At 42.8% G+C, this 288,358-nt stretch overlaps 1 protein-coding gene across 1 annotated transcript; it reads right to left on the bottom strand.

Moving 5' to 3' along the window:
* Nucleotides 1-72,221: 72,221 nt before the first annotated feature.
* Nucleotides 72,222-200,717, bottom strand: LOC124803456. Its single transcript, XM_047264645.1, has 7 exons — nt 200,707-200,717; nt 200,112-200,319; nt 199,964-200,068; nt 141,820-141,897; nt 140,585-140,792; nt 73,720-73,927; nt 72,222-72,231 (listed from the first exon to the last, which is right to left on the bottom strand). Exons 1-7 carry the CDS (start codon nt 200,715-200,717, stop codon nt 72,222-72,224), a joined length of 828 nt encoding a protein of 275 aa, XP_047120601.1.
* Between the last annotated feature and the right edge of the window lie 87,641 nt (nt 200,718-288,358).

Genomic DNA, 288,358 nt, shown 5'->3' with positions numbered 1-288,358 from the left:
TTCAGTTTTCGTTCCATAGACCCAAAAACGAGATGATTGTCTTGGGTGTAGAACAAGTCAGAAAGCACAACGTAAAACACTTGAATGTAATACTCGCTTTCTTGACCATTTGTCAGAAGATAATCAAAATATGTGAATATGTAACAGTAAACTGGAACCGTTAATATTTACAGAATTAGTACACTGTCAGAATGGAACATAGTTATGCAGTTGTAATAAATATACAAGGTACCTAATCTTGACTGTTGTGACCAAGTGCTGTGGAAAGTGAAATGTAATAGACATTTTTACTTGAGCTGGTCTAACATCCCTGTTAAGAAATTTACCTCTAGAGGAGGAGGAGTTGCCTATGTAAAAGTCTTTCAGACTATGTTTAAACTGTGCTTTATCTGAAACCAGGTTTTTAATGGTTGCTGGCAATTTGTTGAAAATGTGTTCCTGAATATTGGACTCCATTTACGACCAAGGTAGGTAATTTTAAGTCTTTATGTAGATTTATATTCCTGATATTGACACTACGTGTTGTGCTGTTGAGTGCTAATAGACATGAGAACGTATGTGAGTTTGACAAATTACGTAACATGAAAGGTAGATTGGTAAACAGCCTTGCATTTTTACTGAGATGCCGCGACAAGTAAACCATCCTTACGTTTGATAAATTTGAACAGTGTATAAATTGTGCGGCTGCTATTAGAATTAAATTAAACGACGGGAGAGTGCGGCAGTGGTGAGAGAAAGGATGGGCTATACGCGTCAGCAATAGTGCTTAGTGACCAGACGATTGCTATCGCTCCATCTGAAGATTTCAGCGAACTTTTCAGCGGTATCTTGGAACTGGGTAGACAGCGGCACTTGGGCACTGGCTGACTGGACTTAATGACAAGCTAAGATTTGTCAGATGACAAAATACGATCGACTCGTAGCCCGAATGCAAGAAGACATGCCAAGAAGACGTACACTGTTTTATCTCACGGAGAAGACTTTTGACGACGCTGCGGTTTCGGCGCTAGAGAAGAGTCTGAATTTGGCACCTACACCAGGGACCATTCCGATCGGAGATGTGATTAGTGCAATAGAGCAGGCTGTTTCGAAACTTCCTAACGATGCTGCCGAAGAGATTAGGCGTGACAGATGCCGCATCTTGACTCAACTTCACCTAAGAAGTCCAACTTCAACATCACCTCAGCTGAAAGGAATGCTCTACAAGAATTGCACAGAATATAACAGCAAGATATACAAACTGCTCCACGATTCTGCATATAGTAAATTACAAAGTGAACCGACGGGTAGGATCCAGAGAACGACCTTGTAACTCATCATGAAGAGCTCAATTCCAGCGCAAGTCGCTAAGGGCTTGCATCTTCTCTGCTTCCTCTTGGAGTTCATTTTCAGCTATTGCTCTGGCAGCTTAACTTCATGCTACATGACACTTTCCCCATGGCTGTGAACCCTTCACCTTCTTGCCTTCGTGTGGCAGCCCCTGTTCACCTTGAACTTCATTCATTTCCTAAGAATGCTTCTCGAGCTTCGATCTATCGGTGTAAGTTTCTCGACCTTCGCACAGATCTTAGTGGTAACACCTTCGGATACACTGATGGCTCTTGTACTGACTGTGGTGTTGGGTGTGCCTTCATCAGTGTCACCGACGTTTTTCGGTACTGGCTTCTGCAACATTGCTCAATATTTACAGCTGAGCTCTTCGCCTGTATAGGCCATGCATTACATCCGGCGACACAGCCGTTTCAATTGTGTCATCTGCCTTGACTCTCTGTGCCCTTCAAGTTCTCTTTGTGCTGTACAGCATCCATCCCTTAGTTCAACGGATCCAGGAAAGCTGTAACTTGCTCTCTCTTGATGGAGCCACTTTGATGTTTATGTGGGTTCCTGGTCACATTGGTCTGACAGGAAACGAGGACACTGACGCTCCTGCCAAGGCTGCAGTCCTCGTAGCTCGGTCCACTAGTTCTTCCATTCCATCTGATGGTATTTGTGTTGCCATCTATTATCAGCTATTGGTGTCACTTTGTCATAACCGCTGTTCTTCCCTTCATGGGAACAAGCTCTGGGGAGTAAAACTCTCCCTGCAGTTTGGCTGACCTGTCTTGGTTCTCCTCACATGAGGAGATCATATTAGCTAGGTTGCATTTTGGGCACTGTCTTTTTAGTCATCACCATTTGTTAAGCAGTAATCACTCACAACTTAATGCTCACTATTATCAACCTTGACAGTTCACCATTTCCTGACCGAATGCCCCATTTTAACTGATTATGTTCTAATGTATGTTTGCCATTTGAGTTACTGGTCTTTTTAGTCAACAATGAACAGGCTATTGACAGCATTTTATTTTTTATCTGACGAAGCAATGCGGTGAAGGACATTTAATCTTTAGTTCGAGACCACTGTTGTCCCTACAGTGTATTTTGTGGAACTATCTGCAAGACGTAGTCCTTGTTTGTAGCTCTCTTTCCTTGCATCAATTGTGCTTAACATGTAGTCACTTTTAACTCCTTTTTTGTGTTCGTGTTCTATGGTTCCCACTTGGGTGGTTATGACCTTATTTGTTTTTTGCACCACAAAAGAAAACAAAATCAAATCAAATCAGATCAGATCAGAGCAGTTGTCCATGAATGGCAAGGGTCCCAATTTATCTTGGTCTGTCACACATTTTTCATCTGGCAGGAAGCTTCAACATGCCTGTAGTTTGGCAACTCTACGGGATGTAATCATCGATGAATGACTTCAGTTCAATTTGGCGTTATCAATGCTAGAGGCAGTGTTATATAGTATTAGTGCAATGTTTTGGGAGGAGGGGGATAATGGGGGGAGGTAAGCGAGAAACTGCTTAACTGATGTGTTCACTATAATATCCATTTCGTATCTGTCTCTAACTATTCTTTCTATGTATTCTTACTCTCAACTCTGACTTCCTTTTGGCTCCTGTCTCAGGCTTATTCACACCTATTAGGATGAGGTATGCTCTTCATGATCCTCAGAAGTGTGTCCCTCACATTCTGCGGTCTGAGTTACATGCCCTTCCTTAATAATCTTTCCAACCAATTCTTCTTTCTACTTCAGGGGAAAAACTAATAGTTCCCAAAAATAGGATATTTTTGTACCTTTATTTGCAGAAAATATCAAGATATTCTGCATAATTGCCCTGCACATTTGAACACTGTATTTATTTATAAATGAAAATTATGTTGTTACAGTTTTTTATTGTTACCATTTAAGTTCTCCCAGCTTACCAAATAACAATTACTGCAAAAACTAATTTTATTTTTGTGGTAACAGTGCATAGATTTAACTAATTAACTGCTCCAGGTCATCAAACTGAGTCACTGAAGAATCTAGAAATGTATTATTCTGGGCAAATATGTCACACTATTCAACATACACAAACATCATCTGCATAAAAGATTAATTTTTTCAGCCCACAGACTCTGAAAGAAAGGAAGAGAGAGGGAGAGGAATCGTTTTTAATGGAATGAAACTCACTTTCGTCTTCATGTAATAAAAATAGGAAATATTTGCACTTACCAGCTTGTCACAGATCTGAATGTGAAGACTGTACAAATTTTAAGTTATAGGGCCAGAGATTCTTTAATCAGAAAGAGGGAGGAAAAAGTTGGGGGAAATGCTATTGTGCTTGTGATAGACAAAAATTAGTGCCAGTCTGGGACTTTATTTAAAAACCTGGATCCCCTGCTTGTTGTAATCAGTCAGTGTTAAACTACATTTTGGTTTATCTGATCACACCTCCAGCCTGTCTCAAACATTCACTGCTACTAATGTTCCTTCATACTTCCTACAAACCATGCTACCAGTGATTCCCCCACTGTATGTGTGGGAATACTCATGGGGGACCATGATCTACCCAGCAATACAGATTTATAACAACCTACCAAATTCAATAAAATGAAATCTACTCATGTAGTGTCAGCAGGGATAAAATCAGAGTATGCAATTACTTGAAATAAGATCATAACACTCGTTCTGAAATGGTGAACCTACTGTGGAATTAATATCTTGTGAGAAATGGAAAGTTGAACCAAAACAATTCTCTAACCCAGAATGTCTGTTTCTTTTGAGCAATTACCTAAAACATTAGGCTGTGTGAGCATGCCTCCGTGCCTAATTCAGACTATCATTGACAGTAGTGTTTCCATCTATTAGTTCTGGGCACTATAACCAGAGGTCCTTCCAGACAGTATGTAGGAGGAACACCACTGGAGTGACTGGGTTAGGTGGGTAATCATTTTTGCAACCACAGGGATATATATAGACTGCATTAATTTTATAGAAGTGAAAGAAATGGTGTCAGTGGTAATGAAGATAGAATGATATGAAATTAGATACCTGAAAACTATGCAGAAAGATGAACCTGCAATGTAGTGAATGTCATAACGAATGATCTTGTGCCAGACTGCAACTTAAAGGTGCACATCATGCTTATGACCAGACTCTCTAACTTATAGTTTGTATGAACATATGTCTTGTCACACCTTAAATTTTCATTGTCAGGGGTACTCCTACAGCATGTACAACAACAGCATCACTAGGAGAAAGAATTTCTTTGCATTCCCTTCATTTCAATGAATTTGATCAAATGATATAGTCCCGTACATGTGTCTAATACATAGTTCCTCACCAAATCTATTCCATCTGTATGCGATCTGAAGTTTTCCTGGCGTATTTCCAATTTGAACGGTTCTCGGGTATCCGATCGGGTAGCGTCGTAATTTCTCCACAATATTTCGGCAGACGTGCACGCTGCCATCTTCAGGTGGTTCCTGACGAATGCTGTGCTGTTCCTCTCGGCGCCCTATATATACTAGTCGTTACCCCCTCACCCGTTTCTCTCCCGGTGCCTTCGGTGCGGCCGGCGCGGCGGCTGCTGGAGGTGGTGGGGGAAGCGGCGCCTGGGTCTGAACTGGGGTCTGCAGTCTCCCTGCTGCCGCCGTTGGGGGTGGTGTTCGATCTCTGGGACCGCATCTTTCTCTCCAGGCTGAGTGCAGGGTTCCAAGCCTGACTAAGTTGAAGGTCGCTGTCTTTATTAATTATATCGTCCTGTAGTTGGATTTCGATGGCCTCTTTAGTAACGCAGTCCCAGAAGTAGGATTGATAGAGTATTTTTGTTTTTTCATAGTCCATAGTATGGCCAGTCTTTATACAATGGTCAGCCGTGGCTGATTTAGTGGCCTGGCGTAATTCGGTATGGCGCTTGTTTTCGTGGCACCTCTCTTCTACAGTGCGGACTGTCTCCCCAATGTATGATTTTCTGCACTGACAGGGAATTTGATAAACGCCTTGTTTTCGAAGACCTAGGTCATCTTTCATTGAACCTAGTAGAGTCTAGGATTTTGCAGGGGGTCGGAATACACATTTCACATTGTGTTTTCCCCAGGATTCTACCGGTTTTTCTTGAGGTGGTTCCGGCAAAGGGGTTCACGCCAATGACTTGTGTTCTGTTTCTTCTTCTTGTTCTCTTGGCGCAGTCTGTCGGAGTGCAAGTCTTATTTGCTTTTGGTTTTACCCATTTTTCCGAAACGTTGTCTCGAGGTGCTGCATTTCTGCTGGAAGGCTCTTCTGATCGCAGATCGATCGTGCCCTGTGAACAAGTGTGCGTAAAACGCCTTCACGCTGGGAGTTGTCGTGGCAACTGAAGGCATTTAGGTGTACGTAGGTTTTCTGTATACACTGTGTCCCAGCTTGCCGTCAGGTTTCCGTTTCACCAGGGCGTCAATAAACGGTAGGGCACCATCCTGCTCCACCTCCATCGTGAACTGTATGTTGGGGTGCAGCGAGTTGAGGTGTCCCAGAAATTCATTTAAGCTGTCCCATCCATGTGGCCAAACAAAGAACGTGTCATGCACGTAGCGGAAGAAACAAGTTGGCTTTTGTTTTCCTTGTTCTACTGCCTCTCCTCGAAATTCTCCATAAAAAATTTGGCTACAACCGGTGAAAGCGGGCATCCCATGGCGACGCCATCTGTCTGTTCATAATAATTTCCGTCGAACAGGAAGTATGTTGAGGTGAGCACGAACTCGGAGAGCCTTGTTAGGTTGTTGTCGAATTTCTTGCGTATCAGATCGATGGAGTCTTTCAGTGGTACCCTAGTGAAGAGGGACACTACGTCGAAGCTCACTAACAAGCCGCTATCCTGGAGCCGAAGTTCTTGTGTACGTTGCACAAAGTGGATGGAACTGTGGATGTGGTTTTCGCATTTTCCCACAAATGGACTAAGGAGACCCATCAGGTGTTAGGCTAGTTCATAGGTTGCTGCTCTTATGTTGCTGTCTATTGGACGCACAGGTGTCCCCTCCTTGTGGACCTTTGGTAGCCGCTCGTGGTCGAAGTTTCTTGGCAGTTTTTCCATCAAAGGTACTGTGAAGAAGTTCAACGGCTCTTCTTTGAAGGCGACTTGTCGGTTATCCTTCTATCCTTCTGTACATTGCGTCATCGAAAAGGCCGCAAATTTTTCCCTCTCAAAGAAAAAAAGATTGTTCATAGGCACTAAAAATGGAAAGGCATGCATCCAACAAAGAGTCCTTATGTTTGAGATGGTCTTGGCAGAGAGCCTCATTGGGCGAATGCACCACCACCATGTTCCTTACCAGATAGAAGGCATACTGCTAATGACACTAACTACTGGAACAAGAAAAGCTACTCTCCATGGAGAGGCCTTGAAATCGATTCACAGTAGGTCTCTCAGGATAGCTTCTGGTAACTAAAGAACTTGTGATGGGCTGCAGTGATGTGGATTATGGGATTCAAAATATTTGTCGAGGTTACCCTCAGTGGTGGTGTATGGAGGGCCTGTGGCTCAGCATTGGGATGAAGCTGCTTGAAGAGTTGAAACACCGATGGGCCAGCATTAGCTAACAGAAAGGCATGGGGCTGCATATCATCTGTGATCTTACAGATGCAGAAATGTTATTCAAGCTGGATGTAGTAACTACTTGCTTTATTCAATTGTATTGCAGAGGCTACATGTGCTTATGAGCATGACTTGGGACAGGGTGAGATTGATAGAAGAGATGAATATAGCGAGGGGGAAGAGGAAATGGACACTGGGGAAGAATGGAATTAGTAGGAGGCAGGTGGAAGTCGTATGTAGAGGGCTAGTGGACAAGTGGAAAAGGGAGAGGGGTAGGTGGAGATGGAAGAGGTATAGATAGATGTGGTAGAGGAAGGAGTAGGAAGATGTGGTCAGAGGGAGGGGATAGGAAGATTTTGTGAGAGAGAGGGGATGGAGGATATGGTCAGAGAGAGTGAGTGGAGAAAGATGACATGGTCAGAGAGAGTGAGTGGAGGAAATAGACAAAAGGGGGGGGATGAGGAGTTATATAGGAAATGTTGGGAGGAGGAGATAGAGAGAGAGGGGGGAGGAGCCATCTTATGCATGTAGCATTGGCAATTCCAGCATGAGATACATCGATGGGAGAGGGGGTGAGGAACTGGGAGAAGGGGTGGAGAAGATGGACAGACAGCTGAGAGAGCTGGGGGTAGACAAAGAGAGGGGGAGGGAGATATACTTTGAGAGGTGGAAATGCAGGTAGCAGGTGGAACTGGGAAGAAGGGTTGTGGATAGGCTGAAAAGGGGCAGGAGGATATGGACAGAGTGAGGAGAGGAGAATGTGGAAAAAGAGAGGGGGAAGAAAATGTGCTCGGAGAGAGGGACTGAAAGGAGATGAATGAAGTGTAGTGAAGGATGTGGAGAAACAGCTTGGGAAGGATGGAATGGAAATACAGAGCTGGAACGATGAGGTGAGGAGAGAGATAGGAGAGAGGAAGAAGAGGAGATGTCTGCAATACACAGAAGGATCCAGAAAAACTTAGACACTCTTTCATAGTTAATATCTTTGGAACAAAATGACTCATCATAGCAATTTTGCATGGTAGTGTAGTCCATTGCGAGCGTTTTCCAGCAGATGACAGTGCAGCAATGAATGATGAAGATTGTCATTTGAGCAATGCAAGGCCATACTGAATTAGTACTGGAAGTACAGAAACATGATGGAGGTACAGAACTGTCACCAACACGTACAACAGTTCATCGTATTTAGGATGAATATGAAGCCAACGGTAATGTCCAGGATATGCATTAGGAAAGGTGTGGCCGATTGAAAGCATCAAGGTGTGGTCGATTGAAAGCATCAACAAAATCCAGCTTTCAGCAATGCTGTGTCACATCATTTTACTAGGTGTATTCAAAAATCTATGAAGCAGGGTGCATGCAAAAGTGAGGTAAGCTAATCAAGCGTACAACGATTTCTGAAAGCTGTAAAGTGGAAAGTGTAGACTCCAAGATCGCTGCACATTGTGAACGAAGGTGACCTGTATCAAAGGACGGGGTACTGAGAGTGATTTGAAGGCATACTTCGTGAGCATGCATAGTTTGCAGGGATGGTTTTCTGGTCTGACGAGGCGCAATTCAAACTGAATGGTACTGTAAACCTCCACAGCTGTGTGCACTGGGATCCTGAAAATCCTCAACTTCAAGTGGACGAACATGTTAGTCTACTGGGTGTTAATGTGTGGTATGGTCTTCCATCATGTGTTTTGTTTGGCCCAGTTCTTCTTTGAAGATATCATAACTGGTGGGGTGTATCTTCATATGCTGGAAACACATGTTTTATCCGCCATCTGAGAGGTGTTTGGAATGATAGATTTTTACTACAACAAGATGGCGCTCCACCTCACTACAACAGAGATGTCAAAGCCTACCTGGATGAAAATCTTCCTGTATAATGGACAGGTTGAAGAGGAGCTGTTGAGTAGCCACAGAAGTCTCCAAATCCTACTCCTCTTGACTTATACCTATTGGGGATACTGAAAAACGAAGTTTATCCACAGAAGCCATGTGCACTGAATGAGCTACGAGAAATGATCGAGACGTCCTGTGTGGCTATCACATCAGCAAAACTGATAGCTGTAGTTCGGTCAACAGTTCGGCGCCAGTGACGTTCTTTGGCTGCTAATAGGGAATCACTTTGAACACATAAAATAACCTTTCCCCCCAAGGTATTATTGTAACGGTATGTCATTTTGTTCCATTGATATCAGCTATCAAAGAGTGTCACATTTTTCTTGGTCTTACTGTGTATGTCAAATGCATGTACAAGCAAAGTTGCATAAAAAGTCTAGTATTATTAATAAATTATTGTTGGGTGTTTCTTACTCTGGTTGCCTTAAATTTCTGATGATAACTAATTTGCATTGAGACAAATGTTGTGTGCATAGTAAGAAAGATCAATCAGAGCGACTACCTTCTGTGATGATGGATTCTCTTCCTGTTACCTTTACATTTAATGTCAAGTGTACTTCGGTGAACACAACAGAAGTAAACCTTTTTGGTACCCTTCTCTTTATAAACTGCTCAAAAATGGTGTAACTTGCGTGTCCATGAGCACATGTGTGCTTAAATACAAGTGGAGAAGGAATGAAAGACTAAGTTTTCTGAATAACCAAAGTAAATGCACTCTGCCTTCCTCGTTGTACAAGAAGGGTTTCTATGTTTACACAGTGAAAGCTACAGCTTGTTATTAGCATACTGAGAAGGATTCTTGTGAGGAGATACTGCAATTCATTCCATTCACTGAATTCCCACCATCTGGAAGAAGATGTTAACGAGGAGGGTGCGGTGTGCTCGTGCATTATTGCCTTGGAAGATCTGGACAATAGGCTGGAAGGTACTATCGCAGTAGTGCACAGCCCTCCAATTGGTGACGAGCAGCATCCAACCTATGTAGACTGTAGACAGTTCTGCCACAAAACATGACTGATGCACGCCCCCCTCCCCCCACCCTGCCCGATCATCTTATGGGACTGCATGCATCAGATGTGTGCCGGAACCTGGCCACGTCCACTCCCAACTACCATGGCCATCATGGCTAGAGAACATACACTGGCCCAGTTTCCGTTCTTGGTGTTCCTTCACCCACATTCTTCACTCACAATACAGTCCAGGGGAGGGTGAGCATGGTTCATGATCTGGTTCTTAATGGATCGCCTGGAGACGACTGCATACTGTCTTGTGTTGAGACAGCCTTCACAGATGCCTCCAGAAACCCAGCGCAAAGCACTTCTACATTCTCCTCGGTGTAGCTAGGAGCCACAGTTTATAGCTAGGAGGCAGCAGATAGGTCCGTTATGAGCGCAGGGACCATGATGAGGCAGATGTTCAGTGTTTTGCATCTCATGTTAGTTGTCTAATGTTCGAAAAATGTCGCTATGTGTATGCCAGTTCGACGATCAGCTTGCCATACTCATAACTCATCTTGACTGTAGAGAGACATTTCACGGACTCAGCTTCTTGATTTGACACACAGTGCACTAACGTCAACTGCACCGAGAATAAGTATTAACTTTGTCCTACAGAACATTGGTGGCTCTACATAGCATTTTTCTGTGGGCAAAAGAGTATCAAGAAACAGGCTGGTGATCAGCAAAACTCAAACTATACAAACAATGAGAGTAGGATAAAAGTTTTTCTTTTAGGATCTCTTATCATTGGTTGCTTTTCATCACGTTTACTTGAACTTGCCCATAAAGAAGCAGCTGCTTCCTTTATAAGTGATCTGCTCTAAAGTGGGCTTTGTGACATAAATATGGACCTCATACAAGTGTTCCCAATTTGCAACAATACTATCTGTTTCACCTCCTATTTGAAGTGGTGTCGACTCAGGACAAAATGATCAGCGCGAATTTCTTCACTGATTTGGTGTATTGGTGCAGTCCAGTTGATTCAGGCACATGGGACATGTCCTTGTTAACAGATCTCGAGTGGGGCCAGTGCTGCGGATTGAGAGCGTCTTATTTGAATACAAACAGTGAACTCGTTTTGCAGACTGTTCTGCTCAGAAAGTCGAGCGTCCAGTCTCGAGACCCAGTGAGTTGGTGTCTGGTTCTCATGATGTCATATACACAATCATATTGTTCACGCCCTAAGCGGTAAGATACAGTCCAGCGATGTCCCACAGTATGTAGTGGATACACTGCCTGGGTTGCCAGTTAACTCTCAACAGGATTTGTGAAGAAGGGTCTTAAGTCACAAGTGTCACATTTGCTGCATTCGTTGCGGCTCTGCCATGTAACGCACGAGATGAAGGTGATGTGTCCAGACACTTGGAGAAAATCCTGTGTCTCCACCGAACAGGACTTGATGTTACAACCATACCATGTACAGCATTACTTTATAGTCGGGAGAGCCAACATGAGGTATCATAGCCATAATTTTGTTTGTTCTTGGGGTAACAGACTTACTGTGTGCGAAAAATGTCTTCTTTCTTGGAGTGTGATCGCTCATCTCTGGATAAAACCGCTCTATGTATGCTACACTGAGAAGACAGCAGTCATGGGACACCTGCCTACATCACATCGGATCTCCTTTTGTCCAGCATAAGGCAGTTAGTGAAAGTCTCCAGCAGAAATACTGAACCATTCTACCTCTACAGCCGTCCGTAATTGTGAAAGTGTTGTTGATGCAGAATTTTGTGCACCAACTGATCTCTTGATTATGTCTTATAAATGTTCTATGGCATTCATGTCGGGTGATCTGGGTGGCCAAATCTTTATCTTGAATTATCCAGAATATTGTTCGAACCAATTGTGAACAACTGTGGCCATTGATTGACATGGTGCAATGTTATCGATAAAAATACCATCGTTGAAAGACTGCAAGTGGTCTCCAAGTACCACAACATACCATTCAATTATCGGTTCACTTGGACCAGTGGAACGAGTCCATTCCGTGTAAACACAGCCCACATGGTTATGGCGCCACCACCAGTTTGCACAGCGCCTTGTTGACAACGAGGGTCCATGGCTTCGTGGAATCTCCACCACACTCGAATGCTGTCATCAGCTCTTACCAACTGCAATCGGAGCTCACATGGTCAGACCCCGGTTTTCCAGTCGTTTAGGGTGCAACCAAAATGGCCACGACCCTTGGAAAGGTGCGACAGGGGACGTGATGCTGTTAGCAAAGGCGCTCGTGTCGGCTGTCTGCTGCCGTAGCCCATCAGTGCGAAATTTCGCTGCCCTATCCTAACGGATATGTCCCACATTGATTTCGGCAGTTATTTCAAACAGTGTTGCTTGTCTGTCAGCACCGACAGCTATGAAAACGCCGCTGCTCTCGGTCATTAAGTGCAGGTCGTCGGCAACTGCGTTGTCCGTGGTGGGGGTAAATGCCTGAATCTTGGTATCCTCGGCATGCTCTTGACACTGTCGATCTCGCAGTACTGAATTCTTTAACGATTTCCGAAATAGCATGGCCAATGCGTCCAGCTCCAACTACGAGTCCCTGTTCAGACACCGTTAATTCACGTCGTACCTCCTAAATCACACAGGAAACGTTTTGACATGAATCACTTGAGTACAAATGACTACGTCGCCAGTGCACTGCCCATTTATACCTTGTGTACGCCGTACTACCGCCATCTGTGTACGTGCATATCACAGTCCCTTGAGTTTTGTCACCTCAGTGCTCGACTGTTTAAAGGCAGTAAAGATTTTTCGATGCCGCTTCTACTTATCCTTGTTCAGCTGTAGCGTGAAATTTTAGTTGAAAGCTGCCAGAATTGCTTAATTCTTCTGCACTCTTCAGTGTTTCATTATCAGTTAGCTGCTACGATTCAGGCTTCTACCTTTAATTTAATCTTAAGCCCTATCAATAGATCTTTGTCGATCTTTGCAAAACTTAACCCTAGAATTTTTCTTCTTCAGTTTCGTTCAACACTGCAACATAAAAGTTAAACAAATCTGCTGACATAAAAAAACCATGTAGCCATTCGCATGCCGATCACAGGCCGAACTGATTTGATGTAACACTATTTTTAGTTATTATCGGTGTTGGGGATGTAGGTTAATCTTAAGCACACTCGATATTTTACTGAATGAGAAACGAATCTAAAGTTAAAATGAGAACGTCAAAGCTAATTACTATAGCAGCTTTGGCCATACACCACGACTAATAAGTTAGTGGGAACAGTCATCTTGTGTTCTGTATGTTTCCAGGGCTTTTGTAATTTGAAGATGTGGACAGGGAATTTTACCTGACAGTTTGCATCATGGGATGATAGCACGTTGGATGTATCATCTTTTAGTAAAAGAAACTGAAGTGTTGTATCAGACGCCTGCCTATGAAGACCGTTTCAATAACGATGCTAGAAAATTAATTTGGAATCCGATGTCGTTACACGCACCTGTAAAGCATTAAAAGGTTGTAAGTAAAGAAAAGGCCTTGATGCAAACTGAAAGGGTCACAAGGTGTAGTTAGGGATTACATCTTGTGACATAACACATAACAGGTTTTGATTAGAGCTCAGTAGCCCACACAGGTTGTAGTAAATATAAACTTGTGTTCTGTCACTGTATGCTTCTTTGGCAAGATATTAACTGCAGTTCCAAAAAAGTATATGGTTGTGTCGAAAAAACTGCAGTTGCTTCCATACCTCGATAGATAAAAAAGTTTATGGTATTAATTGCATGACACAGTGTGTGTCTGGTCCACATCAGCATTTGCAAGAAAATGCCATTTTCGTATCTAGTAAAGGTCATGAAATACGACGTATGTTATGACTATAGGTCATCCAAGTCGCATGTAGAATTGAATGTACCATGTTATCCTCCCATATATATACAAACCAATATGTCGAGAATGGAAATATCTTTTTGTCTTCAACATAACACTATTTCAATATGTTATCTAAATTTGATATTGAGCAATGTATGGCCTGAAATGGAACAAAGTCTACACAATGCATGTATACCATTGTAAACTCTTAAGATTTCGTGTATTGTGTATTGACTTTGATGCATAACAATAACTATGATGAACAGCGAAAAGAAGTCCAATTTACTATCGCTCCAAGGTGTCAGCTTGGGATGTGAAAAATTCTATATGTTTACGAAATAGTTTCCTCAAAATCAGATGAAATATTTGAGAGTGTCTAGCACGTCCGTTCTAGCGCTTTACAGACAATTCGTATGTATATGTATATGTGCTGGTGGAGGTCATCTCGTGTCACACTCTGTGCTTGTGACTGGTTGCTCGAATATTCAGAGAAGCAGGCAGCAGCGGAAAAGTTTGACGCCGCCAGACAGCGACGCGACGCCTGATGCAAACTGCCACTGGGGTGTCTCCACGGCAACCTTGCTGCTCCCATTAAGTTTTCTGAACAGAATTCTCCTTTGGGAAATGGTCATAAATCATGGCGTGGAACTGTTTGACGACCACGAAATACACTAAAAAAACGCGAGGCGCCCTGCTGCAGAGGGAGACTCTGTGAAGCACCTGTTGCTTGCTTCTGCTAACATTTCCGCGCACAATAATCTAGCGGGATCTGACGCTAACGCAGCGGATCCCAGAAACGATTCGATTAACAATTTCGTAATGTCGGTCACTGCTGTGAGGTCTGTCACTGATTGAAACTACAAGAACAACAACAGAGTGCCAAGACGGACCCGAGGGATCCATTTATTTACTGTTGTGCACGCGAACACAGTCTGTAGTCGTCGCGCAGAATCTGCCTGTTGACTCACGGCCTCCGCGCGCCCACGCTGGCGCGGACGCAGGTGCGACAACGGCGGCTGGGCCTCCGCCTCTAGCGCCGCAGCTCCCAACTGCTGCCGGAGGCGGACGAGGAGCTGCTGGGGGCAGCGGCGGCGGCGGTGCGGGCGGCGAACCGGCCTCGAAGACCCGCACGTAGCTTCCGCCTGCGGTAGCGCCGCCGCGGCCTCCACCTGGTGCGTGGAGCCTCGCCGCTGCTGGAGGATGAACTACGGGTGGCGGTGGTGGGCCGGCCACGACGACGCTGACGTCGCTTCCCCTTCCGGTGCGGCACCTCTGAAGCGCTGTGGGCTGCGGGTGCGGGGGCGAGCGGAGGGGCCGCCGTCTCCTGCGAGACGAGGACAACGTTTTGTGACGTCACTACAGCTGATGAGGCATTGAGGCAAATGGAAATGTGTGGTAAATTTCTCATCTAGGTGGGCAAAGCTGTTGTTAAACTGCTTCACTGATGGTGAAGTGGTATTCGTGCAGGTTTTTTCAAATTTGGTGACTGTTTTAATACACAATTATTAGGCTCTTTAAGAGGTCAGTGACGCTAACTTCTTAATTCTGGACGTAGACTACCAACATGACGAAACCATTCAAAAAGAAAAAGAAAACCGAGTATGTCTTATTCTCATTATCACTGACGGGATTTCGTGGCAGATTTCACACAACGCTTCAGTATCAATAACTCTGAATAAATCCGTTTAAATATGAGGAAAATGTAGCCTACCTTTTTGACATGTTTCAAATAACAGGGAAATGTTGTTAAACATTGTGGTATCAGACAGTCTCGGTGGCATAGTGATCTTCAGTGGGCAGCAGAAGTGTTAAACTCAGAAGAGCGTTCCTGGTGCCACTCAAGTGCAATTATGATCGTGTGGGGTGACGCATTGTCCTGCTGGAGTGCACAATAGACATGAATAGATGCAGAGAAATGTAGTTAGTGGATGTACGTAATGTTTTTGGTTACGTGGGGGGTTGGGGCGACTGAAGAAATGAATGCCTTCACCACTGTAATCTGCTGTCGGCAAAAGCTACCTAGAATATATGGCTAACAGTTAAGACTGAAGTATACAGAGTTAGTAACACTCACCCCTATCGACTGCATTAGCTCCTCTTCCATCATCCTGCAGTACATTTCGAAACACTCCTGCAGAAACAGCTCACGTTCCTGTAGACGAAGGACTGTATCAGCTACAGATTAACCAACATCTAACTCCACTTCTAGATTTAATGTTAATAGGTTTTATGCCATCATTATGTGCTCTGTACGAATTGCAACTAGCACATGCGCCGTAAGAATCTGCGACTATCAGTTACAACACAAGTCCAGAGAGGTAGTGATACTCACGTCTTGTGACTGTATAGACAGCTCATCCGCCAGTCCGCTGTAGACTGCGTAGAACTCCTGCAGAAACGTCTGCCACTCCTGTAAAGAAAAGGGTTTATTAGCTACATCGTAGCCGGTACCTGACTCTGAATGTAGATTTAACACAGGAAAATTTTCTTAAAACTGGACTATGTCGATATTAAGAACGCGTGTTTGTATCTTAATCTCAATTTTCCTTGAGACTTTTCAAATCGATACCATGTCAATGGTTCGTGATGCTTGCCAATAGCACAAAGCAGCAATGTTCCGTTTCACTTGTGCCCACTGCCGATCGACGTGTAATAATTTTCTTAGGTGCTTATGTATTGAAGAGTACAGTTCACATATTTTTGGATTGCTTACTGGGACACAAGAATTGGCTTCAACCTCAAAATGAATAATATATATATCACAGGCAAGTTTCTGAGATGACGCCTACCACTGTCTCTGCGGTGGAGGGCCGTGGGAAGAATGGTAGCAGGACAGTCGCAGACTGATGTGACCCGATGGCTTAATATGAATTAGATGGGCGAAAGTTTATACAGATCGAAACTGTGTCCCGAAGACCAGGGCAGGGCCGACCACATGTAACATGAGCAACAGAGAACTGTTGTTTGGCTGCACGGCAACTGGCATCTGACCTCGCAGCATCCACTGCACGTGTTGCATGGAGGCAAACGGTGTACAGAATGCTTCGGAAGAGTGGCCTTTACTGTCGGAGACCTGTTGTATGTGTACCTCTGACGCATCTTCACAGAAGGGAACGTCTAGAGTAGAGCAGTGAAGACGCCACCTGGACGGTCGAATTGTGGTCCAATGTTATTTTCGCTGATGAGTCACAATTTGGTGTGAACAGTGATTCTCGACCAATTGGGATCTGGAGGGAATGCGGAACTCGATTTCGTGACCCAACCATTGTGGAAGAGACTGATAACGAGGATGATCCCTAATGGTGTGGGCGGGGGTTACGTTGACCACTCGAACACCTCTTCATGAAATTGTACAGTTACATCGGCATGGCTTAACTGCTGTCAGGTACCGTGAGGTTTCCTTGGGACCTACTGTGCAGTTGTTGCAAGGTGCTGTGGGCCCAGACGTCGTATTGCTGGCCGATAACGATCGATTTCATAGAGCACGGGTGGTTGATGTTTCCCTGGGAACGGAAGATATTTGCACTCATGACGTGGCCTGCTAGTTCTGCCGATTTGAATCCAGTATAACACGTCTGTGATGCACTGTGGATACAGGTTGCATCACCTCAGCATCCGCCAACCACTCACCAAGACTTGACAGCAGCTGCAATATGAATGGGCGTTCTTGCCTCAACATGAGACTGAAAACAACATTAACAGCATGCCCCGTCGTTTGTATGGTCTGTGTTGGCACCAGAGGTGGTCACACCTCACATTCAGCACTTTAACCAGTTGTCAGAATGTGTGTGCAAATCCTTTAAGTTGGAAAACACGAAGACATTTTTGTCTACCATTATGCATGTTGCAGTCGTTTACGTTCTGTATTCTTTGTGTTGTTTCTACTGTACTATGAGATGATTATACTGTTTTGTGGCACAATAAACGCAACCTTGCAAAATTTTGTTTTGTGGCTTTAATTTTGCACACCAGTCTGTTCGGGTTATCCGTCTATCCGCATGTAATAAGGAACTGGCCAGTAGAGGCCACGAGAAGCGGAATCAGCAGTACAGGAGGAGGTGGGGAGTGTCAAGTAGTGAGTAGAGAAGAGGTAAGAGCAGAATGGGTCTGTCAGGAGAGCTCAGTCTCCTTGAACCTTGATTAGCTGTGTATATGTCACTAGGGAAGCTTGTCCAGGTGCAGAAGCAGGAACAGCTAATTGCGGTATGATGAAATGCCTGTCTTCTTCTGTATAAAGCCGTTGGACGGGACTATGGAAACATTGAGAGAAGTTTGTGCTATTCTGGACAAGCCTGCAGGTTGCTCTGTTGTCTCTGACCACGAACGGCACCTGTGCTATATCCTCAATACGTTGCAGATGTCAGTCGTCGTAACAACAATGTTATACCGTAGTTAAGTGAATTCGAACGTGGGAAAACTGTTGGTGTTCGAATGGCGAGTGCTTCCGTAACCAAGGTAGCCAAAGTGTTCGGTGTTTCAAGAGGCACCATGCCGAAGATCTGTAGCGTGTACAGGGAAACGAAAAAAACCGTCATCCGCTAAGTGAGAACAGAGACGAAAGCGTGTGTTGAGTGATCTTGACATACGCTCGTGGAGAGGATTGCGACGAACAGTAGGAAGAGTCTGCAGTAAAAGTCACTGCAGAACCGAACGTGGCACTCGCGAACGCCATGTTCACCACAACAACACTAAGGAAGCTCCATTAGCAGAGAATTTCAGGGCTAACTGGAATTCCAAAACCAATCAACAAGGACAAAAATGCCCGTAAGAGGAAAACGTGGTGCGAAAGACAAAAGACCTTGACTGTGGAACAATAGAAGAAGGTCACCTGGTCGAATCAGTGATGTTGTACAATGTTTCCAACTTATGGCCGAGTTTACATCCCAAGAGCGAAAAACGACGGGGGTTTGGAGATGATGGGGGCAGCAGTATCGTGGTATTTCATGGGCCCCTGCGATCACTATACAAGGTTGCATTAATGTCCATGGCTATATGAGCATTTTGGCTGATCCCCTGGTACAACGTCTATTCCCCAATGGCGATGCTGTGCTCGAAGACAACAGGGCCCCTGTTCAAACTGTTCCCATCGACCAGGACTGGTTTTCTTTTCCACGGGGATGAACTGTCACTTCCCCCCTGGTTATCACGGTCACCAGGCCTCAATATTATCGAGCCTTTGTGATCTACTGTGGAGAGACAGGTGCGAGAATGCTATCCACCTGCATCGTTGTTACCTGAAATTGCCACTATTTTGCAGAAAGAATGGTATAAGACCCCTTGAGAACGATACAGAATGCATAGTCATCCATTCCCATTCGACTGGAGGCTATTATTTAATTACCATGGGTTTTCTTGTTAGGTGTGGCAATGCTTTCCCATATTTTTGTGCATCCCCTGAACAGTGGGTCTGCCCCAAAACACTGCTAGCGTTCTGGAGTGACGTACAGCGACGAGCCTCACCTGCTGCATGACCGCCACTGGGTCTGGAGGGGCGCCCTCCGCCTCCAGCTGGACTTTCTTCTCCTCTTCCTCCAACTGAACGTTGTTCTCTTCCTCCTCCTCAGTGCTGCCGCAGCAGCACAACCACCGGAGGACTCTCCGCCACATCTGTGCATACGATAAGTATATTAGGTACTATCGTTACCCTCACCTTGGATACAGCAGTGTCTCTCACTCCCAGAACAAACTGATGCTGTCCGAAGAGCGTCCTACGGAAAGATCATCCTCCCTGTGGACTGAACCTAGAGACACCCTGACAGAAACACTAAGGTTCACGTTATATAGCTATCAATATCAGAAACTGAATATTAGACAGATAGGCGAATGTTACAACATTTTTCACTACAAAGTGTATTTTTTGTAAACATATTACACAGTTAAATTTGCTTTTTATATGTAGAAACTCTTATCTGTCTGAAGAGCACTCTTCAGTGGACTAGTGACACGTATTGCTTTCAGCCTGCTCAGTGGACTAACAGATATGTGTTGAATTGGTCAGTCCAAGTTTTTGTCTAACGTAGGATTTCTGGCTGTGGAAGCCATAGCCCTCCATCCAGTATCACATTTCATGTGAACAAGAAGAAGTAGCTGAATGATGACTTCATGAAGTAGTGTTCGGTAGAAACGACAGATGATACCTCGCAGTTCCGACGAACGTGTGATTTTTGCCGCCTACTGAACTGACTTGTGTTCTCAGCGTCTGTTTTAACAGGAGATGGAAGGATTACCCTCTGGTCTGTGCGCCAGAACTCTCACTTTCGTTCAATCATTGTGCTAAATTAACATTCATGCCCCGTTTAAAATAAAATTTATGTCACTTCTTTATGCTGAGCTATCATTACATAGTCTAAACGCCGTTTTGCTATTAACTTGCCAGAAACATTTGAATAACAAGAAAGAGACCAATCACTTTGTCTGTCATACAGGCAGCACTGTAAGGATATGAGAATTAAGCTGGAAGCCAGAAATAGTATCCTTTCGAGGATCACTGGTAGTAGGGAGGACTCCAAACGACAAACCCTCCGAACGACGACATTAGCAACATTTCAAAGTGCTGCAGAGTATGCATGTCCAGTCTGGTATAAGTCTTTCCACGCAAAGTTCACAAGGCACTAAACGATATGGGTAGTGGTATTCCAGGATATTTGGAACCTACGCCACTTGTAAAACTCTACAGCTCTCAGCTGTAGCGAACCAGATATTCGTTGTGACGTAGCTGACAATGCAGAGAGAACTAAGCAGGTTTGTCAGGAAAAAATAATGTGGGCAGAATAATAAAAAAATTGATCATAAATTTCAGTTAAACTAAAAATTCTAAATCATGAAATATATTAGAATTAGCTTTCATTTCCTTTAATCAATTGTATCTCAATTTAACATGTCCCTCTTCAAACAATTAGAAACCTAAATTGCTATTGATTTCAAATATCCATTCAGTAAAGGAATCTTAAACCCATTATTAAGCACAGTCTAATTTTATCCGCACATCTGGTATTGAAATATTTGTATCCAGTAGTGTTATTCAACGCATTACATTAATATCTCTATTTTTTAAACAAATTAGAATTGCTTGCATTATTGAGCTTCTTCAGGAGGGGCTCCATTTAAATGGACAAAATTTTTATTGCAATAAAATGTTACATGTTATAAGTAAACAACATTGATTGCAAAAACAGTATTATTCCAGTGGTGGCGTTGTTAAAGATAGATATGTATTTGACAAAAGGAACAAAATTATTTAAATGAAGAAGACAAAATATTGGGAACCATCAAAAGTTAAAAAAAAGAATTATGCTCCAAAACTCTGGTGACAAAAATAGAAATAAAATATTTATTCTCATGAAGAACAAAAAAAGCTTAACAGAATTTTAAAAAACGAAAGTCTACATACAAAATATGAATATTAAAATAATAATTATAATTTTTTACAAAAAATATTAGCTACAGAAGAAAGGAAGCTTTACTTATATTTAATGAAAGCTGGTGTATTAAAGATAGTTTTCAAATTTCTGACTTTCTAATTCAGATTCATGCTTCTCAAAAGTATGAATTAAAAAAGAGAAATCGAAAGGAAGTAGTTTTAGAAAATGGAGAATACAAGAAAAAAGTTACTTTATTTATATAAATGTTTAAAAAAATTCCCAATACAAATTTTATTTTTATGTTAGAAAATGTAGAAATCTTATTTTAATTGTAATATACTTATGGCACTGGATCATAATTATCTTGAACTATTCTTTTACTATACTATACTAAAATGAGAATTGTTTCTTAACTTACTTGTTGATTAAGTTTTTGGCTTAAAATCGCTCATTATCAGCTTGTACTCTAATTGTATCTTTTCTTTCACTTCATTCTCAAGTACTTTAATCATATATTTGCCATTCAACCTTTGAATATCCTTATATTTTGAAGTAAACCCTTTCATCTTCATCACAGTATTTCTATCATTTTTCTTAAAACAGTAACTTTTAGATCCAGTTGATGCTAAGATTTGAATCCACTTGTCTCCTAACTTGTCATTCCATTCACATGGCGTACAACCTGTTTCCACAGTATCTTTGCCATCATCTATATACTCTATATTACCCCACCTGTATCAAAATACATAACTGATTCTCCAAGTTTATTTAACATATCAAATAACCTAAGCCTTATATGAGAATGCAGGCTTTCTCGGCAAATCTCGATGATAAAATCTTCTTGGGTTGACAGCTGAGTCAATGCATTGTTCTCCAGCAATGTTTCAGCAAGTTCCTTACTTTCCATTGTCACCTGAAGATGGAAAGTAAGAAACTTGGTGAAATGTTGCTGGAGAACAACGCATTGACTCAGCTGTCAAACTGAGAAAATTTTATCAACCTGAGCCATCTATTTGATATGGTGAGTGCTGTCATAAAAATATTTACATCAGTGTTATTTTCTATATAATAACCTTTGAAATTGCTTTTCATCTGCGCCATATTATCATTAATAAAATTTATGTCAATATTGTCTAATCAATCGTCCGATTATATCTCATAAAACTGGTGATAATCTGTAATATACTCAGTTTTACTCATATTTTGCCATTGTCTAAACTTTCCCCACAATGAATTTAGACATATCATAGCAACAGTATTTTATTCTGGGTTTTCTTTTATCTTATCAGGATCTAATGCAATATCCAACTGTCTTTCTCTGTTTTGAGGTATAAGTCATTAGGTTCAAACTCATGGGGAGTGGTTGCTAATTATATTTTCATAAAGTGTTTTACATAATTTTTAAACAACATGTTGCTTTTATCTCTAAAATCACACGCTTTATTGATACTTAACATTTTATATCATTCTTTCCACGACTTTCTTTACTTCATCAGATGGCGAGGTTCCAATAAAACGTCTTACATCATCATTGTGATTACATTCATTTATTTTTTCTTCTGCACATTTGACACATAAGTAAAAGAGCAGTTTTCCATTTTTATTGATCTTTATCTCTTTTGGCAAAGGTTGATTCTACACTCCTATAGGTGCCAACACTTTCCATTTTATAAATCTCTACCTATTTAGTATAATGTCTCGGTCTACAAATTTTTGTTGGATGGCTCTTAGGATAATATTCATGATATTTTGCAGTTGATAAAAGACTACAGACATCAATATGCAAGGGTCGCTCAATAAGTAATTCCCCATGTTTATTTTTTCTCAGAACATATTTATTGTTAAGAGTTAGAATTTGGTGAAAATATACAACAAAATGTGTTGTTCATGTCCTAATTGTCTACATTGTCTCCATCATCTTCTATGGCCATATGCCAACGTTATTGTAGAACATATATTCGCTGCTGGTAAAAGCTCTTGTCCTGTAGCCTCAGTCATGTTTTCACTGCGTGACTGACACTCTCGTCATCTTTGAAGTGTGTTCCCTGTAGAGAATCTTTGAGTGGCCCAAGGGCTATGGAAGTCCGACGATGGCAGGTCGGGATTGTGGGGTGGATGAGGCAAAGATGTCCAACCCAATTTGGCGATTTGTTTCTGGATTCTCAGACTTGTGTGTGGGAGTGCTTTATCTTGTTGGAGTAAGATTGCTACTGGATTCGTGTCGATTGAACACGTTAGAAACGCTTCTTGAGTTTATTCAGAGTCTTCATGCTTCTGAATTGATGATTGACACTCTTGGCATCAAATCCAGGAGACTGATGCCATCAGAATTCCTGGAGACAGTCACCATGACTTTTCTGGCGGATGGGGTTGTCTTGAATTTCTTCTTTTTTGGTGATTGAGGTTGATACCACTCCATGGACTGCCTTTTTGTTTTGGGCTCAAAGTAGTGCACCCACTTTTCGCCCCCCTTAACGATCTGTGACATAAAGGCCTCCCTGTTGGTCTCAAAATGCTCCAACAATTCAGATGAAATGGCCTTTCTTTGAATCCTGTGGTCCGCTGCGAGCATTCATTGAACCTATGATGAGCACCTCTTTCAACATCCGAGAGTCTTGATCATTGCAGATGCACTTTCAATGCTGACCAACAAATTTAGAGGCAACTGTCGAGTTGTGAATCGCCGGTCGATACGAATAATGGCATCTGCAGAATTCAGCATGTTGTAATGTGAGTTGTATGAAGACACCATTTTGACTCTGTACTACAGCTCTGCCAACCTGGCAGAACATTTCGAAACTTCACTGGTGCACAGAACCAACATGAAGTGTGAAGCACCAACAAGGACGATTGTCTAGGTATATTAACTGCTTTTTAAAAAATGTGGGGCATTACTTATTGAATGGCTCTGATATTTTATTGTCATGATAATGCCATTTGCTTTATCTCTTAATTTTATGGTATTAGTTTGACAACCATGAAATGCACCTTTTGGATTCAAAGGTTCAATAGATTTAGGCAACTTTTTTAATTTATTAATATTTTAAAAATCTACTGTGTTAATACACTCACATTTCCAAATCTCCACTAAATTCTTCTGCGTTTTGCATATTTGTGCTTCTTATTAACGTCTTTTGATACAGGTCATTCATCGATTCTTTATTTATATTGTTAACCATTTCAGTTTGAAAACATTTTTACAACCATGCCGGAAACAGCTATGATATTGATGAAAACTACTGTTTTCTTTATCAAAGACATCTACTTTTGCTCCAGATATACTTACTTCACTACCATTAAGAGCATGTAGAATACTATTATTGTTTAAACAGTTTAGCCAAGCAATAGACTCTTTGCTATAGTTTTGCTTCTGCTCTTTATTCAATACAACAATTTTTCTATTAGGGAAATATTTGCATCAGTATACAGCCCTGAAAACTCTAGCAATTGTTAAATAACATAATGGATCTATTTTAGCTAATTCAATGAATTGTTTTTCTATTTCTAAACAATCTCTTCTCAATATATCTACATCAGAATTGCAGTATTCATTCATTCATTTCCTCTATTGCATACATAATTTCCTTTAACTTTTTGCTTATCCGATTTGAGACATATTTCTCTTTCTCTGGTTTCATAGATTCAACACAATAATATTTGACATCTCCCAAAAAATCCTATTTAATTTTCATTTTCTTGGGTATTGAATAAATGTGGGAAGTAACATTTCTTCGACTCTTTTAAACCAATTATTTTTGGAAAGCTACTAAATGGCTCTTGTACAAAATTGGTTCTACTTGTAATTCTCATTTCTAAATGCTTTATCTCCAATAACAGCAGTTTAGTTCCTGTGTAGACTCTATTGTTTTCATTGTATTTTCAACACAATACTTCAGAATTCATTCCAAATTATAATCTTTAGGACCTGTGGAAATGTTGAAAATTTGTCGGGTTTTCAACCAGGTAGCGTCTTCCAAAAAGCGCGATATTTCGGCAAGCCAACTTCTTGCCATCTTCAGGCGTTCCGAGCGGTCCGCGGCCGGTGGTGGGGGAAGTGCGGCGCCCCGCGACAGCTCATGGGCCGCAGTCCTTCCGCGGCCACGACCGCTTACGGAACTCTGCCGTCGTGGTGATAATGCTTCTTCTTCTACAGGTGTCCTGACAGGAGCGGATTTCCGTGTAGACTGTCGTTGTGTTTTAATCGTGCTTAAAGCGGGATCCCAGGCTTTGCTTAGCTGGAAAACGCTATCTTTATTTATTAATTCGTCATGCAGCCGGATCTCCACTGCCTCCTTGACGATACAATCCCAGAAAGTGTTCGATTGCTGAAACACCTTTGTGCCATCGTAGTTCATGTCATGTCCATGTGAGGTACAGTGCTCTGCCACGGAGGACTTGGTCGGCTGTGCGTTGTCTGCGTGACGTTTCTGTTGACTACATCTCTCCTGTACCGTCCGGATGGTCTGGCATATATACATATCCCCGCTCCAGCAAGGGATGCTGTAAACTCCCGGTTTCCGGAGTCCTGAGTCGTCCTTGACTGATCCTAATAATGTTTTCATTTTGGATGGAGGGCGAAACACGCACTTGACATTATATTTTCTGAGTATTCTGCCGATCTTTGCCGATGCGTTCCCGACATATGGTATGATCGCTGTCGCAACCTGTTTGTCTTCGTCCTCGGAAGGCTGCGGTCTCGGCTTCTTCGGCCTTAAGGCCCGTTTTATCTGCCGGTTGTTGTAACCGTTCGTGCGGCACACGGCCTGCAAGAGCTGCAATTCAGCCGCTAGACTGTCACAATCCGAGATATCGCGTGCGCTGTGCACCAGTGTGCTCAGAACACCCTCTCGCTGTGTAGGAGCATGATAGCTGAGGCATGCAAGTACAAATCTGTATGTGTCGGGTTACGGTTAGACGTTGTGACCTAGTGTGCCTAAAAATTGTTATGAGACTATTTTTTTAGTCCTCACCCACTTTCACCAACATCCAAACCCATTCCCAATTTTCTCTTCCCGTACATTATGCCTCTCTCTAACTGTTGTTGCTAATAATTTTTCTCCAAGTGATGCATCTTTAGCAAACATTCTCTTTTCTGTAGCTAGCTAAAGTTATTTATCAGCTTGACATTTAGTTTCTAAACCTTTATTATCTCTGTAAGCAATGTCATGTTTGTTGCATGCTTCTTCTAAGAAATTTATGACCATATCACCACGTTCTAGTCATCCATCTAGTTTAGTGAACAGTTTGCAGTACACAAAATCCTGGGAGATGCATCTCTGTCATTGGAAATTATTTAAAATCCAATTTACTCAATCTTCTCCCTGTTTTTCAGGTTTCCAAAAAGTGTGTGACAAGCTATTAACACTCTAGTCATATATGATTTTCATTTCTGATTATTGGTAATGAAGTCACAAAATTATTTTGTTAACATTTGCATTATTCCTACGTTTTTGTTATGATGATTTTTATTTCCAGCTAATTCATCTTCATGATTTACTGCTTATCTGTCGATCAATTCACACATCAGATATATTTAAGTGGTTTAGTTATAATGTGTTTTTTTAGTTAAAAGATTCGCCAGTACATCTGTAGCATTGCATATATTTTCACCAATAGTTAATTTATGTACCAACATATTTAAGATAACCAATAGGTCTGAGTAAAAAAATTTTATTTTCAATGTGACTGATACATTTGAATAATCTTCCACTTAGATTTATTTCCTTAAAGTTTTGTTGTTTTTCTTTTTTGTTCTTTTTCTCTTCTTCAGTATTTATTCAATGCATCTTTTATTTCAGATTCTCTTAATTTATAAGCATATTTTTATTGTTGGTATGTCATTAAATTCTTCTACATAATGGTCATAAAGAAACATTTCTTTTTCAACTTCCAAATTTTCTTGAATAGCTTTCAGAACGACTCTCATCTAATCCTTCTTCACTTCCTTGTGTTGCAATGCTGATATTCTTTTTTTATAGTTTTCGTATTCTCTTCTTGGTTGTCTTTTCCATTTTGCAAAATCTTCTTTTAATTCCTTCTTTTCCTTTTTGTTTCATCTAGCTTTTTTACTAACATATGGGTCATATTTTGCAAACATTTACTGTAAATAAAGAACATTAGTAAATCATCTCTTATGTATGATGGGTGATGTAAAAATATCGTCAATTTGATATCTGCAGTTTCCTTTGTTAAGTTTTCTAGTCATTTCTATCATAAAAATTCGAACTAACCATTATTCCAGCATTTACTACAATATTCTTTAAGATCGTCAAACTTAAAATCACCAGCATCAAACTCGTGGTACATATGATTTAAATTTGTATCATCTCTACGAAATATATTTAACAAATTTAGGTTATCTCTCACTAATTGTTCTGGTATTTTTGAGTTTATCTGAGCTAAATAAAAACAATTTATTCCTAAATGTCAGGCAGTACTAAAATATTCTCTAAAAACATCCTGATTTTTTAGAATGAAATCATCAAATACTATGAGCATATTACCTTGTCATTCATCTAATAGTATAATTTCTTCATTATTCTCAATAGAAGTAGTAATGTTGTCACTATTTCTATCTTCCATTTTTACACATTTTTATAAATTCTTGATATTTTGGCTCATCTAAACATTTGATTGGAGTAAACCTAAAAATGACTGATTTTATTCTATTTCAGCCACCACAAAGCGAGAATATCATTAATCATTAATGCTGCTTCTTCACATCACCTTGAAATTATTAAAGCACATTGAACAGAATTAGGTAAGAGGTTGCCATGAATATTTTTCTGTTTCTTATTTGGTATTTCATTTTTGATTACCAATCGGTTTTCATTTCCTTAATAATATTTTTATGGGTAGTAAATGAGTTACCCGTCTCAGTTTAGTTGTAAGTCATTCATTCTCAGAAAAAGACTGTCTGTATCTGTATGATCTAGCTGTGGTAATGTTGCACTATGTGCTTTTTATACAATAAAAATGTATTGTGATAGAGAGACAGTAGTAATTCATATTGGTCAATATAATTTGAAAAACTGAGAAAAATTTATTCATCCAGAAATAATAAATTTTCACATTGAGGCCGATGAAATTTTAAATAAATTAATTAGTGAAAGCAACATTACATTTACATGGATATAAATGATAGTATCGGATGTGTGCTTGGACATAGTTGCAAACTATTCTTGCAAATGAAAAGACTGTTGCTAATGATGTTCCTAATATAACTCAATTTGAATTACTCAATGTGAATGAGGTTCTGTTGACTGAGGTCCAAGCCAACTGCCTGATATCTGCGATCTGTTTCTTTCGACCGCTTCATACTGTTCTCGCCACCTATCGTAAAACAGCAGAAGCAAAGTTGTACACCTTGTAACTGAAACTTGACTCAGAATTTTGTGACATGTTAGTTAATTTACTTCCATCAAAAATGCATTTGAAATTATTCAACTTTTTAGAAAGAAAATATTGAAGAGTATAATTCACATTTTAAATACCTGTGCTAGCCATTTTATAAACAAAATTAAATTATTTACAATTTAATTGATAATATTCATGTTATTTACTTTATTTAACAATTTTTATAATTTTTAAAAGAATCCTACCTACCCACCGGTAAATAAGATCGAACCTAGATCAGCCGCATGAGTGCCTACTACACTACTGATCGAACTACTTCATTTTTGTGCTGCTTTGCTGCTTATGATCCATATATGAGATGTGAATGAGCTACGTTTAAAACTTTAGAGCCTTTTCTTTCGGAATTTTCTGCGTTGTGCGCTGTAACACTTTTATGAGTGGACATCCTTGAGGTAGACTAGTAACCACAAAGTCTCATCCCGAACTGAATCTCAGATCTTGGAAGGTGCCTTTGTCAGTAGCCAAATTGAAATTTTACACATAATTGTTTTTTGAGACAATACTAGTGATTTCCGAACGTTTGTCTTGCTATCTGTGCAATAACGCTTTAACAGCATCATTTCCTTAGTCATCAGTATGTGATGCCCTTAATTCATGTCAGATACATGTGAATTACAGTGTGGCGCCTATACAGTCAAATAATTAATACTCAGAATCTTTTATAACAGGGGAAACAGGACTGCAACGAACTTACCACTTTACTCACTGTAACATATAAAACAAGTGTAATGACTGTCATTTCAGTTGCATAGCAGATGGTAATACGAGGATTGGAACTTTAATAGTGGCAACTATTTATTTATAGCTTGTACAAATAGATACGTGTTTCAAAGTTTTACTGACCTTCAGAGTAGTCACCAGCATTACGTATAAACCGTTGCCAGCAGTGTGGAAGCCGTAGTATACTCTTAGCAGTGCCAGTTGTGTTCACAGTTCGGGAGGCTTGGTCTATCGCCTGACGAATTTCTAGCAGTTCTGAAGCGAATGCCGTGAAGCGTTTCCTTCAGTTTAGAAATCAAGTTGAACTAACGAGGGCTTAAGTCAGGGGAGCGCAGTAGGTGGTATACCAATTAGCAGCACCATCAGTCAAACAAATCAGTAACAGCTTGCACTGTCCGTGCTTAAGCATTGTCCTGCAGGTCCTGCAGAAAGTGTCATCACGAGCTGTATATAAATAGTTGCCACTATTAAAGTTCCAACCCTCGTATTTGATAAGTAACTGTCAGCAGACTTATTGTAATTACCACAAGAATGAACGCTGTGTCTGCTTGGTGCTACTGAGACAGGTGCTTCGTGTATTACTAAAAAAGTATGTGTCTGTGCCGAAAGTCGCAAATTATTTAAATTCCGATTGTAGATTTTTTTTCAGTACTGCATAGTCACTGTTCCACCACCGATATGCTGCGAACATGCTTTGTGTATTAGAATGAGCAGAGTGGCGGAGGTTTTCTTTAAAAAGTTAGCAATTTTTTGTCCCATACTCTGCTTGTGCTTGAGGGAAAGGTGAGGCGGTGAAGCAGGGCAGTAGTTTCTAATTGCAAGACAATGTATAATGTAGGCTTGCTCACAGAGCAGGATGATATATGGAGAGCTTAATCAGACTCGTTGCCCACAAGAGGCTCAGTCGCCCCCACCTTATCATTACTAAGGTAATTAGCGATAGAGTTAATGCGTCATCACTGACATCATTCAGACCACGTGGACAGCCTAATACCACCACATTCACTGAGCAACCATACCATTCTGAACATACACTTGTTTCTATCATCTGCTCACAACGAGTACAATTTAATTGGTACTGAAGCTTTGACAAGTAGGTGAAAAGTGCCGTATGAATGAGGATATCTACTTGGAATATTCCTAACACCGAGGTCCAAAATAACAACAAGATGTTAAGAAAACGGAGCGAAGGCCAAGGCCTCTAGTTATTTTCTCAAACTCTTACAATTAAATCTTAATTAATTCTTAATAGATGCATAGTAATGGGGCCTTTCTTCTGTCAAAATATTCGTATTGGTATTATTGAAGTTTAATTTCTTCGACACTCGCTTACCAAAAGTAATACTCAATTTTGGGTTGAATGTGATTCTGAACGCGTTGTTAATTTGACTTTCAGTCCATCTGGTGACGACTTACGGAATGATGTCTGAACACAAAATGCACAAAACTATTTTAATATTACTATGTGTACTGGCCATGGGGAGAGAGCTTCAGTCCAAAGTATCTTGTGGAATGGGAGAGAAGCGGATACTTTTCTGTTGGCATTTGGGTTTACATCTCGGCTTGGTGAATAGGGCACCTGTGGAAAACTGATGCCATCGTCAACAGTTAGGCCTATGTTAGTATTCGAGAATACGTAGTGAAGATAAGCGTCGAGCTGCTGTAACTTCAATGAGACCTCTATTTCCAGCAGATTTGAACAGGAAATAACATAACGGTTTTCGATAGTTTTCATATATTCACCTTTTCATTTCCTACAGACTACAATTTGTCATAACAACAGTGCTTCTCTGTCATTTATTATTCTGCTGTTGTCCCCAGTATAGTTATTGCATTTTGTTCTAGTCCCGATGTCATGAAATTAGTTTCCTCTGTCACCCTCATAGCTTCTAGTCTCATAATTAGAAGGGGGATACATTCATTAGAAGGGGGATGTGTCATAAATGTAACGAATGAGTTTCCATCTTCTTTTATTGTATTCATTTGCCTTCTTTGTTCTTTGTCGCGTATTCAGATATTTTACAGTTTTCACCTACATTTTTCTGTCCTCTGTCCTCTGCAAATAAATTACTGTTGCTTCAAGCCGAACCTCAGCTTGAATCCTCAGGGTTCATAGAGATGTAAATCGCGTACAGTAGATTTTGCCTTGGAGCTGCGTATTTTCTCTGATACGTTGAATTGTTGGAATGTCTCAACCATAAATGCTTGTTTTGTTATTACTACTTTTCTATTCACCTGTGTTAGGCATCTGATATAACTTCTGGACTACTTGCGCGATGGTTGAACATTTCGGTTTGATTAACTTTAGTACCCAGTGTTCACATCTATGTTGACCTCTTCAGTCTTCTTTCTGAATTCGCAACAACTATTACGTCATATTCCTCAAATTTTCCTGTACAGCCCGCCTGCTTAACTGAGTGGTAACGTGTTTTCTCCCATGCAGCGGGTGCGAGTTCTATTCCCGGCCGTATTTGCGATTTTCTCCGCTCGTGGCCTCGGTGTTGAGTTTTCTTTATCACCACCAACACCCAGGCTGCCCAATGTGGCGTCACCTGAAATGAAACTTGCCACCCGCCGACCGAATTTCGCCGGTTGGGTCCTCTGGCCTTTTCATTTCATATTTCTTGTACAGCTGGTGCTTGTTACTCCACCGAGGGAGTGTTATTGCAATACTCTGTCGCAACGCAGAAGTTAAAATTGTAGGATTTTTTATATATCTCATTTCGATACCACATCATTCGTATCTGATTCAACCGATTGGTCTGAAGGTGCCTCTCAGCAGGCTACGACTCTCATCATATGTTGGGACTCGGTAAACCGCGTCCCTCATCGGCTATTTAGCCTAGATCTCTCAGCTACGGCAGGAGTTGAATTATTAAATGCTGTAGAAAATACCAACACACCATGACAGTCATAAATACATTTTTTTAAATGATACACTTCGATGAAATAACTAGGTAACACTTTATTTACAGGAGCAAAGATCCATCCATCAAAGCAGAGCTCTTGATAACTGGTTTCAGGGACAAGACAGGACAAAGTTAATGGCGTTCGTCCCACGATCGCCGGATGCCAACCCTATAGACAGTATGTGAGTGGAGCTTATCGACGTCATTGCCATGTGTACCTAGAAACGAAGGAAACCACTGCCGCCAACATTTGGCGAACTAGCGTGTGCATGACCGGAAGAGTCTGTGATGCTATGTAGGTGATGGCATAGCGTGTACAATGCAGAAGGTAAAGGGAGTATAGGTGATGTTTAACAAGTCAAAACCCGACCTGCTGCAGCAGCCATCTCCAGTTGATGGCCACAGAGCGCCGCAGGTCAATCATAAAATCGGTGTGAAGGCAGATTAAGGCATCGCTCACAGTGAGCAAGTCAACACTCCACTGAGGCGGGCCTATACCAATACACATTGCTCGCAATTTACGTACATTAAGAGATCCGCTTTTCCATTGATCGCCATCTAAGCAAATCCCACCCAGTTATTATCAGCACTTTCAAGGCAGAGGACCAAATTGTCTGGAAAGGCGGCGCAGGAATATCGATTTCCACCTTGGGACATCCCTTTCAGTCGTTGTAGTAGTCCACATAACAATCGTTCTATAGCGAAAGCGTACAGCACTGCACAACACGTGTGAGCCTGCTATTATACAGGACATAGGATGTTGCGCTGTGCAGGAAACGTATGACCACCTCAACAATGGTTTCTGTGTATCCCATATGACGGATATGTGTCTGAGGAGGCCTACGCTGCAGGAAAATGTTGAGCTCAAATGAGAGCAATCATACCCCTATAGCGGCAGAGCGCTGTCCAAATGTTGCATGCTCCACCTAGTGACACCTGACCGTAGGACATCACATAACGAGCCGTTCTCTTAAGTTACACCGCTAAAGAACTTCATTTCGCTATTCAGCACGGTCAAGAGGAGACAGTCTCTGATAGTATGGACACTCTGGTGGTTCGTGAATGGGACAACGGGGCCCTCTACAACGGCAACGGGGACCCTCACCATGGTGGACATCAGTTCAGTCCATTTGGGTGCTAAGAGATGTCGGAGAGCTTGATAAAATTCGGGGAGAAGCCGTCAGATGACATGTTAGCAGCTCTCACTAGGATAGGATCAAGGACTTCGTCTTCCCTTACTCATGCCTCTATATGAACACGCGCCAAGAGACTTCGTCAATGACAGCTCGTAAATGGGGAGCACAATGCTCGTGAAGGGCGAGTCCAAAGCCACATTATGTGTCATATTAGCTGTCTTCGTCATTAGTGAAGCGTCGAATCAGAGGATGGCGCCGTTGCCGCCTGTTGCTAGAAGATGATACATCAATGGAGCTTCCAAACGCATATTGTCACAAGAGTGTCTCACACTAGCATCCCTTCAAGGTGGCGGCGAGTGAGGCTACAGCCTGTGTTTTGATACAGTTCACTATTGTACATCGTTCAGGTGAAAAAGCATCATGGAGCAGTCCCTCGTAGGTCATCAAGGACAAATAGAGTGCAGCTTTTGTGCATAACAGCCACCATTACATCGTAGACATCATGAATGCCAAGTCACATCGATAAGTTGCAAATAGTCAGGAGACGCCAATAGAGCCACATTCAGCTTCCAAACACCCCTCCATTTGAAACCATCTGTTGGTCGAGTGCGACAGTGCAGGCAAATGGCGCATGATCGGAAAAACCGACAAACTGCTGTGGGCCGGCCGTGGGGATCCAACGGACGTCCAGCACGTCCGAGCCCTCCGATCGGTCCTCACCAGTGGCCAACCCAGTTACTGCTGGCACTGATGCTGACCCTTCACCTGTGGTCGAGTGGGAGGTCGCCCCAGGGCGAAGCAGGTGGTGCAAGACTTCCCAGGTGGCCTCTTGTAAGGCCTTCCCGGTTTGTCTGACAAACAGGTTCCAGGTGCTGTCTGTGGCTGACACTGTCGCTGAGCCAGATGCTGTCACCTGTCCTGTTTCAGAGGAAATCACTCAGCCTGCAATATCCGGGCAATCGAAGAGGGTGGGATTATTGGTATTTGGGAGCTCCAACGTTAGGCGCGTTATGGGTCCCCTTAGGGCCTTGGCCGACAAGGAGGGTAAGAAATCCAAGGTGCACCCGTGCGCATACTGGGTGGAGTCATTCCAGATGTGGGAAGGGTCCTGGCTGCCATGAAAAGCACAGAGTGCAGCCAACTGCAGGTGGTAGCTCCCGTCAGTACCAATGATGTGTGTTACTTTGGATCAGAAGAGATTCTCTCTGGTTTCGGGCGGCTAACAGAAGTGGTAAAGGCTGCCAGTCTTGCTCGCAAGATGAAAGCAGAGTTGACCATTTGCAGCATAGTCGACAGGACCGATTGCGGACTTCTGGTACAGAGCCGGTTGGAGGGTCTGAATCAGAGACTCAGACGGTTCTGCGACTGTGTAGGCTGCAGATTCCTCGACTTGCGCCAAAGGGTGGTTAGGTTTGGGGTTCCGCTGAATAGGTCAGCTGTCCACTACACGCAGGATTTTGCTACACAAGAAGGGCTTGAGTCACAAAGGGAGCAGGCTAAACGCAGGAAGAACGTAGATAAAGGAACAATTGGCATAACAGTTGTAAATTGTCGTAGCTGTGTTGGGAAAATACCATAGCTCCAAGCGCTAATAGAAAGCAGTGAAGCTCAAATCGTTATAGGCACTGAAAGCTGGCTAGAGCCGGACATAAGCTCAGCCGAAATTTTTGCGAAGAACCTAACGGTGTTCCGAAAGGACAGGCTAAACACGGTTGGCGGTGGCGTGGTTGTTGCTGTCAGAAGTAGTTTAACTTGTCGCGAAATTGAAGTAGATACTTCCTGTGAGTTAGTATGGGCAGATGTCATTGTTGGCAACCGGAATAAAATAATAATTGGATCTTTTTACAAACCTCCCAGTTCAGATGATACAGTTGCTGAAAGGTTCAAAGAAAACTTGAGTTTGATTTCACACACGTATCCGACTCATACGGAAATAGTTGGTGGTGACCTTAATTTACCCTCGATATGTTGGCGGAAATACATGTTTAATTCCGGAGGTACGCATAAAATATCATCCGAAATTGTGCTAAACGCATACTCCGAAAATTATTTCGAGCAGTTAGTTCATGAGCTCACGCGAATAGTAAACGGTTGTGAAAACACACTTGACCTCTTAGCAACAAGTAATCCTGGGATTAGTGAACACAGGGTTGTCGTAGCGAGATTGAATATTGTAATCCCAAACCCCCGAAAAATAGGCGAAAAAAATACCTATTCAGAAAAGCCGATAAAAATTCACTTGACGCCTTCCTGAGGGACAATCTCCACTCATTCCAAATTAATAATATAAGTGTAGACCAGATGTGGCTTAAATTCAAAGAAATAGTTTCGGCAGCAATTGAGAGTTTGATACCAAATAAAATTAACAAACGACGGAGCTGATCATCCTTGGTACACCAAACGTGTTAGAACACTGTTGCAGAAACAACGAAATAAACTTGCCAAATTTAAACAGACGCAAAATCCCCAAGATTGGCGATCTATTACAGAAGCTCGAAATTTAGGGCGGACTTCAATGCGAGATGCCTATAACAGTTTCCACAATGAAGCGTTGTCTCGGAACCTGGCAGAAAATCCCAAGACATTTTGGTCGTATGTGAAGAATGTTAGCGGCAAGAAACAATCAATGCCTTCTCTGTGGGATAGCAGTGGAGATATTATCGAAGACAGTGCTGCCAAAGCAGAGTTACTAAACACGGTCTTCCGAAATGCCTTCACAAAAAAAGACGAAGTAAATAGTCCAGAATTCGAATCAAGAACAGCTGCCAACATGAGTAAGGTAGAAGTAAATATCCTCGGAGTAGTGAAGCAACTTAAATCACTTAATAAAAGCAAGTCTTCTGGTCCAGACTGTATACCAATTAGGTTCCTTTCGGAGTATGCTGATGCATTAGCTCCATACTGAACAATCATATACAACCGACGAAAGATCCATACCCAAAGACTGGAAAGTTGCACAGGTCACACCAATATTCTAGAAAGTGTAGTAAATTACAGGCCCATATCGTTAACGTCGATATGTAGCAGGATTTTGGAACATATATAGTGTTCGAACATTATGAATTACCCAGAAGAAAACTGTCTATTGACACACAGTCAACATAAGTTTAGAAAACATCGTTCCTGTGAAACACAACTAGCTATTTATTCACGTGAAGTGTTGAGTGCTATTGACAAGGTATTTCAGAACGATTCCGAATTTCCGGATTTCCGGAAGGCTTTTGTCATTGTACCACACAAGCGGCTCGTATTGAAATTGCGTGCTTATGGAATATCGTTTCAGTTATGTGACTGGATTTGTGATTTCCTGTCAGAGAGGTCACAGTTCATAGTAATTGACGGAAAGTCACCGTGTAAAACAGAAGTGATTTCTGGCGTTCCCCAAGGTAGTGTTATAGGCCCTTTGCTGTTCCTTATCTGTATAAACGATTTGGGAGACAATCTGAGCAACCGTCTTCGGTTGTTTGCAGATGACGCTGTCGTTTATCGAGTAATAAAGTCATCATAAGATCAAAACAAACTGCAAAACGGTTTAGAAAAAATATCTGAATGGTGCGAAAAGTGGCAGTTGACCCTGAATAACGGAAAGTGTGAGGTCATCCACATGAGTGCTAAAAGGAACTCATTAAACTTCGGTTACATGATAAATCAGTCTAATCTAAAAGCCGTAAATTCATCTAAATACCTAGGTATTACAATTACGAACAACTTAAATTGGAAGGAACACATAGAAAATGTTGTGGGGAAGGCTAACGAAAGACTGCTTTGTATTGGCAGGACACTTAGAAAATGTAATAGACCTACTAAGGAGACTGCCTACACTACGCTTGTCCGTCCTCTTTTAGAATACTGCTGGGCGGTGTGGGATCCTTACCAGATGGGACTAACGGAGTATATCGAAAAAGTTCAAAGAAAGGCAGCACGTTTTGTATTATCGCGAAATAAGGGAGAGAAATTCCAATCACCAACTTTATCCTCCGAATGCGAAAATATTTTGTTGACACCGACCTACATAGGGAGGAACAATCACCACGAAAAAATAAGGGAAATAAGAGCTCGTACGGAAAGATATAGGTGTTCATTTTTTCCGCGCGCTTTACGAGTTTGGAATAATAGAGAATTGTTGAGGTGGTTCGATGAACCCTCTGACAGGCACTTAAATGTAATTTGCAGAGTATCCATGTACATGTAGATGTAGATGTGGAAACTTACTTTCAGCCAGTCAGTTACCTCCCGCTAGTGAGCGTGAGATATAATTGCGATCAAGGCGAGTTGAAGTATGTGTGCTGTAGTGAACGAAATTAGGACAGTCGCCATGAACATGTTCCCACATATCCACAAATTGAAGATGGTCAATGATTGTGACAAGCTCTGTGAAAGGTGAATGTCACAGCAAATAATCTTTGGGGTGGAGGATGGAATTAAAGCCACCACCTTGCACCATTGTATCATGATGTCTCATGAAAAGAGGTAAGACCATAAGACCACCTCTGTAAAGAGGTAGGGCGTCCCCTTAGCCTTCCGAGATTGATGCGCTTTCCGACGTCGGTTTACCGTCCCATGCGGCCATCCTGAGGAGACAGTCGTCAGGTGGCATACGAATACATTTCTTGCGCTCCCTCGGTGCCTTCTGCTTCTGAACGTTTTGTTCTGTATTGGAATTAGATTAGCCATCAATCGACACCGTCCCACCTGCGCGGAAAGCAGAGGTTGGTACGACACTAAAGTCGACGGGCATCGCAACTGTAAGATCGTTTCTCGGGTTTTGACGGGCGTGCAAGGGCGTCATTTCCTCCAGAAGTGATGGAGAGGGAATCTGAAGACTCGCTTCCCCGTCAGTGGCTGTCAACTATGGCTAAACGGGAGGTATCTACGCAGGTGCATCCAACACTTTCGCTACAGTGGCTAGGTGACAAGAAGCACTAAATATGTTACGGATGGTGCGCCATCTCCTACTAGCGTCTGAATCAGTCGTCTGCAGAGGAAAGTCGACCAGATGTGGCCCTCGTGGCCGCAGCCTGCACAAGTTCGTTCAGACTGTCGTAAATTATGATCACCCACACGCCTCAATCGTCAAATAAGAAGGTACATGCTTAGTCAGTTCAAGTTTGATCTGATGCACGCTACTTAAGACCTGACAGGTCAGCCGTTTTTCTGCGACGTGACTGATGCCATTTCCGTACGGTCAGAAGGTAGAAATGAACACGTCTTCCAGTAACCCAGAGGGAAGTTCAAAAACATGCAGGGTGTGGAGGCCGAAATCTGAGTCATCAACTGAAATGGCTCCAACGTGCCCATCAATTTGCTGAACTTCAGTTCTTGGGAGAAACGCCACACAACATCAGCCCAAAGTTCTTCAGTCTGCAGTTTGAAATACATGATGCTGCTTTTGATGGTCAAGTGAATTCCTACAACACCTTCAGGCACGAGATGAAGTTTGTCACATTCGAACTGTTCCACTTCACACGCTCGAGATCATGCATGTTCCGTATGAAAGGTGACCTTTATAGTCGAATGGTGGTAAGAAACGCCATTGTAGGTCAGAACACGAAGACGTGCACCGCTCGCTAATGTCTTGACAAAGGTATGCCTGCAGAGTGCTCCTCATAGTGCCTCGTAGGTCCGCTTCGTGTCACGGCTATGAACCGACTTCCACTGGGCCACGAGTATATACAGCTCTGTAGTGTCTAGCGAAGAATGGCAGCACGTCCTCCATATGCTTCAGCATCCTGCAGCGTTGTCAGGTCGTGTATATGGCCAGACAGAATTGTGTAGGGCAGCCAGTTACATTGGCAAGCTTAAGAGACTGACGCCGATTTAGTCTCTGCTGCGAACAGTCGGCGGCCGTGTTTTATTTCTAAGGCTGTACATCGTCACCCACTTAGTGCGCTAACCAATAATTGCAAATTCATCAGATTCTGAAACTACTGGCCAGGGTGGAACGTTCGCTCTACCGGGACACTTAAAACAGGTCTCAATATATCACAGGCTGGCCTCTTGCAAAGTAAGTGTTTGAACGAGCATCATGGGCTGACCCAAGACTTCAGTCTGTCGGTGCCTCTAACTGTCTTTTCCAAGCTCCAAGGAGACCTCCTTCCGCCAGTCTCATGACTTATATCCCTGGGAAAAAGAGCAACCATGGCCACAGGCTAAGGAAATTTTCAATAGCAAAATTGTCAGTGTGTTGCAGAATGTGAGAAAGACATTCTTCGCGTTGAAGATTTGATTCGTATTTGGTGGGTCCTTTTCGCAAAAAGTGCACCTCTGTATTCAGCTCCCAAATAGGCACTTTTAAATCTTATGACTTTTTATTACAACGAACATGTAACTGTGGAGCGGAAAATTAATTGTCGATAAGAAATAGCAGTTAATTGCAATAAATAGTGGACGATCAAAAGGTTTCCATTCCAAGGGGATTAAGGCCAGAATCAGTATGCCAGTCAGGCAAGATCGTTTTGAGCATTGAGGCAGTCACCCCACCGATGCACCAGGTTGAAGATACCTGTTTGGTCAAAGACTGTGTCCTGTTGCATGAAGAAGTCTGTAACTACCTGCTGCATATATTCGTCCGACAAGAATCGTCGACCCTTCAAAGTATCTTTTAAGGGACTGAAAGTGTACAGGGAGCGATCTGGACTATAGAGCAGGTGCTCCAGTGTCTCCCATTTGAATTGAAGTAGTTTGTGCTGACTTCCTAGATCGACTGGCGTCTTGTGTCGAATGGCGACCAACACAGAACTTGGCTCACCTTTCCACAGATGTGCTGCCCCAAACACATTTTTTTTCCATCTTTTGGGACCATACGCTTTGTTCATTGTTCCCTAAGCTTACACACTACATAATCTAACTTAAACTAACCTACGCCATGGACAACACACACACCCATGCCCGAGGGAGCACTCGAATCTCCTCCACGGGGAGCCGCGTGGACCGTGACAAGACGCCTGAGACCGCGCGGCTAACCCAGGCGGCAAACATTCTTCAGGCTCTGATGGACGTCTACCAGTGTTTGTTATTCCATATACAAGAAAAACTAACAGCACGTTGGTCCTGCTTGGACGCATTTGGTAATAACATCGCCATAGTTCTCGTTTCTGCATTCAGCGCCCCTCCTACTTGTCGGTGCTTATATACCTAAATCGGAGTCGCGCTATGTTGCGTATTCACTGCAGCAAGGTCCTCAAACGGAAACTTTTTGTTCGCCCTTAATAGTTACCGTATCGAGAGACAATACTAATTACACATTGCATTCAATCAAGTCTAGTTTATACCTGTCTGTATGTGAAGGCTAATCTAATGAACAACTGCAGGACTCTCGATACGGTATTCACTAATATACAGACCGATTCGCTAGTAACTTTTGTGTATATAACATAAATATTTCGTTAAAATTGGCTGAACTAAGATGATGTTTGTCGGTAAATCGTGCCTCCGACAAATTTCCTGTCACCTGCTGCTTATGTCGTTTTAAGTTATATTATAATTTGGAGTTAATGTTCAGTTAGCTATCGTTGTTCTCCAAGCTATAATCATAATACTACGCAGTGGCCCGAGCAAAACAAAGTTATCATTACGCCACACAAGTCGTCCTCCTGTAGTTACTAACTTTTAAAAGTCCCAAGCCGGAAGAGAGGGGGGAAATGGGGTTCAGGGTGTGTCGTTAATAACGTAAATAAAAAGGCGACAAAATGTCGCAGAATATATAAAGAAATTAAACAACTATAATTTGACTGCTCTTCTTCGAAACCAGTGTTGATCTACAAATGAGACACACTGGATTGTAACCCTCATGAAAACCGAACAATACATAACTATTTTACCTGCAGCCACACGCAACTCGAAATTAGAGAAAATACGAAAATTAGCGTAGACTAAAAAATTGTAAAATAAACGTGGATGAAGCACAATCAGTACATTCTTAAAAAAATAATAATTACATCCGCTGAATATGTCTACAGGAAACCGAGTTCAGCAACATGGTTGAGCCTGCCTCGTACACACGCTATGTGATCGAAAGTATCCGGACACCTCCAAAAACTTACGTTTTTCATATCAGGTGCATTGTGCTACCACCTACCGCCACGTACTCCATATCAGCGACCTCAGTAGTCATTAGACATCGTGAGAGAGCAGAATGGGTCGCTCTGCGGAACTCACAGACTTAGAACGTGGTCAGGCCATTGGGTGTCACTTGTGGCATATGTCTGTACGTGAGATTTCCACACTCCTAAACATCCCTCGGTCCACTGTTTCAGATGTGATAATGAAGTGGAAACGTGAAGGGACACATACAGCACAAAGGCATACAAGCCGACCTCGTCTGTTGACTGACAGAGACCGGCGACAGTTGAAGAGGGTCGTAGTGTGTAATAAGCAGACATCTATCCGGGCCGTCACACAGGAATTCCAAACTGAATCAGGATGCACTGCCAGTACTATGACAGTTAGGCGGGAGGTGAGAAAACTTGGATGTCATGATAGATCGGCTGCTCATAAGCCACACATCACGGCGGTAAATGCCATCTACGCTTCGCTTGATGTAAGGTGCGTAAACATTGGACGATTGAACAGTGCAAAACGTTGTGTGGAGTAACGAATCACGGTACACAATGTGGCGATCCGATGGCAGGGTGTAGGTATGGCGAATGCCTGGTGAACGTCATTTGCAAGCGAGTGTAGTGCCAACAGTAAAATTCGGAGGTGGTGGTGTTATGGTGTGGTCGTGTTTTTCATGGACGAGGCCTGCACCCCTTGTTGTTTTGCGTGGCACTATCACTGCACAGACCTACACTGATGTTCTAAGCACCTTCTTGTTTCCCACTGTTGTAGAGCAATTTGGGGATGGTGATTGCATCTTTCAACACGATCGAGCTCCTGTTCATAATGCACGGCCTGTGGCGGAGTGGTTACACGACAATAACATCCCTGTAATGGACTGGCCTCCACAGGGTCCTGACCCGATTCCTATAGAACACCTTTGGGATGTTTTGGAACGCCGACTTTTTGCCAGGCCTCACCGACCGATATCGATACCTCTCCTCAGTGCAGCAATCCGCGAAGAATGGGCTGCCATTCCCCAAGCAACATTGAACGTGTGGCTGCGAGTGTGGAAGCTGTAATCAAGGTTAAGGGTGGGCCAGCACCATATTGAATTCCAGCATTACCGATGGAGGGCGCCACGAACTTGTAAGTCAGTTTTAGTTAGGTGTCCGGAAACTTTTGATCACATAGTGTATTATACAAATTTGCGCGTTAGAAGGAACTAAAACACGAAAGGCTCAAACGCAGAGATGGTGCAGATACACGCTGCTGAACCGCAGTTACTGATCTTAGTAATCATCATTCTATTCACTTTAAGTGTCTGGAACTGTCAACTGTCAACGCTCACGCGCAGAGAGGAAGAGTTTCTTTGGCCAGCGTATGTGACAGAGGACGGTGTGTTTGAGCTATGAGCAGGGACGTTGATCACGTACCTTATTCAGCTGACTCACAGCCCCGCCTTGAGAGAGTATGCTCAGCTCCTTCTCAAGGTTCGATACGAAGCCGGTGTTCACTATCGGATGAAACCAAAACACTTCTTCCACAAAACCAAGCGCTCGATTAAAGCAACGAATTCACGAAGAAATCGATACAATATCGAAGTAATGCTAGGCAACAGCACAAGCCGCTTCAGGCGATGTTGTATTGTTGAGGGCCTGCTCCGAGAACGCCCCTGCGGCGGAACTTGAGGACACTCCTCACAGTGTCTTACTGTTTATACAAATTTTATTTCTACATTCAGAATACTGATACAAATGGGGAAAACTATGTTGTTACTACTTGAACCAGTAAAGAAGCATGAGCTAAATTTAAACGTTTATCGGTAAATCTGTAATTTTTCGCTAAGAATTATCTAACCAAACATTTGTTTCTTTACAAGTAGTAACATTTGGGAGCATCAGAAATAGATACGACAATAATTTTACAATAATTATCTGCTGTTAATCAGAAGATCATCAGAAACAGATGGGCCAATAATTTTATAATAATTATTTGCTGTTGTTCAGTGAGTCTTGTATGGAATAAAATATTAGTGGCTACGTACAGATTCAGCTGAAGTACGACGCTGTTTGTATACTTGACTTCGATCACAACGACATATTCTACGAAAAGTTACTCGGAAGTTATTTTCCAAAGACGAAAACCGGGCGCACTGAAAGTGTGGCATTGCGATTCGGATTGTCTCTTACGCAGTTGTAAGAGACTCCTTGCTGCTCTCTGTGTCCACTTGACCTAAAGGACGTTTCCCCCAGAAGTTGCAATCTGTCATCTCTGTATTCGCAGGCATCAGGTCCAGTTGCAAGTTGTACGATGTGCTGGTCGTAAAAATCACGCACCAACCTGTGAATTAATAATGTCAGTCGCCATAAAATTTGACGTAAGCATTCAAAACAACTTCGGTGCCGTCCGAAGAACGAGGTCCACTGGCAAAGAGGGTACCTCGTTGGCGGAGGCAACAGTAAGCAGTAAATAGTGTCTCTGCATCCCGAATGTCCTAAATCTGTCACGCTTTAGTTGTTTCCAGGCTTAGACTGCTAAATCAGATCTGCCTTTGATATTGTGGATAATGTCACCAGTGACATATGACCCTATTCCATTGCCAAACGTCTGTGACAAATCTTTATAAAAGCTGGGACCACGTTCATTTATAAGAGATACCGTAAAAGAAGCCGAGTACACTGTCAAAAATTTTAAGAAACGTCTTGTACAAGATAAGTGACAAATACTGGGACTTAAAAGATAGAAGATGTTGTATTCTCCCACTTGTTCTCCCACTTGCTGATAGCTCCACAAGCCTGTCTGAGTAGCTGTAATTCTGTGTGCTGAGCGTGTGTGTGGGAACATGTTTAGCTTCATGTCAAATTCCCAACACTTTAGCACAACAAAATGTACAAAAAAGGAATTTCGGAATTGACAACGCGGAAAAATTAACCATGCAACAAGAATAATATAGGATGGTAAACGCCTGACAAGTTTGTATAGTGCAGTTTACCTAAAGGCGGTCAACTTTATGAAAAGTTAATGCAGAGATATTCTTGTGAATGTGCTGTAGTACTCGTTTATTGTTCCAAATTATGCTTTTCAGAGGAATAATATTTTTGTTTTCTTTGTCTTTCCGCGAAAGGCAAAGGCCCCGAGATCGAGTGTCGGTCCGGCACACAGTTTTAATCTGCTAGGAAGCTTCAACATTTTTGTTAGTTTTGTTCTTTGGTTTATAATTTCATGAAAGTTTTAGAGTGAGCGTTGCATGTAGCTTTTGAAGTCTGTGTGATAGCATCAGTTAAAATACTTGTTCTATAGGTTTGTTCGACACTGCTAAACAGAACATAATAGAAGATGACTGCGCAGTTTCTGTGTGATTCATTTTACCGAACAAATCTAAACGTCATTGGGCCGTACTGTTCATCATCTCCATCCAGCTCTCAGATCGCGGTGCTGCACATAATGCGTCGAATAAGCAATGTTAGACTAAAGTTGTAGACGTCGTAGCCATCTGCACCGGCAACTGTTAGCAAACTTGCTAATCATCAGCAAACTTCTGTCTAAATCTTACCATATGTTCGACATTCGATACTGATGAACGTACTTTCGTAGATACTGGATGCAGATACGATGCTAGTTACATATATGCCCCATAAAATAATTTCCTTAGGTTTGCCCACTCTTAACAATGTTTTAACTCATTTCATACGCTCATCAGAATGCAATGAATTTCTAAGCGGTTCTTGCACTTATTTTTAAAATCCACAAACAACTATAAAACCTCCATTACTACTAGTTTTGCATCCTTCCACTATCATCACTCCAGTTTGAGCATGTTAAAATTTTAACTACAGCTTCGAGAATGAGAGTAGTAACCACAGGACATTTATATTGGGACAAAGAATAAGAGTGCAACAGCGAATAAATTTGCAAGATCCTCACAAATGCAAGCAAAATTACAGGGCAACCAGTTTCACTACCAGGACGGCCAAACATTTTGTATTGCATCTCCACTTCTTCGTTATAATCTTGGAGAGCTTCTAAACGCGCTGTGTATGTACAACACTACGATTACATCTTTGGAACTATGTATATGTTTAACGCGGGGTTAATTTCCAAAATTCCAAGTGCCGGAACGAATCTCTTCAGCCATTCAATCCCCTTCCCCAGTCCGCAGCAATAAAAATCGTCACACACACACACACACACACACACACACACACACACACGCACACACACAGTACCTCAACCCATGTCCCTTCCCATAGCATCACGTTGGTCGCCCATTGCGACATTCACTGTTGTCGGCGCAGCGGCAAATTACGCCGACTTGTTCCAGTGAGTTCAAAAAAGGTTCCGTGGGAGGTGCTGGATGGCGTTTCGAGCAGAAGCTAGGGCGTGGTTAGATGTCAATAGTTATAAGTGGTCACTGTGGCGAAGTCGTCAACGTTCGCGCTTTGCGAAAGGTCGTGGACGAGGTGACAGTTCTCACTCTGCTATTTTTTTATCAGTGGTCACATTATTTAACTTATGTGATTTGAAATGTAATATAATTAAAAAACGCGCATTTTCATGAAGTCATAGCGAATTTCATATGTTATTTAACTATTTATTATCTTCAATTACATTATTAAGGCCGAGTGACACGCTTGGAAGGCCAAGTCAAACCTAGATAGGTAATGACGCAAATAACACTATTCACTCATGTGGTAAGTCACAGTTAGTCAGACCACGGGAGTAACGTACAATTACTACTCGGATGTGCTCTTGACATCATACGTTGCACGGTGGCGTTTGTCATACAGACATGGAAAACATAAATTGAAACGGCATCTACCACATCGAATGAATGAAGCTTTACCGCCTTTACAGAAAATGTCCAGAGTTTCTAAAGGAAAACACAAGTCGCTGATATTTTGAAAAATTTCTGTTTGTTCCGATAGCATAGATTAAAACTTAAGTCTGAGCGGGAGCCGAACCGTCCGCTCATACACGTTCGCCTTCTGAGGGTCGAACGTGAACCACTTTTTTAAAATCTCATTTTGTCCTTGTTCGTTCCGTTTATTCGGGGCGGACGTTCTATGACATCCGTTAAAGTTCATCGTTATCCATTGACTCAGTTTTTTTAATTATACATAGGGCGACTATCCGTCTGACCGAACACGCTTAGCTACCGGTTCGGCATAACCACTTGATCAGGATGAACTCTAACACGCGGTACCTACTCACAAATACATCAGTTTCGTAATAGTCGCGTAAAACTTCTCTTGCGATTTTCTTGGAATTGCCACGGTAGTGCCCTCACTTCTTGCACATCATGTTGTTTTAATGGCCTTCTAAAAGTGTGCAAAGTTGGAAGTAAATCTGTGATCTAAACGTTGTGGTCTCCCCTTGTGAATGAAAATGCCCCTATTGCAGCACAAAAACGGCGAATTTGCCCTGGGGACAGTTAGGAATGTAAAAGAAGGGAACTAGCTTTTCGACTTATTTGGCAGCTTCAAAGTTGTTATATAAAAATATCTTGACATATTCGCACCATCTCACTTGTTAGCATTAGCACCCATGTTATGTAACATAATGCATCTGACGCGTCTACTCGTGCAAGATTACCAAAATTTTGTTTTAAGTAAAAATTGAAATTAATCACTACAAAAAACAAAACAAAAACTGTTAAAATTAGCTAGAGTAGAAGGCCATTGTTGATTCTGGTTGCATTTTTCTTAGTCGTGAAACTGAATTACAGAGAAACGCCGTAAAATTTGAATATTACATCTTATAATACCACCACCAGATTTGCGGGACCGGTATTTGTTAGCTGCGGGCGAAATGGAATCGTATCTTGGAGACTGTGGCCAGATCATTTAAGATTCCGCACTTGCATTGGAAGTTTACAAAACGCTTCGTGATGATCGGCAGTTAATCTCAGGGACGCTGTAGCAAGTTGCAGATGAATAAATGGCACATCCGTTGGCTGCAAAAATAATACATTTCATGTATCTTACATCTATTAGGAGAACTGTCAAAATGAGAACTCATGAAACTTAACTAATTTACATTAATTTAATTACAAATGATTCTAAAGGTACACTTAAATCAGATTTGTCTATACAAAACAAAGCTTAGTCATTGGGTGTAGTTAGACAGATCAGAGCAGGAACGCTCTTCACTTACTTTCGAAAACAAAAAAGTTTTATAATCGATCGCAATCAGCTACAGGCCGACTGCCGCTATAGCTTTGAAATGTTATTTCTGAAATAATATTTCACAAAATTAATGTGCTTAAGTAATTTATATCTGAAGTTATTTAAAGTAAAAAAATAGATTAGTGCCCATTTTTGCGCTTCCCGTCGTTTTTGCGATGTTACATTTACACAATTGCGTGGGAATGTCCATGTAATGATTGACGTCGTGCCAAATAACATGAGACATGCATGTCGCATAAAATTAGATTAGGTTTGATTCAGTTTTCGTTCCATAGACCCAAAAACGAGATGATTGTCTTGGGTGTAGAACAAGTCAGAAAGCACAACGTAAAACACTTGAATGTAATACTCGCTTTCTTCACCAATTGTCGCAAGATAATCAAAATATGTGAATATGTAACAGTAAAGTGGAACCGTTAATATTTACAGAATTAGTACACTGTCAGAATGGAACATAGTTATGCAGTTGTAATAAATGTACAAGGTACCTAATCTTGACTGTTGTGACCAAGTGCTGTGAAAAGTGAAATCTAATAGACATTTTTACTTGAGCTGGTCTAACATCCCTGTTAAGAAATTTACCTCTAGAGGAGGAGGAGTTGCCTATCTAAAAGTCTTTCAGACTATGTTTAAACTGTGCTTTATCTGAAACCAGGTTTTTAATGGTTGCTGGCAATTTGTTGAAAATGTGTTCCTGAATATTGGACTCCATTTACGACCAAGGTAGGTAATTTTAGGTCTTTATGTCGATTTTTATTCCTGATATTGACACTACGTGTTGTGCTGTTGAGTGCTAATAGACATGAGAACGTATGTGAGTTTGACAAATTACGTAACATGAGAGGTAGATTGGTAAACAGCCTTGCATTTTTACTGAGACGCCGCGACAAGTAAACCATCCCTACGTTTGCTAAATTTGAACAGTGTATAAATTGTGCGGCTGCTATTAGAATTAAATTAAACGACGGAAGAGTGCGGCACTAGTGAGAGAAGGGATGGGCTATACGCGTCAGCAATAGTGCTTAGTGACCAGACGATTGCTATCACTCCATCTGAAGATTTCAGCGAACTTTTCAGCGGTATCTTGGAACTGGGTAGACAGCGGCACTTGGGCACTGGTTGACTGGACTGAACGATAAGCTAAGATTTGTCAGATGACAAAATACGATCGACTCGTAGCCCGAATGCAAGAAGACATGCCAAGAAGACGTACAATGTTTTATCTCACGGAGAAGACTTTTGACGACGCTGCGGTTTCGGCGCTAGAGAAGAGTCTGAATTTGGCACCTACACCAGGGACCATTCCGATCGGAGATGTGATTAGTGCAATAGAGCAGGCTGTTTCGAAACTTCCTAACGATGCTGCCGAAGAGATTAGGCGCGACAGATGCCGCATCTTGACTCAACTTCACCTAAGAAGTCCAACTTCAACATCACTAAGCACTGAAAGAAATGCTCTACAAGAATTGAGAGAAGACCAAGACATCGTCGTTTTACCTGCTGACAAAGGAATTGCTACTGCTCATCTCTCACGCACAGAATAAACATCAAGATATACAAACTGCTCGACGATCCTGCATGCAGTAAACTAAAAAGTGATCCGACGGGTAGGATCCAGAGAAAGACATTGTAACTCATCAGGAAGAGCTCAATTCCAGCGCAAGTCGCTAAGGGTTTCCATCAACAGGCCGCAGTTCCTCCTGGACTCTTCGGCCTACCCAAGATCCATAAGAACGGGGTACCCCTCCGTCCCATTGTAACATAGGGGCACCTACTTATTTTGTTGCCAAATACCTGACATCACTATTGGGACTTCTCGTAGGCAAGTGCGACCATCATATTCGAAACTCTGAAGATTTCATAGGTCGCCTGAAAACTCTTAGATTGCAATCGTCGGATCTCTTAGAAAGTTTAGATGTTGTGTCTATTTACAAAGGTGTTCTTGCAGGACCCTTCGGAGCTCATTAGCAACATGTTTGAGTAAGACATAGTTGCATTATACAAACACGTGCTTACTTCAACGTACTTCTTATTTCATGACCAGTATTTTGACTAAGTGGACGGTGCCGCCATGGGAAGCCCTCTGTCGCCTGTGGTGGCCAATTATTTTATGGAGGACTTTGAAGAAAAAGCACTAAAGTCAGCCACTCTCAAACGGTCTTGTTTTTGCGGTATGTGGATGATACATTTGTGGTGTAGCCACATGGACATGATACTCTACCTACGTTTCTTCAGCATCTGAATTCACTCCATCCGAATATAAACTTCACAACGGAAGTGGAAAAAGATGGTACTTTACCTTATCTTGATGTTTTGGTACGAAGGAAAGCAGATAGAATCTTGGAACACAGCGTATACTGCAAGCCAACGCATACAGGTCTGTATCTGGAGACCACAAGATGCCATCATCCAGCACAGTGCGGTAGTGCATTACGTGCGTTAGTCCACATGTGGTATCTAATACTGAAAGTCTGTCGACTGAAATACAACATTTGAAGACAGTGTTCCGACAAAATGGTTATTCTGAGAGACAGATACGTAATGCATTCAGACCCAGGCGAGTTCAATCTGTGGAGCAGAATGAAGATACGAAGACACCCACCACTTTCGCCTTTTTTCCGTATTTTGGTGCCATGTCGTCAAGAATCGGAAGAGTCCTAGGAAGATATGGAATTAAGTGTGTTTACCGGCCGCGGTGGTCTCGCGGTTCTCGGCGCGCAGTCCGGAACCGTGTGACTGCTACGGTCGCAGGTTCGAATCCTGCCTCGGGCATGGATGTGTGTGATGTCCTTAGGTTAGTTAGGTTTAAGTAGTTCTAAGTTCTAGGGGACTGATGACCACAGCAGTTGAGTCCCATAGTGCTCAGAGCCATTTGAACCAATTAAGTGTGTTTGTCAATCATCTGCAGAATGGGAAAACTAGTTGGGTTCGGTTAAGGATGATCTTGGCCTGAGGAAGTGTGGTGTCTACAAGATTACGGAACACTGTCTGAATACAGGAAATATCATGATTTATGAAAAGACGCAAGTTTTATCCCAGGCATCATCTTTCTGGGATTGCGTCATTACGGAAGCAAGGTTGAACCACCTGAAGATGTCGGTCAGTTGCTCCGAGGAAATACTGTGGAATTTGCACGTGATCCGGCGGCAAACCCGTGAAGACTACTTACAACAGACATATGCTTGCAACAAATTTCATTAAGGAATGAATATACTGAGAAACAGTAGTTAGAATACCCAGTTCCTTCAACAGATTTCTTCAATTTACACCACAAATGAGTCTTACTACACGCTTTTGCATTTTTGCTCGGTTTGTCGAGTTACCCCAGGTTACGATCCCATATGACATAATAGAATGAAAGTAAGCAAAGTATGCAAGTTTTCGTACTTTAAATCTCCTATGTCTGACATTATAAACACTGCAACTACTCATACAGACTTGCTTTGCCGCTTCAGAAATTACGTGGTATGCTCTTAGAAACTCAATATATTATCGAGTTGTAATCCCAGAAATTTAACAGCGTCAACATCTTCGATGTGCATGTCTTCATCTGTTATACACACACTGGAATGAATTCTCTTACACGTGCTGAACTGCATATAGTGTGCCTTTTCACAATTTCAGGATAGTGAATTAGCATTAAACCATTTATTAATGTCAATGGAAATTTTATTAGCAGCCATTTACAAATCTGTACTTCACTTGCTATTTATTGTAATGTTTGTATCATCCGCAAACAAATGAACCTTAGCATCTGGCAATGTAACAGACAAGAGGTCATTAACGTATGCAAGAAAAAGCAAAGGTTCCAAGAACGCCAGGCGGTCGCCGCTCTTTTCCAGTTTCGTACTTCGCTACCACAGGGCCCCAGCCTTTGCAGCATCATTTTCCTTCCGTACTGCATGTCTATCCTCTTGCAATTCTTTTTGCTCTCCGTTGGGAAACATGTCTGGGGTGTTTTTAGGAATGTGTTCTGCATTTTCAGTTGCTGCCGTCACAACAATCTCACCACTGCTTCTCGTTCCTTATTTCACTCTTCGTTCACCTCCTTCTATCCCTCTCCCGCTTCTGCGTTTGAGGTTCCCCTTTTTCTTCTTTCTCCTTCTGCGCTCCTGAAGGGGGGCCCATGCGTCTGAGGAATGGCAGGTAACTAGGTAATGTGTAATTCCCAGTCCTGGGTCACATGTACCCCCTGGTACAGGCCAGGCCCTGGGGAGGGGTGGTCGCCTGAGCTGGTCCCTCACCAAATAGCCGATTGGTCCCCCTGTCAGGTGTCTGGGAGATGTACTCTGAGGTGTGAACAACCACATAAGGTGGGTAAGCCCCCTATGGGGAGGGGGGGGGAGGGAGGGGACGCACTAGTTGGAAGGCGCACTCCATCAGAGCTGCTGGCAGTCATGGGAGATATTCTCACAATGAGCCAATCATCATCTTCGCAGTGCACGTCTACCAAACGTAAACAGAATGAAGCTCCTGAGTTAAAGACTCTCCCAGGTGCGCCGTAGTTCCTCATGCTTTCATGTACTGAAGACGGTCAATCCTTTGCAACGGTAAATCCGTTTCTTATTCAGAAAGGTGCTGATGCAATTTGCTGGCACTGTGATCCAGCTCTCGTTTATGCAATGGCACTTCTGATTCTCAAGCACAACTGCTTGCCACTTCGCATCTCCACAGCTATCCTGTTCGAATCGAAGCCCATAGAACTCTAATTTCCTCACGTGGTGTTATCTACACTAGGCTACCCCGAGGCAGAAATCCAAACGTACCTTCTGATCTGTGTGGAACTGCCGTCCATCAAGTGATGAAAATGGTAGACGCAGCCTTAGTGTCCACATGCACTCTTTTTCTCACTTTTAATAGATTGGTGCTTCTGTCAAAGATCAAAGCAGGTTATGAAGTTACCACAGTCCGACCATACATTCCAAACCCGGGGCACTGCTATCATTTCAACCGCAGTCGAATGTCTTGCCGACACCCAGCCAAATGTGTAACCTGTGGCAGGGGTGTGCACGAGGGTGATTGTCTGCCTCCTTCTCCCAACTGTATCAGCTACAATGGCGACCATGACGCGTCCTCTCTAGACTGTCTCATGTATCTCGATGAGTGGGCTGTCCAGGAGATCTGGGTAAAGGAAAAAGGGCTTTACTATGTCGCTCGCACGTTATTGGCTAGTTGCAAACCCTGCATTCTATCATCTGGCTCTTACAGTACTGTTCTTGCTACGTCTCGCTCCATGAAGAACATGGCCACACAGATATGCGACCTCAAATTCAGCACTGTGGTTCTGAAATCGTCCAGTGTCATGGTAGCATCACTGTCTCCTCATCTAGCTGCGAAACAAGCCACCAGACATTCGCCTCCTGGGGCGCAGTCACCTGCTACACAACTGGGAGGCCAGAAAGGGCCAAGGAATACTCCCACAAAGATGTCCTACGTTCCTCCAGACAATCAACATCTGAGTCTTCCTCTGTCAACCAGAATGGCTTTAAGAAGTCGAACGAAAGCAAAAGATCTTCTCCTTTGCTGATTTGGATATTCCCTTCGACGGTGTCGCTATGAGATACCCTCACCTGGCCGAATTCCGAGTTGCCAGTGCACACAACCAAACGTTTTTCTGCTCTGGACCCCATAGAGCGACAGAGAGAGAATGCCGCCGCCTCTGTAGATGTCATGCAGCAGGATCCTCCAGCCTCTGAGTCCTGTAGCAGTGAGCATTTGGAAGCTGTGACTCGGCAGCCACCGAGGTGACACTACTTCATTTTTTTCCCTCCTCCTCTTTCCACCTTATGACTGTCTAGCAATGGAACATTCATGGCCTTCGATCAAACAAAGATGATTTACAGCTGCTCTTAGAACACATGTTCTCTGCCTCTAGGAAACAAAACTCTCAGCACTCGCATTTCTTCCCTGTCCACTTTGAACTTCCCCCTGAGGATGGCATTCCATCTCTTGCGAAAGTCATACTACTGATATGAGATGACGTTTATAGTAAACCCATCTCCCTGACTACCTGTCTTCAAGCTGTTGGAGATCGCCTTTTCCTTCCTTGCTTGACCTTTTCCTTTTGTACAGTTTACATTCCTCCATCATTCGATGTCATCAGGGCAGTTTTCCTCCATCTTATTGGGTGGTTACGTCACCCCTTTCTGTTGCTTGCTGACTTTAATGTGCAACATCTCTTTGCGGTTCTCCCAGAACCCGTCAGAGAGGTGCCCTCTTCTCAATCAACCTAACGTCCTCTGCCTTAACATAGGAGCACCCACGTTCCTTTCAGACTCCACACCAATCCTTCTGTGCTGCTCAGCTTGCCCATCATCTCGACTGGTCTCTTCTCTCTGACACAAATTCGAGCAGCCATTTCCTGTCTTCTATCCATTTGCTGGGTCCCACCCCACCTACGTGCACACCCACATGGCAGCTTACTAAGGCTGACTGGAGACCTTACTCCTCCCTGGCGACCTTCGACGAACAACATCTCCCCAGTTGTGACGACCAGGTATGTTATCTTACAAACGTTATCCTTACTGCCGCAGAATGTTCCATTCCTCGCACTTCCTCTTTACCACGTGGTGTTCCGGTCCCATGGTGGACTGAGAAGCACCGCGATTTAATTCGCACATGGAAACGTTCTCTCCACGTTTTTAACCGTCATCCTACGATGGCAAACTGCATTCATTATAAATAGTTGCGTGCACAGTGTCGTCCCATTATCCGGGATAGCGAAAAGCTAGTTGGAATCAATTTGCTAGTTCTTTTAACAGTTCCACTCCCTCTTCTGTCGCGTGGGCCAACCTCCAAATGCTTTCTGCCACCAAGATCCACTCCACGATTTCCGGCCTGACAGTAGCAGACGGTGTCATCGTTAAATCTATTGCTATCTCCCACACCTTGGGACGCCATTTTGCCGAGATTTCGAGGCCCTCCCTCTATCACCCAGTCTTTCTGCAACAGAAACGAGTGGAGGAAGCTCGGGAGATATCACTGCCTTCTCAGAATCGTGAGTGCTGCAATGCCTCCTTTGCTATGAGGGAGCTCTCACTTCATCCTGATCCTCTACCCCAGGGCACATTCAGGTGCTGCAGTACCTTTCTCTTGGCACAAGCACTATCTGCTTCATACTTACAACCACACCTGTACAGAGGGCACGCTTCACAGATGTTGACGTAAAGCCCTATCATACTCATACCTAGGCCTGGTAAGGACGAACACCTTCCTTCCTGCTACTACCCCATTTCTCACACTAGCTGTGTTTGCAGGTGGTGAAGTCTCGCAATTTACTAACCACTGCACAGCGTGGATTTCGAGCGCGCCGTCCTGAATTTGATCATCGTGTCACTTCGTCCACCTATGTCATCAACGGTTTTCTGTGGACATCCCATACTATGGCTGTGTTTATCGATTTGCAGAAAGCCTATTACACCCGCTGGAGGACTGGTATCCTCCATACTCTACAAGTGAGGCATCCAGGGCTGCATGTCCCATTTCCTTCAGGAATTTTTAAAAGACTGAGTTTTCAAGATATATGGGTTCTGACTTGTCGGACACCTTTATCCAGCAGAATGCGTTGCCTCAGTGTTCCATCCTGAGCGTGGTCCTCTTTGCTACCGCCATTAACCCTCTATTGGCCTGTATCCCACTGGGCATCTCTGGCTCCCTTCTCGTTGATGATTTTGCTACCTATCACAATACAGCACGGTCCTGCCTCATTGAACGGCGACCTCAGCGAAAACTCGATCGTCTTCATTCGTGGAGTGTCGACAATGGCTTTCATAACCTCCAGTGACAAAACCGCTAGTGTGAATTTCTGACGGCGCAATTGGTTTTTTCCATCGCCTGCTGCTCTTCTGTTCTTTGAAACTACGAAATTCCTGGGGCTCATGTTCGATAGGAAGCTTTCTTGGTCCTCCCACATGTCTCACCTGGCAACCCACTGTATGCGGTCCCTCAATGTCCTACGCGTTCTCAGTGGTACTTCCTGGGGAGCAGATCGAGCCACCCTCCTCCATTTGCACCAGTCCCTTGTCTGTTCGAAACGAGACTATGGGTGTTTCGTTTACGCATCTACACGTCCATCCTTCTTACGCCGTCTCAACACTAATCACCATCGTGGTATCCATTTGGCCAGTGGCCTGATCGAGAGAGAGTCTGTATTCAGAAGTGGCTGAACTACTGCTGTCCCACCACCGCGACTTTTTCCTTAGCAGTTATGCATTCCGTTTGTCTGCTATGTATGGCCGCCCATCCTATGCCTCCTTCAATGACTCTTTTGACCATCAGTATGGGGTACATCTCTCTTTTCTGTTATCTCCTGGAGTTCACTTTTGGCTCTTTCTCTGGCAGCTTAACTTCTCGCTACCTGCAACTTTCCTGGTGGGTATGAATCACCTTGCTTTGTGCGATGACCTGTGTTCACCTTGGCCTTCATTCGCTTCCTAAGGACACTACTCCAGCCTTGGTCTATTGCATTCAGTTTCAAGACCTATGCATGGACCTTCGCAGCAGTAGCTTTGTGTACATTTCGTTATCATGAACAGCAAGATCCTCAATACAGTTTCTTAATGAAAGTTCTGAAGCATTATTTAACCAACAATCTCTTGAATAATAAAAGATCAAATAACAGCTCTCAGGATCAATTTACAACACTTAAAACTCAAAACTCCTTCTTAAAAAACGGAAAAAAATATAAATTACTAAACGCAAGATTAAATAAAAGATTATAACGCCACATGGCAATACAAAAATTTCCTCGCTATCACCTGTGTTCTCTAAAGGCAATAAAATATTGATCACTAAATTTTAATTAAAACAACTTAAATGCAACAAAATCTGATTACTATCTACGTACACCCAAAGCCTGTAGCCTTCACTATGTGCAGTGTATCACAAAATATTTTCCTTCCTTTTAAACACTTTTCACCTCCCTAAATGTGATGCATACTACATCCAACGAATTACGCCAAATAATTAAGCATAGATGTTATAATTAAGCAGGTATGTAAATCTTTTCCTTTCGAAATAAATTAAAAAACACAAATCAACTCTTAAGCTCAGTGGTTACATCCGTTAAACAATAATATACAATACAGATCTTTTGATCTCGTCGTGGTTATGCGCTTTTGTGCGCCATGCTATCATTCAGGATCATATGCGGCATGGGAAATATTTTCCACGATACACAAAACGTTAACAAGGCCAACCAGCTTACACAAATTGCATACTGGGAGTATATGTCATTATGGGTGCGGCTCACAAGTCTTAAAAGGGGCGAGGGAGTTGATGCGGTACTACTGAGGACTTTGACTATACCACAGCTCACCAAACTGTTGCAAGACAACAACTGTTGCAAGGCAACCTCAGCAAGGGCAATTAGAAAATATTTTGAGCTTTAAACTCTTGGGAGGGCCACACCAAACCACAGAATGACGTCCCAAGCTAAATTATGAAAATACTATTGGCGATTTCATCACGACAAGTAGAATTGTAAAATACCATAAGAAGTGAACTGCAGTTAACACGTTTCATAAGTGGATCCGCCTTTGATCCAAAACAGTAATCTACTCTAAAGCAGCTAAATAGATGACAATGCCAATATCAATGCTCTCCTCCCAAGCAGCGCTCTAGCTAGAGACTGCAGTACTGAAGCGAGGCTTACACCACTCACAAGTCTGATATACGCAACAGCAACATGCACCATTTTAGAGTTCTTCTTCGGAATCCAATAGCAGACCCAAGAAATCACTTCTCAGCCTTTGAATGACCACACGATGACAGCCATCGGGACAACACCAGCCCTCCATGCTAGGATCTTCGAGCCCGCGGCGTTCCACCCCCAACTGACTGATTCCGCAGGGCCTGCCAACCAAGCGGCCTTGCCCTACAACACCGACGTCACTCCTCAAACACAGTCTAGAGCTAACTCCCAGAAACCCCCTTCTTCCTCGTTCTTTAGTGTCGCGGCCCGCGGGATGCCAACTCGCCAAAGATACGCGGTGACCAGAGACTCCAATCCGATCGCGATCTTCACATAGCGGCGACTACTGAGAAGCTGAGAAAACTGGTGATTAAAAAAAAAAAAAATTAAATAGCTTTCTGTACTGACTGAGCCCCATCACTCGCATGTTGTTGCCTTGGTCGAAAGCCCTGCATTTTACAATCTGGCACTAAAACTACTGTTCTTGCTACTCCTCACTCCATAAAGGACACAGTCATACAAACTTGCGACCTCAAATTCAGCACTACAGCTGTCAGATTGCCAAGTGTCATGGTAGCATCCTCGTCTGCGTCCCCTCTGGCTGTATAACAAGCGTCTGGTGGCGAAATCACTTGCTACACAACTAGTAGAACAGAAGGAATACTCCTGTGAAGACTTTTTATGTACTTCCAGCCAACAATCATCTGTGTCTTGATCTGCCAACCGCAAAGACTCTAAGAAATCAAAGGCAAACGGTCTTCTCCTCCCTGACTCAGAGAGCCTCTTCAGCAGTGTGATATCCTCACCTGGCCAACCTCCATTTCCCCGTGCACACTGCCAACCGTTTCTCTGCTCTGGAATGCACAGGCCAACAAAGAGAGGCTGCCGACACCTCTTTAGATCCCGTGGAACAGGATCCTCCAGCCTCAGCGCCCTGTAACAGTGAGTCTGAAAGCTGGCACTTGACAGTCATTGAGGTGGCAACCTTTATTTTCATCCCTCCTATCCTTTCCGCATGTAGACTCTCCTCCAGTGGAACGTTTGCAGCACTCTGTCCAACAAGGAGGAATTACAGCTGCTTTCGGAATAGCAGCGTCCTCTTGTTTTCTGCCCCCAGGAAACAAAATTGCGTCCTCATGACCACTTAGACCTTTCGCATTTCTTTGTGGTCTGCTTCGACTTTCCTCCCAAGGACGGCAGTCCATCTTATGGGGGAGTCACATTTCTCATTCTGGATGACTTTCATTGTCAGACCATCTCCCTGAACACCTAGCTGCAGGCTGTTAGTCTTCATTTTCCTTCTACACTTCACCTTTCTCTTTGTAACGTCAACTTACCTCCATCATTCAGTATCACCAGGGCATACTTGTTCAGTTTTTTGGTCAACCCCATCACCCCTTTTTGCTGCTCAGGGTCTTCAATGCACACCATCCCCTTTGTGGCCCTCCCAGAACCTTTCTGAGAGGTATCCTCATGGCTGACCTCCTCAAACAACTCAACCTCACTTAACACTGGAGCACCCTCGTTCCTTTCAGACTCCACAGACTGATTCCCATTTGGGGTCCTCATTCTGCACTGCCTAGCCTGCCCATCGTTTCGAGTGGTCCATTTTCTCTCACACATACTCAAGCGACCATTTCCTGTGTGTTATCCAATTGCTGACTTCTATCCCATCTATGTGTAAACCCAATTGCAAGCTTTCTAAGGCCCACTGGAGGCTGTACTCCACCCTGGCGACATTCGACTAACAACATTTCCCCATTTGTATCGACCAGGTAGAGTACCTTGCAGACCTTATCCTTACTGCTGCAGAGTGGTCCATACTTCGCACTTCATCCTTAATGAGTCGTGTCCCAGTTCATTGGTGAACTGTGGAATGATGTGTCGCAATTTGCTTGTGGAGAAGTGCTCTCCCCATTTTTACCATTATCCTACAATGGCTTACTTTAATCATTGTAAACAATTGTGTGTACATTGTTGTCTCATTCTTTGAGATAGAGTAAAAAAAAGATGGCTTTCTTGATGTAGTGCTTGTAAGAGTTCGACTCTGTTCCGTCATGTGCCCTAACCTCTGACACCTCTCTGGGACCAAGATCCAACGCCCAGTTTCTGGAATGAGCGTAAAAGACTATGTCATAGTGGACCCCATTGCTATCTCCATCATCTTAGGCTAATATTTTACAGAGATTTCGAGCTCCACTCACTGTCACCCTGCCTTCCTCCATAGGAAACGAGCTGAGGAAGCTCAGGTGATACCCATCTCCTTTCAGAGGGAGCTAGGTTATACTCTCAGCTCATCCCGATCTTCCACTCCAGGGCCTGACTGTGGTCACATTCAGATGTTGCCTCACCTTTCTCTTGTGGGCAAGCACTTTATCCTTCATATGTACAACTGCATCTGGGCAGAGGGCACGTTTCCCAGATGATAGAGTGAAGCCACTGTCATACAAATATCTAATCCCGGTAAGCACAAACACCTTCCGTCTAGATACCACCCCATTTCTCTCACCAACTGTGTTTGCAAGGTAGTGGAACATATGATTCATGCCTGGATGCATGGTGACTTGAAACTTGCAGTTTACCAACCACTTCTCAATGAGGTTTTGAGTGCACTGTTCTGCAGTTGACCATCTCGTCACTTTGTCACCTCACATCATGAATGGTTTCCTGTGGTAATACCAGACTGTGGCCGTGTTTTGGACTGGAAGAAAGCCTACAAGATCTGGTGAAGGACTGGTATCCTTTGTACACTCTATACTTTGGGATTCCAGGGCCTCTTGCCCTGTTTCCTTAGGAAATTTTTAAGGGAAAGAGTGTCAAGATACCTGTGATCTCTGCCTTGTCGGTATTTTATCGAGAAAATCAGGGTGCCTCATGGTTCCATTCTGACTGTTGTTCACTTTACCATAGCCATAAACCCTATTATGGACTGTATGCCCTTTTCGTTGACGATTTGGCGGTGTATTGCAGTGCTTCACGAACTTGTCTCCTTGAGTGGCGTTTTCTGTGATGTATCGATCGCCTGTAGTCGTGGAACATCGACAGTGACTTTCGCTTTTCCACTGACAAAGCCTTTTGTATGAAGTTATCACAGTGTAATGGATTTCTTCCGTTGTCTTTGCTTTTTGGTCCTGTAGCTCTTCCGTTTTCTGAAACTACGCAATTTTTGATGGTTCATGCTTCATGGAAAGCTTTCTTGGACGTCCCACATATCTTATTTGGCCACCTGCTGCACCTAGTCCCTCAATGTCGTACGTGATCTGAGTGGTACCTCCTGGAGAACAGATCAGCCACCCTCCTCTGTTTGTACCGATTCCTTGTCTGTTCAAAACTAGACTCTGGCTGTTTCGTTTATCCATCTGCACGTTCATCCATCTTACACTGTCTAAATACAATCCACAACTGTGGAATCCGTTTGGCCACTGGTACCTTTTACACTTGTCCAACTGAGAAACTCTATGCAGAAGGTGCTGAACTACTGCTGTCATACTTGCATGATGTTTTCCTCGGCAGATACATGTGCCATTTGCCTCATTCTTTGATGACTTGACCACTAGTATGGGGTGAGTCCCTCTTCTCTGCTTCCTCTTGGAGTTCATTTTCATCTATTGCTCTGGCAGCTTAACTTCATGCTACATGACACTTTCCCCATGGCTGTGAACCCTTCACCTTCTTGCCTTCGTGTGGCAGCCCCTGTTCACCTTGAACTTCATTCATTTCCTAAGAATGCTTCTCGAGCTTCGATCTATCGGTGTAAGTTTCTCGACCTTCGCACAGATCTTAGTGGTAACACCTTCGGATACACTGATGGCTCTTGTACTGACTGTGGTGTTGGGTGTGCCTTCATCAGTGTCACCGACGTTTTTCGGTACTGGCTTCTGCAACATTGCTCAATATTTACAGCTGAGCTCTTCGCCTGTATAGGCCATGCATTACATCCGGCGACACAGCCGTTTCAATTGTGTCATCTGCCTTGACTCTCTGTGCCCTTCAAGTTCTCTTTGTGCTGTACAGCATCCATCCCTTAGTTCAACGGATCCAGGAAAGCTGTAACTTGCTCTCTCTTGATGGAGCCACTTTGATGTTTATGTGGGTTCCTGGTCACATTGGTCTGACAGGAAACGAGGACACTGACGCTCCTGCCAAGACTGCAGTCCTCGTAGCTCGGTCCACTAGTTCTTCCATTCCATCTGATGGTATTTGTGTTGCCATCTATCAGCTATTGGTGTCACTTTGGCATAACCGCTGTTCTTCCCTTCATGGGAACAAGCTCTGGGGAGTAAAACTCTCCCTGCAGTTTGGCTGACCTGTCTTGGTTCTCCTCACATGAGGAGATCATATTAGCTAGGTTGCATTTTGGGCACTGTCTTTTTAGTCATCACCATTTGTTAAGCAGTAATCACTCACAACTTAATGCTCACTATTATCAACCTTGACAGTTCACCATTTCCTGTCCGAATGCCCCATTTTAACTGATTATGTTCTAATGTATGTTTGCCATTTGAGTTACTGGTCTTTTTAGTCAACAATGAACAGGCTATTGACAGCATTTTAATTTTTATCTGTCGAAGCAATGCGGCGAAGGACATTTAATCTTTAGTTCGAGACCACTGTTGTCCCTACAGTGTATTTTGTGGACCTATCTGCAAGACGTAGTCCTTGTTTGTAGCTCTCTTTCCTTGCATCAATTGTGCTTAACATGTAGTCACTTTTAACTCCTTTTCTGTGTTCGTGTTCTATGGTTCCCACTTGGGTGGTTATGACCTTATTTGTTTTTTGCACCACAAAAGAAAACAAAATCAAATCAAATCAAATCAGATCAGAGCAGTTGTCCATGAAAGGCAAGGGTCCCAATTTATCTTGGTCTGTCACACATTTTTATTCTGGCAGGAAGCTTCAACATGCCTGTAGTTTGGCAACTCTACGGGATGTAATCATCGATGAATGACTTCAGTTCAATTTGGCGTTATCAATGCTAGAGGCAGTGTTATATAGTATTAGTGCAATGTTTTGGGAGGAGGGGGATAATGGGGGGAGGTAAGCGAGAAACTGCTTAACTGATGTGTTCACTATAATATCCATTTCGTATCTGTCTCTAACTATTCTTTCTATGTATTCTTACTCTCAACTCTGACTTCCTTTTGGCTCCTGTCTCAGGCTTATTCACACCTATTAGGATGAGGTTTGCTCTTCATGATCCTCAGAAGTGTGTCCCTCACATTCTGCGGTCTGAGTTACATGCCCTTCCTTAATAATCTTTCCAACCTATTCTTCTTTCTACTTCAGGGGAAAAACTAATAGTTCCCAAAAATAGGATATTTTTGTACTTTTATTTGCAGAAAAAAATCAAGAAATTCTGCATGATTGCCCAGCACATTAGAACACCGTATTTATTCAACATACACAAACATCATCTGCATAAAAGATTAATTTTTACAGCCCACAGACTCTGAAAGAAAGGAAGAGAGAGGGAGAGGAATCGTGTTTAATGGAATGAAACTCACTTTCGTCTTCATGTAATAAAAATAGGAAATATTTGCACTTACCAGCTTGTCACAGATCTGAATGTGAAGACCGTACAAATTTTAAGTTATAGGGCCAGAGATTCTTTAATCAGAAAGAGGGAGGAAAAAGTTCGGGGAAATGCTATTGTGCTTGTGATAGACAAAAATTAGTGCCAGTCTGGGACTTTATTTAAAAACCTGGATCCCCTGCTTGTTGTAATCAGTCAGTGTTAAACTACATTTTGGTTTATCTGATCACACCTCCAGCCTGTCTCAAACATTCACTGCTACTAACGTTCCTTCATACTTCCTACAAACCATGCTACCAGTGATTCCCCCACTGTGTGTGTGGGAATACTCATGGGGGACCATGACCTACCCAGCAATACAGATTTATAACAACCTACCAAATTCAATAAAATGAAATCTACTCATGTAGTGTCAGCAGGGATAAAATCAGAGTATGCAATTACTTGAAATAAGATCATAGCACTCGTTCTGAAATGGGGAACCTACTGTGGAATTAATATCTTGTGAGAAATGGAAAGTTGAACCAAACCAATTCTCTAACCCAGAATGTCTGTTTCTTTTGAGCAATTAGCTAAAATATTAGGCTGTGTGAGCATGCCTCCATGCCTAATTCAGACTATCATTGACAGTAATGTTTCCATCTATTAGTTCTGGGCACTATAACCAGAGGTCCTTCCAGACAGTATGTAGGAGGAACACCACTGGAGTGACTGGGTTAGGTGGGTAATCATTTTTGCAACCACAGGGATATATATAGACTGCATTAATTTTATAGAAGTGAAAGAAATGGTGTCAGTGGTAATGAAGATAGAATGATATGATATTAGATACCTGAAAACTATGCAGAAAGATGAACCTGCAATGTAGTGAATGTCATAACGAATGATCTTGTGCCAGACTGAAACTTAAAGGTACACATCATGCTTATGACCAGACTCTCTAACTTATAGTTTGTATGAACGTATGTCTTGTCACACCTTAAATTTTCATTGTCAGGGGTACTCCTACAGTATGTACAACAACAGCATCACTAGGAGAAAGAATTTCTTTGCATTCCCTTCATTTCAATGAATTTGATCAAATGATATAGTCCCGTACATGTGTCTAATACATAGTTCCTCACCAAATCTATTCCATCTCTACGCGATCTGAAGTTTTCCTGGCGTATTTCCAATTTGAACAGTTCTCGGGTACGACCGGGTAGCGTCGTAATTTCTCCACAATATTTCGGCAGACGTGCACGCAGCCATCTTCAGGTGGTTCCTGACGAATGCTGTGCTGTTCCTCTCGGCGCCCTATAAATACTAGTCGTTACCCCCTCACCCGTTTCTCTCCCGGTGCCTTCGGTGCGGCCGGCGCGGCCCCTGCTGGAGGTGGTGGGGGAAGCGGCGCCTGGGTCTGAACTGGGGTCTGCAGTCTCCCTGCTGCCGCCGTTGGGGGTGGTGTTCGATCTCTGGGACCGCATCTTTCTCTCCAGGCTGAGTGCGGGGTTCCAAGCCTGACTAAGTTGAAGGTCGCTGTCTTTATTAACTATATCGTCCTGTAGTTGCATTTCGATGGCCTCTTTAGTAACACAGTCCCAGAAGTAGGATTGATAGAGTATTTTTGTTTTTTCATAGTCCATAGTATGGCCAGTCTTTATACAATGGTCAGCCGTGGCTGATTTAGTGGCCTGGCGTAATTCGGTACGTCGCTTGTGTTCGTGGCACCTCTCTTCTACAGTGCGGACTGTCTCCCCAATGTATGATTTTCTGCACTGACAGGGAATTTGATAAACGCCTTGTTTTCGAAGGCCTAGGTCATCTTTCATTGAACCTAGTAGAGTCTAGGATTTTGCAGGGGGTCGGAATACACATTTCACACTGTGTTTTCCCCAGGATTCTACCGGTTTTTCTTGAGGTGGTTCCGGCAAAGGGGTTCACGCCAATGACTTGTGTTCTTCTGTTTCTTCTTCTTGTTCTCTTGGCGCAGTCTGTCCGAGTGCAAGTCTTATTTGCTTTTGGTTTTACCCATTTTTCCGAAACGTTGTCTCGAGGTGCTGCATTTCTGCTGGAAGGCTCTCCTGATCGCAGATCGATCGTGCCCTGTGAACAAGTGTGCGTAAAACGCCTTCACGCTGGGAGTTGTCGTGGCAACTGAAGGCATTTAGGTGTATGTAGGTTTTCTGTATACACCGTGTCCCAGCTTGCCGTCAGGTTTCCGTTTCACCAGGACGTCAATAAACGGTAGGGCACCACCCTGCTCCACCTCCATCGTGAACTGTATGTTGGGGTGCAGCGAGTTGAGGTGTCCCAGAAATTCATTTAAGCTGTCCCATCCATGTGGCCAAACAACGAACGTGTCATGCACGTAGCGGAAGAAACAAGTTGGCTTTTGTTTTCCTTGTTCTACTGCCTCTCCTCGAAATTCTCCATAAAAATGTTGGCTACAACCGGTGAAAGCGGGCATCCCATGGCGACGCCATCTGTCTGTTCATAATAATTTCCGTCGAACAGGAAGTATGTTGAGGTGAGCACGAACTCGAAGAGCCTTGTTAGGTTGTTGTCGAATTTCTTGCGTATCAGATCGATGGAGTCTTTCAGTGGTACCCTAGTGAAGTGGGACACTACGTCGAAGCTCACTAACAAGCCGCTATCCTGGTGCCAAAGTTCTTGTGTACGTTGCACAAAGTGGATGGAACTGTGGATGTGGTTTTCGCATTTTCCCACAAATGGACTAAGGAGACCCGTCAGGTGTTAATCTAGTTCATAGGTTGCTGCTCTTATGTTGCTGTCTATTGGACGCACAGGTGTCCCCTCCTTGTGGACCTTTGGTTGCCGCTCGTGGTCGAAGTTTCTTGGCAGTTTTTCCATCAAAGGTACTGTGAAGATGTTCAACGGTTCTTCTTGGAAGGCGACTTGTCGGTTATCCTTCTATCCTTCTGTACGTTGCGTCATCGAGAAGTCCGTAAATTTTTCCCTCTCAAAGAAAGAAAGATTGTTCATAGGCACTAAATATGGAAAGGCATGCATCCAACAAAGAGTCCTTATGTTTGAGATGGTCTTGGCAGAGAGTCTCATTGGGCGAATGCACCACCACAATGTCCGTTACCAGATAGAAGGCATACTGCTAATGACACTAACTACTGGAACAAGAAAAGCTACTCTCCATGGAGAGGCCTTGAAATCCATTCACACAAGATCTCTCAGGATAGCTTCTGGTAACTAAAGAACTTGTGATGGGCTGCAGTGATGTGGATTATGGGATTCAAAATATTTGTCGAGGTTACCCTCAGTGGTGGTGTATGAGAGGGCCTGTGGCTCAGCCTTGGGATGAAGCTCCTTGAAGAGTTGAAACACCGATGGGCCAGCATTAGCTAACAGAAAGGCATGGTGCTGCATATCATCTGCGATCTTACAGATGCAGAAATGTTATTCAAGCTGGATGTAGTAACTGCTTGCTTTATTCAATTGTATTGCAGAGGCTACATGTGCTGATGAGCATGACTTGGGACAGGGTGAGATTGATAGAGGAGATGAATATAGCGAGGGGGAAGAGGAAATGGACACTGGGGAAGAATGGAATTAGTAGGAGGCAGGTGGAAGTCGTATGTAGAGGGCTAGTGGGCAAGTGGAAAAGGGAGAAGGGTAGGTGGAGATGGAAGAGGTGTAGATAGATGTGGGTAGAGGAAGGAGTAGGAAGATGTGGTCAGAGGGAGGGGATAGGAAGATTTTGTGAGAGAGAGGGGATGGAGGATATGGTCAGAGAGAGTGAGTGGAGAAAGATGACATGGTCAGAGAGAGTGAGTGGAGGAAATAGACAAGAGGGGGGGGATGAAGAGTTATATAGAAAATGTTGGGAGGAGGAGATAGAGAGAGAAGGGAGAGGAGCCATCTTATGCATGTAGCATTGGCAATTCCAGCATGAGACACATCGATGGGAGAGGGGGTGATGAACTGGGAGAAGGGGTGGAGAAGATGGACAGACAGCTGAGAGAACTGGGGGTAGACAAAGAGAGGGGGAGGGGAGATATACTTTGAGAGGTGGAAATGCAGGAAGCAGGTGGAGGGGGTAGAAGGGTTGTGGATAGGCTGAAAAGGGGCAGGAGGATATGGACAGAGTGAGGAGAGGAGAATGTGGAAAAAGAGAGGGGGAAGAAAATGTGCTCGGAGAGAGGGACTGAAAGGAGATGAATGAAGTGTAGTGAAGGATGTGGAGAAACAGCTTGGGAAGGATGGGATGGAAATACAGAGCTGGAACGATGAGGTGAGGAGAGAGATAGGAGAGAGGAAGAAGAGGAGATGTCTTCAATACACAGAAGGATCCAGAAAAACTTAGACACTCTTTCATAGTTAATATCTTTGGAACAAAATGACTCATCATAGCAATTTTGCATGGTAGTGTAGTCCATTGCTTTCTCAACAGATTTCGGCGCGCGTTTTCCAGCAGATGACAGTGCAGCAATGAATGATGAAGATTGTCATTTGAGCAATGCAAGGCCATACTGAATTAGTACTGCAAGTACAGAAACATGATGGAGGTACAGAACTGTCACCAACACGTACAACAGTTCATCGTATTTAGGATGAATATGAAGCCAACGGTAATTTCCAGGATATGCCGATTGAAAGCATCAAGGTGTAGCCGATTGAAAGCATCAACAAAATCCAGCTTTCAGCAATGCTGTGTCACATCATTTTACTAGGTGTATTCAAAAATCTATGAAGCAGGGTGCATGTAAAAGTGAGGTAAGCTAATCAAGCGTACAACGATTTCTGAAAGCTGTAAAGTGGAAAGTGTAGACTCCAAGCTCGCTGCACATTGTGAACGAAGATGACCTGTATCAAAGGACGGGGTACTGAGAGTGATTTGAAGGCATACTTCGTGAGGATGAATAGTTTGCAGGGATGGTTTTCTGGTCTGACGAGGCGCAATTCAAACTGAATGGTACTGTAAACCTCCATTGCTGTGTGCACTGGGATCCTGAAAATCCTCAACTTCAAGTGGACGAACATGTTAGTCTACTGGGTGTTAATGTGTGATATGGTCTTCCATCATGTGTTTTGTTTGGCCCAGTTCTTCTTTGAAGATATCGTAACTGGTGGGGTGTATCTTCATATGCTGCACACACATGTTTTATCCGCCATCTGAGAGGTGTTTGGAATGATAGATTTTTACTACAACAAGATGGCGCTCCACCTCACTACAACAGAGATGTCAGAGCCTACCTGGATGAAAATCTTCCTGTATAATGGATAGGTTGAAGAGGAGCAGTTGAGTAGCCACAGAAGTCTCCAAATCCTACTCCTCTTGACTTATACCTATTGGGGATACTGAAAAACGAAGTTTATCCACAGAAGCCATGTGCACTGAATGAGCTACGAGAAATGATCGAGACGTCCTGTGTGGCTATCACATCAGCAAAACTGATAGCTGTAGTTCGGTCAACAGTTAGGCGCCAGTGACGTTCTTTGGCTGCTAATAGGGAATCACTTTGAACACATAAATTAACCTTTCCCCCCAAGGTATTATTGTAACGGTATGTCATTTTGTTCCATTGATATCGGCTATCAAAGAGTGTCACATTTTTCTTGGTCTTACTGTGTATGTCAAATGCATGTACAAGCAAGGTTGCAAAAAAAGTCTAGTATTATTAACAAATTATTGTTGGGTGTTTCTTACTCTGGTTGCCTTAAATTTCTGATGATAACTAATTTGCATTGAGACAAATGTTGTGTGCATAGTAAGAAAGATCAATCAGAGCGACTACCTTCTGTGATGATGGATTCTCTTCCTGTCACCTTTACATTTAATGTCAAGTGTACTTCGGTGAACACAACAGAAGTAAACCTTTTTGGTACCCTTCTCTTTATAAACTGCTCAAAAATGGTGTAACTTGCGTGTCCATGAGCACATGTGTGCTTAAATACAAGTGGAGAAGGAATGAAACACTAAGTTTTCTGAATAACCAAAGTAAATGCACTCTGCCTTCCTCGTTGTACAAGAAGGGTTTCTATGTTTACACAGTGAAAGCTACAGCTTGTTATTAGCATACTGAGAAGGATTCTTGTGAGGAGATACTGCAATTCATTCCATTCACTGAATTCCCACTATCTGGAAGAAGATGTTCACGAGGAGGGTGCGGTGTGCTCGTGCATTATTGCCTTGGAAGATCTGGACAATAGGCTGGAGGGTACTATCGCAGTAGTGCACAGCCCTCCAATTGGTGCCGAGCAGCATCCAACCTATGTAGACTGTAGACAGTTCTGGCACAAAACATGACTGATGCACGCCCCCCTCCCCCCACCCTGCCCGATCATCTTATGGGACTGCATGCGTCAGATGTGTGCTGGAACCTGGCCACGTCCACTCCCAACTACCATGGCCATCAGGGCTACAGAACACACACTGGCCCAGTTTCCGTTCTTGGTGTTCCTTCACCCACATTCTTCACTCACAATACAGTCCAGGGGAGGGTGAGCATGGTTCATGATCTGGTTCTTAATGGATCGCCTGGAGACGACTGCATACTGTCTTGTGTTGACACAGCCTTCACAGATGCCTCCAGAAAGCCAGCGCAAAGCACTTCTGCATTCTCCTCGGTGTAGCTAGGAGCCACAGTTTATAGCTAGGAGGCAGCAGATAGGACCGTTATGAGCGCAGGGACCATGATGAGGCAGATGTTCAGTGTTATGCATCTCATGTTAGTTGTCTAATGTTCGAATAATGTCGCTATGTGTATGCCAGTTCGACGATCAGCTTGCCATACTCATAACCCATCTTGACTGTAGAGAGACATTTCACGGACTCAGCTTCTTGATTTGACACACAGTGCACTAACGTCAACTGCACCGAGAATAAGTATTAACTTTGTCCTACAGAACATTGGTGGCTCTACATACATTTTCTGTGGGCAAAAGAGTATCAAGAAAGAGGCTGGTGATCAGCAAAACTCAAACTATACAAACAATGAGAGTAGGATAAAAGTTTTTCTTTTTGAGCATTTTCTATTAGGATCTCTTATCATTGGTTGCTTTTCATCGCGTTTACTTGAACTTGCCCATAAAGAAGCAGCTGCTTCCTTTATAAGTGATCTGCTCTAAAGTGGGCTTTGTGACATAAATATGGACCTTATACAAGTGTTCCCAATTTGCAACAATACTATCTGTTTCACCTCCTATTTGAAGTGGTGTCGACTCAGGACAAAATGATCAGCGCGAATTTGTTCACTGATTTGGTGTATTGGTGCAGTCCAGTTGATTCAGGCACATGGGACATGTCCTTGTTAACAGATCTCGAGTGGGGCCAGTGCTGCGGATTGAGAGCGTCTTATTTGAATACAAACAGTGAACTCGTTTTGCAGACTGTTCTGCTCAGAAAGTCAAGCGTCCAGTCTCGAGACCCAGTGATTTGGTGTCTGGTTCTCATGATGTCATATACACAATCATATTTTTCACGCTCTAAGCGGTAAGATACAGTCCGGCGATGTCCCACAGTATGTAGTGGATACACTGCCTGGGTTGCCAGTTAGCTCTCAACAGGATTTGTGAAGAAGGGTCTTAAGTCACAAGTGTCACATTTGCTGCATTCGTTGCGGCTCTGTCATGTAACGCATGAGATGAAGGCGATGTGTCCAGACACTTGGAGAAAATCCTGTGTCTCCACTGAACAGGACTTCATGTTACAACCATATCATGTACAGCATTACTTTATAGTCGGTAGAGCCAACATGAGGTATCATAGCCATAAATTTGTTTGTTCTTGGGGTAACAGACTTACTGTGTGCGAAAAATGTCTTTTTTCTTGGAGTGTGATCGCTCATCTCTGGATAAAACCACTCTATGTATGCTACACTGAGAAGACAACAGTCATGGGATACCTGCCTACATCACATCGGATCTCCTTTTCTCCAGCATAAAGCAGTTAGTGAAAGTCTCCAGCAGAAATACTGAGCCATTCTACCTCTACAGCCGTCCGTAATTGTGAAAGAATGTCTTATAAATGTTCTATGGCATTCATGTCGGGTGATCTGGGTGGCCAAATCTTTATCTTGAATTATCCAGAATATTGTTCGAACCAATTGTGAACAACTATGGCCATTGATTGACATGGTGCAATGTTATCGATAAAAATACCATCGTTGAAAGGCTGCAAGTGGTCTCCAAGTACCACAACATACCATTCAATTATCGGTTCACTTGGACCAGTGGAACGAGTCCATTCCGTGTAAACACAGCCCACATGGTTATGGCGCCACCACCAGTTTGCACAGCGCCTTGTTGACAACGAGGGTCCATGGCTTCGTGGAATCTCCACCACACTCGAATGCTGTCATCAGCTCTTACCAACTGCAATCGGAGCTCACATGGTCAGACCCCGGTTTTCCAGTCGTTTAGGGTGCAACCAAAATGGCCACGACCCTTGGAAAGGTGCGACAGGGGAGGTGATGCTGTTAGCAAAGGCGCTCGTGTCGGCTGTCTGCTGCCGTAGCCCATCAGTGCGAAATTTCGCTGCCCTATCCTAACGGATATGTCCCACATTGATTTCGGCAGTTATTTCAAACAGTGTTGCTTGTCTGTTAGCACCGACAGCTATGAAAACGCCGCTGTTCTCGGTCATTAAGTGCAGGTCGTCGGCAACTGCGTTGTCCCTGGTGGGGGTAAATGCCTGAATCTTGGTATCCGCGGCATGCTCTTGACACTGTCGATCTCGCAGTACTGATTTCTTTAACGATTTCCGAAATAGCATGGCCAATGCGTCTAGCTCCAACTACCAGTCCCTGTTCTGACTCTGTTAATTCACGTCGTACCGCCTAAATCACACAGGAAACGTTTTCACATGAATCACTTGAGTACAAATGACTACGTCGCCAGTGCACTGCCCATTTATACCTTGTGTACGCCGTACTACCGCCATCTGTGTACGTGCATATCACAGTCCCTTGAGTTTTGTCACCTCAGTGCTCGACTGTTTAAAGGCAGTGAAGATTTTTCGATGCTGGTTCTACTTATCCTTGTTCAGCTGTAGCGTGAAATTTTGGTTGAAAGCTGCCAGAATTGCTTAATTCTTCTGCACTCTTCAGTGTTTCATAATCAGTTAGCTGCTACGATTCAGGCTTCTACCTTTAATTTAATCTTAAGCCCGATCAATAGATCATTGTCGATCTTTGCAAAACTTAACCCTAGAATTTTTCTTCTTCAGTTTCGTTCAACACTTCAACATAAAAGTTAAACAAATCTGCTGACATAAAAAAACCATGTAGCCATTCGCATGCCGATCACAGGCCGAACTGATTTGATGTAACACTATTTTTAGTTATTATCGGTGTTGGGGATGTAGGTTAATCTTAAGCACACTCGATATTTTACTGAATGAGAAACGAATCTAAAGTTAAAATGAGAACGTCAAAGCTAATTACTATAGCAGCTTTGGCCATACACCACGACTAATAAGTTAGTGGGAACAGTCATCTTGTGTTCTGTATGTTTCCAGGGCTTTTGTAATTTGAAGATGTGGACAGGGAATTTTACCTGACAGTTTGCATCACGGGATGATAGCACGTTGGATGTATCATCTTTTAGTAAAAGAAACTGAAGTGTTGTATCAGACGCCTGCCTATGAAGACCGTTTCAATAACGAAGCTAGAAAATTAATTTGGAAGCCGATGTCGTTACACGCACCTGTAAAGCATTAAAAGGTTGTAAGTAAAGAAAAGGCCATGATGCAAAATGAAAGGGTCACAAGGTGTAGTTAGGGATTACATCTTGTGACATGACACATAACAGGTTTTGATTAGAGCTTAGTAGCTCACACAGGTTGTAGTAAATATAAACTTGTGTTCTGTCACTGTATTCTTCTTTGACAAGATATTAACTGCAGTTCCAAAAAAGTATATGGTTGCGTCGAAAAACCTGCAGTTGCTTCCATACCTCGATAGATAAAAAAGTTTATGGTATTAATTGCATGACACAGTGTGTGTCTGGTCCACATCAGCATTTGTAAGAAAATTCCATTTTCGTATCTAGTAAAGGACATGAAATACGACGTATGTTATGACTATAGGTCATCCAAGTCGCATGTAGAATTGAATGTACCATGTTATCCTCCCATATATATACAAACCAATATGTCGAGAATGGAAATATCTTTTTGTCTTCAACATAACACTATTTCAATATGTTATCTAAATTTGATATTGAGCAATGTATGGCCTGAAATGGAACAAAGTCTACACAATGCATGTTTACCATTGTAAACTCTTAAGATTTCGTGTATTGTGTATTGACTTTGATGCATAACAATAACTATGATGAACAGCGAAAAGAAGTCCAATTTACTATCGCTCCAAGGTGTCAGTTTGGGATGTGAAAGAATCTATATGTTTACGAAATAGTTTCCTCAAAATCAGATGAAATATTTGAGAGTGTCCAGCACGTCCGTTCTAGCGCTTTACAGACAATTCGTATGTATATGTATATGTGCTGGTGGAGGTCATCTCGTGTCACACTCTGTGCTTGTGACTGGTTGCTCGAATATTCAGAGAAGCAGGCAGCAGCGGAAAAGTTTGACGCCGCCAGACAGCGACGCGACGCCTGATGCAAACTGCCACTGGGGTGTCTCCATGGCAACCTTGCTGCTCCCATTACGTTTTCTGAACAGAATTCTCCTTTGGGAAATGGTCGTAAATCATGGCGTCGAACTGTTTGACGACCACGAAATACACTAAAAAAACACAAGGTGCCCTGCTGCAGAGGGAGACTCTGTGAAGCACCTGTTGCTTGCTGCTGCTAACATTTCCGCGCAGAATACTCTAGCGGGATCTGACGCTAACACAGCGGATTCCCAGAAACGATTCGATTAACAATTTCGTAATGTCGGTCACCGCTGTGAGGTCTGTCACTGATTGAAACTACAAGAACAACAACAGAGTGCCAAGACGGAACCGAGGGATCCATTTATTTACTGTTGTGCACGCGAACACAGTCTGTAGTCGTCGCGCAGAATCTGCCTGTTGACTCACGGCCTCCGCGCGCCCACGCTGGTGCGGACGCAGGCGCGACAACGGCGGCTGGGCCTCCGCCTCTAGCGCCGCAGCTCCCAACTGCTACCGGAGGCGGACGAGGAGCTGCTGGGGGCAGCGGCGGCGGCGGTGCGGGCGGCGAACCGGCCTCGAAGACCCGCACGTAGCTTCCGCCTGCGGTAGCGCCGCCGCGGCCTCCACCTGGTGTGCGGAGCCTCGCCACTGCTGGAGGATGAGCTGCGGGGGGCGGTGGTGGGCCTTCCACGACGACGCTGACGTCGCTTCCCCTTCCGGTGCGGCACCTCTGAAGCACTGCGGGCTGCGGGTGCGGGGGCGAGCGGAGGGGCCGCCGTCTCCTGCGAGACGAGGACAACGTTTTGTGACGTCACTACAGCTGATGAGGCATTGAGGCAAATGGAAATGTGTGGTATATTTCTGATCTAGGTGGGCAAAGCTGTTGTTAAACTGCTTCACTGATGGTGAAGTGGTATTCGTGCAGGTTTTTTCAAATTTGCTGACTGCTTTAATACACAATTATTAGGCTCTTTAAGTGGTCAGTGACGCTAGCTTCTTAATTCTGGACGTAGACTACCAACATGACGAAACCATTCAAAAAGAAAAAGAAAACCGAGCATGTCTTATTCTCATTATCACTGACGGGATTTCGTGGCAGATTTCACAGAACGCTTCAGTATCAATAACTCTGAATAAATCCGTTTAAATGTGAGGAAAATGTAGCCTACCTTGTTGACATGTTTCAAATAACAGGGAAATGTTGTTAAACATTGTGGTATCAGACAGTCTCGGTGGCATAGTGATCTTTAGTGGGCAGCAGAAGTGTTAAACTCAGAAGAGCGTTCCTGGAGCCACTCAAGTGCAATTATGATCGTGTGGGGTGACGCATTGTCCTGCTGGATTTGCCCAAGTCCGTCGGAGTGCACAATAGACATGAATAGATGCAGAGAAATGTAGTTAGTGGAGGACTCTCCGCCACATCTGTGCATACGATAAGTATATTAGGTACTATCGTTACCCTCACCTTGGATACAGCAGTGTCTCTCACTCCCAGAACAAACTGATGCTGTCCGAAGAGCGTCCTACGGAAAGATCATCCTCCCTGTGGACTGAACCTAGAGACACCCTGACAGAAACACTAAGGTTCACATTATATAGCTATCAATATCAGAAACTGAATATTAGACAGATAGGCGAATGTTACAACATTTTTCACTACAAAGTGTATTTTTTGTAAACATATTACACATTTAAATTTGCTTTTTATATGTAGAAACTCTTATCTGTCTGAAGAGCACTCTTCAGTGGACTAGTGACACGTATTGCTTTCAGCCTGCTCAGTGGACTAACAGATATGTGTTGAATTGGTCAGTCCAAGTTTTTGTCTAACGTAGGATTTCTGGCTGTGGAAGCCATAGCCCTCCATCCAGTATCACATTTCATGTGAACAAGAAGAAGTAGCTGAATGATGACTTCATGAAGTAGTGTTAGGTAGAAACGACAGATGATACCTCGCAGTTCCGACGAACGTGTGATTTTTGCCGCCTACTGAACTGACTTGTGTTCTCAGCGTCTGTTTTAACAGGAGATGGAAGGATTACCCTCTGGTCTGCGCGCCAGAACTCTCACTTTCGTTCAATCATTGTGCTAAATTAACATTCATGCCCCGTTTAAAATAAAATTTATGTCACTTCTTTATGCTGAGCTATCATTACATAGTCTAAACGCCGTTTTGCTATTAACTTGCCAGAAACATTTGAATAACAAGAAAGAGACCAATCACTTTGTCTGTCATACAGGCAGCACTGTAAGGATATGAGAATTAAGCTGGAAGCCAGAAATAGTATCCTTTCGAGGATCACTGGTAGTAGGGAGGACTCCAAACGACAAACCCTCCAAACGACGACATTAGCAACATTTCAAAGTGCTGCAGAGTATGCATGTCCAGTCTGGTATAAGTCTTTCCACGCAAAGTTCACAAGGCACTAAACGATATGGGTAGTGGTATTCCAGGATATTTGGAACCTACGCCACTTGTAAAACTCTACAGCTCTCAGCTGTAGCGAACCAGATATTCGTTGTGACGTAGCTGACAATGCAGAGAGAACTAAGCAGGTTTGTCAGGAAAAAATAATGTGGGCAGAATAATAAAAAAATTGATCATAAATTTCAGTTAAACTAAAAATTCTAAATCAAGAAATATATTAGAATTAGCTTTCATTTCCTTTAATCAATTGTATCTCAATTTAACATGTCCCTCTTCAAACAATTAGAAACCTAAATTGCTATTGATTTCAAATATCCATTCAGTAAAGGAATCTTAAACCCATTATTAAGCACAGTCTTATTTTATCTGCACATCTGGTACTGAAATATTTGTATCCAGTAGTGTTATTCAACCCATTACATTAATATCTCTATTTTTTAAACAAATTAGAATTGCTTGCATTATTGAGCTTCTTCAGGAGGGGCTCCATTTAAATGGACAAAATTTTTATTGCAATAAAATGTTACATGTTATAAGTAGACAACATTGATTGCAAAAACAGTATTATTCCAGTGGTGGAGTTGTTAAAGATAGATATGTATTTGACAAAAGGAACAAAATTATTTAAATGAAGAAGACAAAATATTGGGAACCATCAAAAGTTAAAAAAATGAATTATGCTCCAAAACTCTGGCGACAAAAATAGAAATAAAATATTTATTCTCATGAAGAACAAGAAAAGCTTAACAGAATTTTAAAAAACGAAAGTCTACATACAAAATACGAATATTAAAATAATATTATATTTTTTTACAAAAAATATTAGCTACAGAAGAAAGGAAGCATTACTTATATTTAATGAAAGCTGGTGTATTAAAGATAGTTTTCAAATTTCTGACTTTCTAATTCAGATTCATGATTCTCAAAGTTATGAATTAAAAAAGAGAAATCGAAAGGAAGTAGTTTTATAAAATGGAGAATACAAGAAAAAAGTTACTTTATTTATATAAATGTTAAAAAAAATTCCCAATACAAATTTTATTTTTATGTTAGAAAATGTAGAAATCTTATTTTAATTGTAATATACTTATGGCACTGGATCATAATTATCTAGAACTGTTCTTTTACTATACTATACTAAAATGAGAATTCTTTCTTAACTTACTTGTTGATTAAGTTTTTGGCTTAAAATCGCTCATTATCAGCTTGTACTCTAATTGTATCTTTTCTTTCACTTCATTCTCAAGTACTTTAATCATATATTTGCCATTCAACCTTTGAATATCCTTATATTTTGAAGTAAACCCTTTCATCTTCATCACAGTATTTCTATCATTTTTCTGAAAATAGTAACTTTTAGATCCAGTTGATGCTAAGATTTGAATCCACTTGTCTCCTAACTTGTCAGTCCATTCACCTGGCATACAACCTGTTTCCAGTATCTTTGCCATCATCTATATACTCTATATTACCCCACTTGTATCAAAATACATAACTGATTCTCCAAGTTTATCTAACATATCAAATAACCTAAGCCGTATATGAGAATGCAGGCTTTCTCGGCAAATCTCGATGATAAAATCTTCTTGGGTTGACAGCTGAGTCAATGCATTGTTCTCCAGCAATGTTTCAGCAAGTTCCTTACTTTCCATTGTCACCTGAAGATGGAAAGCAAGAAACTTGGTGAAATGTTGCTGGAGAACAACGCATTGACTCGGCTGTCAAACTGAGAAAATTTTATCAACCTGAGCCATCCATTTGATATGGTGAATGCTGTCATAAAAATGTTTACATCAGTGTTATCTTCTATATAATACCCTTTGAAATTACTTTTCATCTGAGCCATATTATCATTAATAAAATTTATGTCAATATTGTCTAATCAATCGTCCAATTATATCTCATAAAACTGGTGATAATCTGTAATATACTCAGTTTTACTCATATTTAGCCAATGTCTAAACTTTCCCCACAATGAAGTTAGACATATCATAGCAACAGTATTTTATTCTGGGTTTTCTTTTATCTTATCAGGATCTAATGCAATATCCAACTGTCTTTCTTTGTTTTGAGGTATAAGTCATTAGGTTCAAACTCATGGGGAGTGGTTGCTAATTATATTTTCATAAAGTGTTTTACATAATTTTTAAACAACATGTTGCTTTTATCTCTAAAATCACACGCTTTATTGATACTTAGCATTTTATATCATTCTTTCCACGACTTTCTTTACTTCATCAGATGGCGAAGTTCCAATAAAACGTCTTACATCATCATTGTGATTACATACATTTATTTTTTCTTTTGCACATTTGACACATAAGTAAAAGAGCAGTTTTCCAATTTTATTGATCTTTATCTCTTTTGGCAAAGGTTGATTCTACACTCCTATAGGTGCCAACATTTTCCATTTTATAAATCTCTACCTTTTTAGTATAATGTCTCGGTCTACAAATTTTTGTTGGATGGCTCTTAGGATAATATTCATGATATTTTGCAGTTGATAAAAGACTACAGACATCAATATACAAGGGTCGCTCAATAAGTAATTCCCCACGTTTATTTTTTCTCAGAACATATTTATTGTTAAGAGTCAGAATTTGGTGAAAATATACAACAAAATGTGTTGTTCATGTCCTAATTGTCTACATTGTCTCCATCATCTTCTATGGCCATATGCCAACGTTATTGTAGAACATATATTCGCTGCTGGTAAAAGCTCTTGTCCTGTAGCCTCAGTCATGTTTTCACTGCGTGACTGACACTCTCGTCATCTTTGAAGTGTGTTCCCTGTAGAGAATCTTTGAGTGGCCCAAGGGCTATGGAAGTCCGACGAGGCCAGGTCGGGATTGTGGTGTGGATGAGGCAAAGATGTCCAACCCAATTTGGCGATGTGTTTCTGGATTCTCAGACTTGTGTGTGGGAGTGCATTATCGTGTTGGAGCAAGATTGCTGCTGGATTCGTGTCGATTGAACACGTTAGAAACGCTTCTTGAGTTTATTCAGAGTCTTCATGCTTCTGAATTGATGATTGACACTCTTGGCATCAAATCCAGGAGAATGATGCCATCAGAATTCCTGGAGACAGTCACCATGACTTTTCTGGCGGATGGGGTTGTCTTGAATTTCTTCTTTTTTGGTGATTGAGGTTGATACCACTCCATGGACTGCCTTTTTGTTTTGGGCTCAAAGTAGTGCACCCACTTTTCGCCCCCCTTAACGATCTGTGACATAAAGGCCTCCCTGTTGGTCTCAAAACGCTCCAACAATTCAGATGAAATGGCCTTTCTTTGAATCCTGTGGTCCGCTGCGAGCATTCGTGGAACCTATCATGAGCACCTCTTTCAACATCCGAGAGTCTTGATCATTGCAGATGCACTTTCAATGCTGACCAACAAATTTAGAGGCAACTGTCGAGTTGTGAATCGCCGGTCGATACGAATAATGGCATCTGCAGAATTCAGCATGTTTTGAACAATGACTGTCACAGGACGTCCTGAGTGTGGCTGATCATGGAGCTCTGCTTCTGCATATCCTGAGGCTGTAACTTTCCTTACCCATCGCCCAATTGTACTTCTATCAATGAATGTTCATCATGGTTTCTTTTTCTCCACAGAATAATTCAACAACAGCATGTTGGTTGTAATGTGAGTTGTATGAAGACACCATTTTGACTCTGTACTACAGCTCTGCCAACCTGGCAGAACACTTCGAAACTTCACTGGTGCACAGAACCAACATGAAGCGTGAAGCACCAACAAGGACGATTGTCTAGGTATATTAACTGCTTTTTAAAAAATGTGGGGCATTACTTATTGAATGGCCCTGATATTTTATTGTCATGATAATGCCATTTGCTTTATCTCTTAATTTTATGGTATTAGTTTGACAACCATGAAATGCACCTTTTGGATTCAAAGGTTCAATAGCTTTAGCCAACTTTTTTAATTTATTAATATTTTAAAAATCTACTATGTTAATACACTCACATTTCCAAATCTCCACTAAATTCTTCAGCGTTTTGCATATTTGTGCTTCTTATTAACGTCTTTTGATACAGGTCATTCATCGATTCTTTATTTATATTGTTAACCATTTCAGTTGTAAAACATTTTTACAACCATGCCGGAAACAGCTATGATATTGATGAAAACTACTGTTTTCTTTATCAAAGACATCTACTTTTGCTCCAGATATACTTACTTCACTACCATTAAGAGCATGTAGAATACTACTATTGTTTAAACAGTTTAGCCAAGCAATAGACTCTTCGCTATAGTTTTGCTTCTGCTCTTTATTCAATACAACAATTTTTCTGTTAGGGAAATATTTGCATCAGTATACAGCCACGAAAACTCTAGCAATTGTTAAATAACATAATGGATATATATTAGCTAATTCAATGAATTGTTTTTCTATTTCTAAACAATCTCTTCTCAATATATCTACATCAGAATTGCAGTATTTATTCATTCATTTCCTCTATTTCATACATAATTTCCTTTAACTTTTTGCCTATCTGATTTGAGACATATTTCTCTTTCTCTGGTTTCATAGATTCAACACAATTATATTTGACATCTCCCAAAAAATCCTATTTAATTTTCATTTTCTTGGGTATTGAATAAATGTGGGAAGTAACATTTCTTCAATTCTTTTAAACGAATTATTTTTGGAAAGCTACTAAATGGCTCTTGTACAAAATTGGTTCTACTTATAATTCTCATTTCTAAATGCTTTATCTCCAATAACAGCAGTTTAGTTCCTGTGTAGACTCTATTGTTTTTATTGTATTTTCAACACAATACTTCAGAATACATTCCAAATCATAATCTTTAGGACCTGTGGAAATTTTGAAAATTTGTCGGGTTTTCAACCAGGTAGCGTCTTCCAAAAAGCGCGATATTTCGGCAATCCAACTTCTTGCCATCTTCAGGCGTTCCGAGCGGTCCGCGGCCGGTGGTGGGGGAAGTGCGGCGCCCCGCGACAGCTCATGGGCCGCAGTCCTTCCGCGGCCACGACCGCTTACGGAACTCTGCCGTCGTGGTGACAATGCTTCTTCTTCTACAGGTGTCCTGACAGGAGCGGATTTCCGTGTAGACTGTCGTTGTGTTTTAATCGTGCTTAAAGCGGGATCCCAGGCTTTGCTTAGCTGGAAAACGCTATCTTTATTTATTAATTCGTCATGCAGCCGGATCTCCACTGCCTCTTTGATGATACAATCCCAGAAGGTGTTCGATTGCTGAAACACCTTTGTGCCATCGTAGTTCATGTCATGTCCATGTGAGGTACAGTGCTCTGCCACGGAGGACTTGGTCGGCTGTGCGTTGTCTGCGTGACGTTTCTGTTGACTACATCTCTCCTGTACCGTCCGGATGGTCTGGCATATATACATATCCCCGCTCCAGCAAGGGATGCTGTAAACTCCCGGTTTCCGGAGTCCTGAGTCGTCCTTGACTGATCCTAATAATGTTTTCATTTTGGATGGAGGGCGAAACACGCACTTGACATTATATTTTCTGAGTATTCTGCCGATCTTTGCCGATGCGTTCCCGACATATGGTATGATCGCTGTCGCAACCTGTTTGTCTTCGTCCTCGGAAGGCTGCGGTCTCGGCTTCTTCGGTCTTAAGTCCCGTTTTATCTGCCAGTTGTTGTAACCGTTCGTGCGGCACACGGCCTGCAAGAGCTGCAATTCAGCCGCTAGGCTGTCACAATCCGAGATATCGCGTGCGCTGTGCACAAGTGTGCTCAGAACACCCTCTCGCTGTGTAGGAGCATGATAGCTGAGGCATGCAAGTACAAATCTGTATGTGTCGGGTTACAGTTAGACGTTGTGACCTAGTGTGCCTAAAAATTGTTATGAGACTATTTTTTTAGTCCTCACCCACCTTCACCAACATCCAAACCCATTCCCAATTTTCTCTTCCCGTACATTATGCCTCTAGCTGTTGTTGCTAATAATTTTTCTCCAAGTGATGCATCTTTAGCAAACATTCTCTTTTCTGTAGCTAGCTAAAGTTATTCATCAGCTTGATATTTAGTTTTTAAACCTTTATTATCTCTGTAAGCAATGTCATGTTTGTTGCATGCTTCTTCTAAGAAATTTATGACCATATCACCACGTTCTAGTCATCCATCTAGTTTAGTGAACAGTTTGCAGTACTAAAATCCTGGGAATGCATCTCTGTCATTGGAAATTATTTAAAATCCAATTTACTCAATCTTTTCCCCGTTTTTCAGGTTTCCAAAAAGTGTGTGACAAGCTATTAACACTCTAGTCATATATGATTTTCATTTTTGATTATTGGTAATGAAGTCACAAAATTCTTTTGTTAACATTTGCATTATTCCTACGTTTTTGTTATGATGATTTTATTTTCCAGCTAATTCATCTTCATGATTTACTGCTTATCTGTCGATCAATTCACACATCAGATATATTTAAGTAGTTTAGCTATAATGTGTTTTTTTAGTCAAAAGATTCGAAAGTACATCTGTAGCATTGCATATATTTTCACCAATAGTTAATTTATGTACCAACATATTTAAAATAACCAACTGGTCTCACTCAAAAACTTTTATTTTCAATGTGACTGATACATTTTAATACTCTTCCACTTAGATTTATTTCCTTAAAGTTTTGTTCTTTATCTTTTTTGTTCTTTTTCTCTTCATCTAATCCTTCTTCACTTCCTTGTGTTGCAAGGCTGATATTCTTTTTTATGGTTTTCATATTCTCTTCTTAGTTGTCTTTACCATTTTGTAAATTCTTCTTGTAATTCCTTCTTTTTCTTTTTGTTTCATCTAGCTTTTTTACTAAGATATGAGTCATATTTTGCAAACATTTACTGTAAATAAAGAACATTAATAAATCATCTCTAATGTATGATGGGTGATGTAAAATTATCGTCAATTTGATATCTGCAGTTTCCTTTGTTAAGTTTTCTAGTCATTTCTATCATAAAAATTCGAACTAACCATTATTCCAGCATTTACTACAATATTCTTTAAGATCGTCAAACTTAAAATCACCAGCATCAAACTCGTGGTACATATGATTTAAATTTGTATCATCTCTACGAAATATATTTATCAAATTTAGGTTATCTCTCACTAATTGTTCTGGTATTTTTGAGTTTATCTGAGCTAAATAAAAACAATTTATTCCTAAATGTCAGGCAGTACTAAAATATTCTCTAAACACATCCTGATTTTTTAGAATGAAATCATCAAATACTATGAGCATATTACCTTGTCATTCATCTAATAGTATAATTTCTTCATTATTCTCAATAGAAGTAGTAATGTTGTCACTATTTCTATCTTCCATTTTTACACATTTTTATAAATTCTTGATATTTTGGCTCATCTAAACATTTGATTGGAGTAAACCTAAAAATGACTGATTTTATTCTATTTCAACCACCACAAAGCGAGAATATCATTAATCATTAATGCTGCTTCTTCACATCACCTTGAAATTATTAAAGCACATTGAACAGAATTAGGTAAGAGGTTGCCATGAATATTTTTCTGTTTCTTATTTGGTATTTCATTTTTGATTACCAATCGGTTTTCGTTTCCTTAATAATATTTTTATGGGTAGTAAATGAGTTACCCATCTCAGTTTAGTGGTAAGTCATTCATTCTCAGAAAAAGACTGTCTGTATCTGTATGATCCAGCTGTGGTAATGTTGCACTATGTGGTTTTTATACAATAAAAATGTATTGTGATAGAGAGACAGTAGTAATTCATATTGGTCAATATAATTTGAAAAACTGAGAAAAATTTATTCATCCAGAAATAATAAATTTTCACATTGAGGCCGATGATATTTTAAATAAATTAATTAGTGAAAGCAACATTACATTTACATGGATATAAATGACAGTATCGGATGTGTGCTTGGACATAGTTGCAAACTATTCTTCCTAATGAAAAGACTGTTGCTAATGATGTTCCTTAAATAACTCAATTTGAATTACTCAACATAAACATTTAATGTGAATGAGGTTCTGTTGACTGAGGTCCAAGCCAACTGGCTGATATCTGCGATCTGTTTCTTTCGACCGCTTCATACTGTTCTCGCCACCTATCGTAAAACAGCAGAAGCAAAGTTGTACACCTTGTAACTGAAACTTGACTCAGAATTTTGTGACATGTTAGTTAATTTACTTCCATCAAAAATGCATTTGAAATTATTCAACTTTTTAGAAAGAAAATATTGATGAGTATAATTCACATTTTAAATAGCTGTGCTAGCCATTTTATAAACAAAATAAAATTATTTACAATTTAATTGATAATACTCAGGTTACTTACTTTATTTAACAATTCTTATAATTTTTAAAAGAATCCTACGTACCCACCAGTGAATAAGATCGAACCTAGATCAGCCGCATGAGTGTCTACTACACTACTGATCGAACTACTTCATTTTTGTGCAGCTTTGCAGCTTATGATCCATATATGAGGTGTGAATGAGCTACGTTTAAAACTTTAGAGCCCTTTCTTTCGGAATTTTCTGCGTTGTGCGCTGTAACACTTTTATGAGTGGACATCCTTGAGGTAGACTAGTAACCACAAAGTCTCATCCCGAACTGAATCTCAGATCTTCGAAGGTGCCCTTGTCAGTAGCCAAATTGAAATTTTACACATAATTGTTTTTTGAGACAATACTAGTGATTTCCGAACGTTTGTCTTGCTATCTGTGCAATAACGCTTTAACAGCATCATTTCCTTAGTCATCGGTATGTGATGCCCTTAATTCATGTCAGATACATGTGAATTACATTGTGGCGCCTATACAGTCAAATAATTAATACTCAGAATATTTTATAACAGCGGAAACAGGACTGCAACGAACTTACCACTTTACTTACTGTAACATATAAAACAAGTGTAGTGACTGTTATTTCAGTTGCATAGCAGATGGTAATACAAGGATTAGAACTTTAATAGTGGCAACTATTTATTTATAGCTTGTACAAATAGATACGTGTTTCATAGTTTGCTGACCTTCAGAGTAGTCACCAGCATTATGTATAACCCGTTGCCAGCAATGTGGAAGCCGTAGTATACTCTTAGCAGTGCCAGTTGTGTTCACAGTTCGGGTGTCTCGGTCTATCGCCTGACGAATTTGTAGCAGTTCTGAAGCGAATGCCGTGAAGGATCACTTCATGGTATTCACATCAGACTTGCTACAAATTCGTTGGGCAATAGACCGCGCCACTCGAACTGTCAACACATCTGGCATTGCTAAGCGTATCCTACGACTTCCACATCGCTGGCAAGGGCTATACACAGTGCTGTTCACTTCTTTGAAGGTCAGTAAAACTTGAAATACGTATCTATTTTCTATGAGCTGTATTTAAATAGTTGCCACTATTAAAGTTCCAACCCTCGTATTTGATAAGTAACTGTCATAAGACTTATTGTAATTACCACAAGAATGAACGCTGTGTCTGCTTGGTGCTACTGAGACAGGTGCTTCGTGTATTACTGAAAAAGTATATGTCTGTGCCGAAAGTCGCAAATTATTTAAATTCCGATTGTAGATTTTTTTTCAGTACTGCATAGTCACTATTCCACCACCAATATGCTGCGAACATGCTTTGTGTATTAGAATGAGCAGAGTGGCGGAGGTTTTCTTTAAAAAGTTAGCAATTTTTTGTCCCATACTCTGCTTGTGCTTGAGGGAAAGGTGAGGCGGTGAAGCAGGGCAGTAGTTTCTAATTGCAAGACAATGTATAATGTAGGCTTGCTCGCAGAGCGTGATGATATATGGAGAGCTTAATCAGACTCGTTGCCCACAAGAGGCTCAGTCGCCCACACCTTATCATTACTAAGGTAATTATCGATAGAGTTAATGCGTCATCACTGACGTCATTCAGACCACGTGGACAGCCTAATACCACCACATTCACTGAGCAACCATACCATTCTGAACATACACTTGTTTCTATCATCTGCTCACAACGATTACAATTTAATTGGTACTGATGCTTTGACAAGAAATGTGAAAAGTGCCGTATGAATGAGGATATCTACTTGGAATATTCCTAACACCGAGGTCCAAAATAACAACAAGATGTTAAGAAAACGGAGCGAAGGCCAAGGCCTCTATTTATTTTCTCAAGCTCTTACAATTAAATCTTAATTAATTCTTAATAGATGCGTAGTAATGGGGCCTTTTGGCTATCAAAATGTTCGTATTGGTATTATTGAAGTTTAATTTCTTCGACACTCGATCACCAAAAGTAATACTCAATTTTGGGTTGAATGTGATTCTGAACGCGTTGTTAATTTGACTTTCAGTCCATCTGGTGACGAGTTATGGAATGATGTCTGAACACAAAATGCACAAAACGGTTTTAATATTACTATGTGTACTGGCCATGGCGAGAGTGCTTCAGTTCAAAGTATCTTGTGGAATGGGAGAGAAGCGGATACTTTTCTGTTGGCATTTGGGTTTACATCTCGGCTTGGTGAATAGGGCACCTGTGGAAAACTGATGCCATCGTCAACAGTTAGGCCTATGTTAGTATTCGAGAATACGTAGTGAAGATAAGCGTCGAGCTGCTGTAACTTCAATGAGACCTCTATTTCCAGCAGATTTGAACAGGAAATAACATAACGGTTTTCGATAGTTTTCATATATTCACCTTTTCATTTCCTAAAGACTACAAATTTGTCATAACAACAGTGCTTCTCTGTCATTTAGTATTCTGCTGTTGTCCCCAGTATAGTTGTTGCATTTTGTTCTAGTCCCGATGTCATGAAATTAGTTTCCTCTGTCGCCCTCATAGCTTCTAGTCTCATAATTAGAAGGGGGATACATTCATTAGAAGGGGGATGTGTCATAAATGTAACGAATGAGTTTCCATCTTCTTTTATTTTATTCATTTGCCCTCTTTGTTCTTTGTCGCGTATTAAGATATTTTACAGTTTTCATCTACATTTTTCTGTTCTCTGTCATCTGCAAATAAATTACTGTTGCTTCAAGCCGAACCTCAGCTTGAATCCTCAGGGTTCATAGAGATGTAAATCGCGTACAGTAGATTTTGCCTTGGAGCTGCGTATTTTCTCTGATACTCTGAATTGTTGGAATGTCTCAACCATAAATGTTTCCTTTGTTATTGCTATTTTTCTGTTCACTTGTCTTAAGCATCTGATATGACCACTGCACTAGTTCCGTGATGGTTGAACAGATCGGCTTGATTAACTTTAGTGCTCAATGTTTTCACATCTATGTTGACCTCTTCAGTCTTGTTTCCGAATTCGCAACAACTATTACGTCATATTGCTTAAACTTTCCTGTACAGCCCGCCTGCTTAACTGAGTGGTAACGTGTTTTCTCCCATGCAGCGGGTGCGAGTTCGATTCCCGGCCGCATTTGCGATTTTCTTCGCTCGTGGCCTCGTGTTGAGTTGTCCTTATCACCACCGACACACAGGCTGCCCAATGTGGCGTCACCTGAAATGAAACGTGCTACCTGCCGACCGAATTTCGCCGGTTGGGTCCTCTGGCCATTTCATTTCATGTTTCTTGTACAGCTGGTGCTTGTTACTCCACCGAGGGATGTTATTGCACAGCTCTGTCGCAACGCAGAAGTTAAAATTGTACGATTTTTTATACATCTCATTTCGATACCACGTCATTCGCATCTGATTCAACCGATTGGTCCTAAGGAGCCTCTCAGCAGGCTACGACTCTCATCATATGTTGGGACTCGGTAAACCGCGTCCCTCATCGGCTATTTAGCCTAGATCTCTCAGCTACGGCAGGAGTTGAATTCTTAAATGCTGTAGAAAATACCAACACACCGAGCTAGTTGCTTTGTTTTTTAAAATACACGGGAATAAAATGAACCTTATTTACAGGACCGCAGTTCCATCCATCAAAGTGGTGCTATTCAGGACTGATTTCAGGGCCAAGACAGGACAAAGCTAATCGCGTTCATTCCACGATAGCCGGACGTCAACCCAATAGAGAGTATGTGAGTGAAGCTATCGACGTCATTGGCATGTGGATCTACAAACGAAGGAAACCACTGCCGCTAACATTTGGCCAACTAGCGTGTGCATGACCGGAAGAGTCTGCACCACATGAGGACTCTGTGAGGCTATGTAGGTGTTGACATAGCGTGTACAATACAGAAGGTAAAGGCAGTGGAGGTGATGTTTAATAAGTCAAAACCCGATCTGCTGCAGCAGCCATCTGCAGTTGATGGCCACAGAGCGCCGCAGGTCAATCATAAAATCGGTGTGAAGGCAGATTAAGGCATCGCTCACAGTGAGCAAGTCAACGCTCCACTGAGGCGGGCCTATACCAATACACATTGCTCGCAATTTACGTACATTAAGAGATCCGCTTTTCCATTGATCGTCACCTACGCAAATCCCACCCAGTTATTGTCAGCACTTTCAAGGCAGAGGACCAAATTGTCTGGAAAGGCGGCGCAGGAATATCGATTTCCACCTTGGGACATCCCCTTCAGTTGTTGTAGTAGTCCACATAACAATGGTTCTATAGCGAAAGCGTACAGCACTGCACAACACGTGATAGAATCAGTTGTGTGAGCCCGCTATTATACAGGACCTAGGATGTTGCGCTGTGCAGGAAACGTATGACTACCTCAACAATGGTTTCTGTGTATCCCATATGACGGATATGTGTCTGAGGAGGCCTAAGCTGCAGGAAAATGTTGAGCTCAAATGAGAGCAATCATACCCCTATAGCGGCAGAGCGCTGTCCAAATGTTGCATGCTCCACCTAGTGACACCTGACCGTAGGACATCACATAACGAGCCGTTCTCTTAAGTTACACCGCCAAAGAACTTCATTTCGCTATTTAGCACGGTCAAGAGGAGACAGTCTCTGATAGTATGGACACTCTGGTGGTTCGTGAATGGGACAACGGGGCCCTCTACAAAGGCAACGGGGACCCTCACCATGGTGGACATCAGTTCAGTCCATTGGGGTGCTAAGAGATGTCGGAGAGCTTGATAAAATTCGACGGGATGCCGTCAGATGACATGTTAGCAGCTCTCACTATGATAGGATCAAGGACTTCGTCTTCCCTTACTCATGCCTCTATATGAACATGCGCCAAGAGACTTCGTCAATGACAGCTCGTAAATGGCGAGCACAATGCTCGTGAAGGGCGAGTCCAAAGCCACATTATGTGTCGTATTAGCTGCCTTCGTCATTAGTGAAGCGTCGAATCAGAGGATGGCGCCGTTGCCGCCTGTTGCTAGAAGATGATACATCAATGGAGCTTCCAAACGCATATTGTCACAAGAGTGCCTCACACTAGCATCCCTTCAAGGTGGCGGCGAGTGAGGCTACAGCCTGTGTTTTGGTACAGTTCACTATTGTACATCGTTCAGGTGAAAAGCATCATAGAGCAGTCCCTCATCACTCGATAGAAAAAGTTCAGGGATTGCTTCCTCCAAGCTTTCGTAGGTCATCAAGGACAAATAGAGTGCGGCTTTTGTGCATAACAGCCACCATTACATCGTAGACATCATGAATGCCAAGTCAAATCGATAAGTTGCAGATAGTCAGGAGACGCCAATAGGGCCACATTTAGCTTCCAAACACCCCTCCATCTGTTGGTCGAGTGTGACAGTGCAGGCAAATGGCGCATGATCGGAAAAACCGACAAACTGCTGTGGGCCGGCCGTGGGGATCCAACGGACGTCCAGCACGTCCGAGACCTCCGATCGGTCCTCACCAGTGGCCAACCCAGTTACTGCTGGCACTGAGGCTGACCCTTCACCTGTGGTCGAGTGGGAGGTCGCCCCAGGGCGAAGCAGGTGGTGCAAGGCTTCCCAGGTGGCCTCTTGTAAGGCCTTCCCGGTTTGTCTGACAAACAGGTTCCAGGTGCTGTCTGTGGCTGACACTGTCGCTGAGCCAGATGCTGTCACCTGTCCTGTTTCAGAGGAAACCACTCAGCCTGCAATATCCGGGCAATCGAAGAGGGTGGGATTATTGGTATTTGGGAGCTCCAACGTTAGACGCGTTATGGGTCCCCTTAGGGCCTTGGCCGACAAGGAGGGTAAGAAATCCAAGGTGCACCCGTGCGCATACTGGGTGGAGTCATTCCAGATGTGGGAAGGGTCCCGGCTGCCATGAAAAGCACAGAGTGCAGCCAACTGCAGGTGGTGGCTCCCGTCGGTACCAATGATGTGTGTTACTTTGGATCAGAAGAGATTCTCTCTGGTTTCGGGCGGCTAACAGAAGTGGTAAAGGCTGCCAGTCTTGCTTGCAAGATGAAAGCAGAGTTGACCATTTGCAGCATAGTCGACAGGACCGATTGCGGACCTCTGGACAGAGCCGGTTGGAGGGTCTGAATCAGAGGCTCAGACGGTTCTGTGACTGTGTAGGCTGCAGATTCCTCGACTTGCGCAAAAGGGTGGTTGGGTTTCGGGTTCCGCTGAATAGGTCAGCTGTCCACTGCACGCAGGATGTGGCTACACATGAAGGGGAAAATACCATAGCTCCAAGCACTAATAGAAAGCACTGAAGCTCAAATCATTATAGGCACTGAAAGCTGGCTAGAGCCGGACATAAGCTCAGCCGAAATTTTTGCGAAGAACCTAACGGTGTTCCGAAAGGACAGGCTAAACACGGTTGGCGGTGGCGTGGTTGTTGCTGTCAGAAGTAGTTTAACTTGTCGCAAAATTGAAGTAGATACTTCCTGTGAGTTAGTATGGGCAGATGTCATTGTTGGCAACCGGAATAAAATAATAATGGGATCTTTTTACAAACCTCCCAGTTCAGATGATACAGTTGCTGAAAGGTTCAAAGAAAACTTGAGTTTGATTTCAAACACGTACCCGACTCGTACGAAAATAGTTGGTGGTGACTTTAATTTACCTTCGATATGTTGGCGGAAATACATGTTTAATTCCGGAGGTACGCATAAAATATCATCCGAAATTGTGCTAAACGCATACTCCGAAAATTATTTCGAGCAGTTAGTTCATGAGCTCACGCGAATAGTAAACGGTTGTGAAAACACACTTGACCTCTTAGCAACAAATAATCCTGGGATCAGTGAACACAGGGTTGTCGTAGCGAGATTGAATATTGTAATCCCAAACCCCCGAAAAATAGGCGAAAAAAATACCTATTCAGAAAAGCCGATAAAAATTCACTTGACGCCTTCCTGAGGGACAATCTCCACTCATTCCAAATTAATAATATAAGTGTAGACCAGATGTGGCTTAAATTCAAAAAAATAGTATCGGCAGCAATTGAGAGTTTGATACCAAATAAAATTAACAAACGACGGAGCTGATCATCCTTGGTACACCAAACGTGTTAGAACACTGTTGCAGAAACAACGAAATAAACTTGCCAAATTTAAACAGACGCAAAATCCCCAAGATTGGCGATATATTACAGAAGCTCGAAATTTAGGGCGGACTTCAATGCGAGATGCCTATAACAGTTTCCACAATGAAACGTTGTCTCGAAACCTGGCAGAAAATCCCAAGACATTTTGGTCGTATGTGAAGAATGTTAGCGGCAAGAAACAATCAATGCCTTCTCTGCGCGATAGCAGTGGAGATATTATCGAAGACAGTGCTGCCAAAGCAGAGTTACTAAACACGGTCTTCCGAAATGCCTTCACAAAAAAAGACGAAGTAAATATTCCAGAATTCGAATCAAGAACAGCTGCCAACATGAGTAACGTAGAAGTAAATATCCTCGGAGTAGTGAAGCAACTTCAATCACTTAATAAAAGCAAGTCTTCTGGTCCAGACTGTATACTAATTAGGTTCCTTTCGGAGTATGCTGATGCATTAGCTCCATACTGAACAATCATATACAACCGACGAAAGATCCATACCCAAAGACTGGAAAGTTGCACAGGTCACACCAATATTCAAGAAAGTGTAGTATGAGTAATCCACTAAATTACAGGTCCATATCGTTAACGTCCATATGTAGCAGGATTTTGGAACATATATTGTGTTCGAACATTATGAATTACCCAGAAGAAAACTGTCTATTGACACACAGTCAACATAAGTTTAGAAAACATCGTTCCTGTGAAACACAACTAGCCCTTTATTCACATGAAGTGTTGAGTGCTATTGACAAGGTATTTCAGATCGATTCCGTATTTCTGGATTTCCGGAAGGCTTTTCACACTGTACCACACAAGCGGCTCGTATTGAAATTGCGTGCTTATGGAATATCGTTTCAGTTATGTGACTGGATTTGTGATTTCCTGTCAGAGAGGTCACAGTTCATAGTAATTGACGGAAAGTCATTGTGTAAAACAGAAGTGATTTCTCGCGTTCCCCAAGGTAGTGTTATAGGCCCTTTGCTGTTCCTTATCTGTATAAACGATTTGGGAGACAATCTGAGCAGCCGTCTTCGGTGGTTTGCAGATGTCGCTGTCGTTTATCGAGTAATAAAGTCATCATAAGATCAAAACAAACTGCAAAACGGTTTAGAAAAAATATCTGAATGGTGCGAAAAGTGGCAGTTGACCCAGAATAACGGAAAGTGTGAGGTCATCCACATGAGTGCTAAAAGGAACTCATTAAACTTCGGTTACATGATAAATCAGTCTAATCTAAAAGCCGTAAATTCAACTAAATACCTAGGTATTACAATTACGAACAACTGAAATTGGAAGGAACGCCTAGAAAATGTTGTGGGGAAGGCTAACCAAAGACTGCGTTGTATTGGCAGGACACTTATAAAATGTAACAGACCTACTAAGGAGACTGCCTACACTACAACTGTCCGTCCTCTTTTAGAATACTGCTGGGCGGTGTGGGATCCTTACCAGATGGGACTAACGGAGTATATCGAAAAAGTTCAAAGAAAGGCAGCACGTTTCGTATTATCGCGAAATAAGGGAGAGAGTGTCACAAGAATGATACAGGATTTGGCTAGAAATCGTTAAAAGGAAGGCGTTTTTCGTTGCGACGGAATCTTCTCACGAAATTCCAATCACCAACTTTATCCTCCGAATGCGAAAATATTTTGTTGACACCGACCTACATAGGGAGGAACAATCACCACGAAAAAATAAGGGAAATAAGAGCTCGTACGGGAAGATATGGGTGTTCATTTTTTCCGCGCGCTTTACGAGTTTGGAATAATAGAGAATTGTTGAGGTGGTTCGATGAACCCTCTGCCAGGCACTTAAATGCGATTTGCAGAGTATGCATGTAGATGTAGATGTAGATGTAGATGTGGAAACTCACTTTCAGCCAGTCAGGTACCTCCCGCTAGTGGGCGTGAGATATAAATGCGATCAAGGCGAGTTGAAGAATGTGTGTTGTAGTGAACGAAATTAGGAAAGTCGCCATGAACATGTTCTCACATATCCACAAATTGGAGATGGTCGATGATTGTGACAAGCTCTGTGAAAGGTGAATGTCACAGCAAATAATCTTTGGGGTGGAGGATGGAATTAAAGCCACCACCCTGCACCAATGTATCTTGATGTCTCAAGAAAAGAGGTAAGACCATAAGACCACCTCTGTAAAGAGGTAGGGCGTGCCCTTAGCCTTCCGAGATTGAGGCGTTTTCCGACGTCGGTTTTCCGTCCCATGCGGCTATCCTGCGGAGACAGTCATCAGGTGGCATACGAATACATTTCTTGCGCTCCCTCGGTGCCTTCTGCTTCTGAACGTTTTGTTCTGTATTGGAATGAGATTGGCCATCAATCGACCCCGTCCCACCTGCGAGGAAAGCAGAGGTTGGTACGACACTAAAGTCGACGGGCATCGCAACTGTAAGATCGCTTCTCGGCTTTTGACGGGCGTGCAAGGGCGTCATTTCCTCCAGAAGTGATGGAGAGGGAATCTGAAGACTCGCTTCCCCGTCAGTGGCTGTCAACTATGGCTAAACGGGAGGTATCTAGGCAGGTGCATCCAACACTTTCGCTACAGTGGCTAAGTGGTAAGAAGCACTAAATATGTTACGGATGGTGCGCCATCTCCTACTAGCGTCTGAATCAGTCGTCTGCAGAGGAAAGTCGACCAGATGTGGCCCTCGTGGCCACAGCCTCCACAAGTTCGTTCAGACTGTCGTAAATTATGATCACCCACACGCCTCAATCGTCAAATAAGAAGGTACATGCTTTGTCAGTTCAAGTTTGATCTGATGCACGCTACTTAAGACCTGACAGGTCCGCCGTTTTTCTGCGACGTGACTGATGCCATTTCCGTACGGTCAGAAGGTAGAAATGAACACGTCTTCCAATAACCCAGAGGGAAGCTCAAAATCATGCAGGGTGTGGAGGCCGAAATCTGAGTCATCAACTGAAATGGCTCCAACGTGCCCATCAATTTGCTGAACTTCAGTTCTTGGGAGAAACGCCACACAACATCAGCCCAAAGTTCTTCAGTCTGCAGTTTGAAATACATGATGCTGCTTTTGATGGTCAAGTGAATTCCTACAACGCCTTCAGGCACGAGATGAAGTTTGTCACATTCGAACTGTTCCACTTCACACGCTCGAGATCACGCATGTTCCGTATGAAAGGTGATCTGTATAGTCGCATGGTGGTAAGACAACGCCATTGCAGGTCAGAACATGAAGACAGCGACGTGCACCGCTCGCTAATGTCTTGACAAAGGTATGCCTGCAGAGTGCTCCTCATAGTGCCTCGTAGGTCCGCTTCGTGTCACGGCTATAAACCGACTTCCACTGGGCCACGAGTATATACAGCTCTGTAGTGTCTAGCGAAGAATGGCAGCACGTCCTCCATATGCTGCAGCATCCTGCAGCGTTAAAAGGTCGTGTATATGGCCAGACAGAATTGTGTAGGGCAGCCAGTTACATTGGCAAGCTTAAGAGACTGACGCCGATTTAGTCTCTGCTGCGGACAGTCGGCGGCTGTGTTTTATTTCTAAGACTGAACATCGTCACCCACTTAGTGCGCCAACCAATAATTGCAAATTCATCAGATTCTGAAACTACTGGCCAGGGTGGAACGTTCGCTCTACCGGGACACTTAAAACAGGTCTCAATACATCACAGGCTGGCCTCTTGCAAAGTAAGTGTTTGAACGAGCATCATGGGCTGACCCATGACGTCAGTCTGTCGGTGCCTCTAACTGTCTTTTCCAAGCTCCAAGGACACCTCCTTCCGCCAGTCTCAGGACTTATATCCCTGGGAAAAAGAGCAACCATGGCCACAGGCTAAGGAAATTTTCAATAGCAAAATTATCAGTGTGTTGCAGAATGTGAGAAAGACTTTCTTCGCGTTGAAGATTTGATTCGTATTTGGTGGGTCCTTTTCGCAAAAGGTGCACCTCTGTATTCAGCTCCCAAATAGGCACTTTTAAATCTGATGACTTTTTATTACAACGAACATATAACTGTGGAGCGGAAAATTAATTGTCGATAAGAAATAGCAGTTAATTGCAATAAATAGTGGACGATCAAAAGGTTTCCATTCCAAGGGCATTAAGGCCAGAATCAGTATACCAGTCAGGCAAGATCGTTTTGAGCATTGAGGCAATCATCCCACCGATGCACCAGGTTGAAGATACCTGTTTGGTCAAAGACTGTGTCCTATTGCATGAAGAAGCCTGTAACTAACTGCTGCATATATTCGTCCGACAAGAATCGTCGACCCTTCAAAGTATCTTTTAAGGGACTGAAAGTGTGATAATTGTACAGGGAGAGATCTGGACTATAGAGCAGTTGCTCCAGTGTCTCCCATTTGAATTGAAGTAGTTTGTGCTGACTTCCTAGATCGACTGGCGTCATGTGTCGAATGGCGACCAACACAGAACTTGGCTCACCTTTCCACAGATGTGCTGCCCCAAACACATTTTTTATTCACCTTTTGGGACCATACGCTTTGTTCATTGTTCCCTAAGCTTACACACTACATAATCTAACTTAAACTAACTTACGCCATGGACAACACACACACCCATGCCCGAGGGAGCACTCGAATCTCCTCCGCGGGGAGCCGCGTGGACCGTGACAAGACGCCTGAGACCGCGCGGCTACCCCAGGCGGCAAACATTCTTCAGGCTCTGATGGACGTCTACCAGTGTTTGTTATTCCATATCCAAGAAAAACTAACAGCTCGTTGGTCCTGTTTGGACGCATTTGGTAATAACATCGCCATTGTTCTCGTTTCTGCATTCAGCGCCCTTCCTACATGTCGGTGCTTATATACCTAAATCGGAGTCGCACTATGTTGCGTATTCGCTGCAGCAAGGTCCTCAAACGGAAACTTTTTGTTCGCCCTTAATAGTTACCGTATCGAGAGACAATACTAATTACACATTGCATTCAGTCAAGTCTAGTTTATACCTGTCTGTATGTGAAGGCTAATGTAATGAACAACTGCAGGACTCTCGATACGGTATTCACTAATATACAGACCGATTCGCGAGTAACTTTTGTGTATATAACATAAATATTTCGTTAAAATTGGCTGAACTAAGATGATGATTGTCGGTAAATCGTGCCTCCGACAAATTTCCTGTCACCTGCTGCTTATGTCGTTTTAAGTTATATTATAATTTGGAGTTAATGTTCAGTTAGCTATCGTTGTTCACCAAGCTATAATCATAATTCTACGCAGTGGCCCGAGCAAAACAAAGTTATCATTACGCCACACAAGTCGTCCTCCTGTAGTTATTAACTTTTAAAAGCCCCAAGCCGGAAGAGAGGGGGAAAATGGGGTTCTGGGTGTGTCGTTAATAACGTAAATAAAAAGGCGACAAAATGTCGCAGAATATATAAAGAAATTAAACAACTATAATTTGACTGTTGTTCTTCGAAACCAGTGTTGATCTACAAATGAGACACACTGGATTGTAACCCTCATGAAAACCGAACAATACATAACTACTTTCCCTGCAGCCACACGCAACTCGAAATTAGAGAAAATACGAAAATTAGCGTAGACTAAAAAATTGTAAAATAAACGTGGATGAGGCACAATCAGCACAATCTTAAAAAAATAATAATTACATCCGCTGAATATGTCTACAGGAAACCGAGTTCAGCAACATGGTTGAGCCTGCCTCGTACACACGCTATGTGATCGAAAGTATCCGGACACCTCCAAAAACTTACGTTTTTCATATTAGGTGCATTGTGCTACCACCTACCGCCACGTACTCCATATCAGCGACCTCAGTAGTCATTAGACATCGTGAGAGAGCAGAATGGGGCGTTCTGCGGAACTCACAGACTTAGAACGTGGTCAGGCCATTGGGTGTCACTTGTGGCATATGTCTGTACGTGAGATTTCCACACTCCTAAACATCCCTCGGTCCACTGTTTCAGATGTGATAATGAAGTGGAAACGTGAAGGGACACATACAGCACAAAGGCATACAAGCCGACCTCGTCTGTTGACTGACAGAGACCGGCGACAGTTGAAGAGGGTCGTAGTGTGTAATAAGCAGACATCTATCCGGGCCGTCACACAGGAATTCCAAACTGAATCAGGATGCACTGCCAGTACTATGACAGTTAGGCGGGAGGTGAGAAAACTTGGATGTCATGATAGATCGGCTGCTCATAAGCCACACATCACGGCGGTAAATGCCATCTATGCTTCGCTTGGTGTAAGGTGCGTAAACATTGGACGATTGAACAGTGCAAAACGTTGTGTGGAGTAACGAATCACGGTACACAATGTGGCGATACGATGGCAGGGTGTAGGTATGGCGAATGTCCGGTGAACGCCATTTGGAAGCGAGTGTAGTGCCAACAGTAAAATTCGGAGGTGGTGGTGTTATGGTGTGGTCGTGTTTTTCATGGACGGGGCCTGCACCCCTTGTTGTTTTGCGTGGCACTATCACTGCACAGACCTACACTGATGTTCTAAGCACCTTCTTGTTTCCCACTGTTGTAGAGCAATTTGGGGATGGCGATTGCATCTTTCAACACGATCGAGCTCCTGTTCACAATGCACGGCCTGTGGCGGAGTGGTTACACGACAATAACATCCCTGTAATGGACTGGCCTCCACAGGGTCCTGACCTGTATCCTATAGAACACCTTTGGGATGTTTTGGAACGCCGACTTTTTGCCAGGCCTCACCGACCGATATCGATACCTCTCCTCAGTGCAGCAATCCGCGAAGAATGGGCTGCCATTCCCCAAGCAACATTGAACGTATGGCTGCGAGTGTGGAAGCTGTAATCAAGGTTAAGGGTGGGCCAGCACCATATTGAATTCCAGCATTACCGATGGAGGGCGCCACGAACTTGTAAGTCAATTTTAGTTAGGTGTCCGGAAACTTTTGATCACATAGTGTATTATACAAATTTGCGCGTTAGAAGGAACTAAAACACGAAAGGCTCAAACGCAGAGATGGTGCAGATACACGCTGCTGAACCGCAGTTACTGATCTTAGTAATCGTCATTCTATTCACTTTAAGTGTCTGGAACTGTCAACTGTCAACGCTCACGCGCAGAGAGGAAGAGTTTCTTTGGCCAGCGTATGTGACAGAGGACGGTGTGTTTGAGCTATGAGCAGGGACGTTGATCACGTACCTTATTCAGCTGACTCACAGCCCCGCCTTGAGAGAGCATGTTCAGCTCCTTCTCAAGGTTCGATACGAAGCCGGTGTTCACTATCGGATGAAACCAAAACACTTCTTCCACAAAACCAAGCGCTCGATTAAAGCAACGAATTCACGAAGAAATCGATACAATATCGAAGTAATGCTAGACAACAGCACAAGCCGCTTCAGGCGATGTTGTATTGTTGAGGGCCTGCTCCGAGAACGCCCCTGCGGCTGAACTTGATTACACTCCTCACAGTGTCTTACTGTTTATACAAATTTTATTTCTACATTCAGAATACTGATACAAATGGGGAAAACTATGTTGTTACTACTTGAACCAGTGAAGAAGCATGAGCTAAATTTAAACGTTTATCGGTAAATCTGTATTTTTTCGCTAAGAATTATCTAACCAAACATTTGTTTCTTTACGAGTAGTAACATTTGGGAGTATCAGAAATAGATACGCCAATAATTTTACAATAATTATCTGCTGATAATCAGAAGATCATCAGAAACAGATGGGCCAATAATTTTATAATAATTGTTTGCTGTTGTTCAGTGGGTCTTGTATGGAATAAAATATTAGTGGCTACGTACAGATTCAGCTGAAGTACGACGCTGTTTGTATACTTGTCTACGATCACAACGACATATTCTACGAAAAGTTACTCGGAAGTTATTTTCCAAAGACGAAAACCGGGCGCACTGAAAGTGTGGCATTGCGATTCGCATTGTCTCTTACACAGTTGTAAGATACTCCTTGCTGCTCTCTGTGTCCACTTGACCTAAAGGACGTTTCCCCCAGGAGAAGTTGCCATCTGTCATCTCTGTATTCGCAGGCACCAGGCACAGTCGCAAGTTGTACGATGTGCTGGTCGTAAAAATCTCTCGCCTACCTGTGAATTAATAATATCAGTCGCCATAAAATTTGACGTAATCATTTAAAATAACTTCGGTGCCGTCCGAAGAACGAGGTCCACTGGCAAAGAGGGTACCTCGTTGACGGAGGCAACAGTAAGCAGTAAATAGTGTCTCTGCATCCCGAGTGTCCTAAATCTGTCACGCTTTAGTTGTTTCCAGGCTTAGACTGCTAAATCAGATCTGCCTTTGATATTGTGGATAATGTCACCAGTGACATATGACCGTATTCCATTGCCAAACGTCTGTGACAAATCTTTATAAAAGCTGGGACCACGTTCATTTATAAGAGATACCATAACAGAAGCCGAGTACACTGTCAAAAATTTTAAGAAACGTCTTGTACAAGGTAAGTGACAAATACTGGGACTTAAAAGATAGAAGATGTTGTATTCTCCCACTTGTTCTCCCACTTGCTGATAGCTCCACAAGCCTGTCTGAGTAGCTGTAATTCTGTGTGCTGAGCGTGTGTGTGGGAACATGTTTAGCTTCATGTCAAATTCCCGACACTTTAGCACAAAGAAATGTACAAAAAAGGAATTTCGGAATTGACAACGCGGAAAAATTAACCGTGCAACATGATTAAAATAGGATGGTAAACGCCTGACAAGTTTGTATAGTGCAGTCAACCTAAAGGCGGTCAACTTTATGAAAAGTTAATGCAGAGATATTCTTGCGAATGTGGGTGGGGACTGAAGGTAGGTGCGCTGAGATTTCGCAAGGATCATAAGGTGCTGTAGTACTCGTTTATTGTTCCAAATTATGCTTTTCACATGAATAATATTTTTGTTTTCATTGACTTTCCGCGAAAGGCAAAGGCCCCGAGATCGAGTGTCGGTCCAGCACACAGTTTTGATCTGCTAGAAAGTTTCAACATATTTGTTAGTTTTGTTCTTTGGTTTATAAGTTCATGAAAGTTTTAGAGTGAGCGTTGCACGTAGCTTTTCAAGTGTGGGTGATAGCATCAGTTAAAATACTTGTTATATAGGTTCGTTCGTCACTGCTAAGCAGATGACCGCGCAGTTTCTGTATGATACATTTTACCGAACAAATCTAAACGTCATTGGGCCGTACTGCTCATCATCTCCTCCCAGCTCTCAGATCGCGGTGCTGCACATAATGCGTCGAATAAGCAATGTTAGACTAAAGTTGTAGACGTCGTAGCCATCTGCACCGGCAACTGTTAGCAAACTTGCTAATCATCAGCAAACTTCTGTCTAAATCTTCCCATATGTTTGACATTCGATACTGATGAACGTACTGTCGTAGATACTGGATGCAGATACGATGCAAGTTACATATATGCCCCATCAAATAATTTCCTTAGGTTTGACCACTCTTAACGATGTTTCATCTCATTTCGTAGGCTCAGCGGAATACAATGAATTTCTAAGCGGTCCATGTACTTCTTTTTTAAATCCACAAACAACTTAAAACCTCCATTACTACTAGTTTTGCATCCTTCCACTATCATCACTGCAGCTTGAGCATGTGGAAATTTTAACTACAGCTTCGAGAATGAGAGTAGTAACCGCAGGACATTTATATTGGGACAAAGAATAAGAGTGCAACAGCGAATAAATTTGCAAGATCCTCACAAATGCAAGCAAAATTACAGGGCAACCAGTTTCACTACCAGGAGGGCCAAACATTTTGTATAGCATCTCTACTTCTTCGTAATAATCTTGGAGAGCTTCTAAACGCGCTGTGTATGTACAACAGTACGATTACATCTTTGGAACTATGTATATGTTTAACGCGGGGTTAATTTCTAAAATTCCAAGTGCCTGAACGAATCTCTTCAGCCATTCAATCCGCCTCCCCAGTCCGCAGCAATAAAAATCGTCTCACACACACACACACACACACACACACACACACACACACACACACAGTACCTCAACCCATGTCCCTTCCCATAGCATCACGTTGGTCGCCCATTGCGACATTCACTGTCGTCGGCGCAGCGGCAAATTACGCCGACTTGTTCCAGTGAGTTCAAAAAAGGTTCCGTGGGAGGTGCTGGAAGGCGTTTCGACCAGAAGCTAGGGCGTGGTTAGATGTCAATTGGTACAGATCCGATGTTTGAATAACGTCGTGTGTTAGATGTGATGCACAGTCAACAAGAAGTTAAAGAAAAACATTATTAATGTCCTTCACTTTGTGCTCTCACCACCATTTTTATCAGCATTGTCAGAAAAAAATTCCAGTCACTTTTTTTTAGGTTGTGCTTTTCAAGGATGTCCATTATACATAGTCTAACGAAATAATTTGATGTTAATTCCAGCTATACGATAAATGTACTGCTGTAGTATTGGAAGTATTTTTATGTCTTTCGGATTTGAATCATCTGTAAATGCACAGGTACCTAGGCCATCAATATAATCTTTTTAAAGATTATTTTTATTTATTTACACGTCCTTGGACCGTTCAGTACAACATCGGACATGTCACATTCGATACAGAAATAATTACTTGTATCAAACATAGAGAAGAATGGTATTCAGAGATGAAATCTGAAAAATACAGCGCAGTCTCATGCTTTATGATAGCCTCGCAGTTAGTTTCCCCACCGCAAAACTCCATTTTGGAGAAAAAAAAACCTGGAAAAACGGCCACACGTTTTTTGAACTGATTCGTACTAAAGGAAGAAGTAAAGTAGGTTATAGAAATATTTGACACACGTTTGAATGGTGATATAATCATGTAAGGCAAATGAAGCATGCCTAAAATGTTTCTAATCTATTTCGTATCTTACTTTTGGGAAGATCATTTTCCAAAGTACCTGACCACTTTTCCAAAAACATTAATTTTCAAGTTTTGCTCAGAAGACATGAAATATATTTATAGAGTTGTGCTCTTTAAACAGCATACAGATAAAAGAAAGCAACAAAGTTTCAATTTATACTATAAGTTGATATTTATTTATTCCACACGAAAGAAAGTATTCAGGAATTTCTACATTAGTAACTTTTATATGCAAAATAGATAGGCCCTGAAGTAATGAAAGCCGTCACACTTTTTTCCTATTAAATGATTACTTACAAGCAACTAAACCTTCTTGGTAAAATTAGACACCACGGTGCTTAATTTGATACCACATTTATCTAGTTCCCCGCTATTCATTTCGTTATGAAAATTCGGAGTAAACTCAGTTTGACAAGGGGAGGTCACGACGTTGATATCACGGATTTTCTTCCAAGTTTGTACACCTTTAGTACACCTTTAATACAACATGATGTGCAAGTAGAAAGGTGCGCTACTTTGGCAGCTGCGAGAAAATAGCAAGAGAAGTTTTACGCGTCCGTTATGTAACTGATGTATCATGCGAAAGGGATAGTTATAAGTGGTCACTGTGGCGAAGTCGTCAACGTTCGCGCTTTGCGAAAGGTCGTGGACGAGGTGACAGTTCTCACTCTGCTATTTTTTTATCAGTGGTCACATTATTTAACTTATATGATTTGAAATGTAATATAATTAAAAAAACACGCATTTTCATGAATTTATAGCGAATTTCATATGTTATTTAACTATTTATTATCTTCAATTCCGTTATCAAGGCCGAGTGACAGGCTTGGAAGGCCAAGTCAAACCTAGATAGGTAATGACGCAAATAACACTATTCACTCATATGGTAAGTCACAGTTAGCCAGACCACAGGAGTAACGTACAATTACTCCTCGGATGTGCTCTTGACATCAAACGTTGCACGGTGGCGTTTGTCATACAGACATGGAAAACATAAATTGAAACGGCATCTACCACATCGAATGAATGAAGCTTTACCGCCTTTACAGGAAATGTCCAGAGTTTCTAAAGGAAAACACAAGTCGCTGATATTTTGAAAAATTTCTGTTTGTTCCGAAAGCATAGATTAAAACTTAAGTCTGAGCGGGAGCCGAACCGTCCGCTCATACACGTTCGCCTTCCGAGGGTCGAACGTGAACCACTTTTTTAAAATCTCATGTTGGCCTTGTTCGTTCCGTTTATTCGGGGCGGACGTTCTATGACATCCATTAAAGTTCATCGTTATCCATTGACTCAGTTTTTTTTTTTTTTTAATTATTACATAGGGCGACTATCCGTCTGACCGAACACGCTGAGCTACCGGGTCGGCATAACCACTTGATCAGGATGAACTCTAACACGCGGTATCTACTCACAAATACATCCGTTTCGTAATAGTCGCGTAAAACTTCTCTTGCGATTTTCTTGGAATTGCCACGGTAGTGCCCTCACTTCTTGCACATCATGTTGTTTTAATGGCCTTCTAAAAGTGTGCAAAGTTGGAAGTAAATCTGTGATCTAAACGTTGTGGTCTCCCCTTGTGAATGAAAATGCCTCTATTGCAGCACAAAAACGGCGAATTTGCCCTGGGGAGAGTTAGGAATGTAAAAGAAGGGCACTAGCTTTTCGACTTGTCTGGCAGCTTCAAAGATGGTTAAACAAAAATATCTTGACATATTCGCACCTTCTCACTTGTTAGCATTAGCACCCATGTTATGTAATATAATGTATCTGACGCGTCTAGTCGTGCAAGGTTACTAAAATTTGGTTTTTAGTAAAAACTGAAATTAATCACTGCAGAAAAAATCTGTTAAAATTAACTAGAGTAGACGGCCATTGGTGCTGGTGGAAGCATTTTTCTTAGCGGTGAAACTGAATTACAGAGAAGCGCTGTAAAATTTAGAGAAGATTACATCTTACAATACCACCACCAGTTTTGCGGGGCCGGTATCTGTTATCTGCTGGCGAAATGGAATCATAGCTTGGAGACTGTGGGCAGATCATTTAAGGTTCCGCTCTTGAATTCGAAGTTTCCAAAACGCTTCGTGATGATCGGCAGTTAATCTCAGGGACGCTGTAGCAAGTTGCTAATGAATAAATGGCACATACGTTGGCAGCAAAAATAATACATTTCATGTATCTTACATCGATTAGGAGAACTGTCAAAATGAGAACTCATGAGGCTTAACTAATTTACATTAATTTAATTACAAATGCCTCTAAAGGTACACTTAAATCAGATTTGTCTAAACAAAAAAAAAAACCTTAGTTACTGGGAGTAGTCAGACAGATCAGAGCAGGAACGCTCTTTACTTACTTTCGAAAATAAAAAAGTTTTATAATGATCGCAATCAGCTACAGGCCGACTGCCGCTATAGCTTTGAAATGTTATTGCTAAAATAATATTTCACAAAATTAATGTGCTTAAGATATGAAGTTATTTATATGGTTCATATGGCTGTGAGCACTATGGGACTTAACATTAGTGGTCGTCAGTCCCCTAGAACTTAGAACTACTTAAACCTAACTAACCTAAGGACATCACACACATCCATGCCCGAGGCAGGTTTCGAACCTGCGACCGTAGCAGTCGCGCGGTTCCAGACTGAAGCGCCTAGAAACGCACGGCCACACCGGCCGGCTTGAAGTTATTTACACAAAAAATAGATTAGTGCACATTTTTGCGCTTCCCGTCTTTTTTGCGATGGTACATTTACATAAAATTGCGTGAGTATGCCCATGTAATGCTTCACGTCATGTCAAGTAACATGAGACATGCATGTCGCATAGGATTAGATTAGGTTTGATTCAGTTTTCCTTCCATAGACCCAAAAATGAGATGATTTTCTTGGGTGGAGAACAAGTCAGAAAGTATAACATAAAATACTTGAATGTAATACTCGTTTTCCAGATCATTTATCAGAAGATAATCAAAATATGTGAATACATAGCAGCAAGCCGGAACTGTTAATATTTACAGAATTAGCACACTGTCAGAGTGAAACATAGTTATGCAGTTGTAATAAATTTATCATATACAAGATACCTAATCTTGACTGTTGTGACCAAGTGCTGTCAGAAGCGAAATATAGTAGCTATTTTTACTTGAGCTGGTCTAAGATCGCTGTTATGAAATTTACCTCTAGAGGAGGAGTTGCCTATGATAAAGTCTTTCAGACTTTGTTTAAACTGTGCTTTATCTGAAACCAAGTTTTTAATGGTTGCTGGGAATTTGTTGAAAATGTGTTCCTGAACATTGGACTCCTTTTTCGACCAAGGTAGGTGATTTTATGTCTTTATATAGATTTTTATTCCTAATATTGATACTATGTGTTGTGCTATTGATTGGTAATAGACGTGAGAACGTATGTGAGTTAGACAAGTTACGTAGCAAGAGAGGTAGATTGCTAAGCAGCCTTGCATTTTTACTGAGAACCCCCGACAAGCAAACCATCCCCACGTTTGCTAAATTTAAACATTGAATAAATTGTGTTGCTGCCATTAGAATTAAACTACGGAAGAGTGCGGCAGTGGTGAGGGAACGGGTGCACTATACACGTTAGGAATTGTGCTTAGTGTCCAGACAATTACTATCACTCCATCTGAAGATTTCAGCGAACCTTTCAGCGGTATCTTGGAACTGGGTATACAGCGGCACTTGGGCACTGTCTGACTGGACTGAACGACAAGCTAAGATTTGTCAGATGACAAAATACGATTGACTCGTAGCCCGAATGCAAGAAGACATGCCAAGAAGACGTACAATGTTTTATCTCACGTAGAAGACTTTTGACGACGCTGCGGTTTCGGCGCTAGAGAAGAGTCTGAATTTGGCACCTGCACCAGGGACCATTCCGATCGGAGATGTTATTAGTGCAATAGAGCAGGCTGTTTCGAAACTTCCTAACGATGCTGCCGAAGAGATTAGGCGTGACAGATGCCGCATCTTGACTCAACTTCACCTAAGAAGTCCAACTTCAACATCACCTCAGCTGAAAGGAATGCTCTACAAGAATTGCACAGAATATAACAGCAAGATATACAAACTGCTCCACGATCCTGCATATAGTAAATTACAAAGTGATCCGACGGGTAGGATCCAGAGAACGACCTTGGAACTCATCATGAAGAGCTCAATTCCAGCGCAAGTCGCTAAGGGCTTGCATCAACAGGCTGCAGTTCCTCCTAGACTCTTCGACCCACCCAACATCCACAAGAATGGGGTGCCTCTCCATCCCATTGTACGTAACATGGGAGCACCTACTTATTTTGTTGCCAAATACCTGACATCACTATTGGGACCCCTCGTAGGCAAGTGCGACCATCATTATTCGAAACTCTGAAGATTTCATAGGTCGCCTGAAAACTCTTAGATTTCAATCGTCGGATCTCTTAGTAAGTTCCGATGTTGTGTCTTTATTTACAAAGGTGTCCTTGCAGGACTCTTTGGAGCTCATTAGCAACATGTTTGAGAAGGACATAGTAGCATTATTTAAACACATGCTTACTTCAACATACTTCTTATTTCATGACCAATATTTTGAACAAGTGGACGGTTTCTCCACGGGAAGCCCTCTGTCTCCTGTGGTGCCAATTATTTTATGGTGGACATTGAAGAAAAAGCACTACAGTCAGTCACTCTCAAACCCTCTTGTTTTTGCGGTATGTGGATGATACATTTGTCGTGTAGCCACATGGACTTGATACTCTACCTACGTTTCTTGAACATCTAAATTCACTCCACCCGAATGTAGACTTCACAACGGAAGTGGAAAAGGTGGTACTTTACCTTATCTTGATGTTTTGGTACAAAGGAAAGCCAACGCATACAGACCGCAAGCTGCCATCATCCAGCACAGTGCGGTAGTGCATTACGTACGTTAGTTCACAGAGCGCATGTTGTATCTAATCCTGAAAGACTGTAGAGTGAAATACAACATTTGAAGACAGTGTTCCGACAAAACGGTTATTCTGAGAGACAGATACGTAATGCATTCAGGCCCAGGCGAGTTCAGTCTGTGGAGCAGAATGAAGATACGAAGACACCCGCCACTTTGGCCTTTTTTCCGTATTTTGGTGCCATGTCGTCAAGAATCGGAAGAGTCCTCGGAAGTTATGGAATTAAGTGTGTTTTTCATCCATTTGCGGAATTGGGAAACGTGTTGGGTTCGGTTAAGGATGATCTTGGCCTGAGGAAATGCGGTGTGTACTAGATTCCTTGGCAATGTGTGGCAGCGTATTTAGGCCAGACATGCTGCGCAGTACAAGAACGCTGCGATGAAATCGGCGTCATACACGCCTTCGTCAACCGCAATTGCGGATCACTGTCTGAATACAGGGCATCGCATGATTTACGAAAAGACGCAAGTTTTATCCCCGGCATCATCTTTCTGGGATTGCGTCATTAAGGAAGCATGTTTGAACCACCTGAAGATGTCGGACAGTTGCTCTGAGGAAATACTGTGGAATTTTCACAACGCGATCCGGCGGCAAACCCGTGAAGAATATTTACAATAGACGTACTGCTTGCAAAAAATTTCATGAAGGAATAAATATACTGAGAAACAGCACTTAGAATACCCAGTTCCTTCAACAGTTTTCTTGAATTTACATCACAAATAAGTCTTACTACACGCTTTTGCATTTTTGCTCAGTTTGTCGAGTTACCCAGGTTATGATCACATATGACATAAGATGTATGAAACAGGCGAAATACCCTCAGACTTCAAGAAGAATATAATAATTCCAATCCCAAAGAAAGCAGGTGTTGACAGATGTGAAAATTACCGAACTATCAATTTAATAAGTCACAGCTGCAAAATACTAACACGTATTCTTTACAGACGAATGGAAAAACTAGTAGAAGCCAACCTCGGGGAAGATCAGTTTGGATTCCGTAGAAACACTGGAACACGTGAGGCAATACTGACCTTACGACTTATCTTAGAAGAAAGATTAAGGAAAGGCAAACCTACGTTTCTAGCATTTGTAGACTTAGAGAAAGCTTTTGACAATGTTGACTGGAATACTCTCTTGCAAACTCTAAAGGTGGCAGGAGTAAAATACAGGGAGCGAAAGGCTATTTGCAATTTGTACAGAAACCAGATGGCAGTTACAAGAGTCGAGGGACATGAAAGGGAAGCAGTGGTTGGGAAGGGAGTAACACAGGGTTGTAGCCTCTCCCCGATGTTGTTCAATCTGTATATTGAGCAAGCAGTAAAGGAAACAAAAGAAAAATTCGGAGTAGGTATTAAAATTCATGGAGAAGAAATAAAAACTTTGAGGTTCGTCGATGACATTGTAATTCTGTCAGAGACAGCAAAGGACTTGGAAGAGCAGTTGAATGGAATGGACAGTGTCTTGAAAGGAGGATATAAGATGAACATCAACAAAAGCAAAACAAGGATAATGGAATGTAGTCTAATTAAGTCGGGTGATGCTGAGGGAATTAGATTAGGAAATGAGACACTTAAAGTAGTAAAGGAGTTTTGCTATTTGGGGAGCAAAATAACTGATGATGGTCGAAGTAGAGAGGATATAAAATGTAGACTGGCAATGGCAAGGAAAGCGTTTCTGAAGAAGAGAAATTTGTTAACATCGAGTATAGATTTAAGTGTCAGGAAGTCCTTTCTGAAAGTATTTGTATGGAGTGTAGCCATGTATGGAAGCGAAACATGGACGATAAATAGTTTGGACAAGAAGAGAATAGAAGCTTTCGAAATGTGGTGCTACAGAAGAATGTTGAAGATTAGATGGGTAGATCACATAACTAATGAGGAAGTATTGAACGGAATTGGGGAGAAGAGAAGTTTGTGGCACAACTTGACGAGAAGAAGGGATCGGTTGGTAGGACATGTTCTGAGGCATCAAGGGATCACCAATTTAGTATTGGAGTGCAGCGTGGAGGGTAAAAATCGTAGAGGGAGACCAAGAGATGAATACACTAAGCAGGTTCAGAAGGATGTAGGTTGCAGTAGGTACTGGGAGATGAAGAAAGCTTGCACAGGATAGAGTAGCATGGAGAGCTGCATCAAACCAGTCTCAGGACTGAAGACCACAACAACAACAACAATGACATAATAGAATGAATGTAAGCAAAGTATGAAAGTTTTTTTACTTTATGTCTCCTATGTCTGACATTATTTGCACTGCACCTACTCATACAGACTTGTTTAGGCGCTTCAACAATTATTTGGTATGTTCTTCGAAACTCGATATATAATCGATTTGTAATCACAGAAAATTAAAAACCGTCAACATCTTCGATCTGCATGTCTTCATCTGTTATACACACATTTGAATGAAATCTCTTACACGTTCTGTACTGCATAAAGTGGGTCTTTTCACAGTTTCAGCCCGCCCCGATTGCTGCGTGGTCAGTGTGGCAGCCTGTCACGGCAAGGGGCCCGGGTTCTACTCCCCGCTGTATCGGAGTTTTTCTCTGCTAAGGGGCTGGGTGTTGTGTTGTCCTCATTATCATGTCATCATCATCAGTGGAAGGCAAAGGGAAACCACCACTGGAATCATTTCCCTACACGCTCATGCGGTGGACCTCTCTGACGAGGCTTCCCCCATGACAAGACCTTCCGTAAGGAAGAACACAAAGTTTTCACAGTTTCAAGATAGTGAATTTATTAATGTCGTTAACAATTTCATTAGCAGCCATTCCTAAATCTGTACTTCACTTGCTCTTTATTGTAATGTTTGTATCGTCTGCAAACAAAAAAAATGTGTAATACCCAGTCCTGTGTTGCATGTACCCCCTGGTACAGGCCAGGCCCTGGGAGGGGTGGTAAGCTGCTCCCTCCCCAAATTGCCGATTGGCCCCTCTGTCAGGTGTCTGGGAGATGTACTCTGACGTGTGAACAATCACATAAGGTGGGTAAGCCCCCCCTCTGGGGGGGGGGGGGGTGCGCACTAGTTTGAAGGTGCACTCCACCCCAATGAGCCAATCATCATCTTTGCAGTCCATGTCTACCAAACGTAAAAGGAATGAAGCTCCCGATTTAATTCTCTCCTAGCTGCGTCATGGTTCCTCGTGGTTTCATATACTGAAGACGGTCGGTCCTTTGCAATGGTAAATCCGTTCATTATTCAGAAAGGTGTTGAAGCAATTGCTGGCACTGTGATCCTGCTCTCATTCATGCAATGGCACTTCCGATTCTCAAGCACAACTGTTTGCCACTTCGCTTCTCCACAGCTATCCTGTTCATGTCAAGGACCATAGAACTCTGATTTCTTGACGTGGTGTTATTTACACTAGGCTGCCCGATGGTCTGACCGAAGCAGAAATCCAAACGTACCTTCTCATCTGGGTAAAATTGGCGTGCATCAGGCGATGAAAAAGGTAGATGTAGCCGTAGTGTCCACATGAACTCTTTCTCTCACTTTTAATAGATTGGTGCTTCTGTCAAAGATCAAAGCAGGCTATGAAGTTACCACAGTCCGACCATACATTCCACTGCTATCATCATTTCTACCACACTCGAATGTCTTACCAACACCCAGCCAAATGTGTAACCTGTGGCAGAGATATGCACAAGGGTGATTGTCCGCCTCCTTCTCCCAACTACATCCACTACAATGGCGACCATGCCGCTTCCTCTCTAGATTGTCCCATGTATCTCGATGAGTGGGCTGTCCAGGAGATCTGGGTAAAGGAAAAACGGCCTTACCGTGTCGCTCGCAAGTTATTGACTAGTCGCAAACCCTGCATTCTATCATCTGGCACTTGCAGTACTGTTCTTGCTACATCTCGCTCCATAAAGGACATGGCCACACAGATATGCGACCTCAAATTCAGCACTGTGGTTGTGAAATCTCCCAGTGTCATGGTAGCGTCGCCGTCTCCTCATCCAGTTGTGTAACAAGCCACCAGACGTTCGCCTGTAAGAGAGGTGCCCTCTTGGCTGACCTTCGCAATCAACCTAACCTCCTCTGCCTTAACATATGAGCACCCACGTTCCTTTCAGACTCCACACATACCGATTCCCATTTGGACATATCCTTCTACACTGCTCAGCTTGCCCATCATCTCGACTGGTCTCTTCTCTCTGACACAAATTCGAGCAGCCATTTCCTGTCTTCTGTCCATTTGCTGAGTCCCACCCCACCTACGTTCATGCCCACATGACAGCTTACTAAGGCTGATTGGAGGCTTTACTACTCCCTGGCGACCTTCGACGAATAACATTTCCCCAGTTGTGACGACCAGATAGAATACCTTTTAAACGTTATCCTTACTGCCGCAGAATGTTCCATTCCTCGCACTTCCTCTTTACTACGTCATGCCCCAATCCCTTGGTGGACTGAGGCGCACCGCCACTCAATTCGCGCGTGGTGAATTTCTCTCCACGTTTTTCATCGCAATCCTGCGAGGGCTCACTGCATTCATCATAAATAGTTTCGTGCACAGTGTCGTCGCGTTACATCTACATCCATACTCCTCAAGCCACCTGACGGTGTGTAGCGGAGGGTACCTTGAGTACCTCTATCGGTTCTCCCTTCTATTCCAGTCTCGTATTGTTCTTGGATAGCAAAAAAAAAAAAAAGCTAGTTGGAATCAATTTGCTAATTCTTTTAACAGTTCCATTCCCTTTTCTGTCGTGTGGACTAACCTGCGACGGCTCTCTGGCACCAAGATCCATTCCCCAGTTTCCGGCCTGACAGTAGCAGACAATGTCATCGTTAACTCTATTGCTATCTCCCACACCTTGGACCGTCATTTTGCGGAGATTTCGAGGCCCTCCCACTGTTACCCTGTCTTTCTGCATCGGAAACGAGTGGAGAAAGCTCGGGCGATATACTTGTCTTCTCAGAATCATGAGTGGTACAACGCCTCCTTTACTATGAGGGAGCTACATCATGCTCTCACTTCATCCTGATTCTCTGCCCCAGGGTACATAACAGGTGATGCAGCACCTTTTTCTTGTGCAAAAACACTATCTGCTTCATACGCACAACTGTATCTGGGTAGAGGGCACGCTTCCCAGATGCTGTCATAAAGCCACTATCATAAGGACAAACACCTTCCTTCTAGCTACCACCCTATTTCTCTCACTAGCTGTGTTTGCAAGGTAGTGGAATATATGCTTCATGCCCAAGTTCGAGTCTCGAAATGTACTAACCACTGCACAGTGTGAATTTCGAGCGCGCCATCCTGAAGTTGACCATCTTGTCACTATGTCCACCCATGTCATGAACGGTTTTCTGTGGATATCCCACATTATGGCCGTGTTTATCGATTTGGAGAAAGCCTATGGCACGCACTGGAAGACTGATATCTTCTGTACTTTCTACAAGTGGTGTATCCATGGCTGCATGCCCCATTTCCTTCAGGAATTTTTAAAAGACTGAGTTTTCAAGGTATATGGGTTCTGACTTGTCGGACACCTTTATCCAGCAGAATGCGTTGCCTCAGTGTTCCATCCTGAGCGTGGTCCTCTTTGCCATCGCCATTAACCCTCTATTGGCCTGTATCCCACCAGGCATCACCGGCTCCCTTCTCGTTGACGATTTTGCTACCTATTGCAGTACACCACGGACTTGTCTCATTGAACGGCGACTTCAGCGATGTCTCGATCGTCTTCACTCGTGGAGCGTCGACAATGGCTTTAATATCTCCAACTTGGGCCTGCTGCTCTTCTTTTCGTTGAAACTACGAAATTCCTGGGGCTCATGTTCGGTAGGAACCTTTCTTGGTCCTGCCCCACGTCTTACCTGGCAACCTGCTGTAGGTAGTCCCTCAGTGTTCTACACGTCCTCACTGGTACTTCCTGGGGAGCAGATTGAACCACCCTCCTACATTTGTACCAGTCTCTTCTCTGTTTGAAACGAGACTATGGGTGTTTCGTTTACGCATCTGCACGTCCATCCCCCTTACGCCGTCTCAACACTAACCACCGTCGTGGTATCCATTTGGCCAGTGGCCTGATCGAGAGTCTGTATACAGAAGCGGCTGAACTACTGCTGTCCCACCACGGTGACTTATTCCTTACTAGATACGCATTCCGTTTGTCTGCTACGCGTGGCCACCCATCCTATACCTCCTTCTTCGATGACTCCTTTGACTGTCAGGATGGGGCACGTCCCTCTTCTCTGTTACCTCAAGGAGTTCACTTTTCGCTCTTGCTTCAGCAGCTTAACTTCTCGCTACCTGCAACTTTCCTGGTGGGTGTGAACTACCTTGGCTTTGTGGGATGGCCTGTGTTCACCTTGGCCTTCATTCTCTTCCTAAGGACACTACTCCAGCCTTGGTCTATTGCCTTCAGTTTCATGACCTTTGCATGGAACTTGACAATAGTAGCTTGGTGCACACTGATGGCTGTTGGGCAAACCCGTGAAGACTATTTACAACAGACATATGCTTGCAACAAATTTCATTAAGGAATGAATATACTGAGAAACAGTAGTTAGAATACCCAGTTCCTTCAACAGATTTCTTCAATTTACACCACAAATGAGTCTTACTACACGCTTTTGCATTTTTGCTCGGTTTGTCGAGTTACCCCAGGTTACGATCCCATATGACATAATAGAATGAAAGTAAGCAAAGTATGCAAGTTTTCGTACTTTAAATCTCCTATGTCTGACATTATAAACACTGCAACTACTCATACAGACTTGCTTAGGCGCTTCAGAAATTACGTGGTATGCTCTTTGAAACTCGATATATTATCGAGTTGTAATCCCAGAAATTTAACACCGTCAACATCTTCGATGTGCATGTCTTCATCTGTTATACACACACTGGAATGAAATCTCTTACACGTGCTGAACTGCATATAGTGTGCCTTTTCACAATTTCAGGATAGTGAATTAGCATTAAACCATTTATTAATGTCAATGAAAATTTTATTAGCAGCCATTTACAAATCTGTACTTCACTTGCTATTTATTGTAATGTTTGTATCATCCGCAAACAAATCAACCTTAGCATCTGGCAATGTAACAGACAAGAGGTCATTAACGTATGCAAGAAAAAGCAAAGGTTCCAAGAACGCCAGGCGGTCGCCGCTCTTTTCCAGTTTCGTACTTCGCTACCACAGGGCCCCAGCCTTTGCAGCATCTTTTTGCTTCCGTACTGCATGTCTATCCTCTTGCAATTCTTTTTGCTCTCCGTTGGGGAACATGTCTGGGGTGTTTTTAGGAATGTGTTCTGCATTTTCAGTTGCTGCCGTCACAACAATCTCACCACTGCTTCTCGTTCCTTATTTCACTCTTCGTTCACCTCCTTCTATCCCTCTCCCGCTTCTGCGTTTGAGGTTCCCCTTTTTCTTCTTCCTCCTTCTGCGCTCCTGAAGGGGGGCCCATGCGTCTGAGGAATGGCAGGTAACTAGGTAATGTGTAATTCCCAGTCCTGGGTCACATGTACCCCCTGGTACAGGCCAGGCCCTGGGAAGGGGTGGTCGCCTGAGCTGGTCCCTCACCAAATAGCCGATTGGTCCCCCTGTCAGGTGTCTGGGAGATGTACTCTGAGGTGTGAACAATCACATAAGGTGGGTAAGCCCCCTATGGGGAGGGGGGGAGCGGGCGCACTAGTTGGAAGGCGCACTCCATCAGAGCTGCTGGCAGTCATGGGAGATATTCTCACAATGAGCCAATCATCATCTTCGCAGTCCACGTCTACCAAACGTAAACAGAATGAAGCTCCTGAGTTAAAGACTCTCCCAGGTGCGCCATAGTTCCTCATGGTTTCATGTACTGAAGACGGTCAATCCTTTGCAACGGTAAATCCGTTTCTTATTCAGAAAGGTGCTGATGCAATTTGCTGGCACTGTGATCCTGCTCTCGTTTATGCAATGGCACTTCTGATTCTCAAGCACAACTGCTTGCCACTTCGCATCTCCACAGCTATCCTGTTCGCATTGAAGCCCATAGAACTCTGATTTCCTCACGTGGTGTTATCTACACTATGCTGCCCCGAGGCAGAAATCCAAACGTACCTTCTGATCTGTGTAGAACTGCCGTCCATCAAGTGATGAAAATGGTAGACGCAGCCTTAGTGTCCACATACACTCTTTTTCTCACTTTTAATAGATTGGTGCTTCTGTCAAAGATCAAAGCAGGTTATGAAGTTACCACAGTCCGACCATACATTCCAAACCCGGGGCACTGCTATCATTTCAACCGCAGTCGAATGTCTTGCCGACACCCAGCCAAATGTGTAACCTGTGGCAGGGGTGTGCACGAGGGTGATTGTCTGCCTCCTTCTCCCAACTGTATCAGCTACAATGGCGACCATGACGCGTCCTCTCTAGACTGTCTCATGTATCTCGATGAGTGGGCTGTCCAGGAGATCTGGGTAAAGGAAAAAGGGGTTTACTACGTCGCTCGCACGTTATTGGCTAGTTGCAAACCCTGCATTCTATCATCTGGCTCTTACAGTACTGTTCTTGCTACGTCTCGCTCCATGAAGAACATGGCCACACAGATATACGACCTCAAATTCAGCACTGTGGTTCTGAAATCGTCCAGTGTCATGGTAGCATCACTGTCTCCTCATCTAGCTGCGAAACAAGCCACCAGACATTCGCCTCCTGGGGCGCAGTCACCTGCTACACAACTGGGAGGCCAGAAAGGGCAAAGGAATACTCCCACAAAGATGTCCTACGTTCCTCCAGACAATCAACATCTGAGTCTTCCTCTGTCAACCAGAAGGGCTCTAAGAAGTCGAACGAAAGCAAAAGATCTTCTCCTTTGCTGATTTGGATATCCTCTTCGACGGTGTCGCTATGAGATACCCTCACCTGGCCGAATTCCGAGTTGCCAGTGCACACAACCAAACGTTTTTCTGCTCTGGACCCCACAGAGCGACAGAGAGAGAATGCCGCCGCCTCTGTAGATGTCATGCAGCAGGATCCTCCAGCCTCTGAGTCCTGTAGCAGTGAGCATTTGGAAGCTGGGACTCGGCAGCCACCGAGGTGACACTACTTCATTTTTTTCCCTCCTCCCCTTTCCACCTTATGAGTGTCTTGCAATGGAACATTCATGGCCTTCGATCAAACAAAGATGATTTACAGCTGCTCTTAGAACACATGTTCTCTGCCTCTAGGAAACAAAACTCTCAGCACTCGCATTTCTTCCCTGTCCACTTTGAGCTTCCCCCTGAGGATGGCATTCCATCTCTTGCGAAAGTCATACTACTGATATGAGATGACGTTCATAGGAAACCCATCTCCCTGACTACCTGCCTTCAAGCTTTTGGAGATCGCCTTTTCCTTCCTTGCTTGACCTTTTCCTTTTGTACAGTTTACATTCCTCCATCATTCGATGTCTTCAGGGCAGTTTTCCTCCATCTTATTGGGTGGTTATGTCACCCCTTTCTGTTGCTTGCTGACTTTAATGTGCAACATCTCTTTGCGGTTCTCCCAGAACCCGTCAGAGAGGTGCCCTCTTCTCAATCAACCTAACGTCCTCTGCCTTAACATAGGAGCACCGACGTTCCTTTCAGACTCCACACCAATCCTTCTGTGCTGCTCAGCTTGCCCATCATCTCGACTGGTCTCTTCTCTCTGACACAAATTCGAGCAGCCATTTCCTGTCTTCTATCCATTTGCTGGGTCCCACCCCACCTACGTGCACACCCACATGGCAGCTTACTAAGGCTGACTGGAGACCTTACTCCTCCCTGGCGACCTTCGACGAACAACATCTCCCCAGTTGTGACGACCAGGTATGTTATCTTACAAACGTTATCCTTACTGCCGCAGAATGTTCCATTCCTCGCACTTCCTCTTTACCACGTGGTGTTCCGGTCCCATGGTGGACTGAGAAGCACCGCGATTTAATTCGCACATGGAAACGTTCTCTCCACGTTTTTAACCGTCATCCTACGATGGCAAACTGCATTCATTATAAATAGTTGCGTGCACAGTGTCGTCCCATTATCCGGGATAGCGAAAAGCTAGTTGGAATCAATTTGCTAGTTCTTTTAACAGTTCCACTCCCTCTTCTGTCGCGTGGGCCAACCTCCCAATGCTTTCTGCTACCAAGATCCACTCCACGATTTCCGGCCTGACAGTAGCAGACGGTGTCATCGTTAAACCTATTGCTATCTCCCACACCTTGGGACGCCATTTTGCCGAGATTTCGAGGCCCTCCCTCTATCACCCAGTCTTTCTGCAACGGAAACGAGTGGAGGAAGCTCGGGAGATATCACTGCCTTCTCAGAATCATGAGTGCTCCAATGCCTCCTTTGCTATGAGGGAGCTCTCACTTCATCCTGATCCTCTACCCCAGGGCACATTCAGGTGCTGCAGCACCTTTCTCTTGGCACAAGCACTATCTGCTTCATACTTACAACCACACCTGTACAGAGGGCACGCTTCACAGATGTTGACGTAAAGCCCTATCATACTCATACCTAGGCCTGGTAAGGACGAACACCTTCCTTCCTGCTACTACCCCATTTCTCACACTAGCTGTGTTTGCAGGTGGTGAAGTCTCGCAATTTACTAACCACTGCACAGCGTGGATTTCGAGCGCGCCGTCCTGAATTTGATCATCTTGTCACTTCGTCCACCTATGTCATCAACGGTTTTCTGTGGACATCCCATACTATGGCTGTGTTTATCGATTTGCAGAAAGCCTATTACACCCGCTGGAGGACTGGTATCCTCCATACTCTACAAGTGAGGCATCCAGGGCTGCATGTCCCATTTCCTTCAGGAATTTTTAAAAGACTGAGTTTTCAAGGTATATGGGTTCTTCCTTGTCGGACACCTTTATCCAGCAGAATGCGTTGCCTCAGTGTTCCATCCTGAGCGTGGTCCTCTTTGCTACCGCCATTAACCCTCTATTGGCCTGTATCCCACTGGGCATCTCTGGCTCCCGTCTCGTTGACGATTTTGCTACCTATCACAATACAGCACGGTCCTGCCTCATTGAACGGCGACCTCAGCGAAATCTCGATCGTCTTCATTCGTGGAGTGTCGACAATGGCTTTCATAACCTCCAGTGACAAAACCGCTAGTGTGAATTTCTGACGGCGCAATTGGTTTTTTCCGTCGCCTGCTGCTCTTCTGTTCTTTGAAACTACGAAATTCCTGGGGCTCATGTTCGATAGGAAGCTTTCTTGGTCCTCCCACATGTCTCACCTGGCAACCCACTGTATGCGGTCCCTCAATGTCCTACGCGTTCTCAGTGGTACTTCCTGGGGAGCAGATCGAGCCACCCTCCTCCATTTGTACCAGTCCCTTGTCTGTTCGAAACGAGACTATGGGTGTTTCGTTTACGCATCTACACGTCCATCCTTCTTACGCCGTCTCAACACTAATCACCATCGTGGTATCCATTTGGCCAGTGGCCTGATCGAGAGAGAGTCTGTATGCAGAAGTGGCTGAACTACTGCTGTCCCACCACCGTGACTTTTTCCTTAGCAGTTATGCATTCCGTTTGTCTGCTATGTATGGCCACCCATCCTATGCCTCCTTCAATGACTCTTTTGACCATCAGTATGGGGTACATCTCTCTTTTCTGTTATCTCCTGGAGTTCACTTTTGGCTCTTTCTCTGGCAGCTTAACTTCTCGCTACCTGCAACTTTCCTGGTGGGTATGAATCACCTTGCTTTGTGCGATGACCTGTGTTCACCTTGGCCTTCATTCGCTTCCTAAGGACACTACTCCAGCCTTGGTCTATTGCATTCAGTTTCAAGACCTATGCCTGGACCTTCGCAGCAGTAGCTTTGTGTACGTTGATGGCTGTTGGGCTGCCTTTGGTGTCGGGTGTGCCGTCGTCATTGGCACCAACGGACGACGTGTGGGGTGCTCCCTATTCTTTCTCTGCTTTGGTGTTTGAGGTACCTATGTTTCTTTCTCCTCCCTTTGCACTCCTGAAAGCAGGCCCCTGTGTCTGATGCATAACAGGTGACTGTGTAATGCGTAATTGCGAGCCCTGGGTCGACGGGTAGGATTTGTATGTACCCCCTGGTACAGGCCAAGCCCAGGGAGGGGTGATTGCCCGAAGTGTTATATTCCCAAATTGCCAATTGCTCCCTCTTTCAGGAGTTCGAGAGGTGTGACCTGAGGTGTGAAAAATGACCTAATGCAGCTTATCCACCCTCTGAGGAGGGCGGGGAGGGGGCTCAGTTGGAATTGGCATGCCATCAGAGATGCTGGCAATCATGGGGGATTTTCTTACAATGAACTAATCACCTTCTCAGACTTAGTCTAAATCCTTTCATTCAGAAGGATGCCGAGGTAGTTGTAGTCTCTGTGAATTGCTGCTCTTGTTTACATAATGGCACTCTGCTTTTGAAGACCAATTGCTGTATTAAAGTCCAACAAATGCTTGCATCTTTCTTTCCATGGCTATCCTGTTTTTGTCGAGGCGACTAAATGCTGGTTCCTTCACATATTGTTATTTACACAAGGCTGCTCGATGATCTCACTGAGGGAGATATCCAAATTTATCTCTATGATCAGGGCGTCACTGCAGCCCATCGGGGTAATGAGAAGGGCTGATGCAACTTTAGTGTCTACATGCACTCTTTTCCTCACATTTGATAGAGTAGTACTTCTATCAAAGATCAAAGCCAGTCCAACCGTACATTCCAAATCCTATGAACTGTTAACTGTGTCAACTTTACAACCACATTCCAATGTCATGTCAAAACATGGCCAAATGTGTTGCTTGTGGCAGGGATGCTCATGAGGGCAATTACCTGCCTCCTTCTCCCAGATGTATCGATTGCAGTGGTGACTATGCAGCCTGATCCCACTACTGTTCCATGCATCTCGATGAGCAGGCTGTCCAGGAAATCTGGGTGCAGTGAGAGAAAGTGCCTTACCTTTGACATGGCCCCACAGGCGTTAGCTGGGTAGATACCGGGGAAAACATGAGACGATGCCCAAAGGCCAACACCTTGAGGCCGTGGTAGCTGTGGGGAGTAGAGGCAGGCACCGTTTCTCTAATAAAGGCTTTTTTTACATTTAAAATTTTACAACTTTATTAACTTGAATTTAAAATAGTAAGTGAACATTCGTTATCACGAACAGCAAGATCCTCAATACAGTTTCTTAATGAAAGTTCCTGAAGCATTATTTAACCAACAATCTCTTGAATAATAAAATATCAAATAACAGCTCTCAGGATCAATTTACAACACTTAAAACTCAAAACTCCTTCTTAAAAAAAGGAAAAAAATATAAATTACTAAACACAAGATTGAATAAAAGATTATAACGCCACATGGCAGTACAAAAATTTCCTCGATATCACCTGTGTTCTCTAAAGGCAATAAAATATTGATCACTAAATTTTTATTAAAACAACTTAAATGCAACAAAATCTGATTACTATCTACGTACACCCAAACCCTGTAGCCTTCACTATGTGCAGTGTATCACAAAATATTTTCCTTCCTTTTAAACACTTTTCACCTCCCTAAATGTGATGCATACTACATCCAACGAATTACGCCAAATAATTAAGCATAGATGTTATAATTAAGCAGGTATGTAAATCTTTTCCTTTCGAAATAAATTAAAAAACACAAATCAACTCTTAAGCTCAGTGGTTACATCCGTTAAACAATAATATACAATACAGATCTTTTGATCTCGTCGTGGTTATGCGCTTTTGTGCGCCATGCTATCATTCAGGATCATATGCGGCATGGGAAATATTTTCCACGATACACAAAACGTTAACAAGGCCAACCAGCTTACACAAATTGCATACTGGGAGTATATGTCATTATGGGTGCGGCTCACAAGTCTTAAAAGGGGCGAGGGAGTTGATGCGGTACTACTGAGGACTTTGACTATACCACAGCTCACCAAACTGTTGCAAGACAACAACTGTTGCAAGGCAACCTCAGCAAGGGCAATAAGAAAATATTTTGAGCTTTAAACTCTTGGGAGGGCCACACCAAACCACAGAATGACGTCCCAAGCTAAATTATGAAAATACTATTGGCGATTTCATCACGACAAGTAGAATTGTAAAATACCATAAGAAGTGAACTGCAGTTAACACGTTTCATAAGTTGATCCGCCTTTGATACAAAACAGTAATCTACTCTAAAGCAGCTAAATAGATGACAATGCCAATATCAATGCTCTCCTCCCAAGCAGCGCTCTAGCTAGAGACTGCAGTACTGAAGCGAGGCTTACACCACTCACAAGTCTGATATACGCAACAGCAACATGCACCATTTTAGAGTTCTTCTTCGGAATCCAATAGCAGACCCAAGAAATCACTTCTCAGCCTTTGAATGACCACACGATGACAGCCATCGGGACAACACCAGCCCTCCATGCTAGGATCTTCGAGCCCGCGGCGTTCCACCCCCAACTGACTGATTCTGCAGGGCCCGCCAACCAAGCGGCCTTGCCCTACAACACCGACGTCACTCCTCAAACACAGTCTAGAGCTAACTCCCAGAAACCCCCTTCTTCCTCGTTCTTTCGTGTCGCGGCCCGCGGGTTGCCAACTCCCCAAAGATACGCGGTGACCAGAGACTCCAATCCGATCGCGATCTTCACATAGCGGCGACTACTGAGAAGCTGAGAAAACTGGTGATTAAAAAAAAAAAAAAAATTAAATAGCTTTCTGTACTGACTGAGCCCCATCACTCGCATGTTGTTGGTTGGTCGAAAGCCCTGCGTTTTACAATCTGGCACTAAAACTACTGTTCTTGCTACACCTCACTCCATAAAGGACACAGTCATACAAACTTGCGACCTCAAATTCAGCACTACAGCTGTCAAATTGCCAAGTGTCATGGTAGCATCCTCGTCTGCGTCCCCTCTGGCCGTATAACAAGCCTCTGGTGGCGAAATCACTTGCTACACAACTAGTAGAACAGAAGGAATACTCCTGTAAGGACTTTTTATGTACTTCCAGCCAACAATCATCTGTGTCTTGATCTGCCAACCGCAAAGACTCTAAGAAATCAAAGGCAAACGGTCTTCTCCTTCCCTGACTCAGAGAGCCTCTTCAGCAGTGTGATACCCTCACCTGGTCAACCTCCGTTTCCCCGTGCACACTGCCAACCGTTTCTCTGCTCTGGAATGCACAGGCCAACCAAGAGAGGCTGCCGTCACCTCTGTAGATCCCGTGGAACAGGATCCTCCAGCCTCAGCGCCCTGTAACAGTGAGTCTTTGAAGGCTGGCACTCGACAGTCATTGGGGTGGCAACCCTTTATTTTCATCCCTCCTATCCTTTCCGCATGTAGACTCTCCTCCAGTGGAACGTTTGAAGCACTCTGTCCAACAAGGAGGAATTACAGCTGCTTTCGGAATAGCAGCGTCCTCTTGTTTTCTGCCTCCAGGAAACAAAATTGCGTCCTCATGATCACTTAGACCTTTCGCATTTCTTTGTGGTCTGCTTCGACCTTCCTCCCAAGGACGGCAGTCCATCTTATGGGGGAGTCACATTTCTCATTCTGGATGACTTTCATTGTCAGACCATCTCCCTGAACACCTAGCTGCAGGCTGTTAGTCTTCATTTTCCTTCTACACTTCACCTTTCTCTTTGTAACATCAACTTACCTCCATCATTCGGTATCACCAGGGCATACTTGTTCAGTTTTCTGGTCAACCCCATCACGCCATTTTGCTGCTCAGGGTCTTTAATGCACACCATCCCCTTTGTGGCCCTCCCAGAACCTGTCTGAGAGGTATCCTCATGGCTGACGTCCTCAATCAACTCAACCTCACTTAACGTTGGAGCACCCTCGTTCCTTTCAGTCTCCACAGACTGATTCCCATTTGGGGCCCTCATTCTGCACTGCCTAGCCTGCCTATCGTTTCGAGTGGTCCATTTTCTCTCACATGTACTCGAGCGACCATTTCCCGTATGGTATCCAATTGCTGACTTCTATCTCATCTATGTGTAAACCCAGTTGCAAGCTTTCTAAGACCCACTGGAGGCTGTACTCCACCCTGGCGACATTCGACTAACAACATTTCCCCATCTGTAATGACCAGGTAGAGTACCTTGCAGACCTTATCCTTACTGCCACGGAGTGGTCCATACTTTGCACTTCATCCTTACTGAGTCGTGTCCCAGTCCATTGGTGAACTGAGGAATGCTGCGTCGCAATCTGCTTGTGGAGAAGTGCTCTCCCCATTTTTACCATTATCCTATGATGGCTTACTTTATTCATTGTAAACAGTTGTGTGTGCATTGTTGTCTCAATCTTTGAGATAGCGTAAATATAGCTGGATTTCTTGATGTAGTGCTTGTAAGAGTTCGACTCTGTTCCGTCATGTGGCCTAACCTCCGACACCTCCCTGGGACCAAGATCCAATGCCCAGTTTCTGGGATGAACGTAGTAGACTATGTCATAGTGGACCCCATTGCTATCTCCATCATCTTAGGCTGCTATTTTACAGAGATTTCGAGCTCCACTCACTGTCACCCTGCCTTCCTCCATAGGAAACGAGCCGAGGAAGCTCAGGTGATACCCATCTCCTTTCAGAGGGAGCTAGGTCATACTCTCAGCTCATCCCGATCTTCCACTCCAGGGCGTGACTGTGGTCACATTCAGATGTTGCCTCGCCTTTCTCTTGTGGGCAAGCACTTTATCCTTCATATGTACAACTGCATCTGGGCAGAGGGCACGTTTCCCGGATGATAGAGTGAAGCCACTGTCATACAAATATCTAATCCCGGTAAGCACAAACACCTTCCGTCTAGATACCACCCCATTTCTCTCACCAACTGTGTTTGCAAGGTAGTGGAACATATGATTCATGCCTGGATGAATGGTGACTTGAAACATGCAGTTTACCAACCACTTCTCAGTGAGGTTTTGAGTGCACTGTTCTGCAGTTGACCATCTCGTCACTTTGTCACCTCACGTCATGAATGGTTTCCTGTGGTAATACCAAACTGTGGCCGTGTTTTGGACTGGAAGAAAGCCTACAAGATCTGGTGAAGGACTGGTATCCTTTGTACACTCTATACATTGGGCTCTCAAGGCCTCTTGCCTTGTTTCCTTAAGAAATTTTTAAGGAAAAGAGTGTCAAGATACCTGTGTTCTCTGCCTTTTCGGTATTTTATCGTGAAAAACAGGGTGCATCATGGTTCCATTCTGACTGTTGTTCACTTTACCGTAGCCATAAACCCTATTATGGCCTGTATGCTAGCAGGCATCTCTGGCTCCCTTTTCGTTGACAATTTGGCGGTGTATTGCAGTGCTCCACGAACTTGTCTCCTTGAGTGGCGTTTTCTGTGATGTATCGATCACCTGTAGTCGTGGAACATCGACAGTGACTTTCGCTTTTCCACTGACAAAGCCGTTTGTATGAAGTTCTCACAGCGTAATGGATTTCTTCCGTTGTCTTTGCTTTTTGGTCCTGTAGCTCTTCCGTTTTCTGAAACTACGCAGTTTTTGATGGTTCATGCTTCATGGAAAGGTTTCTTGGACGTCCCACATATCTTATCTGGCCACCTGCTGCACCTAGTCCCTCAATGTCGTCCGTGTTCTGAGTGGTACCTTCTGGAGAACAGATCAGACCACCCGCCTCTGTTTGTACCGATTCCTTGTCTGTTCAAAACTAGACTCTGGGTGTTTCGTTTATCCATCTGCACGTTCATCCATCTTACACTGTCTCAATACAATCCACAACTGTGGAATCCGTTTGGCCACTGGTACCTTTTACACTTGTCCAACTGAGAAACTCTATGCAGAAGGTGCTGAACTACTGCTGTCATACTTGCGTAATGTTTTCCTCAGCAGATACGTGTGCCATTTGTCTGCCATGCCTGGCCACCCACCCTATGCCTCATTCTTTGATGACTTGACCACTAGTATGGGGTGACTCCCTCTTCTCTGCTTCCTCTTGGAGTTCTTTTTCAGCTATTGCTCTGGCAGCTTAACTTCATGCTACATGACACTTGCCCCATGGCTGTGAACCCTTCACCTTCTTGCTTCGTGTGGCAGCCCCTGTTCACCTGGGACTTCATTCACTTCCTAAGAAAACTTCTCCAGCTTCGATCTATCGGTGCAAGTTTCTCGACCTTCGCACAGATCTTAGTGATAACACCTTTGGATACACTGATGGCTCTTGTACTGACTGTGGTGTTGGGTGTGCCTTCATCAGTGTCACCGACGTTTTTCGGTACTGGCTTCTGGAACATGCTCAATATTTACAGCTGAGCTCTTCGCCTGTATAGGCCATGCATTATATCCAGCGACACAGCCGTTTTAATCGTGTCATCTGCCTTGACTCTCTGTGCCCTTCAAGTTCTCTTTGTGCTGTACAGCATCCATCCCTTAGTTCAACGGATCCAGGAAAGCTGTAACTTGCTCACTCTTGATGCAGCCACTTTGATGTTTATGTGGGTTCCTGGTCACATTGGTCTGACAGGAAACGAGGACACTGACGCTCCTGCCACGGCTGCAGTCCTCGTAGCTCGGTCCGCTAGTTCTTCCGTTCCTTCTGATGGTATTTGTGTTGCCATCTATCAGCTATTGGAGTCACTTTGGCATAACCGCTGTTCTTACCTTCATGGGAACAAGCTCTGGGGAGTAAAACTCTCCCAGCAGTTTGGCTGACCTGTCTTGGCTCTCTTCACATGAGGAGATCATATTAGGTAGGTTGCATATTGGGCACTGTCTTTTTAGTCATCACCATTTGTTAGCAGTGATCACTCACAACTTAATGCTCACTATTATCAACCTTGACAGTTCACCATTTCCTGATCGAATGCCCCTTTTTAACTGATTATGTTCTAATGTATGTTTGCCATTTGAGTTATTGACCTTTTTAGTCAACAATGAACAGGCTATTGACAGCATTTTAATTTTTATCTGTCGAAGCAATGCGGTGGAGGACATTTAATCTTTAGTTCGAGACCACTGTTGTCCCTACAGTGTATTTTGTGGACCTATCTGCAAGACGTAGTCCTTGTTTGTAGCTCTATTTCCTTTCATCAATTGTGCTTAACATGTAGTCACTTTTAACTCCCTTCTTGTGTTCGTGTTCTAAGGTTCCCACTTGGGTGGTTATGACCTTATTTGTTTTTGCACCACAAAAGAAAACAAAATCAAATCAAATCAAATCAGATCAGAGCAGTTGTCCATGAAAGGCAAGGGTCTCAATTTATCTTGGTCTGTCACACATTTTTAATCTGGCAGGAAGCTTCAACATGCCTGTAGTTTGGCAACTCTACGGGTTGTAATCATCGATGAGTGACTTCAGATCAATTTGGCGTTATCAATGCTAGAGGCAGAGTTATATAGTATTAGTGCAATGTTTTGGGAGGAGGGGGACGAAGGTGGGAGGTAAGCGAAAAACTGCTTAACTGATGTGTTCACTATAATATCCATTTCGTTTCTGTCTCTAACTATTCTTTCTATGTATTCTTTCTCTCAACTCTGTCTTCCTTTTGGCTCCTGTCTCAGTCTTATTCACACCTATTAGGATGAGGTTTGCTCTTCATGATCCTCAGAAGTGTGTCCCTCACATTCTGCGGTCTGAGTTACATGCCCTTCCTTAATAATCTTTCCAACCTATTCTTCTTTCTGCTTCAGGGGAAAAACTAATAGTTCCCAAAAATAGGATATTTTTGTAATTTTATTTGCATAAAATATCAAGATATTCTGCATGATTGCTCTGCACATTTGAACACCATATTTATTTATAATTGAAAATTATGTTGTTACAGTTTTTTATTGTTACCATTTAAGTTTTCCTAGCTTACCAAACAACAATTACTGCAAAAACTAATTTTATTTTTGTGGTAACAGTGCATACATTTGACTAATTAACTGCTCCAGGTCATCAAACTGAGTCACTGAAGAATCAAGAAATGTATTATTCTGGGCAAATATGTCACACTATTCAACATAAACATCAAAGTGGCTCCATCAAGTGTGAGCAAGTTACAGCTTTCCTGGATCCGTTGAACTAAGGGATGGATGCTGTACAGCACAAACATCATCTGCATTAAAGATTAATTTTTTCAGCCCACAGACTCTGGAAGGAAGGGAAGAGAGAGGGAGAGGAATCGCTTTTACTGGAATGAAACTCACTTTCGTCCTCATGTAATAAAAATAGGAAATATTTGCACTTACCAGCTTGTCACAGATCTGAATGTGAAGACTGTACAAATTTTAAGTTATGGAGCCAGATATTCTTTAATCAGAAAGAGGGAGGGAAAAGTTGGGGGAAATGCTATTGTGTTGTGAATTTGTGCCAGACTAGGACTTTATTTAAAAACCTGGATCCCCTACTTGTTGTAATCAGTCAGTGTTTAATTACGTTTTGGTTTATCTGATCACACCTCCAGCCTGTCTCAAACCTTCACTGCCACTAATGTTCCTTCATACTTCCTACAAACCATGCTACCAGTGATTCCCCCACTGTGTGTGTAAGAATACTCATGGGGGACCATGACCTACCCAGCAATACAGATTTATAACAACCTACCAAATTCAATAAAATGAAATCTACTCATGTAGTGTCAGCAGGGATAAAATCAGAGTATGCAATTACGTGAAATAAGCTCATAACACACGTTCTGAAATGGAGAACCTACTGTGGAATTAATATCTTGTGAGAAATGGAAAGTTGAACCAAACCAATTGACTAACCCAGAATGTCTGTTTCTTTTGAGCAATTACCTAAAATATTAGGCTGTGTGAGCATGCCTCCACGCCTAATTCAGGCTATCATTGACAGTAATGTTTCCATCTATTAGTTCTGGGTACTATAACCAGAGGTCCTTCCAGACAGTATGTAGGAGGAACACCACTGGAGTGACTGGGTTAGGTGGGTAATCATTTTTGCAACCACAGGGATATATATAGACTGCATTAATTTCATAGAAGTGAAAGAAATGGTGTCAGTGGTAATGAAGATAGAATGATATGAAATTAGATACCTGAAAACTATGCAGAAAGATGAACCTGCAATGTAGTGAATGTCATAACGAATGATCTTGTGCCAGACTGCAACTTAAAGGTACACATCATGCTTATGACCAGACTCTCTAACTTATAGTTTGTATGAGTATATGTCTTGTCACACCTTAACTTTTCACTGTCAGGGGTACTCCTACAGCATGTACAACAACAGCATCACTAGGAGAAAGAATTTCTTTGCATTCCCTTCATGTCAATGAATTTGATCAAATGATATGGTCCCATACATCTGTCTAATACATAGTTCCTCACCAAATCTATTCCATCTGTATGCGATCTGAAGCTTTCCAGGCGTATTTCCATTTGAACAGTTCTCGGGTACGACCGGGTAGCGTGGTTCCGGCAAAGGGGTTCACGCCAATGACTTGTGTTCTTCTGTTTCTTCTTCTTGTTCTTTTGGCGCAGTCTGTCGGAGTGCAAGTCTTATTTGCTTTTGGTTTTACCCATTTTTCCGAAACGTTGTCTCGAGGTGCTGCATTTCTGCTGGAAGGCTCTCCTGATCGCAGATCGATCGTGCCCTGTGAACAAGTGTGCGCAAAACGCCTTCACGCTGGGATTTGTCGTGGCAACTGAAGGCATTTAGGTGTATGTAGGTTTTCTGTATACACCGTGTCCCAGCTTGCCGTCAGGTTTCCGTTTCACCAGAACGTCAATAAACGGTAGGGCACCATCCTGCTCCACCTCCATCGTGAACTGTATGTTGGGGTGCAGCGAGTTGAGGTGTCTCAGAAATTCATTTAAGCTGTCCCATCCATGTGGCCAAACAACGAACGTGTCATGCAAGTAGCGGAAGAAACAAGTTGGCTTTTGTTTTCCTTGTTCTACTGCCTTCTCCTCGAAATTCTCCATAAAAATGTTGGCTACAACCGGTGAAAGCGGGCATCCCATGGCGACGTCATCTGTCTGTTCATAATAATTTCCGTCGAACAGGAAGTATGTTGAGGTGAGCACGAACTCGAAGAGCCTTGTTAGGTTGTTGTCGAATTTCTTGCGTATCAGATCGATGGAGTCTTTCAGTGGTACCCTAGTGAAGAGGGACACTACGTCGAAGCTCACTAACAAGCCGCTATCCTGGAGCCGAAGTTCTTGTGTACGTTGCACAAAGTGGATGTAACTGTGGATGTGGTTTTCGCATTTTCCCACGAATGGACTAAGGAGACCCGTCAGGTGTTAATCTAGTTCATAGGTTGCTGCTCTTATGTTGCTGTCTATTGGACGCACAGGTGTCCCCTCCTTGTGGACCTTTGGTAGCCGCTCGTGGTCGAAGTTTCTTGGCAGTTTTTCCATCAAAGGTACTGTGAAGAAGTTCAACGGTTCTTCTTTGAAGGCGACTTGTCGGTTATCCTTCTATCCTTCTGTACGTTGCGTCATCGAGAAGTCCGTAAATTTTTCCCTCTCAAAGAAAGAAAGATTGTTCACAGGCACTAAAAATGGAAATTCATGCATCCAACAAAGAGTCCTTATGTTTGAGATGGTCTTGGCAGAGAGCCTCATTGGGCGAATGCACCACCACCATGTCCATTACCAGATAGAAGGCATACTGCTAATGACACTAACTACTGGAACAAGAAAAGCTACTCTCCATGGAGAGGCCTTGAAATGGGCAATCCATTCACAGTAGGTCTCTCAGGATAGCTTCTGGTAACTAAAGAACTTGTGATGGGCTGCAGTGATGTGGATTATGGGATTCAAAATATTTGTCGAGGTTACCCTCAGTGGTGGTGTATGAGAGGGCCTGTGGCTCAGCATTGGGATGAAGCTGCTTGAAGAGTTGAAACACCGATGGGCCAGCATTAGCTAACAGAAAGGCATGGTGCTGCATATCATCTGTGATCTTACAGATGCAGAAAGGTTATTCTAGCTGGATGTAGTAACTGCTTGCTTTATTAAATTGTGTTGCAGAGGCTACATGTGCTGATGAGCATGACTTGGGACAGGGTGAGATTGATAGAGGAGATGAATATAGCGAGAGGGAAGAGGAAATGGACACTGGGAAAGAATTGAATTAGTATGAGGCAGGTGGAAGTCGTATGTAGAGCACTAGTGGGCAAGTGGAAAAGGAAGAGGGGTAGGTGGAGATGGAAGAGGTGTAGATAGATGTGGTTAGAGGAAGGAGTAGAAAGATGTGGTCAGAGGGAGGGGATAGGAAGATTTTGTCAGAGAGAGGGGATGGAGGATATGATCAGAGAGAGTGAGTGGAGAAAGATGACATGGTCAGAGAGAGTGAGTGGAGGAAGTAAACAAAAGGGGGGGATGAGGAGTTATATAGAAAATGTTGGGAGGAGGAGATAGAGAGAGGGGGGAGGAGCCATCTTATGCATGTAGCATTGGCAATTCCAGCATGAGATACATCGATGGGAGAGGGGGTGATGAACTGAGAGAAGGGGTGGTGAAGATGGACAGACAGCTGAGAGAACTGGGGGTAGACAAGGAGAGGTGGAGGGGAGATATACTTTGAGAGGGGAAAATGCAGGAAGCAGGTGGAGGAGGTAGAAGGGTTGTGGATAGGCTGAAAAGGGGCAGGAGGATATAGACAGAGTGAGGAGAGGAGAATGTGGAAAAAGAGAGGTGGAAGAAAATGTGCTTGAAGAGAGGGACTGAAAGGAGATGAATGAAGTGTAGTGAAGGATGTGGAGAAACAGCTTGGGAAGGATGGGATGGAAATACAGAGCTGGAACGATGAGGTGAGGAGAGAGATAGGAGAGAGGAAGAAGAGGAGATGTCTGCAATACACAGAAGGATCCAGAAAAATTTAGACACTCTTTCATAGTTAATATCTTTGCAACAAAATGACTCATCATAGCAGTTTTGCATGGTAGTGTAGTCCATTGCTTTCTCAACAGATTTCGACGCGCGTTTTCCAGCAGATGACAGTGCAGCAATGAATGATGAAGATTGTCATTTTAGCAATGCAAGGCCATACTGAATTAGTACTGCAAGTACAGAAACATGATGGAGGTACAGAACTGTCACCAACACGTACAACAGTTCATCATATTTAGGATGAATATGAAGCCAACGGTAATGTCCAGGATATGCATTAGGAAAGGTGTGGCCGATTGAAAGCATCAAGGTGTGGCCGATTGAAAGCATCAACAAAATCCAGCTTTCAGCAATGCTGTGTCGCATCATTTCACTAGGTGTATTCAAAAATCTATGAAGCAGGGTGCATGTAAAAGTGAGGTAAGCTAATCAAGCGTACAACGATTTCTGAAAGCTGTAAAGTGGAAAGTGTAGACTCCAAGATCGCTGCACATTGTGAACGAAGATGACCTGTATCGAAGGACGGGGTACTGAGAGTGATTTGAAGGCATACTTCGTGAGGATGAATAGTTTGCAGGGATGGTTTTCTGGTCTGACGAGGCGCAATTCAAACTGAATGGTACTGTAAACTTCCACAGCTGAGCGCACTGGGATCCTGAAAATCTTCAACTTCAAGTGGACGAACATGTTAGTCTACTGGGTGTTAATGTGTGGTATGGTCTTCCATCATGTGTTTTGTTTGGCCCAGTTCTTCTTTGAAGATATCGTAACTGGTGGGGTCTATCTTCATATGCTGCAAACACATGTTTTATCCGCCATCTGAGAGGTGTTTGGAATGAAAGATTTTAACTACAACAAGATGGCGCTCCACCTCACTACAACAGAGATGTCAGAGCCTACCTGGATGAAAATCTTCCTGTATAATGGATAGGTTGAAGAGGAGCTGTTGAGTAGCCACAGAAGTCTCCAAATCCTACTCCTCTTGACTTATACCTATTGGGGATACTGAAAAACGAAGTTTATCCACAGAAGCCATCTGCCCTGAATGAGCTACGAGAAATGATCGAGACGTCCTGTGTGGCTATCACATCAGCAAAACTGATAGCTGTAGTTCGGTCAACAGTTCGGCGCCAGTGACGTTCTTTGGCTGCTAATAGGGAATCACTTTGAACACATAAAATAACCTTTCCCCCCAAGGTATTATTGTAACGGTATGTCATTTTGTCCCATTGATATCGGCTATCAAAGAGTGTCACATTTTTCTTGGTCTTACTGTGTATGTCAAAAGCATGTACAAGCAAAGTTGCAAAAAAAGTCTAGTATTATTAATAAATTATTGTTGGGTGTTTCTTACTCTGGTTGCCTTAAATTTCTGATGATAACTAATTTGCATTGAGACAAATGTTGTGTGCATAGTAAGAAAGATCAATCAGAGCGACTACCTTCTGTGACGATGGATTCTCTTCCTGTCACCTTTACATTTAATGTCAAGTGTACTTTGGTGAACACAACAGAAGTAAAACTACTTGGTACCCTTCTCTTTATAAACTGCTCAAAAATAGTGTAACTTGCGTGTCCATGAGCACATGTGTGCTTAAATACAAGTGGAGAAGGAATGAAAGACTGAGTCTTCTGAATAACCAAAGTAAATGCACTCTGCCTTCCTATGTCATTCGTAGAACGAGAAGGGATTCTATGTTTACACAGTGAAAGCTACAGCTTGTTATTAGCATACTGAGAAGGATTCTTGTGAGGAGATACTGCAATTCATTCCATTCACTGAATTCCCACCATCTGGAAGAAGATGTTCACGAGGAGGGTGCGGTGTGCTCGTGGATTATGCCTTGGAAGATCTGGACAATAGGCTGGAGGGTACTATCGCAGTAGTGCACAGCCCTCCAATTTGTGAGGAGCAGCATCCAACCTATGTAGACTGTAGACAGTTCTGGCACAAAACATGACTGATGCACGCCCCCCCCCCCCCCCACTCTGCCCGATCATCTTATGGGACTGCATGCCTCAGATGTGTGCTGGAACCTGGCCACGTCCACTCCCAACTACCATGGCCATCAGGGCTAGAGAACGCACACTGACCCAGTGTTTCTGTTCTTGGTGTTCCTTTACCCACATTCTTCACTCACAATACAGTCCAGGGGAGGGTGAGCATGGTTCATGATCTGGTTCTTAATGGACAGCTAGAGGCCAAGCCGATCGCCTGGAGACGACTGCATACTGTCTTGTGTTGACACAGCCTTCACAGATGCCTCCAGAAAGTTAGCGCAAAGCACTTCTGCATTCTCCTGCTCGGAGCCACAGTTTATAGCTAGGAGGCAGCAGATAGGACCGTTATGAGTGCAGGGACCATGATGAGGCAGATGTTCAGTGTTTTGCATCTCATGTTAGTTGTCTAATGTTCGAATAATGTCGCTATGTGTATGCCAGTTCGCCAGTTCGACGATCAGCTTGCCATACTCATAACTCATCTTGACTGTAGAGTGACATTTCACGGACTCAGCTTCTTGATTTGACACACAGTGCACTAACGTCAACTGCACCGAGAATAAGTATTAACTTCGTCCTACAGAACATTGGTGGCTCTACATAGCATTTTTCTGTGGGCAAAAGAGCATCAAGAAAGAGGCTGGTGATCAGCAAAACTCAAACTATACAAACAATGAGAGTAGGATAAAAGTTTTTCTTTTTGAGCATTTTATATTAGGATCTCTTATCATTTGTTGCTTTTCATCACGTTTACTTGAACTTGGCCAAAAATAAGCAGCTGCTTCCTTAATAAGTGATCTGCTCTAAAGTTGGCTTTGTGACATAAATATGGACCTTATACAAGTGTTCCCAATTTGCAACAATACTATCTGTTTCACCTCCTATTTGAAGTGGTGTCGACTCAGGACAAAATGATCAGCGCGAATTTCTTCACTGATTTGGTGTATTGGTGCAGTCCAGTTGATTCATGCACATGGGACATGTCCTTGTTAACAGATCTCGAGTGGGGCCAGTGCTGCGGATTGAGAGCGTCTTATTTGAATACAAACAGTGAACTCGTTTTGCAGACTGTTCTGCTCAGAAAGTCAAGCGTCCAGTCTCGAGACCCAGTGAGTTGGTGTCTGGTTCTCATGATGTCATATACACAATCATATTGTTCACGCCCTAAGCGGTAAGAAACAGTCCTGCAATGTCCCACAGTATGTAGTGGATACACTGCCTGGGTTGCCAGTTAGCTCTCAACAGGACTTGTGAAGAAGGGTCTTAAGTCACAAGTGTCACATCTGCTGCATTCGTTGCGGCTCTTGTCATGTAACGCACGAGACGAAGGCGATGTGTCCAGACACATGGAGAAAATCCTGTGTCTCCACCGAACAGGACTTCATGTTACAACCATACCACGTACAGCATTACTTTATAGTCGGTAGAGCCAACATGAGGTTGTTGTTGTTGTGGTCTTCAGTCCTGAGACTGGTTTGATGCTGCTCTCCATGCTACTCTATCCTGTGCAAGCTTTTTCATCTCCCAGTACCTACTGCAACCTACATCCTTCTGAATCTGCTTAGTGCATTCATCTCTTGGTCTCCCTCTACGATTTTTACCCTCCACGCTGCCCTCCAATACTAAATTGGTGGTCCCTTGATGCCTCAGAACATGTCCTACCAACCGATCCCTTCTTCTCGTCAAGTTGTGCCACAAACTTCTCTTCTTCCCAATCCTATTCAATACTTCCTCATTACTTATGTGATCTACCCATCTAATCTTTCTTCTGTAGCACCACATTTCGAAAGCTTCTATTCTCTTCTTGTCCAAACTATTTATCGTCCATGTTTCACTTCCATACATGGCTACACTCCATACAAATACTTTCAGAAACGACTTCCTGACACATAAATCTATACTCGATGTTAACAAATTTCTCTTCTCCAGAAACGCTTTCCTTGCCATTGCCAGTCTACATTTTATATCCTCTCTACTTCGACCATCATCAGTTATTTTGCTCCCCAAATAGCAAAACTCCTTTACTACTTTAAGTGTCTCATTTCCTAATCTAATTCCCTCAGCATCACCAGACTTAATTAGACTACATTCCATTATCTTCGTTTTGCTTTTGTTGATGTTCATCTTATATCCTCCTTTCAAGACACTGTCCATTCCATTCAACTGCTCTTCCAAGTCCTTTGCTGTCTCTGACAGAATTACAATGTCTTTGGCGAACCTCAAAGTTTTTATTCCTTCTCCATGAATTTTAATACCTACTCCGAACTTTTCTTTTGTTTCCTTTACTGCTTGCTCAATATACAGATTGAACAACATCGGGGAGAGGCTACAACACTGTCTTACCCCCTTCCCAACCACTGCTTCCCTTTCATGTCCCTCGACTCTTATAACTGCCATCTGGTTTCTGTACAAATTGTAAATAGCCTTTCGCTCCCTGTATTTTACCCCTGCCACCTTTAGAATTTGAAAGAGAGCTTTCCAGTCAACATTGTCAAAAGCTTTCTCTAAGTCTACAAATGCTAGAAACGTAGGTTAGCCTTTTCTTAATCCTTCTTCAAAGATAAGTCGTAAGGTCAGTTTTGCCTCACGTGTTCCAGTGTTTCTACGGAATCCAAACTGATCTTCCCTGAGGTTGACTTCTACTAGTTTTTCCATTCGTCTGTAAAGAATTCGCTTTAGTATTTTGCAGCTGTGACTTATTTAACTGATAGTTCGGTAATTTTCACATCTGTCAACACCTGCTTTCTTTGGGATTGGAATTATTATATTCTTCTTGAAGTCTGAGGGTATTTCGCCTGTCTCATACATCGTGCTCACCATTTGGCAGAGTTTTGTCAGGACTGGCTCTCCCAAGGCCGTCAGTAGTTCCAATGGAATGTTGTCTACTCCGGGGGCCTTTTTTCGACTGAGGTCTATCAGTGCTCTGTCAAACTCTTCACGCAGTATCATATCTCCCATTTCATCTTCATCTGCATCCTCTTCCGTTTCCATAATATTGTCCTCAAGTACATCGCCCTTGTATAGACCCTCTATATACTCCTTCCACCTTTCTGCTTTCCCTTCTTTGCTTAGAACTGGGTTGCCATCTGAGCTCTTGATATTCATACAAGTCGTTCTCTTATCTCCAAAGGTCTCTTTAATTTTCCTGTAGGCAGTATCTACCTTACCCCTAGTGAGATAGGCCTCTACATCTTTACATTTGTCCTCTAACCATCCCTGCTTAGCCATTTGCACTTCCTGTCGATCTCATTTTTGAGACGTTTGTATTCCTTTTTGCCTGCTTCGTTTACTGCATTTTTATATTTTCTCCTTTCATCAATTAAATTCAATATTTCTTCTGTTACCCAAGGATTTCTACTAGCCCTCGTCTTTTTACCTACTTGATCCTCTGCTGCCTTCGCTACTTCATCTCTCAAAGCTACCCATTCTTCTTCTATTGTATTTCTTTCCCCCATTCCTGTCAATTGTTCCCTTATGCTCTCCCTGAAACTCTGTACAACCTCTGGTTCTTTCAGTTTATCCAGGTCCCATCTCCTTAAATTCCCACCTTTTTGCAGTTTCTTCAGTTTTAATCTACAGGTCATAACCAATAGCTTGTGCTCAGAGTCCACATCTGCCCCTGGAAATGTCTTACAATTTAAAACCTGGTTCCTAAATCTCTGTGTTACCATTATTTAATCTATCTGATACCTTTTAGTATCTCCAGGGTTCTTCCATGTATACAACCTTCTTTCACGATTATTAAACCAAGTGTTAGCTATGATTATGTTGTGCTCTGTGCAAAATTCTACCAGACGGCTTCCTCTTTCATTTCTTTCCCCCAATCCATATTCACCTACTATGTTTCCTTCTCTCCCTTTTCCTACACTCGAATTCCAGTCACCCATGACTATTAAATTTTCGTCTCCCTTCACAATCTGAATAATTTCTTTTATTTCATCATACATTTCTTCAATTTCTTCGTCATCTGCAGAGCTAGTTGGCATATAAACTTGTACTACTGTAGTAGGTGTGGGCTTCGTATCTATCTTGGCCACAATAATGCGTTCACTATGCTGTTTGTAGTAGCTTACCCGCATTCCTATTTTCCTATTCATTATTAAACCTACTCCTGCATTACCCCTATTTGATTTTGTGTTTATAACCCTGTAGTCACCTGACCAGAAGTCTTGTTCCTCCTGCCACCGAACTTCACTAATTCCCACTATATCTAACTTCAACCTATCCATTTCCCTTTTTAAATTTTCTAACCTACCTACCCGATTAAGGGATCTGACATTACACGCTCTGATCCGTAGAACGCCAGTTTTCTTTCTCCTGATAACGACATCCTCTTGAGTAGTCCCCGCCCGGAGATCCGAATGGGGGACTATTCTACCTCCGGAATATTTTACCCAAGAGGACGCCATCATCATTTAATCATACAGTAAAGCTGCATGCCCTCAGGAAAAATTACGGCTGTAGTTTCCCCTTGCTTTCAGCCGTTCGCAGTACCAGCACAGCAAGGCCGTTTTGATTAATGTTAAAAGGCCAGATCAGTCAATCATCCAGACTGTTGCCCTTGCAACTACTGAAAAGGCTGCTGCCCCTCTTCAGGAACTACACGTTTGTCTGGCCTCTCAACAGATACCCCTCTGTTGTGGTTGCAGCTACAGTACGGCTATCTGTATCGCTGAGGCACGCAAGCCTCCCCACCAACGGCAAGGTCCATGGTTCGTGGGGGGGCAACATGAGGTATCATAGCCATAATTTTGTTTGTTCTTGGGGTAACAGATTTACTGTGTGCGAAAAATGTCTTTTATCTTGGAGTTTGATCGCTCATCTCTGGATAAAACCACTCTAGGTATGCTACACTGGGATACCTGCCTACATCACGTCGGATCTCCTTCTGTCCAGCATAAAGCAGTTAGTGAAAGTCTCCAGCAGAAATACTGAGCCATTCTACCTCTACAGCCATCCATAATTGTGAAAGTGTTGTTGATGCAGAAATTTAAGCACCAACTGATCTCTTGATTATGTCTTATAAATGTTCTATGGCATTCATGTCGGGTGATCTGGGTGGCCAAATCTTTATCTTGAATTATCCAGAATATTGTTTGAACCAATTGCGAACAACTGTGGCCATTGATTGACATGGTGCAATGTTATCGATAAAAATACCATCGTTGAAAAGATGCAAGTGGTCTCCAAGTACCACAACACACCAGTCAATTATCGGTTCACTTGGACCAGTGGAACGAGTCCATTCTGTGTAAACACAGCCCACATGGTTATGGCGCCACCACCACTTTGCACAGCGCCTTGTTGACAACGAGGGTCCATGGCTTCATGGAATCTCCACCACACTCGAATGCTGTCATCAGCTCTTACCTACTGCAATCGGAGCTCACATGGTCAGACCCCGGTTTTCCAGTCGTTTAGGGTGCAACCAAAATCTGTCCGCTGCCGTAGCCCATCAGTGCGAAATTTCGCTGCCCTATCCTAACGGATATGTCCCACATTGATTTCGGCAGTTATTTCAAACAGTGTTGCTTGTCTGTTAGCACCGACAGCTATGAAAACGCCGCTGCTCTCGGTCATTAAGTGCAGATCGTCGGCAACTGCGTTGTCCGTGGTGGGGGTAAATGCCTGAATCTTGGTATCCGCGGCATGCTCTTGACACTGTCGATCTCGCAGTACTGATTTCTTTAACGATTTCCGAAATAGCATGGCCAATGCGTCTAGCTCCAACTACCAGTCCCTGTTCTGACTCTGTTAATTCACGTCGTACCGCCTAAATCACACAGGAAACGTTTTCACATGAATCACTTGAGTACAAATGACTACGTCGCCAGTGCACTGCCCATTTATACCTTGTGTACGCCGTACTACCGCCATCTGTGTACGTGCATATCACAGTCCCTTGAGTTTTGTCACCTCAGTGCTCGACTGTTTAAAGGCAGTGAAGATTTTTCGATGCCGCTTCTACTTATCTTTGTTCAGCTGTAGCGTGAAATTTTGGTTCAAAGCTGCCAGAATTGCTTAATTCTTCTGCACTCTTCAGTGTTTCATTATCAGTTAGCTGCTACGATTCAGGCTTCTACCTTTAATTTAATCTTAAGCCCTATCAATAGATCTTTGTCGATCTTTGCAAAACTTAACCCTAGAATTTTTCTTCTTCAGTTTCGTTCAACACTTCAACATAAAAGTTAAACAAATCTCCTGACATAAAAAAACCATGTAGCCATTCGCATGCCGATCACAGGCCGAACTGATTTGATGTAACACTATTTTTAGTTATTATCGGTGTTGGGGATGTAGGTTAATCTTAAGCACACTCGATATTTTACTGAATGAGAAACGAATCTAAAGTTAAAATGAGAACGTCAAAGCTAATTACTATAGCAGCTTTGGCCATACACCACGACTAATAAGTTAGTGGGAACAGTCATCTTGTGTTCTGTATGTTTCCAGGGCTTTTGTAATTTGAAGATGTGGACAGGGAATTTTACCTGACAGTTTGCATTACGGGATGATAGCACGTTGGATGTATCATCTTTTAGTAAAAGAAACTGAAGTGTTGTATCAGACGCCTGCCTATGAAGACCGTTTCAATAACGATGCTAGAAAATTAATTTGGAAGCCGATGTCGTTACACGCACCTGTAAAGCATTAAAAGGTTGTAAGTAAAGAAAAGGCCTTGATGCAAAATGAAAGGGTCACAAGGTGTAGTTAGGGATTACATCTTGTGACATGACACATAACAGGTTTTGATTAGAGCTCAGTAGCTCACACAGGTTGTAGTAAATATAAACTTGCGTTCTGTCACTGTATTCTTCTTTGACAAGATATTAACTGCAGTTCCAAAAAAGTATATGGTTGCGTCGAAAAACCTGCAGTTGCTTCCATACCTCGATAGATAAAAAAGTTTATGGTATTAATTGCATGACACAGTGTGTGTCTGGTCCACATCAGCATTTGTAAGAAAATGCCATTTTCGTATCTAGTAATGGTCATGAAATACGACATATGTTATGACTATAGGTCATCCAAGTCGCACGTAGAATTGAATGTACCATGTTATCCTCCCATATATATACAAACCAATATGTCGAGAATGGAAATATCTTTTTGTCTTCAACATAACACTATTTCAATATGATATCTAAATTTGATATTGAGCAATGTATGGCCTGAAATGGAACAAAGTCTACACAATGCATGTTTACCATTGTAAACTCTTAAGATTTCGTGTATTGTGTATTGACTTTGATACATAACAATAACTATGATGAACAGCGAAAAGAAGTCCAATTTACTATCGCTCCAAGGTGTCAGTTTGGGATGTGAAAAAATCTATATGTTTACGAAATAGTTTCCGCAAAATCAGATGAAATATTTCAGAGTGTCCAGCACGTCCGTTCTAGCGCTTTACAGACAATTCGTATGTATATGTATATGTGCTGGTGGAGGTCATCTCGTGTCACACTCTGTGCTTGTGACTGGTTGCTCGAATATTCAGAGAAGCAGGCAGCAGCGGAAAAGTTTGACGCCGCCAGACAGCGACACGACGTCTGATCCAAACTGCCACTGGGGTGTGTCCATGGCAACCTTGCTGCTCCCATTAAGTTTTCTGAACAGAATTCTCCTTTGGGAAATGGTCGTCAAACAGTTCCACGCCATGTTTGACGACCACGAAATACACTAAAAAAAACGCGAGGCGCCCTGCTGCAGAGGGAGACTCTGTGAAGCACCTGTTGCTTGCTGCTGCTAACATTTCCGCGCACAATAATCTAGCGGGATCTGACGCTAACACAGCGGATCCCAGAAACGATTTGATTAACAATTTCGTAATGTCGGTCACCGCTGTGAGGTCTGTCACTGATTGAAACTACAAGAACAACAACAGAGTGCCAAGACGGACCCGAGGGATCCATTTATTTACTGTTGTGCACGCGAACACAGTCTGTAGTCGTCGCGCAGAATCTGCCTGTTGACTCACGGCCTCCGCGCGCCCACGCTGGTGCGAACGCAGGCGCGACAACGGCGGCTGGGCCTCCGCCTCTAGCGCCGCAGCTCCCAACTGCTGCCGGAGGCGGACGAGGAGCTGCTGGGGGCAGCGGCGGCGGCGGTGCGGGCGGCGAACCGGCCTCGAAGACCCGCACGTAGCTTCCGCCTGCGGTAGCGCCGCCGCGGCCTCCACCTGGTGCGTGGAGCCTCGCCGCTGCTGGAGGATGAACTACGGGGGGCGGCGGCGGGCCGGCCACGACGACGCTGACGTCGCTTCCCCTTCCGGTGCGGCACCTCCGAAGCGCTGCGGGCTGCGGGTGCGGGGGCGAGCGGAGGGGCCGCCGTCTCCTGCGAGACGAGGACAACGTTTTGTGACGTCACTACAGCTGATGAGGCATTGAGGGAAATGGAAATGTGTGGTAAATTTCTGATCTAGGTGGGCAAAGCTGTTGTTAAACTGCTTCACTGATGGTGAAGTGGTATTCGTGCAGGTTTTCTCAAATTTGCTGACTGTTTTAATACACACTTATTAAGCTCTTTAAGAGGTCAGTGACTCTAGCTTCTTTATTCTGGACACAGACTACCAACATGACGAAACCATTCAAAAAGAAAAAGAAAACCGAGTATGTCTTATTCTCATTATCACTGACGGGATTTCGTGGCAGATTTCACACAACGCTTCAGTATCAATAATTCTGAATAAATCCGTTTAAATGTGAGGAAAATGTAGCCTACCTTGTTGACATGTTTCAAATAACAGGGAAATGTTGTTAAACATTGTGGTATCAGACAGTCTCCGTGGCATAGTGATCTTTGATGGGCAGCAGAAGTGTTAAACTCATAAGAGCGTTCCTGGAGCCACTCAAGTGCAATTATGATCGTGTGGGGTGACGCATTGTCCTGCTGGATTTGCCCAAGTCCATCGGAGTGCACAATAGACATGAATAGATGCAGAGATATGTAGTTTGCGGATGTACGTAATGTTTTTGGTTACGTGGGGGGTTGGGGCGACTGAAGAAATGAATGCCTTCGCCACTGTAATCTGCTGTCGACAAAAGCTACCTAGAATATATGGCTAACAGTTAAGACTGAAGTATACAGAGTTAGTAACACTCACCCCTATTGACTGCATTAGCTCCTCTTCCATCATCCTGCAGTACATTTCGAAACACTCCTGCAGAAACAGCTCACGTTCCTGTAGACGAAGGACTGTATCAGCTACAGATTAACCAACATCTAACTCCGCTTCTAGATTTAATGTTAATTGGTTCTATGGCATCATTATGGGCTCTGTACGAATTGCAACTAGCACATGCGCCGTAAGAATCTGCGACTATCAATTACGACACAAGTCCAGAGAGGTAGTGATACTCACGTCTGATGACTCTATAGACAGCTCATCCGCCAGTCCGCTGTAGACTGCGTGGAACTCCTGCAGAAACGTCTGCCACTCCTGTAAAGAAAAGGGTTTATTAGCTACATAGTAGCCGACACCTGACTCTGAATGTAGATTTAACACGGGAAAATTTTCTTAAAACTGGACTATGTCGATATTAAGAACACGTGTTTGCATCTTAATCTCAATTTTCCTTGAGACTTTTCAAATCGATACCATGTCAACGGTTCGTGTTGCTTGCCAATAGCACGAAGCAGGAATGTTCCGTTTCACTTGTGCCCACTGCCGATCAACGTGTAATAATTTTCTTAGGTGCTTATGTATCGAAGAGTACAGTTCACATATTTTTGGATTGCTTACAGAGACACAAGAATTGGCTTCAACCTCAAAATGAATAATATATATATCACAGGCAAGTTTCTGAGATGACGCCTACCACTGTCTCTGCGGTGGAGGGCCGTGGGAAGAATGGTAGCAGGACAGTCGCAAACTGATGTGACCCGATGGCTTAATATGAATTAGATGGGCGACAGTTTATACAGATCGAAACTGTGTCCCGAAGACCGGGACAGGGCCTACCACGTGGAAGATGAGAAAGAGAGAACTGTTGTTTGGCTGCACGGCAACTGGCATCTGACCTCGCAGCATCCACTGCACATGTTGCATGGAGGCAAACAGTGTACAGAAGGCTTTGGAAGAGTGGCCTTTACTGTTGGAGACCTGTTGTATGTGTACCTCTGACACGTCTTCACAGAAGGGAACGTCTAGAGTAGAGCAGTGAAGACGCCACCTGGACGGTCGAATTGTGGTCCAATGTTATTTTCGCTGATGAGTCACAATTTGGTGTGAACAGTGATTCTCGACCAATTTGGATCTGGAGGGAATGCGGAACACGATTTCGTGACCCAACCATTGTGGAAGAGACTGATAACGAGGATGATCCCTAATGGTGTGGGCGGGGGTTACATTGACCACTCGAACACCTCTTCATGAAATTGCACAGTTAAATCGGCATGGCTTAACTGCTGTCAGGTACCGTATGGATTCCTTGGGACCTCCTTTGCAGTTGTTGCAAGGTGCTGTGGGCCCAGACGTCGTACTGCTGGCCGATAACGATCGACTTCATAGAGCACAGGTGGTTGATGTTTCCCTGGGAATGGAAGATATTTGCACTCATGCGTGGCCTGCTTCTTCTACCGATTTGAATCCAGTATAACAAGTCTGTGATGCACTGTGGATACAGGTTGCATCACCTCAGCATCCGCCAACCACTCACCAAGACTTGACAGCAGCTGCAATAAGAATGGGCGTTCTTGCCTCAACATGAGATTGAAAACAACATTAACAGCATGCCCCGTCGTTTGTCTGGTTTGCGTTGGCACCAGAGGTGGTCACACCTCACATTCAGCACTTTAACCAGTTGTCAGAATGTGTGTGCAAATCCTTGAAGTTGGAAAACACGAAGACATTTTTGTCTACCATTATGCATGTTGCAGTTGTTTACGTTCTGTATTCTTTGTGTTGTTTCTACTGTACTATGAGATGATTGTACTGTTTTGAGGCACAATAAACGCAACCTCGCAAAATTTCGGTTTGTGGCTTTAATTTTGCACACCAGTGAACTGTCTGTTCAGGTTACCCTTCTATCCGCGTGTAATAAGGAACTGGCCAGTAGAGAACACGAGAAGCGGACCCAACAGTACAGGAGGAGGTGGAGAATGTCAAGTAGTGAGTAGAGAAGTGGTAAGAGCAGAATGGGTCTGTCAGGAGAGCTCAGTCTCCTTGAACCTTGATTAGCTGTGTATATGTCACTAGGGAAGCTTGTCCAGGTGCAGAAGCAGGAACAGCTAATTGCGGTATGATGTAATGCCTGTCTTCTTCTGTATAAAGCCGTTGGACGGGACTATGGAAACATTGAGAGAAGTTTGTGCTATTCTGGACAAGCCTGCAGGTTGCTCTGTTGTCTCTGACCACGAACGGCACCTGTGCTATATCCTCAATACGTTGCAGATGTCAGTCGTCGTAACAACAATGTTATACTGTAGTTAAGTGAATTCGAACGTGGGAAAACTGTTGGTGTTCGAATGGCAAGTGCTTCCGTAACCAAGGTAGCCGAAGTGTTCGGTGTTCCAAGAGGCACCATGCCAAAGATCTGTAGCGTGTACAGGGAAACGAAAAAAACCGTCATCCGCTAAGTGAGAACAGAGACGAAAGCGTGTGTTGAGTGATCATGGCATACGGTCATGGAGTGGATTGCGACGAACAGTAGGAAGAGTCAGCAGTAAAAGTCACTGCAGAACCGAACGTGGCCCTCGCGAACGCCATGTGCACCACAACAACACTAAGGAAGCTCCATTAGCAGAGAATTTCAGGGCTAACTGGAATTCCAAAACCAATCAACAAGGACAAAAATGCCCGTAAGAGGAAATCGTGGTGTGAAAGACAAATGACCTGGACTGTGGAACAATAGAAGAAGGTCACCTGGTCGACTCAGTGATGATGTACAATGTTTCCAACTTATGGCCGAGTTTACATCCCAAGAGCGATAAACGATGGGGGTTTGGAGATGATTGGGGCAGCAGTATCGTGGTATTTCATGGGCCCCTGCGATCACTATACAAGGTCGCATTAATGCCCATGGCTATATGAGCATTTTGGCTGATCCACTGGTACAACGTCTATTCCCCAATGGCGATGCTGTGCTCGAAGACAACAGGGCCCCTGTTCAAACTGTTCCCATCGTGCAGGACTGGTTTTCTTTTCCACGGGGATGAACTGTCACTTCCCCCCTGGTTATCACGGTCACCAGGCCTCAATGTTATCGAGCCTTTGTGATCTACTTAGGAGAGAAAGGTTCGAGATTGCTATCCACCTGCATCGTTGTTACCTGAAATTGCCACTATTTTGCAGAAAGAATGGTATAAGACCCCTTGAGAACCATACAGAATGCATAGTCATCCATTCCCATTCGACTGGAGGCTATTGTTTAATTACCATGGGTTTTCTTGTTAGGTGTGGCAATGCTTTCCCATATTTTTGTGCATCCCCTGAACAGTGGGTCTGCCCCAAAACACTGCTAGCATTCTGGAGTGACGTACAGCGACGAGCCTCACCTGCTGCATGACCGTCACTGGGCCTGGAGGGGCGCCCTCCGCCTCCAGCTGGACGTTCTTCTCCTCTTCCTCCAACTGAACGTTGTCCTCTTCCTCCTCCTCAGTGCTGCCGCAGCAGCACAACCACCGGAGGACTCTCCGCCACATCTGTGCATACGATAAGTATATCAGGTACTATCGTTACCCTCACCTTGTATACAGCAGTGTCTCTCACTCCCAGAACAAACTGATGCTGTCCGAAGAGCGTCCTACGGAAAGATCATCCTCCCTGTGGACTGAACCTAGAGACACCCTGACAGAAACTCTAAGGTTCACATTATATAGCTATCAATATCAGAAACTGAATATTAGACAGATAGGCGAATGTTACAACATTTTTCACTACAAAGTGTATTTTTCGTAAACATATTACACAGTTAAATTTGCTTTTTATATGTAGAAACTCTTATCTGTCTCTGAAGAGCACTCTTCAGTGGACTAGTGACACGTATTGCTTTCAGCCTGCAGAATGGACTAACATATATGTGTTGAATTGGTCAGTCCAAGTTCTTGTCTAGCGTAGGATTTCTGGCTGTGGAAGCCATAGCCCTCCATCCAGTATCACATTTCATGTGAACAAGAAGAAGTAGCTGAATGATGACTTCATGAAGTAGTGTTAGGTAGAAACGACAGATGATACCTCGCAGTTCCGACGAACGTGTGATTTTTGCCGCCTACTGAACTGACTTGTGTTCTCAGCGTCTGTTTTAACAGGAGATGGAAGGATTACCCTCTGGTCTGCGCGCCAGAACTCTCACTTTCGTTCAATCATTGTGCTAAATTAACATTCATGCCCTGTTTAAAATAAAATTTATGTCACTTTTTTATGCTGAGCTATCATTACATTGTCTAAAACGCCATTTTGCTATTAACTTGTCAGAAACATTTGAATAACAAGAAAGAGACCAATCACTTCGTCTGTCATACAAGCAGCACTGTAAGGATATGAGAATTAAGCTGGAAGCCAGAAATAGTATCCTTTCGAGGATCACTGGTAGTAGGGAGGACTCCAAACGACAAACCCTCCGAACGACGACACTAGCAACATTTCAAAGTGCTGCAGAGTATGCATGTCCAGTCTGGTATAAGTCTTTCCACGCAAAGTTCACAAGGCACTAAACGATATGGGTAGTGGTATTCCAGGATATTTGAAACCTAAGCCACTTGTAAAACTCTACAGCTCTCAGCTGTAGCAAACCAGATATTCGTTGTGACGTAGCTGACAATGCAGAGAGAACTAAGCAGGTTTGTCAGAAAAAAATAATGTGGGCAGAATAATAAAAAAATTGATCATAAATTTCAGTTAAACTAAAAATTCTAAATCATGAAATTTATTAGAATTAGCTTTCATTTCCTTTAATCAATTGTATCTCAATTTAACATGTCCCTCTTCAAACAATTAGAAACCTAAATTGCTATTGATTTCAAATACCCATTCAGTAAAGGAATCTTAAACCCATTATTAAGCACAGTCTTATTTTATCTGCACATCTGGTATTGAAATATTTGTATCCAGTAGTGTTATTCAACCCATTACATTTATATCTCTATTTTTTAAACAAATTAGAATTGCTTGCATTAATGAGCTTCTTCAGGAGGGGCTCCATTTAAATGGACAAAATTTTTATTGCAAAAAATGTTACATGTTATAAGTAGACAACATTGATTGCAAAAACAGTATTATTCCAGTGGTGGCGTTGTTAAAGATAGATATGTATTTGACAAAAGGAACAAAATTATTTAAATGAAGAAGACAAAATATTGGGAACCATCAAACGTTAAAAAAATGAATTATGCTCCAAAACTCTGGTGACAAAAATAGAAATAAAATATTTATTCTCATGAAGAACAAGAAAAGCTTAACAGAATTTTAAAAAACGAAAGTCTACATACAAAATCTGAGTATTAAAATAATAATTATAATTTTTTACAAAAATATTAGCTACAGTAGAAAGGAAGCATTACTTATATTTAATGAAAGCTGGTGTATTAAAGATAGTTTTCAAATTTCTGACTTTCTAATTCAGATTCATGATTCTCAAAAGTATGAATTAAAAAAGAGAAATCGAAAGGAAGTAGTTTTAGAAAATGGAGAATACAAGAAAAAAGTTACTTTATTTATATAAATGTTTAAAAAAATTCCCAATACAAATTTTATTTTTATGTTAGAAAATGTAGAAATCTTATTTTAATTGTAATATACTTATGGCACTGGATCATAATTATCTAGAACTATTCTTTTACTATACTATACTAAAATGAGAATTCTTTCTTAACTTACTTGTTGATTAAGTTTTTGGCTTAAATTCGCTCATTATCAGCTTGTACTCTAATTGTATCTTTTATTTCACTTCATTCTCAAGTACTTTAATCATATATTTTCCATTCAACCTTTGAATATCCTTATATTTTGAAGTAAACCCATTCATCTTCATCACAGTATTTCTATCATTTTTCTTAAAATAGTAGCTTTTAGATCCAGTCGATGCTAAGATTTGAATCCACTTGTCTCCTAACTTGTGAGTCCATTCACCTGGCGTACAACCTGTTTCCACAGTATCTTTGCCATCATCTATATACTCTATATTACCCCACCTGTATCAAAATACGTAACTGATTCTCCAAGTTTATCTAACATATCAAATAACCTAAGCCTTATATGAGAATGCAGGCTTTCTCGGCAAATCTCGATGATAAAATCTTCTTGGGTTGACAGCTGAGTCAATGCATTGTTCTCCAGCAATGTTTCAGCAAGTTCCTTACTTTCCATTGTCCCCTGAAGATGGAAAGTAAGAAACTTGGTGAAATGTTGCTGGAGAACAACGCATTGACTCAGCTGTCAAACTGAGAAAACTTTATCAACCTGAGCCATCTATTTGATATAGTGAATGCTGTCATAAAAACATGTACATCAGTGTTATTTTCTATATAATAACCTTTGAAATTACTTTTCATCTGAGACATATTATCATTAATAAAATTTATGTCAATATTGTCTAATCAATCGTCCAATTATATCTCATAAAACTGGTGATAATCTGTAATATACTCAGTTTTACTCATATTTTGCCATTGTCTAAACTTTCCCCTCAATGAATTTAGACATATCATAGCAACAGTATTTTATTCTGGGTTTTCTTTTATCTTATCAGGATCTAATGCAATATCCAACTGTCTTTCTCTGTTTTGAGGTATAAGTCATTAGATTCAAACTCATGGGGAGTGGTTGCAAATTATATTTTCATAATGTGTTTTACATAATTTTTAAACAACATGTTGCATTTATCTCTAAAATCACACGCTTTATTGATACTTAACATTTTATATCATTCTTTCCACGACTTTCTTTACTTCATCAGATGGCGAAGTTCCAATAAAACGTCTTACATCATCATTGTGATTACATTCATTTATCTTTTTTCTTCTGCACATTTGACACGTAAGTAAAAGAGCAGTTTTCCATTTTTATTTATCTTTATCTCTTTTGGCAAAGGTTGATTCTACACTCCTATAGGTGCCAACACTTTCCATTTTATAAATCTCCACCTTTTTAGTATAATGTCTCGGTCTACAAATTTTTGTTGGATGGCTCTTAGGATAATATTCATGATATTTTGCAGTTGATAAAGGACTACAGACATCAATATACAAGGGTAGCTCAATAAGTAATTCCCCACGTTTATTTTTTCTCAGAACATATTTATTGTTAAGAGTTAGAATTTGGTGAAAATATACAACAAAATGTGTTGTTCATGTCCTAATTGTCTACATTGTCTCCATCATCTTCTATGGCCATATGCCAACGTTATTGTAGAACATATATTCGCTGCTGGTAAAAGCTCTTGTCCTGTAGCCTCAGTCATGTTTTCACTGCGTGACTGACACTCTCGTCATCTTTGAAGTGTGTTCCCTGTAGAGAATCTTTGAGTGGCCCAAGGGCTATGGAAGTCCGACGATGGCAGGTCGGGATTGTGGGGTGGATGAGGCAAAGATGTCCAACCCAATTTGGCGATGTGTTTCTGGATTCTCAGACTTGTGTGTGGGAGTGCATTATCGTGTTGGAGCAAGATTGCTACTGGATTCGTGTCGATTGAACACGTTAGAAACGCTTCTTGAGTTTATTCAGAGTCTTCATGCTTCTGAATTGATGATTGACACTCTTGGCATCAAATCCAGGAGAATGATGCCATCAGAATTCCTGGAGACAGTCACCATGACTTTTCTGGCGGATGGGGTTGTCTTGACTTTCTTCTTTTTTGGTGATTGAGGTTGATACCACTCCATGAACTGCCTTTTTGTTTTGGGCTCAAAGTAGTGCACCCACTTTTCGCCCCCCTTAACGATCTGTGACATAAAGGCCTCCATGTTGGTCTCAAAACGCTCCAACAATTCAGATGAAATGGCCTTTCTTTGAATCCTGTGGTCTGCTGCGAGCATTCATGGAACCTATCATGAGCACCTCTTTCAACATCCGAGAGTCTTGATCATTGCAGATGCACTTGCAATGCTGACCAACAAATTTAGAGGCAACTGTCGAGTTGTGAATCGCCGGTCGATACGAATAATGGCATCTGCAGAATTCAGCATGTCTTGAACAATGACTGTCACAGGACGTCCTGAGTGTGGCTGATCATGGAGCTCTGCTTCTGCATATCCTGAGGCTGTAACTTTCCTTACCCATCGCCCAATTGTACTTCTATCAATGAATGTTCATCATGGTTTCTTTTTCTCCACAGAATAATTCAACAACAGCATGTTGGTTGTAATGTGAGTTGTATGAAGACACCAGACTACCGCTCTGCCAACCTGGCAGAACATTTCGAAACTTCACTGGTGCACAGAACCAACATGAAGTGTGAAGCACCAACAAGGACGATTGTCTAGGTATATCAACTGCTTTTTAAAAAATGTGGGGCATTACTTATTTAATGGCCCTGATATTTTACTGTCATGATAATGCCATTTGCTTTATCTCTTAACTTTAGGGTATTAGTTTGACAACCACGAAATGCACCTTTTGGATTCAAAGGTTCAATATCTTTAGGCAACTTTTTTAATTTATTAATATTTTAAAAATCTACTGTGTTAATACACTCACATTTCCAAATCTCCACTAAATTGTTCTGCGTTTTGCATATTTGTGCTTCTTATTAACGTCTTTTGATACAGGTCATTCATCGATTCTTTATTTATATTGTTAACCATTTCAGTTTTAAAACATTTTTACAACCATGCCAGAAACAGCTATGATATTGATGAAAACTACTGTTTTCTTTATCAAAGACATCTACTTTTGCTCCAGATATACTTACTTCACTACCATTAAGAGCATGTAGAATACTATTATCGTTTAAACAGTTTAGCCAAGCAATAGACTCTTTGCTATAGTTTTGCTTCTGCTCTTTATTCAATACAACAATTTTTCTATTAGGGAAATATTTGCATCAGTATACTGCCACGAAAACTCTAGCAATTGTTAAATAACAATGGATCTATATTAGCTAATTCAATGAATTGTTTTTCTATTTCTAAACAATCTCTTCTCAATATATCTACATCAGAATTGCAGTATTCATTCATTCATTTCCTCTATTGCATACATAATTTCCTTTAACTTTTTGCCTATCCGATTTGAGACATATTTCTCTTTCTCTGGTTTCATAGATTCAACACAATAATATTTGACATCTCCCAAAAAATCCTATTTAATTTTCATTTTCTTGGGTATTGAATAAATGTGGGAAGTAACATTTCTTCGACTCTTTTAAACCAATTATTTTTGGAAAGCTACTAAATGGCTCTTGTACAAAATTGGTTCTACTTATAATTCTCATTTCTAAATGCTTTATCTCCAATAACAGCAGTTTAGTTCCTGTGTAGACTCTATTGTTTTTATTGTATTTTCAACACAATACTTCAGAATACATTCCAAACCATAATCTTTAGGACCTGTGGAAATGTTGAAAATTTGTCGGGTTTTCAACCAGGTAGCGTCTTCCAAAAAGCGCGATATTTCGGCAAGCCAACTTCTTGCCATCTTCAGGCGTTCCGAGCGGTCCGCGGCCGGTGGTGGGGGAAGTGCGGCGCCCCGCGACAGCTCATGGGCCGCAGTCCTTCCGCGGCCACGACCGCTTACGGAACTCTGCCGTCGTGGTGACAATGTTTCTTCTTCTACAGGTGTCCTGACAGGAGCGGATTTCCGTGTAGACTGTCGTTGTGTTTTAATCGTGCTTAAAGCGGGATCCCAGGCTTTGCTTAGCTGGAAAACGCTATCTTTATTTACTAATTCGTCATGCAGCCGGATCTCCACTGCCTCTTTGACGATACAATCCCAGAAGGTGTTCGATTGCTGAAACACCTTTGTGCCATCGTAGTTCATGTCATGTCCATGTGAGGTACAGTGCTCTGCCACGGAGGACTTGGTCGGCTGTGCGTTGTCTGCGTGACGTTTCTGTTGACTACATCTCTCCTGTACCGTCCGGATGGTCTGGCATATACACATATCCGCGCTCCAGCAAGGGATGCTGTAAACTCCCGGTTTCCGGAGTCCTGAGTCGTCCTTGACTGATCCTAATAATGTTTTCATTTTGGATGGAGGGCGAAACACGCACTTGACATTATATTTTCTGAGTATTCTGCCGATCTTTGCCGATGCGTTCCCGACATATGGTATGATCGCTGTCGCAACCTGTTTGTCTTCGTCCTCGGAAGGCTGCGGTCTCGGCTTCTTCGGTCTTAAGGCCCGTTTTATCTGCCGGTTGTTGTAACCGTTCGTGCGGCACACGGCCTGCAAGAGCTGGTTAGACGTTGTGACCTAGTGTGCCTAAAAATTGTTATGAGACTATTTTTTTAGTCCTCACCCACTTTCACCAACATCCAAACCCATTCCCAATTTTCTCTTCCCGTACATTATGCCTCTAACTGTTGTTGCTAGTAATTTTTCTCCAAGTGATGCATCTTTAGCAAACATTCTCATTTCTGTAGCTAGCTAAAGTTATTCATCAGCTTGATATTTAGTTTCTAAACCTTTATTATCTCTGTAAGCAATGTCATGTTTGTTGCATGCTTCTTCTAAGAAATTTATGACCATATCACCACGTTCTAGTCATCCATCTAGTTTAGTGAACAGTTTGCAGTACACAAAATCCTGGGAGATGCATCTCTGTCATTGGAAATTATTTAAAATCCAATTTACTCAATCTTCTCCCTGTTTTTCAGGTTTCCAAAAAGTGTGTGACAAGCTATTAACAGTCTAGTCATATATGATTTTCATTTTTGATTATTGGTAATGAAGTCACAAAATTCTTTTGTTAACATTTGCATTATTCCTACGTTTTTGTTATGATGATTTTTATTTCCAGCTAATTCATCTTCATGATTTACTGCTTATCTGTCGATCAATTCACACATCAGATATATTTAAGTAGTTTAGCTATAATGTGTTTTTTTAGTTAAAAGATTCGCCAGTACATCTGTAGCATTGCATATATTTTCACCAATAGTTAATTTATGTACCAACATATTTAAGATAACCAATAGGTCTCAGTCAAAATATTTTATTTTCAATGTGACTGATACATTTGAATAATCTTCCACTTAGATTTATTTCCTTTTTGTTCTTTTTCTCTTCTTCAGTATTTATTCAATGCATCTTTTATTTCAGATTCTCTTAATTTATAAGCATTTTTTTATTGTTGGTATGTCATTAAATTCTTCTGCATAATGGTCATAAAGAAACATTTCTTTTTCAACTTCCAAATTTTCTTGAATAGCTTTCAGAACGACTGTCATCTAATCCTTCTTCACTTCCTTGCGTTTCAAGGCTGATATTCTTTTTTTATAGTTTTCATATTCTCTTCTTGGTTGTCTTTTCCATTTTGTAAATTCTTCTTTTAATTCCTTCTTTTTCTTTTTATTTCAAATAGCTTTTTTACTAACATATGGGTCATATTTTGCAAACATTTACTGTAAATAAAGAACATTAGTAAATCATCTCTAATGTATGATGGGTGATGTAAAAATATCGTCAATTTGATATCTGCAGTTTCCTTTGTTAAGTTTTCTAGTCATTTCTATCATAAAAATTCGAGCTAACCATTATTCCAGCATTTACTACAATATTCTTTAAGATCGTCAAACTTAAAATCACCAGCATCAAACTCGTGATACATATGATTTAAATTTGTATCATCTCTACGAAATATATTTAACAAATTTAGGTTATCTCTCACTAATTGTTCTGGTATTTTTGAGTTTATCTGAGCTAAATAAAAACAATTTATTCCTAAATGTCAGGCAGTACTAAAATATTCTCTAAAAACATCCTGATTTTTTAGAATGAAATCATCAAATACTATGAGCATATTACCTTGTCATTCATCTAATAGTATAATTTCTTCATTATTCTCAATAGAAGTAGTAATGTTGTCACTATTTCTATCTTCCATTTTTACACATTTTTATAAATTCTTGATATTTTGGCTCATCTAAACATTTGATTGGAGTAAACCTAAAAATGACTGATTTTATTCTATTTCAGCCACCACAAAGCGAGAATATCATTAATCATTAATGCTGCTTCTTCACATCACCTTGAAATTATTAAAGCACATTGAACAGAATTAGGTAAGAGGTTGCCATCAATATTTTTCTGTTTCTTATTTGGTATTTCATTTTTGATTACCAATCGGTTTTCATTTCCTTAATAATATTTTTATGGGTAGTAAATGAGTTACCCGTCTCAGTTTAGTGGTAAGTCATTCGTTCTCAGAAAAAGACTGTCTGTATCTGTATGATCTAGCTGTGGTAATGTTGCACTATGTGGTTTTTATACAATAAAAATGTATTGTGATAGAGAGACAGTAGTAATTCATATTGGTCAATATAATTTGAAAAACTGATAAAAATTTATTCATCTAGAAATAATAAATTTTCACATTGAGGCCGATGAAATTTTAAATAAATTAATTAGTGAAAGCAACATTACATTTACATGGATATAAATGATAGTATCGCATGTGTGCTTGGACATAGTTGCAAACTATTCTTGCAAATGAAAAGACTGTTGCTAATGATGTTCCTAAAATAACTCAATTTGAATTACTCAACATAAACATTTAATGTGAATGAGGTTCTGTTGACTGAGGTCCAAGCCAACTGCCTGATATCTGCGATCTGTTTCTTTCGACCGCTTCTTACTGTTCTTGCCACCTATCGTAAAACAGCAGAAGCAAAGTTGTACACCTTGTAACTGAAACTTGACTCAGAATTTTGTGACATGTTAGTTAATTTACTTCCATCAAAAATGCATTTGATATTATTCAACTTTTTAGAAAGAAAATATTGATGAGTATAATTCACATTTTAAATAGCTGTGCTAGCCATTTTATAAACAAAATTAAATTATTTACAATTTAATTGATAATATTCAGGTTACTTACTTTATTTAACAACTTTTATAATTTTTAAAAGAATCCTACCTACCCACCAGTAAATAAGATCGAACCTAGATCAGCAGCATGAGTGTCTACTACACTACCGATCGAACTACTTCATTTTTGTGCTGCTTTGCTGCTTATGATCCATATATGAGGTGTGAATGAGCTACGTTTAAAACTTTAGAGCCCTTTCTTTCGGAATTTTCTGCGTTGTGCGCTGTAACACTTTTATGAGTGGACATCCTTGAGGTAGACTAGTAACCACAAAGTCTCATCCCGAACTGAATTCAGATCTTGGAAAGTGCCCTTGTCAGTAGACAATACTAGTGATTTCTGAACGTTTGTCTTGCTATCTGTGCAATAACGCTTTAACAGCATCATTTCCTTAGTCATCAGTATGTAATGCCCTTAATTCATGTCAGATACATGTGAATTACAGTGTGGCGCCTATACAGTCAAATAATTAATACTCAGAATCTTTTATAACAGGGGAAACAGGACTGCAACGAACTTACCACTTTACTCACTGTAACATATAAAACAAGTGTAGTGACTGTCATTTCAGTTGCATAGCAGAAGGTAATACAAGGATTGGAACTTGAATAGTGGCAACTATTTATTTATATCTTGTACAAATAGATACGTGTTTCAAAGTTTTACTGACCTTCAGAGTAGTCACCAGCATTACGTATTACCCGTTGCCAGCAATGTGGAAGCCGTAGTATACTCTTAGCAGTGCCAGTTGTGTTCACAGTTCGGGTCGCTCGGTCTATCGCCTGACGAATTTGTAGCAGTTCTGAAGCGAATGCCGTGAAGCGTTTCCTTCAGTTTAGAAATCAAGTTGACCTAACGAGGGCTTAAGTCAGGGGAGAGCAGTAGGTGGTATACCAATTAGCAGCACCATCAGTCAAACAAATCAGTAACAGCTTGCACTGTCCGTGCTTAAGCATTGTCCTGCAGGTCCTGCAAAAAGTGTCATCACTTCTGTCTCTATGCTGTTCATTTTTCGAACACAACCTACGACTTATGCCCTCGTAAATTCAACTCGATTTCTAAACTGAAGGATCACTTCATGGTATTCACATCAGAACTGCTACAAATTCGTTGGGCAATAGACCGCGCCACTCAAACTGTCAACACATCTGGCATTGCTAAGGGTATCCTACGACTTCCACATCGCTGGCAAGGGCTATACACAGTGCTGTTGACTACTTTGAAGGTCAGTAAAACTTGAAACACGTATCTATTTTCTACGAGCTGTATGTAAATAGTTGCCACTATTAAAGTTCCAACCTTCGTATTTGATAAGTAACTGTCAGCAGACTTATTGTAATTACCACAAGAATGAACGCTGTGTCTGCTTGGTGCTACTGAGACAGGTGCTTCGTGTATTACTGAAAAAGTATATGTCTGTGCCGAAAGTCGCAAATTATTTAAATTCCGATTGTAGATTTTTTTTCAGTACTGCATAGTCACTGTTCCACCACCAATATGCTGCGAACATGCTTTGTGTATTAGAATGAGCAGAGTGGCGGAGGTTTTCTTTAAAATGTCAGCAATTTTTTGTCCCATACTCTGCTTGTGCTTGAGGGAAAGGTGAGGCGGTGAAGCAGGGCAGTAGTTTCTAATTGCAAGACAATGTATAATGTAGGCTTGCTCGCAGAGCAGGATGATATATGGAGAGCTTAATCAGACTCGTTGCCCACAAGAGGCTCAGTCGCCCCCACCTTATCATTACTAAGGTAATTAGCAATAGAGTTAATGCGTCATCACTGACGTCATTCAGACCACGTGGACATCCTAACACCACCACATTCACTGAGCAACCATACCATTCTGAACATACACTTGTTACTATCATCTGCTCACAACGATTAGAATTTAATTGGTACTGATGCTTTGACAAGAAAGGTGAAAAGTGCCTTATGAATGAGAATATCTACTTGGAATACTCCTAACACCGAGGTCCAAAATAACAACAACATGTTAAGAAAACGGAGCAAGGCCAAGGCCTCTATTTATTTTCTCAAACACTTACAATTAAATCTTAATTAATTCTTAATAGATGCATAGTAATGGGGCCTTTTGGCTATCAAAATATTCGTATTGGTATTATTGAAGTTTAATTTCTTCGACACTCGATTACCAAAAGTAATACTCAATTTTGGGTTGAATGTGATTCTGAACGCGTTGTTAATTTGACTTTCAGTCCATCTGGTGACAACTTACGGAATGATGTCTGAACACAAAATGCACAAAACAGTTTTAATATTACTATGTGTACTGGCCATGGGGAGAGAGCTTCAGTTCAAAGTATCTTGTGGAATGGGAGAGAAGCGGATACTTTTCTGTTGGCATTTGGGTTTACATCTCGGCTTGGTGAATAGGGTGCCTGTGGAAAACTGATGCCATCGTCAACAGTTAGGCCTATGTTAGTATTCGAGAATACGTAGTGAAGATAAGCGTCGAGCTGCTGTAACTTCAACGAGACCTCTATTTCCAGCAGATTTGAACAGGAAATAACATAACGGTTTTCGATAGTTTTCATATATTCACCTTTTCATTTCCTAAAGACTACAATTTGTCATAACAACAGTGCTTCTCTGTCATTTAGTATTCTGCTGTTGTCCCCAGTATAGTTATTGCATTTTGTTCTAGTCCCGATGTCATGAAATTAGTTTCCTCTGTCGCCCTCATAGCTTCTAGTCTCATAATTAGAAGGGGGATACATTCATTAGAAGGGGGATGTGTCATAAATGTAACGAATGAGTTTCCATCTTCTTTTATTTTATTCATTTGCCTTCTTTGTTCTTTGTCGCCTATTAAGATATTTTACAGTTTTCATCTACATTTTTCTGTTCTCTGTCCTCTGCAAATAAATTACTGTTGCTTCAAGCCGAACCTCAGCTTGAATCCTCAGGGTTCATAGAGATGTAAATCGCGTACAGCAGATTTTGCCTTGGAGCTGCGTATTTTCTCTGATACGTTGAATTGTGGGAATGTCTCAACCATAAATGCTTGTTTTGTTATTACTATTTTTCTATTGACCTGTGTTAGGCATCTGATATAACTTCTGGACTACTTGCGCGATGGTTGAACATTTCGGTTTGATTGACTTTAGTACCCAGTGTTCACATCTATGTTGACCTCTTCAGTCTTCTTTCTGAATTCTCAACAACTATTACGTCATATACCTCAAATTTTCCTGTACAGCCCGCCTGCTTAACTGAGTGGTAACGTGTTTTCTCCCATGCAGCGGGTGCGAGTTCGATTCCCGGCCGTATTTGCGATTTTCTCCGCTCGTGGCCCCGGTGTTGAGTTTTCCTTATCACCACCAACACCCAGGCTGCCCAATGTGGCGTCACCTGAAATGAAACTTGCTACCTGCCGACCGAATTTCGCCGGTTGGGTCCTCTGGCCTTTTCATTTCATATTTCTTGTACAGCTGGTGCTTGTTACTCCACCGAGGGAGTGTTATTGCAATGCTCTGTCGCAACGCAGAAGTTAAAATTGTAGGATTTTTTATACATCTCATTTCGATACCACATCATTCGTATCTGATTCAACCGATTGGTCCGAAGGTGCCTTTCAGCAGGCTACGACTCTCATCATATGTTGGGACTCGGTAAACAGCGCCCCTCATCGGTTATTTAGCCTAGATCTCTCAGCTACGGCAGGAGTTGAATTCTTAAATGCTGTAGAAAATACCAACACACCGTGCCAGTCATAAATACATTTTTTTAAATGATACACTTCGATGAAATAACGAGGTAACACTTTATTTACAGGAGCAAAGATCCAACCATCAAAGCAGAGCTCTTGATAACTGGTTTCAGGGACAAGACAGGACAAAATTAATGGCGTTCGTCCCACGATCGCCGGACGCCAACCCTATAGACAGTATGTGAGTGGAGCTTATCGACGTCATTGCCATGTGGACCTACATACGAAGGAAACCACTGCCGCCAACATTTGGCGAACTAGCGTGTGCATGACCGGAAGAGTCTGTGATGCTATGTAGGTGATGGCATAGCGTGTACAATGCAGAAGGTAAAGGGAGTAGAGGTGATGCTTAACAAGTCAAAACCCGACCTGCTACAGCAGCCATCTCCAGTTGAGCGCCGCAGGTCAATCATAAAATCGGTGTGAAGGCAGATTAAGGCATCGCTCACAGTGAGCAAGTCAACGCTCCACTGAGGCGGGCCTATACCAGTTCAGATGAAACAGTTGCTGAAAGGTTCAAAGAAAACTTGAGTTTGATTTCAAACACGTACCCGACTCGTACGATAATAGTTGGTGGTGACCTTAATTTACCCTCGATATGTTGGCGGAAATACATATTTAATTCCGGAGGTACGCAAAAAATATCATCCGAAATTGTGCTAAACGCATACTCTGAAAATTATTTCGAGCAGTTAGTTATTCCAAATTAATAATATAAGTGTAGACCAGATGTGGCTTAAATTCAAAGGCAGCAATTGAGAGTTTGATACCAAATAAAATTAACAAACGACGGAGCTGATCCTCTTTGGTACACAAAACGTGTTAGAACACTGTTGCAGAAACAACGAAATAAACTTGCCAAATTTAAACAGACGCAAAATCCCCAAGATTGGCGTTCTTTTACAGAAGCTCGAAATTTAGCGCGGACTTCAATGCGAGATGCCTATAACAGTTTCCACAATGAAACGTTGTCTCGAAACCTGGCAGAAAATTCCAAGAGATTCAGGTTGAATGTGAAGTATGTTAGCGGCAAGAAACAATCAATGCCTTCTCTGCGCGATAGCAGTGGAGATATTATGGAAGACAGTGCTGCCAAAGCAGAGTTACTAAACACTGTCTTCCGAAATGCCTTCATAAAAGAAGACGAAGTAAATATTCCAGAATTCGAATCAAGAACAGCTGCCAACATGAGTAATGTAGAAGTAAATATCCTCGGAGTAGTGAAGCAACTTCAATCACTTAATAAAAGCAAGTCTTCTGGTCCAGGCTGTATACCAATTAGGTTCCTTTCGGAGTATGCTGATGCATTAGCTCCATACTTAACAATCATATACAACCGTTCGCTCGACGGAAGATCCGTAGCCAAAGACTGGAAAGTTGCACACGTCCACCAATATTCAAGAGAGGTAGTATGAGTAATCCACTAAATTACAGGTCCATATCGTTAACGTCGATATGTAGCAGGATTTTGGAACATATATTGTGTTCGAACATTATGAATTATCTAGAAGAAAACTGTCTATTGACACACAGTCAACATGCGTTCAGAAAACATCTTTCCTGTGAAACACAACTAGCTCTTTATTCACATGAAGTGTTGAGTGCTATTGACAAGGTATTTCAGATCGATTCCGTATTTCTGGATTTCCGGAAGGCTTTTGACACTGTACCACACAAGCGGCTCGTATTGAAATTGCGTGCTTATAATATCGTCTTAGTTATGTGACTGGATTTGCGATTTCCTGTCAGAGAGGTCACAGTTCGTAGTAGAAAATTCATCGTGTAAAACAGAAGTGATTACTGGTGTTCCCCAAGGTAGTGTTATAGGCCCTTTGCTGTTCCTTATCTATATAAACGATTTGGGAGGTAATCTGTGCAGCCGTTTATGGTTGTTTGCAGATGACGCTGTCGTTTATCGAGTAATAAAGTCATCATAAGATCAAAACAAACTGCAAAACGGTTTAGAAAAAATATCTGAATGGCGCGAAAAGTGGCAGTTGACCCTGAATAACGGTAAGTGTGAGGTCATCCACATGAGTGCTAAAAGGAACTCATTAAACTTCGGTTACATGATAAATCAGTCTAATCTAAAAGCCGCATATTCAACTAAATACCTAGGTATTACAATTACGAACAACTTAAATTGGAAGGAACACATAGAAAATGTTGTGGGGAAGGCTAACCAAAGACTGCTTTGTATTCGCAGAACACATAGAAAATGTAATAGACCTACTAAGGAGACTGCCTACACTACAATTGTCCGTCCTCTTTTAGAATACTGCTGGGCGGTGTGGGATCCTTACCAGATGGGACTAACGGAGTATATCGAAAAAGTTCAAAGAAAGGCAGCACGTTTCGTATGATCGCGAAATAAGGGAGAGAATGTCACAGGAATGATACAGGATTTGGGCTAGAAATCGTTAAAAGAAAGGCGTTTTTCGTTGCGATGGAATCTTCTCACGAAATTCCAATCACCAACTTTATCCTCCGAATGCGAAAATATTTTGTTGACACCGACCTACATAGGGAGGAACAATCACCGCGAAAAAATAAGGGAAATAAGAGCTCGTACGGAAAGATATAGGTGTTCATTTTTTCCGCGCGCTTTACGAGTTTGGAATAATAGAGAATTGTTGAGGTGGTTCGATGAACCCTCTGCCAGGCACTTAAATGTAATTTGCAGAGTATCCATGTACATGTAGATGTAGATGTGGAAACTTACTTTCAGCCAGTCAGGTACCTCCCGCTAGTGAGCGTGAGATATAATTGCGATCAAGGCGAGTTGAAGAATGTGTGCTGTAGTGAACGAAATTAGGACAGTCGCCATGAACATGTTCCCACATATCCACAAATTGAAGATGGTCAATGATTGTGACAAGCTCTGTGAAAGGTGAATGTCACAGCAAATAATCTTTGGGGTGGAGGATGGAATTAAAGCCACCACCCTGCACCAATGTATCTTGATGTCTCATGAAAAGAGGTAAGACCATAAGACCACCTCTGTAAAGAGGTAGGGCGTCCCCTTAGCCTTCCGAGATTGATGCGTTTTCCGACGTCGGTTTACCGTCCCATGCGGCCATCCTGCGGAGACAGTCGTCAGGTGGCATACGAATACATTTCTTGCGCTCCCTCGGTGCCTTCTGCTTCTGAACGGTTTGTTCTGTATTGGAATGAGATTGGCTATCAATCGACCCCGTCCCACCTGCGCGGAAAGCAGAGGTTGGTACGACACTAAAGTCGACGGGCATCGCAACTGTAAGATCACTTCTCGGGTTTTGACGGGCGTGCAAGGGCGTCATTTCCTCCAGAAGTGATGGAGAGAGATTCTGAAGACTCGCTTCCCCGTCAGTGGCTGTCAACTATGGCTAAACGGGAGGTATCTAGGCAGGTGCATCCAACACTTTCGCTACAGTGGCTAGGTGACAAGAAGCACTAAATATGTTACGGATGGTGCGCCATCTCCTACTAGCGTCTGAATCAGTCGTCTGCAGAGGAAAGTCGACCAGATGTGGCCCTCGTGGCCACAGCCTCCACAAGTTCGTTCAGACTGTCGTAAATTATGATCACCCACACGCCTCAATCGTCAAATAAGAAGGTACATGCTTAGTCAGTTCAAGTTTGATCTGATGCACGCTACTTAAGACCTGACAGGTCCGCCGTTTTTCTGCGACGTGACTGAAGCCATTTACGTACGGTCAGAAGGTAGAAATGAACACGTCTTCCAGTAACCCAGAGGGAAGTTCAAAAACATGCAGGGTGTGGAGGCCGAAATCTGACTCATCAACTGAAATGGCTCCAACGTGCCCATCAATTTGCTGAACTTCAGTTCTTGGGAGAAACGCCACACAACATCAGCCCAAAGTTCTTCAGTCTGCAGTTTGAAATACATGATGCTGCTTTTGATGGTCAAGTGAATTCCTACAACACCTTCAGGCACGAGATGAAGTTTGTCACATTCGAACTGTTCCACTTCACACGCTCGAGATCATGCATGTTCCGTATGAATGGTGACCTTTATAGTCGAATGGTGGTAAGAAACGCCATTGTAGGTCAGAACATGAAGACAGCGACGTGCACCGCTCGCTAATGTCTTGACAAAGGTAAGCCTGCAGAGTGCTCCTCATAGTGCCTCGTAGGTCCGCTTCGTGTCACGGCTATGAACCAACTTCCACTGGGCGACGAGTATATACAGCTCTGTAGTGTCTAGCGAAGAATGGCAGCACGTCCTCCATATGCTTCAGCATCCTGCAGCGTTGTCAGGTCGTGTATATGGCCAGACAGAATTGTGTAGGGCAGCCAGTTACATTGGCAAGCTTAAGAGACTGACGCCGATTTAGTCTCTGCTGCGAACAGTCGGCGGCCGTGTTTTATTTCTAAGGCTGTACATCGTCACCCACTTAGTGCGCTAACCAATAATTGCAAATTCATCAGATTCTGAAACTACTGGCCAGGGTGGAACGTTCGCTCTACCGGGACACTTAAAACAGGTCTCAATATATCACAGGCTGGCCTCTTGCAAAGTAAGTGTTTGAACGAGCATCATGGGCTGACCCAAGACTTCAGTCTGTCGGTACCTCTAACTGTCTTTTCCAAGCTCCAAGGAGACCTCCTTCCGCCAGTCTCATGACTTATATCCCTGGGAAAAAGAGCAACCATGGCCACAGGCTAAGGAAATTTTCAATAGCAAAATTGTCAGTGTGTTGCAGAATGTGAGAAAGACATTCTTCGCGTTGAAGATTTGATTCGTATTTGGTGGGTCCTTTTCGCAAAAAGTGCACCTCTGTATTCAGCTCCCAAATAGGCACTTTTAAATCTTATGACTTTTTATTACAACGAACATGTAACTGTGGAGCGGAAAATTAATTGTCGATAAGAAATAGCAGTTAATTGCAATAAATAGTGGACGATCAAAAGGTTTCCATTCCAAGGGCATTAAGGCCAGAATCAGTATGCCAGTCAAGCAAGATCGTTTTGAACATTGAGGCAATCATCCCACCGATGCACCAGGTTGAAGATACCTGTTTGGTCAAAGACTGTGTCCTGTTGCATGAAGAAGTCTGTAACTACCTGCTGCATATATTCGTCCGACAAGAATCGTCGACCCATCAAAGTATCTTTTAAGGGACTGAAAGTGTGATAATTGTACAGGGAGCGATCTGGACTATAGAGCAGGTGCTCCAGGGTCTCCCATTTGAATTGAATTAGTTTGTGCTGACTTCCTAGATCGACTGGCGTCTTGTGTCGAATGGCGACCAACACAGAACTTGGCTCACCTTTCCACAGATGTGCTGCCCCAAACACATTTTTTTTTCAACTTTTGGGACCATACGCTTTGTTCATTGTTCCCTAAGCTTACACACTACATAATCTAACTTAAAATAACTTACGCCATGGACAACACACACACCCATGCCCGAGGGAGCACTCGAATCTCCTCCGCGGGGAGCCGCGTGGACCGTGACAAGACGCCTGAGACCGCGCGGCTACCCCAGGCGGCAAACATTCTTCAGGCTCTGATGGACGTCTACCAGTGTTTGTTATTCCATATCCAAGAAAAACTAACAGCACGTTGGTCCTGTTTGGACGCATTTGGTAATAACATCGCCATAGTTCTCGTTTCTGCATTCAGCGCCCCTCCTACATGTCGGTGCTTATATACCTAAATCGGAGTCGCGCTATGTTGCGTATTCGCTGCAGCAAGGTCCTCAAACGGAAACTTTTTGTTCGCCCTTAATAGTTACCGTATCGAGAGACAATACTAATTACACATTGCATTCAATCAAGTCTAGTTTATACCTGTCTGTATGTGAAGGCTAATCCAATGAACAACTGCAGGACTCTCGATACGGTATTCACTAATATACAGACCGATTCGCGAGTAACTTTTGTGTATATAACATAAATATTTCGTTAAAATTGGCTGAACTAAGATGATGTTTGTCGGTAAATCGTGCCTCCGACAAATTTCCTGTCACCTGCTGCTCATGTCGTTTTAAGTTATATTATAATTTGGAGTTAATGTTCAGTTAGCTATCGTTGTTCTCCAAGCTATAATCATAATTCTACGCAGTGGTCCGAGCAAAACAAAGTTATCATTACGCCACACAAGTCGTCCTCCTGTAGTTATTAACTTTTAAAAGCCCCAAGCCGGAAGAGAGGATGAAAATGGGGTTCAGGGTGTGTCGTTAATAAAGTAAATAAAAAGGCGACAAAATGTCGCAGAATATATAAAGAAATTAAACAACTATAATTTGACTGTTCTTCTTCGAAACCAGTGTTGATCTACAAATGAGACACACTGGATTGTGACCCTCATGAAAACCGCACAATACATAACTATTTTACCTGCAGCCACACGCAACTCGAAATTAGAGAAAATACGAAAATTAGCGTAGACTAAAAAATTGTAAAATAAACGTGGATGAGGCACAATCAGTACATTCTTAAAAAAGTAATAATTACATCCACTGAAAATGTCTACAGGAAACCGAGTTCAGCAACATGGTTGAGCCTGCCTCGTACACACGCTATGTGATCGAAAGTATCCGGACACCTCCAAAAACTTACGTTTTTCATATTAGGTGCATTGTGCTACCACCTACCGCCACGTACTCCATATCAGCGACCTCAGTAGTCATTAGACATCGTGAGAGAGCAGAATGGGGCGCTCTGCGGAACTCACAGACTTAGAACGTGGTCAGGCCATTGGGTGTCACTTGTGGCATATGTCTGTACGTGAGATTTCCACACTCCTAAACATCCCTCGGTCCACTGTTTCAGATGTGATAATGAAGTGGAAACGTGAAGGGACACATACAGCACAAAGGCATACAAGCCGACCTCGTCTGTTGACTGACAGAGACCGGCGACAGTTGAAGAGGGTCGTAGTGTGTAATAAGCAGACATCTATCCGAGCCGTCACACAGGAATTCCAGACTGAATCAGGATGCACTGCCAGTACTATGACAGTTAGGCGGGAGGTGAGAAAACTTGGATGTCACGATAGATCGGCTGCTCATAAGCCACACATCACGGCGGTAAATGCCATCTACGCTTCGCTTGGTGTAAGGTGCGTGAACATTGGACGATTGAACAGTGCAAAACGTTGTGTGGAGTAACGAATCACGGTACACAATGTGGCGATCCGATGGCAGGGTGTAGGTATGGCGAATGCCCGGTGAACGTCATTTGCAAGCGAGTGTAGTGCCAACAGTAAAATTCGGAGGTGGTGGTGCTATGGTGTGGTCGTGTTTTTCATGGACGGGGCCTGCACCCCTTGTTATTTTGCGTGGCACTATCACTGCACAGACCTACACTGATGTTCTAAGCACCTTCTTGTTTCCCACTGTTGTAGAGCAATTTGGGGATGGCGATTGCATCTTTCAACACGATCGAGCTCCTGTTCACAATGCACGGCCTGTGGCGGAGTGGTTACACGACAATAACATCCCTGTAATGGACTGGCCTCCACAGGGTCCTGACCTGAATCCTATAGAACACCTTTGGGATGTTTTGGAACGCCGACTTTTTGCCAGGCCTCACCGACCGATATCGATACCTCTCCTCAGTGCAGCAATCCGTGAAGAATGGGCTGCCATTCCCCAAGCAACATTGAACGTATGGCTGCGAGTGTGGAAGCTGTAATCAAGGTTAAGGGTGGGCCAGCACCATATTGAATTCCAGCATTACCGATGGAGGGCGCCACGAACTTGTAAGTCAGTTTTAGTTAGGTGTCCGGAAACTTTTGATCACATAGTGTATTATACAAATCTGCGCGTTAGAAGGAACTAAAACACGAAATGCTCAAACGCAGAGATGGTGCAGATACACGCTGCTGAACCGCAGTTACTGATCTTAGTAATCATCATTCTATTCACTTTAAGTGTCTGGAACTGTCAACTGTCAACGCTCACGCGCAGAGAGGAAGAGTTTCTTTGGCCAGCCTATGTGACAGAAGACGGTGTGTTTCAGCTATGAGCAGGGACGTTGATCACGTACCTTATTCAGCTGACTCACAGCCCCGCCTTGAGAGAGTATGTTCAGCTCCTTCTCAAGGTTCGATACGAAGCCGGTGTTCACTATCGGATGAAACCAAAACACTTCTTCCACAAAACCAAGCGCTCGATTAAAGCAACGAATTCACGAAGAAATCGATACAATATCGAAGTAATGCTAGGCAACAGCACAAGCCGCTTCAGGCGATGTTGTATTGTTGAGGGCCTGCTCCGAGAACACCCCTGCGGCAGAACTTGAGGACACTCCTCACAGTGTCTTACTGTTTATACAAATTTTATTTCTACATTCAGAATACTGATACAAATGGGGAAAACTATGTTGTTACTACTTGAACCAGTGAAGAAGCATGAGCTAAATTTAAACGTTTATCGGTAAATCTGTATTTTTTCGCTAGGAATTATCTAACCAAACATTTGTTTCTTTACAAGTAGTAACATTTGGGAGCATCAGAAATAGATACGCCAATAATTTTACAATAATTATCTGCTGTTAATCAGAAGATCATCAGAAACAGATGGGCCAATAATTTTATAAGAATTATTTGTTGTTGTTCAGTGAGTCTTGTGTGGAATAAAATATTAATGGCTATGATCAGCTGCAGCTGAAGTACGACGCTGTTTGTATACTTGTCTTCGATCACAACGACATATTCTACGAAAAGTTACTCGGAAGTTATTTTCCAAAGACGAAAACCGGGCGCACTGAAAGTGTGGCATTGCGATTCGGATTGTCTCTTACGCAGTTGTAAGAGACTCCTTGCTGCTCTCTGTGTCCACTTGACCTAAAGGACGTTTCCCCCAGGAGAAGTTGAATCTGTCATCTCCGTATTCGCAGGCATCAGGCCCAGTCGCAAGTTGTACGATGTGCTGGTCGTAAAAATCACGCACCAACCTGTGAATTAATAATGTCAGTCGCCATAAAATTTGACGTAAGCATTCAAAACAACTTCGGTGCCGTCCGAAGAACGAGGTCCACTGGCAAAGAGGGTACCTCGTTGACGGAGGCAACAGTACGCAGTAAATAGTGTCTCTGCATCCCGAGTGTCCTAAATCTGTCACGCTTTAGTTGTTTCCAGGCTTAGACTGCTAAATCAGATCTGCCTTTGATATTGTGGATAACGTCACCAGTGACATATGACCGTATTCCATTGCCAAACGCCTGTGACAAATCTTTATAAAAGTTGGGACCACGTTCATTTATAAGAGATACCGTAAAAGAAGCCGAGTGCACTGTCAAAAATTTTAAGAAACGTCTTGTACAAGATAAGTGACAAATACTGGGACTTAAAAGATAGAAGATGTTGTATTCTCCCACTTGTTCTCCCACTTGCTGATAGCTTCACAAGCCTGTCTGAGTAGCTGTAATTCTGTGTGCTGAGCGTGTGTGTGGGAACATGTTTAGCTTCATGTCAAATTCCCAACACTTTAGCATAACAAAATGTACAAAAAAGGAATTTCGGAATTGACAACGGGGAAAAATTAACCATGCAACATGAATAATATAGGATGGTAAACGCCTGACAAGGTTGTATAGTGCAGTTTACTTAAAGGCGGCCAACTTTATGAAAAGTTAATGCAGAGATAGTCTTGTGAATGTGGGTGGGGACTGAAGGTAGGTGTGCTGAGATTGCCCAAGAATGTAGTACTCGTTTATTGTTCCAAATTATGCTTTTCACATGAATAATATTTTTGTTTTCTTTGTCTTTCCGCGAAAGGCAAAGGCCCCGAGATCGAGTGTCGGTCCGGCACACAGTTTTAATCTGCTAGGAAGCTTCAACATTTTTGTTAGTTTTGTTCTTTGGTTTATAATTTCATGAAAGTTTTAGAGTGAGCGTTGCATGTAGCTTTTGAAGTCTGTGTGATAGCATCAGTTAAAATACTTGTTCTATAGGTTTGTTCGTCACTGCTAAACAGAACATAATAGACGATGACTGCGCAGTTTCTGTATGGTACATTTTACCGAACAAATCTAAACGTCATTGGGCCGTACTGCTCATCATCTCCATCCAGCTCTCAGATCGCGGTGCTGCACATAATGCGTCGAATAAGCAATGTTAGACTAAAGTTGTAGACGTCGTAGCCATCTGCACCGGCAACTGTTAGCAAACTTGCTAATCATCAGCAAACTTCTGTCTAAATCTTACCATATGTTTGACATTCGATACTGATGAACGTACTTTCGTAGATACTGGATGCAGATACGATGCTAGTTACATATATGCCCCATAAAATAATTTCCTTAGGTTTGCCCACTCTTAACAATGTTTTAACTCATTTCATACGCTCATCAGAATACAATGAATTTCTAAGCGGTTCTTGCACTTCTTTTTCAAATCCACAAACAACTATAAAACCTCCACTACTACTAGTTTTGCATCCTTCCACTATCATCTCTGCAGCTTGAGCATGTGGAAATTTTAACTACAGCTTCGAGAATGAGAGTAGTAACCGCAGGACATTTATATTGGGACAAAGAATAAGAGTGCAACAGCGAATAAATTTGCAAGATCCTCACAAATGCAAGCAAAATTACAGGGCAACCAGTTTCACTACGAGGACGGCCAAACATTTTGTATTGCATCTCCACTAATCTTGGAGAGCTTCTAAACGCGCTGTGTATGTACAACACTACGATTACATCTTTGCAACTATGTATATGTTTAACGCGGGGTTAATTTCCAAAATTCCAAGTGCCGGAACGAACCTCTTCAGCCATTCAATCCCCTTCCCCAGTCCGCAGCAATAAAAATCGTCACGCACACACACACACACACACACACACACACACACACACACACACACACAGTACCTCAACCCATGTCCCTTCCCATAGCATCACGTTGGTCGCCCATTGCGACATTCACTGGCGTCGGCGCAGCGGCAAATTACGCCGACTTGTTCCAGTGAGTTCAAAAAAGGTTCCGTGGGAGGTGCTGGAAGGCGTTTCGAGCAGAAGCTAGGGCGTGGTTAGATGTCAATAGTTATAAGTGGTCACTGTGGCGAAGTCGTCAACGTTCGCGCTTTGCGAAAGGTCGTGGACGAGGTGACAGTTCTCACTCTGCTATTTTTTTATCAGTGGTCACATTATTTAACTTATGTGATTTGAAATGTAATATAATCAAAAAAACGGGCATTTTTATGAAGTTATAGCGAATTTCATATGTTATTTAACTATTTATTATCTTCAATTACATTATCAAGGCCGAGTGACAGGCTTGGAAGGCCAAGTCAAACCTAGATAGATAATGACGCAAATAACACTATTCACTCATATGGTAAGTCACAGTTAGCCAGACCACAGGAGTAACGTACAATTACTCCTCGGATGTGCTCTTGACACCATACGTTGCACGGTGGTGTTTGTCATACAGACATGGAAAACATAAATTGAAACGGCATCTACCACATCGAATGAATGAAGCTTTACCGCCTTTACAGGAAATGTCCAGAGTTTCTAAAGGAAAACACAAGTCGCTGATATTTTGAAAAATTTCTGTTTGTTCCGATAGCATAGATTAAAACTTAAGTCTGAGCGGTAGCCGAACCGTCCGCTCATACACGTTCGCCTTCCGAGGGTCGAACGTGAACCACTTTTTTAAAATCTCATTTTGTCCTTATTCGTTCCGTTTATTCGGGGCGGACGTTCTATGACATCCGTTAAATTTCATCGTTATCCATTGACTCAGTTTTTTTTTTTAATTATTACGTAGGCGACTATCCGTCTGACCGAACACGCTGAGCTACCGGTTCGGCATAACCACTTGATCAGGATGAACTCTAACACGCGGTACCTACTCACAAATACATCAGTTTCGTAATAGTCGCGTAAAACTTATCTTGCGATTTTCTTGGAATTGCCACGGTAGTGCCCTCACTTCTTGCACATCATGTTGTTTTAATGGCCTTCTAAAAGTGTGCAAAGTTGGAAGTAAATCTGTGATCTAAACGTTGTGATCTCCCCTTGTGAATGAAAATGCCCCTATTGCAGCACAAAAACGGCGAATTTGCCCTGGGGACAGTTAGGAATGTAAAAGAAGGGAACTAGCTTTTCGACTTATTTGGCAGCTTCAAAGTTGTTATATAAAAATATCTTGACATATTCGCACCATCTCACTTGTTAGCATTAGCATCCATGTTATGTAACATAATGCATCTGACGCGTCTACTCGTGCAAGATTACCAAAATTTTGCTTTAAGTAAAAATTGAAATTAATCACTGCAAAAAACAAAACAAAAACTGTTAAAATTAGCTAGAGTAGACGGCCATTGTTGATTGTGATTGCATTTTTCTTAGTTTTGAAACTGAATTACAGAGAAACGCCGTAAAATTTGGAGAATATTACATCTTATAATACCACCACCAGATTTGCGGGACCGGTATTTGTTAGCTGCGGGCGAAATGGAATCGTAGCTTGGAGACTGTGGCCAGATCATTTAAGATTCCGCACTTGCATTGGAAGTTTACAAAACGCTTCGTGATGATCGGCAGTTAATCTCAGGTACGCTGTAGCAAGTTGCAGATGAATAAATGGCACATCCGTTGGCTGCAAAAATAATACATTTCATGTACCTTACATCTATTAGGAGAACTGTCAAAATGAGAACTCATGAAACTTAACTAATTTACATTAATTTAATTACAAATGCTTCTAAAGGTACACTTAAATCAGATTTGTCTATACAAAAGAAAGCTTAGTCATTGGGTGTAGTTAGACAGATCAGAGCAGGAACGCTCTTCACTTACTTTCGAAAACAAAAAAGTTTTATAATCGATCGCAATCAGCTACAGGCCGACTGCCGCTATGGCTTTGAAATGTTATTTCTGAAATAATATTTCACAAAATTAATGTGCTTAAGTAATTTATATATGAAGTTGTTTAAAGTAAAAAATAGATTAGTGCCCATTTTTGCGCTTCCCGTCGTTTTTGCGATGTTACATTTACATAAAATTGCGTGGGAATGTCCATGTAATGATTGACGTCGTGCCAAATAACATGAGACATGCATGGCGCATAAAATTAGATTAGGTTTGATTCAGTTTTCGTTCCATAGACCCAAGAACGAGATGATTGTGTTGGGTGTAGATCAAGACAGAAAGCACAACGTCAAACACTTGAATGTAATACTCGCTTTCTTGACCATTTGTCGGAAGATAATCAAAATATGTGAATATGTATCAGTAAACTGGAACCGTTAATATTTACAGAATTAGTACACTGTCAGAATGGAACATAGTTATGCAGTTGTAATAAATATACAAGATACCTAATCTTGACTGTTGTGACCAAGTGCTGTGAAAAGTGAAATGTAATAGACATTTTTACTTGAGCTGGTCTAACATCCCTGTTAAGAAATTTACCTCTAGAGGAGGAGGAGTTGCCTATCTAAAAGTCTTTCAGACTATGTTTAAACTGTGCTTTATCTGAAACCAGGTTTTTAATGGTTGCTGGCAATTTGTTGAAAATGTGTTCCTGAATATTGGACTCCATTTACGACCAAGGTAGGTAATTTTAGGTCTTTATGTAGATTTTTATTCCTGATATTGACACTACGTGTTGTGCTGTTGAGTGCTAATAGACATGAGAACGTATGTGAGTTTGACAAATTACGTAACATGAGAGGTAGATTGGTAAACAGCCTTGCATTTTTACTGAGATGCCGCGACAAGTAAACCATCCTTACGTTTGCTAAATTTGAACAGTGTATAAATTGTGCGGCTGCTATTAGAATTAAATTAAACGACGGGAGAGTGCGGCACTAGTGAGAGAAAGGATGGGCTATACGCGTCAGCTATAGTGCTTAGTGACCAGACGATTGCTATCACTCCATCTGAAGATTTCAGCGAACTTTTCAGCGGTATCTTGGAACTGGATAGACAGCGGCACTTGGGCACTGGCTGACTGGACTTAATGACAAGCTAAGATTTGTCAGATGACAAAATACGATCGACTCGTAGCCCGAATGCAAGAAGACATGCCAAGAAGACGTACAATGTGTTATCTCACGGAGAAGACTTTTGACTACGCTGCGGTTTCGGTGCTAGAGAAGAGTCTGAATTTGGCACCTACACCAGGGACCATTCCGATCGGAGATGTGATTAGTGCAATAGAGCAGGCTGTTTCGAAACTTCCTAACGGTGCTGCCGAAGAGATTAGGCGTGACAGATGCCGCATCTTGACTCAACTTCACCTAAGAAGTCCAACTTCAACATCACCTCAGCTGAAAGAAATGCTCTACAAGAATTGAGAGAAGACCAAGACATCGTCGTTTTACCTGCTGACAAAGGAATTGCTACTGCTCTTCTCTCACGCACAGAATAAACATCAAGATATACAAACTGCTCGACGATCCTGCATGTAGTAAATTAAAAAGTGATCCGACGGGTAGGATCCAGAGAAAGACATTGTAACTCATCAGGAAGAGCTCAATTCCAGCGCAAGTCGCTAAGGGTTTCCATCAACAGGCCGCAGTTCCTCCTGGACTCTTCGGCCTACCCAAGATCCATAAGAACGGGGTACCCCTCCGTCCCATTGTACGTAACATGGGAGCACCTACTTATTTTGTTGCCAAATACCTGACATCACTATTGGGACTTCTCGTAGGCAAGTGCGACCATCATATTCGAAACTCTGAAGATTTCATAGGTCGCCTGAAAACTCTTAGATTGCAATCGTCGGATCTCTTAGAAAATTTCGATGTTGTGTCTATTTACAAAGGTGTTCTTGCAGGACCCTTGGGAGCTCATTAGCAACATGTTTGAGTAAGACATAGTTGCATTATACAAACACGTGCTTACTTCAACATACTTCTTATTTCATGACCAGTATTTTGCCTAAGTGGACGGTGCCGCCATGGGAAGCCCTCTGTCGCCTGTGGTGGCCAATTATTTTATGGAGGACTTTGAAGAAAAAGCACTAAAGTCAGCCACTCTCAAACCGTCTTGTTTTTGCGGTATGTGGATGATACATTTGTGGTGTAGCCACATGGACATGATATTCTACCTACGTTTCTTCAGCATCTGAATTCACTCCATCCGAATATAAACTTCACAACGGAAGTGGAAAAAGATGGTACTTTACCTTATCTTGATGTTTTGGTACGAAGGAAAGCAGATAGAATCTTGGAACACAGCGTATACCGCAAGCCAACGCATACAGGTCTGTATCTGGAGACCACAAGATGCCATCATCCAGCACAGTGCGGTAGTGCATTACGTGCGTTAGTCCACATGTGGTATCTAATCCTGAAAGTCTGTCGACTGAAATACAACATTTGAAGACAGTGTTCCGACAAATCGGTTATTCTGAGAGACAGATACGTAATGCATTCAGACCCAGGCGAGTTCACTCTGTGGAGCAGAATGAAGATACGAAGACACCCACCACTTTCGCCTTTTTTCCGTATTTTGGTGCCATGTCGTCAAGAATCGGAAGAGTCCTAGGAAGATATGGAATTAAGTGTATTTACCGGCCGCGGTGGTCTCGCGGTTCTAGGCGCGCAGTCCGGAACCGTGTGACTGCTACGGTCGCAGGTTCGAATCCTGCCTCGGGCGTGGATGTGTGCGATGTCCTTAGGTTAGTTAGGTTTAAGTAGTTCTAAGTTCTAGGGGACTGATGACCACAGCAGTTGAGTCCCATGGTGCTCAGAGCCATTTGAACCAATTAAGTGTGTTTGTCAATCATCTGCAGAATGGGAAAACTTGTTGGGTTCGGTTAAGGATGATCTTGGCCTGAGGAAGTGTGGTGTCTACAAGATTACGGAACACTGTCTGAATACAGGAAATATCATGATTTATGAAAAGACGCAAGTTTTATCCCAGGCATCATCTTTCTGGGATTGCGTCATTACGGAAGCAAGGTTGAACCACCTGAAGATGTCGGTCAGTTGCTCCGAGGAAATACTGTGGAATTTGCACGTGATCCGGCGGCAAACCCGTGAAGACTGTTTACAGCAGACATATGCTTGCAACAAATTTCATTAAGGAATGAATATACTGAGAAACAGTAGTTAGAATACCCAGTTCCTTCAACAGATTTCTTCAATTTACACCACAAATGAGTCTTACTACACGCTTTTGCATTTTTGCTCGGTTTGTCGAGTTACCCCAGGTTACGATCCCATATGACATAATAGAATGAAAGTAAGCAAAGTATGCAAGTTTTCGTACTTTAAATCTCCTATGTCTGACATTATAAACACTGCAACTACTCATACAGACTTGCTTAGGCGCTTCAGAAATTACGTGGTATGCTCTTTGAAACTCGATATATTATCGAGTTGTAATCCCAGAAATTTAACACCGTCAACATCTTCGATGTGCATGTCTTCATCTGTTATACACACACTGGAATGAATTCTCTTACACGTGCTGAACTGCATATAGTGTGCCTTTTCACAATTTCAGGATAGTGAATTAGCATTAAACCAATTATTAATGTCAATGAAAATTTTATTAGCAGTCATTTAAAAATCTGTACTTCACTTGCTATTTATTGTAATGTTTGTATCATCCGCAAACAAATCAAACTTAGCATCTGGCAATCTAACAGACAAGAGGTCATTAACGTATGCAAGAAAAAGCAAAGGTTCCAAGAACGCCAGGCGGTCGCCGCTCTTTTCCAGTTTCGTACTTCGCTACCACAGGGCCCCAGCCTTTGCAGCATCTTTTTCCTTCCGTACTGCATGTCTATCCTCTTGCAATTCTTTTTGCTCTCCGTTGGGGAACATGTCTGGGGTGTTTTTAGGAATGTGTTCTGCATTTTCAGTTGCTGCAGTCACAACAATCTCACCACTGTTTCTCGTTCCTTATTTCACTCTTCGTTCACCTCCTTCTATCCCTCTCCCGCTTCTGCGTTTGAGGTTCCCCTTTTTCTTCTTCCTCCTTCTGCGCTCCTGAAGGGGGGCCCATGCGTCTGAGGAATGGCAGGTAACTAGGTAATGTGTAATTCCCAGTCCTGGGTCACATGTACCCCCTGGTACAGGCCAGGCCCTGGGAAGGGGTGGTCGCCTGAGCTGGTCCCTCACCAAATAGCCGATTGGTCCCCCTGTCAGGTGTCTGGGAGATGTACTCTGAGGTGTGAACAATCACATAAGGTGGGTAAGCCCCCTATGGGGAGGGGGGGGGGGGGGAGGGGGCGCACTAGTTGGAAGGCGAACTCCATCAGAGCTGCTGGCAGTCATGGGAGATATTCTCACAATGAGCCAATCATCATCTTCGCAGTCCACGTCTACCAAACGTAAACAGAATGAAGCTCCTGAGTTAAAGACTCTCCCAGATGCGCCATAGCTCCTCATGGTTTCTTGTACTGAAGACGGTCAATCCTTTGCAACGGTAAATCCGTTTCTTATTCAGAAAGGTGCTGATGCAATTTGCTGGCACTGTGATCCTGCTCTCGTTTATGCAATGGCACTTCTGATTCTCAAGCACAACTGCTTGCCACTTCGCATCTCCACAGCTATCCTGTTCGCATTGAAGCCCATAGAACTCTGATTTCCTCACGTGGTGTTATCTACACTAGGCTGCCCCGAGGCAGAAATCCAAACGTACCTTCTGATCTGTGTAGAACTGCCGTCCATCAAGTGATGAAAATGGTAGACACAGCCTTAATGTCCACATGCACTCTTTTTCTCACTTTTAATAGATTGGTGCTTCTGTCAAAGATCAAAGCAGGTTATGAAGTTACCACAGTCCGACCATACATTCCAAACCCGGGGCACTGCTATCATTTCAACCGCAGTCGAATGTCTTGCCGACACCCAGCCAAATGTGTAACCTGTGGCAGGGGTGTGCACGAGGGTGATTGTCTGCCTCCTTCTCCCAACTGTATCAGCTACAATGGCGACCATGACGCGTCCTCTATAGACTGTCTCATGTATCTCGATGAGTGGGCTGTCCAGGAGATCTGGGTAAAGGAAAAAGGGCTTTACTATGTCGCTCGCACGTTATTGGCTAGTTGCAAACCCTGCATTCTATCATCTGGCTCTTACAGTACTGTTCTTGCTACGTCTCGCTTCATGAAGAACATGGCCACACAGATATGCGACCTCAAATTCAGCACTGTGGTTCTGAAATCGTCCAGTGACATGGTAGCATCACTGTCTCCTCATCTAGCTGCGAAACAAGCCACCAGACATTCGCCTCCTGGGGCGCAGTCACCTGCTACACAACTGGGAGGCCAGAAAGGGCAAAGGAATACTCCCACAAAGATGTCCTACGTTCCTCCAGACAATCAACATCTGAGTCTTCCTCTGTTAACCAGAAGGGCTCTAAGAAGTCGAACGAAAGCAAAAGATCTTCTCCTTTGCAGATTTGGATATCCTCTTCGACGGTGTCGCTATGAGATACCCTCACCTGGCCGAATTCCGAGTTGCCAGTGCACACAACCAAACGTTTTTCTGCTCTGGACCCCACAGAGCGACAGAGAGAGAATGCCGCCGCCTCTGTAGATGTCATGCAGCAGGATCCTCCAGCCTCTGAGTCCTGTAGCAGTGAGCATTTGGAAGCTGGGACTCGGCAGCCACCGAGGTGACACTACTTCATTTTTTTCCCTCCTCCCCTTTCCACCTTATGACTGTCTAGCAATGGAACATTCATGGCCTTCGATCAAACAAAGATGATTTACAGCTGCTCTTAGAACACATGTTCTCTGCCTCTAGGAAACAAAACTCTCAGCACTCGCATTTCTTCCCTGTCCACTTTGAACTTCCCCCTGAGGATGGCATTCCATCTCTTGCGAAAGTCATACTACTGATATGAGATGACGTTTATAGTAAACCCATCTCCCTGACTACCTGCCTTCAAGCTGTTGGAGATCGCCTTTTCCTTCCTTGCTTGACCTTTTCCTTTTGTACAGTTTACATTCCTCCATCATTCGATGTCATCAGGGCAGTTTTCCTCCATCTTATTGGGTGGTTACGTCACCCCTTTCTGTTGCTTGCTGACTTTAATGTGCAACATCTCTTTGCGGTTCTCCCAGAACCCGTCAGAGAGGTGCCCTCTTCTCAGACAACCTAACGTCCTCTGCCTTAACGTAGGAGCACCCACGTTCCTTTCAGACTCCACACCAATCCTTCTGTGCTGCTCAGCTTGCCCATCATCTCGACTGGTCTCTTCTCTCTGACACAAATTCGAGCAGCCATTTCCTGTCTTCTATCCATTTGCTGGGTCCCACCCCACCTACGTGCACACCCACATGGCAGCTTACTAAGGCTGACTGGAGACCTTACTCCTCCCTGGCGACCTTCGACGAACAACATCTCCCCAGTTGTGACGACCAGGTATGTTATCTTACAAACGTTATCCTTATTGCCGCAGAATGTTCCATTCCTCGCACTTCCTCTTTACCACGTGGTGTTCCGGTCCCATGGTGGACTGAGAAGCACCGCGATTTAATTCGCACATGGAAACGTTCTCTCCACGTTTTTAACCGTCATCCTACGATGGCAAACTGCATTAATTATAAATAGTTGCGTGCACAGTGTTGTCCCATTATCCGGGATAGCGAAAAGCTATCACCCAGTCTTTCTGCAACGGAAACGAGTGGAGGAAGCTCGGGACATATCACTGCCTTCTCAGAATCGTGAGTGCTGCAATGCCTCCTTTGCTATGAGGGAGCTCTCACTTCATCCTGATCCTCTACCCCAGGGCACGTTCAGGTGCTGCAGCACCTTTCTCTTGGCACAAGCACTATCTGCTTCATACTTACAACCACACCTGTACAGAGGGCACGCTTCACAGATGTTGACGTAAAGCCCTATCATACTCATACCTAGGCCTGGTAAGGACGAACACCTTCCTTCCTGCTACTACCCCATTTCTCACACTAGCTGTGTTTGCAGGTGGTGAAGTCTCGCAATTTACTAACAACTGCACAGCATGGATTTCGAGCGCGCCGTCCTGAATTTGATCATCTTGTCACTTCGTCCACCTATGTCATCAACGGTTTTCTGTGGACATCCCATACTATGGCTGTGTTTATCGATTTGCGGAAAGCCTATTACACCCGCTGGAGGACTGGTATCCTCCATACTCTACAAGTGAGGCATCCAGGGCTGCATGTCCCATTTCCTTCAGGAATTTTTAAAAGACTGAGTTTTCAAGGTATATGGGTTCTGACTTGTCGGACACCTTTATCCAGCAGAATGCGTTGCCTCAGTGTTCCATCCTGAGCGTGGTCCTCTTTGCTACCGCCATTAACCCTCTATTGGCCTGTATCCCACTGGGCATCTCTGGCTCCCTTCTCGTTGATGATTTTGCTACCTATCACAATACAGCACGGTCCTGCCTCATTGAACGGCGACCTCAGCGAAATCTCGATCGTCTTCATTCGTGGAGTGTCGACAATGGCTTTCATAACCTCCAGTGACAAAACCGCTAGTGTGAATTTCTGACGGCGCAATTGGTTTTTTCCATCGCCTGCTGCTCTTCTGTTCTTTGAAACTACGAAATTCCTGGGGCTCATGTTCGATAGGAAGCTTTCTTGGTCCTCCCACATGTCTCACCTGGCAACCCACTGTATGTGGTCCCTCAGTGTCCTACGCGTTCTCAGTGGTACTTCCTGGGGAGCAGATCGAGCCACCCTCCTCCATTTGTACCAGTCCATTGTCTGTTCGAAACGAGACTATGGGTGTTTCGTTTACGCATCTACACGTCCATCCTTCTTACGCCGTCTCAACACTAATCACCATCGTGGTATCCATTTGGCCAGTGGCCTGATCGAGAGAGAGTCTGTATGCAGAAGTGGCTGAACTACTGCTGTCCCACCACCGTGACTTTTTCCTTAGCAGTTATGCATTCCGTTTGTCTGCTATGTATGGCCACCCATCCTATGCCTCCTTCAATGACTCTTTTGACCATCAGTATGGGGTACATCTCCCTTTTCTGTTATCTCCTGGAGTTCACTTTTGGTTCTTTCTCTGGCAGCTTAACTTCTCGCTACCTGCAACTTTCCTGGTGGGTATGAATCACCTTGCTTTGTGCGATGACCTGTGTTCACCTTGGCCTTCATTCGTTTCCTAAGGACTCTACTCCAGCCTTGGTCTATTGCCTTCAGTTTCAAGACCTATGCATGGACCTTCGCAGCAATAGCTTTGTGTACATTGATGGCTGTTGGGCTGCCTTTGGTGTCGGGTGTGCCGTCGTCATTGGCACCAACAGACGACGTGTGGGGTGTTCCCTATTCTTTCTCTGCTTTGGTGTTTGAGGTACCTATGTTTCTTTCTCCTCCCTTTGCACTCCTGAAAGCAGGCCCCTGTGTCTGATGCATAACAGGTGACTGTGTAATGCGTAATTGCGAGCCCTGGGTTGACGGGTACGATTTGTATGTACCCCCTGGTACAGGCCATACCCAGGGAGGGGTGATTGCCTGAAGTGTTACATTCCCAAATTGCCAATTGCTCACTCTTTCAGGAGTTCGAGAAGTGTGACCTGAGGTGTGAAAAATCATCTAAAGCAGGTGATCCTCCGTTTGTGGGGGATGGGGGCTCATGGCTCAGTTGGAAGGAGCGTGCGATCGGAGATGCTGGCAGTCATGGGGAATTTTCTTACAGTGAGCCAATCACCTTCACAGACTTAGTCTAAATCCTTTGCTAGGTGTTGAGGCAGTTGTAGCCCCTGCGAAATCCTGCTATCGTTTATGTAACGGCACTTTGCTTTTGAAGACCATTGGCTATATTAAAGTCTTGCAGCTTTCCTCCTCCATGGCTATCCTGTTTTTAGTGTAGGTTAATTCTTACAGAGAAGAAAACAGCAGCCAGCCACAATTAATACTGCTATTTATTTAGCGCTATTTACCTACAAAAATAGCAGTATTAATAGTGGCTGGTTGCTGTTTTTTTCTCTGTAAGAATTAACCTACATTAATTGTACACAGCCACGGTCTCACCATGTCAGTTTTAGACAAAACAGCAGTATTCTGTTTTTGCCGAGGCGACTAAATGCAGAATTCTGCGCATATTATTATCTACACCAGGCTGCTCCATGATCTCACTGAGCAAGATATCCAAATTTATCTCTATGATCAGGGCGTCATTGCAGCCCATTGGGTAATGAGAAGGGCTGATGCAACTTTAGTGTCTGCATGCACTCTTTTCCTCACATTTGATAGAGTAGTACTTCTATCAAAGATCAAAGCCAGTCCAACCGTACATTCGAAATCCTATGAACTCTTACCAGTGTCAACGTTACAACCACATTCCAATGTCATGTCAAAACATGGCCAAATGTGTTGCTTGTGGCAGGGATGCTCATGAGGGCAATTACCTGCCTCCTTCTCCCAGATGTATCGATTGCAGTGGTGACTATGCAGCCTGATCCCACTACTATTCCATGCATCTCGATGAGCAGGCTGTCCAGGAAATCTGGGTGCAGTGAGAAAAAGTGCCTTACCTTTGACATGGCCCCACAGGCGTTAGCTGGGTAGATACCGGGGAAAACATGAGACAATGCCCAAAGGCCAACACCTTGAGGCCGTGGCAGCTGTGGGGAGTACAGGCAGGCACTGTTTTTAAAAGCTTTTTTTTACATCTAAAATTTTACAACTTTATTAACTTGAATTTAAAATAGTAAGTGAACATTCGTTATCATGAACAGCAAGATCCTCAATACAGTTTCTTAATGAAAGTTCCTGAAGAATTATTTAACCAACAATCTCTTGAATAATAAAAGATCAAAGAACAGCTCTCAGGATCAATTTACAACACTTAAAACTCAAAACTCCTTCTTAAAAAAAGGAAAAAAATATAAATTACTAAACGCAAGATTAAATAAAAGATTATAACGCCACATGGCAATACCAAAATTTCCTCGATATCACCTGTGTTCTCTAAAGGCAATAAAATATTGATCACTAAATTTTAATTAAAACAACTTAAATGCAACAAAATCTGATTACTATCTACGTACACCCAAACCCTGTAGCCTTCACTATGTGCAGTGTATCACAAAATATTTTCCTTCCTTTTAAACACTTTTCACCTCCCTAAATGTGATGCATACTACATCCAACGAATTACGCCAAATAATTAAGCATAGATGTTATAATTAAGCAGGTATGTAAATCTTTTCCTTTCGAAATAAATTAAAAAACACAAATCAACTCTTAAGCTCAGTGGTTACATCCGTTAAACAATAATATACAATACAGATCTTTTGATCTCGTCGTGGTTATGCGCTTTTGTGCGCCATGCTATCATTCAGGATCATATGCGGCATGGGAAATATTTTCCACGATACACAAAACGTTAACAAGGCCAACCAGCTTACACAAATTGCATACTGGGAGTATATGTCATTATGGGTGCGGCTCACAAGTCTTAAAAGGGGCGAGGGAGTTGATGCGGTACTACTGAGGACTTTGACTATACCACAGCTCACCAAACTGTTGCAAGACAACAACTGTTGCAAGGCAACCTCAGCAAGGGCAATAAGAAAATATTTTGAGCTTTAAACTCTTGGGAGGGCCACACCAAACCACAGAATGACGTCCCAAGCTAAATTATGAAAATACTATTGGCGATTTCATCATGACAAGTAGAATTGTAAAATACCATAAGAAGTGAACTGCAGTTAACACGTTTCATAAGTGGATCCGCCTTTGATCCAAAACAGTAATCTACTCTAAAGCAGCTAAATAGATGACAATGCCAATATCAATGCTCTCCTCCCAAGCAGCGCTCTAGCTGGAGACTGCAGTACTGAAGCGAGGCTTACACCACTCACAAGTCTGATATACGCAACAGCAACATGCACCATTTTAGAGTTCTTCTTCGGAATCCAATAGCAGACCCAAGAAATCACTTCTCAGCCTTTGAATGACCACACGATGACAGCCATCGGGACAACACCAGCCCTCCACGCTAGGATCTTCGAGCCCGCGGCGTTCCACCCCCAACTGACTGATTCTGCAGGGCCCGCCAACCAAGCGGCCTTGCCCTACAACACCGACGTCACTCCTCAAACACAGTCTAGAGCTAACTCCCAGAAACCCCCTTCTTCCTCGTTCTTTCGTGTCACGGCCCGCGGGATGCCAACTCGCCAAAGATACGCGGTGACCAGAGACTACAATCCGATCGCGATCTTCACATAGCGGCGACTACTGAGAAGCTGAGAAGGCTGGTGATTTAAAAAAAAAATAAAATTAAATAGCTATCCCTACTGGCTGAGCCCCGTCACTCGCATGTTGTTGGTTGGTCGAAAGCCCTGCATTTTACAATCTGGCACTAAAACTACTGTTCTTGCTACTCTTCACTCCATAAAGGACACAGTCATACAAACTTGCGACCTCAAATTCAGCACTACAGCTGTCAAATTGCCAAGTGTCATGGTAGCATCCTCGTCTGCGTCCCCTCTGGCCGTATAACAAGCCTCTGGTGGCGAAATCACTTGCTACACAACTAGTAGAACAGAAGGAATACTCCTGTGAAGACTTTTTATGTCCTTCCAGCCAACAATCATCTGTGTCTTGATCTGCCAACCGCAAAGACTCTAAGAAATCAAAGGCAAACGGTCTTCTCCTCCCTGACTCAGAGAGCCTCTTCAGCAGTGTGATATCCTCACCTGGCCAACCTCCATTTCCCCGTGCACACTGCCAACCGTTTCTCTGCTCTGGAATGCACAGGCCAACCAAGAGAGGCTGCCGACACCTCTTTAGATCCCGTGGAACAGGATCCTCCAGCCTCAGCGCCCTGTAACAGTGAGTCTGAAAGCTGGCACTTGACAGTCATTGAGGTGGCAACCTTTATTTTCATCCCTCCTATCCTTTCCGCATGTAGACTCTCCTCCAGTGGAACGTTTGCAGCACTCTGTCCAACAAGGAGGAATTACAGCTGCTTTCGGAATAGCAGCGTCCTCTTGTTTTCTGCCTCCAGGAAACAAAATTGCGTCCTCATGACCACTTAGACCTTTCGCATTTCTTTGTGGTCTGCTTCGACCTTCCCCCCAAGGATGGCAGTCCATCTAATGGGGGAGTCACATTGCTCGTTCTGGATGACTTTCATTGTCAGACCATCTCACTGAACCCCGAGCTGCAGGCTGTTAGTCTTCATTTTCCTTCTACACTTCACCTTTCTCTTTGTAACGTCAACTTACCTCCATCATTCAGTATCACCAGGGCATACTCGTTCAGTTTTTTGGTCAACCCCATCACCCCTTTTTGCTGCTCAGGGTCTTTAATGCACACCATCCCCTTTGTGGCCCTCCCAGAACCTTTCTGAGAGGTATCCTCATGGCTGACCTCCTCAATCAACTCAACCTCACTTAACACTGGAGCACCCTCGTTCCTTTCAGCCTCCACAGACTGATTCCCATTTGGGGTCCTCATTCTGCACTGCCTAGCCTGCCCATCGTTTCGAGTGGTCCATTTTCTCTCACACATACTCGAGCGACCATTTCCTGTGTGTTATCCAATTGCTGACTTCTATCCCATCTATGTGTAAACCCAATTGCAAGCTTTCTAAGGCCCACTGGAGGCTGTACTCCACCCTGGCGACATTCGACTAACAACATTTCCCCATCTGTAATGACCGGGTAGAGTACCTTGCAGACCTTATCCTTACTGCTGCGGAGTGGTCCATACTTCGCACTTCATCCTTAATGAGTCGTGTCCCAGTTCATTGGTGAACTGAGGAATGATGTGTCGCAATCTGCTTGTGGAGACGTGCTCTCCGCGTTTTACCATTATCCTACGATGACTTACTCTATTCATTGTAAACAGCTGTGTGTGCATTGTTGTCTCATTCTTTGAGATAGAGTAAAAAAAAGCTGGATTTCTTGATGTAGTGCTTGTAAGAATTCGACTCTGTTCCGTCATGTCGCCTAACCTCCGACACCTCTCTGGGACCAAGTTCAAATGCCCAGTTTCTGGGATGAGCGTAGAAGACTATGTCATAGTGGACCCCATTGCTATCTCCATCATCTTAGGCTACTATTTTACAGAGATTTCGAGCTCCACTCACTGTCACCCTGCCTTCCTCCATAGGAAACGAGCTGAGGAAGCTCAGGTGATACCCATCTCCTTTCAGCGGGAGCTAGGTCGTACTCTCAGCTCATCCCGATCTTCCACTCCAGGGCCTGACTGTGGTCACATTCAGATGTTGCCTCACCTTTCTCTTGTGGGAAGCACTTTATCCTTCATACGTACAACTGCATCTGGGCAGAGGGCACGTTTCCCAGATGATAGCGTGAAGCCACTGTCATACAAATATCTAATCCCGGTAAGGACAAACACCTTTCGTCTAGATACCACCCCATTTCTCTCACCAACTGTGTTTGCATCATATGATTCATGCCTGGATGCATGGTGACTTGAAACTTGCAGTTTACCAACCACTTTTCAGTGAGGTTTTGAGTGCACTGTTCTGCAGTTGACCATCTCGTCACTTTGTCACCTCACATCATGAATGGTTTCCTGTGGTAATACCAGACTGTGGCCGTGTTTTGGACTGGAAGAAAGCCTACAAGATCTGGTGAAGGACAGGTATCCTTTGTACACTCTATACATTGGGATTCCAAGGCCTCTTGCCCTGTTTCCTTAGGAAATTTTTAAGGGAAAGAGTGTCAAGATACCTGTGTTCTCTGCCATTTCGGTATTTTATCGAGAAAAACAGGGTGCCTCATGGTTCCATTCTGACTGTTGTTCACTTTACCATAGCCATAAACCCTATTATGGCCTGTATGCCCTTTTCGTTGACAATTTGGCGGTGTATTGCAGTGCTTCACGAACTTGTCTCCTTGAGTGGCGTTTTTTGTGATGTATCGATCGCCTGTAGTCGTGGAACATCGACAGTGACTTTCGCTTTTCCACTGACAAAGCCGTTTGTATGAAGTTCTCACAGCGTAATGGATTTCTTCCGTTGTCTTTGCTTTCTGGTCCTGTAGCTCTTCCGTTTTCTGAAACTACGCAATTTTTGATGGTTGATGCTTCATGGAAAGCTTTCTTGGACGTGCCACATATCTTATTTGGCCACCTGCTGCACCTAGTCCCTCAATGTCGTACGTGATCTGAGTTGTACCGCCTGGAGAACAGATCAGACCACCCTCCTCTGTTTGTACCGATTCCTTGTCTGTTCAAAACTAGACTCTGGCTGTTTCGTTTATCCATCTGCACGTTCATCCATCTTACGCTGTCTAAATACAATCCACAACCGTGGAATCCGTTTGGCCACTGGTACCTTTTACACTTGTCCAACTGAGAAACTCTATGCAGAAGGTGCTGAACTACTGCTGTCATACTTGCATGATGTTTTCCTCAGCAGATACATGTGCCATTTGTCTGCCATGCCTGGCCACCCACCCTATGCCTCATTCTTTGATGACTTGACCACTAGTATGGGGTGAGTCCCTCTTCTCTGCTTCCTCTTGGAGTTCATTTTCAGCTATTGCTCTGGCAGCTTAACTTCATGCTCCATGACACTTTCCCCATGGCTGTGAACCCTTCACCTTCTTGCCTTCGTGTGGCAGCCCCTGTTCACCTTGAACTTCATTCACTTCCTAAGAAAGCTTCTCGAGCTTCGATCTATCGGTGTAAGTTTCTCGACCTTCGCACAGATCTTAGTGGTAACACCTTCGGATACACTGATGGCTCTTGTACTGACGGTGGTGTTGGGTGTGCCTTCATCAGTGTCACCGACGTTTTTCGGTACTGGCTTCTGGAACATTGCTCAATATTTACAGCTGAGCTCTTCGCCTGTATAGGCCATGCATTACATCCGGCGACACAGCCGTTTCAATTGTGTCATCTGCCTTGACTCTCTGTGCCCTTCAAGTTCTCTTTGTGCTGTACAGCATCCATCCCTTAGTTCAACGGATCATGGAAAGCTGTAACTTGGTCTCTCTTGATGGAGCCACTTTGATGTTTATGTGGGTTCCTGGCCACATTGGTCTGACAGGAAACGAGGACACTGACGCTACTGCCAAGGCTGCAGTCTTCGTAGCTCGGTCCGCTAGTTCTTCCATTCCATCTGATGGTATTTGTGTTGCCATCTATCAGCTATTGGTGTTACTTTGGCATAACCGCTGTTCTTCCCTTCATGGGAACAAGCTCTGGGGAGTAAAACTCTCCCAGCAGTTTGGCTGACCTGTCTTGGTTCTCTTCACATGAGGAGATCATATTAGCTAGGTTGCATATTGGGCACTGTCTTTTTAGTCATCACCATTTGTTAAGCAGTAATCACTCACAACTTAATGCTCACTATTATCAACCTTGACAGTTCACCATTTCCTGACCGAATGCCCCATTTTAACTGATTATGTTCTAATGTATGTTTGCCATTTGAGTTACTGGTCTTTTTAGTCAACAATGAACAGGCTATTGACAGCATTTTAATTTTTATCTGACGAAGCAATGCGGTGAAGGACATTTAATCTTTAGTTCGAGACCACTGTTGTCCCTACAGTGTATTTTGTGGAACTATCTGCAAGACGTAGTCCTTGTTTGTAGCTCTCTTTCCTTGCATCAATTGTGCTTAACATGTAGTCACTTTTAACTCCTTTTTTGTGTTCGTGTTCTATGGTTCCCACTTGGGTGGTTATGACCTTATTTGTTTTTTGCACCACAAAAGAAAACAAAATCAAATCAAATCAAATCAGATCAGAGCAGTTGTCCATGAATGGCAAGGGTCCCAATTTATCTTGGTCTGTCACACATTTTTAATCTGGCAGGAAGCTTCAACATGCCTGTAGTTTGGCAGCTCTACGGGATGTAATCATCGATGAGTGACTTCAGTTCAATTTGGCGTTATCAATGCTAGGGGCAGTGTTATATAGTATTAGTGCAATGTTTTGGGAGGAGGGGGATAATGGGGGGGGGGGGGTAAGTGAGAAACTGCTTAACTGATGTGTTCACTATAATATCCATTTCGTATCTGTCTCTAACTATTCTTTCTATGTATTCTTACTCTCAACTCTGACTACCTTTTGGCTCCTGTCTCAGGCTTTTTCACACCTATTAGGTTGAGGTATGCTCTTCATGATCCTCAGAAGTGTGTCCCTCACATTCTGCGGTCTGAGTTACATGCCCTTCCTTAATAATCTTTCCAACCTATTCTTCTTTCTACTTCAGGGGAAAAACTAATAGTTCCCAAAAATAGGATATTTTTGTACTTTTATTTGCAGAAAAAAATCAAGAAATTCTGCATGATTGCCCAGCACATTAGAACACCGTATTTATTCAACATACACAAACATCATCTGCATAAAAGATTAATTTTTACAGCCCACAGACTCTGAAAGAAAGGAAGAGAGAGGGAGAGGAATCGTGTTTAATGGAATGAAACTCACTTTCGTCTTCATGTAATAAAAATAGGAAATATTTGCACTTACCAGCTTGTCACAGATCTGAATGTGAAGACCGTACAAATTTTAAGTTATAGGGCCAGAGATTCTTTAATCAGAAAGAGGGAGGAAAAAGTTCGGGGAAATGCTATTGTGCTTGTGATAGACAAAAATTAGTGCCAGTCTGGGACTTTATTTAAAAACCTGGATCCCCTGCTTGTTGTAATCAGTCAGTGTTAAACTACATTTTGGTTTATCTGATCACACCTCCAGCCTGTCTCAAACATTCACTGCTACTAATGTTCCTTCATACCTCCTACAAACCATGCTACCAGTGATTCCCCCACTGTGTGTGTGGGAATACTCATGGGGGACCATGATCTACCCAGCAATACAGATTTATAACAACCTACCAAATTCAATAAAATGAAATCTACTCATGTAGTGTCAGCAGGGATAAAATCAGAGTATGCAATTACTTGAAATAAGATCGTAACACTCGTTCTGAAATGGAGAACCTACTGTGGAATTAATATCTTGTGAGAAATGGAAAGTTGAACCAAAACCATTCTCTAACCCAGAATGTCTGTTTCTTTTGAGCAATTACCTAAAATATTAGGCTGTGTGAGCATGCCTCCGTACCTAATTCAGACTATCATTGACAGTAATGTTTCCATCTATTAGTTCTGGGCACTATAACCAGAGGTCCTTCCAGACAGTATGTAGGAGGAACACCACTGGAGTGACTGGGTTAGGTGGGTAATCATTTTTGCAACCACAGGGATATATATAGACTGCATTAATTTTATAGAAGTGAAAGAAATGGTGTCAGTGGTAATGAAGATAGAATGATATGAAATTAGATACCTGAAAACTATGCAGAAAGATGAACCTGCAATGTAGTGAATGTCTTAACGAATGATCTTGTGCCAGACTGCAACTTAAAGGTACACATCATGCTTATGACCAGACTCTCTAACTTATAGTTTGTATGAACATATGTCTTGTCACACCTTAAATTTTCATTGTCAGGGGTACTCCTATAGCATGTATAACAACAGCATCACTAGGAGAAAGAATTTCTTTGCATTCCCTTCATTTCAATGAATTTGATCAAATGATATAGTCCCGTACATGTGTCTAATACATAGTTCCTCACCAAATCTATTCCATCTCTATGCGATCTGAAGTTTTCCTGGCGTATTTTCAATTTGAACAGTTCTCGGGTATCCGATCGGGTAGCGTCGTAATTTCTCCACAATATTTCGGCAGACGTGCACGCTGCCATCTTCAGGTGGTTCCTGACGAATGCTGTGCTGTTCCTCTCGGCGCCCTATATATACTAGTCGTTACCCCCTCACCCGTTTCTCTCCCGGTGCCTTCGGTGCGGCCGGCGCGGCGGCTGCTGGAGGTGGTGGGGGAAGCGGCGCCTGGGTCTGAACTGGGGTCTGCAGTCTCCCTGCTGCCGCCGTTGGGGGTGGTGTTCGATCTCTGGGACCGCATCTTTCTCTCCAGGCTGAGTGCGGGGTTCCAAGCCTGACCAAGTTGAAGGTCGCTGTCTTTATTAATTATATCGTCCTGTAGTTGCATTTCGATGGCCTCTTTAGTAACGCAGTCCCAGAAGTAGGATTGATAGAGTATTTTTGTTTTTTCATAGTCCATAGTATGGCCAGTCATTATACAATGGCCAGCCGTGGCTGATTTAGTGGCCTGGCGTAATTCGGTATGTCGCCTGTGTTCGTGGCACCTCTCTTCTACAGTGCGGACTGTCTCCCCAATGTATGATTTTCTGCACTGACAGGGAATTTGATAAACGCCTTGTTTCCGAAGGCCTAGGTCATCTTTCATTGAACCTAGTAGAGTCTAGGATTTTGCAGGGGGTCGGAATACACATTTCACACTGTGTTTTCCCCAGGATTCTACCGGTTTTTCTTGAGGTGGTTCCGGCAAAGGGGTTCACGCCAATGACTTGTGTTCTTCTGTTTCTTCTTCTTGTTCTCTTGGCGCAGTCTGTCGGAGTGCAAGTCTTATTTGCTTTTGGTTTTACCCATTTTTCCGAAACGTTGTCTCGAGGTGCTGCATTTCTGCTGGAAGGCTCTCCTGATCGCAGATCGGTCGTGCCCTGTGAACAAGTGTGCGTAAAACGCCTTCACGCTGGGAGTTGTCGTGGCAACTGAAGGCATTTAGGTGTATGTAGGTTTTCTGTATACACCGTGTCCCAGCTTGCCGTCAGGTTTCCGTTTCACCAGGACGTCAATAAACGGTAGGGCACCATCCTGCTCCACCTCCATCGTGAACTGTATGTTGGGGTGCAGCGAGTTGAGGTGTCCCAGAAATTCATTTAAGCTGTCCCATCCATGTGGCCAAACAACGAACGTGTCATGCACGTAGCGGAAGAAACAAGTTGGCTTTTGTTTTCCTTGTTCTACTGCCTTCTCCTCTTAATTCTCCATAAAAAAGTTGGCTACAACCGGTGAAAGCGGGCATCCCATGGCGACGCCATCTGTCTGTTCATAATAATTTCCGTCGAACAGGAAGTATGTTGAGGTGAGCACGAACTCGAAGAGCCTTGTTAGGTTGTTGTCGAATTTCTTGCGTATCAGATCGATGGAGTCTTTCAGTGGTACCCTAGTGAAGAGGGACACTACGTCGAAGCTCACTAACAAGCCTCTATCCTGGAGCCGAAGTTCTTGTGTACGTTGCACAAAGTGGATGGAACTGTGGATGTGGTTTTCGCATTTTCCCACTAATGGACTAAGGAGACCCGTCACGTGTTAGGCTAGTTCATAGGTTGCTGCTCTTATGTTGCTGTCTATTGGACGCAAAGGTGTCCCCTCCTTGTGGACCTTTGGTAGCCGCTCGTGGTCGAAGTTTCTTGGCAGTTTTTCCATCAAAGGTACTGTGAAGAAGTTCAACGGCTCTTCTTTGAAGGCGACTTGTCGGTTATCCTTCTATCCTTCTGCACGTTGCGTCATCGAGAAGTCCGCAAATTTTTCCCTCTCAAAGAAAGAAAGATTGTTCATAGGCACTAAAAATGGAAAGGCATGCATCCACCAAAGATTCCTTATGTTTGAGATGGTCTTGGCAGAGAGCCTCATTGGGCGAATGCACCACCACCATGTCCCTTACCAGATAGAAGGCATACTGCTAATGACACTAACTACTGGAACAAGAAAAGCTACTCTCCATGGAGAGGCCTTGAAATAGGCAATCCATTCACAGTAGGTCTCTCAGGATAGCTTCTGGTAACTAAAGAACTTGTGATGGGCTGCAGTGATGTGGATTATGGGATTCAAAATATTTGTCGAGGTTACCCTCAGTGGTGGTGTATGAGAGGGCCTGTGGCTCAGCATTGGGATGAAGCTCCTTGAAGAGTTGAAACACCGATGGGCCAGCATTAGCTAACAGAAAGGCATGGTGCTGCATATCATCTGTGATCTTACAGATGCAGAAATGTTATTCAAGCTGGATGTAGTAACTGCTTGCTTTATTCAATTGTATTGCAGAGGCTACATGTGCTTATGAGCATGACTTGGGACAGGGTGAGATTGATAGAAGAGATGAATATAGCGAGGGGGAAGAGGAAATGGACACTGGGGAAGAATGGAATTAGTATGAGGCAGGTGGAAGTCGTATGCAGAGGGCTAGTGGGCAAGTGGAAAAGGGAGAGGGGTAGGTGGAGATGGAAGAGGTGTAGATAGATGTGGTTAGAGGAAGGAGTAGGAAGATGTGGTCAGAGGGAGGGGATAGGAAGATTTTGTGAGAGAGAGGGGATGGAGGATATGGTCAGAGAGAGTGAGTGGAGAAAGATGACATGGTCAGAGAGAGTGAGTGGAGGAAATAGACAAAAGGGGGGGATGAGGAGTTATATAGAAAATGTTGGGAGGAGGAGATAGAGAGAGAGGGGGGAGGAGCCATCTTATGCATGTAGCATTGGCAATTCCAGCATGAGATACATCGATGGGAGAGGGGGTGATGAACTGGGAGAAGGGGTGGAGAAGATGGACAGACAGCTGAGAGAGCTGGGGCTAGGGAAAGAGAGGGGGAGGGGAGATATACTTTGAGTGGTGGAAATGCAGGAAGCAGGTGGAGGGGGTAGAAGGGTTGTGGATAGGCTGAAAAGGGGCAGGATGATATGGACAGAGTGAGGAGAGGAGAATGTGGAAAAAGAGAGGGGGAAGAAAATGTGCTCGGAGAGAGAAACTGAAAGGAGATGAATGAAGTGTAGTGAAGGATGTGGAGAAACAGCTTGGGAAGGATGGGATGGAAATACAGAGCTGGAACGATGAGGTGAGGAGAGAGATAGGAGAGAGGAAGAAGAGGAGATGTCTTCAATACACAGAAGGATCCAGAAAAACTTAGACACTCTTTCATAGTTAATATCTTTGGAACAAAATGACTCATCATAGCAATTTTGCATGGTAGTGTAGTCCATTGCTTTCTCAACAGATTTCGGCGCGCGTTTTCCAGCAGATGACAGTGCAGCAATGAATGATGAAGATTGTCATTTGAGCAATGCAAGGCCATACTGAATTAGTACTGCAAGTACAGAAACATGATGGAGGTACAGAACTGTCACCAACACGTACAACAGTTCATCATATTTAGGATGAATATGAAGCCAACGGTAATGTCCAGGATATGCATTAGGAAAGGTGTGGCCGATTGAAAGCATCAAGGTGTGGCCGATTGAAAGCATCAACAAAATCCAGCTTTCAGCAATGCTGTGTCACATCATTTTACTAGGTGTATTCAAAAATCTATGAAGCAGGGTGCATGTAAAAGTGAGGTAAGCTAATCAAGCGTACAACGATTTCTGAAAGCTGTAAAGTGGAAAGTGTAGACTCCAAGATCGCTGCACATTGTGAACGAAGATGACCTGTATCAAAGGACGGGGTACTGAGAGTGATTTGAAGGCATACTTCGTGAGGATGAATACTTTGCAGGGATGGTTTTCTGGTCTGACGAGGCGCAATTCAAACTGAATGGTACTGTAAACCTCCACAGCTGTGTGCACTGGGATCCTGAAAATCCTCAACTTCAAGTGGACGAACATGTTAGTCTACTGGGTGTTAATGTGTGGTATGGTCTTCCATCATTTGTTTTGTTTGGCCCAGTTCTTCTTTGAAGATATCGTAACTGGTGGGGTGTATCTTCATATGCTGCAAACACATGTTTTATCCGCCATCTGAGAGGTGTTTGGAATGATAGATTTTTACTACAACAAGATGGCGCTCCACCTCACTACAACAGAGATGTCAGAGCCTACCTGGATGAAAATCTTCCTGTATAATGGATAGGTTGAAGAGGAGCTGTTGAGTAGCCACAGAAGTCTCCAAATCCTTCTCCTCTTGACTTATACCTATTGGGGATACTGAAAAACGAAGTTTATCCACAGAAGCCATGTGCACTGAATGAGCTACGAGAAATGATCGAGACATCCTGTGTGGCTATCACATCAGCAAAACTGATAGCTGTAGTTCGGTCAACAGTTCGGCGCCAGTGACGTTCTTCGGCTGCTAATAGGGAATCACTTTGAACACATAAAATAACCTTTCCCCCCAAGGTATTATTGTAACGGTATGTCATTTTGTTCCATTGATATCGGCTATCAAAGAGTGTCACATTTTTCTTGGTCTTACTGTGTATGTCAAATGCATGTCCAAGCAAAGTTGCAGAAAAAGTCTAGTATTACACTCCTGGAAATGGAAAAAAGAACACATTGACACCGGTGTGTCAGACCCACCATACTTGCTCCGGACACTGCGAGAGGGCTGTACAAGCAATGATCACACGCACGGCACAGCGGACACACCAGGAACCGCAGTGTTGGCCGTCGAATGGCGCTAGCTGCCAGCATTTGTGCACCGCCGCCGTCAGTGTCAGCCAGTTTGCCGTGGCATACGGAGCTCCATCGCAGTCTTTAACACTGGTAGCATGCCGCGACAGTGTGGACGTGAACCGTATGTGCAGTTGACGGACTTTGAGCGAGGGCGTATAGCGGGCATGTGGGAGGTCGGGTGGACGTACCGCCGAATTGCTCAGCACGTGGGGCGTGAGGTCTCCACAGTACATCGATGTTGTCGCCAGTGGTCGGCGGAAGGTGCACGTGCCCGTCGACCTGGGACCGGACCGCAGCGACGCACGGATGCACGCCAAGACCGTAGGATCCTACGCAGTGCCGTAGGGGACCGCACCGCCACTTCCCAGCAAATTAGGGACACTGTTGCTCCTGGGGTATCGGCGAGGACCATTCGCAACCGTCTCCATGAAGCTGGGATACGGTCCCGCACACCGTTACGCCGTCTTCCGCTCACGCCCCAACATCGTGCAGCCCGCCTCCAGTGGTGTCACGACAGGCGTGAATGGAGGGACGAATGGAGACGTGTCGTCTTCAGCGATGAGAGTCGCTTCTGCCTTGGTGCCAATGATGGTCGTATGCGTGTTTGGCGCCGTGCAGGTGAGCGCCACAATCAGGACTGCATACGACCGAGGCACACAGGGCCAACACCCGGCATCATGGTGTGGGGAGCGATCTCCTACACTGGCCGTACACCACTGGGGATCGTCGAGGGGACACTGAATAGTGCACGGTACATCCAAACCGTCATCGAACCCATCGTTCTACCATTCCTAGACCGGCAAGGGAACTTGCTGTTCCAACAGGACAATGCACGTCCGCATGTATCCCGTGCCACCCAACGTGCTCTAGAAGGTGTAAGTCAACTACCCTGGCCAGCAAGATCTCCGGATCTGTCCCCCATTGAGCATGTTTGGGACTGGATGAAGCGTTGTCTCACGCGGTCTGCACGTCCAGCACGAACGCTGGTCCAACTGAGGCGCCAGGTGGAAATGGCATGGCAAGCCGTTCCACAGGACTACATCCAGCATCTCTACGATCGTCTCCATGGGAGAATAGCAGCCTGCATTGCTGCGAAAGGTGGATATACACTGTACTAGTGCCGACATTGTGCATGCTCTGTTGCCTGTGTCTATGTGCCTGTGGTTCTGTCAGTGTGATCATGTGATGTATCTGACCCCAGGAATGTGTCAATAAAGTTTCCCCTTCCTGGGACAATGAATTCACGGTGTTCTTATTTCAATTTCCAGGAGTGTATTAATAAATTATTGTTGGGTGTTTCTTACTCTGGTTGCCTTAAATTTCTGATGATAACTAATTTGCATTGAGACAAATGTTGTGTGCCTAGTAAGAAAGATCAATCAGAGCGACTACCTTCTGTGATGATGGATTCTCTTCCTGTCACCTTTACATTTAATGTCAAGTGTACTTCGGTGAACACAACAGAAGTAAACCTTTTTGGTACCCTTCTCTTTATAAATTGCTCAAAAATGGTGTAACTTGCGTGTCCATGAGCACATGTGTGCTTAAATACAAGTGGAGAAGGAATGAAAGACTAAGTTTTCTGAATAACCAAAGTAAATGCACTCTGCCTTCCTCGTTGTACAAGAAGGGTTTCTATGTTTACACAGTGAAAGCTACAGCTTGTTATTAGCATACTGAGAAGGATTCTTGTGAGGAGATACTGCAATTCATTCCATTCACTGAATTCCCACCATCTGGAAGAAGATGTTCACGAGGAGGGTGCGGTGTGCTCGTGCATTATTGCCTTGGAAGATCTGGACAATAGGCTGGAGGGTACTATCGCAGTAGTGCACAGCCCTCCAATTGGTGACGAGCAGCATCCAACCTATGTAGACTGTAGACAGTTCTGGCACAAAACATGACTGATGCACGCCCCCCTCCCCCCACCCTGCCCGATCATCTTATGGGACTGCATGCGTCAGATGTGTGCTGGAACCTGGCCACGTCCACTCCCAACTACCATGGCCATCAGGGCTAGAGAACACACACTGGTCCAGTTTCCGTTCTTGGTGTTCCTTCACCCACATCCTTCACTCACAATACAGTCCAGGGGAGGGTGAGCATGGTTCATGATCTGGTTCTTAATGGATCGCCTGGAGACGACTGCATACTGTCTTGTGTTGACACAGCCTTCACAGATGCCTCCAGAAAGCCAGCGCAAAGCAATTCTGCATTCTCCTCGGTGTAGCTAGGAGCCACAATTTATAGCTAGGAGGCAGCAGATAGGACCGTTATGAGCGCAGGGACCATGATGAGGCAGATGTTCAGTGTTTTGCATCTCATGTTAGTTGTCTAATATTCGAATAATGTCGCTATGTGTATGCCAGTTCGACGATCAGCTTGCCATACTCATAACTCATCTTGACTGTAGAGTGACATTTCACGGACTCAGCTTCTTGATTTGACACACAGTGCACTAACGTCAACTGCACCGAGAATAAGTATTAACTTTGTCCTACAGAACATTGGTGGCTCTACATAGCATTTTTCTGTAGGCAAAAGAGTATCAAGAAAGAGGCTGGTGATCAGCAAAACTCAAACTATACAAACAATGAGAGTAGGATAAAAGTTTTTCTTTTTAAGCATTTTCTATTAGGATCTCTTATCATTGGTTGCTTTTCATCGCGTTTACTTGAACTTGCCCATAAAGAAGCAGCTGCTTCCTTTATAAGTGATCTGCTCTAAAGTGGGCTTTGTGACATAGATATGGACCTTATACAAGCGTTCCCAATTTGCAACAATACTATCTGTTTCACATCCTATTTGAAGTGGTGTCGACTCAGGACAAAATGATCAGCGCGAATTTCTTCACTGATTTGGTGTATTGGTGCAGTCCAGTTGATTCAGGCACATGGGACATGTCCTTGTTAACAGATCTCGAGTGGGGCCAGTGCTGCGGATTGAGAGCGTCTTATTTGAATACAAACAGTGAACTCGTTTTGCAGACTGTTCTGCTCAGAAAGTCAAGCGTCCAGTCTCGAGACCCAGTGAGTTGGTGTCTGGTTCTCATGATGTCATATACACAATCATATTGTTCACGCCCTAAGCGGTAAGATACAGTCCGGCGATATCCCACAGTATGTAGTGGGTACACTGCCTGGGTTGCCAGTTAGCTCTCAACAGGATTTGTGAAGAAGGGTCTTAAGTTACAAGTGTCACATTTGCTGCATTCGTTGCGGCTCTGTCATGTAACGCACGAGATGAAGGCGATGTGTCCAGACACTTGGAGAAAATCCTGTGTCTCCACTGAACAGGACTTCATGTTACAACCATACCATGTACAGCATTACTTTATAGTCGGTAGAGCCAACATGAGGTATCATAGCCATAATTTTGTTTGTTCTTGGGGTAACAGACTTACTGTGTGCGAAAAATGTCTTTTTTCTTGGAGTGTGATCGCTCATCTCTGGATAAAACCGCTCTATGTATGCTACACTGAGAAGACAACAGTCATGGGATACCTGCCTACATCACATCGGATCTCCTTTTGTCCAGCATAAAGCAGTTAGTGAAAGTCTCCAGCAGAAATACTGAACCATTCTACCTCTACAGCCATCCGTAATTGTGAAAGTGTTGTTGATGCAGAATTTTGTGCACCAACTGATCTCTTGATTATGTCTTATAAATGTTCTATGGCATTCATGTCGGGTGATCTGGGTGGCCAAATCTTTATCTTGAATTATCCAGAATTTTGTTCGAACCAATTGCGAACAACTGTGGCCATTGATTGACATGGTGCAATGTTATCGATAAAAATACCATCGTTGAAAGGCTGCAAGTGGTCTCCAAGTACCACAACATACCATTCAATTATCGGTTCACTTGGACCAGTGGAACGAGTCCATTCCGTGTAAACACAGCCCACATGGTTATGGCGCCACCACCAGTTTGAACAGCGCCTTGTTGACAACGAGGGTCCATGGCTTCGTGGAATCTCCACCACACTCGAATGCTGTCATCAGCTCTTACCAACTGCAATCGGAGCTCACATGGTCAGACCCCGGTTTTCCAGTCGTTTAGGGTGCAACCAAAATGTCCATGAGCCTTGGAAAGGTGCGACAGGGGACGTGATGCTGTTAGCAAAGGCGCTCGTGTCGGCTGTCTGCTGCCGTAGCCCATCAGTGCGAAATTTCGCTGCCGTATCCTAACGGATATGTCCCACATTGATTTCGGCAGTTATTTCAAACAGTGTTGCTTGTCTGTTAGCACCGACAGCTATGAAAACGCCGCTGCTCTCGGTCATTAAGTGCAGGTCGTCGGCAACTGCGTTGTACGTGGTGGGGGGAAATGATTGAATCTTGGCATCCTCGGCATGCTCTTGACACTGTCGATCTCGCAGTACTGAATTCTTTAACGATTTCCGAAATACCATGGCCAATGCGTCCAGCTCCAACTACGAGTCCCTGTTCAGACACCGTTAATTCACGTCGTACCTCCTAAATCACACAGGAAACGTTTTGACATGAATCACTTGAGTACAAATGACTACGTCGCCAGTGCACTGCCCATTTATACCTTGTGTACGCCGTACTACCGCCATCTGTGTACGTGCATATCACAGTCCCTTGAGTTTTGTCACCTCAGTGCTCGACTGTTTAAAGGCAGTAAAGATTTTTCGATGCCGCTTCTACTTATCCTTGTTCAGCTGTAGCGTGAAATTTTAGTTGAAAGCTGCCAGAATTGCTTAATTCTTCTGCACTCTTCAGTGTTTCATTATCAGTTAGCTGCTACGATTCAGGCTTCTACCTTTAATTTAATCTTAAGCCCTATCAATAGATCTTTGTCGATCTTTGCAAAACTTAACCCTAGAATTTTTCGTCTTCAGTTTCGTTCAACACTTCAACATAAAAGTTAAACAAATCTGCTGACATAAAAAAACCATGTAGCCATTCGCATGCCGATCACAGGGCGAACTGATTTGATGTAACACTATTTTTAGTTATTATCAGTGTTGGGGATGTAGGTTAATCTTAAGCACACTCGATATTTTACTGAATGAGAAACGAATCTAAAGTTAAAATGAGAACGTCAAAGCTAATTACTATAGCAGCTTTGGCCATACACCACGACTAATAAGTTAGTGGGAACAGTCATCTTGTGTTCTGTATGTTTCCAGGGCTTTTGTAATTTGAAGATGTGGACAGGGAATTTTACCTGACAGTTTGCATCACGGGATGATAGCAGGTTGGATGTATCATCTTTTAGTAAAAGAAACTGAAGTGTTGTATCAGACGCCTGCCTATGAAGACCGTTTCAATAACGATGCTAGAAAATTAATTTGGAATCTGATGTCGTTACACGCACCTGTAAAGCATTAAAAGGTTGTAAGTAAAGAAAAGGCCTTGATGCAAACTGAAAGGCTCACAAGGTGTAGTTAGGGATTACATCTTGTGACATAACACATAACAGGTTTTGATTAGAGCTCAGTAGCCCACACAGGTTGTAGTAAATATAAACTTGTGTTCTGTCACTGTATGCTTCTTTGACAAGATATTAACTGCAGTTCCAAAAAAGTATATGGTTGTGTCGAAAAAACTGCAGTTGCTTCCATACCTCGATAGATAAAAAAGTTTATGGTATTAATTGCATGACACAGTGTGTGTCTGGTCCACATCAGCATTTGCAAGAAAATGCCATTTTCGTATCTAGTAAAGGACATGAAATACGACGTATGTTATGACTATAGGTCATCCAAGTCGCATGTAGAATTGAATGTACCATGTTATCCTCCCATATATATACAAACCAATATGTCGAGAATGGAAATATCTTTTTGTCTTCAACATAACACTATTTCAATATGTTATCTAAATATGATATTGAGCAATGTATGGCCTGAAATGGAACAAAGTCTACACAATGCATGTTTACCATTGTAAACTCTTAAGATTTCGTGTATTGTGTATTGACTTTGATGCATAACAATAACTATGATGAACAGCGAAAAGAAGTCCAATTTACTACCGCTCCAAGGTGTCAGTTTGGGATGTGAGAAAATCTATATGTTTACGAAATAGTTTCCTCAAAATCAGATGAAATATTTCAGTGTGTCCAGCACGTCCGTTCTAGCGCTTTACAGACAATTCGTATGTATATGTATATGTGCTGGTGGAGGTCATCTCGTGTCACACTCTGTGCTTGTGACTGGTTGCTCGAATATTCAGAGAAGCAGGCAGCAGCGGAAAAGTTTGACGCCGCCAGACAGCGACGCGACGCCTGATGCAAACTGCCACTGGGGTGTCTCCATGGCAACCTTGCTGCTCCCATTAAGTTTTCTGAACAGAATTCTCCTTTGGGAAATGGTCGTCAAACATGGCGTGAAACTGTTTGACGACCACGAAATACACTAAAAAAACGCGAGGCGCCCTGCTGCAGAGGGAGACTCTGTGAAGCACCTGTTGCTTGCTGCTGCTAACATTTCCGCGCACAATAATCTAGCGGGATCTGACGCTAACACAGCTGATGCCCAGAAACGATTCGATTAACGATTTCGTAATGTCGGTCACCGCTGTGAGGTCTGTCACTGATTGAAACTACAAGAACAACAACAGAGTGCCAAGACGGACCCGAGGGATCCATTTATTTACTGTTGTGCACGCGAACACAGTCTGTAGTCGTCGCGCAGAATCTGCCTGTTGACTCACGGCCTCCGCGCGCCCACGCTGCTGCGGACGCAGGCGCGACAACGGCGGCTGGGCCTCCGCCTCTAGCGCCGCAGCTCCCAACTGCTGCCGGAGGCGGACGAGGAGCTGCTGGGGGCAGCGGCGGCGGCGGTGCGGGCGGCGAACCGGCCTCGAAGACCCGCACGTAGCTTCCGCCTGCGGTAGCGCCGCCGCGGCCTCCACCTGGTGCGTGGAGCGTCGCCGCTGCTGGAGGATGAACTACGGGGGGCGGTGGCGGGCCGGCCACGACGACGCTGACGTCGCTTCCCCTTCCGGTGAGGCACCTCCGAAGCGCTGCGGGCTGCGGGTGCGGGGGCGAGCGGAGGGGCCGCCGTCTCCTGCGAGACGAGGACAACGTTTTGTGAAGTCACTACAGCTGATGAGGCATTGAGGCAAATGGAAATGTGTGGTAAATTTCTGATCTAGGTGGGCAAAGCTGTTGTTAAACTGCTTCACTGATGGTGAAGTGGTATTCGTGCAGGTTTTTTCAAATTTGTTGACTGTTTTAATACACAATTATTAGGCTCTTTAAGAGGTCAGTGACGCTAGCTTCTTAATTCTGGACGTAGACTACCAACATGACGAAACCATTCAAAAAGAAAAAGAAAACCGAGTATGTCTTATTCTCATTATCACTGACGGGATTTCGTGGCAGATTTCACACAACGCTTCAGTGTCAATAACTCTGAATAAATCCGTTTAAATGTGAGGAAAATGTAGCCTACCTTGTTGACATGTTTCAAATAACAGGGAAATGTTGTTAAACATTGTGGTATCAGACAGTCTCGGTGGCATAGTGATCTTTAGTGGGCAGCAGAAGTGTTAAACTCAGAAGAGCGTTCCTGGAGCCACTCAAGTGCAATTATGATCGTGTGGGGTGACGCATTGTCCTGCTGGATTTGCCCAAGTCCGTCGGAGTGCACAATAGACATGAATAGATGCAGAGAAATGTAGTTAGTGGATGTACGTAATGTTTTTGGTTACGTGGGGGGTTGGGGCGACTGAAGAAATGAATGCCTTCACCACTGTAATCTGCTGTCGGCAAAAGCTACCTAGAATATATGGCTAACAGTTAAGACTGAAGTATACAGAGTTAGTAACACTCACCCCTATTGACTGCATTAGCTCCTCTTCCATCATCCTGCAGTACATTTCGAAACACTCCTGCAGAAACAGCTCACGTTCCTGTAGACGAAGGACTGTATCAGCTACAGATTAACCAACATCTAACTCCACTTCTAGATTTAATGTTAATAGGTTTTATGCCATCATTATGGGCTCTGTACGGATTGCAACTAGCACATGCGCCGTAAGAATCTGCGACTATCAGTTACAACACAAGTCCAGAGATGTAGTGATACTCACGTCTTGTGACTGTATAGACAGCTCATCTGCCAGTCCGCTGTAGACTGCGTAGAACTCCTGCAGAAACGTCTGCCACTCCTGTAAAGAAAAGGGTTTATTAGCTACATCGTAGCCGACACCTGACTCTGAATGTAGATTTAACACAGGAAAATTTTCTTAAAACTGGACTATGTCGTTATTAAGAACACGTGTTTGCATCTTAATCTCAATTTTCCTTGAGACTTTTCAAATCGATACCATGTCAACGGTTCGTGATGCTTGCCAATAGCACAAAGCAGCAATGTTCCGTTTCACTTGTGCCCACTGCCGATCGACGTGTAATAATTTTCTTAGGTGCTTATGTATTGTAGAGTACAGTTCACATATTTTTGGATTGCTTACTGAGACACAAGAATTGGCTTCAACCTCAAAATGAATAATATATATATCACAGGCAAGTTTCTGAGATGACGCCTAAAACTCTCTCTGCGGTGGAGGGCCGTGGGAAGCATGGTAGCAGGACAGTCGCAGACTGATGTGACCCGATGGCTTAATATGAATTAGATGGGCGAAAGTTTATACAGATCGAAACTGTGTCCCGAAGACCAGGGCAGGGCTGACCACGTGTAACATGAGCAACAGAGAACTGTTGTTTGGCTGCACGGCAACTGGCATCTGACCTCGCAGCATCCACTGCACGTGTTGCATGGAGGCAAACGGTGTACAGAATGCTTCGGAAGAGTGGCCTTTACTGTCGGAGACCTGTTGTATGTGTACCTCTGACGCATCTTCACAGAAAGGAACGTCTAGAGTAGAGCAGTGAAGACGCCACCTGGACGGTCGAATTGTGGTCCAATGTTATTTTCGCTGATGAGTCACAATTTGGTGTGAACAGTGCTTCTCGACCAGTTTGGATCTGGAGGGAATGCGGAACTCGATTTCGTGACCCAACCATTGTGGAAGAGACTGATAACGAGGATGATCCCTAATGGTGTGGGCGGGGGTTACGTTGACCACTCGAACACCTCTTCATGAAATTGTACAGTTAAATCGGCATGGCTTAACTGCTGTCAGGTACCGTGAGGTTTTCTTGGGACCTCCTGTGCAGTTGTTGCAAGGTGCTGTGGGCCCAGACGTCGTATTGCTGGCCGATAACGATCGATTTCATAGAGCACGGGTGGTTGATGTTTCCCTGGGAACGGAAGATATTTGCACTCATGACGTGGCCTGCTAGTTCTACCGATTTGTATCCAGTATAACACGTCTGTGATGCACTGTGGATACAGGTTGCATCACCTCAGCATCCGCCAACCACTCACCAAGACTTGACAGCAGCTGCAATAAGAATGGGCGTTCTTGCCTCAACATGAGACTGAAAACAACATTAACAGCATGCCCCGTCGTTTGTATGGTCTGTGTTGGCACCAGAGGTGGTCACACCTCACATTCAGCACTTTAACCAGTTGTCAGAATGTGTGTGCAAATCCTTTAAGTTGGAAAACACGAAGACATTTTTGTCTACCATTATGCATGTTGCAGTCGTTTACGTTCTGTATTCTTTGTGTTGTTTCTACAGTACTATGAGATGATTATACTGTTTTGTGGCACAATAAACGCAACCTTGCAAAATTTTGGTTTGTGGCTTTAATTTTGCACACCAGTCTGATCAGGTTATCCGTCTATCCGCATGTAATAAGGAACTGGCCAGTAGAGGCCACGAGAAGCGGACCCAACAGTACAGGAGGAGGTGGGGAGTGTCAAGTAGTGAGTAGAGAAGTGGTAAGAGCAGAATGGGTCTCTCAGGAGAGCTCAGTCTCCTTGAACCTTGATTAGCTGTGTATATGTCACTAGGGAAGCTTGTCCAGGTGCAGAAGCAGGAACAGCTAATTGCAGTATGATGTAATGCCTGGCTTCTTCTGTATAAAGCCGTTGGACGGGACTATGGAAACATTGAGAGAAGTTTGTGCTATTCTGGACAAGCCTGCAGGTTTCTCTGTTGTCTCTGACCACGAACGGCACCTGTGCTATATCCTCAATAGGTTGCAGATGTCAGTCGTCGTAACAACAATGTTATACTGTAGTTAAGTGAATTCGAACGTGGAAAAACTGTTGGTGTTCGAATGGCGAGTGCTTCCGTAACCAAGGTAGCCGAAGTGTTCGGTGTTCCAAGAGGCACCATGCCAAAGATCTGTAGCGTGTACAGGGAAACGAAAAAAACCGTCATCCGCTAAGTGAGAACAGAGACGAAAGCGTGTGTTGAGAGATCGTGACACACGGTCATGGAGAGGATTGCGACGAACAGTAGGATGAGTCAGCAGTAAAAGTCACTGCAGAACCGAACGTGGCACTCGCGAACGCCATGTGCACCACAACAACACTAAGGAAGCTCCATTAGCAGAGACTTTCAGGGCTAACTGGAATTCCAAAACCAATCAACAAGGACAAAAATGCCCGTAAGAGGAAAACGTGGTGCGAAAGACAAAAGACCTTGACTGTGGAACAATAGAAGAAGGTCACCTGGTCGAATCAGTGATGTTGTACAATGTTTCCAACTTATGGCCGAGTTTACATCCCAAGAGCGAAAAACGACGGGGGTTTGGAGATGATTGGGGCAGCAGTATCGTGGTATTTCATGGGCCCCTGCGATCACTATACAAGGTTGCATTAATGTCCATGGCTATATGAGCATTTTGGCTGATCCCCTGGTACAACGTCTGTTCCCCAATGGCGATGCTGTGCTCGTAGTTAACAGGGCCCCTGTTCAAACTGTTCCCATCGACCAGGACTGGTTTCCTTTTCCAGGGAGATGAACTGTCACATCTCCCCTGGTTATCACGGTCACCAGGCCTCAATATTATCGAGCCTTTGTGATCTACTTTGGAGAGACAGGTGCGAGAATGCTATCCACCTGCATCGTTGTTACCTGAAATTGCCACTATTTTGCAGAAAGAATGGTATAAGACCCCTTGAGAACGATACAGAATGCATAGTCATCCATTCCCATTCGACTGCAGGCTATTATTTAATTACCATGGGTTTTCTGTGTTAGGTGTGGCAATGCGTTCCCATATTTTTGTGCATCCCCTGAACAGTGGGTCTGCCCCAAAACACTGCTAGCATTCTGGAGTGACGTACAGCGACGAGCCTCACCTGCTGCATGACCGCCACTGGGTCTGGAGGGGCGCCCTCCGCCTCCAGCTGGACTTTCTTCTCCTCTTCCTCCAACTGAACGTTGTTCTCTTCCTCCTCCTCAGTGCTGCCGCAGCAGCACAACCACCGGAGGACTCTCCGCCACATCTGTGCATACGATAAGTATATTAGGTACTATCGTTACCCTCACCTTGGATACAGCAGTGTCTCTCACTCCCAGAACAAACTGATGCTGTCCGAAGAGCGTCCTACGGAAAGATCATCCTCCCTGTGGACTGAACCTAGAGACACCCTGACAGAAACTCTAAGGTTCACATTATATAGCTATCAATATCAGAAACCGAATATTAGACAGATAGGCGAATGTTACAACATTTTTCACTACAAAGTCTATTTTTTGTAAACATATTACACAGTTAAATTTGCTTTTTATATGTAGAAACTCTTATCTGTCTCTGAAGAGCACTCTTCAGTGGACTAGTGATACGTATTGCTTTCAGCCTGCAGAATGGACTAACAGATATGTGTTGAATTGGTCAGTCCAAGTTCTTGTAGCGTAGGATTTCTGGCTGTGGAAGCCATAGCCCTCCATCCAGTATCACATTTCATGTGAACAAGAAGAAATAGCTGAATGATGACTTCATGAAGTAGTGTTAGGTAGAAACGACAGATGATACCTCGCAGTTCCGACGAACGTGTGATTTTTGCCACCTACTGAACTGACTTGTGTTCTCAGCGTCTGTTTTAACAGGAGATGGAAGGATTACCCTCTGGTCTGCGCGCCAGAACTCTCACTTTCATTCAATCATTGTGCTAAATTAACATTCATGCCCTGTTTAAAATAAAATTTATGTAACTTCTTTATGCTGAGCTATCATTACATTGTCTAAACGCCATTTTGCTATTAACTTGCCAGAAACATTTGAATAACAAGAAAGAGACCAATCACTTTGTCTGTCATACAGGCAGCACTGTAAGGATATGAGAATTAAGCTGGAAGCCAGAAATAGTATCCTTTCGAGGATCACTGGTAGTAGGGAGGACTCCAAACGACAAACCCTCCGAACGACGACACTAGCAACATTTCAAAGTGCTGCAGAGTATGCATGTCCAGTCTGGTATAAGTCTTTCCACGCAAAGTTCACAAGGCACTAAACGATATGGGTAGTGGTATTCCAGGATATTTGGAACCTACGCCACTTGTAAAACTCTACAGCTCTCAGCTGTAGCGAACCAGATATTCGTTGTGACGTAGCTGACAATGCAGAGAGAACTAAGCAGGTTTGTCAGGAAAAAATAGTGTGGGCAGAATAATAAAAAAATTGATCATAAATTTCAGTTAAACAAAAATTCTAAATCATGAAATTTATTAGAATTAGCTTTCATTTCCTTTAATCAATTGTATCTCAATTTAACATGTCCCTCTTCAAACAATTAGAAACCTAAATTGCTATTGATTTCAAATATCCATTCAGTAGAGGAATCTTAAACCCATTATTAAGGACAGTCTAATTTTATCTGCACATCTGTTATTGAAATATTTGTATCCAGTAGTGTTATTCAACCCACTACATTTATATCTCTATTTTTTAAACAAATTAGAATTGCTTGCATTAATGAGCTTCTTCAGGAGGGGCTCCATTTAAATGGACAAAATTTTTATTGCAAAAAATGTTACATGTTATAAGTAGACAACATTGATTGCAAAAACAGTATTATTCCAGTGGTGGCGTTGTTAAAGATAGATATGTATTTGACAAAAGGAACAAAATTATTTAAATGAAGAAGACAAAATATTGGGAACCATCAAAAGTTAAAAAAATGAATTATGCTCCAAAACTCTGGTGACAAAAATAGAAATAAAATATTTATTCTCATGAAGAACAAAAAAAGCTTAACAGAATTTTAAAAAACGAAAGTCTACATACAAAATATGAATATTAAAATAATAATTATAATTTTTTACAAAAAATATTAGCTACAGAAGAAAGGAAGCATTACTTATATTTAATGAAAGCTGGAGCATTAAAGTTATTTTTCAAATTTCTGACTTTCTAATTCAGATCCATGATTCTCAAAAGTATGAATTAAAAAAGAGAAATCGAAAGGAAGTAGTTTTAGAAAATGGAGAATACAAGAAAAAAGTTACTTTATTTATATAAATGTTTAAAAAAATTCCCAATACAAATTTTATTTTTATGTTAGAAAATGTAGAAATCTTATTTTAATTGTAATATACTTATGGCACTGGATCATAATTATCTAGAACTATTATTTTACTATACTATACTAAATGAGAATTCTTTCTTAACTTACTTGTTGATTAAGTTTTTGGCTTAAATTCGCTCATTATCAGCTTGTACTCTAATTGTATCTTTTCTTTCACTTCATTCTCAAGTACTTTAATCATATATTTTCCATTCAACCTTTGAATATCCTTATATTTTGAAGTAAACCCTTTCATCTTCATCACAGTATTTCTATCATTTTTCTTAAAATAGTAGCTTTTAGATCCAGTCGATGCTAAGATTTGAATCCACTTGTCTCCTAACTTGTCAGTCCATTCACCTGGCGTACAACCTGTTTCCACAGTATCTTTGCCGTCATCTATATACTCTATATTATCAAAATACATAACTGATTCTCCAAGTTTATCTAACATATCAAATAACCTAAGCCTTATATGAGAATGCAGGCTTTCTCGGCAAATCTCGATGATAAAATGTTCTTGGGTTGACAGCTGAGTCAATGCATTGTTCTCCAGCAATGTTTCAGCAAGTTCCTTACATTCCACTGTCACCTGAAGATGGAAAGTAAGAAACTTGGTGAAATGTTGCTGGAGAACAACGCATTGACTCGGCTGTCAAACTGAGAAAATTTTGTCAACCTGAGCCATCTATTTGATATAGTGAATGCTGTCATAAAAATATTTACATCAGTATTATTTTCTATATAATAACCTTTGAAATTACTTTTCATCTGAGCCATATTATCATTAATAAAATTTATGTCAATATTGTCTAATCAATTGTCCAATTATATCTCATAAAACTGGTGATAATCTGTAATATACTCAGTTTTACTCATATTTTGCCATTGTCTAAACTTTCCCCACAATGAATTTAGACATATCATAGCAACAGTATTTTATTCTGGGTTTTCTTTTATCTTATCAGGATCTAATGCAATATCCAACTGTCTTTCTCTGTTTTGAGGTATAAGTCATTAGATTCAAACTCATGGGGAGTGGTTGCTAATTATATTTTCATAAAGTGTTTTACATAATTTTTAAACAACATGTTGCTTTTGTCTCTAATATCACACGCTTTATTGCTACTTAACATTTTATATCATTCTTTCCACGACTTTCTTTACTTCATCAGATGGCGAAGTTCCAATAAAACGTCTTACATCATCATTGTGATTACATTCATTTAGTTTTTCTTCTGCAAATTTGACACATAAGTAAAAGAGCAGTTTTCTATTTTTATTGATCTTTATCTCTTTTGGCAAAGGTTGATTCTACACTCCTATAGGTGCCAACACTTTCCATTTTATAAATCTCTACCTTTTTAGTATAATGTCTTGGTCTACAAATTTTTGTTGGATGGCTCTTAGGATAATATTCATGATATTTTGCAGTTGATAAAAGACTACAGACATCAATATACAAGGGTCGCTCAATAAGTAATTCCCCACGTTTATTTTTTCTCAGAACATATTTATTGTTAAGAGTTAGAATTTGGTGAAAATATACAACAAAATGTGTTGTTCATGTCCTTATTGTCTGCATTGGGTCCATCATCTTCTATGGCCATATGCCAACGTTATTGTAGAACATATATTCGCTGCTGGTAAAAGCTCTTGTCCTGTAGCCTCAGTCATGTTTTCACTGCGTGACTGACACTCTCGTCATCTTTGAAGTGTGTTCCCTGTAGAGAATCTTTGAGTGGCCCAAGGGCTATGGAAGTCCGACGATACCAGGTCGGAATTGTGGGGTGGATGAGGCAAAGATGTCCAACCCAATTTGGCAATGTGTTTCTGGATTCTCAGACTTGTGTGTGGGAGTGCATTATCTTGTTGGAGCAAGATTGCTACTGGATTCGTGTCGATTGAACACGTTAGAAACGCTTCTTGAGTTTATTCAGAGTCTTCATGCTTCTGAATTGATGATTGACACTCTTGGCATCAAATCCAGGAGAATGATGCCATCAGAATTCCTGGAGACAGTCACCATGACTTTTCTGGCGGATGGGGTTGTCTTGAATTTCTTCTTTTTTGGTGATTGAGGTTGATACCACTCCATGGACTGCCTTTTTGTTTTGGGCTCAAAGTAGTGCACCCACTTTTCGCCCCCCTTAACGATCTGTGACATAAAGGCCTCCCTGTTGGTCTCAAAACGCTCCAACAATTCAGATGAAATGGCCTTTCTTTGAATCCTGTGGTCCGCTGCGAGCATTCATTGAACCTATGATGAGCACCTCTTTCAACATCCGAGAGTCTTGATCATTGCAGATGCACTTTCAATGCTGACCAACAAATTTAGAGGCAACTGTCGAGTTGTGAATCGCCGGTCGATACGAATAATGGCATCTGCAGAATTCAGCATGTCTTGAACAATGACTGTCACAGGACGTCCTGCGTGTGGCTGATCATGGAGCTCTGCTTCTGCATATCCTGAGGCTGTAACTTTCCTTACCCACCGCCCAATTGTACTTCTATCAATGAATGTTCGTCATGGTTTCTTTTTCTCCACAGAATAATTCAACAACAGCATGTTGGTTGTAATGTGAGTTGTATGAAGACACCATTTTGACTCTGTACTACAGCTCTGCCAACCTGGCAGAACATTTCGAAACTTCACTGGTGCACAGAACCAACATGAAGTGTGAAGCACCAACAAGGACGATTGTCTAGGTATATTAACTGCTTTTTAAAAAATGTGGGGCATTACTTATTGAATGGCCCTCATATTTTATTGTCATGATAATGCCATTTGCTTTATCTCTTAATTTATGGTATTAGTTTGACAACCATGAAATGCACCTTTTGGATTCAAAGGTTCAATAGCTTTAGGCAACTTTTTAATTTATTAATATTTTAAAAATCTACTGTGTTAATACATGCACATTTCCAAATCTCCACTAAATTCTTCAGCGTTTTGCATATTTGTGCTTCTTATTAACGTCTTTTGATACAGGTCATTCATCGATTCTTTATTTATATTGTTAACCATTTCAGTTTGAAAACATTTTTACAACCATGCCGGAAACAGCTATGATATTGATGAAAACTACTGTTTTCTTTATCAAAGACATCTACTTTTGCTCCAGATATACTTACTTCACTACCATTAAGAGCATGTAGAATACTATTATTGTTTAAACAGTTTAGCCAAGCAATAGACTCTTTGCTATAGTTTTGCTTCTGCTCTTTATTCAATACAACAATTTTTCTATTAGGGAAATATTTGCATCAGTATACAGCCCTGAAAACTCTAGCAATTGTTAAATAACATAAAGGATCTATATTAGCTAATTCAATGAATTGTTTTTCTATTTCTAAACAATCTCTTCTCAATATATCTACATCAGAATTGCAGTATTCATTCATTCATTTCCTCTATTGCATACATAATTTCCTTTAACTTTTTGCCTATCCAATTTGAGACATATTTCTCTTTCTCTGGTTTCATAGATTCAACACAATAATATTTGACATCTCCCAAAAAATCCTATTTAATTTTCATTTTCTTGGGTATTGAATAAATGTGGGAAGTAACATTTCTTCGACTCTTTTAAACCAATAATTTTTGGAAAGCTACCAAATGGCTCTTGTACAAAATTGGTTCTACTTATAATTCTAATTTCTAAATGCTTTATCTCCAATAACAGCAGTTTAGTTCCTGTGTAGACTCTATTGTTTTTATTGTATTTTCAACACAATACTTCAGAATACATTCCAAATCATAATCTTTAGGACCTGTGGAAATGTTGAAAATTTGTCGGGTTTTCAACCAGGTAGCGTCTTCCAAAAAGCGCGATGTTTCGGCAAGCCAACTTCTTGCCATCTTCAGGCGATCCGAGCCGTCCGCGGTCGGTGGTGGGGGAAGTGCGGCGCCCCGCGACAGCTCATGGGCCGCAGTCCTTCCGCGGCCACGACCGCTTACGGAACTCTGCCGTCGTGGTGACAATGCTTCTTCTTCTACAGGTGTCCTGACAGGAGCGGATTTCCGTGTAGACTGTCGTTGTGTTTTAATCGTGCTTAAAGCGGGATCCCAGGCTTTGCTTAGCTGGAAAACGCTATCTTTATTTATTAATTCGTCATGCAGCCGGATCTCCACTGCCTCTTTGACGATACAATCCCAGAAGGTGTTCGATTGCTGAAACACCTTTGTGCCATCGTAGTTCATGTCATGTCCATGTGAGGTACAGTGCTCTGCACAGAGGACTTGTTCAGCTGTGCGTTGTCTGCGTGACGTTTCTGTTGACTACATCTCTCCTGTACCGTCCGGATGGTCTGGCATATATACATATCCCCGCTCCAGCAAGGAATGCTGTAAACTCCCGGTTTCCGGAATCCTGAGTCGTCCTTGACTGATCCTAATAATGTTTTCATTTTGGATGGAGGGCGATACACGCACTTGACATTATATTTTCTGAGTATTCTGCCGATCTTTGCCGATGCGTTCCCGACATATGGTATGATCGCTGTCGCAACCTGTTTGTCTTCGTCCTCGGAAGGCTGCGGTCTCGGCTTCTTCGGTCTTAAGGACCGTTTTATCTGCCGGTTGTTGTAACCGTTCGTGCGGCACACGGCCTGCAAGAGCTGCAATTCAGCCGCTAGGCTGTCACAATCCGAGATATAGCGTGCGCTGTGCACAAGTGTGCTCAGAACACCCTCTCGCTGTGTAGGAGCATGATAGCTGAGGCATGCAAGTACAAATCTGTATGTGTCGGGTTACAGTTAGACGTTGTGACCTAGTGTCCCTAAAAATTGTTATGAGACTATTTTTTTAGTCCTCACCCACTTTCACCAACATCCAAACCCATTCCCAATTTTCTCTTCCCGTACATTATGCCTCTAACTGTTGTTGCTAATAATTTTTCTCCAAGTGATGCATCTTTAGCAAACATTCTCTTTTCTGTAGCTAGCTAAAGTTATTCATCAGCTTGATATTTAGTTTCTAAACCTTTATTATCTCTGTAAGCAATGTCATGTTTGCTGCATGCTTCTTCTAAGAAAATTATGACCATGTCACCACGTTCTAGTCATCCATCTAGTTTAGTGAACAGTTTGCAGTACACAAAATCCTGGGAGATGCATCTCTGTCATTGGAAATTATTTAAAATCCAATTTACTCAATCTTCTCCCTGTTTTTCAGGTTTCCAAAAAGTGTGTGACAAGATATTAAGACTCTAGTCATATATGATTTTCATTTTTGATTATTGGTAATGAAGTCACAAAATTATTTTGTTAACATTTGCATTATTCCTACGTTTTTGTTATGATGACTTTTATTTCCAGCTAATTCATCTTCATTATTAACTGCTTATCTGTCGATCAATTCACACATCAGATATATTTAAGTAGTTTAGCTATAATGTGTTTTTTTAGTTAAAAGATTCGCCAGTACATCTGTAGCATTGCATATATTTTCACCGATAGTTAATTTATGTACCAACGTATTTAAGATAACCAATAGGTCTCAGTCAAAATATTTTATTTTCAATGTGACTGATACATTTGAATAATCTTCCACTTAGATTTATTTCCTTAAAGTTTTGTTGTTTATCTTTTTTGTTCTTTTTCTCTTCTTCAGTATTTATTCAATGCATCTTTTATTTCAGATTCTCTTAATTTATAAGCATATTTTTATTGTTGGTATGTCATTAAATTCTTCTACATAATGGTCATAAAGAAACATTTCTTTTTCAACTTCCAAATATTCTTGAATAGCTTTCAGAACGACTGTCATCTAATCCTTCTTCACTTCCCTGTGTTTCAAGGCTGATATTCTTTTTTTATAGTTTTCATATTCTCTTCTTGGTTGTCTTTTCCATTTTGTAAATTCTTCTTTTAATTCATTCTTTTTCTTTTTGTTTCATCTAGCTTTTTTGCTAACATATAGGTCATATTTTGCAAACATTTACTGTAAATAAAGAACATTAGTAAATCATCTCTAATGTATGATGGGTGATGTAAAAATATCGTCAATTTGATATCTGCAGTTTCCTTTGTTAAGTTTTCTAGTCATTTCTATCATAAAAATTCGAACTAACCATTATTCCAGCATTTACTACAATATTCTTTAAGATCGTCAAACTTAAAATCACCAGCATCAAACTCGTGATACATATGATTTAAATTTGTATCATCTCTACGAAATATATTTAACAAATTTAGGTTATCTCTCACTAATTGTTCTGGTATTTTTGAGTTTATCTGAGCTAAATAAAAATAATTTATTCCTAAATGTCAGGCAGTACTAAAATATTCTCTAAAAACATCCTGATTTTTTAGAATGAAATCATCAAATACTATGAGCATATTACCTTGTCATTCATCTAATAGTATAATTTCTTCATTATTCTCAATAGAAGTAGTAATGTTGTCACTATTTCTATCTTCCATTTTTACACATTTTTATAAATTCTTGATATTTAGGCTCATCTAAGCATTTGATTGGAGTAAACCTAAAAATGACTGATTTTATTCTATTTCAGCCACCACAAAGCGAGAATATCATTAATCATTAATGCTGCTTCTTCACATCACCTTGAAATTATTAAAGCACAATTGAACAGAATTAGGTAAGAGGTTGCCATGAATATTTTTCTGTTTCTTATTTGGTATTTCATTTTTGATTACCAATCGCTTTTCATTTCCTTAATAATATTTTTATGGGTAGTAAATGAGTTACCCATCTCAGTTTAGTGGTAAGTCATTCGTTCTCAGAAAAAGACTGTCTGTATCTGTATGATCTAGCTGTGGAAATGTTGCACTATGTGGTTTTTATACAATAAAAATGTATTGTGATAGAGAGACAGTAGTAATTCATATTGGTCAATATAATTTGAAAAACTGAGAAAATTTATTCATCCAGAAATAATAAATTTTCATATTGAGGCCGATGAAATTTTAAATAAATTAATTAGTGAAAGCAACATTACATTTACATGGACATAAATGATAGTATCACATGTGTGCTTGGACATAGTTGCAAACTATTCTTGCAAATGAAAAGACTGTTGCTAATGATGTTCCTAAAATAACTCAATTTGAATTACTCAACATAAACATTTAATGTGAATGAGGTTCTGTTGACTGAGGTCCAAGCCAACTGGCTGATATCTGCGATTTGTTTCTTTCGACCGCTTCATACTGTTCTCGCCACCTATCGTAAAACAGCAGAAGCAAAGTTGTACACCTTGTAACTGAAACTTGACTCAGAATTTTGTGACATGTTAGTTAATTTACTTCCATCAAAAATGCATTTGAAATTATTCAACTTTTTAGAAAGAAAATATTGATGAGTATAATTCACATTTTAAATAGCTGTGCTAGCCATTTTATAAACAAAATTAAATTATTTACAATTTAATTGATAATAATCATGTTATTTACTTTATTTAACTACCTACCCACCAGTAAATAAGATCGAACCTAGATCAGCCGCATGAGTGTCTACTACACTACTGATCGAACTACTTCATTTTTGTGCTGCTTTGCTGCTTATGATCCATATATGAGGTGTGAATGAGCTACGTTTAAAACTTTAGAGCCCTTTCTTTCGGAATTTTCTGCGTTGTGCGCTGTAACACTTTTATGAGTGGACATCCTTGAGGTAGACTAGTAACCACAAAGTCTCATCCCGAACTGAATTCAGATCTTGGAAAGTGCCCTTGTCAGTAGACAATACTAGTGATTTCTGAACGTTTGTCTTGCTATCTGTGCAATAACGCTTTAACAGCATCATTTCCTTAGTCATCGGTATGTGATGCCCTTAATTCATGTCATATACATGTGAATTACAGTGTGGCGCCTATACAGTCAAATAATTAATACTCAGAATCTTTTATAACAGGGGAAACAGGACTGCAACGAACTTACCACTTTACTCACTGTAACATATAAAACAAGTGTAATGACTGTCATTTCAGTTGCATAGCAGATGGTAATACGAGGATTGGAACTTTAATAGTGGCAACTATTTATTTATAGCTTGTACAAATAGATACGTGTTTCAAAGTTTTACTGACCTTCAGAGTAGTCACCAGCATTACGTATAACCTGTTGCCAGCAATGTGGAAGCCGTAGTATACTCTTAGCAGTGCCAGTTGTGTTCACAGTTCGGGTGGCTCGGTCTATCGCCTGACGAATTTGTAGCAGTTCTGAAGCGAATGCCGTGAAGCGTTTCCTTCAGTTTAGAAATCAAGTTGAACTAACGAGGGCTTAAGTCAGGGGAGAGCAGTAGGTGGTATACCAATTAGCAGCACCATCAGTCAAACAAATCAGTAACAGCTTGCACTGTCCGTGCTTAAGCATTGTCCTGCAGGTCCTGCAGAAAGTGTCATCACTTCTGTCTCTATGCTGTTCATTTTTCGAACACAACCTACGACTTATGCCCTCGTAAGTTCAACTCGATTTCTAAACTGAAGGATCACTTCATGGTATTCACATCGGAACTGCTACAAATTCGTTGGGCAATAGACCGCGCCACTCGAACTGTCAACACATCTGGCATTGCTAAGGGTATCCTACGACTTCCACATCGCTGGCAACGGGCTATACACAGTGCTGTTGACTTCTTTGAAGGTCAGTAAAACTTGAAACACGTATCTATTTTCTACGAGCTGTATATAAATAGTTGCCACTATTAAAGTTCCAACCCTCGTATTTGATAAGTAACTGTCAGCAGACTTATTGTAATTACCACAAGAATGAACGCTGTGTCTGCTTGATGCTACTGAGACAGGTGCTTCGTGTATTACTGAAAAAGTATTGTCTGTGCCGAAAGTCGCAAATTATTTAAATTCCGATTGTAGATTTTTTTTTAGTATTGCATAGTCACTGTTCCACCACCAATATGCTGCGAACATGCTTTGTGTATTAGAATGAGCAGAGTGGCGGAGGTTTTCTTTAAAAAGTTAGCAATTTTTTGTCCCATACTCTGCTTGTGCTTGAGGGAAAGGTGAGGCGGTGAAGCAGGGCAGTAGTTTCTAATTGCAAGACAATGTATAATGTAGGCTTGCTCGCAGAGCAGGATGATATATGGAGAGCTTAATCAGACTCGTTGCCCACAAGAGGCTCAGTCGCCCCCACCTTATCATTACTAAGGTAATTAGCGATAGAGTTAATGCGTCATCACTGACGTCATTCAGACCACGTGGACAGCCTAACACCACCACATCCACTGAGCAACCATACCATTCTGAACATACACTTGTTGCTATCATCTGCTCACAACGATTACAATTTAATTGGTACTGATGCTTTGACAAGAAAGGTGAAAAGTGCCTTATGAATGAGAATATCTACTTGGAATACTCCTAACACCGAGGTCCAAAATAACAACAACAAGTTAAGAAAACGGAGCGAAGGCCAAGGCCTCTATTTATTTTCTCAAGCTCATACAATTAAATCTTAATTAATTCTTAATAGATGCGTAGTAATGGGGCCTTTCGGCTATCAAAATATTCGTATTGGTATTATTGAAGTTTAATTTCTTCGACACTCGATTACCAAAAGTAATACTCGATTTTGGGTTGAATGTGATTCTGAACGCGTTGTTAATTTGACTTTCAGTCCATCTGGTGACGACTTACGGAATGATGTCTGAACACAAAATGCACAAAACAGTTTTAATATTACTATGTGTACTGGCCATGGGGAGAGAGCTTCAGTTCAAAGTATCTTGTGGAATGGGAGAGAAGCGGATACTTTTCTGTTGGCATTTGGGTTTACATCTCAGCTTGGTGAATAGGGTGCCTGTGGAAAACTGATGCCATCGTCAACAGTTAGGCCTATGTTAGTATTCGAGAATACATAGTGAAGATTAGCGTCGAGCTGCTGTAACTTCAATGAGACCTCTATTTCCAGCAGATTTGAACAGGAAATAACATAACGGTTTTCGATAGTTTTCATATATTCACCTTTTCATTTCCTAAAGACTACAATTTGTCATAACAACAGTGCTTCTCTGTCATTTAGTATTCTGCTGTTGTCCCCAGTATAGTTATTGCATTTTGTTCTAGTCCCGATGTCATGAAATTAGTTTCCTCTGTCGCCCTCATAGCTTCTAGTCTCATAATTAGAAGGGGGATACATTCATTAGAAGGGGGATGTGTCATAAATGTAACGAATGAGTTTCCATCTTCTTTTATTTTATTCATTTGCCTTGTTTGTTCTTTGTCGCGTATTAAGATATTTTACAGTTTTCACCTACATTTTTCTGTTCTCTGTCCTCTGCAAATAAATTACTGTTGCTTCAAGCCGAACCTCAGCTTGAATCCTCAGGGTTCATAGAGATGTAAATCGCGTACAGTAGATTTTGCCTTGGAGCTGCGTATTTTCTCTGATACGTTGAATTGTGGGAATGTCTCAACCATAAATGCTTGTTTTGTTATTACTGTTTTTCTATTCACCTGTGTTAGGCGATGGTTGAACATTTCGGTTTGATTAACTTTAGTGCCCAGTGTTCACATCTATGTTGACCTCTTCAGTCTTCTATCTGAATTCGCAACAACTATTACGTCATATTCCTAAAATTTTCCTGTACAGCCCGCCTGCTTAACTGAGTGGTAACGTGTTTTCTCCCATGCAGCGGGTGCGAGTTAGATTCCCGGCCGTATTTGCGATTTTTTCCGCTCGTGGCCCCGGTGTTGAGTTTTCCTTATCACCACCAACACCGAGGCTGCCCAATGTGGCGTCACCTGAAATGAAACTTGCTACCTGCCGACCGAATTCCGCGGTTGGGTCCTCTGGCCTTTTCATTTCATATTTCTTGTACAGCTGGTGCTTGTTACTCCACCGAGGGAGTGTTATTGCAATGCTCTGTCGCAACGCAGAAGTTAAAATTCTAGGATTTTTTATACATCTTATTTCGATACCACATCATTCGTATCTGATTCAACCGATTGGTCCGAAGGTGCCTTTCAGCAGGCTACGACTCTCATCATATGTTGGGACTCGGTAAACCGCGTCCCTCATCGGTTATTTAGCCTAGATCACTCAGCTACGGCAGGAGTTGAATTCTTAAATGCTGTAGAAAATACCAACGCACCGTGCCAGTCATAAATACATTTTTTTAAATGATACACTTCGATGAAATAACTAGGTAACACTTTATTTACAGGAGCAAAGATCCATCCATCAAAGCAGAGCTCTTGATAAGAGAGGACAAAGTTAATGGCGTTCGTCCCACGATCGCCGGACGCCAACCCTATAGACAGTATGTGAGTGGAGCTTATCGACGTCATTGTCATGTGGACCTACAAACGAAGGAAACCACTGCCGCCAACATTTGGCGAACTAACGTGTGCATGACCGGAAGAGTCTGTGATGCTATGTAGGTGATGGCATAGCGTGTACAATGCAGAAGGTAAAGGGAGTAGAGGTGATGTTTAACAAGTCAAAACCCGACCTGCTACAGCAGCCATCTCCAGTTGATGGCCACAGAGCGCCGCAGGTCAATCATAAAATCGGTGTGAAGGCAGATTAAGGCATCGCTCACAGTGAGCAAGTCAACGCTCCACTGAGGCGGGCCTATACCAATACACATTGCTCGCAATTTACGTACATTAAGAGATCCGCTTTTCCATTGATCGCCAACTAAGCAAATCCCACCCAGTTATTGTCAGCACTTTCAAGGCAGAGGACCAAATTGTCTGGAAAGGCGGCGCAGGAAATCGATTTCCACCTTGGGGCATCCCCTTCAGTTGTTGTAGTAGTCCACATAACAATCGTTATATAGCGAAAGCGTACAGCACTGCACAACACGTGATAGAATCAGTTGTGTGAGCCTGCTATTATACAGGACCTAGGATGTTGCGCTGTGCAGGAAACGTATGACCACCTCAACAATGGTTTCTGTGTATCCCATATGACGGATATGTGTCTGAGGAGGCCTACGCTGCAGGAAAATGTTGAGCTCAAATGAGAGCAATCACACCCCTATAGCGGCAGAGCGCTGTCCAAATGTTGCATGCTCCACCTAGTGACACCTGACCGTAGGACATCACATAACGAGCCGTTCTCTTAAGTTACACCGCTAAAGAACTTCATTTCGCTATTCAGCACGGTCAAGAGGAGACAGTCTCTGATAGTATGGACACTCTGGTGGTTCGTGAATGGGACAACGGGGCCCTCTACAACGGCAACGGGGACCCTCACCATGGTGGACATCAGTTCAGTCCATTTGGGTGCTAAGAGATGTCGGAGAGCTTGATAAAATTCGAGGAGAAGCCGTCAGATGACATGTTAGCAGCTCTCACTAGGATAGGATCAAGGACTTCGTCTTCCTTTACTCATGCTTCTATATGAACACACGCCAAGAGACTTCGTCAATGACAGCTCGTAAATGGTGAGCACAATGCTCGTGAAGGGCGAGTCCAAAGCCACATTATGTGTCATATTAGCTGCCTTCGTCATTAGTGAAGCGTCGAATCAGAGGATGGCGCCGTTGCCGCCTGTTGCTAGAAGATGATACATCAATGAAGCTTCCAAACGCATATTGTCACAAGAGTGCCTCACACTAGCATCCCTTCAAGGTGGCGGCGAGTGGGGCTACAGCCTGTGTTTTGGTACAGTTCACTATTGTACATCGTTCAGGTGAAAAAGCATCACAGAGCAGTCCCTCATCACTCGATAGAAAAAGTTCAGGGATTGCTTCCTCCAATATTTCGTAGGTCATCAAGGACAAATAGAGTGCAGCTTTTGTGCATAACAGCCACCATTACATCGTAGACATCATGAATGCCACAAGTCACATCGATAAGTTTCAAATAGTCAGGAGACGCCAATAGGGCCACATTCAACTTCCAAACACCCCTCCATTCGAAACCATCTGTTGGTCGAGTGCGACAGTGAAGGCAAATGGCGCATGATCGGATGCTGTCGCCTGTCCTGTTTCAGAGGAGACCACTCAGCCTGCAATATCCGGGCAATCGCAGAGGGTGGGATTATTGGTATTTGGGAGCTCCAACGTTAGGCGCGCTATGGGTCCCCAAGGTGCACCCGTGCGCATACTGGGTGGGGTCATTCCAGATGTGGGAAGGGTCCTCCTGGATGCCATGAAAAGCACAGAGTGCAGCCAACTGCAGGTGGTGGCTCCCGTCAGTACCAATGATGTGTGTCACTTTGGATCAGAAGAGATCTCTCTGGTTTCGGGCGGCTAACAGAAGTGGTAAAGGCTGCCAGTCTTGCTCGCAAGATGAAAGCAGAGTTGACCATTTGCAGCATAGTCGACAGGACCGATTGCGGACGTCTGGTACAGAGCCGTTTGGAGAGTCTGAATCAGAGGCTCAGACAGTTCTGCGACCGTGTAGACTGCAGATTCCTCGACTTGCGCCAAAGGGTGGTTGGGTTTCGGGTTCCGCTGAATAGGTCAGCTGTCCACTACACGCAGGATGTAGCTACATGGGTAGCAGGGGCTGTGTGGCGTGGACTGGGCGGTTTTTTAGGTTAGAAGGTCTCAGGAAAACACAAGAAGGGCTTCAGTCACAAAGGGAGCAGGCTAAACGCAGGAAGAACGTAGATAAAGGAGCAATTGGCATAACAGTTGTAAATTGTCGTAGCTGTGGTGGGAAAGTACCAGAGCTCCAAGCGCTAATAGAAAGCACTGATGCTCAAATCGTCATAGGCACTGGACGCTGGCTGAAGCCGGATATAAGCTCAGCCGAAATTTTTGCGAAGAACCTAACGGTGTTCCGAAAGGACAGGCTAAACACGGTTGGCGGTGGCGTGGTTGTTGCTGTTAGAAGTAGTTTAACTTGTCACGAAATTGAAGTAGATACTTCCTGTGAGTTAGTATGGGCAGATGTCATTGTTGGCAACCGGAATAAAGTAATATTTGGATCCTTTTAGAAACCTCCCAGTTCAGATGATACAGTTGCTGAAAGGTTCAAAGAAAACTTGAGTTTGATTTCAAACACGTACCCGACTCGTACGTAATAGTTGGTGGTGACCTTAATTTACCCTCGATATGTTGGCGGAAATACATATTTAATTCCGGAGGTACGCAAAAAATATCATCCGAAATTGTGCTAAACGCATACTCTGAAAATTATTTCGAGCAGTTAGTTCATGAGCCCACGCGAATAGTAAACGGTTGTGAAAACACACTTGACCTCTTAGCAACAAATAATCCTGGGATTAGTGAACACAGGGTAGTCGTAGCGAGATTGAATACTGTAATCCCCAAACCCCTGAAAAATAAGCGAAAAATATACCTATTCAGAAAAGCAGATAAAAATGCACTTGACGCCTTCCTGAGGGACAATCTCCACTTATTCCAAATTAATATTATAAGTGTAGACCAGATGTTGCTTAAATTCAAAGGCAGCAATTGAGAGTTTCATACCAAATAAAATTAACAAACGACGGAGCTGATCCTCTTTGGTACACAAAACGTGTTAGAACACTGTTGCAGAAACAACGAAATAAACTTGCCAAATTTAAACAGACGCAAAATCTCCAAGATTGGCGATCTATTACAGAAGCTCGAAATTTAGGGCGGACTTCAATGCGAGATGCCTATAAAAGTTTCCACAATGAAACGTTGTCTCGGAACCTGGCAGAAGCTCGAAATTTAGCGCGGACTTCAATGCGAGATGCCTATAACAGTTTCCACAATGAAACGTTGTCTCGAAACCTGGCAGAAATTTCCAAGAGATTCAGGTCGTATGTGAAGTATGTTAGCGGCAAGAAACAATCAATGCCTTCTCTGCGCGATAGCAGTGGAGATATTATCGAAGACAGTGCTGCCAAAGCAGAGTTACTAAACACTGTCTTCCGAAATGCCTTCACAAAAAAAGACGAAGTAAATATTCCAGAATTCGAATCAAGAACAGCTGCCAACATGAGTAACGTAGAAGTAAATATCCTCGGAGTAGTGAAGCAACTTAAATCACTTAATAAAAGCAAGTCTTCTGGTCCAGACTGTATACCAATTAGGTTCCTTTCGGAGTATGCTATTGCATTAGCTCCATACTGAACAATCATATACAACCGTTCGCTCGACGGAAGATCCGTAGCCAAAGACTGGAAAGTTGCAAAGGGCCACCAATATTCAATAAAGGTAGTATGTGTAATCCACTAAATTACAGGTCCATATCGTTAACGTCGATATGTAGCAGGATTTTGGAACATATATTGTGTTCGAACATTATGAATTATCTAGAAGAAAACTGTCTATTGACACACAGTCAACATGCGTTCAGAAAACATCTTTCCTGTGAAACACAACTAGCTCTTTATTCACATGAAGTGTTAAGTGCTATTGACAAGGTATTTCAGATCGATTCCATATTTCTGGATTTCCGGAAGGCTTTTGACACTGTACCACACAAGCGGCTCGTATTGAAATTGCGTGCTTATGGAATATCGTCTTAGTTATGTGACTGGATTTGTGATTTCCTGTCAGAGAGGTCACAGTTCGTAGTAGGAAAGTCATCGTGTAAAACAGAAGTGATTACTGGTGTTCCCCAAGGTAGTGTTATAGGCCCTTTGCTGTTCCTTTTCTATATAAACGATTTGGGAGGTAATCTGTGCAGCCGTCTATGGTTGTTTGCAGATGACGCTGTCGTTTATCGAGTAATAAAGTCATCATAAGATCAAAACAAACTGCAAAACGGTTTGGAAAAAATATCTGAATGGTGCGAAAAGTGGCAGTTGACCCTGAATAACGGTAAGTGTGAGGTCATCCACATGAGTGCTAAAAGGAACTCATTAAACTTCGGTTACATGATAAATCAGTCTGATCTAAATGCCGTAAATTCAACTAAATACCTAGGTATTACAATTACGAACAACTTAAATTGGAAGGAACACATAGAAAATGTTGTGGGGAAGGCTAACCAAAGACTGCGTTGTATTGGCAGGACACTTAGAAAACGTAACAGACTGCCTACACCACAATTGTCCGTCCTCTTTTAGAATACTGCTGGGCGGTGTGGGATCCTTATCAGATGGGACTAACGGAGTATATCGAAAAAGTTCAAAGAAAGGCAGCACGTTTTGTATTATCGCGAAATAAGGGAGACAGTGTCACAGAAATGATATAGGATTTGGGCTAGAAATCGTTAAAAGAATGGCGTTTTTCGTTGCGACGGAATCTTCTCACGAAATTCCAATCACTAACTTTATCCTCCGAATGCGAAAATATTTTGTTGACACCGATCTACATAGGGAGGAACGATCACCCCAAAAAAATAAGTGAAATAAGAGCTCGTACGGAAAGATATAGGTGTTCATTTTTTCCGCGCGCTTTACGAGTTTGGAATAATAGAGAATTGTTGAGGTGGTTCGATGAACCCTCTGCCAGGCACTTAAATGTAATTTGCAGAGTAGCCATGTACATGTAGATGTAGATGTGGAAACTTACTTTCAGCCAGTCAGGTACCTCCCGCTAGTGAGCGTGAGATATAATTGCGATCAAGGCGAGTTGAAGAATGTGTGCTGTAGTGAACGAAATTAGGACAGTCGCCATGAACATGTTCCCACATATCCACAAATTGAAGATGGTCTATGATTGTGACAAGCTCTGTGAAAGGTGAATGTCACAGCAAATAATCTTTGGGGTGGAGGATGGAATTAAAGCCACCACCCTGCACCAATGTATCTTGATGTCTCATGAAAAGAGGTAAGACCATAAGATCACCTCTGTAAAGAGGTAGGGCGTCCCCTTAGCCTTCCGAGATTGATGCGCTTTCCGACGTCGGTTTACCGTCCCATGCGGCCATCATGAGGAGACAGTCGTCAGGTGGCATACGAATACATTTCTTGCGCTCCCTCGGTGCCTTCTGCTTCTGAACGTTTTGTTCTGTATTGGAATGAGATTAGCCATCAATCGACCCCGTCCCACCTGCGCGGAAAGCAGAGGTTGGTACGACACTAAAGTCGACGGGCATCGCAACTGTAAGATCGCTTCTCGGGTTTTGACGGGCGTGCAAGGGCGGCATTTCCTCCAGAAGTGATGGAGAGGGAATCTGAAGACTCGCTTCCCCGTCAGTGGCTGTCAACTATGGCTAAACGGGAGGTATCTAGGCAGGTGCATCCAACACTTTCGCTACAGTGGCTAGGTGACAAGAAGCACTAAATATGTTACGGATGGTGCGCCATCTCCTACTAGCGTCTGAATCAGTCGTCTGCAGAGGAAAGTCGACCAGATGTGGCCCTCGTGGCCGCAGCCTGCACAAGTTCGTTCAGACTGTCGTAAATTATGATCACCCACACGCCTCAATCGTCAAATAAGAAGGTACCTGCTTTGTCAGTTCAAGTTTGATCTGATGCACGCTACTTAAGACCTGACAGGTCCGCCGTTTTTCTGCGACGTGACTGATGCCATTTCCGTACGGTCAGAAGGTAGAAATGAACACGTCTTCCAGTAACCCAGAGGGAAGTTCAAAAACATGCAGGGTGTGGAGGCCGAAATCTGAGTCATCAACTGAAATGGCTCCAACGTGCCCATCAATTTGCTGAACTTCAGTTCTTGGGAGAAACGCCACACAACATCAGCCCAAAGTTCTTCGGTCTGCAGTTTGAAATACATGATGCTGCTTTTGATGGTCAAGTGAATTCCTACAACACCTTCAGGCACGAGATGAAGTTTGTCACATTCGAACTGTTCCACTTCACACGCTCGAGATCACGCATGTTCCGTATGAAAGGTGACCTTTATAGTCGAATGGTGGTAAGAAACGCCATTGTAGGTCAGAACACGAAGACAGCGACGTGCACCGCTCGCTAATGTCTTGACAAAGGTATGCCTGCAGAGTGCTCCTCATAGTGCCTCGTAGGTCCGCTTCGTGTCACGGCTATGAACCGACTTCCACTGAGCCACGAGTATATACAGCTCTGTAGTGTCTAGCGAAGAATGGCAGCACGTCCTCCATATGCTTCAGCATCCTGCAGCGTTGTCAGGTCGTGTATATGGCCAGACAGAATTGTGTAGGGCAGCCAGTTACATTGGCAAGCTTAAGAGACTGACGCCGATTTAGTCTCTGCTGCGAACAGTCGGCGGCCGTGTTTTATTTCTAAGGCTGTACATCGTCACCCACTTAGTGCGCTAACCAATAATTGCAAATTCATCAGATTCTGAAACTACTGGCCAGGGTGGAACGTTCGCTCTACCGGGACACTTAAAACAGGTCTCAATATATCACAGGCTGGCCTCTTGCAAAGTAAGTGTTTGAACGAGCATCATGGGCTGACCCAAGACTTCAGTCTGTCGGTGCCTCTAACTGTCTTTTCCAAGCTCCAAGGAGACCTCCTTCCGCCAGTCTCAGGACTTATATCCCTGGGAAAAAGAGCCACCATGGCCACAGGCTAAGGAAATTTTCAATACCAAAATTGTCAGTGTGTTGCAGAATGTGAGAAAGACATTCTTCGCGTTGAAGATTTGATTCGTATTTGGTGGGTCCTTTTCGCAAAAAGTGCACCTCTGTATTCAGCTCCCAAATAGGCACTTTTAAATCTTATGACTTTTTATTACAACGAACATGTAACTGTGGAGCGGAAAATTAATTGTCGATAAGAAATTGCAGTTAATTGCAATAAATAGTGGACGATCAAAAGGTTTCCATTCCAAGGGCATTAAGGCCAGAATCAGTATGCCAGTCAGGCAAGATCGTTTTGAGCATTGAGGCAATCATCCCACCGATGCACCAGGTTGAAGATACCTGTTTGGTCAAAGACTGTGTCCTGTTGCATGAAGCCTGGAACTAGCTGCTGCATATATTCGTCCGACAAGAATCGTCGACCCTTCAAAGTATCTTTTAAGGGACTGAAAGTGTGATAATTGTACAGGGAGAGATCTGGACTATAGAGCAGGTGCTCCAGTGTCTCCCATTTGAATTGAAGTAGTTTGTGCTGACGTCCTAGATCGACTGGCTTCTTGTGTCGAATGGCGACCAACACAGAACTTGGCTCATCTTTCCACAGATGTGCTGCCCCAAACACATTTTTTTTTCATCTTTTGGGACCATACGCTTTGTTCATTGTTCCCTAAGCTTACACACTACATAATCTAACTTAAACTAACTTACGCCATGGACAACACACACACCCATGCCCGAGGGAGCACTCGAATCTCCTCCGCGGGGAGCCGCGTGGACCGTGACAAGACGCCTGAGACCGCGCGGCTACCCCAGGAGGCAAACATTCTTCAGGCTCTGATGGACGTCTACCAGTGTTTGTTATTCCATATCCAAGAAAAACTAACAGCACGTTGGTCCTGTTTGGACGCATTTGGTAATAACATCGCCATAGTTCTCGTTTCTGGATTCAGCGCCCCTCCTACATGTCGGTGCTTATATACCTAAATCGGAGTCGCGCTATGTTGCGTATTCGCTGCAACAAGGTCCTCAAACGGAAACTTTTTGTTCGCCCTTAATAGTTACCGTATCGAGAGACAATACTAATTACACATTGCATTCAATCAAGTCTAGTTTTTACCTGTCTGTATGTGAAGGCTAATCTAATGAACAACTGCAGGACTCTCGATACGGTATTCACTAATATACAGACCGATTCGCGAGTAACTTTTGTGTATATAACATAAATATTTCGTTAAAATTGGCTGAACTAAGATGATGTTTGTCGGTAAATCGTGCCGCCGATAAATTTCCTGTCACCTGCTGCTCATGTCGTTTTAAGTTATATTATAATTTGGAGTTAATGTTCAGTTAGCTATCGTTGTTCTCCAAGCTATAATTATAATTCTACGCAGTGGCCCGAGCAAAACAAAGTTATCATTACGCCACACAAGTCGTCCTCCTGTAGTTATTAACTTTTAAAAGCCCCAAGCCGGAAGAGAGGGGGAAAATGGGGTTCAGGGTGTGTCGTTAATAACGTAAATAAAAAGGCGACAAAATGTCGCAGAATATCTAAAGAAATTAAACAACTATAATTTGACTGCTGTTCTTTGAAACCAGTGTTGATCTACAAATGAGACACACTGGATTGTAACCCTCATGAAAACCGAACAATACATAACTATTTTACCTGCAGCCACACGCAACTCGAAATTAGAGAAAATACGAAAATTAGCGTAGACTAAAAAATTGTAAAATAAACGTGGATGAGGCACAATCAGTACAATCTTAAAAAAATAATAATTACATCCGCTGAATATGTCTACAGGAAACTGAGTTCAGCAACATGGTTGAGCGTGCCACGTACACACGCTATGTGATCGAAAGTATCCGGACAACTCCACAAACTTACGTTTTTCATATTAGGTGCATTGTGCTACCACCTACCGCCACGTACTCCATATCAGCGACCTCAGTAGTCATTAGACATCGTGAGAGAGCAGAATGGGGCGCTCTGCGGAACTCACAGACTTAGAACGTGGTCAGGCCATTGGGTGTCACTTGTGGCATATGTCTGTACGTGAGATTTCCACACTCCTAAACATCCCTCGGTCCACTGTTTCAGATGTGATAATGAAGTGGAAACGTGAAGGGACACATACAGCACAAAGGCATACAAGCCGATCTCGTCTGTTGACTGACGAGACCGGCGACAGTTGAAGAGGGTCGTAGTGTGTAATAAGCAGACATCTATCCGGGCCGTCACACAGGAATTCCAAACTGAATCAGGATGCACTGCCAGTACTATGACAGTTAGGCGGGAGGTGAGAAAACTTGGAAGTCATGATAGATCGGCTGCTCATAAGCCACACATCACAGCGGTAAATGCCATCTAAGCTTCGCTTGGTGTAAGGTGCGTAAACATTGTACGATTGAACAGTGCAAAACGTTGTGTGGAGTAACGAATCACGGTACACAATGTGGCGATCCGATGGCAGGGTGTAGGTATGGCGAATGCCCGGTGAACGCCATTTGCAAGCGAGTGTAGTGCCAACAGTAAAATTCGGAGGTGGTGGTGTTATGGTGTGGTCGTGTTTTTCATGGACGAGGCCTGCACCCCTTGTTGTTTTGCGTGGCACTATCACTGCACAGACCTACACTGATGTTCTAAGCACCTTCTTGTTTCCCACTGTTGTAGAGCAATTTGGGGATGGCGATTGCATCTTTCAACACGATCGAGCTCCTGTTCACAATGCACGGCCTGTGGCGGAGTGGTTACACGACAATAACATCCCTGTAATGGACTGGCCTCCACAGGGTCCTGACCTGAATCCTATAGACACCTTTGGGATGTTTTGGAACGCCGACTTTTTGCCAGGCCTCACCGACCGATATCGATACCTCTCCTCAGTGCAGCAATCCGTGAAGAATGGGCTGCCATTCCCCAAGCAACATTGAACGTATGGCTGCGAGTGTGGAAGCTGTAATCAAGGTTAAGGGTGGGCCAGCACCATATTGAATTCCAGCATTACCGATGGAGGGCGCCACGAACTTGTAAGTCAGTTTTAGTTAGGTGTCCGGAAACTTTTGATCACATAGTGTATTATACAAATCTGCGCGTTAGAAGGAACTAAAACACGAAATGCTCAAACGCAGAGATGGTGCAGATACACGCTGCTGAACCGCAGTTACTGATCTTAGTAATCATCATTCTATTCACTTTAAGTGTCTGGAACTGTCAACTGTCAACGCTCACGCGCAGAGAGGAAGAGTTTCTTTGGCCAGCCTATGTGACAGAAGACGGTGTGTTTCAGCTATGAGCAGGGACGTTGATCACGTACCTTATTCAGCTGACTCACAGCCCCGCCTTGAGAGAGTATGTTCAGCTCCTTCTCAAGGTTCGATACGAAGCCGGTGTTCACTATCGGATGAAACCAAAACACTTCTTCCACAAAACCAAGCGCTCGATTAAAGCAACGAATTCACGAAGAAATCGATACAATATCGAAGTAATGCTAGGCAACAGCACAAGCCGCTTCAGGCGATGTTGTATTGTTGAGGGCCTGCTCCGAGAACACCCCTGCGGCAGAACTTGAGGACACTCCTCACAGTGTCTTACTGTTTATACAAATTTTATTTCTACATTCAGAATACTGATACAAATGGGGAAAACTATGTTGTTACTACTTGAACCAGTGAAGAAGCATGAGCTAAATTTAAACGTTTATCGGTAAATCTGTATTTTTTCGCTAGGAATTATCTAACCAAACATTTGTTTCTTTACAAGTAGTAACATTTGGGAGCATCAGAAATAGATACGCCAATAATTTTACAATAATTATCTGCTGTTAATCAGAAGATCATCAGAAACAGATGGGCCAATAATTTTATAATAATTATTTGTTGTTGTTCAGTGAGTCTTGTGTGGAGTAAAATATTAATGGCTATGATCAGCTTCAGCTGAAGTACGACGCTGTTTGTATACTTGTCTTCGATCACAACGACATATTCTACGAAAAGTTACTCGGAAGTTATTTTCCAAAGACGAAAACGGGGCGCACTGAATGTGTGGCATTGCGATTCGGATTGTCTCTTACGCAGTTGTAAGAGACTCCTTGCTGCTCTCTGTGTCCACTTGACCTAAAGGACGTTTCCCCCAGGAGAAGTTGCAATCTGTCATCTCTGTATTCGCAGGCATCAGGCCCAGTCGCAAGTTGTACGATGTGCTGGTCGTAAAAATCACGCACCCACCTGTGAATTAATAATGTCAGTCGCCATAAAATTTGACGTAAGCATTCAAAACAATTTCGGTGCCGTCCGAAGAACGAGGTCCACTGGCAAAGAGGGTACCTCGTTGACGGAGGCAACAGTAAGCAGTAAATAGTGTCTCTGCATCCCGAGTGTCCTAAATCTGTCACGCTTTAGTTGTTTCCAGGCTTAGACTGCTAAATCAGATCTGCCTTTGATATTGTGGATAACGTCACCAGTGACATATGACCGTATTCCATTGCCAAACGTCTGTGACAAAGCTTTATAAAAGCTGGGACCACGTTCATTTATAAGAGATACCGTTAAAGAAGCCGAGTACACTGTCAAAAATTTTAAGAAACGTCTTGTACAAGATAAGTGACAAATACTGGGACTTAAAAGATAGAAGATATTGTATTCTCCCACTTGTTCTCCCACTTGCTGATAGCTCCACAAGCCTGTCTGAGTAGCTGTAATTCTGTGTGCTGAGCGTGTGTGTGGGAACATGTTTAGCTTCATGTCAAATTCCCAACACTTTAGCACAACAAAATGTACAAAAAAGGAATTTCGGAATTGACAACGCGGAAAAATTAACCATGCAACATGAATAATATAGGATGGTAAACGCCTGACAAGTTTGTATAGTGCAGTTACCTAAAGGCGGTAAACTTTATGAAAAGTTAATGCAGAGATATTCTTGTGAATGTGGGTGGGGACTGAAGGTAGGTGTGCTGAGATTGCCCAAGGATCATAAGGTGCTGTAGTACTCGTTTATTGTTCCAAATTATGCTTTTCACATGAATAATATTTTTGTTTTCTTTGTCTTTCCGCGAAAGGCAAAGGCCCCGAGATCGAGTGTCGGTCCGGCACACAGTTTTAATCTGCTAGGAAGCTTCAACATTTTTGTTAGTTTTGTTCTTTGGTTTATAACTTCATGAAAGTTTTAGAGTGAGCGTTGCATGTAGCTTTTGAAGTCTGTGTGACAGCATCAGTTAAAATACTTGTTCTATAGGTTTGTTCGTCACTGCTAAACAGAACATAATAGACGATGACTGCGCAGTTTCTGTATAGTACATTTTACCGAACAAATCTAAGCATCATTGGGCCGTACTGCTCATCATCTCCATCCAGCTCTCAGATCGCGGTGCTGCACATAATGCGTCGAATAAGCAATGTTAGACTAAAGTTGTAGACGTCGTAGCCATCTGCACCGGCAACTGTTAGCAAACTTGCTAATCATCAGCAAACTTCTGTCTAAATCTTACCATATGTTTGACATTCGATACTGATGAACGTACTTTCGTAGATACTGGATGCAGATACGATGCTAGTTACATATATGCCCCATCAAATAATTTCCTTAGGTTTGCCCACTCTTAACAATGTTTTAACTCATTTCATACGCTCATCAGAATACAATGAATTTCTAAGCGGTTCTTGTACTTCTTTTTCAAATCCACAAACAACTATAAAACCTCCACTACTACTGGTTTAGCGTCCTTCCATCGTCATCACTGCAGCTTGATCATGTAGGAATTTTAACTACAGCTTCGAGAAAGAGAATAGTAACCGCAGGACATTTATATTGGGACAAAGAATAAGAGTGCAACAGCGGATAAATTTGCAAGATCCTCACAAATGTAAGCAAAAGTACAGGCCAACCAGTTTCACTACCAGGACGGCACAACATTTTGTATTGCAGCTCCACTTCTTCGCAACAATCTTGGAGAGCTTCTAAACGCGCTGTGTATGTACAACAGTGCGATTACATCTTTGGAACTATGTATATGTTTAACGCGGGGTTAATTTCTAAAATTCCAAGTGCCGGAACGAATCTCTTCAGCCATTCAATCCGCCTCCCCAGTCCGCAGCAATAAAAATCGTCACACACACACACACACACACACACACACACAGTACCTCAACCCATGTCCCTTCCCATAGCATCACGTTGGTCGCCCATTGCGACATTCACTGTCGTCGGCGCAGCGGGAAATTACGCCGACTTGTTCCAGTGAGTTCAAAAAAGGTTCTGTGGGAGGTGCTGGAAGGCGTTTCGAGCAGAAGCTAGGGCGTGGTTGGATGTCAATTGGTACAGATCAGGTGTTTGAATACCGTCGTGTGTTAGATGTGCTGAACAGCCAACAAGAAGTTAAAGAAAAACGTTATTATTGTCCTTCACTTTGTGCTCTCACCACCATTTTTATCAGCATTGTCAGAAAAAAATTCCAGTCATTTTTTTTAGGTTGTGCTTTTCAAGGATGTCCATTATACATAGTCTAACGAAATAATGTGATGTTAATTTCAGCTATACGATAAATGTACTGCTGTAGTATTGGAAGTATTTTTATGTCTTTCGGATTTGAATCATCTGTAAATGCACAGGTATCTAGGCCATCAATATAATCTTTTTAAAGATTATTATATTTATTTACACGTCCTTGGACCGTTCAGTACAACATCGGACATGTCACATTCGATACAGAAATAATTACTTGTATCAAACATAGAGAAGGATGGTATTAAGAGATGAAATCTGAAAAATACAGCGCAGTCTCATGCTTTATGATAGCCTCGCAGTTAGTTTCCCCACCGCAAAACTCCATTTTGGAGAAAAAAAACCCTGCAAAAACGGCCACACGTTTTTTGAACTGATTTGTCCTAAAGTAAGAAGTAAAGTAGGTTATAGAAATATTTGACACACGTTTGAATGGTGATATAATCATGTAAGGCAAATGAAGCATGCCTAAAATGTTTCTAATCTATTTCGTATATTACTTTTGGGAAGATCATTTTCCAAAGTATTTGACCACTTTTCCAAAAAAATTAATTTTCAAGTTTTGCTCAGAAGACATGAAATATATTTATAGAGTGGTGCTCTTTAAACAGCATACAGATAAAAGAAAGCAAAAAAATTTCAATTTATACTATAAGTTGATATTTATTTATTCCACACGAAAGAAAGTATTCAGGAATTTCTACATTAGTAACTTTTATATGCAAAATAGATAGGCCCTGAAGTAATGAAAGCCGTCACACTTTTTTCCTATTAAATGATTACTTACAAGCAACTAAACCTTCTTGGTAAAATTAGACACCACGGTGGTTAATTTGATACCACATTTATCTAGTTCCCCGCTATTCATTTCGTTATGAAAATTCGGAGTAAACTCAGTTTGACAAGGGGAGGCCACGACGTTTATATCACGGATTTACTTCCAAGTTTGTACACCTTTAGTACACCTTTAATACAACATGATGTGCAAGTAGAAAGGTGCGCTACTTTGGCAGCTGCGAGAAAATAGCAAGAGAAGTTTTACGCGTCCGTTATGTAACTGATGTATCATGCGAAAGGGATAGTTATAAGTGGTCACTGTGGCGAAGTCGTCAACGTTCGCGCTTTGCGAAAGGTCGTGGACGAGGTGACAGTTCTCACTCTGCTATTTTTTTATCAATGGTCACATTATTTAACTTATATGATTTGAAATGTAATAAAATAAAAAAAACGCGCATTTTCATGAAGTTATAGCGAATTTCATATGTTATTTAACTATTTATTATCTTCAATTACATTATTAAGGCCGAGTGACAGGCTTGGAAGGCCAAGTCAAACCTAGATAGGTAATGACGCAAATAACACTATTCACTCATATGGTAAGTCACAGTTAGCCAGACCACAGGAGTAACGTACAATTACTCCTCGGATGTGCTCTTGACATCATACGTTGCACGGTGGCGTTTGTCATACAGACATGGAAAACATAAATTGAAACGGCATCTACCACATCGAATGAATGAAGCTTTACCGCCTTTACAGGAAATGTCCAGAGTTTCTAAAGGAAAACACAAGTCGCTGATATTTTGAAAAATTTCTGTTTGTTCCGATAGCATAGATTAAAACTTAAGTCTGAGCGGGAGCCGAACCGTCCGCTCATACACGTTCGCCTTCCGAGGGTCGAACGTGAACCACTTTTTAAAAATCTCATTTTGTCCTTGTTCGTTCCGTTTATTCGGGGTGGACGTTCTATGACATCCGTTAAAGTTCATCGTTATCCGTTGACTCAGTTTTTTTTTCTAATTATTACGTAGGCGACTATCCGTCTGACCGAACACGCTGAGCTACCGGTTCGGCATAACCACTTGATTAGGATGAACTCTAACACGCGGTACCTACTCACAAATACATCAGTTTCGTAATAGTCGCGTAAAACTTCTCTTGCGATTTTCTTGGAATTGCCACGGTAGTGCCCTCACTTCTTGCACATCATGTTGTTTTAATGGCCTTCTAAAAGTGTGAAAAGTTGGAAGTAAATCTGTGATCTAAACGTTGTGGTCTCCCCTTGTGAATGAAAATGCCCCTATTGCAGCACAAAAACGGCGAATTTGCCCTGGGGACAGTTAGGAATGTAAAAGAAGGGAACTAGCTTTTCGACTTATTTGGCAGCTTCAAAGTTGTTATATAAAAATATCTTGACATATTCGCACCATCTCACTTGTTAGCATTAGCACCCATGTTATGTAACAATGCATCTGACGCGTCTACTCGTGCAAGATTACCAAAATTTTGTTTTAAGTAAGAATTGAAATTAATCACTGCAAAAAACAAAACAAAAACTGTTAAAATTAGCTAGAGTAGACGGCCATTGTTGATTGTGGTTGCATTTTTTTTAGTCGTGAAACTGAATTACAGAGAAACGCCGTAAAATTTGAATATTACATCTTATAATACCACCACCAGATTTGCGGGACCGGTATTTGTTAGCTGCGGGCGAAATGGAATCGTAGCTTGGAGACTGTGGCCAGATCATTTAAGATTCCGCACTTGCATTGGAAGTTTACAAAACGCTTCGTGATGATCAGCAGTTAATCTCAGGGACGCTGTAGCAAGTTGCAGATGAATAAATGGCACATCCGTTGGCTGCAAAAATAATACATTTCATGTATCTTACATCTATTAGGAGAACTGTCAAAATGAGAACTCATGAAACTTAACTAATTTACATTAATTTAATTACAAATGCTTCTAAAGGTACACTTAAATCAGATTTGTCTATACAAAAGAAAGCTTAGTCATTGGGTGTAGTTAGACAGATCAGAGCAGGAACGCTCTTCACTTACTTTCGAAAACAAAAAAGTTTTATAATCGATCGCAATCAGCTACAGGCCGACTGCCGCTATAGCTTTGAAATGTTATTTCTGAAATAATATTTCACAAAATTAATGTGCTTAAGTAATTTATATCTGAAGTTATTTAAAGTAAAAAAATAGATTAGTGCCCATTTTTGCGCCTCCCGTCGTTTTTGCGATGTTACATTTACATAAAATTGCGTGGAAATGTCCATGTAATGATTGACGTCGTGCCAAATAACATGAGACATGCATGTCGCATAAAATTAGATTAGGTTTGATTCAGTTTTCGTTCCATAGACCCAAAAAGGAGATGATTGTGTTGGGTGTAGATCAAGTCAGAAAGCACAACGTAAAACAATGGAATGTAATACTCGCTTTCTTGACCATTTGTCGGGAGATAATCAAAATATGTGAATATGTAACAGTAAACTGGAACCGTTAATATTTACAGAATTAGTACACTGTCAGAATGGAACATAGTTATGCAGTTGTAATAAATATACAAGATACCTAATCTTGACTGTTGTGACCAAGTGCTGTGAAAAGTGAAATGTAATAGACATTTTTACTTGAGCTGGTCTAACATCCCTGTTAAGAAATTTACCTCTAGAGGAGGAGGAGTTGCCTATCTAAAAGTCTTTCAGACTATGTTTAAACTGTGCTTTATCTGAAACCAGGTTTTTAATGGTTGCTGGCAATTTGTTGAAAATGTGTTCCTGAATATTGGACTCCATTTACGACCAAGGTAGGTAATTTTAGGTCTTTATGTAGATTTTTATTCCTGATATTGACACTACGTGTTGTGCTGTTGAGTGCTAATAGACATGAGAACGTATGTGAGTTTGACAAATTACGTAACATGAGAGGTAGACTGGTAAACAGCCTTGCATTTTTACTGAGACGCCGCGACAAGTAAACCATCCCTACGTTTGCTGAATTTGAACAGTGTATAAATTGTGCGGCTGCTATTAGAATTAAATTAAACGACGGGAGAGTGCGGCACTAGTGAGAGAAAGGATGGGCTATACGCGTCAGCAATAGTGCTTAGTGACCAGACGATTGCTATCACTCCATCTGAAGATTTCAGCGAACTTTTCAGCGGTATCTTGGAACTGGGTATACAGCGGCACTTGGGCACTGGCTGACTGGACTGAACGACAAGCTAAGATTTGTCAGATGACAAAATACGATCGACTCGTAGCCCGAATGCAAGAAGACATGCCAAGAAGACGTACAATGTTTTATCTCACGGAGAAGACTTTTGACGACGCTGCGGTTTCGGCGGTAGAGAAGAGTCTGAATTTGGCACCTACACCAGGGACCATTCCGATCGGAGATGTGATTAGTGCAATAGAGCAGGCTGTTTCGAAACTTCCTAACGATGCTGCCGAAGAGATTAGGCGTGACAGATGCCGCATCTTGACTCAACTTCACCTAAGAAGTCCAACTTCAACATCACCTCAGCTGAAAGAAATGCTCTACAAGAATTGAGAGAAGACCAAGACATCGTCGTTTTACCTGCTGACAAAGGAATTGCTACTGCTCATCTCTCACGCACAGAATAAACATCAAGATATACAAACTGCTCGACGATCCTGCATGTAGTAAATTAAAAAGTGATCCGACGGGTAGGATCCAGAGAAAGACATTGTAACTCATCAGGAAGAGCTCAATTCCAGCATATAGTGTGCCTTTTCACAATTTCAGGATAGTGAATTAGCACTAAACCATTTATTAATGTCAATGAAAGTTTTATTAGCAGCCATTTACAAATCTGTACTTCACTTGCTATTTATTGTAATGTTTGTATCATCCGCAAACAAATCAACCTTAGCATCTGGCAATGTAACAGACAAGAGGTCATTAACGTATGCAAGAAAAAGCAAAGGTTCCAAGAACGCCAGGCGGTCGCCGCTCTTTTCCAGTTTCGTACTTCGCTACCACAGGGCCCCAGCCTTTGCAGCATCTTTTTCCTTCCGTACTGCATGTCTATCCTCTTGCAATTCTTTTTGCTCTCCGTTGGGGAACATGTCTGGGGTGTTTTTAGGAATGTGTTCTGCGTTTTCAGTTGCTGCCGTCACAACAATCTCACCACTGTTTCTCGTTCCTTATTTCACTCTTCGTTCACCTCCTTCTATCCCTCTCCCGCTTCTGCGTTTGAGGTTCCCCTTTTTCTTCTTCCTCCTTCTGCGCTCCTGAAGGGGGGCCCATGCGTCTGAGGAATGGCAGGTAACTAGGTAATGTGTAATTCCCAGTCCTGGGTCACATGTACCCCCTGGTACAGGCCAGGCCCTGGGAAGGGGTGGTCGCCTGAGCTGGTCCCTCACCAAATAGCCGATTGGTCCCCCTGTCAGGTGTCTGGGAGATGTACTCTGAGGTGTGAACAATCACATAAGGTGGGTAAGCCCCCTATGGGGAGGGGGGGGGGAGGGGGCGCACTAGTTGGAAGGCGCACTCCATCAGAGCTGCTGGCAGTCATGGGAGATATTCTCACAATGAGCCAATCATCATCTTCGCAGTCCACGTCTACCAAACGTAAACAGAATGAAGCTCCTGAGTTAAAGACTATCCCAGGTGCGCCATAGTTCCTCATGGTTTCATGTACTGAAGACGGTCAATCCTTTGCAACGGTAAATCCGTTTCTTGTTCAGAAAGGTGCTGATGCAATTTGCTGGCACTGTGATCCTGCTCTCGTTTATGCAATGGCACTTCTGATTCTCAAGCACAACTGCTTGCCACTTCGCTTCTCCACAGCTATTCTGCTCGCGTCGAGGCCCATAGAACTCTGATTTCCTCACGTGGTGTTATCTACTCTAGGCTGCCCCGAGGCAGAAATCCAAACGTACCTTCTGATCTGTGTAGAACTGCCGTCCATCAAGTGATGAAAATGGTAGACACAGCCTTAATGTCCACATGCACTCTTTTTCTCACTTTTAATAGATTGGTGCTTCTGTCAAAGATCAAAGCAGGTTATGAAGTTACCACAGTCCGACCATACATTCCAAACCCGGGGCACTGCTATCATTTCAACCGCAGTCGAATGTCTTGCCGACACCCAGCCAAATGTGTAACCTGTGGCAGGGGTGTGCACGAGGGTGATTGTCTGCCTCCTTCTCCCAACTGTATCAGCTACAATGGCGACCATGACGCGTCCTCTCTAGACTGTCTCATGTATCTCGATGAGTGGGCTGTCCAGGAGATCTGGGTAAAGGAAAAAGGGCTTTACTATGTCGCTCGCACGTTATTGGCTAGTTGCAAACCCTGCATTCTATCATCTGGCTCTTACAGTACTGTTCTTGCTACGTCTCGCTCCATGAAGAACATGGCCACACAGATATGCGACCTCAAATTCAGCACTGTGGTTCTGAAATCGTCCAGTGTCATGGTAGCATCGCTGTCTCCTCATCTAGCTGCGAAACAACATACGCCTCCTGAGGCGCAGTCACCTGCTACACAACTGGGAGTCCAGAAAGGGCAAAGGAATACTCCCACAAAGATGTCCTACGTTCCTCCAGACAATCAACATCTGAGTCTTCCTCTGTCAACCAGAAAGGCTCTAAGAAGTCGAACGAAAGCAAAAGATCTTCTCCTTTGCTGATTTGGATATCGTCTTCGACGGTGTCGCTATGAGATACCCTCGCCTGGCCGAACTCCGAGTTGCCAGTGCACACAACCAAACGTTTTTCTGCTCTGGACCCCACAGAGCGACAGAGAGAGAATGCCGCCGCCTCTGTAGATGTCATGCAGCAGGATCCTCCAGCCTCTGAGTCCTGTAGCAGTGAGCATTTGGAAGCTGGGACTCGGCAGCCACCGAGGTGACACTACTTCATTTTTTTCCCTCCTCCCCTTTCCACCTTATGACTGTCTAGCAATGGAACATTCATGGCCTTCGATCAAACAAAGATGATTTACAGCTGCTCTTAGAACACATGTTCTCTGCCTCTAGGAAACAAAACTCTCAGCACTCGCATTTCTTCCCTGTCCACTTTGAACTTCCCCCTGAGGATGGCATTCCATCTCTTGCGAAAGTCATACTACTGATATGAGATGAAGTTTATAGGAAACCCATCTCCCTGACTACCTGCCTTCAAGCTGTTGGAGATCGCCTTTTCCTTCCTTGCTTGACCTTTTCCTTTTGTACAGTTTACATTCCTCCATCATTCGATGTCTTCAGGGCAGTTTTTCTCCATCTTATTGGGTGGTTATGTCACCCCTTTCTGTTGCTTGCTGACTTTAATGTGCAACATCTCTTTGCGGTTCTCCCAGAACCCGTCAGAGAGGTGCCCTCTTCTCAATCAACCTAACGTCCTCTGCCTTAACATAGGAGCACCGACGTTCCTTTCAGACTCCACACCAATCCTTCTGTGCTGCTCAGCTTGCCCATCATCTCGACTGGTCTCTTCTCTCTGACACAAATTCGAGCAGCCATTTCCTGTCTTCTATCTATTTGCTGGGTCCCACCCCACCTATGTGCACACCCACATGGCAGCTTACTAAGGCTGACTGGAGACCTTACTCCTCCCTGGCGACCTTCGACGAACAACATCTCCCCAGTTGTGACGACCAGGTATGTTATCTTACAAACGTTATCCTTACTGCCGCAGAATGTTCCATTCCTCGCACTTCCTCTTTACCACGTGGTGTTCCGGTCCCATGGTGGACTGAGAAGCACCGCGATTTAATTCGCACATGGAAACGTTCTCTCCACGTTTTTAACCGTCATCCTACGATGGCAAACTGCATTCATTATAAATAGTTGCGTGCACAGTGTCGTCCCATTATCCGGGATAGCGAAAAGCTAGTTGGAATCAATTTGCTAGTTCTTTTAACAGTTCCACTCCCTTTTCTGTCGCGTGGGCCAACCTCCAAATGCTTTCTGCTACCAAGATCCACTCCACGATTTCCGGCCTGACAGTAGCAGACGGTGTCATCGTTAAATCTATTGCTATCTCCCACACCTTGGGACGCCATTTTGCCGAGATTTCGAGGCCCTCCCTCTATCACCCAGTCTTTCTGCAACGGAAACGAGTGGAGGAAGCTCGGGACATATCACTGCCTTCTCAGAATCGTGAGTGCTGCAATGCCTCCTTTGCTATGAGGGAGCTCTCACTTCATCCTGATCCTCTACCCCAGGGCACATTCAGGTGCTGCAGCACCTTTCTCTTGGCACAAGCACTATCTGCTTCATACTTACAACCACATCTGTACAGAGGGCACGCTTCACAGATGTTGACGTAAAGCCCTATCATACTCATACCTAGGCCTGGTAAGGACGAACACCTTCCTTCCTGCTACTACCCCATTTCTCACACTAGCTGTGTTTCCAGGTGGTGAAGTCTCGCAATTTACTAACCACTGCACAGCGTGGATTTCGAGCGCGCCGTCCTGAATTTGATCATCTTGTCACTTCGTCCACCTATGTCATCAACGGTTTTCTGTGGACATCCCATACTATGGCTGTGTTTATCGATTTGCAGAAAGCCTATTACACCCGCTGGAGGACTGGTATCCTCCATACTCTACAAGTGAGGCATCCAGGGCTGCACGTCCCATTTCCTTCAGGAATTTTTAAAAGACTGAGTTTTCAAGGTATATGGGTTCTGACTTGTCGGACACCTTTATCCAGCAGAATGCGTTGCCTCAGTGTTCCATCCTGAGCGTGGTCCTCTTTGCTACCGCCATTAACCCTCTATTGGCCTGTATCCCACTGGGCATCTCTGGCTCCCTTCTCGTTGATGATTTTGCTACCTATCACAATACAGCACGGTCCTGCCTCATTGAACGGCGACCTCAGCGAAATCTCGATCGTCTTCATTCGTGGAGTGTCGACAATGGCTTTCATAACCTCCAGTGACAAAACCGCTAGTGTGAATTTCTGACGGCGCAATTGGTTTTTTCCATCGCCTGCTGCTCTTCTGTTCTTTGAAACTACGAAATTCCTGGGGCTCATGTTCGATAGGAAGCTTTCTTGGTCCTCCCACATGTCTCACCTGGCAACCCACTGTATGCGGTCCCTCAATGTCCTACGCGTTCTCAGTGGTACTTCCTGGGGAGCAGATCGATCCACCCTCCTCCATTTGTACCAGTCCCTTGTCTGTTCGAAACGAGACTATGGGTGTTTCGTTTACGCATCTACACGTCCATCCTTCTTACGCCGTCTCAACACTAATCACCATCGTGGTATCCATTTGGCCAGTGGCCTGATCGAGAGAGAGTCTGTATGCAGAAGTGGCTGAACTACTGCTGTCCCACCACCGTGACTTTTTCCTTAGCAGTTATGCATTCTGTTTGTCTGCTATGTATGGCCGCCCATCCTATGCCTCCGTCAATGACTCTTTTGACAATCAGTATGGGGTTATCTCCTGGAGTTCACTTTTGGCTCTTTCTCTGGCAGCTTAACTTCTCGCTACCTGCAACTTTCCTGGTGGGTATGAATCACCTTGCTTTGTGCGATGACCTGTGTTCACCTTGGCCTTCATTCGCTTCCTAAGGACACTACTCCAGCCTTGGTCTATTGCCTTCAGTTTCAAGACCTATGCGTGGACCTTCGCAGCAGTAGCTTCGTGTACATTGATGGCTGTTGGGCTGCCTTTGGTGTCGTGTGTGCCGTCGTCATTGGCACCAACGGACGACGTGTGGGGTGTTCCCTATTCTTTCTCTGCTTTGGTGTTTGAGGTACCTATGTTTCTTTCTCCTCCCTTTGCACTCCTGAAAGCAGGCCCCTGTGTCTGATGCATAACAGGTGACTGTGTAATGCGTAATTGCGAGCTGCTGGCAACCATGGGGAATTTTGTTACAGTGAGCCAATCACCTTCACAGACTTAGTCTAAATCCTTTGCTAGGTGTTGAGGCAGTTGTAGCCCCTGCGAAATCCTGCTATCGTTTATGTAATGGCACTTTGCTTTTGAAGACCAATGGCTACATTAAAGTCTTGCAGCTTTCCTCCTCCATGGCTATCCTGTTTTTAGTGTAGGTTAATTCTTACAGAGAAGAAAACAGCAGCCAGCCACAATTAATACTGCTATTTATTTAGCGCTATTTACCTACAAAAATAGCAGTATTAATAGTGGCTGGTTGCTGTTTTTTTCTCTGTAAGTATTAACCTACATTAATTGTACACAGCCACGGTCTCACCATGTCAGTTTTAGACAAAACAGCAGTATTCTGTTTTTGCCGAGGCGACTAAATGCAGAATTCTGCTCCATGATCTCACTGAGAAAGATATCCAAATTTATCTCTATGATCAGGGCGTCATTGCAGCCCATTGGGTAATGAGAAGGGCTGATGCAACTTTAGTGTCTGCATGCACTCTTTTCCTCACATTTGATAGAGTAGTACTTCTATCAAAGATCAAAGCCAGTCCAACCGTACATTCGAAATCCTATGAACTCTTACCAGTGTCAACGTTACAACCACATTCCAATGTCATGTCAAAACATGGCCAAATGTGTTGCTTGTGGCAGGGATGCTCATGAGGGCAATTACCTGCCTCCTTCTCCCAGATGTATCGATTGCAGTGGTGACTATGCAGCCTGATCCCACTACTGTTCCATGCATCTCGATGAGCAGGCTGTCCAGGAAATCTGGGTGCAGTGAGAGAAAGTGCCTTACCTTTGACATGGCCCCACAGGCGTTAGCTGGGTAGATACCGGGGAAAACGTGAGACAATGCCCAAAGGCCAACACTTTGAGGCCGTGGCAGCTGTGGGGAGTACAGGCAGGCACCGTTTTTAAAAGCTTTTTTTTACATTTAAAATTTTACAACTTTATTAACTTGAATTTAAAATAGTAAGTGAACATTCGTTATCATGAACAGCAAGATCCTCAATACAGTTTCTTAATGAAAGTTCCTGAAACATTACTTAACGAACAATCTCTTGAATAATAAAAGATCAAATAACAGCTCTCAGGATCAATTTACAACACTTAAAACTCAAAACTCCTTCTTAAAAAAAGGAAAAAAATATGTGTTCTCTAAAGGCAATAAAATATTGATCACTAAATTTTAATTAAAACAACTTAAATGCAACAAAATCTGATTACTATCTACGTACACCCAAACCCTGTAACCTTCACTATGTGCAGTGTATCACAAAATATTTTCCTTCCTTTTAAACACTTTTCACCTCCCTAAATGTGATGCATACTACATCCAACGAATTACGCCAAATAATTAAGCATAGATGTTATAATTAAGCAGGTATGTAAATCTTTTCCTTTCGAAATAAATTAAAAAACACAAATCAACTCTTAAGCTCAGTGGTTACATCCGTTAAACAATAATATACAATACAGATCTTTTGATCTCGTCGTGGTTATGCGCTTTTGTGCGCCATGCTATCATTCAGGATCATATGCGGCATGGGAAATATTTTCCACGATACACAAAACGTTAACAAGGCCAACCAACTTACACAAATTGCATACTGGGAGTATATGTCATTATGGGTGCGGCTCACAAGTCTTAAAAGGGGCGAGGGAGTTGATGCGGTACTACTGAGGACTTTGACTATACCACAGCTCACCAAACTGTTGCAAGACAACAACTGTTGCAAGGCAACCTCAGCAAGGGCAATAAGAAAATATTTTGAGCTTTAAACTCTTGGGAGGGCCACACCAAACCACAGAATGACGTCCCAAGCTAAATTATGAAAATACTATTGGCGATTTCATCACGACAAGTAGAATTGTAAAATACCATAAGAAGTGAACTGCAGTTAACACGTTTCATAAGTTGATCCGCCTTTGATACAAAACAGTAATCTACTCTAAAGCAGCTAAATAGATGACAATGCCAATATCAATGCTCTCCTCCCAAGCAGCGCTCTAGCTAGAGACTGCAGTACTGAAGCGAGGCTTACACCACTCACAAGTCTGATATACGCAACAGCAACATGCACCATTTTAGAGTTCTTCTTCGGAATCCAATAGCAGACCCAAGAAATCACTTCTCAGCCTTTGAATGACCACACGATGACAGCCATCGGGACAACACCAGCCCTCCATGCTAGGATCTTCGAGCCCGCGGCGTTCCACCCCCAACTGACTGATTCCGCAGGGCCTGCCAACCAAGCGGCCTTGCCCTACAACACCGACGTCACTCCTCAAACACAGTCTAGAGCTAACTCCCAGAAACCCCCTTCTTCCTCGTTCTTTCGTGTCACGGCCCGCGGGATGCCAACTCGCCAAAGATACGCGGTGACCAGAGACTACAATCCGATCGCGATCTTCACATAGCGGCGACTACTGAGAAGCTGAGAAGGCTGGTGATTTAAAAAAAAATAAAATTAAATAGCTATCCCTACTGACTGAGCCCCGTCACTCGCATGTTGTTGCCTTGGTCGAAAGCCCTGCATTTTACAATCTGGCACTAAAACTACTGTTCTTGCTACTCCTCACTCCATAAAGGACACAGTCATACAAACTTGCGACCTCAAATTCAGCACTACAGCTGTCAAATTGCCAAGTGTCATGGTAGCATCCTCGTCTGCGTCCCCTCTGGCCGTATAACAAGCCTCTGGTGGCGAAATCACTTGCTACACAACTAGTAGAACAGAAGGAATACTCCTGTGAAGACATTTTATGTACTTCCAGCCAACAATCATCTGTGTCTTGATCTGCCAACCGCAAAGACTCTAAGAAATCAAAGGCAAACGGTCTTCTCCTCCCTGACTCAGAGAGCCTCTTCAGCAGTGTGATATCCTCACCTGGCCAACCTCCATTTCCCCGTGCACACTGCCAACCGTTTCTCTGCTCTGGAATGCACAGGCCAACCAAGAGAGGCTGCCGACACCTCTTTAGATCCCGTGGAACAGGATCCTCCAGCCTCAGCGCCCTGTAACAGTGAGTCTGAAAGCTGGCACTTGACAGTCATTGAGGTGGCAACCTTTATTTTCATCCCTCCTATCCTTTCCGCATGTAGACTCTCCTCCAGTGGAACGTTTGCAGCACTCTGTCCAACAAGGAGGAATTACAGCTGCTTTCGGAATAGCAGCGTCCTCTTGTTTTCTGCCTCCAGGAAACAAAATTGCGTCCTCATGACCACTTAGACCTTTCACATTTCTTTGTGGTCTGCTTCGACCTTCCCCCAAAGGACGGCAGTCTATCTTATGGGGGAGTCACATTGCTCGTTCTGGATGACTTTCATTGTCAGACCATCTCACTGAACCCCGAGCTGCAGGCTGTTAGTCTTCATTTTCCTTCTACACTTCACCTTTCTCTTTGTAACGTCAACTTACCTCCATCATTCAGTATCACCAGGGCATACTCGTTCAGTTTTTTGGTCAACCCCATCACCCCTTTTTGCTGCTCAGGGTCTTTAATGCACACCATCCCCTTTGTGGCCCTCCCAGAACCTTTCTGAGAGGTATCCTCATGGCTGACCTCCTCAATCAACTCAACCTCACTTAACACTGGAGCACCCTCGTTCCTTTCAGACTCCACAGACTGATTCCTATTTGGGGTCCTCATTCTGCACTGCCTAGCCTACCCATCGTTTCGAGTGGTCCATTTTCTCTCACACATACTCGAGCGACCATTTCCTGTGTGTTATCCAATTGCTGACTTCTATCCCATCTATGTGTAAACCCAATTGCAAGCTTTCCAAGGCCCACTGGAGGCTGTACTCCACCCTGGCGACATTCGACTAACAACATTTCCCCATCTGTAACGACCGGGTAGAGTACCTTGCAGACCTTATCCTTACTGCTGCGGAGTGGTCCATACTTCGCACTTCATCCTTAATGAGTCGTGTCCCAGTTCATTGGTGAACTGGAGAATGATGTGTCGCAATCTGCTTGTGGAGACGTGCTCTCCGCGTTTTACCATTATCCTACGATGACTTACTTTATTCATTGTAAACAGTTGTGTGTGCATTGTTGTCTCATTCTTTGAGATAGAGTAAAAAAAAGCTGGATTTCTTGATGTAGTGCTTGTACGAGTTCGACTCTGTTCCGTCATGTCGCCTAACCTCCAACACCTCTCTGGGACCAAGTTCAAATGCCCAGTTTCTGGGATGAGCGTAGAAGACTATGTCATAGTGGACCCCATTGCTATCTCCATCATCTTAGGCTACTATTTTACAGAGATTTCGAGCTCCACTCACTGTCACCCTGCCTTCCTCCATAGGAAACGAGCCGAGGAAGCTCAGGTGATACCCATCTCCTTTCAGCGGGAGCTAGGTCGTACTCTCAGCTCATCCCGATCTTCCACTCCAGGGCCTGACTGTGGTCACATTCAGATGTTGCCTCACCTTTCTCTTGTGGGAAGCACTTTATCCTTCATACGTACAACTGCATCTGGGCAGAGGGCACGTTTCCCAGATGATAGCGTGAAGCCACTGTCATACAAATATCTAATCCCAGTGAGGACAAACACCTTTCGTCTAGATACCACCCCATTTCTCTCACCAACTGTGTTTGCAAGGTAGTGGATCATATGATTCATGCCTGGATGCATGGTGACTTGAAACTTGCAGTTTACCAACCACTTCTCAGTGAGGTTTTGAGTGCACTGTTCTGCAGTTGACCATCTCGTCACTTTGTCACCTCACATCATGAATGGTTTCCTGTGGTAATACCAGACTGTGGCCGTGTTTTGGACTGGAAGAAAGCCTACAAGATCTGGTGAAGGACTGGTATCCTTTGTACACTCTATACATTGGGATTCCAAGGCCTCTTGCCCTGTTTCCTTAGGAAATTTTTAAGGGAAAGAGTGTCAAGGTACCTGTGTTCTCTGCCTTGTCGGTATTTTATTGAGAAAAACAGGGTGCCTCATGGTTCCATTCTGACTGTTGTTCACTTTACCATAGCCATAAAGCCTATTATGGCCTGTATGCCCTTTTCGTTGACAATTTGGCGGTGTATTGCAGTGCTTCACGAACTTGTCTCCTTGAGTGGCGTTTTTTGTGATGTATCGATCGCCTGTAGTCGTGGAACATCGACAGTGACTTTCGCTTTTCCACTGACAAAGCCGTTTGTATGAAGTTCTCACAGCGTAATGGATTTCTTCCGTTGTCTTTGCTTTTTGGTCCTGTAGCTCTTCCGTTTTCTGAAACTACGCAATTTTTGATGGTTCATGCTTCATGGAAAGCTTTCTTGGACGTCCCACATATCTTATTTGGCCACCTGCTGCACCTAGTCCCTCAATGTCGTACGTGATCTGAGTGGTACCTCCTGGAGAACAGATCAGACCACCCTCCTCTGTTTGTACCGATTCCTTGTCTGTTCAAAACTAGACTCTGGCTGTTTCGTTTATCCATCTGCACGTTCATCCATCTTACACTGTCTAAATACAATCCACAACCGTGGAATCCGTTTGGCCACTGGTACCTTTTACACTTGTCCAACTGAGAAACTCTATGCAGAAGGTGCTGAACTACTGCTGTCATACTTGCATGATGTTTTCCTCAGCAGATACATGTGCCATTTGTCTGCCATGCCTGGCCACCCACCCTATGCCTCATTCTTTGATGACTTGACCACTAGTATGGGGTGAGTCCCTCTTCTCTGCTTCCTCTTGGAGTTCATTTTCAGCTATTGCTCTGGCAGCTTAACTTCATGCTACATGACACTTTCCCCATGGCTGTGAACCCTTCACCTTCTTGCCTTCGTGTGGCAGCCCCTGTTCACCTTGAACTTCATTCACTTCCTAAGAAAGCTTCTCGAGCTTCGATCTATCGGTGTAAGTTTCTCGACCTTCGCACAGATCTTAGTGGTAACACCTTCGGATACACTGATGGCTCTTGTACTGACTGTGGTGTTGGGTGTGCCTTCATCAGTGTCACCGATGTTTTTCGGTACTGGCTTCTGGAACATTGCTCAATATTTACAGCTGAGCTCTTCGCCTGTATAGGCCATGCATTACATCCGGCGACACAGCCGTTTCAATTGTGTCATCTGCCTTGACTCTCTGTGCCCTTCAAGTTCTCTTTGTGCTGTACAGCATCCATCCCTTAGTTCAACGGATCCAGGAAAGCTGTAACTTGCTCTCTCTTGATGGAGCCACTTTGATGTTTATGTGGGTTCCTGGTCACATTGGTCTGACAGGAAACGAGGACACTGACGCTACTGCCAAGGCTGCAGTCTTCGTAGCTCGGTCCGCTAGTTCTTCCATTCCATCTGATGGTATTTGTGTTGCCATCTATCAGCTATTGGTGTTACTTTGGCATAACCGCTGTTCTTCCCTTCATGGGAACAAGCTCTGGGGAGTAAAACTCTCCCAGCAGTTTGGCTGACCTGTCTTGGTTCTCTTCACATGAGGAGATCATATTAGCTAGGTTGCATATTGGGCACTGTCTTTTTAGTCATCACCATTTGTTAAGCAGTAATCACTCACAACTTAATGCTCACTATTACCAACCTTGACAGTTCACCATTTCCTGACCGAATGCCCCATTTTAACTGATTATGTTCTAATGTATGTTTGCCATTTGAGTTACTGGTCTTTTTAGTCAACAATGAACAGGCTATTGACAGCATTTTAATTTTTATCTGTCGAAGCAATGCGGTGAAGGACATTTAATCTTTAGTTCGAGACCACTGTTGTCCCTACAGTGTATTTTGTGGACCTATCTGCAAGACGTAGTCCTTGTTTGTAGCTCTCTTTCCTTGCATCAATTGTGCTTAACATGTAGTCACTTTTAACTCCTTTTTTGTGTTCGTGTTCTATGGTTCCCACTTGGGTGGTTATGACCTTATTTGTTTTTTGCACCACAAGAGAAAACAAAATCAAATCAAATCAAATCAGATCAGAGCAGTTGTCCATGAAAGGCAAGGGTCCCAATTTATCTTGGTCTGCACACATTTTTAATCTGGCAGGAAGCTTCAACATGCCTGTAGTTTGGCAACTCTACGGGATGTAATCATCGATGAATGACTTCAGTTCAATTTGGCGTTATCAATGCTAGAGGCAGTGTTATATAGTATTAGTGCAATGTTTTGGGAGGAGGGGGATAATGGGGCGAGGTAAGCGAGAAACTGCTTAACTGATGTGTTCACTATAATATCCATTTCGTATCTGTCTCTAACTATTCTTTCTATGTATTCTTACTCTCAACTCTGACTTCCTTTTGGCTCCTGTCTCAGGCTTATTCACACCTATTAGGATGAGGTTTGCTCTTCATGATCCTCAGAAGTGTGTCCCTCACATTCTGCGGTCTGAGTTACATGCCCTTCCTTAATAATCTTTCCAACCAATTCTTCTTTCTACTTCAGGGGAGAAACTAATAGTTCCAAAAAATAGGATATTTTTGTACCTTTATTTGCAGAAAATATCAAGATATTCTGCATAATTGCCCTGCACATTTGAACACTGTAATTATTTATAAATGAAAATTATGTTGTTACAGTTTTTTATTGTTACCATTTAAGTTCTCCTAGCTTACCAAATAACAATTACTGCAAAAACTAATTTTATTTTTGTGGTAACAGTGCATAGATTTGACTAATTAACTGCTCCAGGTCATCAAACTGAGTCACTGAAGAATCAAGAAATGTATTATTCTGGGCAAATATGTCACACTATTCAACATACACAAACATCATCTGCATAAAAGATTAATTTTTTCAGCCCACAGACTCTGAAAGAAAGGAAGAGAGAGGGAGAGGAATCGTTTTTAATGGAATGAAACTCACTTTCGTCTTCATGTAATAAAAATAGGAAATATTTGCACTTACCAGCTTGTCACAGATCTGAATGTGAAGACTGTACAAATTTTAAGTTATAGGGCCAGAATTCTTTAATCAGAAAGAGGGAGGAAAAAGTTGGGGGAAATGCTATTGTGCTTGTGATAGACAAAAATTAGTGCCAGTCTGGGACTTTATTTAAAAACCTGGATCCCCTGCTTGTTGTAATCAGTCAGTGTTAAACTACATTTTGGTTTATCTGATCACACCTCCAGCCTGTCTCAAACATTCACTGCTACTAATGTTCCTTCATACCTCCTACAAACCATGCTACCAGTGATTCCCCCACTGTGTGTGTGGGAATACTCATGGGGGACCATGATCTACCCAGCAATACAGATTTATAACAACTTACCAAATTCAATAAAATGAAATCTACTCATGTAGTGTCAGCAGGGATAAAATCAGAGTATGCAATTACTTGAAATAAGATCATAACACTCGTTCTGAAATGGAGAACCTACTGTGGAATTAATATCTTGTGAGAAATGGAAAGTTGAACCAAACCAATTCTCTAACCCAGAATGTCTGTTTCTTTTGAGCAATTACCTAAAATATTAGGCTGTGTGAGCATGCCTCCGTGCCTAATTCAGACTATCATTGACAGTAATGTTTCCATCTATTAGTTCTGGGCACTATAACCAGAGGTCCTTCCAGACAGTATGTAGGAGGAACACCACTGGAGTGACTGGCTTAGGTGGGTAATCATTTTTGCAACCACAGGGATATATATAGACTGCATTAATTTTATAGAAGTGAAAGAAATGGTGTCAGTGGTAATGAAGATAGAATGATATGAAATTAGATACCTGAAAACTATGCAGAAAGATGAACCTGCAATGTAGTGAATGTCATAACGAATGATCTTGTGCCAGACTGCAACTTAAAGGTGCACATCATGCTTATGACCAGACTCTCTAACTTATAGTTTGTATGAACATATGTCTTGTCACACCTTAAATTTTCATTGTCAGGGGTACTCCTACAGCATGTACAACAACAGCATCACTAGGAGAAAGAATTTCTTTGCATTTCCTTCATTTCAATGAATTTGATCAAATGATATAGTCCCGTACATGTGTCTAATACGTAGTTCCTCACCAAATCTATTCCATCTGTATGCGATCTGATGTTTTCCTGGCGTATTTCCAATTTGAACAGTTCTCGGGTATCCGATCGGGTAGCGTCGTAATTTCTCCACAATATTTCGGCAGACGTGCACGCTGCCATCTTCAGGTGGTTCCTGACGAATGCTGTGCTGTTCCTCTCGGCGCCCTATATATACTAGTCGTTACCCCCTCAACCGTTTCTCTCCCGGTGCCTTCGGTGCGGCCGGTGCGGCGGCTGCTGGAGGTGGTGGGGGAAGCGGCGCCTGGGTCTGAACTGGGGTCTGCAGTCTCCCTGCTGCCGCCGTTGGGGGTGGTGTTCGATCTCTGGGACCGCATCTTTCTCTCCAGGCTGAGTGCAGGGTTCCAAGCCTGACTAAGTTGAAGGTCGCTGTCTTTATTAATTATATCGTCCTGTAGTTGGATTTCGATGGCCTCTTTAGTAACGCACTCCCAGAAGTAGGATTGATAGAGTATTTTTGTTTTTTCATAGTCCATAGTATGCCCAGTCTTTATACAATGGTCAGCCGTGGCTGATTTAGTGGCCTGGCGTAATTCGGTATGGCGCTTGTTTTCGTGGCACCTCTCTTCTACAGTGCGGACTGTCTCCCCAATGTATGATTTTCTGCACTGACAGGGAATTTGATAAACGCCTTGTTTTCGAAGGCCTAGGTCATCTTTCATTGAACCTAGTAGAGTCTAGGATTTTGCAGGGGGTCGGAATACACATTTCACATTGTGTTTTCCCCAGGATTCTACCGGTTTTTTTGAGGTGGTTCCGGCAAAGGGGTTCACGCCAATGACTTGTGTTCTGTTTCTTCTTCTTGTTCTCTTGGCGCAGTCTGTCGGAGTGCAAGTCTTATTTGCTTTTGGTTTTACCCATTTTTCCGAAACGTTGTCTCGAGGTGCTGCATTTCTGCTGGAAGGCTCTCCTGATCGCAGATCGGTCGTGCCCTGTGAACAAGTGTGCGTAAAACGCCTTCACGCTGGGAGTTGTCGTGGCAACTGAAGGCATTTAGGTGTATGTAGGTTTTCTGTATACACCGTGTCCCAGCTTGCCGTCAGGTTTCCGTTTCACCAGGACGTCAATAAACGGTAGGGCACCATCCTGCTCCACCTCCATCGTGAACTGTATGTTGGGGTGCAGCGAGTTGAGGTGTCCCAGAAATTCATTTAAGCTGTCCCATCCATGTGGCCAAACAACGAACGTGTCATGCACGTAGCGGAAGAAACAAGTTGGCTTTTGTTTTCCTTGTTCTACTGCCTTCTCCTCGAAATTCTCCATAAAAAAGTTGGCTACAACCGGTGAAAGCGGGCATCCCATGGCGATGTCATCTGTCTGTTCATAATAATTTCCGTCGAACAGGAAGTATGTTGAGGTGAGCACGAACTCGAAGAGCCTTGTTAGGTTGTTGTCGAATTTCTTGCGTATCAGATCGATGGAGTCTTTCAGTGGTACCCTAGTGAAGAGGGACACTACGTCGAAGCTCACTAACAAGCCGCAATCCTGGAGCCGAAGTTCTTGTGTACGTTGCACAAAGTGGATGGAACTGTGGATGTGGTTTTCGCATTTTCCCACAAATGGACTAAGGAGACCCATCAGGTGTTAGGCTAGTTCATAGGTTGCTGCTCTTATGTTGCTGTCTATTGGACGCACAGGTGTCCCCTCCTTGTGGACCTTTGGTAGCCGCTCGTGGTCGAAGTTTCTTGGCAGTTTTTCCATCAAAGGTACTGTGAAGAAGTTCAACGGCTCTTCTTTGAAGGAGACTTGTCGGTTATCCTTCTATCCTTCTGTACGTTGTGTCATCGAGAAGTCCGCAAATTTTTCCCTCTCAAAGAAAGAAAGATTGTTCATAGGCACTAAAAATGGAAAGGCATGCATCCAACAAAGATTCCTTATGTTTGAGATGGTCTTGGCAGAGAGCCTCATTGGGCGAATGCACCACCACCTTGTCCCTTACCAGATAGAAGGCATACTGCTAATGACACTAACTACTGGAACAAGAAAAGCTACTCTCCATGGAGAGGCCTTGAAATGGGCAATCCATTCACAGTAGGTCTCTCAGGATAGCTTCTGGTAACTAAAGAACTTGTGATGGGCTGCAGTGATGTGGATTATGGGATTCAAAATATTTGTCGAGGTTACCCTCAGTGGTGGTGTATGAGAGGGCCTGTGGCTCAGCATTGGGATGAAGCTGCTTGAAGAGTTGAAACACCGATGGGCCAGCATTAGCTAACAGAAAGGCATGGGGCTGCATATCATCTGTGATCTTACAGATGCAGAAATGTTATTCAAGCTGGATGTAGTAACTACTTGCTTTATTCAATTGTATTGCAGAGGCTACATGTGCTTATGAGCATGACTTGGGACAGGGTGAGATTGATAGAAGAGATGAATATAGCGAGGGGGAAGAGGAAATGGACACTGGGGAAGAATGGAATTAGTAGGAGGCAGGTGGAAGTCGTATGTAGAGGGCTAGTGGGCAAGTGGAAAAGGAAGAGGGGTAGGTGGAGATGGAAGAGGTGTAGATAGATGTGGTTAGAGGAAGGAGTAGGAAGATGTGGTCAGAGGGAGGGGATAGGAAGATTTTGTGAGAGAGAGGGGATGGAGGATATAATCAGAGAGAGTGAGTGGAGAAAGATGACATGTTCAGAGTGAGTGAGTGGAGGAAATAGACAAAAGGGGGGATGAGGAGTTATATAGAAAATGTTGGGAGGAGGAGATAGAGAGAGAGGGGGGAGGAGCCATCTTATGCATGTAGCATTGGCAATTCCAGCATGAGATACATCGATGGGAGAGGGGGTGATGAACTGGGAGAAGGGGTGGAGAAGATGGACAGACAGCTGAGAGAGCTGGGGCTAGGGAAAGAGAGGGGGAGGGGAGATATACTTTGAGTGGTGGAAATTCAGGAAGCAAGTGGAGGGGGTAGAAGGGTTGTGGATAGGCTGAAAAGGGGCAGGATGATATGGACAGAGTGAGGAGAGGAGAATGTGGAAAAAGAGAGGGGGAAGAAAATGTGCTCGGAGAGAGAAACTGAAAGGAGATGAATGAAGTGTAGTGAAGGATGTGGAGAAACAGCTTGGGAAGGATGGGATGGAAATACAGAGCTGGAACGATGAGGTGAGGAGAGAGATAGGAGAGAGGAAGAAGAGGAGATGTCTGCAATACACAGAAGGATCCAGAAAAACTTAGACACTCTTTCATAGTTAATATCTTTGGAACAAAATGACTCATCATAGCAATTTTGCATGGTAGTGTAGTCCATTGCTTTCTCAACAGATTTCGGCGAGCGTTTTCCAGCAGATGACAGTGCAGCAATGAATGATGAAGATTGTCATTTTAGCAATGCAAAGCCATACTGAATTAGTACTGGAAGTACAGAAACATGATGGAGGTACAGAACTGTCACCAACACGTACAACAGTTCATCATATTTAGGATGAATATGAAGCCAACGGTAATGACCAGGATATGCATTAGGAAAGGTGTGGCCGATTGAAAGCATCAAGGTGTGGTCGATTGAAAGCATCAACAAAATCCAGCTTTCAGCAATGCTGTGTCACATCATTTTACTAGGTGTATTCAAAAATCTATGAAGCAGGGTGCATGCAAAAGTGAGGTAAGCTAATCAAGCGTACAACGATTTCTGAAAGCTGTAAAGTGGAAAGTGTAGACTCCAAGATCGCTGCACATTGTGAACGAAGGTGACCTGTATCAAAGGACGGGGTACTGAGAGTGATTTGAAGGCATACTTCGTGAGGATGCATAGTTTGCAGGGATGGTTTTCTGGTCTGATGAGGCGCAATTCAAACTGAATGGTACTGTAAACCTCCACAGCTGTGTGCACTGGGATCCTGAAAATCCTCAACTTCAAGTGGACGAACATGTTAGTCTACTGGGTGTTAATGTGTGGTATGGTCTTCCATCATGTGTTTTGTTTGGCCCAGTTCTTCTTTGAAGATTTCGTAACTGGTGGGGCGTATCTTCATATGCTGCAGACACATGTTTTATCCGCCATCTGAGAGGTGTTTGGAATGATAGATTTTTACTACAACAAGATGGCGATCCACCTCACTACAACAGAGATGTCAGAGCCTACCTGGATGAAAATCTTCCTGTATAATGAATAGGTTGAAGACGAGCTGTTGAGTAGCCACAGAAGTCTCCAAATCCTACTCCTCTTGACTTATACCTATTGGGGATACTGAAAAACGAAGTTTATCCACAGAAGCCATGTGCACTGAATGAGCTACGAGAAATGATCGAGACGTCCTGTGTGGCTATCACATCAGCAAAACTGATAGCTGTAGTTCGGTCAACAGTTAGGCGCCAGTGACGTTCTTTGGCTGCTAATAGGGAATCACTTTGAACACATAAAATAACCTTTCCCCCCAAGGTATTATTGTAACGGTATGTCATTTTGTTCCATTGATATCGGCTATCAAAGAGTGTCACATTTTTCTTGGTCTTACTGTGTATGTCAAATGCATGTACAAGCAAAGTTGCAAAAAAAGTCTAGTATTATTAATAAATTATTGTTGGGTGTTTCTTACTCTGGTTGCCTTAAATTTCTGATGATAACTAATTTGCATTGAGACAAATGTGCATAGTAAGAAAGATCAATCAGAGCGACTACCTTCTGTGATGATGGATTCTCTTCCTGTCACCTTTACATTTAATGTCAAGTGTACTTCGGTGAACACAACAGAAGTAAACCTTTTTGGTACCCTTCTCTTTATAAACTGCTCAAAAATGGTGTAACTTGCGTGTCCATGAGCACATGTGTGCTTAAATACAAGTGGAGAAGGAATGAAAGACTAAGTTTTCTGAATAACCAAAGTAAATGCACTCTGCCTTCCTCGTTGTACAAGAAGGGTTTCTATGTTTACACAGTGAAAGCTACAGCTTGTTATTAGCATACTGAGAAGGATTCTTGTGAGGAGATACTGCAATTCATTCCATTCACTGAATTCCCACCATCTGGAAGAAGATGTTCACGAGGAGGGTGCGGTGTGCTCGTGCATTATTGCTTGGAAGATCTGGACAATAGGCTGGAGGGTACTATCGCAGTAGTGCACAGCCCTCCAATTGGTGACGAGCAGCATCCAACCTATGTAGACTGTAGACAGTTCTGGCACAAAACATGACTGATGCACGCCCCCCTCCCCCCACCCTGCCCGATCATCTTATGGGACTGCATGCGTCAGATGTGTGCTGGAACCTGGCCACGTCCACTCCCAACTACCATGGCCATCATGGCTAGAGAACATACACTGGCCCAGTTTCCGTTCTTGGTGTTCCTTCACCCACATTCTTCACTCACAATACAGTCCAGGGGAGGATGAGCATGGTTCATGATCTGGTTCTTAATGGATCGCCTGGAGACGACTGCATACTGTCTTGTGTTGAGACAGCTTTCACAGATGCCTCCAGAAAGCCAGCGCAAAGCACTTCTACATTCTCCTCGGTGTAGCTAGGAGCCACAGTTTATAGCTAGGAGGCAGCAGATAGGACCGTTATGAGCGCAGGGACCATGATGAGGCAGATGTTCAGTGTTTTGCATCTCATGTTAGTTGTCTAATGTTCGAATAATGTCGCTATGTGTATGCCAGTTCGACGATCAGCTTGCCATACTCATAACTCATCTTGACTGTAGAGAGACATTTCACGGACTCAGCTTCTTGATTTGACACACAGTGCACTAACGTCAACTGCACCGAGAATAAGTATTAACTTTGTCCTACAGAATATTGGTGGCTCTACATAGCATTTTTCTGTGGGCAAAAGAGTATCAAGAAAGAGGCTGGTGATCAGCAAAACTCAAACTATACAAACAATGAGAGTAGGATAAAAGTTTTTCTTTTAGGATCTCTTATCATTGGTTGTTTTTCATCACGTTTACTTGAACTTGCCCATAAAGAAGCAGCTGCTTCCTTTATAAGTGATCTGCTCTAAAGTGGGCTTTGTGACATAAATATGGACCTCATACAAGTGTTCCCAATTTGCAACAATACTATCTGTTTCACCTCCTACTTGAAGTGGTGTCGACTCAGGACAAAATGATCAGCGCGAATTTCTTCACTGATTTGGTGTATTGGTGCAGTCCAGTTGATTCAGGCACATGGGACATGTCCTTGTTAACAGATCTCGAGTGGGGCCAGTGCTGCGGATTGAGAGCGTCTTATTTGAATACAAACAGTGAACTCGTTTTGCAGACTGTTCTGCTCAGAAAGTCAAGCGTCCAGTCTCGAGACCCAGTGAGTTGGTGTCTGGTTCTCATGATGTCATATACACAATCATATTGTTCACGCCCTAAGCGGTAAGATACAGTCCAGCGATGTCCCACAGTATGTAGTGGATACACTGCCTGGGTTGCCAGTTAACTCTCAACAGGATTTGTGAAGAAGGGTCTTAAGTCACAAGTGTCACATTTGCTGCATTCGTTGCGGCTCTGTCATGTAACGCACGAGATGAAGGTGATGTGTCCAGACACTTGGAGAAAATCCTGTGTCTCCACCGAACAGGACTTGATGTTACAACCATACCATGTACAGCATTACGTTATAGTCGGGAGAGCCAACATGAGGTATCATAGCCATAATTTTGTTTGTTCTTGGGGTAACAGACTTACTGTGTGCGAAAAATGTCTTTTTTCTTGGAGTGTGATCGCTCATCTCTGGATAAAACCGCTCTATGTATGCTACACTGAGAAGACAACAGTCATGGGACACCTGCCTACATCACATCGGATCTCCTTTTGTCCAGCATAAGGCAGTTAGTGAAAGTCTCCAGCAGAAATACTGAGCCATTCTACCTCTACAGCCGTCCGTAATTGTGAAAGTGTTGTTGATGCAGAATTTTGTGCACCAACTGATCTCTTGATTATGTCTTATAAATGTTCTATGGCATTCATGTCGGGTGATCTGGGTGGCCAAATCTTTATCTTCAATTATCCAGAATATTGTTCGAACCAATTGTGAACAACTGTGGCCATTGATTGACATGGTGCAATGTTATCGATAAAAATACCATCGTTGAAAGGCTGCAAGTGGTCTCCAAGTACCACAACATACCATTCAATTATCGGTTCACTTGGACCAGTGGAACGAGTCCATTCCGTGTAAACACAGCTCACATGGTTATGGCGCCACCACCAGTTTGCACAGCGCCTTGTTGACAACGAGGGTCCATGGCTTCGTGGAATCTCCACCACACTCGAATGCTGTCTTCAGCTCTTACCAACTGCAATCGGAGCTCACATGGTCAGACCCCGGTTTTCCAGTTGTTTAGGGTGCAACCAAAATGGCCACGACCCTTGGAAAGGTGCGACAGGGGACGTGATGCTGTTAGCAAAGGCGCTCGTGTCGGCTGTCTGCTGCCGTAGCCCATCAGTGCGAAATTTCGCTGCCCTATCCTAACGGATATGTCCCACATTGATTTCGGCAGTTATTTCAAACAGTGTTGCTTGTTTGTCAGCACCGACAGCTATGAAAACGCCGCTGCTTTCGGTCATTAAGTGCAAGTCGTCGGCAACTGCGTTGTCCATGGTGGGGGTAAATGCCTGAATCTTGGTATCCTCGGCATGCTCTTGACACTGTCGATCTCGCAGTACTGAATTCCTTAACGATTTCCGAAATAGCATGGCCAATGCGTCTAGCTCCAACTACGAGTCCCTGTTCAGACACCGTTAATTCACGTCGTACCTCCTAAATCACACAGGAAGCGTTTTGACATGAATCACTTGAGTACAAATGACTACGTCGCCAGTGCACTGCCCATTTATACCTTGTGTACGCCGTACTACCGCCATCTGTGTACGTGCATATCACAGTCCCTTGAGTTTTGTCACCTCAGTGCTCGACTGTTTAAAGGCAGTAAAGATTTTTCGATGCCGCTTCTACTTATTCTTGTTCAGCTGTAGCGTGAAATTTTAGTTGAAAGCTGCCAGAATTGCTTAATTCTTCTGCACTCTTCAGTGTTTCATTATCAGTTAGCTGCTACGATTCAGGCTTTTACCTTTAATTTAATCTTAAGCCCTATCAATAGATCTTTGTCGATCTTTGCAAAACTTAACCCTAGAATTTTTCTTCTTCAGTTTCGTTCAACACTTCAACATAAAAGTTAAACAAATCTGCTGACATAAAAAAACCATGTAGCCATTCGCATGCCGATCACAGGGCGAACTGATTTGATGTAACACTATTTTTAGTTATTATCGGTGTTGGGGATGTAGGTTAATCTTAAGCACACTCGATATTTTACTGAATGAGAAACGAATCTAAAGTTAAAATGAGAACGTCAAAGCTAATTACTATAGCAGCTTTGGCCATACACCACGACTAATAAGTTAGTGGGAACAGTCATCTTGTGTTCTGTATGTTTCCAGGGCTTTTGTAATTTGAAGATGTGGACAGGGAATTTTACCTGACAGTTTGCATCACGGGATGATAGCACGTTGGATGTATCATCTTTTAGTAAAAGAAACTGAAGTGTTGTATCAGACGCCTGCCTATGAAGACCGTTTCAATAACGATGCTAGAAAATTATTTTGGAAGCCGATGTCGTTACACGCACCTGTAAAGCATTAAAAGGTTGTAAGTAAAGAAAAGGCCTTGATGCAAACTGAAAGGGTCACAAGGTGTAGTTAGGGATTACATCTTGTGACATAACACATAACAGGTTTTGATTAGAGCTCAGTAGCCCACACAGGTTGTAGTAAATATAAACTTGTGTTCTGTCACTGTATGCTTCTTTGGCAAGATATTAACTGCAGTTAAAAAAAAGTATATGGTTGTGTCGAAAAAACTGCAGTTGCTTCCATACCTCGATAGATAAAAAAGTTTATGGTATTAATTGCATGACACAGTGTGTGTCTGATCCACATCAGCATTTGTAAGAAAATGCCATTTTCGTATCTAGTAAAGGTCATGAAATACGACGTATGTTATGACTATAGGTCATCCAAGTCGCATGTAGAATTGAATGTACCATGTTATCCTCCCATATATATACAAACCAATATGTCGAGAATGGAAATATCTTTTTGTCTTCAACATAACACTATTTCAATATGTTATCTAAATTTGATATTGAGCAATGTATGGCCTGAAATGGAACAAAGTCTACACAATGCATGTTTACCATTGTAAACTCTTAAGATTTCGTGTATTGTGTATTGACTTTGATGCATAACAATAACTATGATGAACAGCGAAAAGAAGTCCCATTTACTATCGCTCCAAGGTGTCAGTTTGGGATGTGAAAAAATCTATATGTTTACGAAATAGTTTCCTCAAAATCAGATGAAATATTTGAGACTGTCCAGCACGTCCGTTCTAGCGCTTTACAGACAATTCGTATGTATATGTATATGTGCTGGTGGAGGTCATCTCGTGTCACACTCTGTGCTTGTGACTGGTTGCTCGAATATTCAGAGAAGCAGGCAGCAGCGGAAAAGTTTGACGCCGCCAAACAGCAACGCGACGCCTGACGCAAACTGCCACTGGGGTGTCTCCACGGCAACCTTGCTGCTCCCGTTAAGTTTTCTGAACAGAATTCTCCTTTGGGAAATGGTCGTAAATCATGGCGTGGAACTGTTTGACGACCACAAAATGCACTAAAGAAACGCGAGGCGCCCTGCTGCAGAGGGAGACTCTGTGAAGCACCTGTTGCTTGCTGCTGCTAACATTTCCGCGCACAATAATCTAGCGGGTTCTGACGCTAACGCAGCGGATCCCAGAAACGATTCGATTAACAATTTCGTAATGTCGGTCACCGCTGTGAGGTCTGTCACTGATTGAAACTACAAGAACAACAACAGAGTGCCAAGACGGACCTGAGGGATCCATTTATTTACTGTTGTGCACGCGAACACAGTCTGTAGTCGTCGCGCAGAATCTGCCTGTTGACTCACGGCCTCCGCGCGCCCACGCTGGTGCGGACGCAGGCGCGACAACGGCGGCTGGGCCTCCGCCTCTAGCGCCGCAGCTCCCAACTGTTACCGGAGGCGGACGAGGAGCTGCTGGGGGCAGCGGCGGCGGCGGTGCGGGCGACGAACCGGCCTCGAAGACCCGCACGTAGCTTCCGCCTGCGGTAGCGCCGCCGCGGCCTCCACCTGGTGCGTGGAGCGTCGCCGCTGCTGGAGGATGAAGTACGGGGGGCGGCGGCGGGCCGGCCACGACGACGCTGACGTCGCTTCCCCTTCCAGTGCGGCACCTCTGAAGCGCTGCGGGCTGCGGGTGCGGGGGCGAGCGCAGGGGCCGCCGTCTCCTGCGAGACGAGCACAACGTTTTGTGACGTCACTACAGTTGATGAGGCATTGAGGCAAATGGAAATGTGTGGTAAATTTCTGATATAGGTGGGCAAAGCGGTTGTTAAACTGCTTCACTGATGGTGAAGTGGTATTCGTGCAGGTTTTTTCAAATTTGCTGACTGTTTTAATGCACAATTATTAGGCTCTTTAAGAGGTCAGTGACGCTAGCTTCTTAATTCTGGACGTAGACTACCAACATGACGAAACCATTCAAAAAGAAAAAGAAAACCGAGTATGTCTTATTCTCATGATCACTGACGGGATTTCGTGGCAGATTTCACACAACGCTTCAGTATCAATAACTCTGAATAAATCCGTTTAAATGTGAGGAAAATGTAGCCTACCTTGTTGACATGTTTCAAATAACAGGGAAATGTTGTTAAACATTGTGGTATCAGACAGTCTCGGTGGCATAGTGATCTTTAGTGGGCAGCAGAAGTGTTAAACTCAGAAGAGCGTTCCTGGAGCCACTCAAGTGCAATTATGATCGTGTGGGGTGACGCATTGTCCTGCTGGATTTGCCCAAGTCCGTCGGAGTGCACAATAGACATGAATAGATGCAGAGAAATGTAGTTAGCGGATGTACGTAATGTTTTTGGTTACGTGGGGGGTTGGGGCGGCTGAAGAAATGAATGCCTTCACCACTGTAATCTGCTGTCGACAAAAGCTACCTAGAATATATGGCTAACAGTTAAGACTGAAGTATACAGAGTTAGTAACACTCACCCCTATCGACTGCATTAGCTCCTCTTCCATCATCCTGCAGTACATTTCGAAACACTCCTGCAGAAACAGCTCACGTTCCTGTAGACGAAGGACTGTATCAGCTACAGATTAACCAACATCTAACTCCACTTCTAGATTTAATGTTAATAGGTTTTATGGCATCATTATGTGCTCTGTACGAATTGCAACTAGCACATGCGCCGTAAGAATCTGCGACTATCAGTTACAACACAAGTCCAGAGAGGTAGTGATACTCACGTCTTGAGACTGTATAGACAGCTCATCCGCCAGTCCGCTGTAGACTGTGTAGAACTCCTGCAGAAACGTCTGCCACTCCTGTAAAGAAAAGGGTTTATTAGCTACATCGTAGCCGACACCTGACTCTGAATGTAGATTTAACACAGGAAAATTTTCTTAAAACTGGACTATGTCGATATTAAGAACACGTGTTTGCATCTTAATCTCAATTTTCCTTGAGACTTTTCAAATCGATACCATGTCAACGGTTCGTGATGCTTGCCAATAGCACAAAGCAGCAATGTTCCGATTCACTTGTGCCCACTGCCGATCGACGTGTAATAATTTTCTTAGGTGCTTATGTATTGAAGAGTACAGTTCACATATTTTTGGATTGCTTACTGAGACACAAGAATTGGCTTCAACCTCAAAATGAATAATATACACTCCTGGAAATTGAAATAAGAACACCGTGAATTCATTGTCCCAGGAAGGGGAAACTTTATTGACACATTCCTGGGGTCAGATACATCACATGATCACACTGACAGAACCACAGGCACATAGACACAGGCAACAGAGCATGCACAATGTCGGCACTAGTACAGTGTATATCCACCTTTCGCAGCAATGCAGGCTGCTATTCTCCCATGGAGACGATTGTAGAGATGCTGGATGTAGTCCTGTGGAACGGCTTGCCATGCCATTTCCACCTGGCGCCTCAGTTGGACCAGCGTTCGTGCTGGACGTGCAGACCGCGTGAGACGACGCTTCATCCAGTCCCAAACATGCTCAATGGGGGACAGATCCGGAGATCTTGCTGGCCAGGGTAGTTGACTTACACCTTCTAGAGCACGTTGGGTGGCACGGGATACATGCGGACGTGCATTGTCCTGTTGGAACAGCAAGTTCCCTTGCCGGTCTAGGAATGGTAGAACGATGGGTTCGATGACGGTTTGGATGTACCGTGCACTATTCAGTGTCCCCTCGACGATCACCAGTGGTGTACGGCCAGTGTAGGAGATCGCTCCCCACACCATGATGCCGGGTGTTGGCCCTGTGTGCCTCGGTCGTATGCAGTCCTGATTGTGGCGCTCACCTGCACGGCGCCAAACATGCATACGACCATCATTGGCACCAAAGCAGAAGCGACTCTCATCGCTGAAGACGACACGTCTCCATTCGTCCCTCCATTCACGCCTGTCGCGACACCACTGGAGGTGGGCTGCACGATGTTGGGGCGTGAGCGGAAGACGGCCTAACGGTGTGCGGGACCATAGCCCAGCTTCATGGAGACGGTTGCGAATGGTCCTCGTCGATACCCCAGGAGCAACAGTGTCCCTAATTTGCTGGGAAGTGGCGGTGCGGTCCCCTACGGCACTGCGTAGGATCCTACGGTCTTGGCGTGCATCCGTGCGTCGCTGCGGTCCGGTCCCAGGTCGACGGGCACGTGCACCTTCTGCCGACCACTGGCGACAACATCGATGTACTGTGGAGACCTCATGCCCCACGTGTTGAGCAATCCAGCGATACGTCCACCCGGTCTCCCGCATGCCCACTATACGCCCTTGCTCAAAGTCCGTCAACTGCACATACGGTTCACGTCCACGCTGTCGCGGCATGCTACCAGTGTTAAAGACTGCGATGGAGCTCCGTATGCCACGGCAAACTGGCTGACACTGACGGCGGCGGTGCACAAATGCTGCGCAGCTAGCGCCATTCGACGGCCAACACCGCGGTTCCTGGTGTGTCCGCTGTGCCGTGCGTGTGATCATTGCTTGTACAGCCCTCTCGCAGTGTCTGGAGCAAGTATGGAGGGTCTGACACACCGGTGTCAATGTGTTCTTTTTTCCATTTCCAGGAGTGTATATATCACAGGCAAGTTTCTGAGATGACGCCTACCACTGTCTCTGCGGTGGAGGGCCGTGGGAAGAATGGTAGCAGGACAGTCGCAGACTGATGTGACCCGATGGCTTAATATGAATTAGATGGGCGAAAGTTTATACAGATCGAAACTGTGTCCCGAAGACCAGGGCAGGGCCGACCACGTGTAACATGAGCAACAGAGAACTGTTGTTTGGCTGCACGGCAACTGGCATCTGACCTCACAGCATCCACTGCACGTGTTGCATGGAGGCAAACGGTGTACAGAAGGCTTCGAAAGAGTGGCCTTTACTGTCGGAGACCTGTTGTATGTGTACCTCTGACGCATCTTCACAGAAGGGAACGTCTAGAGTAGAGCAGTGAAGACGCCACCTGGACGGTCGAATTGTGGTCCAATGTTATTTTCGCTGATGAGTCACAATTTGGTGTGAACAGTGATTCTCGACCAATTGGGATCTGGAGGGAATGCGGAACTCGATTTCGTGACCCAACCATTGTGGAAGAGACTGATTACGAGGATGATCCCTAATGGTGTGGGCGGGGGTTACGTTGACCACTCGAACACCTCTTCATGAAATTGTACAGTTAAATCGGCATGGCTTAACTGCTGTCAGGTACCGTAAGGTTTCCTTGGGACCTCCTGTGCAGTTGTTGCAAGGTGCTGTGGGCCCAGACGTCGTATTGCTGGCCGATAACGATCGATTTCATAGAGCACGGGTGGTTGATGTTTCCCTGGGAACGGAAGATATTTGCACTCATGACGTGGCCTGCTAGTTCTACCGATTTGAATCCAGTATAACACGTCTGTGATGCACTGTGGATACAGGTTGCATCACCTCAGCATCCGCCAACCACTCACCAAGACTTGACAGCAGCTGCAATAAGAATGGGCGTTCTTGCCTCAACATGAGACTGAAAACAACATTAACAGCATGCCCCGTCGTATGTCTGGTCTGTGTTGGCACCAGAGGTGGTCACACCTCACATTCAGCACTTTAACCAGTTGTCAGAATGTGTGTGCAAATCCTTTAAGTTGGAAAACACGAAGACATTTTTGTCTACCATTATGCATGTTGCAGTCGTTTACGTTCTGTATTCTTTGTGTTGTTTCTACTGTACTATGAGATGATTATACTGTTTTGTGGCACAATAAACGCAACCTTGTAAAATTTTGGTTTGTGGATTTAATTTTGCACACCCGTCTGATCAGGTTATCCGTCTATCCGCATGTAATAAGGAACTGGCCAGTAGAGGCCACGAGAAGCGGAATCAGCAGTACAGGAGGAGGTGGGGAGTGTCAAGTAGTGAGTAGAGAAGTGGTAAGAGCAGAATGGGTCTGTCAGGAGAGCTCAGTCTCCTTGAACCTTGATTAGCTGTGTATATGTCACTAGGGAAGCTTGTCCAGGTGCAGAAGCAGGAACAGCTAATTGCGGTATGATGTAATGCCTGGCTTCTTCTGTATAAAGCCGTTGGACGGGACTATGGAAACATTGAGAGAAGTTTGTGCTATTCTGGACAAGCCTGCAGGTTGCTCTGTTGTCTCTGACCACGAACGGCACCTGTGCTATATCCTCAATACGTTGCAGATGTCAGTCGTCGTAACAACAATGTTATACCGTAGTTAAGTGAATTCGAACGTGGGAAAACTGTTGGTGTTCGAATGGCGAGTGCTTCCGTAACCAAGGTAGCCGAAGTGTTCGGTGTTTCAAGAGGCACCATGCCAAAGATCTGTAGCGTGTACAGGGAAACGAAAAAAATCGTCATCCGCTAATCAACAAGGACAAAAATGGCCGTAAGAGGAAAACGTGGTGCGAAAGACAAAAGACCTTGACTGTGGAACAATAGAAGAAGGTCACCTGGTCGAATCAGTGATGTTGTACAATGTTTCCAACTTATGGCCGAGTTTACATCCCAAGAGCGAAAAACGACGGCGGTTTGGAGATGATTGGGGCAGCAGTATCGTGGTATTTCATGGGCCCCTGCGATCACTATACAAGGTTGCATTAATGTCCATGGCTATATGAGCATTTTGGCTGATCCCCTGGTACAACGTCTATTCCCCAATGGCGATGCTGTGCTCGAAGACAACAGGGCCCCTGTTCAAACTGTTCCCATCGACCAGGACTGGTTTTCTTTTCCACGGGGATGAACTGTCACTTCCCCCCTGGTTATCACGGTCACCAGGCCTCAATATTATCGAGCCTTTGTGATCTACTTTGGAGAGACAGGTGCGAGAATGCTATCCACCTGCATCGTTGTTACCTGAAATTGCCACTATTTTGCAGAAAGAATGGTATAAGACCCCTTGAGAACGATACAGAATGCATAGTCATCCATTCCCATTCGACTGGAGGCTATTATTTAATTACCATGGGTTTTCTTGTTAGGTGTGGCAATGCTTTCCCATATTTTTGTGCATCCCCTGAACAGTGGGTCTGCCCCAAAACACTGCTAGCATTCTGGAGTGACGTACAGCGACGAGCCTCACCTGCTGCATGACCGTCACTGGGTCTGGAGGGGCGCCCTCCGCCTCCAGCTGGACGTTCTTCTCCTCTTCCTCCAACTGAACGTTGTTCTCTTCCTCCTCCTCAGTGCTGCCGCAGCAGCACAACCACCGGAGGACTCTCCGCCACATCTGTGCATACGACAAGTATATTAGGTACTATCGTTACCCTCACCTTGGATACAGCAGTGTCTCTCACTCCCAGAACAAACTGATGCTGTCCGAAGAGCGTCCTACGGAAAGATCATCCTCCCTGTGGACTGAACCTAGAGACACCCTGACAGAAACTCTAAGGTTCACATTATATAGCTATCAATATCAGAAACTGAATATTAGACAGATAGGCGAATGTTACAACATTTTTCACTACAAAGTGTATTTTTTGTAAACATATTACACAGTTAAATTTGCATTTTATATGTAGAAACTCTTATCTGTCTGAAGAGCACTCTTCAGTGGACTAGTGACACGTATTGCTTTCAGCCTGCTCAGTGGACTAACAGATATGTGTTGAATTGGTCAGTCCAAGTTTTTGTCTAACGTAGGATTTCTGGCTGTGGAAGCCATAGCCCTCCATCCAGTATCACATTTCATGTGAACAAGAAGAAGTAGCTGAATGATGACTTCATGAAGTAGTGTTAGGTAGAAACGACAGATGATACCTCGCAGTTCCGACGAACGTGTGATTTTTGCCGCCTACTGAACTGACTTGTGTTCTCAGCGTCTGTTTTAACAGGAGATGGAAGGATTACCCTCTGGTCTGCGCGCCAGAACTCTCACTTTCGTTCAATCATTGTGCTAAATTAACATTCATGCCCCGTTTAAAATAAAATTTATGTCACTTCTTTATGCTGAGCTATCATTACATAGTCTAAACGCCGTTTTGCTATTAACTTGCCAGAAACATTTGAATAACAAGAAAGAGACCAATCACTTTGTCTGTCATACAGGCAGCACTGTAAGGATATGAGAATTAAGCTGGAAGCCAGAAATAGTATCCTTTCGAGGATCACTGGTAGTAGGGAGGACTCCAAACGACAAACCCTCCGAACGACGACATTAGCAACATTTCAAAGTGCTGCAGAGTATGCATGTCCAGTCTGGTATAAGTCTTTCCACGCAAAGTTCACAAGGCACTAAACGATATAGGTAGTGGTATTCCAGGATATTTGGAACCTACGCCACTTGTAAAACTCTACAGCTCTCAGCTGTAGCGAACCAGATATTCGTTGTGACGTAGCTGACAATGCAGAGAGAACTAAGCAGGTTTGTCAGGAAAAAATAATGTGGGCAGAATAATAAAAAAATTGATCATAAATTTCAGTTAAACTAAAAATTCTAAATCATGAAATATATTAGAATTAGCTTTCCTTTCCTTTAATCAATTGTATCTCAATTTAATATGTCCCTCTTCAAACAATTAGAAACCTAAATTGCTATTGATTTCAAATATCCATTCAGTAAAGGAATCTTAAACCCATTATTAAGCACAGTCTCATTTTATCTGCACATCTGGTATTGAAATATTTGTATCCAGTAGTGTTATTCAACCCATTACATTAATATCTCTATTTTTTAAACAAATTAGAATTGCTTGCATTAATGAGCTTCTTCAGGAGGGGCTCCATTTAAATGGACAAAATTTTTATTGCAAAAAATGTTACATGTTATACGTAGACAACATTGATTGCAAAAACAGTATTATTCCAGTGGTGGTGTTGTTAAAGATAGATACGTATTTGACAAAAGGAACAAAATTATTTAAATGAAGAAGACAAAATATTGGGAACCATCAAAAGTTAAAAAAATGAATTATGCTCCAAAACTCTGGTGACAAAAATAGAAATAAAATATTTATTCTCATGAAGAACAAAAAAAGCTTAACAGAATTTTAAAAAACGAAAGTCTACATACAAAATATGAATATTAAAATAATAATTATAATTTTTTACAAAAAATATTAGCTACAGAAGAAAGGAAGCTTTACTTATATTTAATGAAAGCTGGTGTATTAAAGATAGTTTTCAAATTTCTGACTTTCTAATTCAGATTCATGCTTCTCAAAAGTATGAATTAAAAAAGAGAAATGGAAAGGAAGTAGTTTTAGAAAATGGAGAATACAAGAAAAAAGTTACTTTATTTATATAAATGTTTAAAAAATTCCCAATACAAATTTTATTTTTATGTTAGAAAATGTGGAAATCTTATTTTAATTGTAATATACTTATGGCACTGGATCATAATTATCTGGAACTATTCTTTTACTATACTATACTAAAATGAGAATTCTTTCTTAACTTACTTGTTGATTAAGTTTTTGGCTTAAAATCGCTCATTATCAGCTTGTACTCTAATTGTATCTTTTCTTTCACTTCATTCTCAAGTACTTTAATCATATATTTGCCATTCAACCTTTGAATATCCTTATATTTTGAAGTAAACCCTTTCATCTTCATCACAGTATTTCTATCATTTTTCTTAAAACAGTAACTTTTAGATCCAGTCGATGCTAAGATTTGAATCCACTTGTCTCCTAACTTGTCATTCCATTCACCTGGCGTACAACCTGTTTCCACAGTATCTTTGCCATCATCTATATACTCTATATTACCCCACCTGTATCAAAATACATAACTGATTCTCCAAGTTTATCTAACATATCAAATAACCTAAGCCTTATATGAGAATGCAGGCTTTCTCGGCAAATCTCGATGATAAAATCTTCTTGGGTTGACAGCTGAGTCAATGCATTGTTCTCCAGCAATGTTTCAGCAAGTTCCTTACTTTCCATTGTCACCTGAAGATGGAAAGTAAGAAACTTGGTGAAATGTTGCTGGAGAACAACGCATTGACTCAGCTGTCAAACTGAGAAAATTTTATCAACCTGAGCCATCTATTTGATATAGTGAGTGCTGTCATAAAAATATTTACATCAGTGTTATTTTCTATATAATAACCTTTGAAATTGCTTTTCATCTGCGCCATATTATCATTAATAAAATTTATGTCAATATTGTCTAATCAATCGTCCGATTATATCTCATAAAACTGTTGATAATCTGTAATATACTCAGTTTTACTCATATTTTGCCATTGTCTAAACTTTCCCCACAATGAATTTAGACATATCATAGCAACAGTATTTTATTCTGGGTTTTCTTTTATCTTATCAGGATCTAATACAATATCCAACTGTCTTTCTCTGTTTTGAGGTATAAGTCATTAGATTCAAACTCATGGGGAGTGGTTGCTAATTATATTTTCATAAAGTGTTTTACATAATTTTTAAACAACATGTTGCTTTTATCTCTAAAATCACACGCTTTATTGATACTTAACATTTTATATCATTCTTTCCACGACTTTCTTTACTTCATCAGATGGCGAAGTTCCAATAAAACGTCTTACATCATCATTGTGATTACATTCATTTATTTTTTCTTCTGCACATTTGACACATAAGTAAAAGAGCAGTTTTCCATTTTTATTGATGTTTATCTCTTTTGGCAAAGGTTGATTCTACACTCCTATAGGTGCCAACACTTTCCATTTTATAAATCTCTACCTATTTAGTATAATGTCTCGGTCTACAAATTTTTGTTGGATGGCTCTTAGGATAATATTCATGATATTTTGCAGTTGATAAAAGACTACAGACATCAATATGCAAGGGTCGCTCAATAAGTAATTCCCCACGTTTATTTTTTCTCAGAACATATTTATTGTTAAGAGTTAGAATTTGGTGAAAATATACAACAAAATGTGTTGTTCATGTCCTAATTGTCTACATTGTCTCCATCATCTTCTATGGCCATATGCCAACGTTATTGTAGAACATATATTCGCTGCTGGTAAAAGCTCTTGTCCTGTAGCCTCAGTCATGTTTTCACTGCGTGACTGACACTCTCGTCATCTTTGAAGTGTGTTCCCTGTAGAGAATCTTTGAGTGGCCCAAGGGCTATGGAAGTCCGACGATGGCAGGTCGGGATTGTGGGGTGGATGAGGCAAAGATGTCCAACCCAATTTGGCGATGTGTTTCTGGATTCTCAGACTTGTGTGTGGGAGTGCTTTATCTTGTTGGAGCAAGATTGCTACTGGATTCGTGTCGATTGAACACGTTAGAAACGCTTCTTGAGTTTATTCAGAGCCTTCATGTTTCTGAATTGATGATTGACACTCTTGGCATCAAATCCAGGAGAATGATGCCATCAGAATTCCTGGAGACAGTCACCATGACTTTTCTGGCGGATGGGGTTGTCTTGAATTTCTTCTTTTTTGGTGATTGAGGTTGATACCACTCCATGGACTGCCTTTTTGTTTTGGGCTCAAAGTAGTGCACCCACTTTTCGCCCCCCTTAACGATCTGTGACATAAAGGCCTCCCTGTTGGTCTCAAAACGCTCCAACAATTCAGATGAAATGGCCTTTCTTTGAATCCTGTGGTCCGCTGCGAGCATTCATTGAACCTATGATGAGCACCTCTTTCAACATCCGAGAGTCTTGATCATTGCAGATGCACTTTCAATGCTGACCAACAAATTTAGAGGCAACTGTCGAGTTGTGAATCGCCGGTCGATATGAATAATGGCATCTGCAGAATTCAGCATGTCTTGAACAATGACTGTCACAGGACGTCCTGCGTGTGGCTGATCATGGAGCTCTGCTTCTGCATATCCTGAGGCTGTAACTTTCCTTACCCATCGCCCAATTGAACTTCTATCAATGAATGTTCATCATGGTTTCTTTTTCTCCACAGAATAATTCAACAACAGCATGTTGGTTGTAATGTGAGTTGTATGAAGACACCATTTTGACTCTGTACTACAGCTCTGCCAACCTGACAGAACATTTCGAAACTTCACTGGTGCACAGAACCAACATGAAGTGTGAAGCACCAACAAGGACGATTGTCTAGGTATATTAACTGCTTTTTAAAAAATGTGGGGCATTACTTATTGAATGGCTCTGATATTTTATTGTCATGATAATGCCATTTGCTTTATCTCTTAATTTTATGGTATTAGTTTGACAACCATGAAATGCACCTTTTGGATTCAAAGGTTCAATAGCTTTAGGCAACTTTTTTAATTTATTAATATTTTAAAAATCTACTGTGTTAATACACTCACATTTCCAAATCTCCACTAAATTCTTCTGCGTTTTGCATATTTGTGCTTCTTATTAACGTCTTTTGATACAGGTCATTCATCGATTCTTTATTTATATTGTTAACCATTTCAGTTTGAAAACATTTTTACAACCATGCCGGAAACAGCTATGATATTGATGAAAACTACTGTTTTCTTTATCAAAGACATCTACTTTTGCTCCAGATATACTTACTTCACTACCATTAAGAGCATGTAGAATAATATTATTGTTTAAACAGTTTAGCCAAGCAATAGACTCTTTGCTATAGTTTTGCTTCTGCTCTTTATTCAATACAACAATTTTTCTATTAGGGAAATATTTGCATCAGTATACAGCCACGAAAACTCTAGCAATTGTTAAATAACATAATGGATCTATTTTAGCTAATTCAATGAATTGTTTTTCTATTTCTAAACAATCTCTTCTCAATATATCTACATCAGAATTGCAGTATTCATTCATTCATTTCCTCTATTGCATACATAATTTCCTTTAACTTTTTGCTTATCCGATTTGAGACATATTTCTCTTTCTCTGGTTTCATAGATTCAACACAATAATATTTGACATCTCCCAAAAAATCCTATTTAATTTTCATTTTCTTGGGTATTGAATAAATGTGGGAAGTAACATTTCTTCAATTCTTTTAAACGAATTATTTTTGGAAAGCTACTAAATGGCTCTTGTACAAAATTGGTTCTACTTATAATTCTCATTTCTAAATGCTTTATCTCCAATAACAGCAGTTTAGTTCCTGTGTAGACTCTATTGTTTTTATTGTATTTTCAACACAATACTTCAGAATACATTCCAAATCATAATCTTTAGGACCTGTGGAAATATTGAAAATTTGTCGGGTTTTCAACCAGGTAGCGTCTTCCAAAAAGCGCGATATTTCGGCAAGCCAACTTCTTGCCATCTTCAGGCGTTCCGAGCGGTCCGCGGCCGGTAGTGGGGGAAGTGCGGCGCCCCGCGACAGCTCATGGGCCGCAGTCCTTCGGCGGCCACGACCGCTTACGGAACTCTTCCGTCGTGGTGACAATGCTTCTTCTTCTACAGGTGTCCTGACAGGAGCGGATTTCCGTGTAGACTGTCATTGTGTTTTAATCGTGCTTAAAGCGGGATCTCAGGCTTTGCTTAGCTGAAAAACGCTATCTTTATTTATTAATTCGTCATGCAGCCGGATCTCCACTGCCTCTTTGACGATACAATCCCAGAAGGTGTTCGATTGCTGAAACACCTTTGTGCCATCATAGTTCATGTCATGTCCATGTGAGGTACAGTGCTCTGCCACAGAGGACTTGGTCGGCTGTGCGTTGTCTGCGTGACGTTTCTGTTGACTACATCTCTCCTGTACCGTCCGGATGGTCTGGCATATATACATATCCCTGCTCCAGCAAGGGATGCTGTAAACTCCCGGTTTCCGGAGTCGTCAGTCGTCCTTGACTGATCCTAATAATGTTTTCATTTTGGATGGAGGGTGAAACACGCACTTGACATTATATTTTCTGAGTATTCTGCTGATCTTTGCCGATGCGTTCCCGACATATGGTATGATCGCTGTCGCAACCTGTTTGTCTTCGTCCTCGGAAGGCTGCGGTCTCGGCTTCTTCGGTCTTAAGGCCCGTTTTATCTGCCGGTTGTTGTAACCGTTCGTGCGGCACACGGCCTGCAAGAGCTGCAATTCAGCCGCTAGGCTGTCACAATCCGAGATATCGCGTGCGCTGTGCACCAGTGTGCTCAGAACACCCTCTCGCTGTGTAGGAGCATGCTAGCTGAGGCATGCAAGTACAAATCTGTATGTGTCGGGTTACGGTTAGACGTTGTGACCTAGTGTGCCTAAAAATTGTTATGAGACTATTTTTTTAGTCCTCACCCACTTTCACCAACATCCAAACCCATTCCCAATTTTCTCTTCCCGTACATTATGCCTCTAACTGTTGTTGCTAATAATTTTTCTCCAAGTGATGCATCTTTAGCAAACATTCTCTTTTCTGTAGCTAGCTAAAGTTATTCATCAGCTTGATATTTAGTTTCTAAACCTTTATTATCTCTGTAAGCAATGTCATGTTTGCTGCATGCTTCTTCTAAGAAATTTATGACCATATCACCACGTTCTAGTCATCCATCTAGTTTAGTGAACAGTTTGCAGTACACAAAATCCTGGGAGATGCATTTCTGTGATTGGAAATTATTTAAAATCCAATTTACTCAATCTTCTCCCTGTTTTTCAGGTTTCCAAAAAGTGTGTGACAAGCTATTAACACTCTAGTCATATATGATTTTCATTTTTGATTATTGGTAATGAAGTCACAAAATTCTTTTGTTAACATTTGCATTATTCCTACGTTTTTGTTATGATGATTTTTATTTCCAGCTAATTCATCTTCATGATTTACTGCTTATCTGTCGATCAATTCACACATCAGATATATTTAAGTAGTTTAGTTATAATGTGTTTTTTTAGTTAAAAGATTCGCCAGTACATCTGTAGCATTGCATATATTTTCACCAATAGTTAATTTATGTACCAACATATTTAAGATAACCAATAGGTCTGAGTCAAAAAATTTTATTTTCAATGTGACTGATACATTTGAATAATCTTCCACTTAGATTTATTTCCTTAACGTTTTGTTGTTTATCTTTTTTGTTCTTTTTCTCTTCTTCAGTATTTATTCAATGCATCTTTTATTTCAGATTCTCTTAATTTATAAGCATATTTTTATTGTTGGTATGTCATTAAATTCTTCTACATAATGGTCATAAAGAAACATTTCTTTTTCAACTTCCAAATTTTCTTGAATAGCTTTCAGAACGACTGTCATCTAATCCTTCTTCACTTCCTTGTGTTGCAATGCTGATATTCTTTTTTTATAGTTTTCGTACTCTCTTCTTGGTTGTCTTTTCCATTTTGCAAAATCTTCTTTTAATTCCTTCTTTTCCTTTTTGTTTCATCTAGCTTTTTTACTAACATATGGGTCATATTTCGCGAACATTTACTGTAAATAAAGAACATTAGTAAATCATCTCTTATGTATGATGGGTGATGTAAAAATATCGTCAATTTGATATCTGCAGTTTCCTTTGTTAAGTTTTCTAGTCATTTCTATCATAAAAATTGAACTAACCATTATTCCAGCATTTACTACAATATTCTTTAAGATCGTCAAACTTAAAATCACCAGCATCAAACTCGTGGTACATATGATTTAAATTTGTATCATCTCTACGAAATATATTTAACAAATTTAGGTTATCTCTCACTAATTGTTCTGGTATTTTTGAGTTTATCTGAGCTAAATAAAAACAATTTATTCCTAAATGTCAGGCAGTACTAAAATATTCTCTAAAAACATCCTGATTTTTTAGAATGAAATCATCAAATACTATGAGCATATTACCTTGTCATTCATCTAATAGTATAATTTCTTCATTATTCTCAATAGAAGTAGTAATGTTGTCACTATTTCTATCTTCCATTTTTACACATTTTTATAAATTCTTGATATTTTGGCTCATCTAAACATTTGATTGGAGTAAACCTAAAAATAACTGATTTTATTCTATTTCAGCCACCACAAAGCGAGAATATCATTAATCATTAATGCTGCTCCTTCACATCACCTTGAAATTATTAAAGCACATTGAACAGAATTAGGTTAGAGGTTGCCATGAATATTTTTCTGTTTCTTATTTGGTATTTCATTTTTGATTACCAATCGGTTTTCATTTCCTTAATAATATTTTTATGGGTAGTAAATGAGTTACCCGTCTCAGTTTAGTGGTAAGTCATTCATTCTCAGATGATCCAGCTGTGGTAATGTTGCACTATGTGCTTTTTATACAATAAAAATGTATTGTGATAGAGAGACAGTAGTAATTCATATTGGTCAATATAATTTGAAAAACTGAGAAAAATTTATTCATCCAGAAATAATAAATTTTCACATTGAGGCCGATGAAATTTTAAATAAATTGATTAATGAAAGCAACATTACATTTACATGGATATAAATGATAGTATCGGATGTGTGCTTGGACATAGTTGCAAACTATTCTTGCAAATGAAAAGACTGTTGCTAATGATGTTCCTAATATAACTCAATTTGAATTACTCAATGTGAATGAGGTTCTGTTGACTGAGGTCCAAGCCAACTGGCTGATATCTGCGATCTGTTTCTTTCGACCGCTTCATACTGTTCTCGCCACCTATCGTAAAACAGCAGAAGCAAAGTTGTACACCTTGTAACTGAAACTTGACTCAGAATTTTGTGACATGTTAGTTAATTTACTTCCATCAAAAATGCATTTGAAATTATTCAACTTTTTAGAAAGAAAATATTGATGAGTATAATTCACATTTTAAATACCTGTGCTAGCCATTTTATAAACAAAATTAAATTATTTACAATTTAATTGATAACATTCATGTTATTTACTTTATTTAACAATTTTTATAATTTTTAAAAGAATCCTACCTACCCACCAGTAAATAAGATCGAACCTAGATCAGCCACATGAGTGTCTACTACACTACTGATCGAACTACTTCATTTTTGTGCTGCTTTGCTGCTTATGATCCATATATGAGATGTGAATGAGCTACGTTTAAAACTTTAGAGCCTTTTCTTTCGGAATTTTCTGCGTTGTGCGCTGTAACACTTTTATGAGTGGACATCCTTGAGGTAGACTAGTAACCACAAAGTCTCATCCCAAACTGAATCTCAGATCTTGGAAGGTGCCTTTGTCAGTAGCCAAATTGAAATTTTACACATAATTGTTTTTTGAGACAATACTAGTGATTTCCGAACGTTTGTCTTGCTATCTGTGCAATAACGCTTTAACAGCATCATTTCCTTAGTCATCAGTATGTGATGCCCTTAATTCATGTCAGATACATGTGAATTACAGTGTGGCGCCTATACAGTCAAATAATTAATACTCAGAATCTTTTATAACAGGGGAAACAGGACTGCAACGAACTTACCACTTTACTCACTGTAACATATAAAACAAGTGTAATGACTGTCATTTCAGTTGCATAGCAGATGGTAATACGAGGATTGGAACTTTAATAGTGGCAACTATTTATTTATAGCTTGTACAAATAGATACGTGTTTCAAAGTTTTACTGACCTTCAGAGTAGTCACCGGCATTACGTATAAACCGTTGCCAGCAGTGTGGAAGCCGTAGTGTACTCTTAGCAGTGCCAGTTGTGTTCACAGTTCGGGTGGCTTGGTCTATCGCCTGACGAATTTCTAGCAGTTCTGAAGCGAATGCCGTGAAGCGTTTCCTTCAGTTTAGAAATCAAGTTGAACTAACGAGGGCTTAAGTCAGGGGAGAGCAGTAGGTGGTATACCAATTAGCAGCACCATCAGTTAAACAAATCAGTAACAGCTTGCACTGTTCATGCTTAAGCGTTGTCCTGCAGGTCCTGCAGAAAGTGTCATCACTTCTGTCTCTCTGCTGTTCATTTTTCGAACACAACCTACGACTTAAGCCCTCGTAAGTTCAACTCGATTTATAAACTGAAGCATCACTTCATGGTACTACATCAGAACTGCTACAAATTCGTTGGGCAATAGACCGCGTCACTCGAACTGTCAACACATCTGGCATTGCTAAGGGTATCCTACGACTTCCACATCGCTGGCAAGGGCTATACACAGTGCTGTTGACTTCTTTGAAGGTCAGTAAAACTTGAAACACGTATCTATTTTCTACGAGCTGTATATAAATAGTTGCCACTATTAAAGTTCCAACCCTCGTATTTGATAAGTAACTGTCAGCAGACTTATTGTAATTACCACAAGAATGAACGCTGTGTCTGCTTGGTGCTACTGAGACAGGTGCTTCGTGTATTACTGAAAAAGTATGTGTTTGTGCCGAAAGTCGCAAATTATTTAAATTCCGATTGTAGATTTTTTTTCAGTACTGCATAGTCACTGTTCCACCACCAATATGCTGCGAACATGCTTTGTGTATTAGAATGAGCAGAGTGGCGGAGGTTTTCTTTAAAAAGTTAGCAATTTTTTGTCCCATACTCTGCTTGTGCTTGAGGGAAAGGTGAGGCGGTGAAGCAGGGCAGTAGTTTCTAATTGCAAGACAATGTATAATGTAGGCTTGCTCGCAGAGCAGGATGATGTATGGAGAGCTTAATCAGACTCGTTGCCCACAAGAGGCTCAGTCGCCCCCACCTTATCATTACTAAGGTAATTAGCGATAGAGTTAATGCGTCATCACTGACGTCATTCAGACCACGTGGACAGTCTAATACCACCACATTCACTGAGCAACCATACCATTCTGAACATACACTTGTTTCTATCATCTGCTCACAACGAGTACAATTTAATTGGTACTGATGCTTTGACAAGAAAGGTGAAAAGTGCCGTATGAATGAGGATATCTACTTGGAATATTCCTAACACCGAGGTCCAAAATAACAACAAGATGTTAAGAAAACGGAGCGAAGGCCAAGGCCTCTAGTTATTTTCTCAAACTCTTACAATTAAATCTTAATTAATTCTTAATAGATGCATAGTAATGGGGCCTTTCTTCTATCAAAATATTCGTATTGGTATTATTGAAGTTTAATTTCTTCGACACTCGCTTACCAAAAGTAATACTCAATTTTGGGTTGAATGTGATTCTGAACGCGTTGTTAATTTGACTTTCAGTCCATCTGGTGACGACTTATGGAATGATGTCTGAACACAAAATGCACAAAACAGTTTTAATATTACTATGTGTACTGGCCATGGGGAGAGAGCTTCAGTCCAAAGTATCTTGTGGAATGGGAGAGAAGCGGATACTTTTCTGTTGGCATTTGGGTTTACATCTCGGCTTGGTGAATAGGGCACCTGTGGAAAACTGATGCCATCGTCAACAGTTAGGCCTATGTTAGTATTCGAGAATACGTAGTGAAGATAAGCGTCGAGCTGCTGTAACTTCAATGAGAACTCTATTTCCAGCAGATTTGAACAGGAAATAACATAACGGTTTTCGATAGTTTTCATATATTCACCTTTTCATTTCCTACAGACTACAATTTGTCATAACAACAGTGCTTCTCTGTCATTTAGTATTCTGCTGTTGTCCCCAGTATAGTTATTGCATTTTGTTCTAGTCCCGATGTCATGAAATTAGTTTCCTCTGTCGCCCTCATAGCTTCTAGTCTCATAATTAGAAGGGGGATACATTTATTAGAAGGGGGATGTGTCATAAATGTAACGAATGAGTTTCCATCTTCTTTTATTTTATTCATTTGCCTTCTTTGTTCTTTGTCGCGTATTCAGATATTTTACAGTTTTCACCTACATTTTTCTGTCCTCTGTCCTCTGCAAATAAATTACTGTTGCTTCAAGCCGAACCTCAGCTTGAATCCTCAGGGTTCGCGTACAGTAGATTTTGCCTTGGAGCTGCGTATTTTCTCTGATACGTTGAATTGTTGGAATGTCTCAACCATAAATGCTTGTTTTGTTATTACTACTTTTCTATTCACCTGTGTTAGGCATCTGATATAACTTCTGGACTACTTGCGCGATGGTTGAACATTTCGATGTGATTAACTTTAGTACCCAGTGTTCACATCTATGTTGACCTCTTCAGTCTTCTTTCTGAATTCGCAACAACTATTACGTCATATTCCTCAAATTTTCCTGTACAGCCCGCCTGCTTAACTGAGTGGTAACGTGTTTTCTCCCATGCAGCGGGTGCGAGTTCTATTCCCGGCCGTATTTGCGATTTTCTCCACTCGTGGCCTCGGTGTTGAGTTTTCTTTATCACCACCAACACCCAGGCTGCCCAATGTGGCGTCACCTGAAATGAAACTTGCTACCCGCCGACCGAATTTCGCCGGTTGGGTCCTCTGGCCTTTTCATTTCATATTTCTTGTACAGCTGGTGCTTGTTACTCCACCGAGGGAGTGTTATTGCAATACTCTGTCGCAACGCAGAAGTTAAAATTGTAGGATTTTTATACATCTCATTTCGATACCACATCATTCGTATCTGATTCAACCAATTGGTGTGAAGGTGCCTCTCAGCAGGCTACGACTCTCATCATATGTTGGGACTCGGTAAACCGCGTCCCTCATCGGCTATTTAGCCTAGATCTCTCAGCTACGGCAGGAGTTGAATTATTAAATACTGTAGAAAATACCAACACACCATGCCAGTCATAAATACATTTTTTTAAATGATACACTTCGATGAAATAACTAGGTAACACTTTATTTACAGGAGCAAAGATCCATCCATCAAAGCAGAGCTCTTGATAACTGGTTTCAGGGACAAGACAGGACAAAGTTAATGGCGTTCGTCCCACGATCGCCGGATGCCAACCCTATAGACAGTATGTGAGTGGAGCTTATCGACGTCATTGCCATGTGGACCTACAAACGAAGGAAACCACTGCCGCCAACATTTGGCGAACTAGCGTGTGCATGACCGGAAGAGTCTGTGATGCTATGTAGGTGATGGCATAGCGTGTACAATGCAGAAGGTAAAGGGAGTAGAGGTGATGTTTAACAAGTCAAACCGTGCGGTTAAAGGCGCTGCAGTCTGGAACCGCAAGACCGCTACGGTCGCAGGTTCGAATCCTGCCTCGGGCATGGATGTGTGTGATGTCCTTAGGTTAGTTAGGTTTAACTAGTTCTAAGTTCTAGGGGACTAATGACCTCAGCAGTTGAGTCCCATAGTGCTCAGAGCCATTTGAACCATTTTTAACAAGTCAAAACCCGACCTGCTGCAGCAGCCATCTCCAGTTGATGGCCACAGAGCGCCGCAGGTCAATCATAAAATCGGTGTGAAGGCAGATTAAGGCATCGCTCACAGTGAGCAAGCCAACACTCCACTGAGGTGGGCCTATACCAATACACATTGCTCGCAATTTACGTACATTAAGAGATCCGCTTTTCCATTGATCGCCATCTAAGCAAATCCCACCCAGTTATTGTCAGCACTTTCAAGGCAGAGGACCAAATTGTCTGGAAAGGCGGCGCAGGAATATCGATTTCCACCTTGGGACATCCCCTTCAGTCGTTGTAGTAGTCCACATAACAATCGTTCTATAGCGAAAGCGTACAGCACTGCACAACACGTGTGAGCCTGCTATTATACAGGGCATAGGACGTTGCGCTGTGCAGGAAACGTATGACCACCTCAACAATGGTTTCTGTGTATCCCATATGACGGATATGTGTCTGAGGAGGCCTACGCTGCAGGAAAATGTTGAGCTCAAATGAGAGCAATCATACCCCTATAGCGGCAAAGCGCTGTCCAAATGTTGCATGCTCCACCTAGTGACACCTGACCGTAGGACATCACATAACGAGCCGTTCTCTTAAGTTACACCGCTAAAGAACTTCATTTCGCTATTCAGCACGGTCAAGAGGAGACAGTCTCTGATAGTATGGACACTCTGGTGGTTCGTGAATGGGACAACGGGGCCCTCTACAAAGGCAACGGGGACCCTCACCATGGTGGACATCAGTTCAGTCCATTTGGGTGCTAAGAGATGTCGGAGAGCTTGATAAATTTCGACGAGAAGCCGTCAGATGTCATGTTAGCAGCTCTCACTAGGATAGGATCAAGGACTTCGTCTTCCCTTACTCATGCCTCTATATGAACACGCGCCAAGTGACTTCGTCAATGACAGCTCGTAAATGGGGAGCACAATGCTCGTGAAGGGCGAGTCCAAAGCCACATTATGTGTCATATTAGCTTCCTTCGTCATTAGTGAAGCGTCGAATCAGAGGATGGCGCCGTTGCCGCCTGTTGCTAGAAGATGATACATCAATGGAGCTTCCAAACGCATATTGTCACAAGAGTGCCTCACACTAGCATCCCTTCAAGGTGGCGGCGAGTGAGGCTACAGCCTGTGTTTTGGTACAGTTCACTATTGTACATCGTTCAGGTGAAAAAGCATCACAGAGCAGTCCCTCATCACTCGATAGAAAAAGTTCAGGGATTGCTTCCTCCAATATTTCGTAGGTCATCAAGGACAAATAGAGTGCAGCTTTTGTGCATAACAGCCACCATTACATCGTAGACATCATGAATGCCAAGTCACATCGATAAGTTTCAAATAGTCAGGAGACGCCAATAGGGCCACATTCAACTTCCAAACACCCCTCCATTCGAAACCATCTGTTGGTCGAGTGCGACAGTGAAGGCAAATGGCGCATGATCGGATGCTGTCGCCTGTCCTGTTTCAGAGGAAACCACTCAGCCTGCAATATCCGGGCAATCGCAGAGGGTGGGATTATTGGTATTTGGGAGCTCCAACGTTAGGCGCGCTATGGGTCCCCTGAGGGACTTGGCCGACAAGGAGGGTAAGAAATCCAAGGTGCACCCGTGCGCATACTGGGTGGAGTCATTCCAGATGTGGGAAGGGTCCTCCTGGATGCCATGAAAAGCACAGAGTGCAGCCAACTGCAGGTGGTGGCTCCCGTCAGTACCAATGATGTGTGTCACTTTGGATCAGAAGAGATCTCTCTGGTTTCGGGCGGCTAACAGAAGTGGTAAAGGCTGCCAGTCTTGCTCGCAAGATGAATGCAGAGTTGACCATTTGCAGCATAGTCGACAGGACCGATTGCGGACCTCTGGTACAGAGCCGTGTGGAGGGTCTGAATCAGAGGCTCAGACAGTTCTGCGACCGTGTAGACTGCAGATTCCTCGACTTGCGCCAAAGGGTGGTTGGGTTTCGGGTTCCGCTGAATAGGTCAGCTGTCCACTACACGCAGGATGTAGCTACACGGGTAGCAGGGGCTGTGTGGCGTGGACTGGGCGGTTTTTTAGGTTAGAGGGTCTCAGGAAAACACAAAAAGGGCTTCAGTCACAAAGGGAGCAGGCTATACGCAGGAAGAACGTAGATAAAGGAGCAATTGGCATGACAGTTGTAAATTGTCGTAGCTGTGGTGAGAAAGTACCAGAGCTCCAAGCGCTAATAGAAAGCACTGATGCTCAAATCGTTATAGGCACTGGACGCTGGCTAAAGCCGGACATAAGCTCAGCCGAAATTTTTGCGAAGAACCTAACGGTGTTCCGAAACGACAGGCTAAACACGGTTGGCGGTGGCGTGGTTGTTGCTGTTAGAAGTAGTTTAACTTGTCACGAAATTGAAGTAGATACTTCCTGTGAGTTACTATGGGCAGATGTCATTGTTGGCAACCGGAATAAAATAATATTTGGATACTTTTAGAAACCTCTCAGTTCAGATGATACAGTTGCTGAAAGGTTCAAAGAAAACTTGAGTTTGATTTCAAACACGTACCCGACTCGTACGTAATAGTTGGTGGTGACCTTAATTTACCCTCGATATGTTGGCGGAAATACATATTTAATTCCGGAGGTACGCAAAAAATATCATCCGAAATTGTGCTAAACGCATACTCTGAAAATTATTTCGAGCAGTTAGTTCATGAGCCCACGCGAATAGTAAACGGTTGTGAAAACACACTTGACCTCTTAGCAACAAATAATCCTAGGATTAGTGAACACAGGGTAGTCGTAGCGAGATTGAATATTGTAATCCCCAAACCCCTGAAAAATAAGCGAAAAATATACCTATTCAGAAAAGCAGATAAAAATTCACTTGACGCCTTCCTGAGGGACAATCTCCACTTATTCCAAATTAATATTATAAGTGTAGACCAGATGTGGCTTAAATTCAAAGGCAGCAATTGAGAGTTTGATACCAAATAAAATTAACAAACGACGGAGCTGTTTCTCTTTGGTACACAAAACGTGTTAGAACACTGTTGCAGAAACAACGAAATAAACTTGCCAAATTTAAACAGACGCAAAATCTCCAAGATTGGCGTTCTTTTACAGAAGCTCGAAATTTAGCGCGGACTTCAATGCGAGATGCCTATAACAGTTTCCACAATGAAACGTTGTCTCGAAACCTGGCAGAAAATTCCAAGAGATTCAGGTCGTATGTGAAGTATGTTAGCGGCAAGAAACAATCAATGCCTTCTCTGCGCGATAGCAGTGGAGATATTATGGAAGACAGTGCTGCCAAAGCAGAGTTACTAAACACTGTCTTCCGAAATGCCTTCACAAAAAAAGACGAAGTAAATATTCCAGAATTCGAATCAAGAACAGCTGCCAACATGAGTAACGTAGAAGTAAATATCCTCGGAGTAGTGAAGCAACTTAAATCACTTAATAAAAGCAAGTCTTCTGGTCCAGACTGTATACCAATTAGGTTCCTTTCGGAGTATGCTGATGCATTAGCTCCATACTGAACAATCATATACAACCGTTCGCTCGACGGAAGATCCGTAGCCAAAGACTGGAAAGTTGCACAGGTCCACCAATATTCAAAAAAGGTAGTATGAGTAATCCACTAAATTACAGGTCCATATCGTTAACGTCGATATGTAGCAGGATTTTGGAACATATATTGTGTTCGAACATTATGAATTATCTAGAAGAAAACTGTCTATTGACACACAGTCAACATGCGTTCAGAAAACATCTTTCCTGTGAAACACAACTAGCTCTTTATTCACATGAAGTGTTGAGTGCTATTGACAAGGTATTTCAGATCGATTCCATATTTCTGGATTTCCGGAAGGCTTTTGACACTCTACCACACAAGCGGCTCGTATTGAAATTGCGTGCTTATGGAATATCGTCTTAGTTATGTGACTGGATTTGTGATTTCCTGTCAGAGAGGTTACAGTTCGTAGTAGGAAAGTCATCGTGTAAAACAGAAGTGATTACTGGTGTTCCCCGAGGTAGTGTTATAGGCCCTTTGCTGTTCCTTATCTATATAAACGATTTGGGAGGTAATCTGTGCAGCCGTCTATGGTTGTTTGCAGATGACGCTGTCGTTTATCGAGTAATAAAGTCATCATAAGATCAAAACAAACTGCAAAACGGTTTAGAAAAAATATCTGAATGGTGCGAAAAGTGGCAGTTGACCCTGAATAACGGTAAGTGTGAGGTCATCCACATGAGTGCTAAAAGGAACTCATTAAACTTCGGTTACATGATAAATCAGTCTGATCTAAAAGCCGTAAATTGAACTAAATACCTAGGTATTACAATTACGAACAACTTAAATTGGAAGGAACACATAGAAAATGTTGTGGGGAAGGCTAACCAAAGACTGTGTTGTATTGGCAGGACACTTAGAAAACGTAACAGACCTACTAAGGAGACTGCCTACACTACAATTGTCCGTCCTCTTTTAGAATACCGCTGGGCGGTGTGGGATCCTTACCAGATGGGACTGACGGAGTATATCGAAAAAGTTCAAAGAAAGGCAGCACGTTTTGTATTATCGCGAAATAAAGGAGACAGTGTCACAGAAATGATACAGGATTTGGGCTAGAAATCGTTAAAAGAATGGCGTTTTTCGTTGCGACGGAATCTTCTCACGAAATTCCAATCACCAACTTTATCCTCCGAATGCGAAAATATTTTGTTGACACCGATCTACATAGGAAGGAACGATCACCCCAAAAAAATAAGTGAAATAAGAGCTCGTACGGAAAGATATAGGTGTTCATTTTTTCCGCGCGCTATACGAGTTTGGAATAATAGAGAATTGTTGAGGTGGTTCGATGAACCCTCTGCCAGGCACTTAAATGTAATTTGCAGAGTATCCATGTACATGTAGATGTAGATGTGGAAACTTACTTTCAGCCAGTCAGGCACCTCCCGCTAGTGAGCGTGAGATATAATTGCGATCAAGGCGAGTTGAAGAATGTGTGCTGTAGTGAACGAAATTAGGACAGTCGCCATGAACATGTTCCCACATATCCACAAATTGAAGATGGTCAATGATTGTGACAAGCTCTGTGAAAGGTGAATGTCACAGCAAATAATCTTTGGGGTGGAGGATGGAATTAAAGCCACCACCCTGCACCAACGTATCTTGATGTCTCATGAAAAGAGGTAAGACCATAAGACCACCTCTGTAAAGAGGTAGGGCGTCCCCTTAGCCTTCCGAGATTGATGCGTTTTCCGACGTCGGTTTTCCGTCCCATGCGGCCATCCTGAGGAGACAGTCGTCAGGTGGTATACGAATACATTTCTTGCGCTCCCTCGGTGCCTTCTGCTTCTGAACGTTTTGTTCTGTATTGGAATGAGATTAGCCATCAATCGACCCCGTCCCACCTGCGCGGAAAGCAGAGGTTGGTACGACACTAAAGTCGACGGGCATCGCAACTGTAAGATCACTTCTCGGGTTTTGACGGGCGTGCAAGGGCGTCATTTCCTCCAGAAGTGATGGAGAGAGATTCTGAAGACTCGCTTCCCCGTCAGTGGCTGTCAACTATGGCTAAACGGGAGGTATCTAGGCAGGTGCATCCAACACTTTCGCTACAGTGGCTAGGTGACAAGAAGCACTAAATATGTTACGGATGGTGCGCCATCTCCTACCAGCGTCTGAATCAGTCGTCTGCAGAGGAAAGTCGACCAGATGTGGCCCTCGTGGCCGCAGCCTGCACAAGTTCGTTCAGACTGTCGTAAATTATGATCACCCACACGCCTCAATCGTCAAATATGAAGGTACATGCTTAGTCAGTTCAAGTCTGATCTGATGCACGCTACTTAAGACCTGACAGGTCAGCCGTTTTTCTGCGACGTGAATGATGCCATTTCCGTACGGTCAGAAGGTAGAAATGAACACGTCTTCCAGTAACCCAGAGGGAAGTTCAAAAACATGCAGGGTGTGGAGGCCGAAATCTGAGTCATCAACTGAAACTTTCCTGGTGGCTATGAATCACCTTGCTTTGTGCGATGACCTGTGTTCACCTTGGCCTTCATTCGCTTCCTAAGGACACTACTCCAGCCTTGGTCTATTGCCTTCAGTTTCAAGACCTATGCATGGACCTTCGCAGCAGTAGCTTCGTGTACATTGAGGGCTGTTGGGCTGCCTTTGGTGTCGGGTGTGCCGTCGTCATTGGCACCAACGGACGACGTGTGGGGTGTTCCCTATTCTTTCTCTGCTTTGGTGTTTGAGGTACCTATGTTTCTTTCTCCTCCCTTTGCACTCCTGAAAGCAGGCCCCTGTGTCTGATGCATAACAGGTGACTGTGTAATTGCGAGCCCTGGGTCGACGGGTAGGATATGTATGTACCCCCTGGTATAGGCCATACCCAGGGAGGGGTGATTGCCTGAAGTGTTACATTCCCAAATTGCCAATTGCTCACTCTTTCAGGAGTTCGAGAAGTGTGACCTGAGGTGTGAAAAATCATCTAAAGCAGGTGATCCTCCGTTTGTGGGGGATGGGGGCTCATGGCTCAGTTGGAAGGAGCATGCGATCGGAGATGCTGGCAACCATGGGGAATTTTCTTACAGTGAGCCAATCACCTTCACAGACTTAGTCTAAATCCTTTGCTAGGTGTTGAGGCAGTTGTAGCCCCTGCGAAATCCTGCTATCGTTTATGTAATGGCACTTTGCTTTTGAAGACCATTGGCTATATTAAAGTCTTGCAGCTTTCCTCCTCCATGGCTATCCTGTTTTTAGTGTAGGTTAATTCTTACAGAGAAGAAAACAGCAGCCAGCCACAATTAATACTGCTATTTATTTAGCGCTATTTACCTACAAAAATAGCAGTATTAATAGTGGCTGGTTGCTGTTTTTTCCTCTGTAAGAATTAACCTACATTAATTGTACACAGCCACGGTCTCACCATGTCAGTTTTAGACAAAACAGCAGTATTCTGTTTTTGCTGAGGCGACTAAATGCAAAATTCTGCACATATTATTATATACCCCAGGCTGCTCCATGATCTCACTGAGCAAGATATCCAAATTTATCTCTATGATCAGGGCGTCATTGCAGCCCATTGGGTAATGAGAAGGGCTGATGCAACTTTAGTGTCTACATGGACTCTTTTCCTCACATTTGATAGAGTAGTACTTCTATCAAAGATCAAAGCCAGTCCAACCGTACATTCGAAATCCTATGAACTCTTACCAGTGTCAACATTACAACCACATTCCAATGTCATGTCAAAACATGGCCAAATGTGTTGCTTGCGGCAGGGATGCTCATGAGGGCAATTACCTGCCTCCTTCTCCCAGATGTATCGATTGCAGTGGTGACTATGCAGCCTGATCCCACTACTGTTCCATGCATCTCGATGAGCAGGCTGTCCAGGAAATCTGGGTGCTGTGAGAAAAAGTGCCTTACCTTTGACATGGCTCCACAGGCATTAGCTGGGTAGAAACCGGGGAAACCTTAAGACAATGCCCAAAGGCCAACACCTTGAGGCCGTGGCAGCTGTGGGGAGTAGAGGCAGGCACCGTTTCTCTAATAAAGGCTTTTTTTTACATTTAAAATTTTACAACTTTATTAACTTGAATTTAAAATAGTAAGTGAACATTCGTTATCATGAACAGCAAGATCCTCAATACAGTTTCTTAATGAAAGTTCCTGAAACATTATTTAACCAACAATCTCTTGAATAATAAAAGATCAAATAACAGCTCTCAGGATCAATTTACAACACTTAAAACTCAAAACTCCTTCTTAAAAAACGGAAAAAAATATAAATTACTAAACGCAAGATTAAATAAAAGATTATAACGCCACATGGCAATACAAAAATTTCCTCGATATCACCTGTGTTCTCTAAAGGCAATAAAATATTGATCACTAAATTTTAATTAAAACAACTTAAATGCAACAAAATCTGATTACTATCTACATACACCCAAACCCTGTAGCCTTCACTATGTGCAGTGTATCACAAAATATTTTCCTTCCTATTAAACACTTTTCACCTCCCTAAATGTGATGCATACTACATCCAACGAATTACGCCAAATAATTAAGCATAGATGTTATAATTAAGCAGGTATGTAAATCTTTTCCTTTCGAAATAAATTAAAAAACACAAATCAACTCTTAAGCTCAGTGGTTACATCCGTTAAACAATAATATACAATACAGATCTTTTGATCTCGTCGTGGTTATGCGCTTTTGTGCGCCATGCTATCATTCAGGATCATATGCGGCATGGGAAATATTTTCCACGATACACAAAACGTTAACAAGGCCAACCAGCTTACACAAATTGCATACTGGGAGTATATGTCATTATGGGTGCGGCTCACAAGTCTTAAAAGGGGCGAGGGAGTTGATGCGGTACTACTGAGGACTTTGACTATACCACAGCTCACCAAACTGTTGCAAGACAACAACTGTTGCAAGGCAACCTCAGCAAGGGCAATAAGAAAATATTTTGAGCTTTAAACTCTTGGGAGGGCCACACCAAACCACAGAATGACGTCCCAAGCTAAATTATGAAAATACTATTGGCGATTTCATCATGACAAGTAGAATTGTAAAATACCATAAGAAGTGAACTGCAGTTAACACGTTTCATAAGTGGATC

The sequence above is a fragment of the Schistocerca piceifrons genome, chromosome 6 (assembly GCF_021461385.2).
Source record: "Schistocerca piceifrons isolate TAMUIC-IGC-003096 chromosome 6, iqSchPice1.1, whole genome shotgun sequence".
In the NCBI taxonomy this organism is placed as follows: Eukaryota; Metazoa; Arthropoda; class Insecta; order Orthoptera; family Acrididae; genus Schistocerca; species Schistocerca piceifrons.
Note: the sequence above shows the minus strand (reverse complement) of the source record. Positions and strands in the feature narration are given on the sequence as shown.

Coding starts and splice junctions, on each gene's coding strand:
- LOC124803456 (XM_047264645.1), bottom strand. Junction 200,069..200,111: donor GCTACGTGCGGGTCTTCGAG/GCCGGTTCGCCG, acceptor TGCCCCCAGCAG/CTCCTCGTCCGCCTCCGGCA. Junction 73,928..140,584: donor GCTACGTGCGGGTCTTCGAG/GCCGGTTCGCCG, acceptor CTCGTCTCGCAG/GAGACGGCGGCCCCTCCGCT.